The sequence below is a fragment of the Giraffa tippelskirchi genome, chromosome 2, assembly GCF_054371585.1.
Source record: "Giraffa tippelskirchi isolate mGirTip1 chromosome 2, T2T-mGirTip1v1.2.pri, whole genome shotgun sequence".
NCBI lineage: Eukaryota > Metazoa > Chordata > Mammalia > Artiodactyla > Giraffidae > Giraffa > Giraffa tippelskirchi.
Window position 1 is genome coordinate 177,234,404 of NC_137276.1, and position 277,991 is coordinate 177,512,394.

General features: G+C 38.7%; 5 protein-coding genes across 26 annotated transcripts; 2 read left to right on the forward strand and 3 right to left on the reverse strand.

Moving 5' to 3' along the window:
• Positions 1–5,798: 5,798 nt before the first annotated feature.
• CD200 (CD200 molecule) lies at positions 5,799–39,303 on the reverse strand. Of its 5 annotated transcripts, none has more exons than XM_081542420.1 (7): positions 39,055–39,303; positions 35,271–35,600; positions 33,931–34,012; positions 30,529–30,849; positions 27,927–28,199; positions 25,262–25,369; positions 19,333–20,429 (listed from the first exon to the last, which is right to left on the reverse strand). In XM_081542420.1, the coding sequence occupies exons 3-7, from the start codon at positions 33,947–33,949 to the stop codon at positions 20,422–20,424; spliced, it is 729 nt and encodes a 242-aa protein (XP_081398546.1). In that variant the 5' UTR covers positions 33,950–34,012; positions 35,271–35,600; positions 39,055–39,303; the 3' UTR covers positions 19,333–20,421. The 5 variants fall into 5 exon arrangements, 4 of the variants coding, with proteins under 4 accessions (XP_081398546.1, XP_081398526.1, XP_081398535.1 ...); XM_081542400.1 differs by lacking the exons at positions 35,271–35,600; positions 39,055–39,303 and adding exons at positions 32,335–32,340; positions 38,809–38,960; XM_081542409.1 differs by lacking the exon at positions 39,055–39,303 and adding an exon at positions 38,809–38,960.
• A 107-nt stretch (positions 39,304–39,410) lies between these two features.
• Positions 39,411–128,045, reverse strand: LOC145526502 (OX-2 membrane glycoprotein-like). Of its 14 annotated transcripts, none has more exons than XM_081542270.1 (11): positions 127,918–128,045; positions 127,413–127,493; positions 117,652–117,754; positions 101,121–101,221; positions 96,424–96,496; positions 72,911–73,078; positions 67,958–68,296; positions 66,598–66,897; positions 59,339–59,444; positions 57,793–57,864; positions 39,411–39,532 (listed from the first exon to the last, which is right to left on the reverse strand). In XM_081542270.1, the coding sequence occupies exons 6-10, from the start codon at positions 72,936–72,938 to the stop codon at positions 57,816–57,818; spliced, it is 822 nt and encodes a 273-aa protein (XP_081398396.1). In that variant the 5' UTR covers positions 72,939–73,078; positions 96,424–96,496; positions 101,121–101,221; positions 117,652–117,754; positions 127,413–127,493; positions 127,918–128,045; the 3' UTR covers positions 39,411–39,532; positions 57,793–57,815. The 14 variants fall into 14 exon arrangements, 13 of the variants coding, with proteins under 13 accessions (XP_081398396.1, XP_081398442.1, XP_081398453.1 ...); XM_081542316.1 differs by lacking the exons at positions 117,652–117,754; positions 127,413–127,493 and adding exons at positions 75,176–75,239; positions 76,355–76,478 and having other exon boundaries at positions 127,866–128,045; XM_081542327.1 differs by lacking the exons at positions 101,121–101,221; positions 117,652–117,754 and adding exons at positions 75,176–75,239; positions 76,355–76,478 and having other exon boundaries at positions 127,866–128,045.
• On the forward strand, positions 89,958–201,172 carry SLC9C1 (solute carrier family 9 member C1). 2 transcript variants are annotated; one of them, XM_081542250.1, is made up of 29 exons: positions 89,958–90,050; positions 93,967–94,167; positions 95,719–95,819; positions 98,502–98,630; positions 105,392–105,557; positions 112,368–112,496; positions 118,319–118,480; positions 126,402–126,501; positions 130,583–130,726; positions 132,716–132,890; positions 141,393–141,474; positions 143,610–143,776; positions 146,419–146,544; positions 149,187–149,284; positions 153,084–153,203; positions 159,097–159,292; positions 164,090–164,278; positions 166,069–166,218; positions 168,408–168,459; positions 169,681–169,829; positions 173,687–173,812; positions 175,167–175,265; positions 175,795–175,968; positions 185,839–185,970; positions 186,103–186,288; positions 187,616–187,739; positions 194,250–194,422; positions 196,231–196,318; positions 200,771–201,172. In XM_081542250.1, exons 2-29 carry the CDS (start codon positions 94,023–94,025, stop codon positions 200,791–200,793), a joined length of 3,705 nt encoding a protein of 1,234 aa, XP_081398376.1. In that variant the 5' UTR covers positions 89,958–90,050; positions 93,967–94,022; the 3' UTR covers positions 200,794–201,172. The 2 variants fall into 2 exon arrangements, with proteins under 2 accessions (XP_081398376.1, XP_081398386.1); XM_081542260.1 differs by having other exon boundaries at positions 194,286–194,422.
• A 6,439-nt stretch (positions 201,173–207,611) lies between these two features.
• GCSAM (germinal center associated signaling and motility) lies at positions 207,612–222,858 on the forward strand. Of its 4 annotated transcripts, none has more exons than XM_081573535.1 (6): positions 207,612–207,730; positions 211,244–211,318; positions 214,138–214,182; positions 215,160–215,206; positions 220,196–220,224; positions 221,109–222,858. In XM_081573535.1, exons 1-6 carry the CDS (start codon positions 207,702–207,704, stop codon positions 221,424–221,426), a joined length of 543 nt encoding a protein of 180 aa, XP_081429661.1. In that variant the 5' UTR covers positions 207,612–207,701; the 3' UTR covers positions 221,427–222,858. The 4 variants fall into 4 exon arrangements, with proteins under 4 accessions (XP_081429661.1, XP_081429660.1, XP_081429663.1 ...); XM_081573534.1 differs by having other exon boundaries at positions 211,250–211,318; XM_081573537.1 differs by lacking the exon at positions 214,138–214,182 and having other exon boundaries at positions 211,250–211,318.
• Positions 222,859–227,192: 4,334 nt separating this feature from the next.
• C2H3orf52 (chromosome 2 C3orf52 homolog) lies at positions 227,193–271,638 on the reverse strand. The gene is made up of 6 exons (XM_081542440.1): positions 271,080–271,638; positions 257,462–257,591; positions 248,078–248,205; positions 241,451–241,521; positions 232,740–232,957; positions 227,193–228,593 (listed from the first exon to the last, which is right to left on the reverse strand). Exons 1-6 carry the CDS (start codon positions 271,215–271,217, stop codon positions 228,589–228,591), a joined length of 690 nt encoding a protein of 229 aa, XP_081398566.1. The 5' UTR covers positions 271,218–271,638; the 3' UTR covers positions 227,193–228,588.
• Positions 271,639–277,991: the final 6,353 nt, after the last annotated feature.

Genomic DNA, 277,991 nt, shown 5'->3' on the forward strand with positions numbered 1-277,991 from the left:
GACCACCTGATGTGAAGAACTGACTCGTTTGAAAAGACCTTGATGCTGGGAAAGGTTGAGGGCAGGAGGAGAAGGGGACAACATAGGATGAGATGATTGGATGGCATCACCGACTCAATGGACATGAGTTTGGGTAAACTCCGGGAGTTGGTGATGGACAGGGAGGCCTGGCATGCCGTGGTTCATGGGGTCACAAATAGTTGGACACGACTGAACGGCTGAACTGACCTTAACTGGATCACAGCTTTCGTTATAATTCCTTTGCTCTTCACTTGAGAATGGCAATTCAAGTGAAATGGAGAGGATGGAGTCAAGTCAGGTCAGATATTCCATTGAGAAACTAGAGAAAAATCACCCTTGGTTTAGTTAGAAGACATTTTGAGATATTTAAACAGTGACACCAGGACTTACACTTAAGAATATTAATTTTCTGGGGCTTCCTTAGTGGCACAGTGGTAAAGAATCCTCCTACCAATGCCGGAGACATGGGTTTGATCACTGGTGGGCAGGAAGATCCCACATGCTATGAAGCAACTAAGTCCGTACACCACAGCTGTTGAGCCTGTGCTCCGCAACAACAGAAGCCACCCCAATGAGAAGTCTGCACCCTGCAGCTGGAGAGTAGCCCCATGCTCGCCACAACTAGAGAAAGCCCACACAGCAATGAAGACCCAGCACAGCCAAAAATAAATAAATAAAAATTATTAAAAAAATTTGAACACAGAACTTTAAAATCCAGAGCAGACAGTTGTAAGCATAACAGGTATTCAGGTTTAGGCAAAAATGAGAAGGATCTGTTTACCTCAGGGAAGGATGGAGTTGCATCAAGCTTCCCTCTGAGATGGGATTGAAAGAACCATAAGACTAACAATATGGCAGAAAGAAAAAGTTACAGAAATCATTTCACTTAAAAACACTATCATCAGATGCTAAGTAGAACACAAGCACTTGTCATATAGTAGAAGCTCAATAAGCATCTATTGAGTGGATGAATAAATGAATCAAAGTCATTATGATACACGCAACAGGTGTTTGGCTTTAGCAGTGAATATAACATTTGATAGTATCAAGAAAACGGGTGTCTTCTTCCCACATCAAATTTTATTATTTCCAAAAGGTAAGCTGAAGCTCCAATAATTTGGCCACCTGATGCGAAGAGCCAACTCATTGGAAAAGACCCTGATGCTAGAAAAGATTAAGGGCAGGAGGAGAAGGGGATGACAGAGGATGAGATGGTTGGATGGCATCACTGACTCGATGGACATGGGTCCATCCATGGAATGCCCCTTAGAATCCAAAACACTAATATGACTCTATGAAAGTTATTATGGAGCCCTTTAACCTGACTTTCTGCTGCCATTGAACTCAGTACTGGAAAGTACAGTCTACAGTAAGGAAACCATCCTTTCTCAACCTTTAAACCAGCTAGTTAGTGAACTAGATCTTAGTTCCATGTCCAAATTTCCTATAGTTTGATCAGAGTTTGACTGAGTCAGCTATAGTCCATTAATCTGCCTCATCTAGAAGCAAAGATGAGGAAGCTCAGCATTGTCTTCCAAAGAATAAAAAACTACTCCAGACCTACATTGTTTCTAATCAATGACAAATTTATATGAATTTAAGGGATGCAGAAGTTCTTGGCCTTTATTCCAAGATTGCTCAGAAGTCACCCTGGAAGAAAAATATAGCACCTTAATTGTTCACCCTTATTTAAAATTAGGCATGCAAACATATTTGAATGTTATTTTCTATTTAAATTTATAATCACTTACACATATTCTTAAAACAGAATTCAGCTAACATGATAATGGTGAGAAACAAAACTTTCCTGAAAAGATCAGGAAGAAAGCAAGAATGTCCCCTCTAACCACTCCTTTTCAAAATTTTACTGCAAGTCCTAGCTAATACAATAAGACAAAAAACAAACAAACAAAACAATATATATTGAGAAGGAAAAAATAAAACTGTCTTTTTTAACAAATACCATATGTAGGCAATCTGACAGAACTGGCAAAAATATTCCTGGGACTAAGAAGTGATCATTACTATTTGCAGGATTCAAGATTCGTATGCAAAAGTTAATCACTTTCCTATATACCAGCAATGAACAAGCGGAATTTAAAATTTTTTTTAGAAATGCCATTTCCATTATTACCTCCCAAAGTGAAATGCTCACATATAAATATAACAAAATATGTACAAGATCTATATGAGGAAACTACAAAACTCTGATGAAAGAGATAAAAGAACTAAATAAATGGAGAGATACTCCATGTGCTCGGATAGACTCATCATTGTTAAGATGTTTGTACTTCTCAAGTTGATCTATAGATTCAACATAATTCCAATCAAAATTCTATTAAGTTATTTTGTAGATAGAAACAAATGGATTCTAAAGTTCGTATATTCACTGGCAAAAGACCCAGAATAGTGAAGACAATACAGCTGGAGAAGAACAAAGACCAACACTATCCAACTTCAAGACTTACTACAAAGCTACAGTAATCAATACACTGTGGCAGTGGTAAAAGAACAGACAAATAGATCAGTGGAACAGAATAGAGATCCCCTAAATTGGCCCCATAAATATATTCAAGTGATCTTTGACTAAGGAGCATAGGCAACACAATAGAGCAAAGAATATAGACACAGATCTTTCACCCTTCACAGAAATGAACTCAAAATGAATCTTGAACTTAAATATAAAATGGAAAGCTATAAAAACCCAAGAAGACAACATAGAAGAAAAATTCAGGTGATCATGAGTTTGGTGATGACTTTTCAGATCAACACAAAAGGCATGACCCTAAAGAAATAATTGATAAGCTGGTCTTCATTAAAATAAAAAATCTTCTGCTCTTCATAGAACACAGTCAAGAGAAACAGAAAACAAACCACAGACTGAGAGAAAATATTTACAAAATGCATCGCTAATAAAGGACTGTTACCCAAAATATAAGATGAACTCTCAAAACTCAATAGTCAGACTATAAACAAACCAGTTCTTTAAAAAGTCCAAAGATTTGGACTCTCCAAGACAACTCACCCAAGAGGATACACAGGTGGCAAATAAGCACCTTTATAAACAATGAGCTACCACTATACACTTATTAGAATGGCCAGAATCCATACACAAACAACACAAATGCTGGCAAAGACACAGAACAACAGGAACTGTCATTCATTTCTGGTGGGAATGTAAAATGCTACAGCCTCTTTGATTTCCTAAAGGAAACTGGTCCTGAAAATTCATTGGAAGGACTGATGCTGAAGCTGAAGCTCCAATGCTTTGACCACCTGGTGCAAAGAACTGACTCATTAGAAAAGACTCTGATGCTGGGAAAGATTGAAGGCAGGAGGAGAAGGAGACAACAGAGGATGAGATGGTTGGGCGGCATCACTGCCTCAGTGGACGTGAGTTTGGGCAAACTCTGGGAGTTGATGATGGACAGGGAAGCCTGGCTTGCTGCAGTCTATGGGGTTGCAGAGTCAGACACGACTGAGCCACTGAACTGACTGACAGACACTTTGAAAGACAGTTTGGAAGTTCCTTACAAAATTATAAACATCCTGTTAACCATATGATCCAACAGTGGCACTCATTCATGTTTACCCCAAAGAACTTAAAACTGAAGTCCACACAAAAACTTGCACAAGGATGTTTATAGGAGCTCTATTTATAACTGACAAAACTTGGAAGCAACCGTGACGTCTTTTGTGAATGGAAAAGCAAACTGAGGTCCATCTAGATGATGGAATATCATGCAATGCTAGAAAGAAATGAGCTATCAAGACACAAAAAGACACAGAAGACACTTAAATGTATGTTTCTAAGTAAAAGAAGTCAATAGGAAAAAGCAACACATTGAATGGTTTAAACTATATGACATTCTGGAAAAAGCAAATATATGAAGAGAATAAAGGACAAGTGATTGCCAGAGGCTGGGGGGAAATAAGGGATGAAATGGTGGAGTACATAGGATTTTTAGGGTGTGAAACTATTCTATATGGTGTATACTATATATAGTGTATACAGGGCATTATACATCTGTTGAAACCCATGGAAGGTACAGTACCAGTGAAGCCTAATGTGTAGTATGGACTTTGGGTGATAACGATGTTTCAGTGTAGATTCTTCAACTATAACAGATGTACCACTCTAGTGCAGAATGTTGATAGTTAGGGAGGCTGTATCTGGGGAGCAGGCAAGAATGGGAAACCTCATACCTTCTGCTCAACTTTACTGTGAACCTAAAACCAAAGTCTGTTTTTTTTTTTTAAAAAAAAAACACAAACCATTAAAATGTAAAATCTAGAGACATGGGTTCCATCCCTGGGTCAAGAAGGTCCCCTGGAGACGGAAATGGCGACCCACTCCAGTATTCTTGCCTGGGAAATCCCATGGACAGAGGAGCCTGGCGGGCTATAGTCCAGAGTTGTCGCAGAGTTGAACATGACTGAGCAACTAACACTTTTTCATGGGACACTAGTATGAAGAAAAGAAAAAAAAAAGGACTGTGTACACAGAGTCCATCTGTGCCTTTAAAAAGATTTGCTTTATGAGTTTTCCAGAAAGCTGCCTGTTCCTCTTTTGAGTCCCTAAGGATGATCATAGGGACTTTCTTGTGTAGAAGGTAGAAAAAAATCTGAAGGGTCTTTTCTGTCCCTTGGATGAACTAAAGTGGAAAATGCTGAAGAGGCCATTGAAAGAGTGTTCTCACATTTCCTGTTCTCCACTCAGGCATCCGCTCATATTCTCTGAGTGACTCTTATATAAAGATACTGTTCTGGACACTGAAAATATAGGAGTGGACAAAACAGAAAGTTCACACTTGAGGTAGAGGAAACAGCAAATACAGACAAAAACTCTAATCTGTAAACCAACAGATGCCTGCGAGCAGCCAAGCTCCATGTGGTTCAACCCTGGTGACTGAGAAGTCACTGTAGAATGGGTGGCAGGAGGAGGTGGGGCTTCCAGGGAGGGCCAGCAGCAGGATGGACGTCTGCCTGGTTTACATTTTATTCCATCCGAACATGTTTCTCCTGATCTGCTTCCTCCCATTCACACTCTGACCCTGACCTCAGTGCAGATGGACATTCTCTGCCTACAAGGGGAGGAGATCTGGCTTGGTAGTGCTGCCTGCCAGGAAAGTTTACTAGGTTCAAAAGAGTGGGAAGGGGAAGGAGGGACAATTGACCTCTGTTTACTGAGTCACAGAACTGGCACCAGGCTCTGCTGAAAGAAGCACAAATCACACCCTTGTTTTCCAAAAAGGCACTGCCCACCAAAACCCCTTCAGGGAAAAGAGTCTGGAAGAAGCCAGTCAGATTCATTTTTACCATAGCAAGTATGTGTATGTGCTTTGGAAGTGGGGAGCATATTGAAGAGGGTTTTATTTATTTTTTCTTCTTAGCTGCCTCTTGCATAGTTCTTCCAATTACGGGATTTTGGCATCTGCCTTCCTGGGGATCCCTAATTCATTCTCTCTGCTCCATTTCGAGTGAAGTTCCACGGTCCTCTGCACACTGTTTCTCTCTCTAGCTCAATCTCTTTCTGTCTTGGCTTTCTCTTAGCCTCACTTTCATCAAAAATATTTTTTTTTTCTAGATCCATCTCAGACTGACATCAGTGGGCTTCTTTTTTTAATGTCATAGAGGCTTTTGTGGGCAGGAGACAATACTTACAGTAGCCTGTGTTATCACTAATGTTCTGTCTACTACAGTTATAAACTGAAAACCTTGTTCTTCTTAAACTATTAAACACAATTGCAAAAATCTAGTAAATTAAGAATTTTAGATTGGAGTTAAGCACAGCATGTACTTTATTGTTAGATTAGCTTATACATTTCATGAACAAACAGTGCATAATCTTTCAGACACAACATACAAATTTATTACTTTATTTAAACATATAATTCAACAAATGGATGTATAAAGCCATTAATTTGAATGTTTCTCTATATTTGAACACATTTTAGAGACCTGGTTACTTACATTCCTATAAATATTTCCATCTATATTCACATTTCATATAGTGGATTTCCTTGTGAGCAGCTAAGAAAGCAGACATGCAAACCCCATAAACAAAACCTTCCTAAACACATACACAACTATAGTAAAGCTAATTATAACAAAAACTTATGCAGATGATCCTTGAGTAACACAGGTTTGCACTGCATGAGTCCATTTATATGTGGATTTTTTTCAGTAAATACACACTGTAATACTACATGGATGGTTGAACCATGGATACAGAACTGAGGATAAAGAGAAGTGGGGGAGGGGGTCAGCTCCCCTAATCTCCTTGTTGTTCAGTGGCCAACTATATATTTACATATGATTCTCATAAGCATTTCAAAATCTTAAAGCCTAATTTAGCAAACTTCTAATTTAGTAAATCAGATTATCTCAAGTATTGAAAATTGACTATAAATATAAATGGGTAAAATACCTTAAGTGTCTCAGTAAAAATCATTTGTCTACTATGTTCAGTTCAGTTGCTCAGTCGTGTCCAACTTTTTGAGACTCCATGGACTGCAGCACGCTAGCCTTCCCTGTCCATCACCAACTCCCAGAGCTTGTTCAAACTCATGTCCATTAAGTCAGTGATGCCATCCAACCATCTCATCCTCTGTCATCCCCTTCTCCTCCCACCTTCAACCTTTCCCAGCATCAGAGTCTTTTCTAATGAGTCAGTTCTTTGCATCAGGTAGCCAAAGTATTGGAGCTTCAGCTTCAGCATCAGTCCTTCCAATGAATATCCAGGACTGATTTCCTTTACGATTGACTGACTGGATCTCCTTGAACTCCAAGGGACTCTCAAGAGTACAGAGTCCCTTCTCTCTTCTCCAATACCACAGTTCAAAACCATAGTCTACTATGTTAGTTTCCTATAAACATCTTTAATATAAGTACATGCAAAGCACTAAAATGATTTTTTAAACTTGATATATTTGCATTAAAATAAAATTTTGCAGAAACAATGTCATATTTTTCAGCATCCATGTGTTTATTTCTTGGTACAGTCCTAGGTTTGCAAATCATTTATTTAAGTAGAACAGAATCATGATTCGAGGCCCATCATAGTAGCTGAAATTATTTACTCAGAGTCCTTGATCAGACATTTTATACTATAGCTCAGTTGATAAAGAATCTGCCTGCAATGCTGGAGACCAAGGTTTGATTCCTGGGTTGGGAAGATGCCCTGGAGAAGGAAATGGCAGCCCACTCCAGTATTCTTGCCTAGAGAATCCCCATGGACAGAGGAGCCTGGCAGGCTACAGTCCATGGGGTCGCAAGAGTAAGACACGACTTAGTGACTAAACCACCACCACTATGGGTTGGGGGTTATTGGTCATTGGTCAAGGAATTAAACCCTGGAAGATATAAACCAATACAAACACATACCAAAAAGATTCAATTCAGGTATACAGGGTAAGTCTCTTTTCATGGCTTCTGCTATGTCAGTGGAGAATCCACTGCATAAATTTCATGTATTTTGTAAGTTCTGGTCCTCTTTTCAGTATCACCCTTACCTAGATTTTATCATGTTTACTTACAACATTTTATCATGTGATTTAAATAAATGAACACTGTAACACATATCCAAATTTCAATCTCTCTGCTTCCTGATGGGAATAAATACAGTTGTGCAATATTGTATATTTTATTGCTTTAGTAACCACTATTATTTAAGTTGGGCAAGGCAAGAAATGAGGACATAAATGTAGTAAAATTCAATGAAACTATGCATATTGGCTTCCTATAACTACTGTAACACAGTACCACAAAGTGAATTGCTTATTCTCTCAAGTTCTGAAGTTAGCAGTCCAAATTTCGGTCAGCAAGGCCATACTTTCTCTGACACCTGTAAGGAAGAATCTTTGCTGCCTCTTCTCATCTAGCTTCTGGTGGTTTGCTAGCAATCTTTGGCATTCCATGACTTGCAGATGGATCACTCTAATCCTTCGTCTTCACATGAGGTTCTCCTTGTGTCTCTGTCTCTTCACACGGTATTCTAAGGACACTAGTCATATTAAATTAGAGGTACACCCTACTTCAGCATGACGCTCTCTTAACTAGTTGTATCTTCAATGACCCTATGTAAAAATAAATTCACTTTCTGAAGGACCAGGGGTTGGGACTTTAACATACAAATTTTTTTTTGGAGGACACAGGTCTTTATATAACACCACGGTAGAACCAATGGCTTGTAGATACTGGTCATGTGAAGCAGAGTCTGTCAATCCTGGCACTGTTGACAGTTGAACTGGATAATTCTTTGCTGTGGAGGGCTGTCTTGTGCATTATATGATGTTTAGCAGAAGACTTCTACCTGCTAGATGCTGGTAACACTCTCCTAGCTGTGAGAGCCATAAATGTTTCCAGACCTTTCCAATGTCTCCTGGGGATTGGAAGGTAGAGGTCAAATTGCCTCAGTTGAAAACCGCAGATAAAAGATAATTAATGTTGGACTACTTGAGAGGAAAAAGAAAAAACAGGAACAATGGGAGGCTGTCTTATGGCAGTGGCAAGTGTGAAGTGGGAAAAGGAAGTCATGAAGGGTAGCAGTTTTGTGATAACAGAGATTAGGATGTGATCATAGGAGTGCGTGCCTTAAGTAGGAATGAGAACTAGGTTAGTAGAGGGGAAGGGGCCAGGGAATGAAAGAATCATCTATACACATATTGATATAATCAATAATTATGACAAAAGTAGTTTTGGAGACCAACGGCTGAAACTAAAATCTTTAAGGAATGAGGGGTAGTTACTTGATAAAGGTAATGATTATATAAAAAGAGGAGAGGTTCGTAAACTATCTGATGATTTGAGACTTAATGAAGGGGTTTTTAATGGAGCCAAAAAGGATAGCGAGTTGGAAGTGGCAACAAGGAGCAAAAACGATACCTCCCCACATCACAGCCCAGTCCAGGGATACAAGGAAAGCAAAACCAAGGCAGAGGGCTTCCAGGAAATGCTGTTCTCAAAAGGATACCAGGTTCAATAAGTGCAGGGGATAAAAAGAAACCTTTCGAAAAAAAGGTTGAGGATGTAGGGGAGTTTGGTGGTTATTGGTCGTATGATCCAGGGAACAGAGTTGAAGGCTTTCAGGAGTTGGTGATTGGTAGGAGGCATGGTCAGGAAAGGGAATTCACAGAACCAGAATTTAAAGGTTAGGTACAGAAGGATGCGCTGGAAAGATGAGAGAAAATATCAAGAGCACATAGCATTATAGATGATAATAGAAGAGAAATTTTAAAGAAAAGAGAATCTAATGTGAGATACTGTGAGAAGAGGTAAAAGATACTCATTAAACTTGATGATATGAGGGTCACCAGAGTCCTTCCAGAAAGGAAAAATTTGCTAACAATTTTAGAGGATGGTGGAGTTATCTCACCATCTACCCATGAAGCCCAGGTTAAAACTTCTACTGTTGCAGAAACCAGTAATTGGGAAACCAAGCACCACACTCGGAGAGTTGGAGACTCAGGTTTATTACGCCAGTGGGCCCAGAAGAGTTAACACTCTGAGCTCTGAGCCCTGAACAAAGGGGTTACAGAGTTTTTATACACAAACAGGCATGATTAAGTGGGTTTGCGGGTTTGCAGGGGCTGGACGATTGCAAAGAGCAGGACAAAGGTGAGTGAGATAAACTCCAGTTCCTAGTATTGTGAGTCCCCACTTTCTGAGACCTACATGATCCAGACTTTGCAAGGAGCAAGCTGAGTTACAGAAGCAGAAGGAGCAGGAGGTTATGTAAAATTTTAACTTTTCCTCTTCACTATGAGGCTTCCAAAAAGTCATCTAACCAGTAATCTACGTGGGCTCAAAATGTTAATGTTAATTCTTTACTATCTCAAAAATAAGGAAAATTTTTTAGTTGACTTTAAGGCTAAATGTGGGGCTTTCCAGGGGGCTCAATGGTTAAGAAACCACTTGCCAATGCAAGAGGTATGGGTTTGATCTCTGGGTCAGGAAGTTCCTCTGGAGAAGGAAACGGTAACCCACTCTAGCATTCTTGCCACTTCTAGTATTCTAGTATTCTTGTCTAGTATTCCATGGACAGAGGAGACTGGCAGGGCTATACAGTCCATGCAGTTGCAAAAGAGTTGGACCTGACTTAGTGGCTAAACAACAAGGCTAATTGCAATTATGTGAGTTTTATGTCCTCAGGTAGGTTAGCGGCCCAGAATAAGAGGTCATCAGAAAATAAAGAAGGCATATTTGCCTGTAAGAAAGTCTTCCTCTACAAGTGTAGAAAGCATCAGATGAATGAGCTTTAGGGAGATGATTGCATAGTTATGACATCTGCCAGATATTCCCAATCTACTTTCCAAGCATGATCAACATTGATTTCCTCTGGCCCTAGAAACTAATCTTCCTGTTTGGACTCAACTATATTATTTTTAACCCAAACAGAGACAATGGACAATGGTCTTAATAAAAGCTGGTTATCCCTCAGAAGTGATTCCAGAAACCTGGAGTCAGAAATATGTAAACCTGACTCCCAGTTCCATTCAGTGGACTCTCTTCCTCCTGACCCTTCACCTGCTGAACCATTGTTCAAATTGCCAGAGGCTAAGAATTTTGAAACCCTGGCCTTGACACTCTTGAGCAATTCCAACACTTATGAAGTTCATTCTTTTAGTTTCTCCAAGTTGGTTCTAGTTCTCCTCTTGGGATTTTTGTATTCTTTTCCCAGAGCTGCTATCATCACAAATTACCATAAATTCTGTAGCTTAAAACAACATAAATTGATTCTCTTGCAGTTCTGGAGGCTAAAAGTCCAAAAGCAAGTTTGCCCACAGGGCTACACTCCCTCCAAAGTGTTTGTGGGCTATATGTTATTTACCTATTCTAGCTTTTGGTGGTTCCAGGCATTCCTGGGCTTATTGTCACATTACTCTGGTCTCTGCTTCCATGGTCACACTGCCTTCTCTTCCCTTCTATACATATGTCTTGTAAAGGTACTTTTCATTAGATTTAGGGCATGCTGAGATAATCCAGGATGATCTCCTCTCAAGGTCCTTATCTGAAATCACACTGGTACAGACTTATTTTCCAAATAATATCACATTCTTAGGTTCTAGGGACTATGATGTGAACCTCATTATCTTACAGAAGAGTGAAGTGGACTCTTGCAGAACACCAAAGGCTGGATTTAAGTAGTAATTCTTGGAGAATTTCTCCAAGTTTTGATCAAAGTGAAGTGAAGTGAAGTTGCTCAGTCATGTCCAACTCTTTGCCACCCCATGGACCGTAGCCTACCAGGCTTTTCCGTGCATGGGACTTTCCAGGCAAGAGTACTGGAGTGGGTTGCCATTTCCTTCTCCATTACATCAAAAATTTATATCACATCATGTTTTTTTTCCCATATAGTCATGTCTAGTTTTGCCAGTTTCTAATTGGAAAAATTACCTAGTCTTCCCAAACCTCCAGGATTTTTGTTGTAGTTGTTATTGTTGTTCTTGTGGTGGTTGTTGTCAAATAGAATAATGATACCCTTTCATAAGGTTATTGTGAATATTAAATGACATAATGTATGAACATCAATCAGCACTATGCCTGGCAAAATATCACACTACTCAATGTTAATTATTATTATTCTTCTTTTTTAGTACTTTGAAGTTTTTAATGTGCAACCAGTGATTCTTCTGATTTAATACTATAATCCCACAGTTGGGTAGGTATTATGTCAGGAGACCTAGTCTTGGCAAGATACTACCACAACATTAGTTTAAATATTGATTTTTTAAAAAAATAAATTTATTTATTTTAGTTGGGGGCTAATTACTTTACAATATTGTAGTAGTTTTTGCCATACATTGACATGAATCAGCCATGGGTTTACATGTGTTCCCCTTCCTGGACCCCCCTCCTACCAAATATTGATTTTTATTTGTTCCTTCTCTTCCCCAAAGTGACTTGAAGCGGTTTCAAAATATATATACTTAAAAAGTAAATTGGGAAAATCAACCAAGTGAAAGGTAAGTATTCATATCAACCATGATGATAAGTTCAAATTCCATCAATTGAGTGTCATAGTTGGCTCTTAAAGGAATATTAGCAGTGGCTCTGGCTCTTCTGGATGGCGGAATAATGGGTTAATTATTTTTTATGTCTCTCCTTCCCCTGTTTTTACTCTTCTGTACTTCACAATTTTTCTATAATGAATATGTTTTTTATTATTTTTATAATCAGAAAGAAGTTCTTAATTGAACTTCTTGATAGTCAAGGAAAGAGGGCACATATATAGGAAAATCAGAAAGGAGGGAGTGTGTCATTTCCTTTGGGAAAATCAGTTTTCCTAGTATTGTTTTTACTTGGAGTACTAATCAGTATAATGTACTTTTAACTCAGCATCATTTCTCAGCAAATACATTGACAATGCCCACAGATGCTTCCTGCAGCATTGATCAAAAAGAACAGAAGGCGTACATGGTTCTGTAATGGACTAAGATTATGTAGTCCTTAGACAATCACTCCTAAAGATCACTGTGAAGAGAGCCCAAGAGTAAGTGAGAAAAGTGGGTCTGGTTCATTGGTATGGAGTCTGAAAATGTGTCCAGAGCTGGCTATAACAGTTTGGAGTATCTGGGGAAGATAAGTATGTGTTTAAAATTTTGCAAAAATATCATGTGTAGTATAATTCCAGAGATGATGAAGTACCTGGTCTAGATGGGTGGCCTTTAGCCTGTAGCCACTTTAAGAGCTGGAACTCTATAGTCATTGAAGGAGGCTCCAGTCATTGGAAGATTAAAAGCAGAGCACTTGAGATTATATTTCCATTGATAAAGATCTAGAGTACTTCAGTATTATTGATTGAGGAAGATTTTATTTGAAAAACAGATGAAAATTCAGCAGAGATGAATAAGCTGAAAATACAGGTGATGATATTATTCTTGTTCAGAGGAAAGTCTTCGCTCAAGTAGCCCATTAGTAGCAAAGTTGGAATCCAGGTCTTTTTAAAATTTGACTTATGAGTTTTTCAAACATATACAAAAGTAGAGAGAAGAGTATAAATAATCTCAATTTCAACAGTTTCTACATATGGCCAATCTTATTCCCTATCTTCCATATCCAAGATATCATTCCATATGTAATGATGTGGAATCAAAATATAAAATTGAATTATAATAAGTACATTTATAAATTTTATTTCCAATTCATGACATCATGAATTTTCATAAGTCATTTTAAATACATGCAGGAAGGTTTATTTTGTCTGTCCTTAAGTTTTAAATTTCTCCAGGAAAAGAATTTTTCCCATGCCTGCCTCGGCAACTATCTCTGAGGACCCAGGACAGCTGGGTGGTTGAAACAGCTTAGTAAATGCTACCCACTGAAAGATACATGCTGCTGTTCTGATCACCATAAATATAGCTAGCAGAATATGGATCAAATAGCAAAGATAAATGCAGCGTTTCTAACAGCTCTGTGGTTAGAAAACTATACATACTTTATCGGTACAAAGCCAATTATCACAACCTCATCTAATGACATCATCACCTTTATTCCATCTCTTTGTTCAAGAAACCAAGTTAAGCACAAATACCAAACTTGTGAAATCACTTGTTTTCTTTCTCTTCATCTTTTTACCATTTTTGTAATGTTCTCTCTTACCATGTTTTGCTTTTGAAAATTGATGACTGGAAATTCATTCAAGTCTGACTTTATGAGTGTTAATTTTACATGTGATTCTTGGGGCCTTTTTAATTTTTATTTTAAACCTGATATATCTCAAAAATTCTCCTCCTTAGCCAAGAATTTGCGTGCTTGCCCTCCCTGTCTCTTTGTCTGTCTCTCTCTCTCTTATCAACATTCACCTCCAAAATTAGCTTAGCTGAAAATAATCAAAACTCTTCTAGTCAGGGGAAAAAATTTTCCAGAATTTAAGCATCAGGTCAAAACTACATATTATCTATCAAACCAGATGTTTACCTGTTCACTGCCAAAGAAGCTGGAGGAACATCAAACACCAGTGATGGGAATAGCTTTGAATCTCACGCAGATGGAGGCGGTGCAGGAAAGTTTGGGTTTCCAGTAAGCTCTGCGAGCCAGCAAATATCTTTAAACTTAGGAAATGGTTTTTCTTGGCTAAGCAGATTGGTTCAGACTGTGTAAGAGTCTTTTGTCCATAATTACGTAAGGAGTTCCAGCTCCTGGTTCTTTCAGGTGTCTGGGTAAAGGAGTGAAACTTTGTGATTTTAGTGAATCATGTGGCATTCTGAGGCCTGTTTCCTTATCTCTAAAAGCTCTTTTCATTCTGACTTTCTATGATTGTCACACAGTTTCTTTCAATGCCTTTTGGCACGCATCAGGAAATGTCAGCTTACCCAGGGTGTGTCAGTCAGTTCTTGAGGTCTCGGGAATGTTGCTGACCTTTGTTTACACAAGATGGTCGCTACTCATGACGCTTTGAGGGTAGGAGCCTGTCAAATCAAATACAACTTGGTAGGCCTGGAGTTCCCTTGAGGAAAACATTCTCTCTTTCCAAGGGATATGTCGATTAAAGTTAGCTCTAAGACAAAGTAGAGAAAACCATCTCCTTCTCCCAAGTGGTTCCAACCAAGCTCGGGCAGCTGCAAAACTAGCTTCGTCTCTCGGCAACTCACTAGGACAAGGGAAAAGGGAGATAAAATTCTAAGCCATCTTTGAGCTGTATTCTGTATTTCATGAACACTGGCCTGGACCAATGGTACCCACCCCTAAAAATACCAATGTGTTTCCACACAACTGGTCACTATTTCTGAAATTTTAGTGCTTCCTGATGTTTCTTAACTAGAAACTACATGGTTTATTAATCAATATACTACTTAAAAGCACTTAATTAAAGCCATTGATATTTACAATATTGTCAATATTTACAATATTACAATAAGAAGGGAAACCAAGGTGAATACAAGTTCAGGGAATTATTACATGTAAAGCTAAATAGCAACCGCAGATCCAGAATCACGTGGTATCTGAAGTGCATCATCAGGGCAGCTAGGTTTCAGTGACTTTTGCCCTTGAATTACAAAGCGAAAGCTACTTTCAGGAAAACACAACTCATTTTTGAGTTCCAACTCTTTGATTTGAGCACTTCCCTCTTTAGGCTCATATGATTTAGGTGAAAAGCATCTAAATATCTGTTGAATTCTCTGGAACCTTTCAAATTCTGGAAAGGTCTTTCCATCATAGCATATTATCAAATCTGGTAAATCAACGTAATTCTATGGAGAGCTTTCAGAAGTATCAATTTTTACATCCTTTTTAAGTGTTGGAGGGCTCTCTGCCATCTCTGATGGCAGATGATGGCTGTTAATACTCTGGAGAAAAACTGTATTCAGAAAGCTGATGCCCAGTAGAAAAGACTTTAACTTTTGTGGGTTTTTATTCTTTTGGGTTTTGTTTTGTGCCAACATGGTCAAAGGCTGGGAGGGCTTTCTCCCTGGCTTACAGAAAACCACCTTTTGACTGACCAGATTCACTTTGTCTGAAATGCAACAAGTCAAAATGCTAAGACACTGACTCTTGGTGTGTTTTATTCTTTTGGTCTTATCCTCAGCACAAAGAAAGGCCATGTCATCCTGGATGATGTATTAGGGTCCCAGCTTCTTTTGAAACAAAGCCCAGTAGGTTTTCTCTCTGCTCAGCCAGCTTCTACTTCCAGCATGCCTATTTCCACCTCAACCCCACATCCACTTCCAGACAAGGGTGGAGCTGACTGTGAGAAGGAACTAGGAGCAACTGAGGACCTGAGACCTGGGGTGTTTCAGTGTGGGTTTTGAAGACACAGAGCAGACATGCTTCAGCAGTAAGCTTGCACATATTGAGAGCTATACTCCTTCTCACATGAGCCTTTACAGATACTCAGTAAGACAAACTTGGTGCACTCCCAATTTATAATTGAGGACATGTAAATTCAGAGATATTAAATGACTGGTCAAAGATCACACATTACTGAATATCAGGGATGAAATTTAAACACCATTCTTTTGGTTCTAAATCCATTATACATGTCTCTATCCTTCATGACCATCAATTTCTACAAGTCCTCTTCTATTCTCTAGTTCAACCATATTCTCTCATAGGGCAGGAGGGATACTCCAGTGCAAAGCTGTTTAAACTACTCCTCCCTCCCTCCCCTAATGTATTGTCACAAAATTGATTTGCTCAAGAAATATTCCTTGACTGCTTATACTAAGTGCTAGGGAAAAGCAAGCCAACAGATCAAAACCTCTGCCCTCATGAAGCTTACAATCTATTGGAAGGTGACAGATAATAAACAAAATAAATGAGTAAAGCAGATAGCATGCTAGATAGTGATGGATGCAAGGGAGAAAAATGAAGCAGAAGAGGGAGAGAGAAAGGGTTTGTTGGGGAAAAGGCTTATGTGGCCACCTTCAGGAAGAACATTCTAGGCAGAGAGAAGACTTAAGTGCCAAGGTTTTGTGGTGGAAATCTGTCTGAATATTGGTGGAATAGCAAGAAAAGGGTGGTGCGGCTGGCAGAGTATAGACAGGAGGAAGAGCAGTAGAAGGTGATTTTAGAGTATCAGGGAACCCAGTCATGAAGGGCCATAAAGCCCATGTAAAGACTTTGGCTTCTTCTCTAAATAAGATGGGAAGTACTTGGAGATTTTGTGCAGAAGAATGACAAGATCTGTCTTGACCTATATTTTAAGACAGATGTGAGAATAGTCTAAAAGGGGAAGAAAGCAGAAGCAGGTAGATTAACTAGAAAGCTATGTCAATATATACACTACCATGTGTAAAATAGCTAGCTTGTGGGAAGCTGTTGTACAGCACAGGGAACCAGTTCAGTGCTCTGGGATAACTGAGAGTGGTGGGATGTTGGGGGAGAAGGGTTGGGAGGGAGGCTCAAGAGGGAGGAAATACACGTATACTTATGGCTGAGTCACATTGTGGTACAACAGAAACCAACACGACAAAGCGGTTATCCTCCAGTTGAAATAAATTAAAAAAAATTTTTAATTTAAAATAAATTTTAAAAAGGGAAAAAAAGCTATTAATATGTCAATAGTCTATGAGAATGGGAATGACACTTTGGGCCAGGTGGTAAGATTAGAGTTAAGAGTTAGATTCTAAGTATATTGATAGAGCAAATAGGAATATACTGACAAACAGGATATCAGATGAATGAAAGTATAAGTGGAGGGAACAGAGAGGACACTGGGCAGGAAGTCTGGGATTCTGAGTTGGAGTTTTAGTCCCATCTTATGTCCATAGGGTCACAAAGATTTGGACGTGGTTTAGTGACTGAACAACAATAACAGGTTTTCAGTGTTACCCAAAGAAAGTCACTGAAAAACTTAGGGCCTCATTTCTCACATTTATACAAGTGGGCTTGAAAACCTTCCCCACCTCACAAGGTTCAAATATGTATGATGTCTGTGCAAGAGCTGGCTTGCTTACAACTGAATCACAGCTCTGTGTGACCTTGTCCAAGTTCATCAGCCTAAGTAACTGTGGTGGGGAGACTGAAGTCAAATCTGGAGCATTTTGAGAGCAAATGGAAAAAAAAATTACAGTTGTCAGGAATTACTTTAGGAAGCTTTATTTTTAGAAAGTTAAATCTCTTTCTCGATGAGCTAAATAACCATAGAAGAAAGTTGTCCAAGAAAACTCTTTTAACCAAAGCCTCATAGTCCCTGGCCATCTTGTGGATTTTGTATTTTTTATATTCTTTGAACTTGTATGTATGAAATGTTACCTAGTTGGTTGTTAAAAAGTTCCAACCCCTCCCCCCATATTCTCATCTTCAGTTTTAGTTCTATTTAAGCACAGAAAACTTCTTTTGCTTTCCCTTATCTCTGAGCTCACTTACCATCACCCTGGAAAGTTTATAAATTTTTACTGCCAAGAAAATTTTGTGATTGAGTTATTCTAAGTAACTCAAATGTTTACAACTTTCCCAACCTTCATTAAATATACAAAGCCCAAACTGTCTTTTTCTAATTCACAAATTCAGAAAAATCTCTCCTAATTGAAAGGGTCAGGGTGAGTTAAGGGGGAACTGGTGAGCCCCTCCCAGGAGCAAGAGGACAGCACTCACAGGGAAACACTGGTTCTCCACTTGGATCTGCCTTCTCAGAATTGGGCACTCTGAGCTATGCCTTCCACCGCCTCTCTTCACTCTCTATGACCCGTCCAAGTCTTTCCCATCAAAGTCTACCAACTCTAAGTCCAAGTCTCTCAAAATCCTCCCAGGTAACTGATTAGCCATTTAATACATCAGTTTAATTATTAGGGAGAAGGGTTAGACCAAGGCTTCTCTGCAGTGGAATTCCCAGAAAGGTAATGGCCTAAATAAACTTATGGTGGAATGCTTAGGCACTGTGAAGATAGCTATTTCATAAAGGAGTGCCTTTGGGCACTCATGAAATCTCATAAGATGGTCTCTTTCTTTGCCTATCCTTGAAGTGAGCAGTCCTTAAAATTGCCCTTGAGACCATTTCAGGGGCTCCACAAAGTCAAAACTACTGTCATAATCACACCAATTCCTTATTCTCGATTCTCTTACAAATGTGTTGTGGAGCTTACCAGAAGTTACCTGTGTATGATGTTACTATCCCTCTGATGACCCAATGAAATGTATGCTTGTAGGTTTTTGTTTTCAAAATGTATTGGTTTTAATATCAAATGTGGTAAATATCAACAGACATAATTTGCTATATCAGAAAGCTCTTTGGGGTCCTCAATGATGCTTTTATATGTGTAAAGGGTCCCTGAGACCTTTAAATGTTTGGAGCTACTGCTTTAAGTTACACGATCTGATCTGGCAACTGAGATGCCAGAAATATAGAAAAATCTGAAGCAGGATATTAAGTCCCACTAAATTTAAAGCTGTGTGAGCTAATTCATTTGAAAAGGTTAGTATCTAAAAGCAAAATCAAAACAGCATATATAAGGAAGTGCTCCAAAACTGACCGGGTCATATCACCAACATGAAGGAGCTCTCACTGGTCAGAAAAGGACATCTGACTTGTGATGTGAGAAATCAGAAATGTCAACAGCATCTTTTAGAAGACTAAGAGAGAGAGGGGAGGGCTTCATACACAGAGGGAAAATGTAAGTATTATCATTAATGTCCACATTTTCCACATTCCCCAAGAGAATATCATGAACCAAATAGTTAGAGTAGACACTTTTAATTATTTAGTATATTAATACAAATATAAGAAATAATACATAATTAAATAACATATGAAAAGCTTACTAAATATATAAATATTCAATACAACAGTAAAGACAACTTAAGTTTTAGTTCCTAGGTCACTGGATACAGACAAGAAAGCAAAAGATACTGAAAAAATCACCAGCTTGGTCCAATGATGATTTAAGAGTTCAAAACTGTTCCACTAGTTAGAACAATATGTTTACGACAAAGGAATTTGTACAGCCATACATGCTTCCTCTGCTATTGTGACAAGTTACCTTATAAGAAAAAAAGCTGGGGGAGGCAAAGCATTTGAATTAACTGACTGCTATTCAGAAAACTTTCTAAACACCTCTTTTCATAATATATTTCATTACACTAGGTTGAATTTAGAATGATTAAAATAGGGCTGGGTCATATTATGAGACAAATGGATGAGAAATGCATGCTTTTTAAAAAATGCAAGCTGCTGTCTAAGACTAACAATATTTAGTCTGCTATAAAAACAGATAAGCAAAGTTCAGGTTGCCAATGTTACTTCACAATAAATTCAGTTCCGCTTCCATTGTGGTAAACACCACAGAAGTACATGTAGAAGAGCAGTGAAACTGAGAGTTCTAGAAAGACCAGTTAATAGCAAAAATAGTAAGCAGGCAGTGGACAAGATACCCAGTGATGAGGAAATAGAATTATGGACCAAAGAAGGGAAGAAGAGATGGCATATCCACAGAAAGGCAAAAGGCAGTCTCAGAAAAGTTCTTTGGTCCCTACCTTCCTGTATTCTTCTCTCTTTAATTTCTTTTCTCTTCATTTATCCTTTTTTTTTTTTTCTCCTGGAATTACATCTGTTTTTAGAGCAGAATGGCAAATTATTTAGTCCAACTTCTTAACTTTCTGGATGCAAACGTGAAAGTTCATTGAGATATGATTAACACAGAGTTGCCACCAGTTGGAGTCAAAGTCAACCTCCGAGCGGTGGCTCCTGGCTCCAAGTCCAGTATCCTTTCAACAGCACAACACTGTATTGTTTTACAAAACCAAGTCCTACAACAGACCTGAGAGGTAAAATGACTTCCTCTGGGAACTCACAGAAGCACTGGGTGGCCTACATGGCAGTGGAAAGTCTTGAAATTCTTAGGCATTTGACTCCCATTTTTTGCTCTTTTAGGTGCCTTGGAGAATGACCCTCTTCTGCTTGGCTCCTGAGTCAGATTCAAGTAGACCAGGAAATAACTTTCAGGGTTCTGTGTGACTCCTCTAGGACTCTGGGTAAAAGAAAGATCAAGATACGAACTTTGAACATCTGTAATTTCTATTCTAATAGATTTTCGGAAGATAATAATAGAAGGATCAATAAACAGAATTCTCCAGTGCATATTTCATCAGCAAAGAGAAGGAAGTAGATAGAGCTGACCCAGTGTGCTGTGAGTCATTGTGACTCTCTTTAAAATGATATGAGTAGTTCTAGGAAATAATAGCTTACTATTCTTAAGCAAGATTGTACTTGCTTAATAATACATGTAAGACTACAAGTAAAAGAACAGGCTCAAGAATTCCAAATGATCCACATGTATTTTATTGATAAGACCTTGAGCTTTGTTTGCTGTGGATACTCACTTATGGGACATCAAGTTGGGAGTGGTCACAAACTAGACAGATGGAGGCCCTTACAAGACGATTAGCTTTCTAGCCCTTAAACTGGGAGAATGTGGGCCTCCCTGTAAAGCAGGTAAACAGTGAAGTAAAAGATCTGGGATTTTATCTTGGCTCCAAATCTTACTCTCTGTGTAATCGTAAGTAATTGTTTACCAGAACCTGAAGTTTTGCATGTTTTAACTATGTCAACATTTCTAATACCAGTGATTTGGTCCACGGTGAAAGACATAGAACAGCTCAGGCAAGAATGCCCAGACTTGCAGGTCTGTTAACCACCTACTTTATGACTGGATTTTGTTATGACATTTTGATATGATGGGTGGCATTGGTACCAATTCAAGGGTAAAATTTTATAGACAGATAGCCTTGGGATGCAAGATTTCTCCCAGCAGTTCTAACCTAGGTTGCTCAATAATAACTGCTTCACACTTTTCTCATTTAAAGCATCCCTTCTTCTGCTTGAAACTATGATTACACTGGGATGGACTTAGAGTTACCACTCAGCCAGCCTTCATCTGGGAAGCTTAAGTACAATTATTAGTAAAGCAAAGATTTTTATTTTTTTTGGAAACATATATTTTTTATAATATTCTTCCAATTAATCTCCAATTTCAGCATCACCAATTATTTACTGAGTACCGCTGTTATTTGACAGAGTCCTAAGCTTAAAATAGGAGAAAATGACTTGATTCTACCCAGGATACAGTGTTTCCCTAACATTGCCATTATCATCATTGCAGAGAACCCATTTATAAGGTTAGGTTATTGTGAAGCAAAGTGGGAAAAATCAAGGTAATTATATAGATAATATGAGTTTAAGTAAATCACTTTTACCTGACATAGTTAGATATTTTGAAGAAAAATGAAGTTTGGAATATGCATTTCACATGAGGGTCTAAGTCTTCTATTGGTTTCCAACTCAACCGTGACCCAAACAATAGAAGACTGCTACTCAGAATAAAACTTTCTAAAAATTAGGTGATTATCTATGATAATATGCCCCAAAGTGAAGTTGTTTCTGAGAAGCTTGTAATCATTGGTGGTTGGCTAATGAGAAATAAAAGATGATTCTTAACCTCAAATTTAATGTTTTTATAGTATGTGTAAGGGGCAAATTTATGACATCAACTGGGTTTTAATAGAAAAAAAACTACCAAGAAATTTCCCTAGGAAATTTTAATTTCTTTTCACTTTCTATTTAGCAATAGAGTACTGATTCATAAAAGAAAAAATAAACGTTCTTTGAAAACCTGTTAATCTATTATCATGTTGGTGTAGTCCCATGAGAAGTAACTGTGATGATCTCACTAGGAATGATGCCAAGAGAAACTTCCTCTAACCCATCACACCTTCCTCAGAGAACACCTTTGCTGTTGAAAAAAACTGACATAACACTGTCTGGCATTACACCAACATTTGTCATTAGAGATTACCCCTCTGTCTACAATCCATAAATTTGCTTCTGTTTTTGTGAGCAATAAATCAACGATTTTAATCTACAATAAATACTTTTGGTCATTTATCTAACAAAGATTTGAACTTAACAGACTTTTCTTACCAGATTTGTCTTACTACTGGCAGCTCCATGGAGATGATTCTTTGTCTACTCATATTCAATAAGCTCAAAAACTAATTCACCTCTATTTTTTCTTTCCCCACAAACTGATCTCACACACACACACACACACACACACTCACTCTCAGTTCCCCCTCTCCACTTTCATTTCTGTTCACATGACCATTTTTTCAGGTCATTTCAGGTTCACATGACCATTTTTTCAGAATCTTGGGGTCATTTTGACTGATCATGTTTTCCTGTCCATCCAAAAGTTTTATGTTTCAGAAGATAATAGAAAGAAAAAGAGAGGAGAAAAAAACACAAAGTAAGAGTAAAGAAAAATATTTTGTAATAACCTAAATGGGAAAAGAATTTGAAAAAGAATAGATATATGCATAACAATAAAAATCTTTGCTGTACACCTGAGACTAACACAACATTGTAAATCAACTATAGTCCAATATAAAATAAACATTAAAGATGACAAGCAAATGTGGTAGGACTATTCACCTTCATCACAAATTGACAATCAAAATTTTTTACTTAAAGAAATTTTTAAAAGTCACTATATTTGATGATTTTCTTCCTTTTCTTCCAAATTTTTGGATTACTTAAGGATTGGTCTTAACAAACCAATATTTTCTCAGCCTTGAGAGTTTGTCTCAAGTGTCAGCTATGCTGGAGACAAACTTTTTATGCAGAAGCCTCAGGAGACTGGATTCGATCCCTGATCTCTGGGTTGGGAAGATCCCCAGGGAAAAGAAATCGTAATCTACTCCACTCTTCTTGCCAGGATAATCCCATGGACAGAGGGGCCTGGTAGGCTACAGTCCACGGGGTTGCAGAGTCAGACAGAGCTGAGTGACTGAGCACAAGGAGCTCTATGGGCTTAAATTTATGTGCAATAAGATTATCTGATTTGCAATCTCCTATGGACGGAGGAGCCTGGTAGGCTGCAGTCCATGGGGTCGCTAGGAGTCAGACACGACTGAGCGACTTCACTTTTACTTTTCACTTTCATGCATTGGAGAAGGACATGGCAACCCACTCCAGTATTCTTGCCTGGAGAATCCCAGGGACGGGGGAGCCTGGTGGGCTTCTGTCTATGGAGTCGCACACGACTGAAGCGACTTAGCAGCAGCTCCCCTACAGAACAAATCCTTTTATCTACATCTGCAAAAGGTCATTGATGCTGGTGATTTGTTGTTTTTCTTACAAAATCACAAGAATTCGTCTAGTATTTATATAAGGCTTATGCAAAATTAAATGTTCAAAAAGCTTAGAACACGAAAGATATCAGTCTATGAGACACAGAGGAAAAAAGGTAGCACGTGAGTGATACTTTTAATAGAAATGTAAAATAACACCCAAAGTGAACATTTTTCCTCCCCTGTCAGTCATGTGAGCTGGAGAAAACTCCCACAGCACCACTTCATCCTAGAAAATTCCCACTATGTGCAACATAAACTGCACCTTTTCATTAGCTTTAATAAATTATGCAGTGTCTTCAGAAACCAAAGAAATTTAATTCTTCCCCTATGGCTGACTCCTCTTGTTTGATAGTGTCTCTTGTTTTATATTCTTTCACAATGTTTAGATTCAGCATCTATCAGGTACTGAACTTGCAGTTTAAAAAGTAGAATTAAAAAAAATCCCTTTGAAAATCTACCCTTCCATTCATTCTTTTAATGAACATTTAGTGAGTATACATAAGACACTGTGATAGATGTTGTAGGAGATGGAAAGAAATTAACAGTGTATAAAAGCAGGACGACATAATGCAGTTATTATCCCCTGTGTATCGCCTAGAGTGTCTGAGCCGTAGTGAGCATATTACATAGAAAGCACTACTCAGTTGGTGAATGGACAAGTTCACAGTCTCTTCAGTAGGATAGCTGACCTGTTGTTCAGTTGCTAAGTCATGTCTGACTCGGAGAAGGCAATGGCACCCCACTCCAGTACTCTTGCCTGGAAAATCCCATGGATGGAGGAGCCTGGTAGGCTACAGTCCATGGGGTCGCACAGAGTCGGATACGACTGAAGTGACTTAGCAGCATGTCTGACTCTTTGTGACCCCCCTGGACTGCAGCATGCCAGGCTTCCTTATCCTTCACTGTCTCCTGGAGTTTGCTCAAACTCATATCCATTGAGTCAGTGATGCCAACCAACCATCTCATCCTCTGTTGTCCCCGTCGCTCGCCCTCAATCTTTCCCAGCAGCAAGTTCTTTTCCAATGAGCTGACTCTTCACATCAGATGGCCAAAGTATTGGATCTTCAGCTTCAGTATCAGTCCTTCCAATGAATATTCAGGGTTGATTTTCTTTAGGATTGCCTGGTTTGATCTCCTTGCAATCCAAGGGACTCTCAAGTGTTTTCTCCAGCACCACAATTCGAAAGCATCAATTCTTTGGTGCTCAGCCTTCTTTATCGTCCAAATCTCACGTCCATACATGACTACTAGAAAAACCATAACTTTGACTATACAGACCTTTGTCGGCAAAGTGATGTCTCTGCTTTTTAATACGCTGTCTAGGTTCATCATAGTTTTCCTTCCAAGGAACAAGTGTCTTTTAATTTCATGGTTATCACCCTTATTTAGGACTTCCCTGGTGGCTCAGATGGTAAAGAATCTGCTTGCAATGCAGGAGACCCAGGTTCAATCTCTGGGTCAGGAAGATGCCCTGGAGAAGGAAATGGCAACCCACTCTAGTATTCTTGCCTGGAGAATCCCACGAACAAAGGAGCCTGGTGGGCTACAATGCACGGAGTCACAAAGAGTCAGACATGACTAAGCACTCATCCCTTATTTATATCTTCATTTGAACCCTGGATTGTCATTAAACAATAATTTTTTCCTTTTTTTTACTTCCCATGGGACTCACCTCGATCTTGGTTCCGATGACGTTTCCAGTAAAGTAGAATTGAGATTAAGACCAGAAGAATTACCAAGGAGACGATGCTTAACAGCAGTGGAACTGAAAACCAAAAGCCTGTGGATATTGATGGGAGAAAAGGAAAAACTAGTGATAAGTGGAAGCTGTAGAGGCAAAAAGTAATAAAGAGATAGTTGTAATGAGTTTTTACTAGAGTTGTGCTTTTGATGAAAATTATTCTTCAGTATATAAAGGTCTACATTTATGAGCTCGTATTATAATAGCATTTATATAATAATTAACATGTTTTATGTGGTTACTATGTAGTAAGAGCTTTGAATGTGTTACCTCCTTTAATCCTCAAAATAGCTCAAGCTGCTGCTGCTGCTAAATCGCTTCAGTCGTGTCTGACTCTGTGCGACCCCATAGACGGCAGCCCCCCAGGGTCCCCCGTCCCTGGGATTCTCCAGGTAAGAATACTGGAGTGGGTTGCCATTTCCTTCTCCAATGCATGAAAGTGAAAAGTGAAAGTGAAGTCACTCAGTCGTGTCCAACTCCTAGCGAACCCATGGACTGCAGCCTACCAGGCTCCTCCGTCCATGGGATTTTCCAGGCAGGAGTACTGGAGTAGGTTGCCATTGCCTTCTCTGAAAATAGCTCAGGAGTTAGGTATTATTATTACTATCATCGAACAGATTAAAAAAACAAACAATTGAGGCTCAGAGAAGTTGGGTAAGCCCCAAACCAGTGTAGTAACTGGTAGAACAAGGCTTGGTAAGAGATCTGTTTGCCTTCAAAGCACATAATCTTTGCCATACTGTCCATTAAAGTAATATGTTTATTGAGGAATTTTGGGGAAATATAGAAAAATATAAAGGAAAAATAATGAATCTCATGATTCCAACCTCCAAGAATAACTCATCTTCATGTTTTAATTGTGTTCCTTCTAATCAATGTCTTTGTTATTAAACTTCTAGTAGTCAGTAAATGCAACTTAGCCTAAATATCAGTTCTTAAGTGTCACTGTGTAATATAAAGTCAGAAAAAGCACTATCTGATTTGGGTGTCTCCAGCATCTTCTCCATACTTTTATAATGGGATTTGTCACATCATAATTTAACTGAGCACCTTCAGATTGGTTTCACTAGTGAGACACTAGTTAAGAGTTCAGATTTGTCTTCAACAGATCTTGACATAATGGTTTAAGTGTCAAAGATTTTTAGTAAATGCTTGCAGAATGAACAAATATTATACAAATGATACATGAATGTTATAAATGATAATAAGTCAATTTTGGCACTCTTGGAAAAGAAGACATGTTCCTTTTCAGATTCTTGCTTTTCAGGGAAATTTACCCTTCACCTTGGCGAAATCTGAGGATCTTGTCATAAATGTCCAAAACTAACACCACAAACATCTTGACCAAATTTACTTAAATGTTTACTTTTTGATTAGTTTGCTTTTTCAAGGACCCCAGAAATGACTACAGGACATGTTCATTAGAGACTATCTGGGCTTCCCAGGTGGCGCAGTGGTAAAGAATCCTCCTGCCAATGCAAGAGACATGGGTTTGATCCCTGGGTTGGAAGATCCCCTGTAGTAGGAAATGACAACCTGCGCCAATATTCTTGCCTGGAAAATTCCATGGACAGAGCACCTTGGTGGGCTACAGTCCCTGGGGTCACAAAGAGTCGGACATGACTGAGCAACTGAGCACATGACAATGAGGCATAAACCTTTTGGGGTTCACAATGTACCCTGAAAAAAGCAGCAATATCTTTTTATAGGAGGCTTGTTAACTGAGTGCCTCATCTAGAGTTAGTGCTTCAAAATTATGCAGAGAAAGGAAACTATGGCTGTTGTCACTAAAGTGTCTTGTCTCTAAGACCACTGCTTTCCTTATTCTCTCCCCCATTGCCTTTACCTCTTGTATCAGTGAGACCCAGAGATAGCAGTTTAGATGGAAACACAAGACAGCAAAAGAGGTCCTGAGCAGGAGGCAATTTATTTTAAAATGAGGTTGGGAAAACTCAGATTGGCCTCTTTCCTAAAGGATCTATTGCCCTTTTCCCATAGTGTAGATTATGCAAAGGTTTCATCCCAGATGTGACTTCTTCCAGGAAAACATTGTAATCCCTCCAGACTGAGCTGATGCTCCTTCTCTGCATTCTCAATCTTTCCATGTTATACCACAGTTTTCTTTTCTTTTTTTTCCTTTTATCAGAGAATGGTTTGTTGCAGGGTCAAGCAAGGAGAACGGGTGGCTCCTGGCCAAAACCCCCAAACTCCTACCATAGCTTTCTTATTGAAGCATTTAACCTGCATTTTTACAACTACCCAGCTCTTTATGCATTCCTTCCTGGACTAGAAGCTCCCTTTGTTTGGGGACTGAGTCCTTGCTGTCACATTTCTGGCATAACAAATACTCAGGAGCACAGAAGAATAAATCAATGGAATGGATCTCAGTAAAAACATTCAGTGTGTGAGCAATATACCACAATTGCCAAAGCAATAAAATAGGCTATACTGGCTTCCTCAACTCTGTTTTTCTTTCCCTACTTATCCCATTCTCTGCCTTATCAGCTTCTTTGCTAAGAGGCCAAGAGGCTCTGCAGAGCATTCACCACCTTGCAGGTATGTGTCCACAAATGTGACCATAGAAAACCTCTCTTACCTTTGTTCACAGTTTCCCTGTAGTCAGTCACAGTCCCCAGGTGTAGTACCTGGCAGATCACATCCTTCCCCACCTGTCTCTTGGGGTCTTTGATCTGGAGGATGCTGGTGACAGATGTTGTTCCATTGGGATGTGAGACGATCTCGGTACTGTTCTCAATCCCTGACTCAGAGACTTTCCAGGAGATCATAGGGGCTGGGCGAGCATTGGCAGAGCAAGTGATATTTAGGTGATCTTCAGATAATTTATAGTGAAGGAATACTGTGGGCTGTACTGGGACAAAAAAAATGATCTGCCATCAGTTATAAAATCTGGTGTGAGTCCCACATTCTCCTCAGAGAGATGAGAGAAAGATCTTTACAGAAAGACAGTGGGAGCTAGAGAGATAAGGTGGCACATCCAATCCAAACTGGGGCCTTCTCTTCCTGTCTAATTCTCTGAACAGCAGGGTGGAGGGTGGCCTATACAACCCTGTGACAAGAATGATCCTCTATGGAGTTTGTCTCTAAGAGAATTAGCTAGATGGACAGAGGGTACCTTTCCTCTCAAACAGTGCAGAGAATAATTAATGTTTTCTCTTTCATGGGCGATGCAGTATCTCTGCCTTCTTCTGGGTATCCCTCTCAAGTAGTTGGACAACGACTATCAATCAGCACCTTCACACAGGTGGTCTGCACGCCTCAGAAAACCAGAGCAGTTTCAGAACAGAGAGCCTATAGAGGGGCTGCTACTTAGAAAAAGCCTTTCCCTGTTTGGAACTGGGCCAGTGAATAAGAGGCATGAAGCAGACTTAGAAAGTCCCTGTTCGAAATACCTATACCAAATGCAGATTAGGAATTCACAGTCAGTAGTCAGAAAAATCACAGAATGACAGTTGTAAGGACCTTGGAGATCACCTTATGGAGTTAACAGAAAATAAATAGCTTATGCAAAAAGGACATTTTTAGGTCAGCAGTACCCTGTTCCCTTTCAAAATTCCCTTGACTAATGAGTTCATTTTCCTTGGAATATACAGTTTATCTCTGCTGAGCAAGTGCAAATGTCTTTCTATGGTTGGCTTTGGAGCCCACAAGATAATTAAAGGGCAACGCTAAATAAAAGCTTGTCTGTGTTTAGAAGTTCAAGAGGTGGGTGGGTGCAAGTAGGCTGGAGGAAATGAGCCTATAGGAGGACTGTGGCTCTGCCCAGAGTGCCCAGATTACTAACATCAGTGAGCCCAGGGGGAAGCGAAATAAAAGTAAAGGAGGATCAGTATGGCTGAAATGGCCAGCCTGGCCAGCAGGGTTCTCTGGTATATCAAAGAATCACTTGGATGAAAGCTATGCCTTATGGCTGGAAAGTGTCATTGTGGAAAAGAACTACAGAATTACCAGCTAGAAGACACAGAGGAGTCTGTGTTTCAGGCATACAAATTATTCAAAGATTAATGAGTAAAGAAAGGGAGCAAGAGAGAAAGATGAACAAAAAAGAGAAAGGAAACAACGGAAATGAGAAAAATATGACACAAGAAGGAAAAGGAAGAAAACGGTGGAAAGAAGGAAATAAGGAAGGGTGAAAAAGGAAATTAGGGAGGGAGGGAAGGAAAAAGAGCAAAGGAGGGAAAAAAAAAAGAAGAGAGAGGAAGGATTGGAGGAGGGGAGAGACACAGAAAAACAGGGAAACAGAAGGAGACAAAGGAATGAAAAGAAATAGAAATCAAGAAGAAAAGCCTAATGCAAGATCCTGCAGAGATGACTCATGGACAAAATAAGTGAAAGAAATGTGTTATCTGGTGTCGTCCTACCTCCCTTGCATTCTTATTTACTGAGCCTCTCCTTATCCCCTGTCCAATATTCTTGGTGTGTCCACACTCTCATTTTAACGTTCCTAACAGCCCTAAGTTTGGTTTTTCCCTTCTAAAACCACCACCAAGTGTGCATCCTCCAAAGCTACCCCTTATTCCTAATTCTCAGTTCTTGATCCCAGTTAAGCATCAGTTAACAGGAAAGGAATCTTGTCAAACTAAGCCTCTTAGATTTTAGAAGAGTGCTTATTTTTCAGTTAAATCCCTAGCAGGCATTGGGTATGAAGAACCTCTGCTGCATGGCTGCTTATCAATTTTGAGAAAGCTCCGCTGAAGCAAAATGAGAGGGACCCCCATAACTGGCTCCAGCTTAGCCCAACCTGGCTTTGTCCTTAGGTTCAAAAATACGAAAAGCTCTTAGGGACCTTAGAGATGATCTATTAACACTTATGGTGCAGACAAATAAACTCTGGTACACCATGGACAGGACTCTTCTAGGGTCACATGACTCCTAATGGCAATGCCAGGTCTGAACCATAGCACTGCTTAGGGAGAATTTATCCTCACTATGGTCTTTAGTTTACTCTTGTTGACAACAGTATTCTTCAGGGCAAAGATAACAAAGATTCAACATAGTTCTATCAACTCTCCAAATAACCGTAACCACAGTTACGCAGTAGACATGAAAGGCCAAGTGTCCTCCAATGAACCTTTCTGGGGCTAGGATCCTGAAAGACTAGATACTACCATCACTACATTTCAAACAGTCTTCAAAATAACATTTCAAGCTAGAGACAATGTATTCTCAGAGACTCTCACCAAAGAGAGTGAGGCAGGCTATTCCTGAGATCTTTCCAGAACCAAAGGTATTAAAGAGGCACTTGTAACACGCCTCATCCTCCAAGGTGGTATTCCAGAAGGTAATGGTTGAGTTCATGAGTCCCAGCTGGGTGATATTTATCTTGTCCTTGTAGGCAGGCTGGACTACAACCCCATGGTTCTCGCTGTAGGTGATCATGTTTTCTGGGCTTACAGCCTTGATTTTTTGCCATGTCACAATCAAAACTTCCTGGGGATTTTGCAGAGAACATCTTAAAGAAGCAGGTGTGTTCAGCAGCCCTCTTACATCCTGGGTCACCACTTTTATCATGGAATCATAAAAGAACATTTATATTTTATATTTTAATACATACATAAATATACATTTTTGATAAAAAAAACAATGCATGTTCAAAGTCAAATTTAGAAAGAAAGAAAAATACAAAAAAAAGAAAACAACATTTACCTACCTTCCTGATGTTGCTAGAGAAATATAAGCTCAAATATGTTTATTCAGTCTTTAAGAGTAGCAGAGTAGAAAAATAAGAAAGCAAACTCCCAGTGACCAGAATTTACATGAAGAATCCCTGTAGGCTGGAAATTAGGTGAAGTGAAGTTGAAGATGAAAACTGCCAGATAGGATAGAAGTATCACCAGGTGAGTTTATGCCTGGAACAGTAACAGCTAGGAATCAGAAAGGGCCAATGGACAACACGCAGTGATTAGTTTAAGTGAAGAAGTGACAGCAGCCCTATACACTCCACACACACCTGAAAAGGAAGGGGCAGCAGTAGTGACGTCTGCCGTCAGGAAGCAGTGGTAAATACAGGAACATGGACAGAGAGATGTATAGGACAATGCTTCAGGAGGCTGATAGTACCAGAGAGCTTTGACAACCAAATTACAGTCTACACAGTCCCCCATTTTTACTGAATGTAGTACAGAATATAAGGTATGGCAATAATTTCCTCCCCCTCCAATGTTAGCTACTCATATTGATATGATAGATGACTCAACGGGAAATCTCAATACAATAACAAATAGACAAACACTTGAGTAAGCTAACACAATGATAGAGGAATAATAAACTCTACAAATAATAAACATTTTTACATGAACAAATGTGATATCTTAAGTGTGAAAAGGAACCAGCACTGTTAATAGTAGAAACTAGAGATGTATAAAATGAGAAATATAAACTCTGTTCACAATCTGGCTGCCTTAGCAGAATGAGTATCACTGAAGACTAAATTAGTTAAGTAGGAAGACCAGATCATAGAATTCTTCCAGGATTGGAAGGGTTAAAAATACAGAAAAGATTAAAGAAATATTAAAAGACTGATATTTTAATATTAGTCCAAGTAAGATTTTTAAAAGGAAAGAGAAGGGGAAATGGAAGACAAAAACACTATAAGAAACAAAACTTTATTTTTCAAAATGATAAAAGGAGGAATCTGAAATAAGATATATCCCTCATGAACCTTCATGTACCTAACCACATAACTCTGAAATATATAAAAAGCTGATAGAACTACAAAGGAAAATGTATAAATCCATAATCATAATGGGAGAATTTTTCATTGTTCTCTTAGAATTTTCACTTCCATCTATTAAAAAATAAGAAATAAAATCAAATACAAGGATATAGAAGACTTTTAAAACAAATATTTATACATGTACTTGTAATATGTGCATATGAGCATGTATTTATAAACCTTTACCCAAAAGAAAACATATATGCTTTTCAAACCACAGGTGAAACATACCCCCAAATTAAACTTGAAGTGGTATACAAAAAAAAATGACCTTGAACTCGGTCCATAATGCAGTAAAATTAGAAACTTATATATTTTGTCTCCTTAATTACACCAGAAATCATAACCAAAGTTATAAATCACTATGAATGACAATAGAATATCATATATTAAAATCTGTAGAGGCTTATAAAGCAGTTCTCAGGGGGAAATATTTAATCCTAACTTAATTTATTGGGAAACAGGAAAGATTGAAAAATGAATACCTACATACATTCAAAATTCCCACACACCAAAAATTGATAAAAGGAATGAATTAATAAAGTTAAAAGCACAAATTAATAAAATAGTGCACAAAATACTGACTTAATCAAAACACCAAAATCTGTTTTTTAAGACTAATAACACAGATAAAATGACTAGAGTAATTAGAAAAAAAGAATATCTGCTCTACAACATCAAGAATAAAAAGATGGGCATAGCAACAAATACAAACTGGAACTGCCAAGTGTTGCAAAATTCCGATTTTAGTGAGGTACACTCTTGATAGCTGCAAAAAGTTCTAGGGGAATAGCTGTCGTTAGGATGAGGTTTCCTAAAGGTTTGCTGAGTGCAGAGCATAGATTTGAATAAATTGCTGCTTTTAGAATCGAGAGTAAAAAAGGGATCAAAACTAAGAGTTTTGACTTTTAGGGCGATTTCTCTCTTTGACTATGCAAGAAATAATTTAATGGAAAATTTACAATTATTTGCTGCTTATATGAAATTCCATTTAGGGTCCCCTAGTTGGTAAATCCTGTGCTATACATGGTGTGAAGCATCCCTTTTGTATCCCTGTGAAGGCTGATGACTATAGTACACACCACATTGTTGTGAAAGTCGCTCAGTCGTATCCGACTCTTTGCAACCCCACGGACTATACAGTTTATGGAATTCTCCAGGCCTGAATACTGGAGTAGGTAGCCTTTTCCTTCTCCAGCGGATCTTCCCAATTCGGGGATTGAACCCAGGTCTCCCACATTGTGGGCGGATTCTTTACCAGCTGAGTTACAAGGGAAGCCCCTAGTACATACCACACAAAAGGTAACAAAAGGCCAGCAGTAAGTGAGGTGTAGTCTCCTATGGAATCAAGGAGAAAGGTCTGGCAGAAGTAGGAAATTCAGCAGATAAGTGGACAGCACAGGTGTGTTTTATATAATAGACTATGTGAACCCATGTAGCTTTCATATTTCACTATTTTTAATATTTTTCTGTAAGAGGGACACACACCAAGTTTTAAGGCTTATTGTCAGATTACTTGCCCTGGAGGCCAAATTCATTCTTGCTGCACCACACATTCCCATGTCTTCACACACATAAGGAATTATTATTTTAAACATTACTCACTTTGATAGGTGAAAAATGATGTCTTAATTCAGAAAGAATTTTTTTTTCATATCTGGTTTTATCTATGAAAAGTTTCTTAATATTAAAGTTTTTGAAAACAAAAATGTGGAAAACAGAAAGAACCACTCCCAGTCTTCCAAACGAATTACATGGTTAAATAATTCATGCAGACAAATGAACACAGCACAGACAAGAGTGGTCAGATGTCCACTCCAGAAACTGTGTTTCCTGGATTCCACGCAGGGGAATTGAGTATCTTTACCTTGTGCCCTGCATAACATCAGTGCTGCCAAGAACCAAATCAGTTGGAAGGTAGATAGATGACAGACGAGCCTCCTGAACACCTGAAGACAGAGAGCAAGTACAGAAATGGGCATTTGAATGTGGACAAAGCTAAGGGAGCTTCAGTCTAATTGCTGTATCAGGAAAAATTACAGCTAAAGTTTTAACCACTGGAAGCCTTTGGTTTTGTGGAAGCAGAACCAGGGACTATAAATGGAAGAAATAACAGAGGGTGCTTAGGGTGGGATGGGAAAAGCAGCTATGTGGTTCTTCCGTTATAGCCATACCTAGCAATTTGAGGCTGTGCTCCCAAAGCCACCACTGTCAAGACTGCTGAGAAAACAAACGGCCAAAAATATACCCAGAAAACACAGACTGCAAATGTTGAAGAACATTTACTCCCCAAATAATCCAACTGTTAATATTAAAAATGTAACTCAGGTGTAACTACTTTGCAGAACGTGCCTTGATATTTGCTGAGGGAGATTTTCCTGCAAATTCTGCACAATTTATGTAAATTGTACCTTTTAAAACCAGTATTTGACTTTTTTTCTTCCCTTTTGCTTTATTTTCACGTGTGTGGGCAGAAATCCTTGGCCTTGTGTTTTTGTTTTTTAACTAATCATTGTGGTATTTAAGAGAGTATTACTCTGGGAATCATTTTGCTATAAAACGAAGAGTGGAATGGAGACAGATTACTCTGCAGCAGTCCCATAGTCTTGGTCTACATTAGTGTGTTCATTGTAAGGGGTAAAAGCAAGGAATGTAATTTTTCCCTATATTTCTATATTTTTCTATAATTGAGGTTTTCAAGAAATGGAGATTTCTCTGTGTCTTTAACTGAACTTCAATTTTATTTCATGTTGCTATTCTAACTAGAGGTAGACTAAATTTCAGTCAATGTTACACAATCAGTCTGATAGTTCAATCGACTGTCACTTCACAATTGTCCCAGTCTCTGGCAATGCCAGTCTTGGGAATGCCAAGCCACTGGACAGGACTATTAACCCTTGGTTACAACCATCTATCCATCTTGGCATTGTGCTCCCCTCAAGTCATCCTGATCATCAGTTTGTGCAATTAAATCCTGTGCTTACAGGGTGTTCTCTCATGCTTCCCAACTCTCTGAATTCTGTGCTCCTGGATCCTTCCTGTGCTGAACAAAGGAGAATTATACAAGGGTCTCTGCCTAGACGCCCATGTATCTATCCATTTCTGTTTTACTGTTCCCTAGCCATGGTGGGTAGGCTTGCCTCTTCCCACAGTTGCCCCTAGGAAAGCAGGCACAGCTGTTTTCTGTTCTTTGATTTCAACACCTACCTGTAAGTTCTATTCACCATCCTCCTAAAATCCCCACTCCTGGGGCCAGGCACAGAGCATCCTTCTCAGGACACAAACCAATGCTAATCAGTCTCTCTTTGCTCTCCCAGCCTGGGGTCAGAAAAGCTGCTTCCTCCATCACCTTGTATTCTTCCCATCAGCTTTTTCTGGGATGAATGCCTGTCCTTGGTCTTTCGTCATTTAGGCTTTTAAAACTCAAATGCTTAGGCTCTTGTTATTTCAAAACTTTGGCTTCTGAAACTAGAAGTTTTCTTTGGCATTCTGATTCCATACCATCACGCCACATGGAAATCCAGGTTCTAGTAAAGGCTGTGATGAGGAATGCAAATAGTTTAGCTCTCAGAGTAAAAATCTGTATTTTAGGATAAGAGAAAAAGCAGACACACACCAAAACACAAGATGTGGGAACTGGGAGACAGCAACATTTAAGAAACAGAAGCACAGTGATTGAGGTGAAAAGAATTAGAAAGCCTTGCTATTAATTAGGCACACATTTTTTCTGGCTAATCTGAACTCAGGCTAGCACAAATACTAGGTGTGTAAGCTTAGACAAATCATTTTACCTCTTGGAGATACAGAAAAAAATAATAGTACTAATCTTCTCTGTTAAAAAGGTTAAATGAGATGGTATATGTAAAGCTCCTATAAAGTGATTGATACAAATAAATACTAAATCAATGTAGCTGTTATCTCATTAAGTTACTATCTGTATCTCACTGTTTGCTGAACCCAGGGTAGGCAAGATGTGAGTGGGGAAGCTGGAAGAGGATACAAAGACCATAGTACTGCAGACATTCTTTATTCGGCGTGGCAAGGCAGACAGGCTTTACCTCTAATGGCTGACATAGCAGCAACAATGGCCATGCAACTCAATGCAGCTCGCTTCAACTCAACTCTCCTCAAGCTTTTTAGGTGGTGCTTATATAGGGCCACATCATGATGCATGAGCGCAGTGCCACAAATGATCCCAGCTGTAGGATTCGAGTGGAATGAGGCAAGAGCCTGATCACTGCCACCTGGCCAATTGTTCACTCCCTACATTCCACCCCTTCAGGGTCTCTCGCCACACAATCTACGTGCCCATCTTCCACGATATTCCCTTGGCAAGTAACCTCCACAGGGGCAACTCTACCCCCTGAGGATTCTCTTATTTAGGACCCACAAAAACCCCCCACAGCTGCCAGGCCCACCCCTTCAAAGAGGGGATCTCTGGGGTGTTCACAGCCCACCAACATGATACCACTTTTCTAAATCTGAGGACATAGCCTTTACAGTGCACTGTTAGCACATCATAGGACACAGCCTATACAGTAGACTGTTCTAAATCTACATCCAAAGACACAGCTTTTACAGTACGCTGTTCTCTGTATCTCAGGGTCATAAGCCATATCATCAGCTCATGTAACCACTCATATCTCTTGCTATAGGTGCTTAAACTGCTGCTCTGGTCTCAGTTGCCCAATGGGCCTCGCTGATAAGTGGGGACCTGCAGTCTCATCAAGGCCATGCATCTCTTACTCCAGCATATGCAGACACTGCTTTAGCTCTCCTCGCTTTGCAACTTACACACGTGCACGGCATCAGGGCACTATCCATATTCACCTTCAGGGCAGTCAGGAAAAGTCACCCCACGGTGCCAGCGGCAGTCCATGCCACCTTGTCTGGCAAATGGGAACTCACCTCCTGTAATGCCTTTTCAGTGCTAGCAGGTGAACCATCCACCACTTCCCTGCTGACTCTTTTTCTGTGGAGCCTCAGGCTCCTCTACCTGCTGTGTATGCTGCCAACTATGCCAGTTGTCTCACTGTATCTCACTGTTCATTGAACCCAGGGTAGGCAAGGCATAAGTGCAGAAGCTGGAAGAAACTGCAAGGAGTCATAGGAACTGCAGACGTTCTTTATTCACCATGGCAAGGCAGACATGCTTTACTTTCTAATGGCTGACACAGCAGCAACAACCAATACCTGACTCAACTTGACTCTCCTAGAGCTTTTTAGGACCACACCATGATGTGTGTGCAGTACCACAAATGATCCCAGCTGTGGGACGTGAGTGGAGTGGGGTGAGAGAGCCTGACCACCGCCACCTGGCCAATTGCTCTCTCCCTAAAGTTACTCTGAGAATTAATTAAGCATTTAAAGTACTTAATACAGTGCTTGCTGCTGCTGCTGCTGCTGCTAAGTCGCTTCAGTCGTGTCCGACTCTGTGCGACCCCATAGATGGCAGCCCACCAGGCTCCACCGTCCCTGGGATTCTCCAGGCAAGAATACTGGAGTGGATTGCCATTTCCTTCTCCAGTACATGAGAGGGAAAAGTGGAAGTGAAGTCGCTCAGTCGTGTCTGACTCTTAGCGACCCCATAGACTGTAGCCTACCAGGCTCCTCTGTCCATGGGATTTTCCAGGCAAGAGTACTGGAGTGGGGTGCCATTGCCTTCTCCGAATACAGTGCTTAAGATATGGTAAATGCCAGGATGTGTTACATAGCTTAAAAAATTCATTAATCAGATCACACAATAATGGAAGTAGAGAAGTTCACTTCTAACCCTTGCCAAGAGGGCCAGAGTCCAGAGATCTGGTTCTTACCTGACAGCTGTCCATCTGGCAGCAACACTGCCCCTCCCCTGAAAATTTGTAGGTTCAAATCCTGAAGCTGCCACAGTCATATGGACTTGGAAAAATTCACCTGTATGCCTGTTTCTTATTTGTAAAACTGGGTAATAACTCCTTCTTTGAAGGACAGTGGTGAAGATTAAGAGCACCTGGCACTCAGTAAACACTAGCTGGGAGGCCATTCTTCTTTGTTAAGGAAGGCAGTGAAATAACTGGCTGTGTAGACTAGCCAATAAACCATATGCAAAAAAAATTACCTTGAGGCATTACTTGTATTTAGATTTTTTAATTATTATTTTATATCATTACTAGCGTAAATGAAAATCCTCTTCTTCCTTCATTTTGTCATATACCTAGATCCTGGATAACAAAATGCCTATCTCTCACGGATACCCTGGGTTTTAACTCTGATTTATCCGATCCTTTTGGTTTCCCACGGCAAAGGCCCAGAGGCTGCAGAAAGAGGCTGAAGCATCACAGAGGAGCCAGCCTGATCCTGAAATTCTGCAACCGCTCCTCAGCTTTCAGGACCAAAATGGAGCCAATACAGCACCCTCTATCCACGCAACCAGCGTCCGCCTCCAGGCCGGTTTCCTCTCCAAGAATGTCAGTGACCGGAGAAAGCGTCTCCGGAGCCTGTACCTGGCAGCATCCTGTTTTCAGCTCACCGCGACAGATAATCGCAACCCCAGAGATGGAGGTATGGCCTATAAACCCCGCTTTGGAAGGCAAGATCTGCTTCTCTGCAAGGTTCAGAACTGAGCAGAAAGCGCAAGCAGGAATCCCAGCTCTGAATCAGAGAGGGGAAAGCCGCAGCCTAGCTTTCCCAGCCCGCCACCGCCCCAGGGCCACCGGAGAGAAGTCGCCCAACCTGCGCCCTCTTTTCCACGTCTAGCCCAGCTCACCAGACACTGCATTCTCGCTCCTGGCCGCGCAGGTTATTTGGTTGCTGCTGGGAAGCCTGGAGGGATCTCACACCGGACCAGGCGGAACCCCTCCAGTTTCGCGGAGCGAAGATGTCTTGCTCCGCACCGATTCTCCGCTTCACTCCTCCTCCTCCGCCCCGGCTCCGGCCCCGCCCCCTCTCCCCGGGGCTACCCGCCTACCCCCTACCTCCCCACGCAGAGGCATAAAGGGAGATTAAATAGTACTCATCTTTTCGTGTCTTCAAAGCATTTCGCCGTTTTCAGAGGTTGCAACTGGGAAGACTGAGCAAGTGTTTGAAAAAAGATACATTGTTTCCATTTTCATTATACAGACAAAGAAAGGGAAAGGGGGGAGGTGAGAAGACATGAATTGTCTCACTGCGTGGTGCTTGGAGGAATGGCGGGCTGCATTGTGGACCACGCAAGTATGATATGATTTTTGAGAAATGTTACAGTTTCCCCAGTTACCATCCCGGAAAACCCAAATATTTTGAAGCTGAATTTAACCAACAGACATTTTGCAAAGCAAATGTGTATTTATTTTTATCCAGAATCAAATCATGTATTTAAACCATCAATGCTGTAATGATCTCTCCTTTATTAATGTGACTGGCTTTTTTTTTCTCTGCTGTGAGAAATTTTCTTCCACTTGCATTGATGATGAGGATATTTCTTATTTTAACAAGTTCCGGAGTTCTTGGCTCTTAAAACAAACAAACAAAAGACAAATCAATGAAGTATTCAATTCCTATAGCCTTTTCTGTTTTCCCGACCACCACCCCTGACCACCACACCTATGCAAAGGTATTGGGACAGAGCTTCTATTATACTTAAGGCTGCAAATTCCAGGGAAGTAAATAAAATAATAACTGATTTTTTTTTTCCAGAAAAACACTGAAAGGGCTAAAATATTCATGGAGTGGCGAACAAGATACATAAGAGAAAGCTAACATATAGTGAAATTAAAGGTCAAATTAAGGAAATGAAAAGAAAACTCTTAAAGCTTCAAACATGACAAGAAGAGACACCAAGAAAAACAAAGTGACTTTAAATGTCACAAGGAAGCACTGGATGCAAGAAGGCAATGAGTTAACTTTCAAAATATGAAAGAAAAAATAACTTTGAACTCTACTTTGTCTTTTATAACTACTGCTACAAAGGTATTATTTTTAAAATACATTAAATTTTTTGATTAATGGTTGTTCACAGGGTGAAATGCATACATCATACGCACCCAATATTCGTCATAGAGTGAACATATGTGCATAGCCAGAAGCAGATAAAAACTTACCATTCCCTGTTCATCAGAGCCTGTCCTCTCTTTGACTACCCTTTTTGTCACTGTCACCTTTCCACCAGTCTCTTACTTTCAACATCATAGGCTAGACTTAACCTGTTTGTGAACTTCATATAAATAGCATCATAGACAATGTCCTCATTTGTATCTTGGTTCTTTTACTCAACAGTAGATTTGAAAATTTTATCCCTGTTACTGCATGTAATTGTGGCTCACTCATTCTCACTGCTGTATATGATCCCATTCTTTAAATGCTTCATTTATTTGTCTATTCTATTGTTACTAGATATTTGTTTGTTTTCCATTTTAGGGAGGGTAATTTTTAATAGTGTGCTGTGAACATTCTTATACATGACTTTTCCTAAACATATGTACACCATTGTTAGATTGTTCTTTGACTTTGCCAGTTTTTATCTTTTTCTACCACTTTATTTTTAAACTTTCTCTGTTCTTTTTTCCTCACAAGTACATAGATGATATTTTGTGGGTGATATTTTGCTGGACCTCAATTCTTAAAATCTACTGAAGAACTCTGCCCTGAATTTTATTAGCAAAATATTATAAAATGACAGGATGAAAACAAAATTTTGTTAAGCATAGAAATCTCAGAAATTTTATTATATTGAGATTCTCCTTTAAAATATTTTAAAAAGAAGCATTCTATAAAAAAGAAAAAAATTAGTCTAGGCAGACACTACATGGAAAGATAAGCAGAAAGGAGAACTCATCAAAACTTATAACTGCCTAAAAAAAAGCAAAATCCCCAAAATTGTATGTTTATAATTAAATAATTTAATAATTCACATCTTCATGGAAGGGATTAAGAGGATAGATACTGAGATTATGAGAGATAGGTGAGAATTATGCCAAGATGTATATGTTTAGGAAATAGACATAAAAATGTAATACAAGATGGAAAAAATTCTGAAAATGACAGATTGGTCATAAGAATTTTAAAACTGACATTTTAACAAGGTAAAACCTTTCAATTCATAAACATGGAATGTTGTTCCATTTGCTGTATTTTCTCTAATTTCTTTCATTAATGTTTTATAGTTTTCACTTTAACATTTTGAAAATTGAACTAATGAAGACCTATCATATAGCACAAGGAGCTACACTCAATGTTCTGTAATGCCCTATGCATGTGTGCTAAGTCACTTCAGTTGTATCTGACTCTCTGTGACCTCATAGGCTATAGCCCACCGGGCTTCTCTGTCCACAGGATTCTCCAGCAAGAATCCTGGAGTGGGTTGTCATGACCTCCTCCAGTAATGACCTATATGAAATCTAAAAAAGAGTGGGTATGTGTATATATATGACTTATCCACTTTGCTGTACAGCCGAAACTAATACAACAGTATAAATCAACTACACTCCAATAAAAATTTTTAAAAATTGAAGTGTAGTTAATTTATAATGTTGTGTTAGTTCAGGTGTCCAGCAAAGTGATTCATTTATATATACTATATATACTTAGATACATACATATATATGTGTGGGCTTTCATGGTGGCTCAGACGGTAAAGAATCTGCCTGTATTGCAGACCAGGGTTGGATCCCTGGGTTGGGAAGATCTCCTGGAGAAGGGGATGGCAACCCACTCCAGTATCTTGCCTGGAGAATTACATGGACAGAGAAGCCTGGAGGGCTATAATCCATGGGGTCACAAAAAGTTGGATACAACTGAGTAACTAACATTTTCAACTTTCATACATATGTGTGTGTGTGTATATATATACTTTTTCAGATTCTTCTCCATTATAGGTTATTACAAGATACTGAATACAGTTCCCTGAGTTACACAGTAGGTCCTTATTGTTGATCTATTTTAAATATAGTAGTGAATATATGTTAATCCCAAACTTCTAGTTTATCTCTCTCCCCCTGTCTCTGCCATCCCCTTGGGTAACCATAAGTTTGTTTTCCATGTCTGTGAGTCTAACTCTGTTTTGTAAATAAATGTACTTATATTACTTTTTTAGATTCCACATATAAGTGATCCTATATAATACCTGTTTTTCTCTGACTTAATTCACTTAATATGATAACCTACAATTCTTTAACTTCTTTAGTTAGATATATTTCTAAGAATTTTATTCCTTTTGATGCTATTGTAAATGGGATTGTTTTTCCTAATTTTCTTTTTGGAAGATAAAATAATTTATTGTTTATATGTAGAAACACCAAATTTTTGTCTGTTAATTTCATATCCTATAACTTTATTGAATTTGTATGTTCCAACAGGTTTTTTTTGGGGGGGGTGGTTTCTATATATAAGATCATGCCATCTGCAAAAGGGACAGTTTTACTTTTTCCTTATTGATTGTTATGCTTTTTATTTCTTTCCTAACTGCTCTGGCTAGGACTTCTAGTACTATAGAAGTGACATCAGTGAGTATCCTTGCTTTATTCCTTATCTTGGAGGTAAATATTTCATTTTTTCATTGTCGAGTGTGATGTTAGTTATGGACTTTTCATATATGCCCTTTATTATGTTGAGATAATTTCCTTCCATTCCTAATGTGTTCAGAGTTTTTGTCATGAAAGCGTGATGAATTTTGTCAAATGTTTTTCCTATAGTGTGTTGAGATGATCATGTGATTTTTATCCTTTATTCTGTTAATGTGAAGTATCACATTAATTGGGCTTCCCAACGCAGGAGACTCAGGTTCAATCCCTGGGTCAGGAAGATCCCCTGGAGAAGAAAATGGCAACCCACTCCAATATTCTTGCCTGGGAAATCCCATGGACAGAGGAGCCTGGTGGGCTACATTCCATGGGGGTCTCAAAGAGTCATATTTATCATGGTGTGCATTACATCCCTAGTATTTATCTTATAACTGAAAATTTGTACCTTTTGACCAGCTTCATCTAATTCCCTCTTCCCCCACCTTCTTGCTGGTGGCAACCACAAATCTGATCTCTTTTACTATGAATTTGTCTGTTTGTTTTTAACGTATAATAGACCCACAACACTCTGCTAGTTCCTAGTGTGCAACATACTGATTCAACATTTCTGTACATTACAAAATGTTCACCACAATAAGTTTAGTTATCATCTAGACCATAAAAAGATTTTACATAATTATTGACTATATTCTCTACACTATACCTTTAATACCTGTGATTGATTCATTTATTGTGTAACTGGAAGTTTGTACATCCTTATCTCCCTAATCTATTTCTTTCATCCTCCCACTGTATCCCCTCTGGCCACCTTCTGTATCTATGATTATGTTTATTTTGTTATGTTTGTTCCTTTGTTTTGTTTTTCAGATTCCACATATAAATGAAATCATGTGGTATTGATATTTCTCTGTCTGCCATTTCATTTAGCATAATACCATCTAAGTTCACTCATGTTGTCACACGTGGAAATATCTAATTCTTTTTATGGTTGAGTAATAAATGGCAACCTACTCCAGTATTCTTGCCTGGGGAATTCCATGGACAGAATAACCTGGCAGGCTAGGTCCATAGGGTTGCAAAGAGTCAGACATGACTGAAGTGACTTAGCAATAGTACATCTGTACAAATAGTACAGATTTGTACATAGTACAAAATCTGTTTTATCCATTCATCTGTTAATGAGAACTTAGGTTGCTTTCAGACCTTGGCTATTGTAAATAATGATGCAATTAATGATTTAATGAACATAGGGGCACATATCTTTTCAAATTACTATTTTCATTTTTTTTTGGATACATACCCATGAGCAGAATTTATGGATCATATGGTAGTTCTATTTTTAATTTTTTGAGGAGCCTACACACTATTTTCCATAGTGGCTGTACATTTCCACAAGTGTTCTCTATTGTCTACATCCTCACCAACATTTTTTTATTTGTTGTTTTTTTCATAATAGTCATTCTATTGAGCCATTCTCAAGTATGAGGTGATATTTTTTTGTGGTTGTGAGTTGTATTTTCCTGATGATTAGTGATGTTGATCCTGATGTCATGTGTCTGTTGGCCACCTCTAGTCTTCTTTGGAAAAAATGTCTATTCTGGTCCTATTCTCAGTTTTAATCAGGTTGTTTTTGATGGTGAGTTATGTGAGTTCTTTATGTATTTTGGATATTTACCTCTTATCAGATATATTGTTTGAAAAATCTTCTCCCAAACAGTAGATAGCCTTTTCATTTTGTTAGTTTCCTTCACTGTACAAAAGCTTTTTAGTTTTATGTAGTTCCATTTGTTCATTTTTGTCTTTGTTTCTCTTGCCTGAAGAGACAGAGTCAAAAAAATATTTCTAAGACTGATGTCAAAGAGCTTACTGCCTATATTTTCTTCTAGGAATTTTATGGTTTCTGGTTCTACATTTACATCTTTAATCCATTTTGAGCTTATTTTTGTATGTGGTGTGAGAAAGTAGTCCAGTATGATTCTTTTGTATATAGCTGTCCAGCTTTTACCAACATAATTTATTGAAGATGCTGTCTTTTTGCTATTGTATATCCTTGCCTCCTATGTTGTAGATCACTGACCATATAAGTGTGAGCTCATTTCTGGGCTCTTGATTCAGTTCCATTAATCTATATATCTTTTGTGTGCTAGTAACATATCGCATTCATAGTACTGTTTGAAATAAGGAAGTATGATACTTCCAGCTTTGTTCTACTTTTTTAAGACAGATTTGGCTATTTGGGGTTTTTTGTGTTTTCATACACATTTTAGGAACATTTGTTCTAATTTTGTGAAAATGCCATTGGTATTTTGTGAGGGATTGTACTGAAGCTGTAGCACACCTTGGTAGTATGGTCATTTTAATGATTTTAATTCTTCCAATCCACGAACATGGTATATCTTTCCGTTTGTGTTGTCACCAATTTACTTATCATCATCTTCTGGTTTTCCAAGTACAGGTGTTTTGCCTCCTTTAGTTCAGTTCAGTCGCTCAGTCGTGTCTGACTCTTTGCGGCCCCATGGACCGCAGCACGCCAGGCCTCCCTGTCCATCACCAACTCCCGGAGTTTACCCAAACTTATGTCCATTGAGTTGGTGACGCCATCCAACCATCTCATCCTCTGTTGTCCCATTTCTCTCCTGCCTTCAATCTTTCCCAGCATCAAGGTCTTTTCAAATGAGTCAGCTCTTCGCATCAGGTGGCCAAAGTATTGGAGTTTCAGCTTCAACATCAGTCCTTCCAATGAACACCCAGGACTGATCTCCTTTAGGATGGACTGGTTGGATCTCCTCACAGCCCAAGGGACTCTCAAGAGTCTTCTCCAACACCACAGTTCAAAAGCATCAATTTGTTGGCGCTCAGCTTTCTTTATACTCCAACTCTCACATCCATACATGACCACTGGAAAAACCATAGCTTTGACTAGACAGACCTTTGTTGGCAAAGTAATGTCCCTGCTTTTTAATATGCTGTCTAGGTTGGTCATAACTTTCCTTCCAAGGAGTAAGTGTCTTTTAATTTCATGGTTACAGTCACCATCTGTAGTGATTTTGGAGCCCAGAAAAATAAAGTCAGCCACTGTTTCTACTGTTTCCCCATGTATTTGCCATGAAGTGGTGGGACTGGATGCCATGATCTTAGTTTTCTGAATCTTGAGCTTTAAGCCAACTTTTTCACTCTCCTCTTTCACTTTTGTCAAGAAGCTCTTTAGTTCTTCACTTTCTGCCATAAGGGTGGTGTCATCTGCATATCTAAGATGATTGATATTTCTCCTGGCAATCTTGATTCCAGCTTGTACTTCATCTAGCCCAGCATTTCTCATGATGTACTCTGCATATAAGTTAAACAAGTAGGGTGACAGTGTATAGTCTTGATGTACTCCTTTTCCTATTTGGAACCAGTCTGTTCCATGTCCAGTTCTAACTGTTGCTTCCTGACCTGCATACAGGTTTTTCAAGAGGCAGGTCAGGTGGTCTGGTATTCCCATCTCTTTCAGAATTTTCCACAGTTTATTGAGATCCACACAGTCAAAGGCTTTGGCATAGTCAATAAAGCAGAAATAGATGTTTTTCTGGAACTCTCTTGCTTTTTTGATGATCCAGCGGATGTTGGCAATTTGATCTCTGGTTCCTCTGCCTTTTCTAAATCCAGCTTGAACATCTGGAAGTTCACATTTCACATATTGCTGAAGCCTGGCTTGGAGAATTTTGAGCATTACTTTACTAGCATGTGAGATAAGTGCAATTGTGCAGTAGTTCGAGCATTCTTTGGCATTGCCTTTCTTTGGGATTGGAATGAAAACTGACCTTTTCCAGTCCTGTGGCCACTGCTGAGTTTTCCAGATTTGCTGGCATATCGAGTGCAGCACTTTTGCAGCATCATCTTTGAGGATTTGAAATAGCTCAACTGGAATTCCATCACCTCCACTAGCTTTGTTCGTAGTGATGCTTTCTAAGGCCCACTTGACTTCACATTCCAGGATGTCTGGCTCTAGGTCTGGCCTCCTTAATTAGATTTACTTCTATGTATTGTATCCTTTCTAATGCAATTGTAAATAGCATTATGCCCTTAATTTTCTTTCCAATAATTCATTTTTAATGTATAGAAAAGGAAGAGATCTATACATTAATTTTGTATCCTGAAACTTTACTGAATTCATTAATGAGTTCTAATAGTTGTTGCTGGCATTCTTAGCATTTTCTGTATGTAGTATCATGTCATCTGCAGACAGTGATAAGTTTCCTACTTCCTTTCCAATCCACATCTCTTTTTATTTCTTTTCTTATTTGGTGGCTGTGGCTAGGACTTCCAATAATGTGGTGGCAAGTGTGGTCTTTCTTGTCTTGTTCCTCATCTATCAAAAAATGTTTTTAGCTTTTTATCATTAAGTATGATGTTACCTGTGCGTTTGTCATATATGACCTTTATTATTTGAGGTATATTCCCTCTTTACTCACTTTGTTGAGAATTTTTATCATAAAGGAACGTTGAATTTTGTAAAAGCTTTTCTGCATCTACGAGATGATCACCTGATGTTTATTCTTCAATCTGTTAATGTGATATATCACGTTTGATTGATTTGCAGATATTGTACCATCCTTATCTCCCTGGGATCAGTTCAGTTCAATCGCTTGGTTGTGTCCAACTCTTTGCGACCCCATGGACCACAGTACGCCAGGCTTGCCTGTCCATCACCAACTCCCAGAATTTACCCAAACTCATGTCTATTGAGTTGGTGATGCCATCCAGCCATCTTATCCTCTGTTGTCCCCTTCTCCTCCTGCCCCCATCATTCCCAGCATCAGGGTCTTTTCCAATGAGTCAACTCTTCGCATGAAGTGGCCAAAGTATTGGAGTTTCAGCTTCAACATCAGTCCTTCCAATGAATATTCAGGACTGATTTCCTTTAGGTTGGACTGGTTGGATCTCCTTGCAGTCCAAGGGACTCTCAAGAGTCTTCTCTAACACCACAGTTCAAAAGCATCAGTTCTTCGGTGCTCAGCTTTCTTCACCATCCAACTCTCACATCCATACATGACTACTGGAAAAACCATAGCCTTGACTAGATGGACCTTTGTTGCCAAAGTAATGTCTCTGCTTTTTAATATGCTCCCTGGGATAAATCCCACTTGATCATGTTATATGATCCTTTTAATGTATTGTTGAATTAGTTTGCTAATATTTTGTTGGGGAAATTTGCATCTATGTTCATCAGTGATAGTGACCTATAATTTCTTTTTTATGATATTTTTGTATGCTTTAGGTATCCAAATGATGCTAGCTTCATAAATGAATTTAAAAGCATTTGTTTCTCTGAATTTTTTTTGAAATAATTTAAGAAAGATATATGTTAACTGTTCTCTGAATGTTTGTTAGAATTCACCTGGGATGCTATCTAGTTATGGTCTTTTTTTTTGCTGGGATTTTCTTTAATTACTGATTTAATTTAATGACTGGTAAATGGTCTGTTTATATTTTCAATTTCTTCTTGTTTCAGTCTTAGGAGATTGTATTGATGCAGTGTCAGTTGTAACTTCTCTTTCATTTCTGAAATTTCATTTCATTTCATTTTATTCATTTGAACCCATCCTGTTTTTCTTGATCAGTCTAATGGTTTAGCAGTTTATCTTTTCAAAGATCAGCTCTTAGTTTCATTGATCTTTTCTGTTATTTTTTAAATCTCTATTTTGTTTATTTCTGCTCTAATCTTTATGATTTCTTTCCTCCTATTAACTTTGGGATTTATTTGTTCTTCTTTTTCTAGTTCCATTAAGTGTAAAGTTACATTGTTACCTGAGATTTTTTTGCTTCCTGAGGTAGACTTTTATCATGTAAACTTCCCTTTTAGAACTGATTTTGCTATGTCACATATATTTTTAGATTGTTGTGTTTTTTGTCTCCAGGTATTTTTTATTTCTTCTTTAATTTTTTATGTGATTCATTGGTTGTTTAGTGGCATATTGTTCAGCCTCCACAAGTTTGTGGCTTTTGCAGCTTTTTCTTATAGTTGATTTCTAGTCTCATAACCTTGTGGATGGAAAAGTTGCTTGATAAATGTTCAATCTTCTTAAATTTCCTGAGATTTATTTTGTAGCCTAGCATGTGATCTATCCTGGAGAATGCTCTATGTGTATGTGAAAAGAATGTGTATTCTACTGCTTTAAATGGAATATTCTACATAGATCTATTAAGTCCAATGTGTTGTTTAAGGCAAATGTTTCTTTGATGTTTTTGTGTGGATGATCTGTTCATTGATATAAATGAGGTGTTTAAGTCCCTTACTATTATTATGTCATTATTATTGCATTATTGTCAATTCCTCCCTTTATGTTTGTTAATATTTATTTTATATATTTAGATATTCCTATGTTGAATGTATATGTTTATCATTGTTATATGTTCTTGCTGTTTGATCTCTTTATTATTTTGTAATGTCCTTCTTTGTCTCTTATTATATCTTGGTTTTAAAATCCATTTTGTCTGATGTAAGTATTGCTTCCCCAGCTTTTTTTCTTTCCATTACCATTTGCATGGGATACTATTCTATCCCCTTACTCTCAGGCTAGTGTATATTTGGATTTGAAGTGAGTCCTTTATGGAGAGCATATATATGGGTCTTGTTTTCTTGTTCATTCAGTCACTGTTTATCTTTTGATTGGAGCATTTACTCCATTTACATTTAAAGTAATTATTGATAGGAGGGCATGGAAACCCACTCCACTACTCTTACCTGGAGAACCTCATGGACAGAGAAGCCTGGCAGGCTACAGTCCATAGGGTCACAAAGAGTTGGACACGACTGAAGTGACTTAGCACAGACACAGATATGTGCTTACTGGGCTTCCCAGGTGGCACTTGTGATAAAGAACCCACCTGCCAATGCAGGAAACATAAGAGACACAGGTTTGATCCATGGGTCAGGAAGATTCCCTGGAGGAGGGCATGGCAACTCACTCCAGGACACTTGTTTGGAGAATTCCCATGAACAGAGGAGCCTGGCAGGCTGTACCCCATAGGGTCACTAACAGCTGGACATGACTGAAGTGACTGAGCATGTGCACATGCACATGTACTTATTATCATTTTGTTAGTTGTTTTCAGGTTCTTTTATGGTCCGTTTTGGTTCCTTTCTTTCTCTGCTCCGTTCCCTTAAGATATGGTGACTATCTTTAGTTTTATATTTGGATTCCTTTCTCCATTCTGTGAATGTATCTATCATAAATTTTGGTTTTTGGTTACCATGAATTTATATATATATATATATATATATATGAATCTATATATAGATTATTTATATATACATGATTATTTTAGGTTGCTGATCTCTTAAGTTCAAATGCATTTTAACAGCCTTGTATTTTTTACTCCTCCAAGTTTACTGTTTACAGTTTTGACATTATATTATTTATCTTTGTCTTTTGTGTATCCCTTTACAATTTATTGTGAATATAGTTGATTTTAGTACCTTTGCCTTTTAGCCTTTCTACTAAGTTTATAAGTAGTTGATCTACTACCTTTATTGTATATTTGCCTTTACCAATGAGATTTTTCCTTTTGTAACTTTTGAACCTCTAGTTTTTTTCCTTTCTTTTCTGCTTAGAAAAATTCCTTTTACATTTCTTGTGAAGCTGCTTTGGTGGTGAACTCTTTTAGCTTTTGCTTATGTATAAAACTTTTGATTTCTCCATCAAATCTGAATGAAAGGCTTGACAGATAAAGTATTCTTGTTTGTAGGAGTTCCCTTTCATTGCTTTAAATATATAGTACCACTCCTTCTGGCTTGCAGAGTTTTTGCTGAAAAGTCAGCTGATAGTCTTTTGGGAGTTCCCTTGTGTATAACTTGTTACTTTCCCCTTGATGCTTTTAATATTCTCTTTATTTTTGTCATTTTAATTACAATATATCTCTTTGTGTTTCTATTTGGGTTGATTCTATTTGGGACTCTGTTCCTCCTGGACCTAGATGTCTGTTTTCTTTCTCAACTTGGGGAACTTTTCAGCCAGTATGTCTTCAAATATGTTCTCTGTCTTTTCCTCTCTTCTCTTTCTAGACCCTCATAATGACAACATTAATGTACTTGATGTTGTCCTAGAAGTTTCTTAAACTGTCCTTATTTATTAATGCTTTTTTATCTGTTTAGCTTGAGTGATTTCCACACTCCTTTAAATTGCTGCTTCTTCCCCAGGTCTCTGTTGAGTGTGTGTACATTTAGCAATGAAGTCTCTACTTCCCACAGCCCTTAGGCTCTCCTGAAAGCACATCACATTGGCCTTCAAATCCAGATTTTCTAGGGCTCATCTTCCTGGTGCAGGACCCCCAGTGTGGATTGTTTGATATGGAACTTGTACCCCTCACTCTTGGAGGGGAACTTCTGCAATTGTGACTCTCCTCCTATTTGTGGGTCATCTACCTGGGGGTATGAGTCTTGACTATACTGAGTCTCCACCTCCCCATCCGTCTTCTTGTGGTTCCATTTTTATATATTTAGCTGTAGAAGATCTTCTCTGCTAGTCTTTGTGTTGTCCTCATTGATAGTTGCTCTGAAAATTATAATTTTGGTGTGCCCATAGGAGGAGGGAGCTCAGGGCCTTCCTTCTCTACTATTTTGGCCAAGTTCAAGCCTGTGTGAGCCTTTTAATGTGCCATTGAATTTAATTTTCTGGTATTTTGTCAAGGACTTTTCCCTATATTTCTGCTGTTACTGCTCAGCTATTCAGTCATGTTTGACTCTTTGCGACCCCATGGACTGTAGTCCACCAGGCTCCCCTGTCCATGGGATTCTCCAGGCAAAATACTGGATTGAGTTGCCATTCCCTTCTCCAGGGGATCTTCCTGACCCAGGAATCAAACCCTGGTTACTCATATTGCAGGCAGATTCTTTACCATCTGAGCCACAAGGGAAGCCCTTCCATATATTTATATTGGTGTAAAAGTAAAATTGTCATTTTGCATTATTGAACTTTGCTGTTTGATATTGGAATACATTCTTAAATGAATGTGGTTATGTTATATACCATTTCAATGCACATTTCTCACTTTATATATATATATTTTTGCTAATGACATTACTTTCTGTGTATTGTATATTTATTTTAGACTAGGGAAATGATGTTTTTTAGACAAACAGCAAATTTAAGTGATTTTCATACTCAAGTTCAAAATGGGTTGTAAAGCAGCAGAGACAACTCACAACATCAACAATGCATTTGGTGCAGAAACTGCTGGAGACAAGAACCTTGAAGATGATGAATGTAGTGGCTGGCCATTGGAAGTTGACAACAACAAATTGAGAGTGGTCATCGAAGCTGATCCTCTTACAATTACATGAGAAGTTGCTGCACAATTCAAGATCAACCATTCTATGGTCATTTGGCATTTAAAGCAAATTGGAAAGTTCAATAAGTGGGTGCCCCCTAAGCCCACTGAAAATAAAAAAAAATTGTCATTTTTGAAGTGTGGTCTTTTTATATGCAACAACAACAAAACATTTCTCAATTGGATTGTGATGTGCAATGAACAGTGGATTTTATATGACAACTGGTGATGGCCAGCTCAGTGGTTGGACCGAGAAGAAGCTCCAAAGCACTTTCCAACACCAAACTTGAACCAAAAAATGGTAATGGTCACTGTTTGGTGGCCTACTGTCCATCTGATCCACTACAGCTTTCTGAATTCCAGTGGAAACTTTACATCTGAGAAGTATGATCAGCAAATCAATGAGATGCACCAAAAACTGCAATGTCTGCAGCTGGCATTGGTCAACAGAAAGGGCTCAATTCTTCCGTATGACAACACTCAACCACACATCTCACACCCAAAACTTTGGAAGTTGAACGAATTGGGCTACTAAAGTTTGCCTTATCTGCCATGTTCATCTCATCTCTTACCAACCGACTATCATTTCTTCAAGCATCTTGACAGCTTTTTGTAGGGAAAACACTTCCACAAACCAGCAGGAGGCAGAAAATGCTTTCCAAGAGTTCATTGAATCCTGAAACATGGATTTTTATGATACAGGAATATTGGCTAAAATGTGTTTATTTTAATGGTTCCTATTTTGATTAATAAAGATGTGTTTGAGCCTAGTTATAGTAATTTAAAATTCACAGTCCAAACCTTAATTACATTGCACCAACCTAATATATTTGTTATATAATATATTTCTGTTCTTGTGTTGTCTTTACCTTTGGTATCAGGTAAATTTGGTCTAATAAAATGAGATTGGAACTGTTCCCTTCTTTTTAATTTCTTGAAAGAGTTTAAGAAACATTGGCATTGATTCTTGTTTAAATGTTTGGTAGAATTTGGTGCCTGCTAAGTCACTTCAGTCATGTTCAACTCTTTGCAACCCTATGGACCATGGCCCTCCAGGCTCCTCTGTCCATGGGATTCTCCAGGCATAAATATGGGAATGGGTTGCTATGCCCTCCTCCTGCGAATCTTCCCAACCCAGGGATCAAACTGACGTCTCTTTCATCTCCTGCATTGGCAGATGGGTTCTTTACCACTAGCACCACCTGGGAAGCCCCAGGGAATGTACTGGGAATGTACTGGAGTGGGTAGCTGGTCCCTTCTCCAGGGGATCTTCCTGACCCAGGGACTGAACCTGGGTCTTTTGCATTGCAGGCAGATTCTTTACCATATGAGCCATCAGGGAAGTAGTGAAGCCATCTTATCCTGAACTTTTCTTTATTAGAAAATTGTTGGTTACTGATTCAATTTACATACTAGTTATAGGTCTGTTCAGACTTTCTATTTCTTCTTAGTTTTGATAAGGTTGTATGTTTTTAGGAATTTATTTATTCTAGAATATCTAGTTTGTGACATATAATATCTCACAGTAGTCTCTTATGATCCTTTTTATTTCTGTTCATCAATCATAATGTTTCTTGCTTCATTTCTGATTTTATTTATTTGTCTTCTTAGTCTAGTTAATGGCTTGTCAATATTTTTATCTTTTCAAAAACCAACTTATAGTTGTTTGTTTTTTTTTTTTACTATTTTTTAAAATTTTTCTATTTCTTCAGTCTTTGTAACTTCCTTCCTTGTGCTAACTTTAGGCTCAGTTTTTTCTTCTTTTCTAGCTCCTTAAGGAGTAGAATTAGGTTTTTTATGTAATGACTATGAGAATTCACATAGCATTTTTTACATAAACAGAAAAAAACAAATCTATAATTCATATGGAACACAAAAAGCCATAATAGCCAAATCAATTTTGAGAAAGAAGAATGAACTTGGAGGTATAATATTTCCTGATTTTAGAGTATAGGACAAATGTTACAGTAATTAAAATGGTGGAACTGTGGCAATGACAGACATACGAATAAATGAAATAGAGAACTCAGAAATAAATCCATATATACACAGTTGATTGATTTTTGACAAGGGTGCCAAGAATGGACAATGGGGAAAGAATTGTTTCTTGAATAAATGATAATGTTAAAACTGTATCCTCACATGCAAAAGACTGAAGTTGAACCTTTACTTTATACCATACAGAAAAGTCAACTCAAAATCAACAAAAGACTTAAATGTAAGACTTGAAACTGTTAAAATCCTAGAAAAAATAAAGGTGAAAGACTTCATGACATTGGTCTTAGCAATGATTTCAAGGATGTACACCAAAAGCATAGGCTGCAAAAGCAAAAATAGAACATGAAACTATATCAAGTGAAAAAGCTTCTGCACACAATGGGCACAATGAACAGTGTGAAAGTGCAGCAACCTAAAGAATGTGAGAAATACTTCCAGTAGTCTTTAACGTCATAAAACCATCACAAACGTGCAATGTTTTCTGAGTAATTAATGACATTTAAATCCATAACCCATTCATGTGTGTTCCAGATATGGAAGAGGAAACAATTACTCAGATACGCAAGCACATAGTTCCAGAATAAGCATTGACATTTGGTAGGTGTTAGGGTTTGTCCTCCATCTGAATCTTGAAGCTCTTGCCTCAGAGCCAAAGTGCTTGTATAGGAAACTATCCTGAGCTTCTGCACCTTATTTCTTCCATTTATTGTCATATCATCTGGCCTAATGAGCTCCTAAAATTAGTTTTCACTTTATTTGGGATGTGTTTCCAAATGTTTTTTTAAATTAATCAGTGCTAGTAATAAAAGAAAACATAACCCTGGAAAAAAATTTTTGCAGACAATATATCCAACAAAGTTAATCTCCAAAATGTTTAAAGAGCTCCTACAACTCATAGCAACACACAAACACACACACAACAACAATAACAAAAACCCCTAATAACCCAATGAACAAATAGGCTGAGAATTTGAGCAGATACTTCTTCAAAGAAGATACAAATGCCCAACAGGTATATGAAAAAATAATGTCACAAATTATTAGGGAAATGCAAATCAGTACCACAATGAGATATCACCTGACATCTGTCAGGATGGCTATTCTCAAAAAACAAAAGACAACACGTGTTGGTGAGAATATGGTGAAGCTGCAACCCTTGCTTGCTATTAATTGGAATGCAAAATGATGCAACTGTTCTGGAAAACAGTAAAGAAGTTTCTCAAAAATGTAAACTAGAACCATATATGATCCAGTCTCACTTCTGGGTTTTTATCCAAAACAATGGAAACCAGGATCTCAAAGTGATATTAGCATTCTTATATCAATTGTAGCAAGATGCACATTAGCCAAGGTGCAGAAACAACCTAAATATTCATCTGCAGATCAATAGATAATGAAAATGTGTTATATATAGTGGAATACTATTCAGCCTTAAGAAGAAAAATTCTGCAATATATGACAATGTGGATGAACATCATGGGCATTATTCTAAGGGAAATAAGCCAGTCACAAGAGATAAATCCTGTATAAGTCCACTTATGTGAGTGATCTAAAATAGTCAAATTCATAGAATCAGAGTGAAATGGTTGTTGCCAGGGGCTAGGGAGAGAGAAATGGGAAGTTACTTGTTAATTGGCCTAAGTTAAGCAACATGAATTAGTTCTAGAGATCTGTTCTACAACATTGTACTAATAATCAATAGTATTATATTGTATGCTTATAATTTTTATTAAGAGGGTAGCTACTGCTACTGCTAAGTCGCTTCAGTCGTGTCCGACTCTGTGCGACCCTATAGACAGCAGCCCACCAGGCTCCGCCATCCCTAGGATTCTCCAGACAAGAATACTGGAGTGGGTTGCCATTTCCTTCTCCAGTGCATAAAAGGGAAAAGTGAAAGTGAAGTCGCTCAGTCGTGTCCGATCCTTAGCGAACCCATGGACTGCAGCCTACCAGGCTCCTCTGTCCATAGGATTTTCCAGGCAAGAGTACTGGAGTGGGTTGCCATTTCCTTCATGTTAAGTGTTCTTACCACAAAGAAGTAAAATATAAAAATAGAAATGAATTTATATACATTGTAAGACATTTAAAATTGAATAATCCAATAACTTTGAAAGGAACTCAACTGAAATAATTCTCCTGCCAAAAAAATCTATAAATCCAGATGGCTGTTAAGGAATAGAAATCTCTACCTTATACATGTTTATAAAAGGAGAAATACTATATGACTAAGTTCTTTCTTTCAAAACCTCAATTTGAAATTTTATTTCAAAGAAAGGAAAGATGATTCAAAAAAATAAAACTATGATCTGGCTTCATTTATAAAGCAGAAAAATTCCCCAATGGTTTAGCATTTGAAAATCTGTCAATGGAATTTATTGTATTCATGAACTACTTTGGAAAGTTCATGTCACTATCTCAGCAAGTACAAAGAATTACTTGAGTTCAACAACTTATATATGATAAAACCACAGAAAATGGAAATAATGAAACTTCTCCTTAAGTTGATAATATACTTAAAGGCCAAACACTGTAGCACATATCGTAGAGAAATTTTAGACATTGTTTTTAAATTCAGAAGTGTTTTAAAGCAAAAATGTCATTACAGGCAAGCAAGATGGTGATCTATGTGGAAAATCATTAGATCAACAGAAAAACTTTGAATAAAAAAACAGTTTAGCAAGGTTGCCAGCTACAGATTAACTCACAACATCAGTAACTGTTCCTAAACCACTAATAACAAGCTAGAAAATTTCATTTAAAAAATAAGTTACTATTCATTATAGCAAACAAATGAAAAGTACCAAAGAATTAACTTAGAAAAGATCCACAAAACCTACTGAGAGAAAAATTTTAAACTTTCTTAAGTAACATTCAGAAAGACTTGAATAAAGGGATAACATATTTGTAGGTTGAGCAAATTACACCATAAAGATACCAATAGTTCCAAAAGTAATTCGTCTATAAATTCAATGTAGGACTAACCAAAATTCCAGCTGTATTTTTTAAAAAATTTAAACTTATTTCAAGATACATTTATATGTTTGTGTATCCTTCAATTGAAATATCAAGTTTGAAAAGAAAAAAGGGAAACCTCTCCCTACCACATTTTAACACATAACAAAAGACCATAGTAATAAAATGTATGCATTCATGAAAAAAAACAGTGGAACAAAAGTTCCGCCTGAGAGAGCTGGAAATAAAGCTTATCTGTAAGGAAAGGATAGATCATGCAGTAGATGATGTCAGGAAATATGGATCATTATATGATGAAAATTAACACTATATTATCAAGGCTACATTATGTATAAAGGTTTAAAGACCTAAATAGAAAATAGAAAAATAGAAAGCTAGTAAATATGATTATATTTTTGTGAGTTTAGGTAGATGAGGACTTCTTAAATAAGATTCCAAACTCAAGCTACTAGGTAAAAAAGTGATGAATTTAACAGCATTAAAGATTTCTTTTCTTTTAATGTTATAGCTGAGAAATTTGAGTGATGCCAAATAGGGAGGAGTAATCAATACCTAGTATGTACAGAATCTAGAATATAAAGAATATCTATAGATGCAGACAACCAACCCAATGTCATATGAAGATGCAGACAATCACTTCTCAGAAGGGGAAACCTATATAAACCATGCTCATACTTATTAATACTCAGGAAAAAAGAAAACCCAAAATCAGATAAGCCATTCAATTGGTGACAGTGGGAGGTGGGAATAGACAGTGAATCAGGGAATGAATTGAAACATTCAAAGACATGATTATTACTATAACCTCATTTGAAATTACTAATTCATGAAACTATATATAAACAATTTTTTCCATTTATTTTTAACATAACAATTGCTGCAACCAAAGGCATGATTATTTAATATGGAAGGTTAAGTCTTAAATTAGAAGTGTATACAATGACAGCAAAAGTCACACATTCGCCAATTACCTGTGTTCATTAAGGAGTGTGGTTCATGAGGGGTGTCTCAGGTGGAGTGTGGTTTCAAGCACGTTCTCAGACCTACAGATACAAAGACTGTGAGGATACATGAGATGAATACAACTCAAACACTCTCCCTAGTGGTGGTTTATTGTAAAGCATGCTACGAATAGAAAAGGGAGATTCAAACTCTCTTGACAGATCAAAATATCTTTTCAATAATATTTTTGATCATTGATTTTTAATAATATATTGATATGATTTGTCTCCTTGGAGAACATGCCCTGTATACTACCAAATTTATACCTCTGGTCTTACATGCTCTGTAAATTCCAGATTCTTAAATCTAGATCCTTCTACTCTTTTAACCATTTCAATGGATTGTTATTGCAGACACTTGAAAGCTCAAATGCCTTTCCAGGCCTGTCAGACCAGGGTCTCACCTGTTCTGGCCCTCACTTCTATTTCTAAATCATTGTTCTAGTCACACTGACCTTCTCATTATTCTTTGAATACTTCAAACTCATTCCCACCTGAGGACCTGTACTAATTCTTCCATTTTTGTCTAGAATATTCTTTGCCAGAAGAACTTTACTCAACTTTTTTCTTACCCAGTTCTCAGGTTAAAAGTCACCTCCTCAAAGAGACCACTCAACATAAACTAGCCCCATGATATCTTTCAATTTTATCATTCTGTTTATTTTCTAAATACTACTTATCACTACCCTGTATTTTCTTATTTCCTTGTATCTTTCCTTGACTGCCTCTCCCCATTGAGACACAAGCTTCTGAAAGGCAAAGAACTTGTAGGTTTTAGCTGTGACTCTGTCTCCCACACTGAGAACAATGCATAGCAATATATAGGCACTGAGGAAGTATTTGTTGAATAACTGAATCAATATTTTATTATATTAGTCTTGTAAAGTAACACCACTGTCACCTTACTGTGGCTTTGTCAGGTAGACTTATCTCAAGTTTCCCGTCCTCACCGTTTTTATCACCCAGTGGTCGTCCTCCCACCAGATGTCTGAAGTCCATATGAATCTCACCTGTCAAAATCTGCCCTCAAGAATCTTAAACTCAATTTACCGTGCGTGCCAAGTCACTTCAGTCAGGTCTGACTCTTTGCAACTCCATGGATTGTAGCCCACCAGGCTCCTCTGTCCATGGGTTTCTCCAGACAAGAATACTGGAGTGGGTTGCCATGCTTTCCTCCAGGGGATCTTCCCAACCCAGGGATTGAACTCCCATCTCTTGCATCTCCTGCATTGGCAGATGGGTTCTTTACCACTAGCGCCACCTGGGAAACCTTCTATTTACCGTAAGCATGAATGATTACTAACAGTCTGCCTCTGTAACAATCCCAATTAGCATGTCATTTTAATAAGATAAATCCTTTGACTGCAAAAAATTACCAAGAATATTCAAGTTTTCCATGATGATTCGTTCCATGATTAATTTTCCCAGAGCCATTGGATTTTTTTTTTTCAGATTTAAAACTAACCCTATTTAATCCACCTTTCCTATGAAAACAGATAGTAATGATACAACTTACCGTTTCTTTCTCCGAACAATACAGAAGATGAAAAATAAAATACATGAAACAGTAAAGAATGTACCAAATGTACGTAGTAGCCAATTATAAGAGAAACCAGAAGTACCTAGAAAACACAAACCAGAAACATGTTATTTGGGACTACTCTTCGTTTTATATACTATACTGACATTCTGGTACCTTTAATTTGTAATGCTATTGTGGTTTACCATTGATTTGTTGACATTCAAATTGATACTATAAGATTGTCACATTTCATTTTGTAAAATAATATACTAATAGTATTCAAATTGAAGACAGACAATATTTACTATCATTCTATCACTCTCAAGAATTAAAAAAAAAAATTATAGCCACCTAAATATCCACTTAGATATAACCACTTTAAAAATTATTAAGCAAAATATAATATAGTCACTTAATGAAATATTATCCTGTTACTAAAATTGAATTTCCAAAGATTCTGTAATAACCTTAGAAAATAAATTTACAATGATAATTAGTATTTAAATTAATGTTCTTAGTGATACAACAGACACTTTATAAGGATTATGTAAGGTAGTAGTATTTGCCACCCTGAAATATATCTCTTTCACATAAGGATTATCTCAGGCTGATTTTTTTAAGAAGCTGAAAACACAGGATATACAACTGAAAACCAAGCAGAAGTTACTCTTTGGTAAGAAAGATGTTCATAAGAAAAATAAATCTGTAAGGCAATCTGTAAGAGAAATCTCTATTTGTACCAGGAAGAAGAGGGTGATGCTAAATCTGTAGATTCTTATCAATTGAGAAAGCAACAACTTAAATCTGCATAACAACCTTATCCATGTTTCCAGTGCCTTTTCTGGTAACCTCCCATAACTGACTCCCCACCCCTAACATCTTTTTTCTTTAAAAGGCTGAAGAGAGTGCTTAAGGTGATGGTGTCAGTCCTTTCAAAGGCTCTGTTTTCCTGGTTCTCTCCCATGTATACATACACTGAAATTTGTTTGGTTTTCTCCTGTTAATTTGTAATATCATTTTAATTACTAAACTAGCCAAAGAACCTAAAAGGGAAGAAGGGAAAACTTCTCCTTTCCTATAATTATTTACATCAACTAGGCGAGCACAATTATTTGGTACAAAATGGAAAATGGAGGCCCTAAGATGTAAGAAAAGTGCCCAAAACCACACAGTGATTAGGTGGCAAAACTGAGAAGCAAGTGCAGTTCTCTGTCTGACTCCAGGGCCTGCATACTCAAGAAAAACACAAATGGTAAAACTTTGAGTATCAACACTTTCTACAATAGCTGTTCTGGCTACAATGTACTTGCTGCTGCTGCTGCTGCTAAGTTGCTTCAGTTGTGTTTGACTCTGTGCGACCCCATAGATGGAAGCCCATCAGGCTCCCCCGTCCCTGGGGTTCTCCAGGCAAGAACACTGGAGTGGATTGCCATTTCCTTCTCCAGTGCATGAAAGTGAAAAGTGAAAGTGAAGTCTCTCAGTCGTGTTCAACTCTTAGCGACCCCATGGACGGAAAATCCTCCGTCCATGGGATTTTCCAGGCAAGAGTACTGGAGTGGGGTGCCATTGCCTTCTCCGACAATGTACTTAAGTTGTACTATAAACTTTTCTTCTTTCTATGTAATCTTCTGAATATAATTTATATTTTATATTACAACTTCAGTTTAACAAAAGACCATCATTATGATTGTCAATAATAGTTCTTAGGTGTAGCATAAAAATGAACCTGTACCTCATGGTGGATGGATCTTAAGGAAATTTTCACTTATGTTAAGTGGCATGAACTACTGTGTATTTTGTATCTTTGTTTTTGTCCTCTTTCTGTTTGTCAGATTGATGTCATTTGTCTGCTCATTGTAACCTCTCATTCCTTTTTAATTTGCTGCTTTAGTTTTTTATTATCATTGAATAAAAGATAAATTCTTGTTAGCAATTACTTCTTCCCTGACATACTATTAGAAAATTATAGATTTTAGTTGAAAAACTTTGTGCCATTTGTTTTTGATTGGTCAAATATCACTCTGCCTCAGTTTCTATTTTTAACTCTATTTTTTTTTTTCAGTGAGATACTGCATAGCTCATTCAAATGGGTGGAGGAAGCTGAATGGAAAGAATCTGGCACAAAAATTTGAACACAGACCTGAAGTCAATGGCAACAAAAATGGGCAGGAGGAGGAAACTCTAAATAAGATTTCAGCAAAATCAGGGATTTATATCCCAAATATGTTCTGTAAAGCTAGTGCTACGTCACTTCAGTCATGTCCAACTCTTTGTGACCCCATGGACTGTAGCTCACCAGGCTCATCTGTCCATGGGATTATCCAAGAAAAAATACTAGAGTGGGTTGTCGTGCCCTCCTTCAGGGGATCCTCCTGACCCAGGCATCAAACCTGAGTCTCTTACATCTCCTGCTTTGGCAGGTGGGTTCTTTTCCACTAGCCTCACCTTAAAGATAAACATGGAAAAATCCTCTCCTGAACTGATGTTACATCTTTGAAGACATTTGTATCTCAGTGAGAAATAGAATTTTTTTAAAAAAAGAAGTGAAATTAACCATAATAATCTACTCAATAGATTGATGGGACATACATATGCCATTTAGTTGCCATAACTCAATCTCATGATTTGGGGAAAATTACCAGGAGAAAAACGCTGATTGACTTCCGTTTGAAAGGATACGTGTAACAGAAATACTTATCTCTACTCTTTCCTGAGACTTCATTAAAATAATAGTAACAAAACTAAAATGATTAAATGAAAAATAACAAGTAGACAGAAGAGAGACCTCTATTAACAAGAAATTTAAGCAAGCATATGAAAGATGTAAAAAGTATAGAATGGCCTGTGAAGGTGTGTGATGAAAGAAGCTGCAGACTCATGTATGTACAAAGCAGACTATTCCTGCACAGAGAGCCCTGCAGGACTGGTAGGGGGTGGGGGTGGGGTGCTCAGGATTCATGACAAAGGAAGGAATAGTGAATCACAGAATAAAGGTTAGAGTCAAAAGTATCACTTCCATATCCCAAAGCACAACTTTGGACAGCCAAGTGCTCACCCCTCAGGCAAAAACATGGAGGTTCAAGTAATTCATTAAACATGCAGAAATAGCCAAGGTAGAGGGAATCAGAGCACCAGAGTAAAGGCTCTACATTCTGGCTTTCAGAGTCTCCTGGTTAATTACTGCCTGCTCTCTACAAATAAAAGTTTAGCTCTTCACAAGATGCAATAAACCAGATGAAGATACTTTAAACTCCCAGTCAAGAATCTGTAAACTTTGAAGAAAGCCTGTCATCAAAGTGGAAATTACTGAGTAAAAATAACATAAAATGATGGTACCTCTACCAGGGACTGGTAGAGATAATTAAAGACAATTAAAGCACCCCTAAATTACTATTCTTAGATAGATTTGAGAAGATATTATTTCCTTAAGTAGGAAGATGATTTGTAAAATAAATTTTAAATTATAAAAGCAATTCAGAATTATAAACTTGATTATCAAAAGAAGGAAAAAGTTAATGAAGAGTTTGAAGACAAATTTTAGAAACTTTCTCAGTAGTCTGAAGAAAAGGAAAAGAGACATGAATATTAAAGAAAAAAATAAAATCCAAACTAAATATTTTAATGGCCACTTAATAAAGTTTATCAAAAGTGAATGTTATATGAATGGGGGGAAAGTCTCAAGGATATGAGAAGATTGTCAGAGTTGAAGGATTTGAGTCTCTGGATTGAATGAACCTACCAAATAAATGCTCATCACATTAAAGGGTTTTTAAAAAGACAACTATTAATAAAAATAGCACTAGAAAGTTTCAAAAGTCTGATAGTAGAAGAGCCTATGTTACCAATGAGAAGTAATATTTACTATCACAATTATCAGATTGACATTTGGCTTCTTATGAATAACAATAGATGGTCAAGGTAACAGAGAAACATTCTGTTCTGAGGCCAGAATGATGCTTAAAGTTGTATAACAAGCAAGATATCATCACATGTAAAAGCATTCTAAGACCATAGGATAGATCCTGTGGTCTTTTAGCATGACCACCAGAGTCACTAGGAAAACAGCTGCTTGTTCTAATCTACAGCATTGAGTTTTGGACTCAATTCTAGACTGGTATTCTAGGGATTGAACCCACATCTCCTAAATTGGCAGGTGGATTCTTTACCACTGAGCCACCAGGGATTGAACCCTGAGATTGAACCCACATCTCCTAAATTGAACCCACATCTCCTAAATTGGCAGGTGGATTCTTTACCACTGAGCCCACATCTCCTAAATTGGCAGGTGGATTCTTTACCACTGAGCCACCAGGGAAGCCCCAGAACAAACTTATAGGAAGCATTTAATTAAACTTATTTTATAGTTGATGACACCACCCTTATGGCAGAAAGTGAAGAAGAACTAAAGAGCCTCTTGATGAAAGTGAAAGAGGACAGTGAAAAAGTTGGCTTAAAGCTCAACATTCAGAAAACTAAGATCATGGCATCCAGTCCCATCACTTCATGGCAGATAGATGGGGAAACAGTGGAAACAGTGGCAGACTTTATTTTTCTGGGCTCCAAAATCACTGCAGATGGTGATTGCAGTAATGAAATTAAAAGATGCTTACTCCTTGGAAGGAAAGTTATGACCAACCTAGACAACATATTAAAAAGCAGAGACATTACTTTGCCAACAAAGGTCCGTCTAGTCAAGGCTATGGTTTTTCCAGTAGTCATGTATGGATGTGAGAGTTGGACTATAAAGAAAGCTGAGCGCTGACGAATTGATGCTTTTGAAGTGTGGTGTTGGAGAAGACTCTTGAGAGTCCCTTGCACTGCAAGGAGATCCAACCAGTCCATCCTAAAGAAGATCAGTCCTGGGTGTTCATTGGAAGGACTGATGTTGAAGCTGAAACTCCAATACTTTGGCCACCTGATGTGAATAGCTGACTCATTTGAAAAGACCCTGATGCTGGGAAAGATTGAAGGCGGGAGGAGAAGGGGATGACAGGGGATGAGATGGTTAGATGGCATCACCGACTCGATGGACATGGGTTTGGGTGGACTCCGGGAGTTGGTGATGGACAGGGAGGCCTGGTGTCTTGTGGTTCATGGCGTTGCAAAGAGTCAGACATGACTGAGTGACTGAACTGAACTGAACTGATAGTTGATGAAACTGAGGCAAAAAGAAATGAAGCGATAATTTCTAGCTTAAGCAGAACTGTTGGTTTCCCTGACTGCCCAAGTTCTTGAACAATTGCTTGGAATTATTCCAACAGACCTAGGATGGACCATGGGAAATCTTGGGTGTTCTTTATGTAAAGATGACCCCATCAGGGATCTAAGCACCTTTGGGTGAAGAACATCACTTTGTGACTTTGAACTGCTGCTTCTTTTGCTATGATCAGTAATGTCCAACTCTTGCGACCCAGTGGACTGTAGCCCACCAGGCTCCTCTGGCCATGGGATTTCCCAAGCAAGAATACTGGAATGAGTTGCCATTTCCCTCTCCAGGGAATCTTCCTGACCCGGGGATCTAACCCACATCTCCTTCATTGGCAGGTGGATTCTTTACCGCTGAGCCACCCAGGAAGCCCTGAGTTTTTTTTTTAATTCAGATATTGATGAGATTTCCTAGGCCTAAATGAGGTTATATTGAGCTCATCTGGATTGCTTACTAGACCACTCACTTCAATACTTTTACAGTTGTTTATATACAAAACTGTTAGATTTCCAAAAGATTTGATGAGTGAAGTCTCTTTTATTCATTCAAAATTTATGATTCAACATCACTGAAGACTAGTGATGTTTTTGTTTCTTGGGAGAATGTGACAAATTATAGAGATACTTTACCTTTTTCATTATTTTCTTGAGTTTATAAAAACAAAAAATATAGATTATGTTAAAGATATCTTAATAAAATAGAACAAGTAGGCTTACTAATGTGACTTACTCAATACTGTCACCAACTCTGAATATAGCATAAGTTCTACTGCAAGATGTCCGGTCAAATAAGATTCTGGAAAAGTTATTAGCTGTGCTTTCTGCAAATGATATGCAGAAGTGCTATAGTTTTTTTCCCTAAAATAATCTGTAATAAATGACTTGCCTTCTCCATGTGTATTTTGAAGAAAGAAAATATTTCACTCATTGTAAAGCCTAGGCTTTGAAGTACTACTCTCTGAATAGTAAACACTTAATAGTAGATTTCTTCTGTGAGCTCTAGTTGGCAGATAAGCGAAGAGCTCTTCTCTTTCTGTTAAAAATATTTAAGGCTATGCAATGAGGGCAGGAAACTCCTTTTTTGAATTTCTGGAAACTTGAATCAAAGCATATTAATGCTTGAATGTGATGACAAGAGCCGTGTTGACATTGAAACTGTGGAAATGCACCTACAAAAGATGAATAAATGATGGCCAGTATAAAACTTGATAGTAAGAGAAGATTTCAAGGATATATGTTACAATCTCCAAGTCAACCACTTAAAGGGTAGAGAAGGGTATAGGAATGTGTAATTAACAAAGAGGGGGGAAATGAAATAAAAACAAATAATTAATCTAAAAGAATTCAGGAAGAGAGAAAAAGAGACATAAAACTGGTCAGATAGTAAATAATAAGATGGTAGATTAAAATCCCAATATATCAGTACTTACACCAAATTTAAAGAGTGTAAAGATTTTAGTTTTAAAAGATTATCAGGTGGAACTTGAAAACAATTATTTAAAGTCTATAGAAAATTATGTTATTTTAATATTTAGATGTATTTAAACCATTATTTAAATTTTTTAGGAAAATTATGCTCTGTTTAATTATGGCTTTGAAACAGAAGATTCAGTTCACAAAGCTTGAAACAAAGGTGGATGGAGAGAAGTGTACCTAAGAAAGACTTTCTATGGTAAATGAAACCAAAACACCCAGGTTTAACCATGTTGCTAAAGGTTGCAGAGGTAAGCAGCAAAAGAACTATACTGCGAGGAAAGGAACTATATTGGGAGGAACAAAAGGTGAAGGAGCCTAATCTTCATCAAATGTGGCAGAAATTCAGTGGAACACATGTAAGAGAGATCAGTTAAAAATTTGCCACGTAAGAGCAGTTACCCCTGGAAGCAGGGTGGGGATAGATCATAGCTTCATTATTTGATTCTTTTAACCATGTGTATGTGTATATGATCCTGATTTCGATTTTTTAGAAACTAATGACTATGCAAACACTTCTGGGAGTGGATTTTTAAAGGTAATAGCCCCCCTTGTTGATTATTACTTTTACTTACATTCTTGTTCGACTGATAGAGGGATTATCTTCTCTTCATTCCTTAGAGGATGATCCATGTGCACAATCAGGTGCTGGAGTCTTAGGGACCTCACAGTCTCCAAGGAAACATTATACATTTTAGTGATAGTAACTGTGCCATTGGGATTCAGAGCAAGGGATTCCTCTGGAGCATTGATCAAGACTTGTAATGGGAAAAGAGATATTTGAGGAGCAGGTTTTCCTACAGCTGAGTAAATAAATCTCAGAAAATTTTCAGAGTCAAGATTGGACTGGAGTTCAGTTCTTAATCCAGATACAGCTGAGGCAAAAAGAGAGAGAGAGAAACAAAATTAAATATAAAAAAGTCACCCTAGATTTCTATGGTGTTAAAGACAGACTTCCCCAAAATTTTTTATAGAAGACAAAATGTTGAAAAGATGTCCCTCTCTCTCTCTCACAAATAGCTCTCCTCACATATTACAAAACCTCCTAATTCCATCTCCTATACCCACTATCCTTCAGTCTGAGAGGAACAATTGGGATCTCCACCTCCAGTCAACCTTAAAATTACATTCTGAATATTTATATTTAAAGTTAATTAGAATTTCATTGTTAGCATTTTTAATAGTCAAATGTTAAAGTTTGGACACTATAGTGCAGGAATAATAATATCTTCATTTGCTCATTGCTCAATTTCCTCTGCAGTCTTTATCTTTATTTGTGATGCTAAGTAGATTCTCATTTTCCAGGAGTATATTTAATATTTGATCAACTTTTGTGCAAAACAAAATAGAAATTTTTAAGAACAATTTTTAGTGGCATTTTCTATGAGAAACTTTTACCTATGTTTCATAACTTGGGCAAAATATTTTTAAAAATCCTTCTTCTTCCATTATAAAAAATTACGTTGTATAAACCCCTAATACTTTAAATTTATAGTAACATAATGAGGTAACACTATGACATTATCACTATTCCTTCAATGTTTTGTCAGTTTGAAGATTGAGAAATTCTTATTCTCTTAGTATCTTCTTTTTCCTTTCTTCTTCTCTACTATTTCTTTTTCTTTTCATCTCTTTCCCAGTGAAAACCCTCATGCCACTCATGAGATTTATCCAGTGGATTGAAGCCAGTGCAATCTAGCACAAAAAAATGTTAGATGAGAGGGCAGAAGGCCTAAATGCTATGCCTGGTCTTGCACTGTGTAAAAATGGGCAAATTATGTAACTATCATTGGCTTCTGTTTTTTCTTCCATATAATAAAAGACAGCCTGAATGACCTCTATTATAGTCTTTTCTTCTCAAAAATTCTTTCTCTGGATCTTAACCATCAAAGACCAAATCCCCACAATTTTGACCCCACATAAACATTTATATACTTATAATGTTAAGGCAGATTTGTCCTCCATGGCTTCCATGTGGGAACACATTAAATAAACACTTGTAGCAGGCTTCATCTTCAAATGTCACCTCTCGGATAGTTAGGAATGAGGAATTGGGTTCAATGGCCTTGCAGTGCAGCCGATCTGTGTATGGTGGAAGAATCTTTTCTCCATATTTATGGCTATATGTGCCAATATTTTGTGGCAAAGAATCTTGGATCTTCTGCCAGGTAACTTGGACAACATCTGCTGGAGTTGTTAAATTGCAGAAAATCGTCACATTTTCTCCCAGTACGGCTGTCTCATTATTTTTGTGCTTTATCCTATGTGGATAATCTGAAAATAAAACCCAGTAAGAATCAAGAGAAATGTAGTTTCATACTACCCTGTACATGCCTACTCAGTTGCTTCAGTCCTGTCCTACTCTTTGTAAAGCTATGGACTGGAGCCTGCCAGACACCTCCATCCATGGGATTCTCCAGGCAAGAATACTGTAGTTGATTGCTATGACCTCCTTCAGGGGATCTTCCCAAGCCTGGGGTCGAACCCACATCTCCTGCATTGCAGGCAAATTCTTTACCACTGAGCCACTGGGGAAGCCCTCATACTACCCTAGACTTACCCTTATCATAGCACTTTTCTCTCTGTTTTATAATTATCTTTTTATTTCCCTCTCTTCCCCCATTAGAAAATGAACTTTCCTATCTTATTAACCATTGATAAATAGTTTCTGCTGTATAATACCTACTCAATAAATATTTATCAAATTCAAAAGTTACAATATAAATTAACCAACTAAAATGAGTAATGATAATTACAATAGATTTCTGGAGGCTGAGTGTGACCTAGACAGAGGTGACAAACTCCTCAGGGCCCCAGTCTTAGGGAAGACCACCATGTTCCATAGGTTTCACCAGCAGAAATTCCACCAGGTTCTCATGATGAAGAGCAAAAAAAAAATCACCTCCTAATCTTTGGCAAGAAAATAGGAAAGTCTCCGTTTTTAAATAAGCCCAGTGCATTTTCCATAAAAAGACCTTCTGTCCAGGGGAAAAGACTTTACCAGAGCCCTAGCTCATGTAGGTGGAGGGACAATGACCTAATTCCAGTTTCCTTTAGCTTCGTGCAAAGACAATTCAAAAAAGAAAACAGTCTTTTTAACAAATGAGGTTGTTGTGACACTTGGATGTCCAATTACTTTCCCAGGGATGCCATAAGAAACTATTACACACTTGATTGATTAAAACAATAGAATTTTCTTTACATCTAGAAGTTGTTGTTATTGTTATTGTTCAGTTGCTAAGTCATGTCCAACTCTCTGCGACCCCATGGACTGTGGCACACCCGGCTTCTGTGTTCTCCATTGTTTCCCATAGTTTGCTCAAATTCCTGTCCATTGAGTTGGTGACACTATCTAACCATCTCATTCTCTGTTGCCCCCTTCTTCTGCCTCCAATCTTTCCCAGCATCAGGATCATTTTCAATAGTCGGCTGTTTGGATCAGGTGACCAAAGTATTGGAGCTTCAGCTTCAGCATCAGTCCTTCCAAAGAATATTTGAAGTTGATTTCCTTTAGGATTGACCGGTTTGATCTCTTCACAGTTCAAGCGACTCTCAAGAGTTTCCTCCAACACCACAACTCAAAAGCATCAATTTTTCAGTGCTCAGCCTTCTTTATGGGCCAACTCTCACAGCCTTATATGACTACTGGATAAACCATAGCTTTGATTGTGCAGACCCTTGTTAGCAAAGTGATGTCTCTCCTTTTAGTATGCTGTCTAAGTTTGTCATAGCTTTCCTTCTGAGGAGCAAGTGTCTTTTAACTTCATGGCTGAAGTCACCATCTACAGTGATTTTGGAGCCTAAGAAAAGAAAATCTGTCACTGCTTCCACTTTTCCCCCTATTCATTTGAAAAGACCCTGATGTTGGGAAAGATTGAAGGTGGGAGGAGAAGGGGATGACAGAGGATGAGATTGTTGGATGGCATCGCTGACTCAATGGACATGAGTTTGAGTAAACTCCGGGAGTTGGTGATGGACAGAGAGGCCTGGCATGATGCAGTCCTTGGGGTCGCAAAGAGTCGGACACAAATAAGTGACTGAACTGAAAACTGAATCTGCTGTGAAGTGATGGGACCAGAGGCCGTGATTTTAGTTTGTTGAATATTGAGTCTTAAGCCAGCTTTTTCACTCTCCTCTTTCACCCTCATTAAGAAGCTCTTTAGTTCCTCTTCACTTTCTACCGTTAGAGTGGTATCATCTGCATATCTGAGATTGTTGATATTTCTCCCAGCAATCTTAATTCTAGCTTGTGATTCATCCAAGCTAGCATTTCACATGATGTATTCTGCATATAAGTTAAATAAACAGGGTGACAGTATACACCCTTGTCATACTCTTTTCCCAATTTTGAACCAGTCAGTTGTTTCGTGCCTCATTCTAACTGTTATTTCTTGACCTGTATACAAGTTTCTCCTAAATCAAGGTGACAGCAGTGTTGGTTTCTTCTCTCCAAGCTTCTAATGGTTTCCAGTAAATCTTGGCATTCCTTGATTTGTAGATGCAGCACTGTAATGTCTGCCTCCATCTTCGTATGTTGTTCTGCTCTGTCTCTGTGTGTCCTATTCTATTCTATAAGGACATCAGTCACTGGCGTCCTTAACCCTAACCCAGGGTGATTTCATCCTGAGATTCTTATCTGCAAAGACCCTATTTCTAAGTAAGATCACGTCTGAGGTTCCAGGTAGATACAAATTTGGGAGTAAGGGGGATGTTCTTAACCTTTCAAAACATCAATATGCTAAAAAAAATTAACAGACATCTAACTTTCACAAAATTAACTCAAATGGATTTACAGATCAGTAAAAAATGCAAAGCTAAAAAACTTCTAGAAAAAAACAAGAGGAAATCTAGGTAATCTTGGGATTGGTGATGAGCCATTAGATACAATACCAAAAGTATGATCCATGAATGAAAAAAAATTTGAAGAGTTTGACATCATTAAAATTAAAAACTTTTGTTCTGTGAAAGACAATGTTTAAAGACTACAAGGACAAGCCACAGATTGAAAGAACATATTTGTAAAATACGTATGTAAGGTAGAACTTTTTCTTAGTCCTTTCAGGCTGCTTTAACAAAACACTACATACTGGGTGGCTTATAAACAACTGAAATATATCTCTCACAGTTCTGAGAGTGGAAGTGCAAGTTCAGGGTGCCAGCATGATTGGGTGAGGGCCTCTTGTGGTTTGTTAACTTCTCATTGTATTTTCACATGGTGATAGGGGCCAAATTCTCTGTGGATCTTTCTTTAGTGTACTAATCCCATGCATGACCTGGACAACTCCCAAAGGCCCCATCTGCTCATACAATAACCTTTGGGAGTTAGGATTTTAATATATGAATTTTGATGGGGTCATGAACATTTAGACCATAGAAGACTTGTATCCAGAACATTAAAGAAAAATGAGAAAACAGACAACTTAATTAAAAATTAGACTAGTCTAAACAGACACCTCGCTGAAGAAGATATATTAATACAAATGATAAATAAGCACAGGAAAAAATGCACAAAATCTCTTGTAATCTGTAAACTGAAAATTAAAACAATAGTGAAATTCTACTACAGAATTATTGAAGTGGTTTCAAAAAATTACAGTACTAAATGCTGGTGAGAATGTAGCCAAAAACAGGTACTCTCATTCATTGCTAATAGTAATGTAAAATGGTGTAGTTACTTTGCATGACAATCTCTTACAAAACTAAACATATGCTTACTATATAATCCAACAGATGTGTTCCTAGGTATTCACCTAACTTATTATAAAACACATAGCCACACAGAAATATACATGAAAATGTGTATAACCTCCTTACTTGTAATCACAAAAATTGAAAACAACCAAGATGCCTTTGGTAGGTAAAGGTTTAAACAAATGACATTTATACCACAATATTTTTCAGCCATAAAAAGAATTGAGCTACTAAACCACAAAAAGACATACATAAACTTTTGAAAAACCTAGACCATGAATTAAAAAGCAGAGACATCACTTTGCTCACAAAGGTCCACATAGTCAAAACTACGGTTTTTCCAGTCGTCATGTAGAGATGTGAGAGTTGGACTATAAAGTAGGCTGAGCACCAAAGAATTTATGCTTTCAAGCTGCGGTGCTGAAGAAGACTCTTGAGGGTCCTTTGGATAGGAAGGAGATCAAACCAGCCAATCCTAAAGGAAATCAACCCTGAATATTCATTGGAAGGACTAATGCTGAAGCTGAAGCTCTAATACTTTGGCCACCTGATGTGAAGAGCTGACTCATTGGAAAAGACCCTGATGCTGAGAAAGATTGAGGGCAGGAGGAGAAGGGGATGACAGAGGATAAGATGGTTGGATGGCATCACTAACTCAATGAACATGAGTTTGAGCAAAGTCTGGGAGATAGTGAAGGACAGGGAAGCCTGGTGTGCTGCAGTCCATGGGGTCACAAAGAGTTGGAAAGGACTTAGCAACTGAACAACAACAAACCTTAAATGCATATTGCTAAGTGAAAGTAACCAGTCTAAGAATGATACATACAGTATGATTTTAATTATGCCATGCTGCGAAAGTCAAAACTATGGAGAGAGTAAAAATATCAGTGGTGGCCTGGGAGTCAAAGGTAGGGAGTAGGGCTGAATGGATGAGGTATGGAAAAGTTTAACAATAATAAAACAATTCTGTGTGATACCATAGTGTTTGATAAGAGACATTATGCAGTTATCAAGATATATTCAGCTTTGCAGCTCGTGAACCTCAATGTACACAATTTAAAAGTTAATGAGACAATTGAGAATCCCAAGGAGTAAAGATTGTAACCTGAAAATATAACTTTATTGCAAATGTATCCTATGTAAACATAAGTTGATAGTATATATACTTAACATGATATAATTAAAATGACATTTTACCTCTGTGATCTTCCTCCCCAGAATTCATAACCCCAATCTAATCATGAGGAAAACATCAGACAAATTTTGATTGAGGTTAATTCTGTGAAATACTCAACCAGCACACCTCAAGATAGTCAAGACCATCAGAAACAAGTAAATTCTGAGAAGCTGTCAGTTGATAGAAGCCTAAGAAGAAACAACAAAGAAATGTAATGTATGTTGGATGGGATACTTAAGCAGAAAAAGACTTTAAATAAAAACTAAGGAAATCTGAATAAACTGTAGGCTTCAGTTATGAACCATGTATCAAATTTGATTTAATAATTATTACAAATGTACCATACTAATGCAAGATGTTGATAGAGCAAACCTGGTAAATGGTGTGTATATATATATATGTATATATATATATATATATATCTTCAATAATTAAATGTAAAATATAAACTTGAAAGTACTGTTTGCAATACCCTCCCTAAATTAAAAAAAAATCCATAAGAATAGACCAATTGAAAGATACATCAATCTTCTTCACTGAAGTCTACAAAACATATTTGAAAAATTAAAGTGGAAAGATATATTAGATTATAAATAGGAAAAAGCATAAAGATACCAATCCTTTCCAAACTATTTTTTAGACTTTATACAAATCTGATATAACTTCAAGCAGTTTTTAAAAAATTTTAGTTCTGGAAATTGACAAGTTGAGTCTAAAAATGCCAAAGCAATAAACTGAAGACTTGCTATCCAGATATAAACTAAAGTAATACAATGTGATACTGATTTAAGGATAAGCAAATCGATAAATATAATGAAATAAGTTAGAAATAGACCCAGACATATGTAGTCATCTAATTGTTGTTGTTTATTCGCTAAATTGTGTCTGGCTCTTTGCAACCCCGTGTACCATAGCCCACCAGGCTCTTTTGTCCATGGTATTTCCCAGGCAAGAATCCTGGAGCAGGTTGCCATTTCATTCTCCAGGGAATCTTTCCGACTCAGAGATTGAACCTGCATCTCCTTCATTGTCAGGTGAATTCTTTGCCACTTAACCACCAGGGAAACCCATAGTATCTGATATTTATGACAAATGGAACAGACAGTTCATAGAATTGGGGAAAAGATGATCTTTCCAATAAATGATGATGTGTAAATTGGACAACTCTTTGGGAAACTTACATATGGATCCCCATTGTAGATCAGAGACAAAAATCTATTTCAAATGCATTAAATATATGTGAAAGATAAAACACAGCTTTAAAAATAAAGTGTTGTGAAGCATCTATTTGGCTGGAGTAGCCAGTGATTTCTTAGACAGAACACACATCATTATCTGATGTCTTATTCCATTCATAAGAATATTAAAATGATAAATGAAAATTGACTCATTAAAAAAATACATTTTCAGAAGTAAAAAGGCAACCCACAGAGTGAGAGAAGATATTTACTATATATAAATCAAAACACTTGTATTCTAATGTATGTATAATTCTACAAATCAGTAAGACAAAGTCAAGCAACTCAATAGAAAGTTGAAGGACTTCTGTGGCAATCCAGTAGTTAAGACTCTGCATTCCCACTCTAGGAGGCATGTGCTTGATTCCTGGTTGGGGAACTAAGATTCCATGTGGACTTGGCCAAAAAAATAATAATAATTGTGCAAATATTTGAGTATGCTCATTACAAGAGAGAATGCCTAAATGGCTGGTAAATATTTAAGATGTCTGACTTCTTTACTCATCAAAGAAATGCAAATCAAACCCTGAACAACACATGCACCAGAATAACTAATATGGAAGTTAAACAATATCATGTTTGGTAAGAGAGAATTAATGACAGATAAAATGAATCCATGGTGTAAGCAGTTAAATGGTAGTACTCTTAGGAGAGGACAGTGAAAGGAAGCGGGCACGAGTAAGGCTTTGGGATGCTGTTAATGTTCTGTTCTTGATCTGTGCTGGATATATTGGTGTGATCACTATGAAAATGAATCAAACTATATCCTTACATTTATACACTTCCATGTATTTCTGTTTTACGGAAATGTGAGGGTTGAAAAAAAAATCTTCATGGACTTTATTTACCTCATGATATGTTCCCTGCTTTTCATCTACTTCTCTTGATTTTTCATGTTCAAATTATGAACACATTTTTTTCAAGTAATTTTAAAAACTTTATTAGTCTGGAACTATGTACACAGCATTGTAGAATATTTAAATACAGATAGCACATTTATTGCATACACAGTATTTCATCAGTCAACAAAAGACTGTGATGTCCTACCTGGGTTACTTTCAAGAAGTGTGGTCTTGTAGCAATCTTTTACATTCCTGCTTAGGATTTTCATCTGAAAAAATGGGCTTAATGGTACTTGACTCACAGGGTATTGTGAATATCAAAAGAGAACATATAGATGTAATGCCAGTTATAAATAACCATAGATATTTTAGTTATTATGGGTGATGTAGTCCCTGCCCTCAAGAAAAGAGAAAAAATACTAAGAGAAGTCAAAAGAGAAACATGCAAGAGTAACAAGCTAACTATCATTCATCCCATAACAATCTATAACTGTGCTTAACACACCCCTTCATTATTATTTCTTTACATACTGGTCACTAGATTCTGAGTTATTTGGTGGTAATCTTCTCCATTTTGCATTCTAGATGCAGCAGTAAGTTAAGAAAAAGAAGCCTGAACATAATGATTTCTTTACCTATCACACTTTTTGTCCTGAGCATGTCACCCCACACTCAACTTTTGACTAAACTTTCTAGCTAAATTCAAATGATACTTCCCCCATGAAAAAATCCTTAACAAGAAGTTATCATGATATTTTTTTATTCTGCTGTTCCTTATAGGACATTAGTTATTTCCTTTACTATGAATCAAACTGACTTTAGATGGATTTGAGTTAAATACTTTTAATAAAATTATTTTTAAATGACCAGAAAATAACAGGCCTTGAATACTTATATACATCATTCATGTGTTTCAGGTGTACCTCAGTTTGTAATGATAAGCAAACCCACCAAAAATCCCAACAGATTTGACAACACAAAAAAATGAAGAACTTCTTAATGACCAAGAAGAGCCTAACAACAAGTCAAATTTAAAAGGCAAATGAGTTGCAAGGAATAATACAAAACCAACTAACTAACGTGCAAAGAATTAATTTGCTTCCAATAGGTTTCTGGCCACGCCGTTTGAGCTGCTTGGGCTCACTTCAGAAGCAGTGCTTATTACATTTCTTTCATTTTCTCTTTACTAAGTCACCATTTCAAATATGTTAAACTTAAACTGTTTGCTAGTTGCCAACAACTTGAATAGCTACATGGTTAACATGTAGACCCAAACGTAATGTCCTCTTCATCTAACCTCATAAAGGTAAAAAGACTACAGGCTGGCATTTATTTGTCATTGATTTTGAGCCAAGTGCATTTGAGAGAAAAAGTGAAAAGTTACCTGATCCTTGTACCCAGAGGGGAAGCATGAGGAGCTGGATAATAGGATGGAGTGGAAAGCCCATGAAATTTGATGATAAAATCTTCATCAGCATTTGGAGTATTTCATTCCCTGAATTCTGAAACTAAAAGGAGCATTTCCAGCCAAAAGTGTTGCTCAATAGCCACTTGCAATGAAAATTTGTTAAAATGTAATCTTGATTTTTGAACTTCCTTGTGTGACAATTCTATTCAGAATTTCAGGTCTGTGCATAAAATTTTACTTAACCATATCTGCCTGCTGTCCTGTTGCAGGATTTATATACAGGGTCTTAAAAGTTACCTGCTGACTTGCAAGAAAATTTAGTTAGCTCTTCTTTGGGGGGTGTTACTGACCTTTCCCAGTCTTTATGTCCTGTTACTTAGGTATGTCATGCATATGTTTATCCACAATGAGATCAAGTGAAAAGACTGCTTTCCACAGAAGTATGGTAAGTTTCTAAAAATCATTCCTTTCGGCATCTAAATCCCTAATATCCACCTCCTAAAACAGCTGAAGTGGGAAAATTAAAAAATAACTTTCCTGTAAAATCATCAAGCAGTTTACAAGTTAATACTATTTATGTATTAAAATGAAAAAAAAAAAAAACCCAGACACAAATCACTTTCATCTTCCTATAAACTCATCTCTCTATATACAATTTTAAATAGAGGGAAAGCGCTTCTCGCCTGGTGTTTATGGTTTCCATTTTTCTCCCTTAAGGTCTTCTTCCTGCTGGAATCCTGGACAAGCAATTCTCTATCAGGTCACAGCATAGTTTAACATGAATAGTTCGTTTGAAAGTGAGTTCCTTCTTCACGTCTGTTATTGCTGGTCTATTTAGTGTCTTTTGGACTCTATGTTCTCTCTTATAAGTTACAGTTGTTGATCTTTACCCAGACCCTCCTAGAATTACACTTAATTAGCCAAATGGAGCAGGGTTGGGCAATTGAAACCAGGGCTACCTGATCCTTGTACCCAGAGGGGAAGCATGAGGAGCTGGATAATGGGATGGAGTGCGATGGGCTAGGACTTGGGGCAAATACTGTTCTCAGGAAAGCACAGTTGGGCTTAGCTTCTCTGGAGTGGGATCATTAACCAGCCTCCAATTAGTACATACATAGCCATACCTCCCCACTCCCAGCCACACACACATAATAATGTATTCACACACAGAACACATTTTGGGCACTAAGCCTTCTCTTCTCTCTTTTTGTCTCTCATGAAAGAAAGTGAAAGTGAAGTCTCTCAGTCGTGTCCGACTCATTGCGACCCCACTTCACAGGTTGTAGCCCACCAGGCTCCTCTGTCCATGGGATTTTCCAGGCAAGAATACTGGAGTGGGTTGCCATTTCCTTCTCCAGGAGATCTTCCTGACTCAGGGACTGAACCCAGGTCTCCGGCATTGTAGGCAGACGCTATACCGTATGAGCTACCAGGGGAGTCTCTTTTCTCTTTTTGTCTCTCATGAATCGCCATAAAAATCACCTTCTCCTCTCATAACTTCTCCCTCAGCTCCTGAGTCAGGAAAATAAAAGGCCCTGTTGGCATGGATGGTCACCACTCCCTACCCATGCCCCCACCACCTCATATAGCAATATTCATCTCTTTCCTATGGCTCGAGGTATCAGAAGTCTTTGTTCCCTGATTTCTCTTAAGACAGAACTTCCTTCTATCTATATTCCAGCTTCTAAGCCCACACTCAAAAGTCTGCTACCCACATGAGTGATATTGCCTTGGTTAATGAGGCAGAGAAAACTCAGTTTTCAAAGGGAAATGAAAACTGATACTATGAATATATTATGCCTGGTTTTGGGAACTGTTCCCGAGATGGAGAAAGAATTCATTGTGAATAAAAGGTATTAGGATTAAATGCCCAGTAGTCTCTGAGTCATGAGAAGTACTGCTGCTATGTAGAGGAACAGCAAGCTTTATTATGCTGAAAACCTTGCCCCCAATTCTTTTCTTGTGAGTAATAAGGAAGTGAACAGAAGCATTATAATTTTAAAGAATAACTGGGAAATCCCAGAAAACATATTCTAAAAGAAACCATGTCTAAAAAATTAAAGAAAAGTGTATTAAGGATGATGTATCACTAAATATAAAATATCAATAAAGAGGTAAAAAATTATAAAAAGGAATGTACAGAAATTCTGGATTAGAAAAGTATAACCAAAATGAAAAATTCGCTAGCTCAACAACTGGTTCAAGGAGACAGAAATTAGAATCAATAAACTTAAACATAGATCAATTGAGATTATCTAGTCTAAGAAACAGAAAAAAAGACTGAAAAAAATTGCATAGAACCTCAGGGATCTGTGGTGGAACACTATCTGAGCACCACCATACTCATATATAAAATCCCAGAAAGGAGAAGGAAGACAGAAAAGGGATAGAAGGAATATTTTAAAAAATAATTCCTGAAAACTTTCCAAATTTGATTTAAAAAATATTAGTCTACATATCCAAGAAGATCAGCAAACTCTATGTAGAATAAATACAAAAGATCCGCAGCAAAACACATCATAATCAAACATAATCAAAGACAAAGAGAATCTTGAAAGTAGCAAAGGATTTTCAATAACATTAACAGCTAATTTTTATCAAAAACACAGAGGTGAGAGATATATTAAAAATGCTAAGAGGAGTGGCCAAGATGGAAGAGTATGAAGACCTTGAGCTCATCTTCTCCCGTAGATACACCAAAATTACAGCTATTGACAGAAATTATTGTTTTTAATATTTATTTTTAATTGATTGATGATTGTTTTACCATATTGGTTTTATTTCTGTCATAGATCAACATGAATTGATCATAGGTATACATATGTCCCCTCCCTCCTGAATCTCCCTCCCAATTCCCACCAATTCCCACCCCTCTAGGTTATTACACAGCCTCAGTTTGAGTTCCCTGAGTCATACAGCAAATTCCCATTGGCTATCTATTTACATATGTTAGTGTATATGCATCCAAGCTCCTCTCTCCATTCATCTCACTATCTCTCTCTTCTCCCCAACCTTGTCCATAAGTCTGTTCTCTATGTCTATGTGTCCATTGCTGCTTTGCAAACACGTTTATCAGTACCATCCTTCTAGATTCCATATATATGTGTTAATATACAATATTTGTTTTTCTCTTTCTGACTTACTTCACTCTGTATAATAGGCTCTAGGTTCATCCACCTCATAAGAACTGACTCAAAGACATTCCTTTTTATGGCTGAGTAGTATCCTATTATATGTAAGTACCACAGCTTCTTTATCCATTTATCTCTATTGACAGAAAAATTATTGATGAGAAAAAAACTGGAAGACTAGCAGAAAATAGCTTCCACAACTAAAGATATAAAGAAGGAACTACAATAAGGTGGATAGAAGAGGTGGAAATGTGGTACAGTCAAGACCCACACATCTGCGTGGACAACCCACAAAGTGAAAGTGAAAGTCACTCACTTGTGTCTGACTCTTTCTGACCCCACGGTCTATGCAGTCCATGGAGTTCTCCAAGCCAGAATGCTGGAGTGGGTAGCCTTTCCCTTCTCCAGGGGATCTTCCCAACCCAGGGATCAAACCCAGGTCTCCTGCTTTGCAGGTGGATTCTTTACCAGCTGAGCCACAAAGGAAGTCCCATAAATGGGAGGATAATTACAATTGCAGATGTTCTTCCAAAGAATCAAGAATTTTGAGACCCAAATTGGGCTCTCCAACCTGAGAGTACTGCACTGGGAAGATGATTCTTCCAGAACAATTGGCTGTGAAGGTAAGCAGGGTTTGCTTTCAGGAGAGCCAGAGGGCTATAGGAGATAAAGACTCCACACATAAAGGCACGCACAGAATCTCACATCCTTTAGGAACTAGAGCAGAAGCAGTAATTTGAAAGAAGCCTTGATCAGACCAACATGCTGATCTTGGAGAGAACTTTGAAGAGGTAGAAGGCAGCAGGGGCTTTCCCCAAGGACATAGATACTGCCAACAACAGTTTGGGGGAGCTCATTCTACCATGGGGACACTGGTGCTGGCAAATACTATTTTGGAATCCTTCCTCTAGCTTATAAATGCCAGGATTAGGCCCCACCTATCAGCCTGTGGGCACCAGTATTGGAAAACCTTAGGACAAACAACTAGTTGGGTGGAGACACAACTCCACCTATCAGTAAGCTTGCTGCCTAAATACAGTAGAGCTCACACCTTCCTGAGGACCTGCCCCTGTCCACCACAGGGCCTTGGACCCAGCCCTGCATACCAGTATACTGGCACTATTTCTGGGACTTCAGGGTCCTGCAACCAGAGACCCTGGCACCCAGTTCCATCACCAGTTAGCGAACAGTAGTGCTAGGACCACTCTCATCCTCCAGTGGGTAGGCACCAGCTCCAGGACCATGGCAGCCTCTCAGCCAGTCACCTATGATCTGGACTCACCCACCAGTAGGACAATACTAACTCAGAACATTCTAGACCTTGCAGCCAACCATGTCAGCTACCAGCCTCCCTCACCAGCAGGTCTACCCAAACTCTGAGACCTCCAGAGTCCTGCAGCTAGAGACTTGGGTATCTGACTCCACCAATGAGTGAGGCAGTTCTAGCCCTGGGAACCTTCAGATCCCAGACCCTAACAGATGTGAGACAGCTTGGACAACTCAGGAAACTCACCAATGGGCCAACATCTGCTTTGAGGCAGCCTGAATCCAACAACCAGCCACATCAAGAACCAGTCCTACCCACCAACAAGCCCATACTAGATCTGAGATTGCTGGCACCACATTCATGCATTCCAGAACCCATCTCTGACCACTAGTAGATCAGAACCACACTGGGACCGCCTGAGGTAATATGGCCAGCAGCCTTGTGACTCAACCCTGCCCTCTGATGGCTGGGAGCCTCCTCTTAAAGCAAGGCATGGCAACCAACCAAATCTGGGGCCAGAAGGACCCACATAACCCAAATAAGGAGCACCTCTAGAACATAAAGCTCTGGTGACCAGAGGGAAATGTGCTGCTGAGTTGCATAGGACATTTCTTTAAAAAGCCATTTCTCTAATGTCAGGAAACATAACCAGCCTGTCAAATACAGTCTGTCTGACTCTTTGCAACCCCATGGGTTACACAGTCCATGGAATTCTCCAGGCCAGAATACTGGAGTGGGTAGCCGTTCCCTTCTCCAGGGGATAATCCCAACCCAGGGATCAAACCCAGGTCTCCCACATTGCAGGTGGATTCTTTACCAGCTGAACCACCAGGGAAGCCCAGATAGAGAGCAAAAAGCAAATTAGGTAAAATGAGGCAACAGAAGAAATAATCCCAAAGAAGGAAAAAGATAAAACCCCAGAAGAAGAAATAAGTGAAGTGGAGATAGACAGTTAACCTGATAAATAGTCCAAGATAATGATTATAGAACTTGAGAGAAAAATGGATGAACATGGTGAAAAGTTTAACCGAGTCAGAAGATATAAAGAAGAATGAAACAGAGCTGAAGAATATAATAACTGAAATAAAAAAGAAGAAGGAGTCAACATTAGATTAGATGGTGCAGCAGAATGGATCAATGAATTGGAGGACAGAATAGTTGAAGTCACTTAAGCTGAGCAGGAAAAAATAATAAAAAGAAATGAAGAAAATTTAAAAGAACTTTGAGACAACATCAAGCATACCAATATTTGCATTATAGAGGTCTCATAGGAAGAGACAAAAAAAAGAGACAGAGAACATATTTGAAGACATAACAGCTGAACAGATCCTTAACCTGGGAAGTGAAACAGACATACAGGTCCAAGAAATACAGAGATCTCGAATAGAATCAACCCAAAAAGGAACTCACAAAAACACATTCTAATTAAAATGCCAAATTAAAGATAAGAGAGAATATTAAAATCTGCGAGGGAAAAACAAAAATTTACACACAAGAGAACTTTCATAAGACTATCAGTTGACTTCTCAGCAGAAACTCTGCAGGCCAGAAAGGAGTGGCATGATATATTTAAAGTGATAAAGAGAAATCCTTACAACCAAGAATACTCTACCTGGTAAGTATTTCATTGAGATTCAATGGAGAGATCAAAATTTTATAAACAAGCAAAAACTAAAAGAAGTCAGCACCACCAAACCAACTTTACAACAAATCTTAAATGTTAAAAGCAAAAAATAAAAGGCTACAACTCAAAATATAAAACCTTACAAGCCAATCACAAAAGTAAAAATCTCATTGGTAAAAGCAAATATACAATTAAAGTAGTAAATAAACAATGTATAAAGGTATAAGGAAGGTTAAAAGACAAAGGTGGTAAAATTATCTAAATCCACAACAAGTAGTTTAAGGATTGTTGTTGTTTTAGTTGCTAAGTTGTGTCTGACTCTTTTACAACCTCATGGACTATAGCCCACCAGGCTCCTCTGTCCTTGGGATTTCCCGGGCAAGAATACTGGAGTGGGTTGCCATTTCCTTCTCCAAGGGAATCTTCCTGACTCAGGGATCAAACCTGTTTCTCATGCATTGGCAGATGGATTCTTTACCACAGAGTCACCTGGGAGGCTATATTAAGGGATACACAAAACAAAATGGTATACAATATGATGTAAAATCAGCACACATTGTGAGAGGAAATTCAGGGTTGTTAAAATGCATTTAAACTTAATAGATAAGCAACTTAATATAACCATGTATACATATGTCAGTTCAGTTACTCAGTCATGTCCAACTCTTTGCAACCCCATGGACTGCAACACGCTAGGCCTCCTTGTTCATCACCAACTCCCGGAGCCTAATCAAACTCATGTCCATCGTGTCGGTGAAGCAATCCAACCATCTCATCCTCTGTTGTCCCCTTCTCCTCCCACCTTCAATCTATCCCAGCATCAGTGTCTTTTCCAATGAGTCGGTTCTTCACATCAGGCGGCCAAACTATTGGAGTTTCAGCTTCAGTATCAGTTCTTCCAATGAGTATTCAGGACTGATTTCCTTTAGGGTTGACTGGTTAGATCTCCTTGCAGTCCAAGGGACTCTCAAGAGTCTTCTCCAACACCACAGTTCAAAAGCATCAATTCTTCAGAGCTCAGATTTCTTTATAGGCCAACTCTCACATCCATATGACTACTGGAAAAACCATAGCTTTGACTAGATGGACCTTTGTTGGCAAAGTAATGCTCTGCTTTTTAATATGCTATCTAGGTTGGTCATAAATTTTCTTCCAAGGAGTAAGCGTCTTTTAATTTCATGGTTGCAGTCACCATCTGCAGTGATTTTGGAGCCTCAAAAAATAAAGTCTCTCATTGTTTCCATTGTTTCCCCATCTATTTGCCATGAAGTGATGGGACCAGATGCCATAATCTTAGTTTTCTGAATGTTGAGTTTTATGCCGACTTTTTCGCTCTCCTCTTTCATTTTCATCAAGAGGCTCTTTAGTTCTTCTTTGCTTTCTACCAAAAGGATGGTGTCATCTGCGTAACTGAGGTTATGGATATTTCTCCTTACAATCTTGATTCCAGCTTGAGCTTCATCCAGCCAGGCATTTTGCATGATGTACTCTGCATATGTTAAATAAGCAGGATGACAATAGACAGCATTGACATACTCCTTTCCCGATTTGGAACCAGTTTCTTGTTCCATGTCCAGTTCTAACTGTTTTTCTTGATCAGCAAACAGATTTCTCAGGAGGCAGTTCAGGTGGTCTGGTATTTCCATCTCTTGAAGAATTTTCCACAGTTGGTTGTGATCCACATAGTCAAAGGTTTTGGTGTAGTCAATAAAGCAAAATTAGATGTTTTTCTAGAACTCTCTTGCTTTTTCGATGATCCAGCAGATGTTGGCAATTTGATCTCTGGTTCCTCTGCCTTTTCTAAATCCAGCTTGAACATCTGGAAGTTCACAGTTCATGTACTGTTGAAGCCTGGCTTGGAGAATTTTGAGCATTACTTTACTGGCATGTGAGATGAGTGCAATTGTGCAATAGTTTGAACATTTTTTGGCATTGCCTATCTTGGGATTGGAATGAAAACTGAACTATTCCAGTCCTGTAGCCACTGTTGAGTTTTCCAGATTTGCTGGCGTATTGAGTGCAGCACTTTCACAGCATCATCTTTTAGGATATGAAATAGCTCAACTGGAATTCCATCATCTCCACTAGCTTTGTTTGTAGTGATGCTTCCTAAGGCCCACCTGACTTCTCATTCCAGGATGTATGGCTCTAGGTGAGTGATCACATCATCATGATTATCTGGGTTATGAAGATCTTTTTTGTATAGTTCTCATGTGTATTCTTGCCACCTCTTCTTAACATCTTCTGTTTCTGTTAGGTCCATACCATTTCTGTCCTTTATTGTGTTCATCTTTGCATGAAATGTTCCCTTGATGTCTCTAATTTTCTTGAAGAAAAAATAGTCTTTTTCTTCTAAGTCTCTAGTCTGTCCCATTCTATTGTTTTCCTCTATTTCTTTGCATTGATCCCTGAGGAAGGCTTTCTTATCTCTCCTCGATATTCTTTGGAACTCTGCATTCAAATGGGTATATCTTTCCTTTTTTCCTTTGCCTTTAGCTTCTCTTCTTTTCTCAGCTATTTGTAAGGCCTTTCTGACAACCATTTTGCCTTTTTCCATTTCTTTTTGTTGGGGATGGTCTTGATCCCTGCCTCCTGTACAATGTCACAAGCCTCAATCCATAGTTCTTCAGGCACTCTGTCTATCAGATCTAATCCCCTGAATCTATTTCTCACTTACACTGTATAATCATAAGGGATTTGATTTAGGTCATACCTGAATTGTCTAGTGGTTTCCCTTACTTTCTTTAATTTCAGTCTGGATTGGCAGGAAGGAATTCATGATCTGAGCCACAGTCAGCTCCTGGTCTTGTTTTTGCTGACCGTATAGAGCTTCTCCATCTTTGGCTGCAAAGAATATAATCAATCTGATTTCGGTATTGACCATCTGGTGATGTCAACATATAGAGTCTTCTCTTGTGTTGTTGGAAGAGGGTGTTTGCTATGACCAGTGCATTCTCTTGGCAAAACTCTGTTAGCCTTTGACCTACTTCATTTTGTATTCTATGGCCAGATTTGCCTGGTACTCCAGTTATCTCTTGACTTTCTACTTTTACATTCCAGTCTCCTATGGCCTGCTTCAGGGTCAGAGGCACTGAGTGTAGCAGTGTGTGCATGGGACTTTTTGAAGGAGGTTGCCATTATCTTCATTACCTCCACCATAGTTTGGCCTCCAATCAAGCAACAGGGAGGGAACACAGCCTGGGCCATCAACAGAAAATTGGATTAAAGATTTACTGAACATGGCCCCTCCCATCAGAACAAGACCCAGTTTCCCCCTTAGTTTCCCCCCTCTCTCTCATCAGGAAGCTTCCATAAGCCTCTTATCCTTGTCCATCAGAGGGCAGACAGAATGAAAAACCATAGTCACAGAAAACTAACCAAGCTGATCACATGGACCACAGTCTTGTCTAGCTCAATGAAACTATGAGCCATACTGTGTAGAGTCACCCAATATGCGTGGGTCATGGAGGAGAGTTCTGACAAAACGTGGTCCACTGGAGAAGGGAATGGCAAACCACTTCAGTATTCTTGCCTTGAGAACCCCATGAACAGTATAAAAATGCAAAAAGGTGTGACACTGAAAGATGAACTCCCCAGGTCAATAAGTGCCCAATATGCTACTGGAGAAGAGTGGAGAAATAACTCCAGAAATAATGAAGAGACAGAGCCAAAACAAAACCAACAACCAGTTGTGGATGTGACCGGTGATGGAAGTAAAGTCCAATGCTATAAAGAGCAATATTGCATAGGAACCTGGAGTGTTAGGTCCATGAATCAAGGCAAATTGGGAGTGGTCAAACAGGAGATGGCAAGAGTGAACATGGACATTTTAGGAATTAGTAAACTAAAATGGACTGGAATGGGTGAATTTAATTCAGATGACCATTATATCCACTACTGTGGGCAAGAATCCCTTAGAAGAAATGGAGTAGCTATAATAGTCAACAAAAGAGTCCAAAATACATACTTGGATCAATCTCAAAAACAACAGAATGATCTCTGTTCATTTCCAAGGCAAACCATTCAATATCACAGTAATTCAAGTCTATGCCCTGACCAGTAATGCTGAAGAAGCTGAAGTTGAATGGTTCTCTGAAGACCTAGAAGACCTTCTAGAACTAACAACCAAAAACGATGTCTTCTGCATTATAGGGGACTGGAATGCAAAAGTAGAAAGTCAAGAGCTACCTGGAGTAACACCCTACTTAGATAAACGGATAGATCATCCAGGAAGAAAGTAATAAGGAAACACTTGCTTTAAATGACACATTAGCCAGATTGACTTAGTAGAATTATAAAAAATATTCCATCCAAAAGGAGCAGAATATATCTTATTTTCAAGTGCACTTGGAATATGCTCCAGGATAGATCACATTCTAGGATACAAAGTTTGTCTCAATAAATGTAAGAAAATTAAAATCTTATCAAGAATCTTTTCTGACCACAATGCTTTGAGACCAGAAATCAATTGCAAGGAAAAAAAACAAAAGCCCACAAATACATGGAGGCTAAACAATATTCTACTAAGCAACCAATCGATTACTGAAAAAAATCAAAGAAATCGAAAAGTACCTTGAGATAAAAATAAACACACAAGGATCCCAAATCTACAGGACATAGCAAAAACATTTCTATAATGGAATTTTATAAGATCATTCACAGTAGATACTGTAGAAACAAACCATAATTATCTTCCATTGAATTCCACACAAATAAAAAAAGAAAAAAGAATGATACAGATACTTGTTCCTTGTAGTTTTAGGGGTGGAATTCTGTTGGCCTGGAGAAAGAGATAAAATACAGAGAACAAAAAATGAAATAAAAATATATTTCTCACAAGTAAATAGAAATAGTGATGCTTCATTTATTAATTTAATTCTAGCTGTAATAGAAGGTCTTCCCTGGTGGTTCAGCAGTAAAGAATCTGCTTGCAATGCAGGAGATGCAGGTTTGATACCTGGGTAGGGACGATCCCCTGGAGAAGTAAATGGCAACCCACTCTCGTATTTTTGCCTGGGAAATCCCATGGACAGAGGAGCCTCGCAGGCTACAGTCCATGAGGTCACAAAAGTGTCAGACACAACTTAGCAACTAAACAACAATAAAACAATCCTGCATGTGATACTTTTATTTCCATCTAAATGATTTACTCAGAAACAATCTTGTCTTTTATTTCATTAAAATGTTATGTGAACTTTATCACTTTTAAAAGCTTTACTTAGTTTCTTTTGACCAACCATCCCCCAAATGGATTTACATTGTTAACTTTCAGTTCAGTCAGTTCAGTCGCTCAGTCGTGTCTGACTCTTTGCGACCCCATGAATCACAGCATGCCAGGCCTCCCTGTGCATCACCAACTCTAGGAGTTTACCCAAACCCATGTCCATTGAGTCGGTGATGCCATTCAGCCATCTCATCCTCTGTCATCCCCTTCTCCTCCTGTCCCCAACCCTTCCCAGCATCAGGGTCTTTTCCAATGAGTCAGCTCTTCGCATGAGGTGGCCAAAGTATTGGAGTTTCAGCTTCAACATCAGTCCTTCCATTGAACACCCAGGACTGATCTCCTTTAGGATGGACTGGTTGGATCTCCTTGCAGTCCAAGGGACTCTCAAGAGTCTTCTCCAACACCACACTTCAAAAGCATCGATTCTTTGGCACTCAGCTTTCTTCACCGTCCAACTCTCACATCCATACATGACTACTGGAAAAACCATAGACTTGACTAGATGGACCTTTGTTGGCAAAGGAATGTCTCTGCTTTTAAATATGCTATCTAGGTTGGTCATAACTTTCCTTCCAAGGAGGAAGGTGATTTTCTTCAACAAAGACTGCTGTTTTGTGGCCACTACAAGTACACATATGAAGGTTCTGAATGCTTTTCTGCCCACCAGAAGGATCATTTGATCAGCACTTCTTTAGCTTTTACTTCTGTCTTTGGTGGTTTCACGTTTCACTCCCTATTGTTTAACCTTTCTTCTCTGCACATCCCTTTTGTAGCCATCCAAATAGCCTTACAAACTTTGAGTGAGTAGAATTATAAAGAAGTATCACACATGCCAAATAAGTATTTAATTTCAAAATCATTCCAGTATTCCTCCCCAAGTATTTTACGATGAGAGTGGGAATATGACAATTTGCCCTATGGTATTATAACTAAGCAATTTCAGTAAAAATATCCTTTTCATATTATGTTTAGAGAAAAGAAATGGGTCTATCATTATTCCTAAAAATTTCCCCAGATAAAGAACTCTGAGGAGTTAAATTCTATCTTGCCTGTCTTGATTGCATTCTCCTAAAGTTCTGTCTAGTCAAGGCTATGGTTTTTCCAGTAGTCATGTATGGATGTGAGAGTTGGGCAGTGAAGAAAGCTGAGTGCCAAAGAATTGATGCTTTTGAAGTGTGGTGTTGGAGAAGACTCTTGAGAGTCCCTTGGACTGCAAGAAGATCCAACCAGTCCATCCTAAAGGAGATCAGTCCTGGGTGTTCATTGGAAGGACTGACGTTGAAGCTGAAACTCCAATACTTTGGCCACCTCATGCGAAGAGTTGACTCATTGGAAAAGACCCTAACGCTGGGAAGGATTGGGGATAGGAGGAGAAGGGGACGACAGAGGATGAGATGGTTGGATGGCATCACTGACTCAATGGACATGGGTTTGGGTAAACTCCTAGAGGTGGTGATGGACAGGGAGGCCTGGCGTGCTGCGATTCATGGGGTCGCAAAGAGTCGGACACGACTGAGTGACTGAACTGAACTGAACATGGCTATAATGGGATTTCCCTGGTGGCTCAGTTGGTAAACAATCTGCCTGCAATGCATGAGTCCCGAGTTCAATCTCTGGGTCAGGAAGCTCCCCTGTAGAAGGGAATGGCTGCTTACTCCAGTATTCTTGCCTGAAGAATTCCATGCACAAAGAAGCCTAGCCGGCTACAGTCCATGGGCTCACTCAAAGAGTCAGACAGGGCTGAGTGACTAACACTTTCACTGGCTAGCTGCTGCTGCTGCTAAGTCGCTTCAGTAGTGTCCGACTCTGTGCAATCCCATAGACGGCAGCCCACCAGGCTCCTCTGTCCACAGGATTCTCTAGGCAAGAATACTGGTGTGGGTTGCCATTTCCTTCTCCATCATATGGCTAGACCAGCCACTCTCTCTCTTTCTCTCTCTCTCTCTCTTTTGTTTCCTAATTCAACAACCTGCATTTTCATATTTCAAAATTTCTACAACTCTATCTTATCTAGGAATCTCACTTCCACTAGAATTCTGGGAAAACAGTGTCCATTGGCTCTTTGCCACAAATCTACTGTTCCTAAGCTTTAAATTAATATAGCAATACAATTTCTGGAGTTTCCTCTTCACCCTTGTTTATGTATTTATTTATTTTTAAAATACAACAGCCTTATTAATTCAAGGATTGCTATAGATGTTCAGAGGTAATGATGCTGTGTAGCACGTCCAACGACTGTACTTTGTCAGCCAATCAAGTCAGGGGTTGTGAACCTAAAGCCAATGGGTGCAGGCCAGGGGCGGGACTTAGAGCAAGTAACTGTCACTGAGGTTGCAGTTGGTTGTGGCTGTTTCTGGATGAACGGATTAGCTACCTTCCACCTGTCACTTACATACTACATGATACTCCTCCTGAAGCTCTGGATGGTGAGTCTTCCGTTAGCTTCCCCTTCAGGAAATTGCCCTTCCCCGCTGGTACTTTGTTCCTCAAAGAGGAAACAAATGCTTTCACAGTATTCCAGCTACAGACTCAGCCAACCATTCGTCTTGTAGTTTCCACCTTTCCTATGGCAGCCAATCAAAGACTTTCCTGAAGATCAACTAGCCTCTCGGTGTGAATTTCTGTCCCTTAGCCTCTGCCCCTCCTCCATTACACTTTGCATATCAACTTTCCAAACTGCTCACCTACCTAGTATTTATTCCCTTTGCCTTATGAGGCACTAAGAGGAAACCACACTGACGCCGTGGCTAATCTTAGGTGTATGGAGCAGAGCTGAGAGCCAGGAAGGGCTCACCCTAGTGAAGAAATCTTAGGAAGGCTACAGACCGCCCACCTTCACAGCGTCTGTGAGTAAGAAGCTGCTGTGTTGTGTGGTCAGAGAGTCCAACTCCAGTTTTTTATCTGTTATAAATCATAAGCGCTTTAGAGCTTCTTAAGACTACTGGGCTTCCACAGCACTCTTTTCAGGAAAATTTTGTCACTTAATTCCTGCAAAAAATAGTGATTAAAAGGAAGAAATATTTCCCATTTTTCAGGGACAGAGTGAATCAGTATGATTTCCACACCATGAGAAAGAATTTCTCAAGGCTGACTGATGTTGGGGACAAATACATGTGCCATTTAAAAGGACAATTATTAACCTCACACAGAAAGAGATTTAAGGCATTATTTAATTTTCCTGATAAGTTAATGCAGGAAATCCACGTGGCAATTTTAAGACAAATCAGTATTTTTTTCCTTAATGCATGTGACATGGACTCATAAACTTATTCAAAATTGTTAAAAGTCAATTTTTGTAATTACATTGAAAATCTGTTTAATCTAAACTGCTACTTCTTTACCCATGTTTTTAAAAGTGTCAAGCTTGAATAATATTAGCATTTAAATGCTAACTTAACATGAGATCATTTTGTTGGAGTAAAGGTTTGTTAGGAGACTTTGGAGTGGAGACTGAAGAAACTGATTTGAGTTTTCATGGCCAAACAGTGAAATTCTGCTGAGTTTGATCATATATTTCCCTAAAGTTCAAGTATAATTAAGATTTGGAGTAATTTTATTCTTTTATGAAAGGGATTTATTAGAATTGAATATACAAACACTTATTAAGGTTTTCAAATAAGCAATTTTAAAAATGAGAAACCTGCTTATGGGATCATGTATCCCTGCTTTTAGTTTGGAAAACAATAGACTCCTGAACTGTATTAAATTTTGCAAGCATATAGGAATATACAAATATGATGCAGAAAATATTTGCCTTTTTTGTTCAAGCCCTTTTGCTTTGTAACAGTGAGAAAATTAACAGGTGACATTGACAATATTTTACTAACCAGTTTGATTCTGAGAGCAAATATCACCAGTCTTTCAGTGTTCTTCCCTAATGGCACAGATTTCTCCTACAGCAGTGTTTCTAAATAATGGCTGACTATTAGAATCACTGGGAAGGTTTAAGGTTCCCAATACTCAGGTTGCACTTTATACTAGTTAAATTAACCTTGGGGAGCCACCTACCCGTATTTTTAAAGCTCTCTGATTCTAATATGTAGCCAAGGTTAAAAATCTCTGTCCTAGAAGGATAACTGAGCTTACTCTGCTGTATCACTATTATTATCAAGATCCCCTGATCTGATTTCAGTTCTTAACATGTTACGGTGAGGTTAAGGAATTTAGAACTCCTTCTAGGAAAAATAAAACCAACAAGTTAAAAAAAAAAAAGAAGAAGAAGAAGCAGCCCTAGACACTGGGAAACTGGTCTGACAGAGCTAGGTGTCACTCAGTGTTACCACAAGCTGACGTGATGGTCACAGCTAGTCCATGTTGTTCTCTTATTTGACGTAAATAATCTCACAGAACATCAAAATCAAATGAGGTCACTATGAGATGATAATAAAATTGGACAGAACAAATCACCATGCAACCCATCCAATACCAAACACCTCTCATTCTTGTCTAAAATGAGTGGCTGCTGCTTCTGTATTCAATACAGCTTTACCCCATTCCAGTTTGGTTTCCCTGTACATAAGAGTTATTGAGTACACAACCACAGAATTGTCCTTGCTTTCTGACAGCACCCAAGTTAGAATAAAGTCTCACTTCCTTAGACCCTCCCTCTCCGATATTACCCAGATCCATAATTAGTTCTTTCTAACATCCTTTTACTGAAACCCCCTACCACAGTTCCCCAGGGTAAATATGTCTCCCTCACTGAGACACATAATACACCAAACTTGTCAACTACAGATGTGTTTCTGGGGTCTTCACCAGAGGGACACTGATACCCACTGATACCTGACTCAAGAATATTGAAAAAAATATTGGCCTAGAGACAGAAAATTGAGTAAGGTTGCCTTCGAATTAGGTGAAGCACAGTGGTTACTAACCTTGGCTACACATTAAAATCACTTGGGGAGCCAGGCTGCCATGCAGACTGATTTAAATAGGAATCCCTGGGAATAAGACTTATCACCAGTGTTATCATATTTCCCCAAGTGATTTCAAAGAAAGTTATAAATACAGGGAGAAAAATTACACAGACGGGGAAACTATACAAATTAGAAAACTGAAGTCAACAGCAGGTTGCCCAGACTCTTTTATGCCGTAAGCCTCAGCCCAACAGACCTTTGCATGTGGGCAGTCAGACCGGAGAGTTGCTGCTTTCACATTGATGCTAATATGGCACAGTGTTTGCAAGGCTCTTTGATGCTGGTGATATAATACCATGTGTAAAGAAGCAGAAAGTATGATTATATAAGGATGAACCCAACTGTGCAAACAAAATATATACGAGCCACTAGATGACATGATTGCAAAATTTTTTCCTGTTTTTGAAATGTTTGTTTATATATTTATTTCAAAAATGTTCACAATAAACATATATTTATTTAATTAGTTTTCTTTCAAAAGGTTGTTTAGATAGTCAGAAAGGAGCATATAAGAAAACGTGTAAGTATATGAAATATGAAACTGAAAAAGACATTGCTGGATCATGAGAGGAAGTTTAGTAATAACTGATTGCTTAGCGAGGCAGCAAGGTGAGATGCTAAGAGATGCTAGAAAACGTTAAGCCAATATTAGGAGAGATAACATTGGAAGAATTTCCTCCATGAATTTTAAGACCCTGATGTAAAATGTTCCTTACCATGGGAAGCAAGTGAGATTGGCAGACTGCAGCTATTGCTTATTTCTTCAGACCAAGGCACATCATGGCCCTTGTTCTTCTTCCAAGAAGTAACAATGGAAATATGTAACAAATCTCCTGTTTTAAATCATTTTGGTTTCAATATTTTTCTTAGGTCCTTAGTTGCTATAAAAATATTTAAAAATTAGAGAAAACCTGGCTCATGAATGTCTTGAAGCAGATAAAAGATGATTATTATTGAATATCATCATGGTCTATTGATTTCTCTCTGGATATAACAAGAAAAGAGATCAGAATATTCTGCCCCGTCCACCACTTCCCACTTTGGAGAAGCTCAGATAAGTGAGGGCAAACCCCTCAGCTGTCCATCCTGAGAACTAAGTAACCTGTACCAGTGTGTGGTCCCAGTGACTGGCTAGATGAAAAATCCTCTTTTCAGTTGAATAGATACAGCATGAATAATAGCTGATTAGTGCTTGGCATCATAAGAACACAGGATGACACTGAATAGTCTCTATTACTTGGGGTTGTACTTTCTCTTTATCATTTAAATAGAAAACATCATAGAAGAGGAAAGTATCCCTAATTTTGACAGACTCTAAGAAATCACTGGAAATAAGGATAAATATAAACTTTTTCTTTATTTTTTAAGAAGAGCTTTAGGAGGCCACCAAGAAGAAAAACCTAACTTTTTTTTTTTGTTCTAGGTGAGTTTTTCAGAGTCCTGAGAGTTGGATTCAGACAGCCTCTGAGAAACCACAGGATGGATGACCAAATTTCTAATTTCACTTTTCTTAAGAAAGAGTTTACTGATGAATGGATGGAATTTTTTAGGCAATCATTCTTGGAAACTTCTCAGGAACTCCCTAAAATCATTCTAATATTGTCTTTGATCTGTATAATTGGAAGTAGGTACAATTCTTTTTATTTCAGGGTATTCTGTGGATGTATTTTGTATATGTCACCATATAGAATTAAGGAAGGTAAAAATAATGGAAAATTAGTTTTTTTTTCTAAATTCATACCTCTATCCCAAGATTTTCAATCAAATGAATCCAATAATAATCTTCCCCTCAAGAGAGACCATGTAAATTTGATTCATATTCTTCACCTCTATTAAGTTCAGAGCAGTCATACCTTCTTACTTGCTAAGTTATGGTTAGATTTTAAGTGATGCGGTGAATTGAATCAGATTAACAGAAAATCAAAGGTTAGGGATTTATTGTTAACCTGCATTATCATAAACTATAGTTTCATCCATATTTTTAAGTTAGCTGTCCCACAGCTTTCTTCACTTGGAAAAAGAATTTTCAAAGTGATAGGTCTCCTGAATGATTCAGTTACTTTTTAACCCCTTGATAGGTGTTCTCTTGGGATTCCTATGTGGTATTAGTGGTAAAGAACCCATCTGCCAGTGCAGGAGACATAAGAGACTTGGGTTTGATCCCTGGGTGGGGAAGATCCCCTGGAGGAGGGCATGACAACCCACTCCAGTATTCTTGCCTAGAGAATCCCATGGACAGAGGAGTCTGGAGGGACACAGTCCATAGGTGCCACAGAGTCCGGCCCTACTGAAGCAGCTTAGCACAGCACAGCACAGATGTTCTCTTAGGTTTTATCCAAATGGTAAAATATGCTGAGCTTTTATGAGAAGAACAGAACACTGTAGAATCAAAAGAAAGCAAAATTTTTGCATCCTTTGACCTGATTAGGAATTGTATTACAAAGAATTAGGAAACATTAAAGTGAAGGAAATGCTGTGATATTGCTTACTGCACTTTGAGAAAGTGAACAAAGTTAAGCATTCATTATAGGCTTTCTAATAGGTAGTGAAGTGAAAGTGTTAGTTAGTCATGTCCAAGTCTTTGTGACCTCATGGATTGTAGCCTACTAGGCTCCTCCATCCATGGGATTTTCCAGGAAAGAATCCTTGAGTGGGTTACCATTTCCTTCTCCAGGGGATATTTCCAATCCAGAGATCAAACCCAGGTCTCCCACATTGCAGGCAGACTCTTTACTGTTTGAGCCACAGGGAAGCTGGCTAGTTTTTCTCGTTGTTATACTAATTCCACATTGTTATACTGAGAATCAGCCAGGATATTTCATTTTAGTTATTTATTAATCCCTCATTGCTGGATTGCTTAAGAAATGAATATCTGATTTATAGCATGTACATAAATTATTATGAATATTTTAGTAGTAACCCAAGAACCAATGATTACTAGCAATATTTACTAAAGATTCTAAGGAAATTATATACATCATAAAAGAAGTAAAGCATGAGTTTAGTAGATTACCAATTATATTGATTCTATGTGTTTAAGTGTGAGGGAAGGCTTCAGTTACTGTTACTTGCTATATTTCTATATTTCATTGTCTTCATATTAAGAAGTCATATCAAATTAAAGTTCTGTTAAGTGTGATATCTCATTGCCTTTCAATAGACGTATTTTTTGCAGCACTTTTGAACCAACACTTGAAAGACTTTCCAATTCCTCTCCCTGTGATATTATTTTTACTTGGATGCAGTTTTGAAATGCTAAGTTTTACATCTGACAAGGTGTGTATATTAAATATGTGTATTTTATTTTTTTGGGTATATCTAAGATTCATACAAACATGGCTTAAGAAAATTTGTAAGCATATCTCTTCACTGCTCTGCCAGTTCATATATGCTTGTGATACGAATAACATTAGATCAACTGTTTAGGAAAAGGAACCAGGTGTGAAAGAGCTGAAATCCAGCTTAACATTGTCAAAACAGAGCCTAGGTCTCAAACTAGGTAGGCAATTCAGAATGAATACACATATAGCTACTGAGAGTGTGAGTAGCTGAGTATTTAATCATAATTAAAAACCTTAGACAAGAAATTGGCTAACAAGATAGAAACCCAGAAAGACTTTGAACTACTAATACAGGACTCTATTACCAAGAGAATTCTGACATTGAACCAATCTATTGCCTCAGGAATGTTTCATAGGGTTCCCATTAGAATGGAGGCTCTCTCTATGCTTGGCTTAGAACATATCAAGAAACATACATTGAATCTCTTACATGGAGTTAGAAGTGAGAGAAAAAGCAAACTATATAGCCAAGGTATCTACAGTAATACTAAATAGTTGGGAACAGCTGTAGTCAGGTAGAGAAGAGAGAATATACTTACTACAAGGAATGTAGAATTCATTACTGGAACATTAAATAGTTCTCTAGCCCAGGGGTTGGCAGCAAAGTTTTTTCTGTAAAAAGCCATATAGTGAATATTCTGGACTACACAGGCTGTATGATCTCTATCACAACTACTCAATTCTGCCATTGTAATTTAAAAGCAGCCACAGACAATACATAAGTAAATTGGCATAGCTGTATTCCAATAATACTTCATTTACCAAAAACAGGCATTGAGCCAGATTTGTTCCCAAGGACCGTAGTTTGCCAACACCTACCTTAGTTAATCAATATGTAAACAGAAATGTGTGTAAAACTGATTGACTTTCTCAAACAAATTCTATCATATTAAAAAAGATAATGGATATCATGTATCCAGGCAAAAATCAGAAGCAGATTACTACTTCCCTTTGTTATGAACAGGTTTCATAATCATATGATATTTTACATTAGTGTGACTTTAAATACTTCTATAAACTTTCCTTTTGTCAACAACTCTTGAAAGGAAAGGCCCCTATGTCTAGAATTGTGAAGGGTCTAAGATTTTACTCAGGTTTCAATCTAATAAATTAACTTGCCACAGTTTCACAATCCTGTCAAACACATGGGACTCCTGGGCTAGAGACAAAGTACTCTATTACTCATAACAATAGCAGAATCCAGAGCCTCAGGATTTTCTTGTCCCATTCTATGAGCCCCATAAAGAGAAGTAAAGAGGGCAAGGTAAAATCTGCATATGCAATGGGTTACATTATAAGAGAGGAAATCTGAGTTTAGAGAACATGAATTATTTTATGATGCACAGTGAGCTCATCTTCTTGCTCCAGAGAGAGATATTATCCTTATTACACTAGACAGTAATAGTAAACCTTATTACTGCCCTTTGTTCTGGAGGGAGACACTTGCTGTATCTTCCAAAGCTGTTAGTACGTACAAATATTCTTGAAAGAAAATATTCCTGGAAGAAAAGCCATCAGTGCCTCCACCCATAACGTACAGAGAAACACAAAAGACCAGTGAAGAATTACGTTCCAAATACAAGAACATCACCTAACCAGTAGGTACTCAGTGTTTCCTTCATGAGTGAATGTTGAATAGATGTGTTAATGAACCAAACTCATCTCTGCTCACCCTCAAGCAGGAAAGCCAATCTACTGACAGTGGATTGTGGTGAAGGAAAGCATCTATTATAAGGTGCCATACAAGGAGTACTGGACATCTAGTGCTCAAAAAGTCTTCGCTGATGGGTTTCAGCAAAGCATTTTAAAAGCAAGGCAAATGAGGGGAGTCCCAGGGTATGTGATCAGCTTGTGCACAATTCTCTGATTGGTTGATAGTTAGGTAAAGTAAAATCATTGCAAATATTTCCTGGTTCCAACCATACTCCTGAGGGGATGTGTTTATTTCTTTCATTTGGTGGGGGTTTAGCATCTGTAAAATAACTCAGCAGATATGCATCAGACACTATTATTTAGATACTTCAGAGAGGAGCTAAAGCAGAGGCTATGAGGGAGGGGTCTATCTGGGGAAGGCCCCATAGAGTCCTGCTTAGTTCCAGACACCCATAATGAGGTTTAAAAATTGCAACTAAATATTTTATGATAAATGCCACTAATTATTTCATGAACTGCATTAACTTCCTAGTCTCTTATTTCTACTGTTCTTCCATACACATCTACATAAGCCATGGCTAATTATGTAGTTTCTGAAATTTGATGTAATTGTTTACTCCTTTGTGGATTTTGTGCATGATGATCCATCTACCCAAAATCTCTTTCTCTTGTATGCCTGAAAATCTCCTACATATCCTTTAGTACCTATGTCAACGTACTTCCTATGTTTGTTCTTTAAAAAGAATAGTAGACATAACTATTAATGGACATAAAGTCCATTAACTTTTTGCTGTAGCTGGTAATGATCTGATGGAAAACTATGAAAATCCAAGAGTTAAGATTTAAGCACTTATTATGTTGTGATGTATCTTTTTATTTTTTGCTAGAGATAGGAATGCCTGACATGTATACCATGCTGACAGACTAATGGGTAAATGAGAAAATAACAGTCTTATATTATTAGGTCCAAGAATATGCAGATGCCATACAATGGATGGATTCACACCTATTTTTTAATCTATTTACACCGGTAATTATCTTTAGTGTTGCATTTGATATGGATGTTTACCTGCTCCACAAGTTATTTTGGCAGGTAAGAAGTTATTTTGGAGAGTAAGAAATTATTTTGGCAGGTGTTATTTTCAATAATATTATTCACTCATGAACTACTACATGTTATCTATGTTCAGGGTTTTCTTACATTTTAAAAAACTTAAAAAATTTTTCTTTACAATAAAATTTACTAAAAATTTTTATTACATTTAAAAAATTATTTTGAGATATAATTTACATGCAGTAGTATGCATACATTTTAAGCATATAGTTTGATGAGTTTTGACAAATACATATACTTGTGTAACCATCACCCAATCCAGATATAAAAATTTTCATCTACCTAGAGAATTCCCTCAGAATTTCTTTGAAGCCAGTCCCTTACCAATGTATCAGTGAGGCAATCCCTAATCCAAACTTTTTTTTTTTAATGATTCAATTTCATTTGATTTACCTTAGAAATTTCTCCAAATATTGATGTGACTTTCAGCGTAGACAGTAATTTGCAAGGTCATGGGGTACAAGTAGAAAGACTAATTTTCTCATTATTTGTTATTTCCATATACTACATTTCTTTTGAATATTAACTAATAATCAGAAAAAAGTAGGAGATGGTTTCTAGAGCTTTATTATTAAAGTCTCAAGTAGATGCCAGGTGAAAAAAATTACATAGTGACTTTTACAGGCATTATTTTCAAAAATCATTCCTAAGCAAGATAAATTGTATTCAGTTAAATTGATTTAAAAAATCCATTACATATTGTTTTTAGCTGGTTCTTCAATAATTACATAATAGTTTCATTGTCTTCCATGTATGACTTAGATTCATGATCAAAAATAGTAAATCTCTGCTTTGGTACCACTGTAGTTTTCTTTTTTCCAAAAGTTTTTACTTTTGATGAAGTCCAATTTGTCCAAATATTGAAAAATTTTTCTTTTAGAATTTGTGTTTCTATGTCATATTAAAAAAGTATTTCCTAATTCAAGGTCACTAAGATTTTCTCTTATGTTTTCTTCTAGAAGTTTAATAAGTTTAGATTTCACATTTAGACCTATGATCTAATTTGAGCTAATTTTTTAATATGAGGTGCATATTCAGGTTCATTTTATTTTTTCATTTGGACTTTCAATTTTTACAGAATCTTTTTTTTCTTCAGTTTTATTGCAATATAATCAACATAGATCATTATATAAGTTTAAGGGCTACAGCATAATGATTAATATGCATCATGAAATGATTATCATAATAAGTTTAGTGAATATCCATCATTTCATGCAGTTACAAAATTAAAGAAATAGAAAAAATATTTTTCTTTGTAATGAGAATTCTTAGGATTTACTCTCTTAACAACTTATATAACATACAGCAATGTTAATCATATTTATCGTGTTGTTGTATATTATATTCTTATTGCTTATTTATCTTATAATTAGAAGTTTGTAAGTTTGTATCTTTGTACTGTTTTCATCCAATTCTCCTCACTTCCCCTGTGGTTATCCCTGTCTCTGGTAACCACAAATGTGATCTCCTTTTCTATGAGTTTGTTTGCTTGTTTATTTATTTTTGAAGTATAATTGACCTACATCACTGTGCTAATTCCTGTTATACAACATAGTGATTCAATATTTATATACTTTTCAAAATGATCATCACAATAATTCTAGTTACAGTAAGTCACCATACAAAAATATTGGTTATTGACTCTATTCCCCACACTGTACATTTCAAACCTGTGACTCATGTGTTTTGTGATGAAAGTTTGTACTTCTTAATCTCCCACAGCTATTTCTTTCCTTCTCTCAATCCCCTCTCCAGGTGGTTACCTGTTAGTTCTCTTTATGAATCTGTTTCTGTTTTGTTGTTTGTTCACTTAGCATAATACCCTCTAGGTCCATCCATGTTGTTGCAAATGACACGATTTCATTCTCTTCTGTTGCTCAGTAGTCTTCCATTGTGTGCATATGTATGTACACCTCATCTTCTTTAACCATCTATCAATGAACACTTAGGTTGCTTCATATCTTGGCTATTGTAAATAATGCTGCAATGAACATAGAGTGCACATATTTTTTTGAATGAGCATTTTCATTTTTTTTTGTATGAATACCCAAAAGTGGAATTGCTGGATTATATGGTAATCCAATTTTTAATTTTTTGAGGAATCTCCATATCTTTTTTCCATAGTGGCTGCACCAACTTACATTTCTGCAAATGGTTCATGAGGTTTCCCTTTTCTCTACATCCTCCCCAACACTTGTTATTTGTTGTCTTTTTGATAACAGCCCTTTTGACAGATGTGAAGTGATATCACATTGTTGAAATCAGGGATTTGCATTTCCCTGATGATCAGTGGTGTTGAGCATTTTCATATATCTATTGGTCATTATATGTCTTCTTGGGAAAAATGACTATTCTGATCCTCTGTCCATTACTTCATGGAGTTATTTGCTTGTTTTTGATGTTAAGTAGTATAAGTTCTTTGTACGTTTTCGATCTTAACCCCTCATTGGATATATTGTTTGCAAATACCTTCATCCATTTAGTAGGTGACCTTTTTCTTTTGTTGATGATTTCCTGCATTCTAGCTTCATGTAGTCGCATTTATTTACTTTTGCTTTTGTTTTTCTTGCCTAAAGAGACAAAACCAAAAAAAAGATTACTAAGATTGATAATAAAGATCTTACTACCTATGGTTTCTTCTAGAAGTTTTCCACATCTTTAGTCCATTTTGAATTTATTTTTGTGCAGGATATGAGAAAGTAGTACAGTTTAATTCTTTTGCATATAGCTATTCAGTTTTTTCAACACTATTTATCAAATAAGTTGTCTTTCCCCTATTATATATTTCTTCCTCCTTTGTCATAGATTAGTTGACCACAGATTAATTGCCCATACAATAATTATCTTTTTCCTTTCTCAGGTTAGGGAAGTCTTCCCCTATTATTTCTTTAAATATATCCTCTGTCCCTTTCTCTCTATCTCTTCTCCTTCAGAGACTTTATTATGCTAATGTTAGTATGTTGAATGTTCTTTCAAAGGTCTCTTAAACTGTCCTCCTTTCTTTTTGTATGTTTTTCTTTTTTGTGTTGGGCTTCATTGATTTCTAGTACTCTGTTTTCCAGTTTGCTGCTCCATTCCTCTGTATCTTCTAATCTACTGTCGATTACTTCTACTGCATTTTTAATTTTAATTATTACATTCTTCATCTCTGGTTCTTCTTTATATTTTCTAACTCTTTGTTAAAATTTTCCATCTTCTCACTTTATTCATTTAATCTTCTCCTGGACTCTTGGATCATCTTTATCAGGTAGATTTCTTATCTCTACTTCACTTAGTTCTGAGCTTTTATCTTCTTCCTTCAAATATATGTTTGGAACATAGTCCACTGTTGCTTCATTCTGCCTAGTATGCTGTTTTATTTATATGTATCTGATAGGTTCATTGCATTTTCCAATCTTGGGGTAGTGGTCTTTTTTAGGAGAAGTCCTCTGTGCCCCAGTGACACATTCCTCTCTCTTCACCAGAGCTACATCCTCTAGGAGTTCTTCTTACATGAGCTACATGGGTCCATCTCTTGCAGCAGGCTGACTACCGTGGAAAGTCTGAATGATGTGGCTGGCCCCCAGTTCAGTTGGTTTCTAGGCTCTGCCTTGTGTGGATGCTGCCAGCTGCTGGTGGGAAGGGCCTGGACACAGGCAGCTGGCTGCAGATCTCTGGGGGTTCCTGGGGCTAGGGCTCTTGGGCAGAGCTGTGTTCTGGGGTGGGTTTCTGTGGGACCAGGGATCCTGTATCTAGTGTCTGCCTGCTGGTTGGTAGGTCCAGTTCCTGACACAGCTGATTACAGGGCCTGAGGTGCTCCAAAGTTCATGTTGACCTGTTGGTGAGTAGGGCTGAATCCCAGGGGTGGGCAGCTGAGGCATTGAAAGTGTCTTGGAGCTGGTATCAGCTTGCTGATATGCTGGGTGGTGGGGGTCCCAGGGCTAGTATTGGCATGCTGATGGGCAGGGCCATGATCCAGGGGGGACCTAGAGCAAATGCTGTCCTGTTCACCTGGATGGCTTTGGTGCTCTTGTGGTTCCAGGGTTCATGTCTACCCACAGGTGGGTGAGGATGCATCCTGGGGCTAGTGCCAGCTTGATGGTGGGTGAAACCAGGTTCCTCCAGCTGACTGTAGAGACCCAGGGGATCCTAGGACTAGTGCCAGTATATTGATGTATGGGGTTGGATCCTAACCTTTTTGATGAACAGGGCTGTGTCCCAGGATAGCTGTACATTCAAGGAGTCTTAAGGAAACTAGCCTACTGGTGGACAGAACTCTCCTCACCCAGGTAGCTGCTTGTCCTGAGGCGTTCCAATACTTTTGCCAACAAGCAGGGCCAGATTCTGCAGATTAATAAGCTAGACGAAGGATTCCAAAATGGCACCTGCCAGTACCAGTGTCCACATGGTAGAACAAGTTCCCCCAAATGGCTACCAGCTGTGTCTATGTCTCTGGGGCATCATTCCACTCTGAAAGACTTTTCAAGATCAGCAGGTGGGTCTGACCCTGGATCCTTTCAAATTATTGTTTCTGCCTTGGGTCCCAGAGCATCTGAGATTTTGTGTATGCCCTTTAAGAGTGGAGGTTCTATTTCTCACAGCCGTCTGTCTATCCCAAAAGCAAGTCCGGCTGGCCTTCAAAGCAAAATGTTCTAGTGATATCATCTTCGTGGTGCAGTACCCCCAGATTTCTAGATTTGATTTCTAGCACTCTGTTGTTTCTAGTACTCTAGTATCCTGTATCAGGATCCTGATGCAGGGCCTGGACTCTTCACCTCTTAGAGAGAAACTCTGCAATTGTAATTATCCTTCTAGTTGTGGCTCACTCACTGTGGGTATGGGTCTTAACTCTATAGTGTCTCTGGCCCCTCTTCCCATCTCATGGTGTGTTTTCTTTTTTTTTTTAGTATAGTTGATTTAAAATATTATGTTAGTTTCAGGTATACAATGTAGTGAATCAATATATTTTGAGATTAAAAGATAATGGCTATAATTCTCTGTGCTATACAATATGTCTTTGTTGCTGATTTTATACATTCTGTCAACCCCATACACTTAATTTGTCCTTACCTCACTTACCTTTCCCTTTTGGTAACCACTAATTTGTTTTCTATATCTATGAATCTATTTCTGTTTTGCATATATATTCATTTGTGTTTTTTTTTTAGATTCCACATATAAATGATATGCAGTATTTATCTTTGTCTGATTGATTTCACTAAGCATAATGTTCTCTAAGTCCATCCACATTGCTGCAAATGGCAGAATTTCATTCTTGCATTGGCTGTATAGTGGTGAGCATAGCTGCCTTCCATTCTTTTTATGGCTGAGTAATATTCTATTGAATATAAAAACCACATCTCCTTATCTATTCATCTGTTAATGGGCACTTGAGTTGTCATGGTTTCTTTATATCTTTAGTTGTAGATCTCTTCTGCTAGTCTTATGGCCTTTCTCAACAATAGTTACTCTGTTTTAAATAGGATGAGTGATCAGTATACTGTTGGCTGTATATGAAATACATCATTGCTGTTAACTGTAGTCATCATACTGATATTATGTCCCTATGCTTTACTTATTTTATAACTAGAAACTGGTGCCTTTTGACCAATTTTATGCATTTCACACCTCCATCTCCCAACTAACCTGATTGCCTGCATCTGTCAACCATAAATCTGTTCTCCAAATCTATGAATTTGTTTTTTTAGATTCCACACATAAGTGAGATTATATGGCATTTGTCTTTCTCTGTATGATTTATTTCACTTAGCATATGTCCTCAAGATCCACTCATATTGTGGCAAATGGCAAGATTTCCTTCTTTTTCTCATGACTGAATAATATTCCATATATGTATATATGTACATACTACATATTCCTTATCCATTCATCTATAGATGGACATTTAGATTGCTTAATGTTTTGGCTATTGTAAATAATGCTGTAGTGAACATGAGAGTATATTTGTGAATTCTCATAGGTACTTTAAGGAACAATCAGCATATTTTCCCACGTCTGTTTGGTCATAAAATCATGCTAAATAGCCACCAAAGGAGAATAAGAGACAATAGAAGGCAACTTCCTAATAGTGGGAAGGCAGAAGACCATATTCCAGTTCTGAAATAATAGAATTTTCCTTCCTATCTTTTCCCTGGTCCTCTGCCATTTCCATGCACTCTTTCTATTATTTTGTTTTCTCTTTCCTCCTCCCACCCCCACTCTTTTGTAACTTCTTTCTAAATTTTTATTCTTTTTTCTGAGTTAATAAGCTATGTCTCAGATTTTATCCATTGTTAAATGTGTATATATATTATACATATGTAACATATAGTATATTTATATGATATCTATGTATATACCTTCACACATACATATCTATAGTCAATGTCTTTATCAAGATAATTAAAAATTTGTTTTTTCCTTTATGGTTTATTACAGGATATTGAATATAGTTCCCTGTGCTTTATAGTAAGACCCTGTTGTTTATCTATTTTATATGTAGTAGTTTGTATAAAAGTTGCTTTTTAATTATAATATTTCCTATAACTAGTATTTCTTAGATTCTAAGACTCTCACAGCAATTTTTTTCCTTATTTCCAGAGTTGCAAGCACATAGTTGTTAAGTAAGATAATTGAAAATTTCCCTTTGATGGATTTAATGTGATTCTAATGTGATTCTACATTTTCAGTATACTGATTTTGCTTTTAAAAATGGAATACAAATGCAATTTGATTTTTCTATCTATGAAATTTCTTTGCAGATAGTTTTCATTACAATTCCTGGCTTTCTGATTAACTATACCCTAATCCTTTGGTATCTGGCATCTGTGAATAAATTGCTTTTGAAAACCACCCCATGGTTATTATTTTCAGCTATCCTTGTGAGTTTAGATCCCATGCTGACTTCATCTGCTATAAAAGACCTGGGTAGGTGAATTTTTCTCTTTTCCTATACTTAAAATATATTCCATGTTTAAATTGTCTAGTTTTAAGATCTTTTGTTCATTATAGCTTCTTACTATGTGCAGTGGGGTGCTGGGACACTAAGGTTTGAGCATAGAGATTCATGTGATGATTCTTAGCATAGAATGAAATGCCAGTGATGGGCTTACTTAGTATTTTAAGTCTTACGTTCAGTTGTGGAATGAAAGTGAAAAGTGTAAGTGAAAGTCGATCAGTCATGTCCATCTCTTTGTGACTGTATGAATTATACAGTCCATTCAATTCTCCAGGCCAGAATACTGGAGTGGGTAGCCTTTCCCTTCTCCAGGGGATCTTCCCAACCCAGGGATTGAACCCAGGTTTCCCACATTGCAGGCAGATTCTTTACCAGCTGAGTCACGAAGGAAGCCCAAAGAAAATAATCTGCCTTTTGTATCGGCTGGGAATCAGTCCCCAGCCTCCCACATGGCAAGTGAGAATTCTACCACCAATGCCTTGGTTAAGGCAGGGCATTATTTGGAATGCTTGACTTTATGCATGCTTCTGCCTTGAGCCAATAGAATAGTTTTGGGGGCATTACAATATTGTATGTATTTCACGGTAACATTTTTATTGCCCAACACCTCTTTTGTGTTGAAAACACTGTTCTTTGGATAATGCTATCTGCAAAAAAAAAAAATTATCTTTTAAGTCTTTGTCACCATTAAGACCAAAATTCTAAAGAGTCAAAAACAATAAAATCATTAATGATATAGTGTTTTCAGTGTGCACTATTTTAGGAGAAAGAAACCTCTTTTGAAAAGTAAAATACCAAGTCAATGTAACCCAGAAAAAAAAATTCAAGACTCGCATTCAAAAAAAGGAAAAATTACCTAATTTATGTTTGCTTGACTATTTTTTATAATGAGAACTGAAACATTTGTTTTAAAATAGAATTTTAATGTGGCACATACATGCACGCACACCCTCACACAAACACTTTTTATGGACAGTTAAAAAGGAAAGAGCTATCTGAGGCAAGTAGGAGAGTAGGGGAGAAATATTAAGTGTATCTATATGAATAAAGAAAAGTCAGATCTTTAAGAAAAGGAGATTAAGATTGTATCAGCATCTATCCCCCAACCCTGCTGCTATGGGACTCTGTCAATGCCTGCTCCTTTCATACTCATAAGATTTGGAGGAGTTCTGTACCACCTGAGAGAATTTCATAATCCTCTTAACTTTATAATCTTAGAGTTTAGTTATTCCATTGACTTCCTGGTTTACCACTGTTGAATTTAAATAATTTCTTTGGGTTTACTTACAAAGTTGTTCTTGTATTCTTTGGCCATCTTACCATTACTTTTGGAATTTTGCTTTTCTCCTCATTAAACTATAAAAAAATTATTTTTCTCTTGGAAATATTTTTGCCTGAGTTTTCACAGAAAGACTTTTATATATTTTTTATTTTATTCTCAACAATAAAATCTGGCCAGGTCTATGTTTGGAGTACATGGATACATTCACATTGTCTTGAGCTTTTTATGATCTATTGACTCCTCTTATGCTCCTTGTCTTTATTTCCAAATATTCACATTTTGTTACAGCCCTATTTTTAAGATGGAATAGTTACACAACAGTAGCAGTTAGAGTTTGTTTTTGTCTTTGCTTTTGACTAAAAATAACTCCAAAGTGTAGTGGCTTAAAACTACAATCATTTTTTATTTCTCATGAGTTTGTTAGCTTTGATGGTATGAACTGGGCTCTGCTGATCTTGGCTAGGCTCACTAATGAATCTGCAGTCAGCTAGAGGGTCATCTGGGAGCTAAGTGATCCAGAATGGCCTCACCTGGAAGATCCACTTTTCTCCCATATTATTTCTCACATTCCTCCAAAAGAGTAGCCAGGAAATACTGCCATGATGGTGGCAGGGATCTAAGAGAGTAGAAGCAGAAATCTTTCTCAAGATTTCCTTGTATAAAGTCTCATAAAAAAAAAAATCTCTTTGGTGATAGAAACTGCAGTCTTAGAGCAGAAGGCATGGATGCAGAGACAGGTGAAGAATTAGATCATCAAGGCAATGAGTTTCTACAGGGACAGACTGCCTTGGCTTTGCTTCTTTTCCAGTAGCATACTTACTGTATTAGATTGTGATCAGAAGGATAGGCTGATTGGTTCACAAGAAAGGTTTTTACCATTTCCTTAATAATAATTCCTTCCTATGAACATTTTGAAAATTATCAAAGAAGTTCAGTTATAGTGTTGCCCCACAGGAACATTGAATGGCAAAGAAAGAAATAATAATTGATAGATTCTAAGCTTGGAATAATATCATAAGTGGAGGAGATTAAGATGGAAATAGATTATATCAGAATGCTCTCCGTTAACGGAGTTTGATTTCTAAAACCATTGAAAGTGATGTATGAGAAAGCCAGACAATTACTAATTACAGTCTGACTTCTCGGGCAACTGCATTAATACTTTGGTTAGTTACCATGGTATAGACCTTTGGTTTATAAGTTTGCCTTATCCCTCTACTATCATTTTTTTTTTGGTCTGTCTTAAATGCATGGTGTACATATTTATATAGACCAAGTCTCAGAATTAAAAAATAATAAATTTCACATTTTCATCTGTACTTTGAAACAAGAAACGAGAGCTCTAGTTGATTATCTTACTTACATAAAACAAGCTCCCCCTGGTGAATCAGTGGTAAAGAGTCTGCCTGCCAATGCAGGAGATGCAGGTTCTATTCCCTTGGAAGATCCCTTTGAATAGGAAATGGCAACCCACTATAGTATTCTTGACTACAAAATCCTATGGACACAGGATCCTCGGACTCTTAAGAGTCTTTTCCAGTATTACAATTCAAAAGAATCAGTTCTTTGGCACTCAGCCTTCCTTATGGTCCAAGTCTCACGTTCATACAGGAAACCTGGAAAAACCACGTGTGTGTGTGCTTAGTTGTGTCCAACTCTTTGTGACCCCATGGACGACAGCCCGTCAGGTTCCTCTCTCCATGGTATTTTCCAGGCAAGAATACTGGAGTAGGAAATGGCAACCCACTCCAGGGAATCTTCCCGACTCAGGGACTGAACCCATATCTCTTGTGTCTCCTACATTGGCAGGCAGATTCTTTACCACTGCGCCACTCAGGAAGCTCCCTTATTGGAAAAGCCATAGTTTTGACTATACAGACCTTTGTCAGTAAAGTGATGTTTCTGCTTTTTAATATGCTAGGGTTTTCATAGCTTTTCTTCCACGGAGCAAGCATCTTTTAATTTTATCATCTATATTGATTTTGGAGTCCAAGAAAATAAAATTTGCCACTGTTTCCACTTTTTCCCTATTTGCCATGAAGTGATGGGACCAGATGCCATGATCGTAGTTTTTGAATGTTGAGCTTTAAGCCAGCTTTTTCACTCTCCTCTTTTACCCTCATCAAGAGACTCTTTAGTTCCTCTTCAGTTTCTGACATTAGAGTGGTATCATCTGCGTATCTGAGGTTGTTGATATTTCTCCTGGCAATCTTGATTCAAGCTTGTGATTTATCCAACCCAGCATTTTACATGATGTACACTGTATATAAGTTAAATAAGCAGGATGACAACATACAGCCTTGAGGTACCCTTTTCCCAATTTTGAATCAGTCTGTTGTTCCATGTCCGGTTCTAACTGTTTCTTCTTAACTTGCGTACAGATTTCTAAGGAGGCAGATAAGGGGGTCTGGTATTCCCATCTCTTTAAGAATTCTCCACGGTTTGTTGTGATCCAGAAGTCAAAGGCTTTAGCAGAGTCAATGAAGCAGAAGTGGATATTTTTCTGGAATTCCCTTGGTTTTTCTCTGACCCAATAAATGTTAGCAATTTAATCTCTGGTTCCTCTGCCTTTTCTAAACCTAGCTTGTACATCTGAAAGTTCTTGGTTCATACTATTGAAGCCTAGCTTAAAGGATTTTGAGCATTACCTTGCTGATATGAGATAAGCACAATTGTATAGTAGTTTGAACATTCTTTGGCATTGCCTTTCTTTAGGATTGGAATGAAAACTGATCTTTTCCAGTCCTGTGGCCATTCCTGAGTTTTCCAAATTTGATAGCATATTGAATGCAGCACTTTAACAGCATCATCTTTTAGGATTTTAAATAACTCAGCTGGAATTCTATCACCTCCAATAGCTTTGTTCATAGTAATGCTTCCTAAAAGTTCACTTGAGTTCACACTCCAAGATGTCTGGCTGTAGGTAAGTGACCACACTGTCATATTTATCTGGGTCTTTAAGACCTCTGTCTATTCTTGCCACCTCTTCCTAATCTCTTCTGCCTCTGTTAGGTCCTTACCATTTCTGTGCTTTATCATACCCATTCTTGCATGAAATGTTCCCTTGGTATCTCCAGTTTTCTTGAAGAGATCTCTAATGTTTCCCATTCTATTATTTTCTCTATTTCTTTGTATTGTTCACTTAAGAAGACTTTCTTATCTCTCCTTGCCATCTCTGGAACTCTGAATTCAGTTGGGTATATCTTTCCTTTTCTCCTTTGTTTTTGGCATCTCTTCTTTTCTCAGCTATTTGTAAGGCCTTCTCAGACAACCATTTTGCCCTCTTGCATTTCTTTTTCTTGGGGATGGTCTTGATCCCTGTCTCCTGTACAATGTCATGAACCTCCTTCCATAGTTCTTCAGGCACTCTATCAGATCTAATCCCTTGAATTTATTTGTCACCTCCACTGTATAATCATAAGGGATTTAACTTAGGTCGTACCTTAATGGTCTAGTGTTTTTCTCTACTTTCTTCAATTTAAATCTGAATTTGCAGTAAGCAGCTCATGATCTGAGCCACAGTCAGCTCCAGGTCTTGTTTTTGCTGACTGTATAGAGCTTCTCCATCTCGGCTGCAAAGAATATAATCACTCTGATTTCGGTATTGACTATATGGTGATGTCCATGTGTAGAGTTATCTCTTGTGTTGCTGGAAGAGGGTCTTTGCTACATCCAGGGTGTTCTCTCAGCAAAACTCTATTAACTTTTGCCCTGCTTAATTTTGTACTCCAAGGCCAAACTTGCCTGTTTTTTCAGGTATTTCTTGACTTCCTACTTTTGCATTCCAATCCTCTGTGATGAAAAGAACATCATTTTTTTGGTGTTAATTCTAGAAGGTCTTGTAGATCTTCATAGAACTATTTGAGTACAGCTTCTTCAGCATTAGTGTTTGGGGCATAGATTTGGATTACTGTGGTGTTGAATGATTTGCCTTGGAAATGAACTGAGATCATTCTGTTGTTTTTGAAGTTACACCCAAGTACTGCATTTCATACTCTTTTGTTGACTATGAGGGCTACTCCATTTCTTCTAAGGGATTATTGCCCACAGTAGTAGATATAATGCTCATCTGAGTTAAATTCACTCATTCCTGTCCATTTTAGTTCACAAGAATACTGGAGTCGGTAGCCATTCCCTTCTCCAGGGGATCTTCTCAACCCAGGGATTGAACCCAAGTCTCCTGCATTGCGAGCAGATTAGTTACCATCTGAGCCACCAGGGAAGCCCTTTCTTTGATTCCTAATCAACCACAATTAATTTGGTACCTAGATGGGCATACCAGACCACCTGATCTGCCTCTTGAGAAACCTGTATGCAGGTCAGGAAGCAACAGTTAGAACTGGACATGGAACAACAGACTGGTTTCAAATAGGAAAAGGAGTACGTCAAGGCTGTATATTGTCACCCTGCTTATTTAACTTATATACAGAGTACATCATGAGAAATGCTGGGCTGGAGGAAGCACAAGCTGGAGTCAAGATTGCCAGGAGAAATATCAATAACCTCAGATATGCAGATGACACCACCCTTATGGCAGATAGTGAAGAAGAACTAAAGAGCCTTTTGATGAAAGTGAAAGAGGAGAGTGAAAAGTTGGCTTAAAGCTCAACATTCAGAAAACTAAGATCATGGCATCTGGTCCCATCACTTCATGGGAAATAGATGGGCAAACAGTGGAAACAGTGGCTGACTTTATTTTTCTGGGCTCCTAAATCACTGCTGATGGTGATTGCAGCCATGAAATTAAAAGACGCTTACTCCTTGGAAGGAAAGTTATGACCAACCTAGACAGCATATTAAAAAGCAGAGACATTACTTTACTGACAAAGGTCTGTCTAGTCAAAGCTATGGTTTTTCCAGTGGTCATGTATGGTTGTGAGAGGTGGACTATAAAGAAAGCTGAGCACCGCAGAATTGATGCTTTTGAACTGTGGTGTTGTAGAAGACTCTTGAGAGTCCCTTGGACTGCAAGGAGATCCAACCAGTCCATCCTAAAGGAGATCAGCCTTGGGTGTTCATTGGAAGGACTCATGTTGAAGCTGAAACGCCAATACTTTGGCCACCTCATGCAAAGAGCTGACTCATCGGAAAAGACCCTGATGCTGGGAAAGATTGAGGGCAGGAGGAGAAGGGGACAACAGAGGATGAGATGGCTGGATGGCATCATCAACTCAATGGACATGGGTTTGGGTGGACTCCGGGAGTTGGTGATGGACAGGGAGGCCTGGCATCTTGCGGTTAATGGGGTCACAAAGGGTCGGACACGACTGAGCAACTGAACTGAACTGAATCATGATGGTCTAGACTTGTAAGTTAATACATAATGAAATTTTATTGAACAGATTTTACAAACATGACTAAAATATATTTAAGTATGTAGGAAAAGTACATGATATAAATCCATAGCTGAAAATATCCTTCTACTTGTTGATAAAATTCTGTTCTTTAATATTCATGAAATTTTTCCCTCCTTAAAAAAATATTTTTCCCTTTGTAGGTCTTTCTAGAAGCCTCGTCAGTTTAATTAATGGAGAAAGTCTGATGACTTCTGTAATGTCTTTAATTACATTCACTGTTATTGTGAATAGTGACCTTAACTTCAACAAAAATACGATCCAGTCCTTAGGTAAGGACCTATTTTTTTCTTAATTTTTTAAAATTAGAATCCCATATTTTCTGAACTCTTAATTTCTTAAAACTAGAATTCCGTATTTACTGAATTCTGACATGGATTTTATAATACCTTACCAAAATTACACTTATGCAAGCATAATCATATTAGTATAATTATTGGCCATTACAAATAAGTACCAAACATCCCTTATTTAATATTGGTTATGGTTTTGTTGTGAGGCTGAGTTGGGACTTTTCATGAGGATGCCTATAGAAGCAACATTCCTCAGACCTAGACTGAATCAGAATTCTTGATAACAAGAATGAGAGAATTATTTTATGTGTCAAAGATGAACTCAAAAGATAAGTTGAGTAGGGAATCCACCAGTGCCAAGAGGAGGTGTCTTTCTGTCCCTTCACTCTGGGACTATTTCCCTGCAGGCAACACAGAAAGTTGTCAGCTCAGGGAAAAAGTGTGAGTTATATGGCCATCTACAGGGCCTGAGCACAATGCTTGTAAGCAGAGAGATTGTAAAATATCTAGAAGTTCGTTTACCACATTCAAATAGTCCTGAACCATACACATTTTGTTCTTTATCATGTGTATGTGCATGCATGTGTATATAAGGTAAATGATGTATGCACACTGTAATGAGTGATTATAAAGTATACAGATGAGTAATTATGACTCAGGACTAAAAATACAGTTGTCAGCACTCCTGTGAGCACCTTATATGCCCCTTCCTAATCAAAACCTCATCCTTTCAGTAGTTTAGAGCATAGTCTCAAGAAAATTAGAAATAAAGAAGAAGTTATAACTGACACCACAGAAACACAAAGGACCATAAGAGACTACTTACTATAGGCAACTATATGCCACTAAAATGGACAACCTAGAAGAAATGGACAAATTCTTAGAAAGATACATTCTCCCAAGATTGAATCAGGAAGAAATTGAAAATATGAATAAATCAACTACAAGTACTGAAACTGAATCTATGATTTCAAAAACCAAAGAAACAGAAGTCCAAGACCAGATGGCTTCACAGGTGAATTCTATGGAACACTTACAGAAGAATTAACACCTATCCTTTTGAAACTATTTCAAAAAGTGACAGAGGAAAGTACACTTCCAAACTTATTCTGTGACACCACCATCACCCTGATACCAAAACCAGACAAAGATACCACAATAAAGAGAAAATTACAGGCCAATATCACTGACAAACATAGATACAAAAGTCTCAGCAAAATACTAGCAAACCAAATCAAGCAATACATTGAAAAGTCCTATATCATGATCAAAAGTTGGATTTATCCCACAGGAATGCAAGGATTTTTCAATATTGGCAAATCAATCTGTGTGATATACCACATTAACAAGTTGAAGAATAAAAACTATATGATCATCTCAACATATGCAGAAAAAGCTTTTGATAAAACTCAACATCTCTTTATGGTAAAAAAACAAAAAAAAAGAAAAAATTCTCCAGAAACAATCTCATTTACCACCACATCAAAAAGAATAAAATGTCTAAGAATAAATCTACCTAAGGAGACAAAGACTTTTACTCTGAAAATTATAAGATTCTGATGAAAGAAACTGAAAATTACACAAGCAGATGGAAAGATAAAAAGGTTCTTGGATTGGAAGAGTCAATATTGTCAAAATGACTATACCACCCAAGGCAATCTACAGATTAAATGTAATCCATATCAAATTGCCAATGGCATTTTTCACAGAACTAGAACAAAAAAATTTTTCATTTGTTTGAAAACTCAAAAGACCTTGAAAGCAACTTTGAGAAAGGAAAATGGAGCTGGAGGAATCAGGCTCTTTGACTTCAGACTATACTACAAGCCTACAGTAATCAAAACAGTATGGTACTGGCATACCATACCAGAAGACTAATCCTTCCCCAATAGAATCACCTTTCTCATGTCTTTCTCAAGAGAGCCGGTCCAGGTCGTGGACACCTATCCAACTTGGGCATAAGAAACATTTACTTTCAGCCTTGTTTTTTGTATCCAATTAGTTTACTCAAACCATGGCAGTTTGGAATATCTATTGTGATCCTAGAACCCCAGTTTAGCTTAGCAAGGTACATCCTCTTTAAATGCTTCATATAACCTTTCTGTGGTGTGTGAGAAAACCAAACTACATACATAGACTATTTTCCAAAATGCAGAGTATAACAAGAGGTGACAGAATACAGTACTCAGAGAGTTTTTACCATAAAACTTGATGCAGATATGGCCTTCCCATAGATGACTGAGGTGAGGAAAAAGGAAATGTTTATATTCAAAAGCATCTTAAAAGCTCAGAAACCATCCTTGGGGGAAACTGAGAAATGTAAAGTGTAGTCATACATGCTGGTCAGAAGGATCAAGTCCAACCTCTATACCTGATCTAGTATTATGTGCAAGCTCAGTGATGTCCAACTCTTTGCAATCCCATGGACTGTAGCCCATCAGGCTCCTCTGTCCATGGAATTCTCCAGGCAAGAATACTGGAATGGGTTGCCATCCCCTTCTCCAGGGGATCTTCACAAACCCAGGTACTGAACCCAGGTCTTCTGCATTGCAGGCAGATTCCTTACTATCTGAGCCACCAGAGAACCCTGATCTAGTGTTATATCAGGTCTCATTTAAGATAGTAAATACCGCTCATATTTCTGAGTCCAAGCTTACTCTGCTCACCACATAAATAAATCCAAGATACAGGTATTGAGGCAAGGAATATGACTATATTTAGAAAGCCAGCTGGCTGAGAAGATGGCAGACTAATGTCTCAAAATAACCATCTTATCAGGGTCTTGATGCCAGGTTCTTTTACAGAACAGGAGTGGGGGGAGATAAGGGGGTAAAGTAAAAGGCCATTAATCTTACAGATATCTCCTGGAATGGCTAGCCTCAGGGAGTAAATGTGTCCATTTTTTCTTTCCTGTAGCCATCCACAGGTGGACAGGGTCCTGAACAAAGGCATTTTGGTTTAACATTCAAGCAGAGAGGCAGGGTTCCCTGAGGCAGGCCACTCTGTATGAACAGTATCCTTTTAATGAATAAAAGTAGTGGGGAGCAATGGTTAAAGTTAAAGAAATGGATCCAACGTGGAGTCAGTTCTTCCCTATAACAATCACAGAATTTCAGGGAACTTTATCAGAGATGATATCCACAATACAATCAAAAGAACTTTCTATCCACTGGGGAGTGAAAAATAAAGAAACAAAGAAAAGTACTTATGTGGAAGATAATTCATTCAATAATCCAACAACTATTTGTTGATATGTACTGTGTGATAGCTCCTATTCTAGGCCCTGATGTTTCAGCCATGAACATAACCGTTCTTGCTTTTCTAGAGCTTGCCTCACAATTTTGACAATAATCAATGTAATAGAATTTTGCTTTTGTTTAGGTTTCAGAGGAGTAAAAACTGTTAAGTAATCACTCTTAAAATAGTAATAGTAACAACTGCAATAAAACAGAAGGTCTGCTTTAGGATGAAGAGAACAGTTAACTTATTTTCTTCACCATTCGAACTGTCTCTGAGTTTTTAATAGAAGAATTCCTCTTAAGAAAGATGTTTGATAAGTTTTACTGGTATTTTATTTATATCCATTGTCATAATTGTGAAACAGTAATTTTCCTAGTATTGTATTGTATTGTTTGGTCACTCAGTAGAGTACAACTCTTTGTGACCCCATAGACTGTAGCACGCCAGGCTTCCCTTTCCTTCACCATCTCCTGGAGCTTGCTCAAACTGATGTCTGTTGAATCGGTGATGCCATCAACCATCTCATCCTCTATCGTCTCCTTCTTCTCCTGCCTTCAGTCTCTCCCAGCATCATGGTCTTTGCTAATGAGTTAGCTCTTCACATCAGGTGGCCAAAGTATTGGAGCTTCAGCTTCAGCATCAGTCCTTCCAATGAATATTCAGGATTGGTTTCCTTCAGAACTGGTTGGTTTGATCTCCTTGTAGCCCAAGGCACTCTCAAGAGTCTTTTCCAATACCGCTGTTTCCTAGTAATCATTATTTTATAACTTGTAATTATTTAAACAATGTTGCTATATCTTTGAAAGTGTTAGTCTCTCAGTCATGTCTCACTTTTTGTGACCCCATGGACTCTAGCCCACCATGTTCCTCTGTCCATGGAATTCTCCAGGCAAGAATACTGGAGTGGGTAGCCATTCATTTCTTTAGAGGATCTTCCCAACCCAGAGATCAAAGCCAGGTCTCCTGCATTGCAGGCAGATTCTTTACTGTCGGAGCCACCAGGGAAGCCCATAGTCACCAGAGAAGCTCTACTGTATCTTTGAAGTGAGCATGTTTCCTAATAGGAAAAAACAAGAAGACCTATTGTACTCAGAGTTCTTACTTTTTCCTTCTTGTATGTTAGAAGTTTAAGAACATTGTAAGAAATAATGAATTTGCTTTGCGGCATTTCTTGGCCTAGTAAATCCATCCAGTAAATATTTTATTCTTTAAGAGCTCTTTTTCTCTTTTAAAAGAGAAAGCATCTTTTAAACTTGGTCTTTTAACTCCAGTTCTTTTCATCTTCTGAAACCAGCATCAGCATCCAGCCTATGTTTCATTTACAGGAGGTGGTGGATTCCTAAAATTATCACTATAGTCAACCCCATACCTAGACTGGAAATGACCTAGAGTCATTCATAAAATTCTCTCAAGTTCACACTATCCCTACAAGTGTTAAATTTTTCTGCTTGGCACATCTAGAAGCCATGGCTCTCTTTCAGTCATAGGAATGAGACTAGGTAGGGAAGGAATTTAGATAACCTCAGCAATCTTAACAGTGCCCTCTCTAACAGTGGACATCTATGATTATGGATTCATAAAAAGATTCTTTTTCCTTCATTTTACTACCTCAGAGCACTGTTCTGGAATTTACCTCCCCCAAATTTAGCCTTGTTTTTTGATGTGGTTGCTATTGCCATTGGCCATTCTTTGTTTTGGTTTTGTTCTTGCTCTTCACATATTCTATTGAAGTTAACCCTTCAGGCTTTCCTGCACCTAAGACCCACTTTCATCTGTGATTTAAAACTTTTCTCCTCTGTTTCTCACCCTATAAAGATGAGAAGGACTTCCTCACCCACTGAAAATGCCTGATTCCAGCAATCAAAGCCCTCAAGGGTTTAGGCTTCCTGTTTACCTGCGAAGGGCCTCATAATGATTGTTGAAAGACATTTGGCAAAATATAACAGTATCAGTAAAGGATCAACTATCCTTTAGTGTAGTAATCCCTCTTCTGGGGCCTAAGGAAGTAATCAGAGAAGTACAAAAAATTATATATAGAAATATACACCACAACATTGCTTATCGGGAGAAAAACTGGAAACAATGAAGTGTCCAATAGTAAGGAACCAATCAGATTGGTTTGGCAGGCCAATACAATACAGGAGATTCACTTAGCTGTGACCCAGAGGCATTCCCTTTTTTTAAAAAATTTCTTGTGTGTTTTATTTTAGATGTAAATTCTAAATTCCATGAGGTTAAAGAACTTCTACTTCTTGTTCATTATTGTTTTTCCAAAATGTATTACACATTTTGGCACTAAATAAATATATATTCCTGAATGGGGACTTAAAAAGCTCTTAAACTAAACTGATCAAATTTTATCAATTTAACTGTGACTTTTGACATTTGAAAAGAAACTCTTTCAATTTAAGAATAAGAAAATACCCTACACATCTATCCCAAAGACTATGAGCTATTTTAAAAGATAATGTCAGAAAGAAAAGTTGACCCAGATTATCACTTAAAATTAAAAGCACATAAATTCTATTAATTATTTTTTTATTTATTCCCTTTTCTTTCAGCCTATATCATCATGAAAGAAATTTGGTTATATCTTATAGTAAGTTTCTTGTTTGGAATTCTTAGTTCACAACTGATTCAACTGTGGATGTCTACTGTTTTTGGAGATGATGTCAATCATATAAGTCTCAGCTTTTCAGCTCTGTACCTCATCTTTTATATTTGTAAGTAAGGGGACTATGCCTAAAATTAAAAAATATAAAGAGGTTCAAATTAAAGATACAAAGATGTGGGAAATATTTACCAGGTGAAAAGCAAAATAAAAAAAAAGCACAAAAAAACATCATGCAACTGATCTAGAAGGAATATTTTTGTAAATAACTAATCAAAAGAGATTAAAAATATTAATATGTATACAATAGGAAACAATGTACCAAGGTACATAAAGACAATTATAATAAGAGAAACTTGACAAAAATCATAATTACAATAAGAAACTTTAATAGGCCTTTCCTAGATAATTTCATAACCAATTGGATTAAAAAAATGACTATGGCTATGAAAAATTTATATAAAAACTTAAATGCTTGGCTCCCAAGATATACAGAGTTTTATCTTCCAAAACAGAATGCTTATTCTTTACACATACCTATTAACATTAGCAGAAATAAACTAGACTGGAAGAATATATCAATAAAATTTCAAACATTATTCAGCTACAGTGCAATTAAATGCTTACTTCAAAAGGAGGATCTTTAAAAATAAATATTCTAACTGCCTGAAATTTAAAAAAAAATTTCTTGGTAACTCTTAGATCAAGAAGGTAATAAAAATAGAAGTTACAGATCAAGGAAGGCTAATATTAAAAACTCTATCACATTGCTAATCCATTTACCACAACTCCCTTCTCACATAGGTACAGCAAACAATGATAATCATATCGCTGTTTCAAGATACTGCCTCAGAATCACTTTCCATTCAGCCCTTTAGACAGCTCTACAAATGATTTGAAGTTGGCATGTGTGATAATACCAACTTCCCAACTGACTCTATATCTTTCCATTACATTTAAGAATAAGACAATGTTGCCTAGCCTCATATCCATGATTAAAAATAGTTCTGGAAGCTCTAGTTAATATAAGAAAAAAAATAAAGTTTATACATATTTAAAAGAAAAAATGGTTACATTAGTCACAACAATTTAGAGTATATAAAAACCCAAGACTTAATTAATAAACTAAGATAGCAAGGGTCTTTAATGGTTTGATAAAAAATAAATATTTTAAAAATTAATAAGTCAAATAACATTCTTACAAACCAGCACTAATTAGTTACAAGGGCTTCCCCAGTGGCTCAACAGGTGAAGAATCCACCTGCAATCCTGGAGACACAGGAGATGCAGCTCTCTCCCTGGGTCAAGAAGATCCCCTGGAGAAGGAGAGGGCAACCCATGCTAGCATTCTTGCCTGGAGAATCTCATGAAAAAGGAGCCCGGCAGGCTACAGTTAATAGGGTCAGAAAGATTTGGACACAACTGAAGTGACTGAGCGCACACACACACAACTAGTATAAAACATAATGAAAACTGATTCTGTTTACATTGACAAAAAGTTAGAAAATATCAAGGAATAAACTTAAAAGTTTGGACCCAAACAGAAAACTACAGTTTTCTGAGAAGTAAAAATGTCAGTAGAGACAAAGGAAAACTTCTTTGTAGAAATGTGAGAGCAACAGAATTCATTATTTTCACGTCTGAGAACGGAAAGGCGTAACACAGATACCTGAGGTTTCCGAAGCAACCTGGATTTAAGCCAGTTATAATCTAGTGAGTTTACAGGATCTGTTAATGAGTTAATAAATAGTGACAGGATGATCAGCCAGTACAAATGCATTCACTATGCACTACCTTGTACATACCTAAGCCTACGAAACGTATATTCCAGCAAATATAATTTCTTCTAACATCATCAAATAAGTAAGAATAGCCTCAAGATTACGGGTTAAAATAAGTGATGAAAAACCTTAGGTTATATTGTATGGATGAATGTTATTAATATAACTGTTCTAGAAATTACATAAAGTTCCAAAAAATCTGATACATCCTGATACAATGTTATTATAACTCTAATTATCCTAAAATGTTGTATGTTGCAAAAATAACTAAATTTCTTTGTAACAATGTCATTGTAATAAACTCTCATCTGATCTTTAACCATAAAAACAGAAAGGTTAAGGGTTATGCTCAAGGAAATAATTTTATTTATTTAAGTTTTAAAATTGAAGTAGAGTTGATTTATAATATTATATTATTATCAGGTGTGAAATATAGTGATTCAATATTTTTATAGATTATATTCCTTTTAAAGTTATTACAAAATAATGGCTATATTTCCTCATGTTGTACAATAGATCCTTGTTGCTTATTTAGTTTATACATACTAGTTTGTATTTTATAATCCCCTACCCCAATCTCCAAGAAAATAATTTAAATTTTTTAGAGTCAAGATGTCTCAATAAATATTTTAGAAAGCAGATAATGAGTAAGTATAAATCTAATGTAAAAAACTTTTACTCTGGCCTGTCAAATAAGTGAATATTTTAAAAAGTTACCACAATCTGAATCAAATAATGATAGAAATTTGGAGGGAGGTGAAATTTTACAGAAAAATTTTAAAAATTCATCTGGAAACATAAACTATGAGACTATGTTTATGACATATGTCATATGGCATGACAATCTATTTAAGTGAAGGATTTTTCCTACTAAGTGGATAATACACATTTAATAAGCCTATAATAATTAAAATACAACTGCTATAACAAAGGAATACAAAGTAAACCAAAGAAATGGATCCATTTGATAAATGTGTGCTGTGCTTAGTCGTTCAGTTGTGTCTGACTCTTTGCAACCCTATGGACTATAGCCCGTCAGGCTTTTCTGTCCATGGGGATTCTCCAGGCAAGAATACTGGAGTGGGTTGCCATGCCCTCCTCCAGGTGATCTTCCCAATTCAGGGATAAAACCCAGGTCTCCTGCATTGCAAGTGGATTCTTTACCATCTGAGTCATCAGAGAAGCCCAAGAATACTGGAGTGGGTAGCCTATCCCTTCTCCAGGGGAACTTGCCTACCCAGGGATCACACCTGGGTCTCCTGCATTGCAGGCAGATTTTTTACCAGCTGAGCTACCAGAGAAGCCCATGAAAGTGGCATATACACAATATTCTTTAATATTAAACAAAATTTTAATTTGTAACTGTTACCTAGAGCAATGTCTGCTAAACATTAAGAGAAAAAAATTAGCCCATTACAGAACAGTGTTGCTCTACAATCCCTCTTTGGTTGCAGGTTCAGTAGTTCAGTCGTGTCTGACTCTTTGGGACCCCATGCAATGGGGCTCACCAGGCTCTTCTGTCCATGGAATTTCCCAGGCAAGAATACTGGAGGGGGTTACCACTTCCTTCTTCAGGGATAATCCCTCTGTAGATTTTCTTAATGTGTGACTTTATGTATATGTGTGCTGGATATGCTAATGGAGATCAGTGGAGAAATAACTCCAGAAAGAATGATGGGATGGAGCCAAAGCAAAAACGATACCCAACTGAGGATGTGACTGGTGATAGACGCAAAATCCGATGCTGTAAAGAGCAATATTGCATAGGAACCTGGAATGTTAGGTCCATGAATCAAGGCAAACTGGAAGTGGTCAAACAGGTGATGGCAAGAGTGAACGTTGACATTCTAGGAATCAGCGAACTAAGATGGACTGGAATGGGTGAATTTAACTCAGATGACCATTATATCTACTACTGTGGGCAAGAATCCCTTAGAAGAAATGGAGTAGCCATCATAGTCAACAAAAGAGTCCAAAATGCAGTACTTGGATGCAGTCTCAAAAACGACAGAATGATCTCTGTTCGTTTCCAAGGCAAACCATTCAATATCACGGTAATCCAAGTCTACGCCCCGACCAGTAACGCCGAGGAAGCTGAAGTTGAACGATTCTATGAAGACCTACAAGACCTTCTAGAACTAACACCCAAAAAAGATGTCCTTTTCATTATAGGGGACTGGAATACAAAAGTAGGAAGTCAAGAAACACCTGGCGTAACAGGCAAGTTTGGCCTTGGAGTACAGAATGAAGCAGGGCAAAGGCTAATAGAGTTTTGCCACAAGAACGCACTGGTAATAGCAAACACCCTATTCCAACAACACAAGAGAAGACTCTACACGTGGACATCACCAGATGGTCAACACCGAAATCAGATTGATTATATTCTTTGCAGCCAAAGATGGAGAAGCTCTATACAGTCAGCGAAAACAAGACCGGGAGCAGACTGTGGCTCAGATCATGAACTGCTTATTGCCAAATTCAGGCTTAAATTGAAGAAAGTAGGGAAAACCACTAGACCATTCAGGTATGACCTAGATCAAATCCCTTATGAGTATACAGTGGAAGTGACAAATAGATTTAAGGGACTAGACCTGATAGACAGAGTGCCTGATGAACTATGGACAGAGGTTCGTGACATTGTACAGGAGACAGGGATCAAGACCATCCCCATGGAAAAGAAATGCAAAAAAGCAAAATGGCTGTCTGAGGAGGCCTTACACATAGCTGGGAAGAGAAGAGAAGCGGAAAGCAAAGGAGAAAAGGAAAGATATTCTCATCTGAATGCAGAGTTCCAAAGAATAGCAAGGAGAGATAAGAAAGCCTTCCTCAGCGATCAGTGCAAACAAATAGAGGAAAACAACAGATTGGGAAAGACTAGAGACCTCTTCAAGAAAATTAGAGATACCAAAGGAACATTTCATGCAAAGATACGCTCGATAAAGGACAGAAATGGTATTGACCTAAAAGAAGCAGAAGATATTAAGAAGAGGTGGCAAGAATACACAGAAGAACTGTACAAAAGAGATCTTCACGACCCAGATAATCACGATGGTGTGATCACTCACCTAGAGCCAGACATCCTGGAATGTGAAGTCAAGTGGGCCTTAGAAAGCATCACTACGAACAAAGCTAGTGGAGGTGATGGAATTCCAGTTGAGCTATTTCAAATCCTCAAAGGTGATGCTGTGAAAGTGCTGCACTCAATATGTCAGCAAATTTGGAAAACTCAGCAGTGGCCACAGGACTGGAAAAGGTCAGTTTTTGTTCCAATCCCAAAGAAAGGCAATGCCAAAGAATGCTCAAACTACCGCACAATTGCACTCATCTCACATGCTAGTAAAGTAATGCTCAAAATTCTCCAAGCCAGGCTTCAGCAATACGTGAACCGTGAACTTCCAGATGTTCAAGCTGGTTTTAGAAAAGGCAGAGAAACCAGAGATCAAATTGCCAATATCCGCTGGATCATCGAAAAAGCAAGAGAGTTCCAGAAAAACATCTATTTCTGCTTTATTGACTATGCCAAAGCCTTTGACTGTGTGGATCACAATAAACCGGAAAATTCTGAAAGAGATGGGAATACCAGACCATCTGACCTGTCTCTTGAGAAACCTGTATGCAGGTCAGGAAGCAACAGTTAGAACTGGACATGGAACAACAGACTGGTTCCAAATAGGAAAAGGAGTACGCCAAGGCTGTATATTGTCACCCTGCTTATTTAACTTATATGCAGAGTACATCATGAGAAATGCTGGGCTGGAAGAAACACAAGCTGGAATCAAGATTGCTGGGAGAAATATCAATAACCTCAGATATGCGGATGACACCACCCTTATGGCAGAAAGTGAAGAAGGACTAAAGAGCCTCTTGATGAAGGTGAAGGAGGAGAGTGAAAAAGTTGGCTTAAAACTCAACGTTCAGAAAACTAAGATCATGGCATCTGGTCCCATCACTCCATGGGAAATAGATGGGGAAACAGTGGAAACAGTGTCAGACTTTACTTTTTTGGGCTCCAGAATCACTGCTGATGGTGACTGCAGCCATGAAATTAAAAAAAAGCTTATTCCTTGGAAAGAAGGTTATGGCCAACCTAGATAGCATGTTTAAAAGCAGAGACATTACTTTGCCAACAAAAGTCCGTCTAGTCAAGACTATGGTTTTTCCAGTGGTCATGTATGGATGTGAGAGTTGGACGGTGAAGAAAGCTGAGCGCCGCCGAATTGATGCTTTTGAACTGTGGTGTTGGAGAAGACTCTTGAGAGTCCCTTGGACTGCAAGGAGATCCAATCAGTCCATCCTAAAAGAGATCAATCCTGGGTGTTCATTGGAAGGTCTGATGTTGAAGCTGAAGCTCCAATACTTTGGGCACCTCATGCGAAGGGCTGACTCATTGGAAAAGACCCTGATGCTGGGTAGGATTGGGGGCAGGAGGAGAAGGGGATGACAGAGGATGAGATGGTTGGATGGCATCACCGACTCGATGAACATGGGTTTGGGTAGACTCCGGGAGTTGGTGATGGACAGAGAGGCCTGGCATGCTGCGATTCATGGGGTCGCAGAGAGTCGGACACGACTGAGCGACTGAACTGAACTGATGCTGGATATGAGCTTCTGTGTGTTCACTGGGTATTCCACTCCTAAAATCTTGATCCAGTTATCTTAAGCTTCCAATAGACACACTCAGTTGTGTCTGACTCTTTGCAACCCCGTGGACTATACAGTCCATGGAATTCTCCAGGCCAGAGTATTGGAATGGATAGCCATTCCCTTCTCTAGGGGATCTTCCCAACCCAGGGATCAAACTCAGGTCTCCCACGTTGCAGGCAGATTCTTTGCTAACTGAGCCACAAGAAAAATCCAACCTAAAGATATCGCCTCAAACTTTCTGAAAGTTTCTGGAGTTTTCTCCCTCATAATCTCTGCTGCCTCCTCCTAAATATACAACAGTTTCTGTTTCTTGGTGAACCTTAGTGAAGGTGAGAACAAGGGGAGCTCACAGAGAAAATTACATTGTGCAGGTCACAATTCTGAGATCTGACAGCTACCATTATCTCCTCACTTTTCTATATTTCCTGCTTAATTTTTGCCACTTGTATCCTGTATAGAAATTCAGCAAGCAGCCTTTAATGCTTGGAGTTGCCTTTTGGGTCCCATACTGTACTTTCAAATAGCTTATCAAAATGACTTCTTCTAGGCAAATATAGCCCTCTCCTCAATAGAAATTTCAATCAAAATTTTCTTTAAAATTTTACCTGAATTCTTGGCAGTGGAGTTATGGGTGTTCCCTTTTTCTAATCTGCCTGCAATGCAGAAGACCCTGATTTGATTCCTGGGTTGGGAAGATTCCTGGGTCAGGAAGAATCCTGGGTCGGGAAGAATCCTGGGAAGAATTCCTGGGTTGAGAAGAATCTTGGAAAGAATTTCTGGGTCAGGAAGATCCCCCAGGGAAGGAAATGGCAACCCATTCCAGTATTCTTGCCTGGAGAATCCCATGGACAGAGGAGCCTGGCGGGCTGCAGTCCATGGGGTTTCAAGAGTCGGACATGACTTAGCAACTTAACTACCACCGTTTTCTAAAAAAATATAATCTCTATATACTGTACTACATTATTTGAACTTTTCACAGTGATAATATGTCACTTTCATAAGCTACTTCCAAAATTGTTTTTCCCTCTAGTACATGAAAGTTGACGATATTTAAGAATTTCCACAGTTTTTTACACTTTTCCATCTCAGACAGTAAGTGTACCAAACCATAATTAAACTGGGAAACAGATCTGTATTAGGTTTCTCTTGGCTCCACTCTCTTAGCCTTGTCACAAAATCAAACTATTTCTATTTCCTACTGTATCCCAAGAAGAAGTATGTGAAGTAGGCTAGTCCATGACAGCTCATCAGCTTACTTCCACTTAATTCATCCAGAGCTGCTCTGAAAAAATCAGACTTATGGAGAGTGCTCTAGCCTCACTGGGGTACGTGAAAAGATTTGTGAGTTCCACATTGTTGCCAATGATCAGAAACCAAAGCAGTGCAAAGATGTCCAGTACAGACTTGTCCGCACACTGAATATGAATCTGAGGAGGAAGGACAGTGAGTGGTGGTGATAATTTGTGACATTATTCAGTGGAAACCAAGTGGGATGGCCTCTCTATGAAGTCCCTACTATCAGATATCAGGAAGTTTTCGTCTCTGGGAGTATTGGTACCACTCTTGATGTTAAATTAATACTTCTTATTTATTTCCTTAAAAAAATAGGTGAGCTAACTGACATGTCTGGAATATTTACTCTTGTCATTATGGGACTTTTTTTAAATTCTACAAGTTTTAAACCAGGAGTTGAAGCACTTCTTCTTGAGTAAGTGACTAGCATACTTTTACTTTGTTTCATACATTGAAGTTATAATATTATAATAGTAACTACATCTACATGGCCAAAATAAGATACTGACTTAGAAACTAGCCAACTGAAAATAAAACCCCCCTTTTAAAAACTCTATTGCTTATGTTCTCTAAACCTCTAACTTCAGGTAAAATTTGTAACCTTACCTTGAGTTCACATTGACTGTATTTCACTTCCAATTCCCTTACGTCCCTGACCATATTACTCAGTAGTGTTCAGTCTGATCCCCTAGACAGGGCCAGGTTTAAAACAAGGGAAGTGAGTCCCTCATCTCAGGCACAAAATCTAAGAGGATGCCAAAAGACTCAGTAATCAAGATACATGCTGCTGCTGCTAAGTCGCTTCAGTCGTGTCCGACTCTGTGCTACCCCACAGGCTGCAGCCCACCGGGCTCCCCCCATCCCTGGGATTCTCCAGGCAAGAACACTGGAGTGGGTTGCCATTTCTTTCTCCAATGCATGAAAGTGAAAAGTGAAAGTGAAGTCACTCAGTTATGTCCGACCCCATGGACTGCAGCCCACCAGGCTCCTCTGTCCAGGCAAGGCTCTGGAGTGGGGTGCCATTGCCTTCTCCAATCAAGATATATATTTTAATGCAATATTTTAAAACTGAAATTAATGCAAAAAATCCATGGTGAAAATACAACATTTTTAAAGATCAATATTACTAATAGTTCCTTTTGCCTCAGGATCCAATATGGATCAGTATGGCAATGCATCTAGAATGAAAGACCAATATTTTAAGGACAGTGAAGAGAGGCCATGCAAAGTCAATTAAAAAAGTAAGCCAGGGCATTTAAATACAATTGGCAGCATTAAAAAAGAAAATAGAAAAGTAAAAATTGTGCCTTGCTCGAGGGCACCTACCTGAGGGGTCAGTGGAGTCTGTGTTAGTCTTGAAGAAAGATACTTTCTGAAATGTTTCAATATATGGGATGGGAACTTGGCCTAAATGACACAATAGCAACATATGTGTTAACAGAGGCCCTGAACTTAATCAGCGATTTTTTTTGACATTTGGGAGAACACTGAGAAAGATGAAATGAGTTCAGAAATCAGAGGTTAAAAATACAGATTACATGCTTTGAGAGCATGTCACTAAAATTTCATGTCAATTATAATGGAAGCCAGCTGTATTAGCAGCTAGGAAGTATTAGTTGGGCCACCACTGTAGGAAGAATTAAACATGTTATGCATGTATTTATATCTATGGGGAGTGATTCTGAAGGCTCCCTTCATTCTTGCTCTAACGGAAAACTGGGTCTCCCCTGAAGAGATGATTTCCCTAGTGTTCCTCAAAGGTTATAGTGTCTTTCTCACCTGCATCCCTGGTACTACAAGCCTAGAGTTGAGGTGGGTGATCTTTCTGTACCTTAGTCATTTCTATTCTATTTTCCTTCTTCTTATTCCAAAGCGGCCAATTTTGAAGCTCATGCTATCAGATTATACCACCTGGCACCTTCTTGGTTGTAGTTATCTCTAGAACCCTGAATCACACTCTCCATTATGTGATTATTTTGGCCCCCTCTCACTGTGACATTCCAACATCACAATGTCAGTCACCATTCTTTGTGATGTCAGTCAATATTCACTCAGTAAATGCTTCTATTCCCTCACCTTTCAATTCCAGGACTTCGTATCCTCCTGTGATCATATCTCCCACTCTGCTGCAGCCACCCACTTTATGCTCATACAAATAATCACTTCATAATTTCAATTTCAACAATTACAATATTTAAAATAGAACATGTACCAGCTCCTACTGTCCAAGAGAATAGAAATCTAAGATAATAATGGTAAATCCTACTAAACCCTACAGTGGTCTACACTGTCTCCCATCTTTTCAGTTTACCCTCCTAGGACTCCAATTCTAACAATTATATAGTCACACTGAGAAGACAATGCATTGATCCTATGCTATTTTCTGACCATCATCCACTTCACTCCCTCCTTATCCAGATCACTTCTTGTGTTTAAAATCATCTAATAACTTCTCATCTCATTTGGCTACAAACCAAGTTGTTTTCATGGCAAGCAGGTGATCTATTTGTCCCCTTGTTACTACGGTAATTCATTTCTGCCACTCTCACCCTCGCCCACTCTGCTCTAACCACACTTGGCTATTCCTCATACATGCCAAAGAGGGTCCCTGTTTGACTTTGTGTCCTTGTGCTTCTGCTCTTGAAATGTGCTTCTTTACATATTAGCACAAGTGGCTGCCTTACTTCTTTCATGCTTCTATTCATGCATCACCTTTTTAGAAAGAAATTCCCCAAATAAGAGATATTTCCTTGTCAACTTGTATAATCTATTCCTGGCAAACTGATGTTCCTAAAAGTCCAGGCCATAAGGTCTTCTCATTCCTCTAGGCTAGGGGCTATGCAACATTAAGATATAAAAATGACACATATGCTTAGATCCATAATATCAAAATCTATGAGGGTTAAGCATGGGCTGTCTGATTTTAAAAAACTCTTCCTAGATAATACTTAAATACAGACAGTGTTGCAACCCTTTGCTCCTACAAAAGATCTAGATTTGTTAGGACAATTCATGATCACCAAATAAACAAAAGAGACTTTTTAAAAAATCCAGAAGCTTTTTTACTGTGTGCCTGACTGATTGCACACATGCACACACATGTGTACATGCACAGGTCTATTAGATGGTTTTGGAGCTTGGTTATTCAGCTCATATATACTCTGAATATAATGGGCACTGATTCCTTTGAGAATCTGGTTTCCTCCTCATCCAATTTCTCCTATTTCTACTACATATGAAAGAGTCTTAATAACTCCTCAATATTTGTTGCTTAATTGATTTGATTACACTTTGTGCTAATTCATGAGACTGAGTTTTTTTCCTCCTCAGTGTTTCATAATGAAATTTTCTCTGATAATACCTAGGTATTTGTTTTTCAGGGACAGAGTCTGGCAGCATATGGGTAAAACCAAGCTCTTTTTCCTCTCATGAAATAATATTCATGTGCCCTTTTAAGCTTTTCAATTTATTTTGCTATACATATAATGTCAAATTAAAGACAGAAAATATACAAAGAGATAACAAGAAGTAAGTTTTAAATAGCTATGATCCCAACACGAAGAAGGCAATGGCACCTCACTCCAGTACTCTTGCCTGGAAAATCCCATGGATGGAGGAGCCTGGTAGGCTGCAGTCCGTGGGGTCACTGGGAGTTGGACACGACTGAGAGACTTTACTTTCACTTTTCACTTTCACGCATTGGAGAAGGAAATGGCAACCCACTCCAGTGTTCTTGCCTGGAGAATCCCAGGGTCGGGGGAGCCTGGTGGGCTGCCGTCTATGGGGTCGCACAGAGTCGGACACAACTGAAGCGACTTAGCAGCAGCAGCAGCAACACCCAAAATGACAAATAATGGTGTCTGAGTGTGCTTTTTCAAACTGTTTTGCCTGCAACTGTTGAGAACATGGGTTTTGGGAATGATGCCGTTTTCCTAGGCTCTGGGGTACTTGAATAAGCACAGACTCAGAAATCACAAAGAATCTACAAAGGGCATTCATGTGAATAAAAGATTCATTCACATTCTCTAAATGCTAGCTAGATTTTGGGCAAAGGCTTAATTCTGTCACTATGTAAATCAGACTAGGAGTTCAGTATTTCCTTTTAAAATAAACAATTTTAGCTCTTCCTAATGGTACAAGGACTAGTTACTTGAACTATAGTATTTTCTAGCTACTTGAACCATAGTACCTGAATGAGTTTTGTCAAATAGCATAGCTACAACTTAACATGTCTTTCAAAGTCAACCCCAAAAAGAGACACTAATTTATATTCAGTGCAAACTGGTTAAAATTGCTTTAGAAGTATTTGTTTACTTATCTTAGTGCTCCTTTCTCCCCAGTTAAATTACAAACTCCTTGAGTGATGGTGAATGTCTTATTCATCTTTATTTTCTTCATAATGCCTAGCACAATGCCTCACATAGATAAGCCTTGCATTGACTTTGTTAGCTTAACTAACTGTATCAACTATATTTAATTTTTTTCTAAAAATGCAGATTCTGGAATTGTCTATCATTTGTTGCTTTCCTTATGGTGTTTACTTTCACTGGACTTCTAATTCCTGCACATACATATTTATATATATCATTTTCCGATATATATTATTCATTAAATATCTACTTAACACTTATTACGTTAAGGTAAGAAAGTCATTTGAATTTTTCTATTTATGTGACATTGACTAAGACCGAAGATGTTCTTTAAATGACAGAAATGTTTCATTCTGGAATGAAGAATTCACTCAAATTTTCCGAGGAATCATCAGCAAATTAAAACTTAGTGTTGTCAATTTTTAACTGCATTTTAAAACAATGCAAGCATGTTGTAAAGTTTTTGAAAAAAAGAAAAAAACTCTCATAATCTTTACTACCTAGAGGCGAACACTACTAATATTTCACATACTTCCTCCAGAGTTTTATATTGTTTTTTATTCTATGAGGTTTCATGAAGTTAGACATCTATTATAAATTAAAATGTTAACTTGTTTTATTTGCTTAATATTTTATGACAGATAATTTGTATTAATAAAGTATAGTAGGAAATAGCTTTTTAAAAATCAGAGTGGGACAAATTGGAAGACCAAGATTGATATATACACACTGCCTGCAATGAAGGAGGCATGGGTTCGATTCCTGGGTTGGGAAGATCCCCTAGAGAAAGAAATGGCAACCAACTCCAGTATTCTTGCCTGGGAAACTCCATGTACAGAGGAGTCTGGTGGGCTACAGTCCTGGGGTCGCAAGAGTGGGACAGGACTTAGTGACTAAACCACCACCAGCAGATATAAAATAGATAATTAATAAAGACCTACTGTATAGCACAGGGAACTCTACTCAGTGCTCTATAATGGCCTATATGGGAGAGAATCAAAAACAGGGTGATATTTGTATATGTATAACTGATTCACTTTGCTGTGTACCTAAAGGTAACAGCATTGTAAATCAACTATACTCCAATAAAAATTTATAAAGAAAAATAGTCTTTCTTTCCTCTTAAATGATTATTCACTGTTGTCTCATATCATTTATCTACTCTGTTCAGTGTTCTCATGATTCTAGCATTCTGCTGTGTTGTTACTTTTCACTAAGATAAAGTGTTGAAGATCAAGGTACCATTTTTCTAGCTTTGATTCATAAAAGATAAAAATAAAATTATCTCATGTCTAAATAAATAAATAAAAATGAAAATCATAAGGACGTCCTCCTTGTAAACGTCATTTTTGCCTAAATAAGTTTTATAGCCCCTTTTCCAATGTTAAAAGGCTTTCAGAAAGCAGTCTGCTTATGTAACTGAAAAGGAGATGATATAGAAGAGGAAAACCACTATAACAATTCTATCACCCAAATTGTTAGCATTCTAGGAAAATTAGCTGGGACTCAACATTAAGTAGGGCTTCCCTGGTTGCTCAGTGGTAAAGAATCTGCCTGCCAATGCAGGAGATGTAAGCTTGATCCCTGGGTCAGGAAGATCCCCTGGAGAAGGAAATGGCAACCCACTCCAGTATTCTTGCCTGGGAAATCCCATGGACAGAGGAGCCTGGCTGGCTACAGTCCATGGAGCTGCAAAAGAGTACAACACGACTTAGGGACTAAATAACAACATTAAGTCAGCCAGTGCCAAGTAAAGGGAAATTAGTCCCAAATTATCAGATACAATTAGTGTAAAATATAAGAATTATCTGTGACTGAAAGAAGAAATAGAAATGAATTAACTGATACTGGGCAAATTCAGTATGATTAAAATATACAAGGAAAAAGAGAGAACATTGTTTTCTCTCCTATTTATTAAATTTGTTTTTATTTGTTTCTGGGATCCAGAGTAGAGTAGATCTATAAAAATTTCTAGCACTTTCTTCTCTTCCTGAAGAAGCACCACTGAAGGGTGATGTGGGATTATTCTATAGCTTAGCTAACAGAAAGAAAGAAAAAGAATAATCCCATTCCCTTGGCATGTTTCTGCATGGGATGCGCTTCTGCCTTCCTTTGGTGCAATGCCAAGGGTGTGTGAAAGATGGCTCATTCTTCTGAGAGCTGGCAATTTTACAGGGAATGGATTGGAGTAGTATAGAACTAGATGGAAAGAAATTTCTATGACAAAAATAACTTTTTAAAATCTGTTTTGCCTTTTAGACTTCTGGTCTTTCTATTACTGAGCCCTCTTTTGTCTCGACTTGGTCATGGTTTCAGCTGGCGCTGGGCATTCATAATGGTCTGGAGTGAAATGAAAGGGACTCCTAATATAAACTTGGCTCTTCTGTTTGCCTACTTTGAAAACTCTCTTGGATCTGAGAGGGAGAAATCTCAAGTAAAGAAAGATGTAGTTTTTCTATTTGAATATTTTATGAAAACTGTTTCTGTGTACTAAAAATATGCTTCTGTAGTAGATTGCTTAACCCCGCTTGGACTGTGGGATTGATTTAGCTATGATGGGGAAACTAAAGGGGAAAAACAACTGACAGCTTTCCTCTTCCTCATTCTAGCTTAGAGATCCTTAAACTCTTTCACCACACTCCTACAAAATAGGTTTTTGTGAAAGTTAAAGGAATTAAAACTTCTAAATCACTTAAAATAGTACCTGATACAGAGTATGCACTCAACAAATGTTTCTTTTTTTGTTTACTCCTAATACCTACTTAAGAGCAGAAACCTATTTATGAATGGCTGTATTGCCTTCTGTAACTTAATGAAACTACATTTAGTAATGCTAGAAACAAAAACATTTTAATTATCAAGGGAAGTTATCTCTTCTTCCTCTCAGTTTGTGACCCTTCCTTATCCATTTCGAAAGTTATCTTTCGATAAGCAAACATTTTTAAAGTTGAGAACTCCATTTATTACTATTTTTTGTTTTAAAACCTTTTGTCTATTCCAAGGCTGCAAAGGTATTCTCTTGTTTTCTTCCAGAAGTTTTAGAGATAGAACCCCCAAACTCTGCCCAATAGAACATAAAGTGTAGGACTATCCCTCTACCACATCTCAAAATAAGATAATTTCAAGGAACTCTTTAAGAAATATTCTATGTAGACATCACAACACATCTAACACTTCCATTGTGAGGGGTTTTTTTAACATAAATTCTAAGAGTAAAGGGAACCATGTCAAGGTTATTATTATGTATCTAAGTAAATAATAATCAAGCATTTAACAAAACTAAATATTCAAAGACTGCTTTAAAAACCAAAATATCTAATATTACATGATCTCCTCTTTCTTTTTAGTCTTCCCTAGTGGCTCAGATCGGAGAAAGCAATGGCACCCCACTCCAGTACTCTTGCTTGGAAAATCCCATGGATGGAGGAGCCTGGTAGGCTACAGTCCATGGGGTCGCTAAGAGTCGGACACGACTGAGCGACTTCACTTTCACTTTTCCTTTTCATGCACTGGAGAAGGAAATGGCAACCCACTCCAGTATTCTTGCCTGGAGAATCCTAGGGACGGCGGAGCCTGGTGGGCTGCCGTCTATGGGGTCGCACAGAGTCGGACACGACTGAAGCGACTTAGCAGAAGCAGCAGCAGTGGCTCAGATGGTAAAGAGTCCACCTGCAATGCAGGAGACTCGGGTTCTACCCCTGGGTCAGGAAGATCCCCTGGAGAAGGGAATGGCAACCCACTCCAGTATTCTTGCCTGGAAAATCCCATGGATGGATGAGCCTGGCAGGCCCCAATTCATGGGGTCGCGAAGAGTCAGACACCATTGTGCAATTAACACATTCACACCTCTCTTTCAACTAATTTCCACTTTGTCTGGATAATCAAAATCAGTGTCACCATTATATGTCCTGACCAATGTAATGATGAACATTGCACTTCGATCTGGGTTCTGAAATGTTTAATTGCTATTTATTGTGTGGTCATCCACAAGTTATTTAATTCCGATCCCCCACCCCCTGCCATGTGTCTGTTTCCTCCTTCCAAAGCAGTCAGTAATAATACCAATGGTTTGCTAGTAAATATTTAACAGGTAACTATCCTGGAAAGGGGAAGCGTTTGCCAAATTTCTGTTCCATAATCACCAACAAAACATAAGTCAGCTCATAAACTTCCTGAAAATGTAATGATCAGCATTCAAAAACTGGTATGAGTCAGGTCTAACTGGCTATCTTACTGTCTCTACTATCTCAAAGGGTTATTATGAGAAATTGAAAATATACATAAAAAGCTTAACACATTGTTTAGCATCTTGTAAATGTACAGTAAATCTGAGTTCTGATGACAATGATGATGATGCCATGTAGATATACTTTGAAATAAAACTTTGGTCAATCAAATCATTTCGAGGGATGTTTCAGTAGTGGTAACTAGCTGAGAAGAAATTAGCAGTCCTTCTTTAATTCAATTTGGGTGACTCCTACAGCTAATTTATTAATACTCACAAAGAGACACTACAATGAAAGCTTAAATTATTAACTTAATCCTGTCTCTACTACTCACAAGTTCAGTGACTGAATTGAATATGTTCCAAACAAGTGTAAAGAATATATGAAGCAAAAACTGAGAGCTAAGGGGAGAAATAGACAAACTACAGTTGGAGAATTTAACACTCCTTTCCATAATTTGTTTAATGAAGTATTTTTGTTTGTTTGTTTAGTCACTAAGTGGTGTCTGACTCTTTCACAACCCCGTGGACTGTAGCCCACCAAACTCCTCTGTCCATGGGATTTCCCAGGCAAGAATACTGGAATGAGTTGCCATTTCCCTCTCTAAGCGATCTTCCTGATCTAATTCAGCATCTCCTGCATTGGCAGGCAAATTCTTTACCACTGAGCCATGGGGGAAGCTAGAACCACTAAAAAAATTAGCAAGGATATGGAAGAACCAAACAACACCATCAACCAACAGGATCTAATTGACATTTATAGAATCATATCAACCAATGAAAAATCACTTAGCAAACAAAAACCAATATCCATTTATGATAAAACCTCTCAAAAAAGTAGAAATAGGAGAGAATTTCCTAAAGTAGATAAAGAACATCTACAAAAAAATCTACAAGTAGCATTATAACTAATAGTGAAAGATGCTTTCTCCTTATAGTTGGAAACAGTCCAAGAATGTCTCAATTAATTAATGAACAATCAAGAATCTCTACCCTCATTCTTTTTACTAAGCTTCATGATGGAAATTCTAGCTTGCTCCATAAGACAAAAAAAGGAGAAAAAAACATGAATATTCAAAAGGAAGATATAAAACTATTCTTATTGCAGATAGTATGATTATCTATATAGAAAATTCCAAGGGTCTTCAAAAAGAAGAGGGAAAAAACCTTCCTAGAACTAATAAGTGAATTTATTATGGCCTCAAGATATAAGTATAAAAAATCAAATGTATTTCTATATACTAGCAATTGATTCAAGGCATCAAAAATTAAAGACACAATACCATGTACAATCATTCAATAATAAAAAGCAAAGGAACTAAAATAACAAAAACAATTTTGAAAGAGAAAAATAAATGGGAAAAATCAGTATACCCAGTTTTAAGGTATTATTACAGCCATGGAGATTATGTAGGATTGCCAGAGAGAGAGAGAAACATAGAACAGGATAGAGAACTCAGAAATAGATTCACACAAACATCCTCAACTATTTTTGATAAAGATGCAAAAGTAATTCAATAGATGATGTCTTAAAAATGATGCTGAAGAATGGAACATTCATATACAAAAAAAAGAGAAGAACCTTCACATAAGTCTCACTTCTTCTACAAAAATTAATTGAAAGTGGATCACAGAATTAAATATAAAATGTAAAGCCAGAAAACTTTTTTTAAACTTGGGATAAAATCTTTGGGACATATCATAACACAAAGATACCAAGACCATAATCCAGAAAAGAAAAAAAAGAAAGAAATTACACATCACCAAAATTTAAAACTTTTAATAGTACAACACACAGAATACAGAGAGAGACATTTCACTAAAGGGGATATACAGATGACAAATAAGGATAAAAAAGGTGGTCAATGTCATTAGCCACTGAGAACATGCAAACTGAGACAACAGAAAGATATCATCTATTAGAAGGACTAAAATAAAATATGGTGATGACACCAAATGCTGGCAAGGATGCAGAGAAACTGACCACTCATAGCTTGCTAGTAGGAATATCAAATAGTACAGTCACTCTGGAAAGAATTTGGCAAGCAACACAACATTGTAAAGCAATTATCCTCCAATTAAAAATAAATAATAAAGAAAAGAATTTGGCAGTTACATATGCAACTGCTGCTGCTGCTTCTGCAACTAAGTCGCTACCATATAGCAATTGCTCTCCTGGGGATTTAGCCTGGAAAAGGAAAATTATGTCTACACACACCTGTACATGAATTTTTATAGTAGCTTTATTTATAATAACCAGACATCTGGAAACAATTCAGGTGTTCTTCAGTAAGTAAATCTTTAATACATTGTTGTACAACAGCACCTTGGAATGCTACTCAGCAGTAAAAAGGAACAAACTATTAATAAAAGCAATAACTTTGATAAATCTCCAGAAAATTATTCAAAACAGAATACATACATTATGATTTGAATTATACAACATTCTTATGAAAATGTAGAAATTGAGAACAGATGAGTGGTTGCCAGACAAAAATAGAGTAATTGAGAACAGATTAGTGATAAGAATAGGAACTAAAGAGCCTCTTGATGAAAGTGAAAGAAAAGAGTGAAAAAGCTGGCTTAAAACTCAACATTCAAAAAAACGAAGATCATGGCATCTGATCCCACCACTTCGTGGCAAATAGATGGGGAAAAATTGGAAACTGTGACAGACTTTATTTTCTTGGGCTCCAAAATCACTGCAGATGGTGACTGCAGCCATGAAATTAAAAGACGCTTGCTCCTTGGAAGAAAAGCTATGACCAACCTAGACAGCATATTAAAAAGCAGAGACATTACTTTGCTGACAAAGGTCCATCTAGTCAAAGCTATGGTTTTTCCAGTAGTCATGTATGAATGTGAGAGAGGTGGACTATAAAGAAAGCTGAGCGCCGAAGAATTGATGCTTTTGAACTATGGTGTTGGAGAAGACTCTTGAGAGTCCCTTGGACTGCAAGGAGATCCAACCAGTCCATCCTAAAGGAGATCAGTCCTGAATATTCATTGGAAGAACTGATGCTGAAGCTGAAGCACCAATACTTTGGCCACTTGATGTGAAGAACAGACTCATCGGAAAAGACCCTGATCCTGGGAAAGATTGAAGGCAGGAGAAGGGGATGACAGAGAATGAGATGGTTGGATGGCATCACCGATTCGATGGACATGAGTCTGAGCAAGCTCCAGGAGTTCATAGACAGGGAGGCCTGGCATGCTGCAGTCCATGGGGTCTCAAAGAATCGGACACGACTGAGCGACTGAACTGAACTGAATTAGTGGTTGCCAGGAATAAAGAGATGGGGACAGGAGGGAAATAAAAGTGACTGAGAAGGCGATGGCACCCCACTCCAGTACTCTTGCCTGGAAAATCCCATGGACGGAGGAGCCTGGTAGTCTGCAGTCCATGGGGTCGCTAAGAGTCGGACACGACTGAACGACTTCACTTTCACTTTTCCCGTTCATGCGCTGAAGAAGGAAATGGCAACCCACTCCAGTATTCTTGCCTGGAGAATCCCAGGAATGGTGGAGCCTGGTGGGCTGCCGTCTATGGGGTCGCACAGAGTCAGACACAACTGAAGCGACTTAGCAGCAGCAGCATAAAAGCAACATGAGGAATACTTATGGTAAAGGAACTGTTATGGATCTTGACTGTGTCATTGTCAATATCCTGGTTGTGATAGTCTACTATAGCTTTGAATAATGTAACCTTTGGGGGCAACTGGCTAAATATTACACAGGACCTATTTCTTAAGACTGTATGTGAATCTACAGCTATCTTAAAATGTTAAACATTAAAAAAGAACAAGAGAGGGAGAAAGAAAGAGGAAGCAAATGATTGATATCAGTAATGAAAAAGACCATGACTATAAATTATACAGCTATTAAAGGAGTAATAAATAAAAACTATGTATAACTTTTGTCCAAACAATTCAACACCTTAGGTGAAAGTGGTTAAATTCCTCAAAAAGCACAATGTACTTAAACTGACACAAAAGAAAATATAAAATCTGAATAGCCCTCTACGTTTTAAAGAAATTATATATATAAATTAAAACTTTCTCATAAGCTAGAAGCCGAGATGGCTTGACTGGTGAATTCTTCCAAACATTTAATGAATAAATGATACCAATTCTAAACAAACCCTCTCATAAAATAGAGAATGATGAAACACTTTCTTATTTTATGTGGCCAGCCCAGTGTGATACTAAACACCAACAATGATAATTACAAACAAAAAACTGATTAAACCACTGATTAAAAATATATAGCCAATTAATTTTAAATATATAAGAAGTATAAGACATTATGGTCAAGTATTCATCCAAAAGATATGTCCAGAAATTTTAGTTTAACATTCAAAAAAGTGTTTGTAAAATCTAAAAAAACTGAACTCATAGAATGAAAGAACATATTAGTGATTTCCATAGGTGATAAGTGGAGACAGAGGAAATGGATAAAGGCAGTCTAAATGTACAAACTTCCAGTTATAAGATAAATAAAAGTAAAATCTTTTATTTTTTACCTCACACCATATGTAAAACTTACTGGAGATGGATCATAGTCTTAAATAAAATGAAAGACTCTAAAACTTCTGGAAGAAAACAAGAGAATACCTTTGCAGCCTTGGAATAGACAAAAGGTTTTAAAACAAAAAATAGTAATAAATGGAGTTCTCAACTTTAAAAATGTTTGCTTATCAAAAGATAACTTTTGAAATGGATAAGGAAGGGTCACAAACTGAGAGGAAGTACTCATAATACATATATCTGATATCTGATATGCACATTTTCTGTAGTTTTTTTAGATTCCACATATAAGTGATATCATATGACATTTGTCTTTGATTTATTTCACTTAGTATGTTAATCTCTAGTTCTATCCATGTTACTGCACATGGTGTTATTTCATTCATTCTTATGGCTGAGTAATAGTGCACCATATATATGTACCACATTTTCTTTATCCATTTATCTGCCAATGGACATTTAGGTTGCTTCCATGTGAACACTGCAGTGAATACTGGGGCACAAGTATCTTTTTGAATTGGAGTTTTCTCCAGATATATATCCAGGAATGGGATTGCAGAATCATATGGTAACTCAATTTTTAGCTTTTTAAGAAATCTCCATACTCTTTTCCATAGTGGTCGCACCAATTTGTTGATATATTCCCACCAACCATGTAGGAGGGTTCCTTTTTCTCCACACTCTTTCCAACATTTGTTATTCATAGACTTTTTAACTATGGCTATTCTGACTGGTGTGAGGTGATATGTCACTGTAGTTTCAATTTGTATTTCTCTAATAACTGGCAATATTGAGTTTCTGTTCATGTGTCTGTTGTCCATTTATATTACAACACACTTCTATCCAGAATATAATTTTCAAAATTTCTACAATTTTTTAATAAAAAAGCAACCCAATTTTAAAAATAAGCAAAAGAGTTGAACAAGTGTTTCAAAAGGAAATGTATATAGCACTAAGCATATTAAAATGCTCAACATCATTACTCTAGGGACATGCAAATTAAAACTACAATGAGAAACATAATATTCAGTTTAAATGAAGATTTTAGAATTGGCATATCCCATCTATAGAAATAGAAACAGTAGTTGTCTTTTGTCTGGTGAGGATTGATTGGAGCAGCACTGGGGAAATTTAGAAGATGTGAGAATATTATACATCTTGAAAGGATTGAGGGTAGTATGGGTGTATGCACTGTCAAAACTTATCAGATACACAAGTAAATTTCACTCTGTGTAGACTATACCTTGGTTTTCCTAATGACCAGTGTTGGGGTGGCCCCCTTGAGGAATTAAAACAGAATATTCAGTGAGAGCATCCTGTGCACCAATATTTAAAATTTCTCAAGTGATCCTAGTGTGCGGCCATGAAAGCCTCTGGTGTGTTTCACATTCTGTCTCTAACTTCCATCTATAGCCAAAGAATAGAGGGCTGGCTAAGAGTTTAAAATAAATTCTGAAAGTTAGAATTCCATAAATCAGTGGAAATATGTAATATCAGATTGAGACGTGTTTCTTCATCTGTCTGTGGAGACTAACTTGAGATATAAGAGGAGAAAAAGACAAAGTGATACCTAAGGCATCAATTGCTCTTCCCTTCTGGTAATGATGATAAAGAATCTGCCTGCAATGTGGGAGACCTGGGTTCGATCCCTGGGTTGGGAAGACCCTCCTGTAGAAGGGAAAGGTTGTGCACTCCAGCATTCTGGCCTGGAGAATTCCATGGACTGTATGGTCCATGGGATTGCAAAGAGTCAGACACGACTGAGCAGCTTCACTTTCACCTTTTCCTGGTAATGAAGGGATACCAGAGAGGCAAAGTATGTGGTAGAACAAACATACGAAGGCCTTGTATTGTTTCTTCTAGGTGGAGAGAATTATTTAACACAGATGTGCTGGTAATGTTGAACAGAGAACTGTGTGGCTATGTATATGGAGGTATATGTGGTAGATGAGAACTGGTAAAGTACAGGGATATTCCCAGGATGCAAGAATATCAGAAATCGAAATTAAGAAAAAATTTTTTTTCCTAATGTCTTTATAAGTATATAAATACTTGTCAAAGCAAGTCGTTATGTTTCCCAAATGTACTATTGACATAGTAAAACTTAGCTTAATTTATGGTAAATATAGAGTATATTATATGAAATTATGTTGAAAACTTACCTTGATTTGTTTTTCTATTCCAGATATTATTTCATGGAGTGTCCGTATCCTTAATTAGCTTGATTGTCAATAGATTTATTTTGCCAATGGCAGTTACTAAACTTGGTAAGCCCTGCTAATTCCTGAGTAAAGAGAAAAATATTCCAAATATACTAAAGAATTGCTAATAATGAAGAAGGAAGCCATATAAATACAAATCAAAGGTGTCTAATTGAAAAGGAAATCAGATCTCAATATAAAGTCACATGAATCATTAAGGCCAATAAGTTCAATAGGCCAATAAGCAATAATCTTATAAATAAGATTACCTAATTACATTAGTCCAGTTTAAGTGAAATAATACAATGTCTATTTAATTATTCAAGAAGCTTTTTATTAAGAGCCTCTTATATGCCAAGCACTATTCTACCTGATAGTGATGCGTTATGAAGACAGACAAGTCTGAATTATTGAAGCTAAATTGGACAAAGGAGAGACAGACTGTAAACAAGTCAAATAAGGTAATATCAGAGTGTCATTTGTGCATGAAAGTACTCAAACCACATATAAAGAAAGTAGAAATACAACATGTGGTAGATTCCTGAGGAAGTTAGAAACCAAGCGTGTTCAAGGAAAGAAGGTAAGGTGCTGGAACCTTTGAGAACTATGTCAATAGTGGAGGAAGTCCAGATGGGAGAGGTAGGGAAAGAGCTAGATCATGAAAGACCTTGAATTTTAAGATTTTATTCTAAGAGGTAAATGGATTTCTTGGTTGGTTTTAAGCAAGTTAAGTGAAATTTTATGAATAAGGTCCTTAAAAAGACAACGCTGTGGATAGCTGATTGGGGCCTATGAAGAGAGTAGAAGCAGAAATACTAGTTTCAGGAGGCAACTGTTCTATCCAGTGACTGTTTCAGTCTCCTACTTTTTAACAATCCAAAAATTGAAATCCAAAGAGTTAAAAGTTCTTGTCTAAGATCACACAACTCAGTAATGGTAGTTAACAAACTAAAAATAAATTCCTCTCACGCTTTTAATCCACTTTACTCTTAACTGCTCTATCACCCTTTCTGTTTCATTCACATGGCATTTTCTTAACCAGTCTTAAATTTCATCTTTATGGGTAATATTGAATCTTCATTCTCATGTTTGCAACCATATCCTTTTTTACCATTTACTTTTTTCTTTTCTGGGCCTTAACATAGTAAAATGAGAAGAACAGATTAAAGAGGTAACATTTTGCAGAGTATCAGATCCTGTCCATGGGATTTCCCAGGCAAGAATAGTGGAGTGGGTCACCATTTCCTTCTCCAGGGGATCTTCCCAAGGGTCAAAACCACGTCTTCTGCATTGCAAGCAGATTCTTTATCACTGACCCACCAGGGAAGCGCATCAGATGTTCTACTTAGTAGCTAAATAAACCTAAAATTCTTATTGTAGAGCATCTGTTTACTCGCACTGAGAAAAGTGAACATTTGCTCGTGGAATATTATTGTTTTTCGAAGAAACTTCTATGTCTCAAAAAAAGCAAATCTGTGTTTGATAGTAAGAGTCCTTCAAACCTTAATGAGGTCTGTATATATAGTATATATTATCACTGATCCTTGATCAAAATGAATTTGAACTATGTCAGTCCACTTATAAGTGGATGTGAATTTTTTTTACATGTACTTCAGTACAACACGAACCTCAGTTTATTGAATCTGAGGATGCAGAACCACAGATATGGAGGAACAACTGCAAAGTTATATGCAGATTTTTAACTGCATGGAGGGTTGACATCCCTTAATCCCATATTGTTCAAGTGTCAACTATATATATCTAAGTGTAAGTAAGTGTTAGTCGCTCAGTCGTGCCCGACTCTTTGCAACCCCATGGACTACAGCCCACCAGGCTACTCTGTCCATGAGATTTTCCAGACAAGGATACTGGAGTGGGTTGTCATTTCCTTCTCCAGGGGATCTTCCCAACCCAGGGATCAAACCCGGGTCTGCTGCACTGCAGGGAGATTCTTTATCGACTGAAATATAAGGGAAGCCCATACATATCTGGAGATAATAAATATACATCAAATATATATATGATCTTACATATACATGGGAAATATATATATAAGTTCATATATTTCTGTGTACATATACGTATATCTATACCTCCTACATTTGTATCTCCTACACATTATGTGTGTATATGCGCATATATTCTGTACATACTATCAAAATGATGTCTACTGTTTAAAAAATGTGTTCTTTTTATCAAAGGTCTTCGTGATATCACATCAACAAAGTATAAATCACTGTATTACACATTTCAACACTTTCAAGAACTAACCAAATCTGTAGCCTCTGCACTCAAATTTGACAAAGATCTTGCTAATGCAGACTGGAACATAGTTGAGAAAGCAATTATACTTCAAAACCCATATGCAGTAAGCAAGTAATATTTTTTAAAGTAATATCTTTTGTTTATTCATTCAAAGTGGATATGATTCATCTTAAGTATGAATGTTATAAATATTAATTCACAATTCTTAGGGAATTTTGTGATCACTGTGAGACAAAGTAGAAGTGACAATCCTTTTGAGTATATGAAAGTGAAAAGTGAGTGTTAATTGCTTAGTCATGTCCAACTCTTTGCGACCCCATAGACTGTAGCCTACCAGGCTCCTCTGTCCATGAGATTCTCCAGGCAAGAATACTGGAGTAGGTAGCCATTCTCTTCTCTGCGGGATCTTCTCTACCCAGGGATCGAACCTGGGTCTCCTGCATTGGCAGGCAGATTCTTTACTGTCTGAGCTAGCAGGGAAGACTCCCCCAACACACACTTTGAGTATATAGCAAATGTGTGTTGTTTTTCCAGTAGTCATGTATGGATATGAGAGTTGGAGTAAAAAGAAAGCTGAGCGCCAATGATTTGATGCTTTTGAACTGTGGTGTTGGAGAAGACTCTTGAGAGTCCCTTGGCCTGCAAGGAAATCAAACCAGTCAATCCTAAAGGAGATCAGTCCTGAATATTCATTAGAAGGAATGATGCTGAAGCTGAAGCTCCAATACTTTGCCCACCTGATAAGAACTGACTCATCGGAAAAGACCCTGATGCTGGGAAAGATTGAAGGCAGGAGTAGAAGAGGCAGACAGAGGATGAGATGGCTGGATGGCATCACCAACTCGATGGACATGAGTTTGAGCAAGCTCTGGGAGTTGGTGATGGACAGGGAAGCCTGGCGTGCTGCAGTCCATGGGGTCACAAAGAGTCAAATATGGCTGAGTGACTGAACTGAACTGAACTGAATATTGTAAATTCAAAAGAAAGAATAGTGTATCAGAGCTAATCTTAAAAGATAGTATAAAAAGAAGAGAGTGAGCTTTAGAAAACAGCTATGTTTCTTTTGCTAGACTGAGTATGGACAGCATTTATTCAGTATTTATTTAGGCTATTATATATTGAAGTACTTGCTAAGCCTTAGTTTATGGTTACTGTTACCTTTTATCATAAAATAGAATTAAAAGTTAGTACCATAAGAGTAAATATAGTGAAATATCACCTCCTGCTTCTGAGATATACTTTAGAATCTCCATGGTCAGACTTCTTATTCATATATGAGAACATAATTCATCAGCAGTCATGACTTCCACAGGAGAAATAATAAAAGTTGTCCTGGGATCTGCTCGTTGCTTTTTCTGGTTTGTCATTGCCTATTATGTCCAATTTTTATTGCAGTGTTTTTCTGCATCACACAATATGAGGGGACAACTGCTAAGAGTGTAGACATAATTGGTTGCTATGAAATAGAATTTGCAAAACTCCATTTTATATCCTGTAAGAGGTGCTTGAGGCTTCAGATAGAGGCCCAGAATCAAGTCCTATGTTTGCAGGAATATTGATAGGATTTCTGGTTAAGAAAAGTACCAAGTCAAATCTAAGGATTTTTTTTAAAGTAGTTCTCAATATCTAACTCTGGCCTTTTGCTAACCTGGCTGCATTAGAATCACCTGGAAAGCTTATTCAAAATATGGAATTCCTGCTGGCTTAGCGGTAATGAATCTGCCTGCAATGCAGGAGACCAGCTGCCAATGCAGGAGACTCTGGTTCAATCCCTGGGTGGGGAAGATCCCCTGGAGAAAGAAATGGCAACCCACTCCAGTATTCTTGCCTGGGAAATCCCATGGACAGAGGAGCCTGGCGGGCTGCAATCCATGGGGTCACAAAGGGTCAGATATAACTGTAGCGAGAGAGCACACAGCCTTGATTTCCCAACCTCTGTTCAGGAGGTTGTGATGCAGTTGGTCTGAGGAATATGTATTTTTAATCCATTTACCCAGCTAATTGTAATGCAAACTCAAAGTTAAGGTCAAACTTTGGTACTTGATCTGTTTTAGAAGGCAGATAAATAAACAACTACATTCTCTTCTTTATGATGCAGACATGAGAGATATTCTAGTATTACAGATAGAACTCAGAAAATCTGGGTTCATATCCTAGTTTTGTTACTTAATAAATAGCTTTGTGATCTTTTATGAAACTTGTATTTTATATAAGCTTCAACTTTTCTCATCTATAAAATGGAGGTATCCATATTCCCATCTCCTAACAGCCATGTTCACTTTTTATTCTACTGTAAGTGGTTAGTTTCAAGTGTTGTCACACTTTAGCTGTAGCAGAATCATGGAATGTGTTTGTAAAATACAGGACAGTTTCTGATTCAGCAGATCTGTGGCAGGCTTTGAGAATGTGCCTTTCTAACAGTACCTGGGTGATGTGATAGTGCTGGGGTACCACACTTTCAGAACCAGTGGTTTAAGGTGTGATCAAAAATGTAGTTTTTGTAAACTTCTACCAATGCCATGCAAAGGTAAAGATATGATATAATTCTTTCCCCAACAAACTGGCAATTATTTTGCCTTCTAGATGACTGTGTAAGTGCAAAACTCATCTGAACATTTTTATGTATCTAGCAGATTTTCTGTAAGTTTTTAAACCAAACTGGTATGTGAATTGCTTGAGGTTTTTGCTAAATAATATGTTAATGTTCATGTACTATTTTTTGGTTTTGATCTGTATTTTATTTAGTTGGGCCAAGGAGAAACAAAAGAACTTCAAAAAGTGAAATGTCTACACTGTAACAAAGAAATAGATGATAACCTTAACACTGAAGCAATGGAGTTGGCCAACAGACGTCTCTTGTCGGCACAAATAGTTAGTATCTTATTACCCACTTTTTAAAATTATTGGCCTGTTGTTTATATCACTTGCAAATTTTTTTCCATTCAGTAGATTTTTTCATTTTGTCAATGGCTTCCTTTGTTATGCAAAAGCTTTTAAGTTTAAATTAGGTCCCATTTGTTTATTTTTATTTTTCCCTTTGGAGACAGAGCCCACAAAATGTTGCTACAATTTATGTCAAAGAGTGTTCTGCCTGTGTTTTCTTCTAGGAGTTCTGTGGTTTCTAGTCTTACATTTATATATTTTATCTAGGGTGTGAGAAAATGTTCTAATCTCATCGTTCAACATATAGCTGTCCAGCTTCCCTAGCACCTCTTATTATAGACCCTGTCTTTTCCCCAATCTTGCCTCCTTTGTCATAGACTAATTGACCATAGGTGCGTGGGTTTATTGCTGGGCTCTCTACTCTGTTTCTGGAGAAGGAAATGGCAACCCACTCCAGTATTCTTGCCTGGAGACTCCTAGGGATGGCGGAGCCTGGTGGGCTGCCGTCTATGGGGTCACACAGAGTCGGACACGGCTGAAGTGACTTAGCAGCAGCAGCAGCAGCTACTCTGTTTCATTGATTTACTTGTCTGTTTTTTGTGCCAGTACTATAGTAAAAAAAATAAGTTATTAGCTAAAATTATACTGAAACTTTCTCCCTTGTTTAATACTTATTGGTTATGCTCACCTGCACAGTTTAATAGATTGTTTACAAAGGTAAAGGGAAGTTCGGCATTGTCTAAGGAATCTGTTTCACTGCAAAAAGAAAAGGGAAAAAAATCCACTCAAATTGGCTTCAGCAGAAGGCTTTTTATTTTGAGGAAAATATAGTATTCAGGAACCCTTAAAATCAATGCTGGAGACTCAATTTTGAGTCTTGCTTTCATTATTAAAATGATATGTAGCTCAGAACTTTTTCTTTTTTCTTTATTTTCCCCATCTGTAGAAGGAGAAACATGCTACCCAAATGGTCTCTTAGATTCCTCCTCCCGTGATGTCCTATGTTTTCTACAATATATACTTTCTGTATCTTTTTGATTTATTCCCTTTAATTTTTCCCCCTATTTCTACTATTATATCTTCATTGATTTTGTGCTGTTAGGTCTTAATCCAGAAGTCCTATTTTCAAAGTGCATTGAATCTCTCTGTTCTATTCTCCAGATCTTCATCTCACCGTGTACATTTTTAGTCCTTCTTTGTACTAGATGTATTTTCATGTGCATCTTGGTCTGTTGATTTGATTTCTGCAATCTCCACTCTGATGTTCACTGCTCCCAACAGTATTAATTGGCTATTATAGTTTTCAAAGCTTTGAGAGTTCTTTGTTTAAATCTCAGCCAGTTCAGGTTAATGGGAGCAGTATCTCCTCTACTACTGTACATTTGAAGAGGGAACATAGCGTGGCAAGACAGTGGCAAAGGAGAGACAGCACAATATAGTTGGAGGAAGGGAGGGCAGGCTTTCAGTTCAGAAAGAACTGAGTTTCTAATGTAGTCTTGAGAAAACTACTTAACTCCTTGGGGATTCTCATCTTTCTCATATATCAAATACAGATTTGAACACCTTCATCATAAAGCTGTTGCAAGAATTAAATAATTTTATGTAAAACAAAAATTATTATGTTGATCCAATTAGAGAGCTCATAGATGGCAGTGATTTTTAGGAATCAGCCGTTCTCTAAATTCTTACAAATTGGTATGAATGATCATTTAAGAATAAACATTTTTCTAGTATTGAACTGGTCAATCACCTGTGTTGCTAAGCTTTCATGAGTTCCATATTACTTTCAGCTTTCTTATTTTCCCCACATACGGCAGTGTTTATCTTTGAGAATACTGAAAATATTTTACATTTACATTATTTTATAGGTATTTTAATGAAGTTTAAGAAGAAATGATACTCTATTGAATTCTTGTTATTATGGACAACTACTTTTTTGATCTTTCATCCTAAAATTTAGTTCTATGCCTTTCTAGTATCCTCCAAGAGCAAAACATGTTTCAGTGTTCATAAATAATTGTGCAAACAGAATGTCTTCTATAGAACAGGGAATCTTTAGTCATATCATACATTCCAAATCAGGAAGTCAATTCTCAACAGTGTTCAGCACACAGAAGCTGAATGGGCTCTCAATATATGGCCTGAATGAATGAATGAATGTGTTTTGCACCATAGCAACAGGTCATCTCATGCTGGGAATAGATTGGAGACAAGAGTTCTGTTGTCAAAATATTTGGCTAAGTGAAGTTAAAGAAAGATGTAAACCAGAATCCCTTACTATAAAACTTCTCAGAGGCTTTAAAATTCAAGTATGCATTATAAACTTCTAAGGTGGGGGTAGTTTGCAGCAGTTTCCATGCTTATTTGGCCACAGAACTCCACTTATTTTTGAAAACGTAATTAACATCTATCAGGAACCTAGCTTTTTGCATAATCTGTTTCACTCCACACAAAACTCAGGTGTACCTTCTGCACTGACCTCATGGTCTGGATTCTACTGAAAAAAAGTTTTTTTTTAATAAAGATACTAAGTTATTTTGGGGTTTTGACTTCTCTCTCACAGATTATTTTTCCACAAGTTGTCACTCTAATCCATATTATATAACGATTTGATTCAACATTTCTTTTAGGCGAGCTACCAGAGACAATACAGGAATGAGACTCTGTCCCAGAGTGCAGTCCAGGTGCTGGTAGGTGCAGCAGGAAGCTTTGGAGAGAAGAAGGTAGAGTAAGTATGATTTCAAGAGAAAGCTTTATCCTAAGGCACTGCATTTAGGAAATTGTGCAAGTGAGTTTCTGTTTTTGTCTGGTAACCTGAGATCATCCAGTATGATGCCTTCAATCCACTGCCTGTTCTCCATCCCACCAGCAGGCCAAGTCGCCTGCTTCCAGTTTCCCAGACTTGCTCCACTCACTCACACCTTTGTGCATTTGAACAAGCTGTTCCTTCTGACTGATACCTTCTCTTTCTCCTTTTGCCCCGCTCCTAAAGCTAAGCTGTGGTAAACCACTCTTCTTTTAGACACCTAGCTGAGGTCAAAGACTTCCTTCAACCCTCCAGGCACATCTTCCCAATGCACACCCTCTCTTGACATATTTATACTGATTTCTTTAAATGTGAGCTTCCACAGCCAGGAGTGTATTAGCATACACAGCCACAGCGTATTAGCGAGTACCCTCAGATCATCCCCTATGGAAGGATGAAGGATGCATGGTTGGGCAGAGAGAAGAGTTAAACTGCAGTGCAGTTGTAGCAATAACCACCCCAAACCCAGACATACCTTCTTGTTCTAGATCTCTCTTCTGGTACCATGAACACCAAAATTTCCTGCTCAAATGGTCCTAGGATTGCTTGGACCTTTTCCCTAGATCATCATCTTACAAGCAAACCAGGTCTTTGGTGTCCACTCCTCAAAACCTAAGAGATGTGGCATCCTGGTGTCTACTCACATACACTGGCTTGAAGTTTGTTGCTGTTGTTCAGTCACCCAGTAGTGTCCAACTCTTTGCGACCCCATGGAATGCAGTACACCAAGCCTCCCTGTCCTTCACCATCTCCTGAAGTTTGCCCAAGTTCATGTCCATTGCATCAATGATGCCATTCAGCCATCTCATCTTCTGATGCCCTCTTCTTCTGCCCTCAATCTTTCCCAGCATTAGGGACTTTTCCAATGAGTTGGCTGTTCGCATCAGGTGACCAAACTACTAGAGCTTCAGCTTCAGCATTAGTCCTTCCAATGAGTATTCAGGGTTGATTTCCCTTAAGATTGACTGGTTTCATTTCCTTGCTGTCCAAGGGACTTTCAGAAGTCTTCAGCACCACAGCTGAAAGCATCAATTCTTCAGCATTCTTTGGGCTTGAGGTTTAGTAGTGAGAGATAAAGCCCTGTGTGGGAAGAGAAGCAACCAGACACGGGGGCGTGTTCCCGTTGCAGTGCGAGTACAGATTGTCAAAGAGCCTAAGAGTTTTAATTTCAAGCCTAGCCATACAAATCATTATCACATTATATTTCCATATATGATACAAGAGCCCTCAGCTACCTTCTTGCTCTGAGCCCCTCCAGAAGCTTAGGTGACCTGATGAATGTTAGCAAAGTAGAAGGAGAGCGCTGGGCAGATGTGATAAGTTTAAAACAATCAGATTCATGCTTTAAAGACAGACGCACTGTGTACAGGAGAAATTTTTAAATGAATGGGAAATGACTTCTGAAAGTGTTATCACTGCATTTTCCAGGAGAGGTTAACATATATGGAATACATATAAAACAGTACTTGCATAGGGCAGTTCAGTCCATTGCCTTGATTTTTCCTCTTAAAATCCACAAAGGCAGAATCAACATCTGCCTCTGAGGACCCAGACTAAATGGATACAAAAAGAAGGTAAATTGTCAGGAAAGGGGGTTAAGGGTTGAAATGGTTCATAGTAGACAACATAGGCAAATTTTAAAATGTATTACATTTTCATTTGAACATGCAAGACATAAATATTGAATCCTAAATGTGTGCAAAACTATATGCCAGCCCTGGGAATATCGAGATCAGTGAAATAGCATTCAAATCAGAGCAGAAGTCTCTCTTAATTACTCTTAAGTTCAGTAGTAGCTTCTTTGTTGGGCTGCACTGGAGTTGATTCTACCATTTGCTGATCATTCTTATCTGTAACCCCATGTGTTGAGGGTATCCTGTGGCAAGGAAACAAGTCTAAAGATAAAAAGAATAGGAAGTTTAAACAGAGGTACCAGGACGGGTGCTAAGCACCTGTGTAATTACACAGAGATTATGTTTATGGTCTTATGTCAGATACAGTTTTAAATATATTACATGTATTACCCATTCAAAGTGGTAAAAATCCTATAAATGCTATTGTTACCTTTATTTTGCAAACGGGGAAAGTGTGGCACAGAGAGATTAAATAATTTACCCAAGGTTATTTGACTAATGAATTACAGAGCGCAGATTCAAAGCCAGGCTACCTCACTATCCAGTTAAAGAGATCATACTGTTTTCCTAAATCAAGTCTAAACAGTGAACATGTTTAGAACCTATCAAACAGGAACCCAGGAGCCTGATATACACGATAATTTGGCCTGTTAAAATATCACATGCGCTGATATCACAGAATTTTAGGATTCACAGGAACTTGTGAAATGATCAAATCTTAACTTAGACATTAATTGGGGTTTCCTGGTTTCCCAGGACTATATTAAACAGCCCCTGTGTGGATCCAGAGTGCCCTTTTATTTATTACCTGTGCAGAACACTTACTACACTTAACTGCAACTGTTGTTGGCATATTTTACTCCATTAGACTTCAGAATTCTTGAGAGCAGAGTCCAGTAATTTTTTTAATGGTTTACCCCATGCATTTATCAAGCATAATACGTGCTCAATCAAATATTTTAACAATCAGAACTGAATCAAGTCATGTATACATTCAGATTTTCCATGCCATTACCACATTGTTATATTAATCACAGAGAACAGATTGACTTCCTTCCTTTTAATTATGTCAGCATCTCTGTAACAGAGAAATTGCCCACCTTTTAGGGTGAGAACATTATAATCTATAGGAAGAACAAGACCTTCCTTTGAACTTAAGTCACCAGTGCCCTCCCATTAAGCTGTATTTTAAGGTAGAGCCTCAGACCCAGGGATGGAGCCCTAACCTTCTGATGAAGACAATGTTTAAGTATCTAGTCAACAGCAGATAAGTTCCTCATAAAACCAAGGGGATTTGCTGAACAAGACCTAAACGTAGCACACAGATCTGAGCTGTCTCAAAAAAAAAAAGAAGAACTCAGAAAAAACCTACAGGAAACTTGGGACAAATGTCTTTGGTGGGTTTATGAGCACCAAGTCATCCAAGTAACCGTTTTTACTCTTTTACTTCACCACTTGTATTTCCCCCATAAATTCCCTGATTACTTGCCCAGAAGGTGAAAGAAAAGAGATGGGGGTGTGTGTGAGGTGGACTGGATGCCTCTTGTATACTTTCTCATTTAATTTTCCTAGGCTGGCATTAGTAGTCTTACCTCCATTCTACAGAGCAAACAAGTTAGTGAGGTATTTAGTTCATTGCCACCCAGATAATGGAGGATCCAACATGAAAACCCACATATATTTGAATCCTAAGTATTTTAATCATGGTGTCCTTTCTCTTCCTGAAACATGACTTCTCTATTTTGAACCATTTTTTTAAACTCTGATTAATAAACCAATTTTTTATTGAACCATTTTTTATACTCTCTGATTAATAAACCAATTTTTATTTAACCATTTTTATACTCTCTGATTAATAAATGAATTTTTATACTTTCTAATTAATTAATTAAAGCTCCACAACCTAACTTCACAATTACATAATCCACCTTTATCGACATCTTTGTGATTTGAACCTATGCCTATGAAAGTGTCTTACTTCCTGTCATCGTGGAACGAAATAGTTTTCCTGCCTTCTGATAATTCTGCATTAAACTTATCTCAAAAATTTTTAAGCATGTTTAAAGGTTTCTTCCTCCTTTTTTAAGGTATATGAATGCTGAGACAATAAAGAATTATTCTGAAAGCAAAAAAATTCTTGTCTTTACTAGAAAAGTATTGCTCAATTGGGTGTATAATACGAAAAAGGAAAAAGGGATCCCATCAAGGTCAGTGCTTTTAAACCTTACTAGACATGCTATTATATTCATTTGACACTTCCTTTTTATTTATTTTTTAAAATTTATATCCTGGATACTTTGTAAAATATTTTGAGGTAGTTTGCAACTAAGTTACTTATATATATATACAAAAAGTTACCTAAAGAAAAAAGATACAGTGTAATAACTTTATTATAAATGTAAATTTCATAGAAGATTAAACATTAACCATTTTAAGCTGTACCATTCAATTTATTTAGGACATCCATAAAATTGGACAACCATCTCCTCTATCAAATTTTCATAGCATTTCAACTGTCCCAAATGTGAACCCAGTACCCATCAAGCAGACACTCCCCATTCACTCTTCTCCCCAGCTGCTGGAGAGCACTAGTCTGCTTTCTGTCTCTATGAATTTACCTATTCAACTGTTTCATATAGATATAATTATACAACATAACACCTTTGGTTTCTGGATTCTTTTACTCAGCATAATGTTTCTTCCATATTGTAGTATCAGTAGCATAAGATTCATCTATTTCATAGCAATAACAATACTTTATTTCTTCTTATGGCTGACTAATAATAGTCCTTTGTATGGACATGCTGTATTTTCTTTATCCATTCATTGGTTGATGGATATTTGAGTTATTTTCACCCTTCGACTGTTGTAAACAGTACTCCTCTGAACATTTATTGTAAACAGTGCTCCTATGCTCCTATGTATAGATATTTGTTTGAATTCCTGCTTTCCAGCTTTTGGGTGTGCACCTAGGAGTAAAATTGGTGGATCATATGAAAGTAAAAGTTATTTAATTAATTTATTGAGGAAACACCAAATTGTTTTCCACAGCTGCTAGATAATTGTGAAATCAGGAAATGTGAATCCATCTACCTTACTTTTCCTTTGATTCCTGGTAATTCCATATGAATTTTAGGATTAGCTTGTCTTTTTATGCACATAAAAAATGTCATTTGGATTTTCATAAGGATTGCATCTAACTTGTAAATTGTCATCTTAAAATATTAAACTTTCTGAATTATGAAATAGAATGGCTTTTCATTTACTTGGATCTTAATTCCTGTTAGAAATGTCTTATAGTTTTCAATGTACACGTCTTTATTAAAATTTAATCTTATGTATTTTTATGCTATTTTAAATAAAATTGTGTTCCTAATTTCATTTGTGTACTGTTCATTTCTCGTGTATAGAAACACAAATCATTTCTGTATATTGATCTTGTATCTTGAAGCTTTGCTGAATTCATTTAATAGTTTTAGTTGTTTTTTGCAAATTCTCTAGCATTTTCTATATTTAAGATCCTGTCATCTAGGAATAATTTTACTTCTTCCTTTCCAATTGGGATGTCTTTTCTTTACTTAGATTCAATAAAGATTTTCCTCTTTTCAATAGAAGTATCAGTAAATACACAATGGTTCTTTTAAAGCCTTCAATAGTGACTTAAGCTGCAACTATCTGAGTAATTATTTCTGTTGATGTGAGAAAGAAATGGAGATTCGAAAAACTAGCATTTATATTCAATCTACCTTTTAGGCTATCTCTTAAGTATCATTCATCTCACAGTAGGTAGTACAGATTCTGGAGTCAGGTGGCTTAATTTACAATTCTAGTCTTTATTAAATCATTTATTAGCTGAATGAGCTTTACAGGTCTCAATTTTTTCACTTGAAAAATGGGTAAAGTAGTATTTATGTCATATTCTGAAAGATAACTGATATAGGTAAAGCATTTGACAAAGTAGCTGTCACATAGTAGGTACTAGTATATGCTAGTTGAGTTCTCCTTTGCCTACCTTACAGGATTGTTGTAAAGATTATATAAATTGTGTGTGTAGAAGCACTTAGTCCAGAGAATAGCGATAGGTAAGCACTTAAATATTAGCATTTATTGGTAAGTGCTAAATAGTGTTTGATTAAAAATTGAGTTCTTTAGCCAATGGATGAAGTCACTATCAAAGATGAACAAGCACACTAGAAAAGAAATAATCACGAAAGTGAATCAGCAGAAATAACAGCAGCAGATTTATATCCCTAAGACTTCAGTTATTAAAATTATCCAATATGGACTGTAAGCATTACTGAAATGTTGAAATTAGCAAGTGATGGAATCACAAACGTGAGCAAGGTCAATCACCAAAAGAAAATGAATAGAAAAGTGGAAAATACATATAATTCTTAAAGCTAAAAATTCAGCTTAAGTTTTCAGAATTTAAAGGTAATATGCATGTGTGCCTAGTCACTCAGTTGTGTCCAACTGTTTGCGATCCCATGTGGCCCACCAGGCTCCTCTCCCCATTGAATTTCCCAGGCAAGAATACTGCAGCAGGTTGCCATTTCTGGCTCCAATGGATCTTTCTGACCCAGGGATGGAACCCACTTCTCCTGCATTGGCAGGCAGATTCTTTACCACTGGGCCACCTGATATATCTAATTGGAGGGATGCAGATAGAGCTGTACAACGATAATAAATGCAGGGCCTCTGTATCAGTGCTGGGGCTCTGACAGGAAAAGATCAGGACTGGGAGACACTTGGGTGGGCAAACCTGAGAATCTTGAACTTCTGCATTCTCGTGAATACCCTGGCTTGACAGAAGTAGCCACCTCTCTTCTGCTGGAGGACAATAACCTTTTATCACCTTTAAGCGCTGCAAAGACATCATGAGATAAAGCTTGTTCTTAGTTTCTACCACCTTTCATTGGTTCCAAGGTCAAGTCTCAACATAGCTGGAGGGAAAAATATAGTGGCTGCTTCAGGAAGAGTAAAATCAATGAAAAGAATTACAGGACTTGACTGATATCAGCAAATACTATTAGAATATATAAGGGAATGGATCTTGAAGATACTGAACCAGAGGGCTGCAACATAAGGCCAGATTGGGAAGAAACTTATTGGCACAAAGTTCTTAGCCATAATTCAGTTTTCAAATTTCTGCTGAGGATACTTGGAGCTCGTGCAATTATATTCCTGAGATGGTTCTTGCTTGGAAGAAGAATCTTGATTCTTGGAAAGAAGGTTATGACAATCCAGACAGCATATTAAGAAGCAAAGACAGGACTTCCCTAGTGGGTCCAGTGATTTATAATTCCACCTGTCAATGCAGGGGACACGGGTTCAGTCCCTGGTGTGGGAAGACTCCATATGCTGCAGAGCAACTAAGCCTATGAGCCACAACTACTGAGCCTGTGAGCCCTAGAGCTTATGTTCTGCAACAAGAGAAGCCACTGTAATGAGAAGCCCAAGCACTGCAACAAAGAGTAGCCACCGCTCACCACGATAGAGAAAGCCTGAATGCAGCAATAAAGACCCAGAGCAGCTAAAAGGAAATAAATAAAATTAAAAAAAAAAGCAAAGACATCACTTTGCTGACAAAGGTCTGTATTGTCAAAGCTATGGTTTTTCTGGTAATCATGTACAGATATGAGGAACCAAAAAGAAGGCTGAACGCCAAAGAATTGATGCATTCAAATTGTGGTGCTGGAGAAGACTCGAGAGTCCCTTAGAGAGCAACGAGACCAAACTAGTCAATCCTAAGGGAAATCAACCCTGAATATTAATTGGAAGAACTGATGCTGAAGCTGAAGCCCCAAGAGCTGACTAATTGGAAAAGACCCTGATGCTGGGAAAGATTGAAGGCAAAAGGAGAAGTGGGTGGTAGAGGATGAGCTGGTTGAATGGCATCATTGATTCAATGGACATGAACTTGGGTGAACTCTGGGAGATGGCAAGGGACAGGGAGGCCTGGCTTGCCACAGTCCATGGGGTCTTAAAGAGTCTGACATGACTTAGAGACTGAACAACAACATACCTGATAAGGGGTTAGTATCCAAAATATATAAGGAATTCATACATTGAATAGCAAAAAACAAGCAATCCAATTAAAAATGGGCTGAGGAACTGAATAGACATTTTACCAAAGAGGACATACAAAAGACCAATACAAACATGAAAAGGTGCTTAATGTCACTAATCACCAGGGAAGTACAAATCAAAATCACAATGAAATATCATCTCATACCTGTTAGAATGCCTATCATCAAAAAAAACAAAAACAAAAACAAGAGGTAGTAAGTACTGGCAAGGACATGAAAAAGAGGGAATGCTGTTGGTGGGAATGTAAACTGGTACAGCCACTGTGGAAAAAAGTATGGAGGTTCCTCAAATAATTAAAAATGAAACTACCATATGATCTAGCAGTCCCACTTCTGGGTATATATCCAAAAGAAATAAAAACAACATATCAGAAAGCAATCTGCAATCATATTTTATAGTAACATTATTCACAATAGTTAAGATATAAAAATAAACTAGGTGTCCATCAATGAATGAATGGATAAAGAAAATACAATGGATAAAGAAGGAATTTTTGTCATTTGTGCCAATATGGTTGAATCTTCACAGTTTTATGCTAAATATAAGTCAGACCAAAAAAAATACTGCATGGTATCACTTATATGTTGACTCTAAAAATAAGTAAAATGAAATGAAATAATGATTTTTAAAAGTCAACTGATAGAAACGGAGAGTAGAAAAAGAGGCTACCAGAGCTGAGAGTTTAGGGCAATAGAGATTAGTAAAAGGTTACGAACTTTCAGCTATATGGTGAACAAGATCAGAAGATGTAATGTAAGACATGGTGACTATAATTGAGAAAAGAATTTAAATAGTCATACCTCAAAATAGTCACACATCATGTGAGGTGATGGATATATTAATAAACTAGATGGGAGGAATCCTTTCACAAGGTATATGTATATCAAGCCACTAAGATAGACAGTTTCATAATCTACAATTTTACATGTCAGTTATACCTCAATATGACTGAATTTTTTTAAAAAGAAAAGAAAAACAGTCTGAAGAGACAGCTGAGAGGAGAGTGTTACCTTGAAGTTAACAAGGCTTACATTCTATGGGTCTCCCTCTCTCTGGCCCTGCCTGAGAACTTGGAGGATATTTGCAATTTGATGACAGGATCATATATGCATTTATGATTTATCTCATTTTTATTATATAGGGATCCAAATCATAAAGATTGTAAAAGTTTCAGGTCTTGGGTAACATGGGTCTAACTCTAAGAATAACGAAGTAATCAGCATTCACCTGCTCTTTAGTCAATAATTGATTAATCATTTCGCTTGAGTTTTAGTAATAAGAATGCATTATTATACTACTTGAATAGTTTAAAAATAAAATTAAAACTGCATAAAGTAAATCCTTTCACCCACAATTTTACTCTATAGCATACTCAGTATAAAAATAATTTTTCAAAGCACGTATGTTAATCTAAAGTTTTTGATAAAATGTAGACCTATCCTGTTTCATTCCCACATATATTAAGATTTGTGCCAGATTATATGCTTTGACAAGGAAAAATGCTCATGATCCATTGCTAAGAGAAAAATAAGCAGGTTGTAAAACAATATATATGATATAGTTCTTTTTGTATTTATAGATAATGATTATATAAACAAAAATATTGGAACAATATTAAAACTAGTAATAGTAGCCATCTCTGAGAAGTGGAATGACTAGAAGGTGGGAGAGATTTTTTTTTATTAATATCTCCAGTTTGAATTATCTCTGTTTTATGATCTGAAGTATTTCTACTAAAAGTATAAGTAAAAATGAATGAGAGGTGAGGAAAGTAAGAAAGAAAGAGGGGAAACTAGCCTGAGGACATTTACAGAGGAGGAAATTAAAGGACCAGTATCTGAAGTAGAATGCCAGCAAGTGTTTGGTAGTGACGGCTACTTCTCAGAATTAAGCCGTTCTTTGTGGCTATTGATGATTAGATCAGGACTGAGCATATAATGAAATTAATTCAGTGTAATTATTTTATCAGATAAAACTATCTCTTTTTTTAAACTTTTTTTTTTTTTACAGACATTGCTTTCTTCGTGCATGTCATAAAATAGTATTTACTGATGAATTTGAATACATCGGATACCTTGTCATACTAATGAATATGTTTCCTATTATAATTTCTTGGATATCTATGTTAAACAATATCTATGAGACAGAATTAGCATATGCTAACTACTCTTTTCTTGCATTTTACATCACGGAGGCACTACTTAAGGTAAAGCTAAATGTGCTTTTGTATATGTGTGTGATATGTCTAACAGGGAGATTTCATAATTTCATTTTTCTACACTAGCTGCACAGGCAGTTTTCTAAAGGATTGTATAAAATTCTCCCTCACTCCTCAAACAAACTTTATTTTTTAAAGGTGACTTTTATGGTGACAATAATAAATATTCATACTTTAAGGACTGATTTTGTATTTGTAAATGTTCAAATAATGTGTGCCAAAGAAGTGCAGAGTGAGTTACAAGGGTATTGGCAGTATTCTTCAGCTTAGCAAAGTGGTGAGCGTCTGGATTTTTTTTAATTTATTTTTATACTAGATAAATAAACAGATGGATAAGTAGACTGATAGAGATTCATTTATGCTTAAAAAACGTTTCATAGTTTGATTTTTTTTTAATTTAGTGTAAAGATAGCTGTTAAATGATGGAAATGTATGTCCACAAACTGAAACAGTATTGTGTCATATGGGGCTTCCCTAGAGGCTCAGCAGTAAAGAATCCACCTGCCAATGCAGGAGACATGGGCTCAGTCACTGGGTTGGGAAGATTCTATGGGGAGGGAAACAGCAACTCACTTCAGTATTCTTGTGTCTGGGAAATCCCATGGACAGAGGAGCCTGGCAGTCCACTCCATGGGGTCACAAAGAATCAGACACAACTTAGTGATTAAACAACAACAACAACAACAAATTGTGTCATATGGATCAAATTGTATATAAAACATTTTTAGCCAGGTGATTTAAATAGAAGAATTATATTTGATATTTGAGCAAAATGGATGAATCTCAAATCATTACTGGAAAATTAAAATACCAGAGCTATGATTACTGGGGGGAGTGGAATGGATTCACATTCAATCATTGTATGTAATAAATTCCAAGTAGTTGGAAAAACCATAGGAGATGTCACAGAGTTAAGAAAAAAAAATAAAGAAATTAGAGTTAGCATTAGTGCTAGGGTGAGGGTGAGAGTAAAGTGTTCCCTAAAATCATTTAATATGTATTATAGTGTAAAGAACAATGAGGTCAGATGCAGACTTGACTCTGGTTTTGGCTTTCTCCAAAGGAATGTTAGCTTTTCACCAAGCCACTAAACTTTCTCAACTTCAGTTTCTTCTTCTGTAAAATATCAAGTTTGGCCTAAATCTTCATAGCTGAGAGGACACTCCCAACTGTTCAATCCTGTGTTTGCCTCTCCTTTCTGTTTAACTCAAGATTCATCTTCACTGCTCAGTTTACAAACTTGCCTTCACTTATTTTCTTTGCCCTTTCTTCTATTTAGTTCAGTTCTTCCCCCTTTGTAGTATGCCTTTTAAAATATTCATTATATCAATAACAACAATAATAAACAATCAGTGAGGTGCCAGGTATCACTGCAATTATAACATTTCAAATCCTTGTTTACACTTTATTATTTTTTTTTTAATTTATTTTGGTTTTTTAGGGTAAGGTAGGCTTTTATGTGAAAGTGAAGTTGCTCAGTTGTGTCCGACTCTTTGTGACCCCATGGACTGTAGCCTACCAGGCTCCTCTGTCTATGGGATTTTCCAGGCAAGAACACTGGAGTGGGTTGCCATTTCCTTCTCCAGGGGCTTGTTTACACTTTAATGTAGATATTATGCCTTGCATTTTACAGATGAAGGAGTCTCTGAGAAGTAACTTGTTTAAGGTCACACAGCTAATGAATAGGAAAGTTGGGATCCAATCCCTCAAAGTTTATGTTCTTTCTTATATACAATTCTGCCTTAAACTTTCCTTCTCATATTTTCAAACTTTTCCCCAGTGCTCCTCAACCTATTAGAGTAATGGATCTTTTAAAATTTTCTCAGAGGAAGGATAATCACTCTTCTGCATCTGAATGCCAGAGGCTTTAACCACTTTATATTTGACACATCTCTCTTCCTTTGAAGCCTGTGCTATCGTTTAATACCAAGCTCTTCCTCTCCTATGGCTGTATTCTGCGTGTGTGTGTGTGTGTGTGTGTGTGTGTGTGTGTGTTAGTGGCTCAGTCATGCCCAACTCTTTGCAACCCCATGGACTGTAGCCCACAGGCTCCTCTGTCTATGGAATTCTCCCGGCAAGAATACTGGAGTAGGTTGCCATTCCCTTCTGCAGGGGACCTTCTCAATCCAGGAATCAAACCTCCTTTCCTGTGCCTCCTGCCTTGCAGGCAAATTCTCTACCACCTGAGCCCCCAGGGAAGCCCGAGTGGCTGTATTCTTTGACCTCCAAATAACTCCTTCATGTTTCTGAATACTTGGTATCTAGATAAAGTCTTACTATTTATACCAGTTCTTTCAAGCTCCTAAGAGAAAGATCTCACCTATACTCTGTTGCAACAAGAAGGAAATGAGACTTACAGTAGCTAAATAGTGTCTTGCACAGGACCTCACAAGACCAGGATCTGATCTTCTGCTCCCTAGATTCAAACACTGACTTTCCTCAGCCTGGCCAAACGAGAGCAAACTCCAGAGAAATGACCCTATACCATTAAACCCTCTACCACTTGTCTGTCTACAAACAAGTATGACAATTTCTTTGGCCCCTTGATGCAAAGAACTGACCCATTGGAAAAGACCCTAATGCTGGGAAAGATTGAAGGTGGGAGGAGAAGGGGACAACAGAGGACAAGATAGTTGGATGGCATCACAGACGCGATGGACATGAATTTGAGTGGGCTCTAGGAGTTGGTGATGGACAGGGAAGCCTGGCGTGCTGTGGTCCATGGGGTCACAGAGTTGGACGCGACTGAGCGACTGAACTGAACCAATGACAGTTTCTTAATTTACAATGAAGCTTTTGCTCTCCCTGGCATAAATATGTCTATCTCCTTCACTTTCTCTGAATTATAGTGAGTAGGAGGATCAGGTTGCCAAAAAAGACAAATTAATCAAAATTACAAATCAGTATATTAAGTATTATGATAAAGAAATACACAGGATGCTATTGGAAAACACAGAAATTCCTTATACAGAATGGTAGGGTCAGAGATACAAGTCTATTAAGGAAAGGAGATGCTTGAGTTGAACTTTGAATAATGAATAGGAGTCAAAGTAGAGACTGAACATGTATGGAGCAGAACGGACAGCAAGAGCAAAGGCACACTTAGAAGTGACAATGTGACACACACAAGGAACCCTATTCCTACTGACAGGAGCTTAGAGATGGATTGGTCAGGATGAAGACTGGAGAGATGTTAAATTTGTGTGGAGGATATGGAAAATAAGAGGCACAGACATGAGTTATAAGATAGGATCTCGTGGGCCAGGCTATCTCAGTCACTTCTCTGGCATCAACTACCATTCATAGTCTCATGACTCCCAAACTCATGTCTCATGCTTGGATTTTATTCAGAGCCTCAGATCATATAGACAACTGATGACTGGGTCTCTACAACAAAACATCTCAAATAATTTATTCAAAATAAATTTATCATCTCTAAACCTACTCTTCCTTCAAAGTTCCACTGGAAATCTAATTTCCCAGGCTGGAATCCACAATCATTTTTGACTGTTCCCACTCTCTTAGTTATAGTTGTTGTTCTTCAATCACTAAGTCTTGTCTGACTATTTGCAACCCCATGGACTTCAGTACACCAGGCTTCCCTGTCCTTCACTATTTCCTGGAGTTTGCTCAAATTCATGTACATTGAGTTGGTGATGCTATGCAACCATCTCATCCTCTGTCACCCCCTTCTCCTGCCCTCAGTCTTTCCCAGCATCAAAATCTTTTCGAATGAGTTGGCTCTTCACATCAGGTGGCCAAAGTATTGGAGCTTCAGCTTCAGCATCAGTCCTTCCCATGAATACTCAGAGTTGATTTCCTTAAGGATTAACTGGTTTGATCTCCTTGCTGTCCAAGGGACTCTCAAGAGTCTTCCCCAGCACCACAATTTGAACACATCATTTCTTCAGCCCTTAGCCTTCTTATGATCCAACTCTCACAACCGTACATGACTACTAGAAAAACCATAGCTTTGACTATGTGGAACTTTGCTGGAAAAGTAATGTCTCTGCTTTTTAATATGCTGTCTAGGTTGGTCATAGCTTTTCTTCGAAGGAGCAACATCTTTTAATTTCATGGTTGCAGTCAGCATCCACCGTGACTTGGGCTTCTTTGGAGCCCAAGAAGATAAAATCTAACACTGTTTCCACTTTTTCCTCATCTATTTGCCATGAAATGATGGGACCAGATGCTGTGATCTTTGCTTTTTGAATGTTGAGTTTTAAGCCAGCTCTTTCATTCTCCTCTTTCACCCTCATCAAGAGGCTCTTTAGATCCTCTTCACTTTCTGCCATTAGAGTGAGTATCATCTGTATATCTGAGGTTGTTTAAGTTTCTCCCAGAAATCTTGATTTCAGCTTGTGATTCATCCAGCCTGGCATTTTGCATGATGTACTCTGCATATAAGTTAAATAAGCAGAATGACAATATAGAGCCTTGATGTATTCCTTTCCCAATTTTGAACCAGTCCATTGTTCCATGCCTGATTCTAACTGTTGCTTCTTGACCTACTTAGTTATAGTAAGATTTCAATAAAATATTTTTAAATAAATAAATAATGAATGAATTAGTAGGTATTTTGAATATTTTCTGTCTTGGAATAGATGCTTCAATGTTTTAACCATTTAATTTCAAGTTGATGTGATCACTTACTAGTATTTCAGACAAGTAGAGTCTTAAGGTAGATCAGAGAAAAACTTAACTATTCATGTTTCAGTTATTAGGAAAATAATGTTGTGAAAGCAAAGACAAATAAGGTAGTACAATTTCTTTTTAAATCAACAGATAGCAGCAATGAGGAAGGAATATTTTTTCCATGCCTGGAATCTATTTGAGCTAACAATTACGTTAGTTGGCATCATAGATGTAATGCTGATTGAGACAAATTCCATTAATTATTATAGTTTGGATTTGGTTCAAACAATCATCATTATAAAAGTTGTTAGATTTCTTCGCATCCTACGCATTTTGAAGGTAAAAAACTATTAAATCAAGCAGTTTCTTTTTATTTTTATTTTTTTAATTTATGTATCTATTTTTTTACTTTAAAATATTGTATTGGTTTTGCCATACATTGACATGAATCTGCCATAGATGTACATGTGTTCCCCTTCCAGAACCCACCTCCCACCTCCCTCCCTATCCCATCCCTCTGGGTCATCCCGGTGCACCAGCCCCGAGCACCCTGTATCAGGCATCGAACCTGGACTGGCGATTCGTTTCACATATGATAATTTACATGCTTCAATGCCATTCTCCCATATCATCCCACCCTCACGCTCTCCCATAGAGTCCAAAATATAGTTCTGTACATCTGTGTCTCTTTTGCTGTCTCACATACAGGGTTATCTTTATCGATTTATTAAATTCCATATATATGTGTTAGTATACTGTATTGGTGTTTTTCTTTCTGGCTTACTTCACTCTGTATAACAGGCTCCAGTTTCATCCACCTCATTAGAACTGATTCGAATGTATTCTTTTTAATGGCTAATACTCCATTGTGTACATGTACCACAGCTTCCTTATCCATTCGTCTGCTGATGGACATCTAGGTTGCTTCCATGTCCTGGCTATTATAAACAGTGCTGCGATGAACATTGGAGTACATGTGTCTCTTTCAATTCTGGTTTCCTCAGTGTGTATGCCCAGCAGTGGGATTGCTGGGTCATATGGCAGTTCTATTTCCAGTTTTTTGAGGAATCTCCACACTGTTCTCCAGTTTCAAATTTCTCCTGACTACTTCATGAAATATGGATGAAAATCAGCTTACTAGTTTTGTGGTTTCCACTTTCTGTTGGGCTGATGTTTATATTTAGATTCTTTTGACAAGTTAAGTCTCAGATTATATTACGAATATCTAAATTATATTAGAAATTCATTTAGCACACGAAAGTACAGAAATACTCATCACAGCCTTTCCTTTCAGTAGAAAGCACATGGAAACCCCAAAGTAACATTTATTCTTATGAATATCTGAAATAAATGATAGAAACTAGCAAAGCAAACCATGTATGTTTGTAGTGACGATGCAAGTAGTATACATTCATACAAATTAAGAAACTGAAAAATACACATTTCGTGTTATATAAACTCATAGTATTATAAAATCACAGCATCAAAAATGACCTTTAATTGTCTAATGTGTCTTTCTATAGCAATATAACAAGTAATTATTTTCTGTATAAGTGTGGAGAACTGTGGAGCAAAGTCAGGAAAATGTAGGGATTGGTCAGTTATGCTGAAGTTAGGAGACAGTACATGGTGACAGATAAGCTGGAGACTTAAACCCTCAGCAAAGAAACAATGCGAAGTTAATTGTGGGGTCAAATAAGGACCATAGTTGTGGTGAGCTCTAACTCAAATGAACTATGAACCATCTAGTGAAAGGTTTAGTGGGAGGTTTAGTAGGTGAAAGTGGCAGTACTTCATAGACAGTCATTTCGTGACCTAAGCCCAGAAGATTAACCACGTTGTTTTCCAAGAATAAAGCCACTTAAAATATCATGCAATTTTCTTTAATGAAATAAGTAAAAAATAAAGTCTTAACTTCACATAGGCATCTAATATTCTTAGTTATGGGGAAATAGCTCTAGCTATGAAGTTACAGAGATTCTGTGAATAAAATAACTAAAAACTTGACAAGTTGCTATAGTTACCATTGACACCATGTCATTTCTTATTACTACATATTTTAAACTAGCCAACATAAAATCAACCATAATTTGTACAAATTATATTAAATAGTAGTCTTGTTTTTTCAGCTTGTAACACCAAGGTTGCTGCAAATATTAGATAAAAGGATGAGTCATCAGCTCTCCTTTAGGTATGCTGTACTAAAAGGATATGTCCAAGGCGAAGCAGATATAATGACTATAATTGATAAGATTGCAAGTTCTAAACAGGTTAAACAGGTGAGGAAAACTTTAAATACTAAGAAAATGGTTTATTTCCCTCACTCCTCAGTTGCCTTCACCCATCATGTCTTCTTTCTATATATGTAGAGGTGATCTCTGACTCCTGGTTTGCTGAGAAATTTTTTGCAAAAACAGGAACCAATCTACATTTATATTACTCAGATGACTCCTTACTGAAGTGTCTATGACATATTAGCAAGTTATGAGGCTCCTCTAGGTCCATCTATGTTTCTGCAAATAAGAGTATTTTCTTCTTCTTATGGCTGGATAGTATTCCATTGTGTATATATGCCACATCATCTTTATCCATTCATCTGTCAATGGACATTTAGGTTGTTTCCATGTCTTGGTTATTGTAAATAGCATTATTCATACCAGCCAAAAAGTTGAGACAACCCACATGTCTGTCAGCTGTTGAACTGATAAATAAAATGTGATGTACTTGTGCAATGGAATACTAATATTATTAAGTAATAAAAAGAATGAAGTATCAATACTATAGCATGGATGAACTTTGAAAGCATGATAACTGAAAGAAGATAGTCACAAAGCACTTATAGTATGATTCAATATATAAGAAATGTCCAGAACAGACAAATCTGTACAGACAGAAAATAGACTACTGGTTGCCTGTGGCTAGGGGTGAGGGGTGGATGTGGATGAGGAGGAACTGTAATGGTTATGAAATTTCCTTTTGGAGGATGAAGACGTTTTAAAACTGATTGTGAGGGTGATGGCACAACACTATGACATATTAAAAACCATTTAATTGTATACTTGGAGTGAGTTAAAAAAAAAAACAAGTTATGAGCCTCTTGGAGCACACATTTTGGTCCTTTTGAAGCTATCATGAAACCCATGTGCACAAATCAGCTTCTCTCAATGCAAGTTCCAGGATCTATCAGGCTAAGATGCATTGAATAGGAAATACTGGAGGATGATAAGTGATGGCAGGGTTGAGCAGACAGACCTTCCTCATAATTTCCAAAGCTCCTTATGTTTCTCTATATGCTTGATTTTCCCACAGTAAATAGTAAAAATGAAGGATGGGGATCTGACAAGTAGAAAGAAGTACCGGTAACTTATTTAGAGGGAAACCACATCTAATTCCCTCATTTTACAGATGGGAAAAATGAAGCCAGGAAAGATTAAATGGTCATGTGCAAAGTCACATACACAGCTAGTAAACAGCAAACAGAATGCTAGGGCTTAAGTTCTATATCTTATTTTTCATTTTCTCAATTGAGTCGGATTAACACTGATGTGTGCCCCTAAGTTTGTCATCAACGTGAAATTATACAGTCATCTTTCAAGATAATTTAGAACATTTTAATGCTATATGTCACATGCCCAAAGTTCTGTAGTTGAGAACATTGAACACTCAATATGTAGTTGGACTCAAATCACTGTATCTTTTCTCTCTTCACTACCTGTAACTTTAAAACAACTTTGCTGAATTTTGTTACCTTTTATACTTACTCATATTGAGGAAACACAGTAGAAAATACAAAAGAACCTGAATATCTAAGATATTGGCCAGTTTCAGTCCTCATTTCTGCTCTCACATATTTTGATTAAAACTTCTATCTCATTTAAGGTTGAAAACCACATGTATTTCCTAAATTCAGAGGTTCTCAATAATTAAATGGGAAATACCTTGCATGCCTGTATTTTTCAGAATCAATAGTATCCTAAAGTAAGTTACTTTAAGAAAAAATATATGACTTATCTTTGGGTTTCTCAAAATCAGCCTAGGTAATGCCACTTCTCATCCTCTCCACCACTCTTGCTGGAGTAAAATAAAATTCAATGCACAAAATTCCCAGGTGGTGCTAATGGTAGAGAACCTGCCTGCCAATGCATGAGACACAAGAGACACGGATTCAATTCCAGAGTCAGGACAATCCCCTGGAGGAGGACATGGCAACCCACTCCAGTATTCTTGCCTGAAGAATCCCATCGACAGAGGAGCCTGGCGGGTTACAGTCCGTAGCATTGCAAAGAGTCAGATATGACTGAAGTGACTTGGCACACATGCACAAAATTCAATTCTAATTCCTGAAAAGTCTCCATCATATTTTTCTTTACAGTTATTAATTTAGGTAAAAAATTAATCAGTTGCAAATGTAAAGGCTTTTTATAACAGCTTGCTTTCCAATAAGAATAACATTTCTTTTCTTCCGTAGATGTTAGTAAGGAGGGTAACAAAGAACACAGGACATGCTATGAAAGAACTAGGTAGGTACCTCTCACCCTACAGATCTAGCATGACCATCTCTTTATCATCATCCCTTTAGAGAGGCAATGGTTTTGATAACTAAACTGATCTTTGAGGAGACCTACTTATTATCAATAATAAAGTGAATAACTCCAACAATCAACATGAGCATATCTTTGACTAAATGAGAATAGTGTAATATTATCCCTCCTCATTTGTTTTTTCTGCCTTATGTGACAATGAAGACCTTTTCATTTCTGTTTAAAGAAAACACATTAGCATGCCATGATTGTGCATGTGTTTATCAGGCTATAAATTCTATTTTCTTCCAAAAGTACTATCCTGAGCAACACAAAGAAAGAAGTTATTTTTTTCTCCATTTGCCATAGAGTTGCCATCTGAGGATTTAGGCTCTAAAATGAGTTGAAATCAGAACAGAATCTCATGGAATTGCTGAGCGCTAGGAGGCTCAGTGCTCAAACATGACAACAGCCTGTTCTCTGAATTGTGCCAGGTCATGGTCCTAGTGCAGGACAAATCCTGGGAGTGAGACAGACATCCCTACGGCATAGTGTTTATATATTCAGAGAAGGGAGTTTGGTACCGGATGGTGGCCAGTAAAAGAACACAGCAAATCTGGAAAGAGCCCAATCATGAGGGATCTTGCATGGCAGATAGTTGTCAAGCCAGACAAGAGGTCATGACCAAGAAAAACTCCTAAGTGGATGAAACTCTCATGGGCACCCAGGAATCTACATCACATTGACAGAAAAACATAGATGGATGCATCATCTAGACGCCCAGGCACGATGGGTGGAAATGACCCAGAATGAGTGAGAGGACTTGATCAGAAGCCATGTTTAAGCACACAGTCTATAGTCAGAAATCTTGATTCAAACAGAATAAAAAATTGGGTCATAAACTTTAGACCTAGAGCTCAGGATAGCCTCTCAGCGTCCAGTGTAGGTGAATCAGTATAACTGTTAATCGTAGGACTAGGTTTGTCTGTCCTTCTTCATGGGCTTAGACACAGTATGGGCTGCTAACAAGGAGATATAAGGCAGAACTCTGCAATTATGGATGACTTTCGATTGATTGAAGAAATCTCTTTAGGGAGAGATACATTTCCCTGTGATAAGAGTTGTGCTCCATGGGTTTAGAAAATAAATATTAGCTTACCGTCCACATGAAATATTTAAACAATGTCTTATTTCATCTGAAAATATTTTGTTATTTTTCAGGCTACTTAGAGTATGATCACCCAGAAATCGCTGTCACTATGAAAACAAAGGAGGAGATTAATGTCATGCTCAATTTGGCTAGAGAAATTGTTAAAGTTTTCAGGTTAAAAGGCATTCTTCATAAAATTGAAGGTTCTGAAATTAATAAGGTATGGTGGAATATTTCCAAAGCAAATATACTTACTAGATAGTCATTTATGATCTTCAAACCTGCTTTTGGTCCTTTCCAATACAGGCCTTTTCTGCAATGTAAATACAAAACTTAAAATAATTGTCTAAAGAAAAGTACCTACCAGAAGAGTTTCCTTCTCAACCTCTCTTTCCTTTCTTGTCACAATGAGGGACCACATCTTTCTATGCTTTGTACCCAAAACAAAGGTATAATGAAATCATTCTTCATCCTAGGCTAGACTGGGTATTAGTATGTTCCTGGCAATTATCTGTGACACCGAAATAATTTTCCCATATAAACTATGATTTATAAGAACACTCAATTATAGGGTAAAAACTAAGTAAGTTTTCTTTTTTCAAGTTTAAATGGCATCGGGATATGTAAAAAGATAGAGAGGGTCCCAACTCGTTCTGTAAGTATAAAATTTATGCCCCAAATCAGGAATAGTATAAGAAAAAAATAAAGCTATTATACTTGTGAATACATATATAAAACTTTTTAACATAATAGTAGCTAATTGAATCTGGCAGAATAGGCAAAGCATGATACACTATAACCAAAAAGTTTTGTCTCCCAAAATAGCTATATAACTCATTTATTGAGAGATCAAAGAAGAAAAGTCATTCGATAAAATTCAACTCTTATTCAGAATGTTCAAAGGCTAATAAAAGAAGTAGCATTCTTAATTAGATAAAGTATATATATTAAAAATATGAAGCAAACATTGTATTAGATGGCAAAACATTAAGCCGTATTCCCATCAAAGTCAGGAAAAAATAAGAATCAATAGTTCATTCCAAGTAGTGAAAGGTGAGTTTGTAGATCTTATCAGAAAAACAAAAGGAACTTGAAATATGGAAGTTTTGGAGAATGGACAAAACTATTATTGCTTATTGATTGTTTAATCTAAAACCCTGAGAAATTAACTTCAAATCAATAATATAGGACCAATAAAATAATTCAACAGGGCTTCCAGAAACAAGATCAACATTAAAAAGTATTCCACAACTAAAGAAAATGTGGAAAAATATTGTATTCACAGTAGTAATTAGAAACTCTAAAGCCATCAGCTTGAACTCAAGGTGAAATATAACACACATGTAGCAGGAACTAAAAGGCATATTTAAGCAGGCAGAAAAACAAGTCACCTTGAAAACAGGACCATGGAAATTATATTATCTGAAGAACAGAAAGAAAAAGATTGAAGAAAAGTGAACAGAGTCTAAGGGACCAGTGAGAAACCATCAGTGGACCAACATATGCATTGTAGGTGTCCCATGAAGACGAGAGAGAGAGAGAGAGAGAGAGAGAGAAAGGAACAGAGAGGAAATTTAAAGAAATATTGGCTTAAAACTTTCTAAATTTGACATCAAGCATGAATATTAACATCTAAGAAGCTCAGTGAACTTTAAGTAAAATGAACTCAAATAGACCCACATCAAGACATATTCTAACCAAATTGCTGAAAGATAGAGAACTTTGAAATCAGCAAAAGAGTAAAAATCCATCACATACAAGGGATCCTCAAAGAGATCATCATCAGATTTCTCATCAGAAATTTTGGAGACCAGAAGAAAGTGGGCTGATATGTTCAAAGTGCTAGAAGGAAAAAAGTAGTCAACTAAAAGGGCTTCCCAGGTGGCTAAGTGGTAAAGAAGTTGCCTGCCAAGCAGGAGATACAGGCTTGATCCATGGGCTGGGAAGATCCTCTGAAGAAGAAAATAGCAACCCACTCCAGTATTCTTGTCTGGGAAATCCCATGGATCGAGGAACCTGGCAGGCTATAGTCCATTGGGTCGCAAAGAGTCAGACACAACTCAGTGACTAAACAGCAGCAGCAGAAATCAACTAAGAACCTTATATCCAGCAAAACTGTCTTTTAGAAATGAGAGGAAAATGAAGACATTCTCAAACAAAAGCTGAGGGAGTTCATTAGCACTATACCTGCCCTGAAAGTAATGTTAAAAGATATCATGCAGATGGAAATGAAAGGACACTGGACAATAACTCAAATCCATATGAAGAAATAAAAACCTCAATAAAGGTAAGTACATGGGCAATTATTAAAGCTACTATTGTTGTAATAATGGTGTCTGATTCCACTTTTTGTTTTCTACATGATTTAAGACACTAATACATTTTTAAAAGTAACTATTTGTCTAAAAGCTAGAAGTATTATATCTTTGACTTATAATGTTATACTTTGTTTTCTACATAATTTAAGAGATGAGAGCATTTTTAAAAAATATTCATTTATGTTTTGGATAGACAACATATAAAGATGTAATTTGTGACATCAACTACAAGGGGTAAGGATGGAACTGTTAAAGGAGCAGAGTTTTGTATGTTGTGGAAGTTAAACTGGTATAAATTCAAATTAGAGTGCTATATTTTAGGATGCTAAATGTAATCCCCATGGTAATAAAAAGGAAAATAACTAAAGAATTACATAAAAATAGGCAAGAAGGGAGTTTCAAGTGTTTCACTACAAAAAAATCAACTAAATACAGAAGACAGTAATGCAGAAAAAGAGAGGCAAAGAAAGATACAAGATAATGATAAGACAGTCCACAAAAAAGGTAGAGGATATTTTCAAAATAAATATATCCAACAAAGGGCTCATTTTCATAATATATCTTAACAAATCAATAAGAACAAGACAGAAAATCAATATTTTTAAAAAATCAGCAAAAAGTTTGAACAGGCACTTCCCAACAGAGAATATTCTAGCAGCCAGTAAATATAAGAAAAGATGCCAAGTGTCATCATTATAAGCTTGATGCAAATAAAAAACTAAAATAAAATACCAATACACAATCATCAAAGTACTTAAAATTTAAAAAAAAAAAAGCCTGACAGTACCAAATGTAGGCAATGATGTGGAATAACTGGAACATTAGAAAGGGAGTATAAACTGATGCAATCACTTTGGAAAATTGTTTGGCAGAATTTACTAAATTTGAACATAAACATATCTTAAGGCACAGAAATTAAATTATGTAACCAGATATACAACAGAAATGTGTACATATGTACAGTGAACAAACACTCATAGCAAGTGGCATTTCAAAATTTCCGAACTGGAACAGCTCAAATGTCAATCAACAACAGATAAATAAAGCTGTGGTATATTCATAAAACATAATATTACACAACAGTGAACATGGAAAGAATTTTTGCTCCTTGCAACGTTATGGTTGGATGGCATCACTGACCCAGTGGACATGAGTTTGAGTAAACTCCAGGAGTTGGTGATAGACAGGGAGGCCTAGCGTGCTGCAGTCCATGGGGTCGCAAAGAATCAGACACGACTGAGCGACTGAACTGAACTGAACATTATAGATGAACTTCAGAAACATAATGTTGAACAAATGAAACACAAAGAGGTACATACACTGATTTCATGCAGATAACACTCAAAACTAGACAAAAGCTAAACCATGGTAATAGAAGAAGAGTGTTAATTTGGGGTAGAAGTAATGACTAGAAGAGAATATAAAAGAGGATTCTAAGGTGCAATAAATGTTTTTAATCTTGGTTATGGTTATGCAGATGTTTTCATTTTGTAAATGTTCTTTGAGCGGACATTTAGGGTTTGTGCACTTTTGCATATCTGCTATACTTCAGTAAAAAGATTTACTTTTAAAAATACTCTATGACTTCAGAATAATGATAACAGAAAAATGCTTCAAGAGGGGATAGGTTGAAGTTTTCCATGGAAGAACAGGAATCTCAGGAGATCAAGAAAAGGAAATGATACAAAATCATAATTGTTTTAAACGTTTCATTAACACCAGTTTTGTTCATCTCCTTTCTTAACTTTGGTGATTTTAGATAATAATGGCCAAAAAAAGAGACATACTTGATTTTCATCCTATATATAAACCTCTTACTGTTGATGAAGCACTCTATCATATTCCTTGGCTAGATAAAGACCAAGAACATATAAGCTTTATTCAGGTAATATTTGTATTTCCTGTTAATAATATCTGTAATGTACCAATAAATGATCTTTTAAAAATTAAATGTTTAGCCATGATACTCTTTATTATTCTTGATTACATATAGAGTAAAATCAAAATCAAAATCCCTTTGAATGACATGCAAAGTTCTCCCATAATCTGCCCCCTGCCTATCTCTCCATCTTTACCTTTAGTTATCCATATGTCATATACCCCAACTCAGAGGGTAAAGAATCTACCTGCAATGCAGGAGGCCCAGGTTCAGTCCCTAGGTCAGGAAGATCTTCTGAAGAAGGCAGTGGCAGCCCACTCCACTATTCTTGCCTGGAGAATTCGATGGACAGAGGAGCCTGGCAGGCCACAGTCCATGGGGTTGCAAAGAATTGGACATGACTGAGTGACTAAACACTTTCACTTTTGTTTCACTCATGATACCCCAACAACTTTATGCTTTTTAAATTCCATTCCTCTGTGGTGCTGTTTACTGATTGTAAAATGCCCTTTGTTTTCACTCCCCACCCCGCCCCTGCCACCAAACTGCCTCTGCTTATTTGTTCTCTGGAAACGTTCTCTAAAAAGTAGGCGTAAGAGTCAAATACCAGTAAAAGACTAATCTATGGTCCATCCAGAGTTTGGAGGACAAAAGGTGTCACCATTGCATCCACTATATACCTTTATTATAGCATAATTACATTACATTACAATTATTATCTTTATACCTCTCTCCCCTTCTATAATTTTTACCTTATCAAACTTTTGAGTACTCAGTGCCTACCATATTGTATCTCACATACCGGGTGTTCAATAAGTGTTTCTGAGATGAACAAATAAATGGATTTAACCTATTCTAATAACATTTTTCTATATCTAGTAAGTTCCAAAAGACCAATTATATGAATTTTTTCACCTGTTTAAAATACTTTGAATGATTGAATTTTTATTACTTCATCAGCTGTTTAGAGCAGGAGTATGTCTAAGACATATATATGTGCCATTAGCTTGTATCTGTCCAGATTATTTTTCATCCAAAGAAATATTTTCACCTTTCCATATATTCTAATTCCTAAGTTAGATTATTTCCTAATTTATGTATAAATACCCCACCTGAAAATACATATATTCATTAATATCCACTTTCTCTTTTTTACCCGTAATTCCTGTTTTCTCTTACAAATTTTGGAGAAGGCAATGGCACCCCACTCCAGTACTCTTGCCTGGAAAATTACTAATACAGTGCCTCAGATCTTTTTGAGTAATATTTACTTTAAAAGCATAAAACTTTTATTAAAATGTAAACTCTAATCACTGCTAAAATATTACTTATAGCTTATGTATTTGATGACATTTTTTAGGAAAGATCCAGAGTTGTAACATTTGATTGTGGAAATGATATATTTGAAGAAGGTGATGAGCCTAAAGGAATTTATGTAATTATTTCAGGCATGGTAAAGGTAAGGCAGAGATATTTATAAATGCACTTGTGAGTATTAGTTAAAAACATTACATAATTGAGAATAAATATCTTTCAATGGTAAGAACTCTATTAATCCTTTTTTTAGGACAGCAGCTACTATCCAAACAACAATTCTCTTCTTCAAACACAATGAATAACACCAGCTATCACTTGTTAAGCCATACTTTCCCATAGATAACAAGAAACTTTAAAAGGATCAGTATTAAGGTTGAAAGTTATAAGATAATTTGTTATTTGTCTTATATTTGAGTTAGGCATTTAGCTATTCTATGACAGGTATTAATTGGTTGAGTTGGTAGAATCAGAAAGATAAGAGTATTTAAGAATGTTTTGTTTCCAAGTCATTGCTAATTTAACAAATTCACTTTAAAAGTTATGAGTAATACATATTTTCAGGCAATATGTAAATATTAAAATTGTTAAACAAAGGGAAAAGCCATAAATTAAATAGTTTTGGTAAGTTAACTGGCCCACGTATTTTTTTTTCTTTCTTTGTTCTTGAACAGCTTCAAAGATCAAAGCCAGGTTTGGGAATTGATCAAATAATCTGGGAGTCAGAGGAGAAAGATTACCAGATAACTTATACAGACTTTGTGATCAGTGGCGCAGTAATAGGAGAGCTAAACTGCTTGACTAATGCACCCATGACATATTCTGCCACCTGCAAAACTGTAGTAGAGGTCAGAAAATGTCACCTTACGTCTTAGTATTGTAGCTTGTTAAATATCTAGTACCACATTTAAAGTTATTTTTGTATTTGTATATGTTTGTAGTCTAGTGAAAATATTTTAAGAAATAGGAATAATAAAGAAATAAAACTTGTTACAGAATTTTATGTACACAATGTAGTGTCCTAGCAAAATGGCTTGCAAAAGTTAACCTACCATATTGGAACAAGGATTTAACCAGAAAAACTGGTTATATGAGATGTCTCATGGGAAATTAGATGGGATATGTTAAACGTCAGTACCATAATTGGAGGGTAAAGAAGGGAAAAAGTCAAAGAGCTGGGATTTATTAATAGAAAGTTGAGCACAGTGAACAGAAGTTTCTGACACACAATTCACAACAAAATCCTCAAAGCAACAGGGGCTCCCATTGGCCTAATGTGAATTCAAAAAGAACAATGACTATAACAATAAAACCACAAACATATAAAAATTCATAAGTTGATAATGGTATCAAGTTTTTTATTTTAAAAAGATTGCTAGGATATCAATTTATGTCTCTGAAAATGAATTGGTTATTTTAAAAAAGAAATAATTAAACATTTATCCTGCCTTTCCTCTATGAACTCTTTCAAAGAAACTACAAAAAAAAAAAAAAGATGAGGAAAATCATTCTGTATAGAAGAATTTAAGCCAATAAATGTAGAATGAGAAAATTAAAATATCTCCATTTAGCCAGCCCTAATGAAATAATGGACCTATGCAATAATCACCAATTGATGCTAAAACTGCTGAGTGGAATGTTAGTGGAACACTTTATAATGAAAAACCATCCTAACATCACTTACAATCTTAGCATCACTAAAATAATGGCAACTGGGCATCACATGTTTCATGATCTGATGCAACAGAAGTACTAGCACCATGGACTCTTCTTGCACAAGAAAAGAGAAAACCTGAAGCCTCTAGGTCCAACCAGTTTACAGAAAATGCAGGAAACAAGTTAACTTACACCAAGAGAGAATAATTAGCTAAATCTAGAGTGTGGGATGCCAACAGGCCAATAACCCATTTATTTTTTAACAAATCGAAGGAATAAAAAGGGAAGAGGAAGGGGAGGAAGAAAAAGGCACAGGAAAATTTTGTCTGTATCATTCAGCAATGCATATTAGAATATTTATAAGTAAAATTATTTGATATCTGACATTTGCATAAAAATACTCTAGCCTTTTGCTTCTGAATATAAGGAAGTTACTGAGAACATAGTGGCACACTTACCATAAATAACCATAACTTGACAAAATAGATGAGGCAAATATTTTCAACCATTGGAAAACAGGAAGTGTTAAGTCTGGAAACCTCAAGAGAAGAGAAACTCACGAGATAAGTTCCTCATCCACCTTCACTCTCTGACTGGGACAGTTTTCTACTGCAGTTCATAAGAATCCAAGTGGAAAATAATGATCCTGCTGAACTGAGATGGGAGAGATTAGAAATTGTGGCAGCTAAAGTAGATTGGAATCTGTAGAGTGGGGCATAGGATCAGACTTCACAGAGGGAGACCTGAGGAATCTGTGTGGTGGTTCTCCACAAGTCCTTGGTTGAGGGATAGGCTGCAAATGCACAAGGTAAGACAAAACTAAATTACCAGATTACTAAGAATGGAACAGAGATGTTAAAGGCCAAGGAGTGTCAGGGATTCGAGATATTTTAAGGTTCTGTCTTAATAGAAAGGAGAGACTTTTTAAAACTTCTGGCATGCTGCTGAGTGACTAGAAGGAATACATCTTAAGAGCAAATATCATGGCCTAGTAAGACTAACTCTAAATTTACTAAAACAAGTCTGAGAGCAAGCCCTGGCAGACTTCAGTTTGGAGGTTAAGTACCATGAAATTACACAATCATGGGAAATGCCTAGAGTTTTCTACTGATTAAACAAAGCAAACTGTAAAACACAACCTATACAAAGTCAAGGTTATCAGACAGTAAATGAAGGGGTCTACTGCAACAAACATCAGCAATGATCAGAGGAAGATAACAGAATCTGGAATATTAACAATTTATCTTCAGGAATCATGAATTACTAAGCAAGCAAAGAAACATGAAAATGTGACCCTTAATGTGGAAAGGGGGAGTGGAACAACACTGAAATTACCCAGACTATGGACTAAATGAAGACACTAAATAGCTAAGAATAGATTCAAAGAACTAAAAGGAAACATGTTCAAGCAACCAAAGAAAAATATAATCTTTATGAGAGAAGACATAGGAAATATTGAAGAAAAGAATCAAATGAAAATTTTAGAACTTTAAAGAGTAGTTTGGGGATGGTAGTAAAAAAGATCAAGAAAGGAAAAATAACCCACTACTAAAGGCAAATATATAGTAGAGCCTGTGAATGAGTTAATTAAGTTATTACAAGATTAAAAGACAAAAAAATTGTAAAATCAACTAGGACTAGAATAAATAGTTAGAGATATGACATCAAAGACATAAAACCTGTGAGAAGAAAGTAAAGAAAGTAATTTTAGAATATGTTTGAACTTAAATGATTATCTGTTTAAAACAAGTAGATCTAGTTACAGGTTAACATATATGAACCTGATGGTAACCACAAGTCAAAAACCTACAAAAGACACACATAAAACTAGAGAAAGAAGGAACAAAGCATATGTCTAAAGAAAATCATCAAGCCACAAAGGAAGAAACTAAAAAAGAAGAAAGGGACAGAGAAGAACTGCAAAAGCAACCAAAAACAAGTGGCAATAAGCACACACCTATCAGTAATCATTTTAAATATCAATAGACTAAATGCTTCAGTCAGAAGATATAGGTTAGCTGATTGGATAAAAAACAATGCTGATTACCAGAGACTCACTTCAGAGCTGAAGATATACAGAGACTGAAAGTGAAGGAATGGGAAAAATATTTCATGCAAATAGAAATAAGAAAGCTGTGTAACAATACTCACATCAGGAATATAGACTTTAAAAGAAAGTCCATAACAAAAGACAAAGAAAGGAATTATATAATGATAAAGGGATCAATATAAGAAGAAGATACAACATTCACTAATATATATGCAGTGAATATAAGAAGCACCTAAACATATAAAGCAAATATTAACAGACATAAAGGGAGAAACTGACAATACAATAATAGTAGGGTACTTTTAATGCCCCATTTACATGAATGGACAGATAATTCAGACAGAAAATCAATATAGAAACAGTGGTCTTAAATGACACATTAAACTGATTGGACTTAATAGATATCTATAGAACATTCTAGTCAAAAATAGCAGAAGACACATTGTTTCCAAGTGTCCATAGAATGTTCTCCAGGATGGGTCACATGCTAGTCCATAAAACAAGTCTTGACAAATTTAAGAAGATATAAATATATTAAGCAGTTTTTTCAACCACAATGATAGAAAGCTAGAATCAATTACAGGAAGAAAACTGGGAAACACACAGACACATGGAGACTAAAAAACATGCTACCAAAAAATAAAATGTGAAGAAATCAAGAGAATATCATAAAATACTTCAAGACAAATGAAAACAAAAATGCAATTTTCCAAAACCTATGGGGTATTGCAAAAGAGTTCTGGGAGGGGGGTAGATTATAATAATACATGACTACTTCAAGAAATAAGAAAAATCACAAATAATCTAACTTATCATCTAAAGGAAATAGAATGAAAAACAAAGCCCAAAGTCCACAGAAGAAAAGAAATAATAAAGATTAGAGAAGAAATAAATAAACTAAGCGTCAAAAAAATGATAGAAAATATCAGTGAAACAAAGAGTAGTTTTTTGAAATGATAATCGGAATGGATAGGCTCTTAGCCAGGCTCAAGGGAAAAAGTAAGAGAGGGTCCAAATAAACAAAATAAGCAATGAAGGAGGAGAAATAACAACCAATATCCCAGAGATGCAAAAAATTATAAGAGAATTCTATGAACAGTTACGTGCCAACAAACTGGGAAACCTAAAACAAATGGATAAATTTCTAGAAACATGCAATCTTCCAAGACTGAATCAGGAGGAAATAGATCTGATCAAACTGATAATTAATAGTAAGATTGAATTGTAAGTAGAAAAACTCCTGGAAAACAGACTCCAGAACCAGACAGCTTCACAGGGGAATAAAGAATTAATACCCATCCTTTCAAACTGTTCCAAAAACTGAAGAGGAAATACTCCCAAATTTATTCTACAAGGCTACCATTACCTTGATACCAAAACCAGACAAAGACACTAAAAAACAAAAACAAAAACTACAGGCTAATATCTCTGATGAATATATATACAAAATCCTCAATAAAATGTTAGCAAACTGAAGTCAACAATGTTTAAGAAGATCATACACCATGATCAGGTGGAATTATTCCAACGTTGAAAGGATAATTCAATATCTGCAAATAAATCAATGTGATATACTACATTAACAAAATGAAGGATAACACACACACACATCACAGGACACACAGAAAAAGCATGTGACAAAATTCAACATGATAAAAATCTTCATCAAAGTTGGTATAGAGGAAACATATCTCAGCATAATGAAAGCCATTTACAACAAACTCACAGCTAACATGACACTCACTGGTGAAAAGCTGAAAGTTTTTCCTCTACAATCAGGAACAAGACAATGATGCCCACTCTCACCACTTACATTTAACATTCCTTTGGAAGTCTCAGCCACAGCAATCAGAGAAGAAAAACAAATAAAATGCATCCAAATTGGAAGCAAAGATGTAAAACTGTCTCTCTTTGCAGATGACATGACCAATATACAAAACCTTAAAGTCTCCACCAGAATACTATTAGAACTAATTTAAAAAATCAGTAAAGTTGCAGAGTACAAGATTGATATTCAGAAATCCATTGCTTTTCAATACACTAATAATGAGCTATCAGAAAAATAAAAAGAATACAGTCCAATTTAACAAATCAAAAAGAATAAAATATATAGGAATAAATTTAACCAAAGAGGTAAAAAAACCCTGCACTCTGAAAATGATAAAACACTGATGAAGGAAATCAAAGATAAAATGAGCAATGAAAAAGATGTTCCATGTTCATGGATTGGAAGAATTAATATTGTTAGAATGTTGACAACACCTTAAGCAATCTATAGATTTAATGCAAGCTTTATCAAATTACCCATGACACTTTTCATAGAACTAGACAAGTAACCCTAAAATTTATATGGAGCCACAAAATACATAAAACTGCCAAAGCAATCTTGAGAAAAAGAGCAAAGCTGGAGATACAATGCTCCCTGACTTCAGACTATCCTATAAAGCTTCAGTAAGTAAAACAGTATGGTACTGGCACAAAAACAGACTCAGATTCAGTCCAGTTCAGTCACTGAGTTGTGTCTGACTCTTTGCTACCCCATGGACTGCAGCACACCAGACCTCCCTGTCCATCACCAACTCCCGGAGCTTGCTCAAACTCATGTACATCAACTCGTGATGCCATCTAACCATCTCATCTTCTGCTGTCCCCTTCTCTTCCTGCCTTCAATCTTTCCCAGCATCAGGGTCATTTCCAATGATTCAGTTCTTTGCATCAGGTGGCCAAAGTATTGGAGTTTCAGCTTCAGCATCAGTCCTTCCAATGAATATTCAGGACTAAGTTCCTTTAAGATTGACTGATTGGAACTCCCTGCAGTCCAAGGAATTCTCAAGAGTCTTCCCCATCACCAAAGTTCAAAAGCATCAATTCTTTAGCACTCAGCTTTCTTTATAGTCCAACTCTCACATCCATTCATGAATACTGGAAAAACCATAGCTTTGACTATACGGATGTTTGTTGGCAAAGTAATGTCTCTGCTTTCTAATAAGCTGTCTAGGTTGGTCATAGCTTTTCTTCCAAGGAGCAAGCGTCTTTTAATTTCATGGCTGCAATCACCATCTGCAGTGATTTTGGAGCCCAAGAAAATAAAGTCTCTCAGTGTTTCCATTGTTTCCCCATCTATTTGCCATGAGGTGAAAGGACCAGATGCCATGATCTTCGTTTTTTGAATGCTGAGTTTTAAGTCAGCTTTTTCACACATTTCTTTTACATTCATCAAGAGGCTCTTCAGTTCCTCTTTGCTTTCTGCCATAAGGGTGGTGTCATCTGCATATCTGAGGTTGTTGATATTTCTCCCAGCAATTTTGATTTCAGCTTATGCTTCATCCAGCCTGGCATTTTACATGATGTACTCTGTATATAATTTAAATAAGCAGGTTGACAGTATATAACCTTGATGTACTCCTTTCCCAATTTGGAACCAGTCTGTGTTCCATGTCTGGTTCTAACTGTTGCTTCTTGACCTGCATACAGATTTCTCAGGAGGTAGATAAGGTGGTATGGTATTCCCATCTCTTGAAGAATTTTCCACAGTTTGTTGTGTTCTACACAGTCAAAGGTTTTGGTGTAATCAATAAAAAAAAAAGTAGATGTTTTTCTGGAATTCCCTTGCTTTTTCTATGATCCAATGTATGTTGGCAATTTGATATCTGGTTCTTCTGCCTTTTCTAAATCCAGCTTGACCATCTAGAAGTTCACGGTTCAGGTATTGTTGAAGCCTGGCTTGGAGAATTTTGAGCATTACTTTACTAGCATGTGAGATGAGTGCAATTGTGCAGTAGTTTGAACATTCTTTGACATTTCCTTTGGGATTGGAATGAAAACGGACCTTTTCCAGTCCTGTGGCCACTGCTGAGTTTTCCAAATTTGCTGGCATATTGAGTGCAGCACTTTCACAGCATCATCTTTAAGGATTTGAAATAGCTCAACTGGAATTCTATCACCTCCACTAGCTTTGTTCGTAGTGATGCTTCCTAAGGTCTACTTGACTTTGTATTCCAGGATGTTTGGTTCTAGGTGAATGATCACACCATCGTGGTTATCTGGGTCATGAAGATCTTTTTTGTATAGTTCTTCTGTGTATCCTTGCCACCTCTTCTTAATATCTTCTGCTTCTGTTAGGTCCATACCATTTCTGTCCTTTATTGTGGCCATCTTTGCATGAAATGTTCCCTTGTTATCTCTCATATTCTTGAAGAGATCTCTAGTCTTCAAGAAAGTATGAACTCCCCAGGTCAGTAGGTACCCAATGTGCTACTGGAGAAAAGTGGAGAAATAACTCCAGAAAGAATGAAGAGACAGAGCCAAAGTGAAAACAACACCCAATTATGGATGTGACTGGCAATGGAAGTAAATCAGATGCTGTAAAGAGCAATATTGCATAGGAACTTGGAATGTTAGGTCCATGAATTAAGGTACATTAGAAGTGGTCAAACAGGAGATGGCAAGAGTGAACATGGACATTTTAGAAATTAGTGAACTAAAATGGACAAGAACAGGCAATTTTAATTCAGATGCCCATTATATCTTCTACTGTGAGCAATAATTCCTTTGAAGAAATGGAGTAGCTCTCGTAGTCAACAAGAGTCCAAAATGCAGTACTTGGGTGCAATCTCAAAAATGACAGGATGATCTCTTTTCATTTCCAAGGCAAACCATTCAATATCACAGTAATCCAAGTCTATGCCCCAACCAACGATGAAGAAGATGAAGTTGAACAGTTCTATGAAGACCTACAAGACCCTCTAAAACTAACACCCAAAGAAGATGTCCTTTTCATCGTGGGGGCCTGGAATGCAAAAGTAGGAAGGCAAGAGATACCTGGAGTAACAGGCAAATTGGGCCTTGGAGTACAGAATGAAGCAGGGCAAAGGCTAACAGAGTTTTGCCAAGAGAATGTGTTGGTCATAGCAAACATCCTCTTCCAACAACACAAAAGAAGACTCTACACATGGACATCACCAGATGGTCAATACTGAAATCAGATTGATTATACTTTTTGCAGCCAAAGATGGAGAAGCTCTGTATAGTCAGCAAAAACAAGACCAGGAGCTGACTGTGGCTCACATCATGAATTCCTTATTGCCAAATTCAGACTTAAATTGAAGAAAGTAGGGAAAACCACTAGACCATTCAGGTATGACCTAAATCAAATCCCTTACGATTATACAGTGGAAATGAGAAATAGATTCCAGGGATTAGATCTGATAGACAGAGTCCCTGCAGAATTATGGATGGAGGTTTGTGACATTGTACAGGAGGTAGTGATCAAGACCATCCCCAAGAAAAAGAAATGCAAAAAGATAAAATGGTTGTCTGAGGGGGCCTTACAAATAGCTGAGAAAAGAAGAGAAGCTAAAGGCAAAGGAGACACAGATTAATGGAACAGAACAGAGAATCCAGAAATAAACTTGCATACTTGTGGTCAATTAATCTAAATCAAGGCAAAAATATACAATGGAGAAAATACAGACTCTTCAATAAGCGTTGCTGGCAAAACTGGACAGCTACATGTTAAAGAATGAAATTATAGCTTTTTCTCACACCAAATACAAAATAAACTGAAAATGAATTACAGACGTAAATGGAGGTTGCTCAAAAAAGCTAAAAATTGAGCTATCATATGATCCAGGAATTCTGCTCTTAGGTAGGTACATGAAGAAAATAAAAACATGAATTTGAAAAGATCCATGTTCCCCCATATTCACAGTAGTATTATTTATAACAGCCAATATGTGAAAGCAACCGAAATGTCCATCAACAAATGAATGCATAAAGAAGATTTGAGATATATATAGTATTACTAAACCAAAAAAAGAATGAAATTATGCTATTTGCAACAAAATGGATGGACTTGGAGGGTATTATATTTAATGAAATAATAGAAAGACAGAGAAAGACAAGTACCATAAGTTATCACTTTTATGTGGAATCTAAAAAATAAAACAAGTTAGTATGACAAAACAGAAACAGATTTACAGAAATGGAAAACAAATTAGTGGTTATCAGTAAGGAGAGGAAAGGGAGTAGGATAAAATAGGGCAACCCACTTCAGTATTCTTGCCTGGGGCTTAAGAGGTACAAATTACCATGTATGAAATAAATAAGCTACAAGGATATATTGTACAGCACAGGGAATAGAGTCAATACTTTGTAATAACTTTAAATGGAGTATAATCTATAATAATACTAGATTACTGTGTTGTACACCTAAAACTAATAAAATATTGGAGATCAACTATGCTTCAGGATTTAAAATTGGGCTATGAATTTGAATAGATATTTCATAAAAGAATATACAAATAGCCCATAAACATATGAAGAAGATGCTCAATAACATTAGTGCTCAGAGAAATGCAAATTAAAATCATGATAAGGTATCACTATATACATACTACATTGGGTAAAAATAAATAGATTGAACACAAAGTATTAGCAAGGATGTTAAGCAACTGAAATTCTCATACATGGCTAGTTAAAGGGTAAAATGTTACAGCCTCATCTGAAAACAGTTTAGCAGTTTATTATAAACACATATTTACTATATTACCCAGCAAACCTACTCATAGCTGCTTACCAAGATAAATCCAACAAACACAATCTCTTGTGTCTTCATAGCAGCTTACTGCTAAGAGTCAGTCTAACCATTGTTAGTATCAGCATTTTATTATTGACCAAAACATTTGCTCCCCCCAAATGTTTTTAGAAATACTTATGTCTTTAGTTTAAAAGGTTAAATGATCTTTGAATCTTTGTTTTCTATTTTTTTCAGAATCTATAAGAATAATAAAGTCTCATTAAATCATACAGCCTTCTAATACTTAGTATATGACAAGATTGCACAAATATTTGCTAAATAGGTACATTTTATTAGGTTTCCAGGCAATAAAATGAATATGCATAATTTAAATATTATTAGCTTTAATGTTACATGTATATAAGAGAAAATCTCATTTCATTCAATCATGAACGCACAGAATGAAATAGTGAGTTGATATCCTCTTTTTTCCAGACATGTTTTATACCCAAAAATCACTTGTATGAAGCTTTTGAACAATTTTGTCCTCACATTGAATACAGAGTGTGGCTAAAACTTGGACTTTCTATTACTGCCAAAAAAATCAGGGAACATTTGTCTTATGAGGTAAGAGGTGCTTATGTGAAATTGTCCTTCTCTCTGAATGAAAATGAACTAAAGTATTGTAGAAATTAAATATTTAGGAATTTATATTAATCTTTATAAACAATAGACTATGAAATTATATTTTTCTTATAGGATTGGAATTACAAGATGCAATTGAAACTCAGTAACATTTATGTAAAAGATATACCAAAGAACACCAAAACCGATATCTATGATGAAACAGTAATTTATGTCATCCTCATCCATGGAGCTGTGGAAGATTGTCAGTCACGAAAAGCTTATAAGGCTCCTTTCTTAATTCCTATAACATGTCATCAGGTAAAGAAATATTGATTCATATCTTCAGGTCAATATTCCATTTGTCCAACAATGAGTTAATAGTAGAAGTGTCACTTTTCCAACTTCCCATTCTCTCCAATTCCCCTACCACTCCATAAGGGCACACACAGCACACACACTCCAAGTTCATTGATTGCTTTAGCACTGGGTAGCCCAAACACCAAGGTGTTCCTATTCACTATCAATGAATCAGGCCAAGCTATACATTTTGACCACAGTTAGATTTTGAGGTAATTGTAAATAGCAAAAGAGGACCTATTCAGTTCATGTACATATTGCAGGACTACTCTCTTTGGATTGTATCAACAGTGCTGTGAAATGGTTCTTTCAGTCCTAAGCTGAAATGAGTATTACTGATATTTCTTCAGCTACTTTGAAAGTGAATGTAAAAATGAAGGACTTTCTCATATTTAAGCTGTTGAGTTACGTTTGTGCTTAGTTGTTCAGTTGTGTCTAACTCTTTGCAACACCATGGATGTAGCTCACCAGGCTCCTCTGTCCGTGGGATTCTCCAGGCAAGAATACTGGAGTGGGTAGCCATTCCCTTCTCCAGGACCTGGGTCTCCTGCATTTCAGGCAGTTTCTTTACTGTCTGACCCTCCAGGGAAGCCCAATTAAAATGAAAAGCTGTGCTGCGAGAAGAAAGAGAGAATGAAGGAATATCACAGTATACGTGTGTGTTTGTGTGTGTATGTGTGTGTACTGGGATAGAGTAAGAGAGGCACATGTCTGGGGGAATCAGAGGACACATAAAATACTGCTAAAGAAAGTAAATTGAAAGAGAGACCTAGAGTTAATTAAAGTAAGCTTATTTTTTGGGCAACTATGACAGAAACAGTGCTAGATGCTAAAGTGATCAAGACAAATGAGTCTTGCAACTTGCCTTCAAGAGATCTTTCAACCAAACAAAAAGAAATATATAAAAATAGATACACAAATGTGTACAGCTATGATAGAAGTGCTTAAAAGGTAAATATGGGACACAGGAAAAATATGTTGGAGGTAAGAGGAATCCTGAGCTGAGAAATGGTCATAAGAAAATTTTCCACGTGGATACCACTAATCTGATAGCCAGTGAGAGGAAGTGAAACATTATTCTTAACTATGGTACTCCCTACCTGTATTCCTGAATATGTAATAATAGAGCTTAGTTAGGGATGCTGCGCTGGGATCACTTCAATATCTAATTACAATGTCAATTTTCAGGCCCAGATATTTAGAGAGGGTCTGAGATAGTAGCTTACTAGAGAGCATCTAATTGTATGATTTTTACTTAGAAATTAGCTTGTAATCTGTTGACTTTCAGATACAAGGCATTGAAGATTTCACAAAGGTAACAATTGTTCAAACTTCAATTTATTCTAAAAGATTCAGGTGGAACACTAGAAAGTATATAGCTTCACATAAACCAGCTGATCCAACAACATCAGGTATGTAAGTTATAATTCTTTGAATAATTGGGAACTTATTTTTCTTTTATGAAATAGTCCTATCGTATTTGGAAACTTGTATGCACTCTGCCTAAAGTATTGAGGAATCCTTTTAACTGCCATATTTGATATCCAGTGTGTGAATTATGACTGAGAATATCTAAGTTATAGTTAGAAATTTTTCTATATTTAATCTATAAAATAAATACATAATCATAATAGGTATCACATATTATAAACATTTTAAGTATATAAAAATAAAGTGAAAAAAAGACTGATGAAGAAATTTCTAGTTCTTTCCAAAAGTTAAAATATTTTATATATAAAATATATAATGAAATATATAATATATAATGAAAATGTTGTGTTGTCTTAATGACAGAGATATAAATCATAGAACTGAATAAATAACCTTATTATAAGCCTATTCCCCATACAAAGTTTGCATGAATGAAATTGAATTATAATATAAATGATTATTTAAAAACTGATACTAAGCTATTGATTAAAATTTGGAAAATAAATTTGAAATAGTTTTAAAAATTGAATTGTATTTGAATTATGGAATAAATAATATTCTTCAATATTTTTCATTCCTCTGAAGGAGACATTGTTTAAATTTAGGAATACAGAAATTAATTTTAAAATTCTGTGTTGATAAAAATATTACCAATCAAGAGATCAACAAAGGACAGTTCATGGAAGAAAAGTTTTATTGAAAACAAAATACATTTTCTACAGACGAAAGTTCAACACTACTAATATTTAAAGAAATAGAAATTAAAAAGTAATTAGAAATTAAATAGAAATTAAATATTAGCCTATTTCATTCATGAGATTTTTAAAGAATTATAATGACTAAAGCTCAAAAAAATGTAGTGAGTGGGAGAGAGGTTTAAGAGAAAGGGGGATTTATGTATACTTATGCCTGATTCATGTTGTTGAATGCAGACACCAACACAACATTGTAAAACAATTCTCCTCCTATTAAAAATAAATTTAAAAACTTTTTAAAATGTAGTTTTTCTGATATACATTCTTATCTTGACACCAGTGCAAATTGATCAAATAAGTTTATCACAAGATTCCCTAAAAGTGTCACAAGCCCTAAAAGTGTTTATATCCCTTGCTTAAATAATGTAATTTCTAAATATGTCAATTATATCTCAATAAAAATAAATTAATCATATAATTACTAGACATTTATTGTAAAGAAATAAAGCAAAAGATAATTAAGGTAATTAAGCATTATTTATAAGAATAAAAAATTAGAAGTTATCAAAATGTCAGTACAACAGTAAAGATTAATAAAACTAAAGCTGATTCTCTGAGATGATAAACAAAATTGACAAACCTTTAGCCAGACTCATCAAGAAAAGAAGAGAGAAGAGTCAAATCAACAAAATTAGAAATGAAAAAGGAGAGGTTACAACAGACAATGCAGAAATACAAAGGATTATAAGAGACTATTATGAACAACTATATGGCAATAAAATGGATAATCTGGAAGAAATGAACAGATTCTTAGAAAAGTTTGATCTTCCAAGACTGAACCAGGAAGAAATAGAAATTTTGAACAACCCAATTGCAAGCACTGAAATTGAAGCTGTGATCAAAAATCTTCCGAAAGACAAAAGCCCAGGACCAGATGGCTTCACAGGAGAATTCTATCAAACATTTAGAGAAGAGCTAATGCATAACCTCAGATATGCAGATGACACAACCCTTATGGCAGAAACTGAAGAACTAAAGAGCCTCTTAATGAAAGTGAAAGAGGAGAGTGAAAAAGTTGGCTTAAAGCTCAACGTTCAGAAAACTAAGATCATGGCATCTGGTCCCATCACTTCATGGCAAATAGATGGGGAAACAGTGGAAACAGTGTCAGACTTTATTTTTGGGGGCTCCAAAATCACTGCTGATGGTGATTTGCAGCTGTGAAATTAAAAGACGCTTACTCCTTGGAAGGAAGGTTATGGCCAACCTAGATAGCATATTTAAAAGCAGAGACATTACTTTGCCAACAAAAGTCCATCTAGTCAAGGCTATGGTTTTTCCAGTGGTCATGTATGGATGTGAGAGTTGGACGGTGAAGAAAGTTGAGCTCTGCAGAATTGATGCTTTTGCACTGTGGTGTTGGAGAAGACTCTTGAGAGTCCCTTGGACTGCAAGGAGATCCAATCAATCCATCCTAAAGGAGATCAATCCTGGGTGTTCATTGGAAGGACTGATGTTGAAGCTGAAACTCCAATACTTTGGCCACCTCATGCGAAGAGTTGACTCATTGGAAAAGATCCTAATGCTGGGTAGGATTGGGGGCAGGAGGAGAAGGGGATGACAGAGGATGAGATGGTTGGATGGCATCACTGACTCGATGGACATGGGTTTGGGTAGACTCCGGGAGTTGGTGATGGACAGAGAGGCCTGGCATGCTGCAATTCATGGGGTCGCAAAGAGTCGGACATGACTGAGCAGCTGAACTGAACTGAACTGAATGCCTATCCTTCTGAAACTTTTTCAAAAAATTGCAGAGGAGGGAACACTTCCAAACTCATTCTATAAGACTACCATCACCCTGATACCAAAACCAGACAAAGACAACACAAAAAAAGAAAACTATAGGCCGATATCCCTGATGAACATAGATGCAAAAATCCTCAAAAAGAGTTCAGCAAAAAGAATTCAGCAACAGATCAAAAAGCTCATACACCATGATCAAGTTGGATTTATTCCAGGGATGCAAGGATTCCTCAATATATGCAAATCAATCAATGTGATACACCGTATTAACAAATTGAAAGATAAAAACCATATGAAAATCTCAATACATGCAGAAAAAGACTTTGACAAAATTCAGCATCCATTTATGACTAAAACTCTTCAAAAAATGGGCATAGAAGGAACCTACCTCAACATAGTAAAGGCCATATGTGAGAAGCCTAGAGAAAACATTATTCTCAATGGTGAAAAATTGAAAGCATTCCCCCCAAGATCAGGAACAAGACAAGGGTGTCCACTTTCACCGCTATTATTCAACATAGTTCTGGAAGTCCTAGCTACAGCAATCAGAGAAGTAAAAGAAATAAAAGGAATCCAGATCAGAAAAGAAGAAGTAAAGCTCTCACTGTTTGCAGATGACATGACATAGAAAACCCTAAAGATAGTATCAGAAAATTACTAGAGCTAATCATTGAATTAAGCAAAGTTGCAAGATACAAAATCAATACACAGAAATCACTTGCATTTCTATATACTAACAATGAAAAATCAGAAAGAGCAATTAAGGAATCAATCCCATTCACCATCGCAATGAAAAGAATTAAATACCTAGGAATAAACTCACCTAAGGAGACAAAAGAACTGTACACAGAAAATTATAAGACACTAATGGAAGAAATTAAAGATGACATAAACAGAGGGAGAGATAGTCCATGTTCCTGGGTAGGAAGAATCAATATTGTAAAAATGACTATACTACCAAATGCAATCTACAGATTCAATGTGATCCCTATCAAATTACCAATAACATTTTTCACAGAACTAGAATAAAAATTTCACAATTCATATGGAAACATAATAGACCCTGAATAGTCAAAGTAGTCTTGAGAAAGAAGAATGGAGCTGGAGGAATCAACCTTCCTGACTTCAGATTATACTACAAAGCTACAGTCATCAAGACAGTATGGTACTGGCACAAAAAGAGAAATATAGACCAATGGAATAAGATAGAAAGCCAGAAATAAACCCATGCACCTATGGGTACCTTATTTTTGACAAAAGAGGCAAGAATATACAATGGGGCAAAGACAGTCTCTTCAATAAATGGTGCTGGGAAAACTGGACAGCTACATGTGAAAGAATGAAATTAGAACACTTCCTAACACCACACACAAAGATAAACTCCAAATGGATTAAAGACCTAAATGTAAGACCAGAAACTATAAAACTCTTAGAGAAAAACATAGGCAGAACACTTGATGACATAAGTCAAAGCAACATCCTCTATAACCCACCTCCTAGAGTAATGGAAATAAAAACAAAAGTAAACAAGTGGGACCTGATTAAACTTAAAAGCTTTTGCACAGCAAAGGAAACTATAAGCAAGGTGAAAAGACAACCCTCAGAATCTGAGAAAATAATAGCAAATGAAACAACTGACAAAGGATTAATTTCCAAAATATCCAAGCAGCTCATACAACTCAATACCAGAAAAACAAACAACCCAATCAAAAAGTGGGAAAAAGATATAAACAGACATTTCTCCAAAGAAGACATACAGATGGCTAACAAACACATGAAAAGACTCTCGATATCTCTCATTATTAGATAAATGCAAATCAAAACTACAATGAGATAACACCTCACACCAGTCAGAATGGCCATCATCAAAAAGTCTACAAACAATAAATGCTGGAGAGGCTGTGGAGAAAAGGGAATGCTCTTGCACTGTTGGTGGGAATGTAAATAGATACAGCCACTATGGAAGACAGTATGGAGATTCCTTTAAAAACTAGGAATAAAACCACAATATGACCCAGCAATCCTACTCCTAGGTATATACTCTGAGGAAATCACAATTGAAAAAGACACATGTATCCCATTGTTCATTGCAGCACTATTTTCAATAGCTAGAATATGGAAGCAACCCAGATGTCCATCGACAGATGAATGCATAAAGAAGTTGTGGTACATATACACAATGGAATATTACTCAGCCATAAAAAGAAACACATTTGAGTCAGTTTTAATGAGATGGATGAACCTAAAACTTATTAAACTGAGTGAAGTAAGCCAGAAAGAGAAAGATAAATATCATATTCTAATGCATATATATGGAATTTAGAAAATAGTACTGAAGAAATTTATTTACAGGGCAGCAATGGAGAAACAGACATAGAAAATAGATTTATGGACATGGGGAGAGAGTGTGAGATGCATGGAAAGAGTAACGTGGAAACTTACATTACCATATGTAAAATAGATAGCCAATGGGAATTTGCTGTATGGCTCAGGAAACTCAAACACAGGCTCTGTATCAACCTAAAGGGGTGGGATGGAGAGGGAGATGGGAGGGAGGTTCAAAAAGGAGGGGATATATGTATACCTATGGCTGATTCATGTTGAGGTTTGACAGAAAACAACAAAATTCTGTAAAGCAATTATCTTTCAATAAAAAAATTAATTAATTAAAAAATAAAATAGTAATTAAGGTAATTAAGCATTATTTATAAGAATAGAAATCAGAAGTTATCAAAATGTCTAATGATAAATGAATGGTTAGTTAAATTAACACATTAGTCAATACAATTAGGAGAAGGCAATGGCATCCCACTCCAGTACTCTTGCCTGGAAAATCCCATGGACGGAGGAGCCTGGTAGGCTGCAGTCCATGGGGTCGCGAAGAGTCAGACATGACTGAGTGACTTCACTTTCACTTTTCACTTTCATGCACTGGAGAAGGAAATGGCAACCCACTCCAGTGTTCTTGCCTGGAGAATCCCAGGGACGGGGGAGCCTGGTGGGCTGCTGTCTATGGGGTTGCACAGAGTCGGACATGACTGAAGCAACTTAGCAGCAGCAGCAGCAGCAATACAATTGAATACTTAATAAGCATTAAACAATTAATTTCCAAGGTAGTACCTTGGAAAAGACCAATGATACATGTCAAGTAAAAATAGCACTGATACAACATTGTCTTGCTAATTTTAAACAAATTTTACCTTTACTATGTTATAAATATAAACCTTTGAATCCATGTGAACACAATACTGTCATTCCATGGGTCCCCACTGATCTTCACATTAAGCAGAAACAGGACCTGGTATGGGAAACTTCACCATTTGCTCATTTTTCAGCCATCTTCCCTCCCCACAATCTAAAACATGGCCATTCCAAATGGCTAATGGTTCACATAATATGAGAGACCTCGTGGTCTCTCATTCTTGAACCTTTGCACATTTCTTCTCTTCCTTCTGCCTAGAACCCTCTAAAAGTGCTTGTCCCCACATCTCCCCATTCCATGGAGTTAACTTCTTATTCCTTAAATCTCAGCATCACTAATACATCCCATATTCGCAGAACTGCACTTTCCATGTGCTCCCATAGCCCATTATGCACACAATCCTATTTTCCCATCATGTATTTTTTTGTTTGTATGTTTGCTGATCTGTCTTTTCCAAGAGAGCATGGATCATCACTCATTTGCTTTCTTATGTATCCCCATTGCTTACCAATGGGCCTGGCATGCTCAGCACATATTAATATAGAAGTACTTTGGGGATGGTGGGACAGTAAGTGATTTTTGTCTCTGTACTTTCCAAACTTTCTGCACATTTGTTACACAATCTCCATAATAAAAGACTTTTCATCTCTTTTTTTAAAGTGACCCCATTTCCTACCAACTGAAATTGTCACCAATTTCAGATTACAGTGGCTTGAACTTGGTTGAATTGGATAGTTGGACTAATTAATATGGTTGTTTCAGTGTTTGAATTAATGCAGTCTTTTCTGAAGGAGCTGAATGCAGAACTTGTGAATATTCCCTTCCAGAAGAGACACATACTCAATTTGAAGCAGGTGAAAGTGGAGCACATGAAAATCTCTCTCAAGAAGAGAGAGATATTTATTTTGAAGGAGCCAAAAGTGGAACAAATGAAGATCTCCCTCAAGAAGAGACACGTACTCAGGTGAACTGAGAAATAGACTGAAAATACAGTCAGTTCTCCATATCCTAGAACACAGAACATGTGGATTCTGGGCCCTGACTGTACTATGTCATTCTATATAAGGGACTTAAGCATCCCTGGATTTTGGTATTCGTGGGAAGAGGGAGTGTGGTCCTAGAACCAGGCCCCTGCAAATACTTAGAGACAACTGTACCTCACTAGATCTCCATCAGCCTACCTGGACCTCACTAGATCTCCATCAGCCTACCTGGACCTCACTAGATCTCCATCAGCCTAACTGTAGACTGGATTTTAGGGAGTTCCAAGAGAGGTAGAGAATTTATTTTTTTTTCTAGTCTTTTCCAAGCTTGTTGTATTGTCCCAGGAGATGCTAATCATAATACCTAGAATATGAGAAATATTTGCTACAAATGAATATATCAGAAAATTGTATATTTGATTGTTAAAGATGTTTTACGTTGATTCAGTCCATTTACTCTATTAGCAGAAGGCATCAAACTTAAAACACATTCTCCTCCCCCAGAACTTGCCTCATGAGTATATGTTGAATGAAAGGTTATTATAGGTTCCATGAGGGATACTGAAGGTGTTTTTCTCATGTCCGTCTTTAACTCAAATGTGTCCAAGTTTTCAGGTCTTGAAGAGCCCAGCACTCTTCTTTAACACACAAGTTCTCATTCTATATAAAAGCAGGAAGTTCAGTTTATCCTTGAGTTTCAGAGTCTTCCTGGGGAAGCTTTCCCTCAAACCCTCCCTAGTTGTTGCTTGTTGCCTCAAACTGCTGACCCAATAGCATAGGGGTTGAGAGTGTGGGGTGTAGCATGAAAGTCTCTGGTTTGCTTCCTGATTCCATCACAATTAGCCATGTGACCTTGGACAAATTTCTCAACCTGCCTTAGCATCATTTTCCGTGTCTATAAAACAGATAAAATAATAAGTCACTTTCATATGGTGCTGCTATGGAGATTAAAGAAATGGGAAGTGCACTACACAGTATTTGACACTGCTTCTTAACATTGTAAACTGCTTCTCCAAATGTCTTTTGCTCTTCCCGTATTAACTTTCTTAAAAAAAACCATGAAAATAGTCACCTCCTCTAATTCTCCCAAACATAGTTTCTGCTGAAGACTAGGAAATAACGAAGGGAAATTACAGTTAATAAACAAACAAACAAAAATAGGATGAGGAAGACACTTAAGATAAAATATAAGATGGCTCCTTCCAGCTTACCGATTAAGCCATCTTTCTCCTTAGCCTTGGTACGCTGCCAAGCTTGTAGGATTTATCTTAATAGCATATTTGGGGGAATGAAGGGAGGAGCCAGGAAAGCTAATGCTCTCCCAGTACATAATGCCCCAAATTGCTGCTTTTACTTAATTAAAATGAAAATGATTTGCTTGAGAGTTGTTAACATAGAGGAAGTAGTTTGAAAGTGAGAGTCCATTAAATGGTAGAAACATCAGCTAGTTAGACATACAGAGAAGATCAACAAATTCTGTAATTCAATAAATGCTTGTTCTCCCTGATGTTAAATCTTGGCTATGTTTCTGAGCCAACTCCCTCCCCTCTCCCCTCAAAGCTTTCCCTGATTACCGCCAGCCCAGAACTGTAGCTTTACCTTTACATCATTAAAAAGCCTGTCACAATATTAAGTGGTTCCTTACAGAGCATTTTGGTCCATACACAGTGCTGCCACTGCCAGGAGTCCCAGCTGTAGGTCCCTTGACCTACAGACCAGATTTGACACCAGCTCTGCTTTATAAATCTTATTAACAGTCTCAGACTTTAACTCCTATCTCCATTTTTAGAAGCAAGAGCCTATGAAATCAGTTGCTAATATCATGATGGATAAGAGCCTCTATGAGAACACCTCGAATAAGCCTGAACGGAAGCCTGGTAAGCTGGTTCAGTTTCCCCAACATGAGTGGGAGCATACCTGTTCCTAGAGATGTAGAAGGAACCCAGTTTATTTGCCTTTGTGTGATAATATGCTTATACCACCTTCTACTAGCCAGAAGATTCTTCTACTGGCACTAATTCTAAATTCTAATTTGGAAAATCAATTTAAAAATAAGATTCCTTTATCTGAATTTCTGGAAATTATAGTCTCATGGTTCCCTCTCTATATTCTGCCATTTAATCTCACATGCAACACTAGCTGCTCCCAGTTTGGTAGGTTGTTTTACAGGTAGCCATGTAATGTGGAAGATATGAGCAGACAATAAGCTATGACTTCATGTTTAAAAATTTATGTTCTAGTTAAGGAGACAAAACATACCACACAGAAGGCAATTAAATGACAACACAAGAAACACAGTGGACAGTGTCAACAGAAGTTAAATGAATTCAAAAGAAACAGGTAGCTACTGAGCATAGCAAAGTCTTTGTAGAGAAAAGAAGCTGATGTTTAGAACAGAAGATGCAAGAGACCAAGACTTTTAGGAAACAATGAGTAGACCAACCTGGCTGTTGGCAGTACAAAATGTCATGTCTCTGGGGAAATATTTGTGTTTGTAAGTGTTTTATATGACCTTCAGAGAAATTTTTTATCTCCACTTAAAAAACATTAACTGTTGAATACCACTTCCTATGACAAAGATCATATTTTAAAATACATTTAAAGGCTAACGATACACCATGTAAAAGGTGTTTGAAAGAATTATTTGCAACACAATGAATATCTTTACTTGGGGCAAATGTGTACAAAATGATGAGGAAAACACTATGATACCAACAGCAAACTTATGAACAGCAAATTCAGGGAAAAGACAATATCCAAAATGTGGAGAAAATAAAAAAAGCAAAACTAAACAACAACAAAGTATTAACATTTTTTAAAGAACTATTTTCATTCAATGGTAAAATTATTTCCTTTGAAATAAATGAAAATAGAATGATACTTGTTTTCTCAAATTTAGCTGGTGGATAAGCAATTTGTCAACAAAAGTCATAAAAATGCTCACACAGTTTGCCTCAGTGATTTCTCTTCTGAAAATCAATCCAAAGAAAGTAATACAAGGTATACAAGTAGACAAGTGTGCAAAATGTCTAAGACACTACTATGTCTAGTGACAAAATGAAGCAGGGCAAAGGCTAATAGAGTTTTGCCAAGAGAACCCACTGGTCACAGCAAACACCCTCTTCCAACAACACAAGAGAAGACTCTACACGTGGACATCACCAGATGGTCAACACCGAAATCAGATTGATTATATTCTTTGCAGCCAAAGGTGGAGAAGCTCTATACAGTCAGCAAAAACAAGACCAGGAGCAGACTGTGGCTCAGATCATGAACTGCTTCTTGCCAAATTCAGACTTAAATGAAGAAAGTAGGGAAAACCACTAGTCCATTCAGGTATGACCTAGATCAAATCCCTTATGAGTATACAGTAGAAGTGACAAATAGATTTAAGGGACTAGATCTGATAGACAAAGTGCCTGATGAACTATGGACAGAGGTTCGTGATATTGTACAGGAGACAGGGATCAAGACAATCCCCATGGAAAAGGAATGCAAAAAAGCAAAATGGCTGTCTGAGGAGGCCTTACAGATAGCTGGGAAGAGAAGAGAAGTGAAAAGCAAAGGAGAAAAGGAAAGATATTCCCATCTGAATGCAGAGTTCCAAAAAATAGCAAGGGGAGATAAGAAAGCCTTCCTTAGCAATCAATGCAAAGAAATAGAGGAAAACAACAGATTGGGAAAGACTAGAGATCTCTTCAAGAACATTAGAAATACCAAAGGAATATTTCATGCAAAGATAGGCTTGATAAAGGACAGAAATGGTATGGACCTAACAGAAGCAGAAGATATTAAGAAGAGGTGGCAAGAATACACAGAAAAACTGTACAAAAAAGATCTTCATGACCCAGATAATCACAATGGTGTGATCACTCACCTAGAGCCAGACATCCTGGAATGTGAAGTCAAGTGGGCCTTAGAAAGCATCACTACGAACAAAGCTAGTGGAGGTGATGGAATGCCAGTTGAACTATTTCAAATCCTGAAAGATGATGCTGTGAAAGTGCTGCACTCGATATGCCAGCAAATTTGGAAAACTCAGCAGTGGCCACAGGACTGGAAAAGGTCAGTTTTCACTCCAATCCCAAAGAAAGGCAATGGCAAGGAATGCTCAAACTACCACACAATTGCACTCATCTCACATGCTAGTAAAGTAATGCTCAAAATTCTCCAAGCCAGGCTTCAGCAATACGTGAACGGTGAACTTCCAGATGTTCAAGCTGATTTTAGAAAAGGCAGAGGAACCAGAGATCAAATTGCCAATATCCGCTGGATCATCGAAAAAGCAAGAGAGTTCCAGAAAAACATCTATTTCTGCTTTATTGACTATGCCAAAGCCTTTGACTGTGTGGATCACAACAAACTGTGGAAAATTCTGAAAGAGATAGGAATACCAGACCATCTGACCTGTCTTTTGAGAAACCTGTATGCAGGTCAGGAAGCAGCAGTTAGAACTGGACATGGAACAACAGACTGGTTCCAAATAGGAAAAGGAGTACGTCAAAGTTGTATATTGTCACCCTGCTTATTTAACTTATATGCGGAGTACATCACGAGAAATGCTGGGCTGGAAGAAACACAAGCTGGACTCAAGATTGCCGGGAGAAATATCAATAACCTCAGATATGCAGATGACACCACCCTTATGGCAGAAAGTGAAGAACTAAAGAGCCTCTTGATGAAAGTGAAAGAGGAGAGTGAAAAAGTTGGCTTAAAGCTCAACATTCAGAAAACTACGATCATGGCATCTGGTCCCATCACTTCATGGCAAATAGATGGGGAAACAGTAGAAACAGTGTCAGACTTTATTTTTTTGGGCTCCAAAATCGCTGCTGATGGTGATTGCAGCCATGAAATTAAAAGACGCTTACTCCTTGGAAGGAAGGTTATAGCCAACCTAGATAGCATATTTAAAAGCAGAGACATTACTTTGTCAACAAAAGTCCGTCTAGTCAAGGCTATGGTTTTTCCAGTGGTCATGTATGGATGTGAGAGTTGGACGGTGAAGAAAGCTGAGTGCCGAAGAATTGATGCTTTTGAACTGTGGTGTTGGAGAAGACTCTTGAGAGTTCCTTGGACTGCAAGGAGATCCAATCAATCCATCCTAAAGGAGATCAATCCTGGGTGTTTATTGGAAGGACTGATGTTAAAGTTGAAGCTCCAATACTTTGGCCACCTCATGCGAAGAGTTGACTCATTGGAAAAGATCCTAATGCTGGGTAGGATTGGGGGCGGGAGAAGAAGGGGACGACAGAGGATGAGATGGTTGGATGGCATCACTGACTCGATGGACATGGGTTTGGGTAGACTCCGGGAGTTGGTGATGGACAGAGAGGCCTGGCATGCTGCAATTCATGGGGTCGCAAAGAGTCGGACATGACTGAGTGACTGAACTGAACTGAACTGAAAGTGTTCAACAATGAAAAAATGTATAATTTCAGTTCAGAATATCCATAATACAAGGAGTGTCATACGACTATGGTTGAGTTCAGTTCAGTAGTCCAACATAAAATGTAAAAGCTGAATTCAAAACTGTACATATAACATGTTTAGTGTAAACAAGGCCAGAAAAGATAAATCCAAATGATGTAATTAATAAAAGGGAGAGTAAGGATGGTCTTATTTACCTCTCTTATTTTATGTGGTTTTATTACTCATAATGAAAAATATGATTGTAAAACTCTAAAGAATTATTCAAATATAAATTGCTTGAAAGTTGTCTGTTGTCTTTTGTACCACACTTTAAACTCAGAAATCCATAGTGTTAGGAAATGTGAAAGTAAAAGTGTTAGTTGCTTAGTCGTGTCCAGCTCTTTGCAACTGTAGCATGCCAGGCTCCTCTGTCCATGGAATTCTCCAGGCAAGAATACTGGAGTAGGTTGCCGTTCCCTTCAGTTGGGGGATCTTCCCAATTCAAGGATCAAACCCTGGTCTCCTACACTGCAGGCAGATTCTTAACCATCTGAGCCACCAGATGGTAACAGCCAGAGCCAAAACTCAATGCATGATAATGACTCCAGTCAGTTATTCCCACAATGGCAAACCCTCCTCCTGATAGTCCATAAACTACCGCACCCAATTCAACAGACCCCAGGGATTTCTTGGATGCATACTCCCAGTTTAAATCATGCTACTACCCCTTATGATGACAAATGATTCACATTTACTTGCTCAGCTTCCTTCCCTGGTGTCATTAATAATGACCAGATGTTTCTTGTGGAAATAAAACTGACCCTCCAGGACATCCTATTCTGGGTTGTGGGTCACTGTTGAAAGATTCCAGAGTTCTTTTGTCTTTGTTCGTTTTCTTTCATTTCCATTTCTTTTAGAAATGGTTGACAAGGCTGTTTAGAAGACCGAGACATGTACTGGCCCTGCTGTCATGAGATGCCTCCTGTTTTTGAAGCACGTTTTCCTACCTCAGGAGGGAGCAACTTTGAGTTGAATCCTATGTGGATATTCTTGGTGCCATACTGAAAGAAGTTTGGACTTTGCAACTGTTTCATTCAAAATATATATATATATTTTTCTTTTTTTGCAAAATTTCCTGTATTTAAAATATCTATTTTTAAAAATATCTAAAACACCCCAGAATATCTTAGAGTAAGTTTTAGTTTTAGAACCAGAAAATAAGCTTATGCTACCTGGATAGTTTGTATATTACTCTTAGAAAAAAATGATTTGATTCAGTTTATGAAAATTAAATGCTATTAAAAAGTATTTTAAATGTTGCTCTTGAACCAAGTGTTGATTTTTGTCATTCACTCAGTGAAGTGTCGTTGCATTGCACTCATCCTGGAAGCCCTCAGTGATTTAAAATAGCAAATAGAAAGGATTTAATCCTTTCTAAAGGATTTAACCACAGAAAGACTTAACCATGTAACTCAGCCCTAAATAAAACTTTTGGTGTCCATTTTGTTCATGATTATATTTACAATAGGCATCACATGATTTTTAAAAATAATCTTAACAGTGAAGAGATATTGCATTGCTTCTGTATGCTGGTATATAACAAATGCTGTACAGTGATAAACTTATGTAATCTTCACAGTAATCATATAAGGTATGTACTATTATTTCCAATTTACAAGTGAGTAAAGAGTGAATTGAGTACTTTGTGGAAAACCTCATAGCTAGTAAGAGGCAGAGCAGAAACCTGAAAACAAGTCTGTGATTAGCGATTGTACCATATACACCTCCAGTATGGTAGGTCCTAAATAAGTATCTGAAGAATTAATAAAAATTTGAATATATATCTTCAGGATCATGCCTTCACCCAGGGGTTGGAAAATGTTATTCCAAACTTTGTTCTTGCTGCAACTGGTGGTAGGCATGTTTTTCAAAGAAGCCCAGTGTAGAGATTCCATTCATAAATTGTGCCTGTGGAGGAGATAGTTTGGTTTGTTGCTGTTGAGAAAGTTAAATCAAACTGCTATTAGACTTCTCAGGTGGTCCAGTGATTAAGAATCTATCTGCCTATGCAGAGGACATAGGTTCAGTTCCTGGTCTGGGAAGGTTCCCCCCATGCCACAGAGCAATTAAGCCCATGCACCCCAACTACTGAAACCTGTGAGCCCTAGAGCCTGTGTTCTACAACAAGAGAAGCCACCACAAGGAAAAGCCTGCACACCGCAACTAGAGAAAGCTCATGCAGCAGTGAAGACCTAGTACAGCCAACATTTAAAAAAAAAAGACAAACTGCTGTCACTTCTCTCCAAAACTAACCTCAACAAGTTTTCTTCCAATGATAGATACATGACAGCTGTTTTAATATCTGAAGGACTTTTTTATTATTGAGATGTAGTTGATGTACAGTATTATCTGTTACAGGTGTACATCATAGTAATTCACAATTTTTAAGATTATATTTCACTTTTAGGTATTATAAAATGTTGGATACACTTCCTGTACTGTAGCTTATTTATTTTTAAACATAATAGTTTGTATCTTTTAGGCCCCTACCCCTATATTGTCCCTCCCCTCCCCCCTGCCTCACTGGTAACCACTGCTTTGTTCTCTATATCTGAGAGTCTGTTTCCGTTTTTTTTTATAGTCACTAGCTTGTTTTATTTTTAGATTCCACATATAAGTTCTATGTATTTGCCTTTCTCTGTCTGACTTATTTCACTTAGCATAATACCATAGGATCTTATTAATGAGTACCCTTTCCTGAGTTCTGAACCAAGTGAAAATTAAGACAAAGGATTGAGACAATTAGAACCTAAAACACACATATCCCACCCTGCCACCCCCACACACACACACCTCTTTATTAGTGACTGAGTTGACTTACAATACATGGTTGCCTTTTGACCCCCAGATTTGGACAGTTTTACTACTGTAAGCATTTGTCATTAAGCTTACTACATAGCTGAGAACAGCAAAAACTAAGGTTTCTAAAGGTGAGATCACTCCTAAAAGAAATCAGAAAGAAGGGGCTGAACAAGAACATCCAGATTCTGCTTCCAAATTCAACCTGATAAGCCACTCCACCTCAGCAGAATGAATGAGGAGGTGGTGACAGGCCAAGAATGTTAAGGCAACAGAGAGTGAAGCCCTTGATCTGGAGCCAGACACCAGGAGGGAGAAGGGCTGTCCAACAGTAGTCATCACTGAAAGTGAGAGCAGTGTGCACTAGACACTCTGCTGAGAGCTCTGCCCTCATTTCAGCTTGGGCAATCACTACACAAACTGTGGATGGTAGGCACTAGTAACGGAGCTTAAAGAATTCAGAAACTTACTCAAAGTCACAGCTAGACGTGATGACACTTGGACTTACATCCCCTGAATGAATTCAGAATAATTTACAATGCTTTATAAGTTTTCTAGATTTTATTTTGGAAATCTAAGCCATCGGAGGAGAGAAGGACATACTCCACAAATATTATTATTGTCAATGTCTGACTAGGAACATGTCCTTGAGTGTAAACATCTCCACATGGGGAAAGAAGCCTGCACAAGGCACCGAGATGTGAAATAAACTCAGTACCTTGCAAGGTGTATACCCACCCTGCTCAGCATCATGTGATGGTTGTGTGCCCAGAACTCCTCCTTCACCAGAAAGAATGTAATGCGGGTTTTGGACTGAGAAGGGCGCTTGGAGTTCATTTCCATTAGACTCCTCACAGGAAGCCTACTTGTCTGCCTTTAATATTTTTAGACAAGTGCTTTACTTGGTCTTTTCACCCTTGGGACTTTATTTTTGGCTTAGCTTTTAACTTTTACAGTGCTTAAGCCTAGTTTGTATTTTTTTCCCGGGTACATATCTCAATTTTCTATATTCCATGTTAATCTTACTAATGAAAAATAGGAAACTTTGCAGAAAAAAGAACATTCTTCCCAAGGGTCATTCATTCTCAAAAAGTAGTTCAAACAATGACAAGGAAGTGTGCTATACCATCCACCTGCTTGGGTACATTGTAGGAGCCCTCTCAGTGAGTTGAAAAAATTTCCGTTTTGTTTCCAAACCATTCCCTTATTATTAAAAATAATCCTTTGTGATATTATTGCCACCAGGAAGTCATATGCTAACACCCCTTCACCAGATAGCAAAATTCCAGCCCCAAATTCACTTAGAGGGATTGGAACTGTGTTACCGCTTCCTTTTTAAAACTAGAATTGCCATCATTAAAATGTCTACAAATGACAAATGCTGAAGAAGGTGCAGAGAAAAGGGAACCCTGTTACACTGTTGGTGAGAATATAAATTGGTGCAGGTACAATGGAAAACAGTACCGAGGTTTCTAGAAAAACTAAAAATAGAGTTGCCATGTGATCCAGCAAGTCCACTCCTGGGCAAATGTCCAGACAAAACTATAACTTAAAAAGATATATGCACCCCTATGTTCGTAGTAGCTCTATTTGTAATAAACAAGACATGGAAACAATCTAAATGTCCATCCACAGATGAATAAAGAAAATACAAGATCTTACTATATATATAGCACAGAAAACTATATTCTATATCATGTGATAAACCATAATGGAAGAGAAGATAAAAAAGGAGATATATATATATATATATATATATATATAGGACTTCCCTGGTGGTCCAGTGGTTAAGACTCTGTGGTCCCAGTGCAGGGGGGTCTGGGTTCGATCCCTAGTCAGCAAACTAGACCCTGCATGCCACAACTAATACCCAGTGCAACCAAATAAAAAAAAAAATTCATAAAAAAAAAGATATGCGTGTATAACTGAGTCACTTTGCTGTATAGCAGAAATTAACACATTGTAAATCAACTACATTTCAACAAAATTTTAAAAAATAAAAACAGCTAAAAACTCCTTAATGAGAAATATTAGCAATTAACAGTCATAGTTTTCAAACACGTAACTCTCTGACATTAGCCAGGACTCCTAATCAACTCATATTCTGTACCCAAAAGTAAATAGAAAATTATACTCAGGAAAACGTCTCAATATTAACCCATCACACAGCCTTCACTCTGTGAGACTTTTTGAAGGAAAAGAAGAATGGTGAAGTCTTAACTAAGCTATTATATTCCTGACTCTACAAGCTTTCTTAAATAAACCAGTTCTTTTCCTGTCATAAAATGTTCCAAAATTATTTTGCTTAGCATAAATAGCTTTCCCAGCTTCTATCTCTAATCACAAAGTCTAAAAAAGACTACCTAGCGCTAGATTTATACCGCCTAGTTTCTTGAGACTGAAAAAGTTCAAAGAATCACTGTTATCCAAAAGGCCTCTAACAAGCTTTGGCAGCTAAAGTCAGATTGGAGTTGAAAGCGTCAACTAAAAGTCACTCACCATCTGGTTCTGCAAGAATTGAGTCATTAGCCACTGCAGTTGCTGATCTTCAGCACATCCTGAAAGGAATTCAGGGCGGAGATCAAGAATGAGGTACTGTGTGCTCTGGGAAAGCTGGCATATTGAATAAATATTAAACCAGAATGTAATGAGGATCATTGGCTATCCATTAATGAGATTACAAAACTAAAGAAATCTTGCCCTTTTATTAATATATAGCCAAACTAATTCAAAATATTGTAAACATTTTTTTCAGAATAAATAATGTCTAGTCCTCAAATAAGAGGACTTGACTGCATTATTTGTCACACATTAGTTATCCTGACTTCATTTGATAATATGTTTGCTGATTGTCCTCTAAAAGAGAAAATTTCCTCTTACTGTTTTACCCGGGGGTAGTTTTGCCATCTGGAGCCAGGAACTAGCTGAAGTTTGATGCCTCTCCTCCCAGGAAAACTGGGAGATATGGGCCTTATCTTCTATGGTGATTGAATTTTCAAAAGATGGCCCCTAGGGCCTGGAAGAAACATTCCTGGATTGCTTGTCCACCTCTCAGTCAGTTTGTGAGAAATTGCTCCAGGAAACCCCTCACAGAGACAGCCTGGAGAGCACCCCAGGGGGCAAGAGTGATGGGTCTGGTGTTATACAACTAATACTCAACTTCTCTAACATGGCTTCTTCTGAGCTGCCTCCTCACGCTGCCCTCTGTTGCAGGTATGACCTCTACATTACTCCAGGACAAGCAATAAAGTCTTCTTGCACTTTGTGTCATTTCATTTCAAGGAGGTCCATGAGGGCAGGCTTATATCTGCTTTGTTCACCACAGAATCCATAGTGATCAACACACGGTAGGCGCTCAATATTTAATTGCTGAAGGAGTGCAGGAACAGATAAGTGACCAAACTGAAACCAACCACCAACTATAAGAATAACTTTAAAAATCCATAATTCCTGACCTCAAGTTAATTTCTTTCATTTTTTTAATCTCTCTCTGTTGAGATATAATTTGCATATAGTAAAATGCACACTTTTGGGTATACAGCTCTGTGAATCATGAGAAATGCATACAGTCATGCCACCACCACCACAAGATACAGAACAACAACAACAGAAAATTCCCTGGTCCTAGAAGTTCAAACCTTCTCCTACTCCTCTTCCTGGCCACCAATGGTGTGTTTTCTGTCCCTACAGTTTTGCCTAATCCTGAATGTCACAAAAGATAGGCTTTAAGACTAGAGTCTTCCACTCATTCATCTGAGATTCGTCCTTGTTTTTGTATATATTAGTTGCTGTTGTTCAGTCCCTAAGTTATGTCTGACTTTGTGATCCCATGTCAGGCTTCCCTATCCTTCACTATCTCCCAGAGTTTATTCAAACTCAAATCCACTAAGTCAGTGATATCATCCAACAATCTCATCCTCTGTTGTCTCCTTCTCCTCCTTTTAATATACATTATAAAAAGTATAATATTAGTAGCCCGTTCCTTTTTATTAAACGGGGCCGAATTCCATCATGTGAATGTGACATGGTTTGTTTAGACATTTACTACTTGAGATTATTTGGGTTATTTCCAGGGTTTGGTTTTATTTGGCAATTATGAGTAAAGAAGCTACAAACATATGCATACAAGTTCTTAGAGTTCTTAATTTTTTATTTCATTTGGGTTAATGCCTAAGAGCTAGGTTGTGTGGTAAGGCTATGCCATACTGTTTTCCAAAGAGGCTGAAACATTTTGCATTCCCATCAGCAATATGTGAGACTTCCAGATGTTCTGTTTTTCTTGTCAGCACTTAGTATTATCAGTTTTTGTTTTCATTTTCAAACGTTAGCAACTCTAATAGATGTGCAAAAGTATTGCTTTGTGGTTTTGGTTTACATCATTACATCCACAATGACTATGATGTTCAACATCTTTTCATGAATTTGTTTGCCATCTGTATATTTTCTTTGATGAAAATCTTTTCAAATATTTTGCCCATCTTATTTGATGTTTGTTCTATTCCTAGTGAGCCTTAAGAGTTCTTTGCATGCTTTGGATAAAAATCTTTTTATCAGATATATGTTTTGCTAATATTTTCTACTGGTCTATGGCTTGATTTTTAAGCTTTTTTGTTTTAAAACAAAGTTCCCTTTCTGACGTTTCTAGGACTACAAAGTGGTTTAATAAGTTTAGGCATCTGAAGTGAAAAGCCCCTATGACATATTTACAATTGCAAATGGGGCTTCCCCATTTGTTCAAAACCCTCACTGACTAATGACTTCTGGTTAAAAGAAATAACCTGGTTCATTCAGCCTCTGACATTTTAGGAAGCTGTGCCTGTTTGCCCTTCTGAATCTCCTCCCCCCAGGGCTCCTCCTCCCCTCCTCAGAGGATATACTCCCCTCAGCTCCCTCTGCCCTGGTGGCCAGAGCAACACAGCCCCGTCTCTAAGTCAGGAGCAGCCTGCCTGCTGGGCAGGCCGAGGGGAGGGCACCAAGAGGATTGAAAGGATGGGTAACTTGCTGCCAAGGGAAGACAGGTGAGTCCAGGCTCCCTAAGGGGGAGCAGGGGAGACGGGTTGGGGCAACAGGGCCAGAAAGAGAAAAAGAGGTTTGCTCTTTGGGAGAAGGCAACCAGGTAAGAAGTGGCAAGAAAGAAGTGGCTACTACATGCCAGGGATCATGCTCAGTTCCTTATCGGTTGGCCTGCTTTCCAGAATCATAGTAACCACTGGTGCAGGACAGCTGAAAGGCAGGACTTTATCAAGGAAGTTTTGTGCAGGCTACTCTAAGAAATGGAGCAACTTTCTGGGGCAGGAAGGGGATACTCTTTTGAGCTCTTAATGCCTCACAAATAGCATAAAAACACCACCACCCTGGTAGCTCGGCTGGTAAAGAATCTGCCTGCAGTGAAGGAGACCCCAGCTTGATTCCTGGGTCAGGAAAATCCTCTGGAGAAGGGATAGGCTACCCACTCCAGTATTCTTGGGCTTCTCTGGTGGTTCAAATGGTAAAGAATTTGTCTGCAGTGCTGGAGACCTGACCACCCACATCAGTATTCTTGGGCTTCCCTGGTGGCTCAGACAGTAAAGAATCTGCCTGCAATGCAGAAGACCTGGGTTTGATCTCTGGGCTGGGAAGATCTCCTGGAAAAGGGAACAGCTACCCACTCCAGTATTCTTGCCTGGAGAATGCCATGGACAGAGGAGCCTGGCAGGCTACAGTCCACGGGGTTGCAAAGAGTCAGACACGACTGAGCGACTTTCACTTCTCTTCACTTCAAAGCTTGAAACAGCAAGCTTTCTGATAGCGCAAGACCTTAGCTGGTATACAATCCTTGCAATGGGTAAGCAGAGGACGTTGAAATTGGTAGGGAACTTGGCTTAACTTTTCTAAACCTTAGTTTCATTATTTTAAATGGAATTAGTAGCACAATACTTACTTTGGAGGATTCTAATGTATGTGATGCTAGCATGGTACCTGGTACGTCAGTTCAGTTTAGTTCAGTCGCTCAGTCGTGTCCAGCTCTTTGCGACCCCGTGGACTGCAGTACGTCAAGTTTCTCTGTCCATCACCAACTCCCAGAGCTTGCTCAAACTCATGGCACATAGTCAGGTTCAGTAATTAAGAGATACTAGTTAGTTTGACCATCACCTTCATTAACAGCAGCCACTGTAAAAATGGCTTCCTTGGTGGCTCAGACGGTAAAATCGTCTACTTGCAATGCTGGAGACCCAGGTTCAATTTCTGGGTCGAGAAGATCCCCTGGAGAAGGAAACGACAACCCACTCCAGTACTCTTGCCTGGAAAATTCCATGGATGGAGGAACCTTGTAGGCTACAGTCCATGGGGTCACAAAGAGTTGGACACGACTGAGCAACTTCACTTTCTTTTTCTTTTACTGTAAAAATTAGTATCACCTTAAACAAAGGAGTCCCTCCAGTACAAAGTGAGATAGTGAAAATCAGTTAGCTGGGGAGGGGGAGGGTGGTCTTTACAGGATTATGTTTGGTGTCCCAGAGCTCACTTCATGCTACTGAGATCTTGAACATAGGATCCAAAAAGCTACCTGACAAAAGGAGTCTTGGCAAGGCCATGAAATGTCTCCTGGCTCTCCATGAGGGTCAGTATTGTCTAGAACTTCTCTCCAGATACTCCTAACCCTTTGTCAGTCTGAAACTCTTGCATTCTTCTCTCAGCTTATAAATCCCTATTTTTATGTCTAGATGTGAGGTCCTCAAAAGTAGAGATTGTTTCTTATTCATCTTTGAATTTGTGTTTTCTAACATTGTTTCTGACATAGAGTAGGCACCCAATAAATGCTGAATGAATGCTTGGAAACCTAAATAAATGTCTTGAAAAGAAAAATAAAACAAAATACAGATATGGACAGAAAGTTAAGATTAATGTTACATCTGTAATTTTGTTTTTTAGAACTTTGGTGAGAGGGTGAAGGATTGTGACATTAATACATATTTGTTGTAAAAGAAATTGGAGAATAAATAAAATATAAACAAGGAAGTAAACTGGAAAATCATGGAACTACTTATAACATTAGAAGTGTTATCTTTATTTTACTGTCTTTATTTATCAGAGATTTGTATTTCTTCATCTATGAAGGGCTAATACGCCTTTTGCCAATTTTTGTTTTGGATTTTGGTCTACTTTCTTTTATTGATTGTAAAAGATATTTTTACTGGAAGAAATTAGCCCTTTTTCATAAATATTACAAAAAAATTATTTTTCCAGTCCATGTGTCTTGTGTCATACAGAATTTTTGTTATTCTTATGTATTTAAACATAATTGCATTAAATCTAGAAAGCTTTTTGCTTTCTACCAATTTATGCTTAAAATTATCTCCTCACCCCAAGATAAGACAGATCCACAGTATAATTTTCACGGTTTTATTGCTTTACATTTTAGCATCATACACTCATTATATGATGTCAGATAGAAATACACATTTTTCCACATAATTACTCAGTTGGCCCAGAATCTTCATTTCTATATTGATTGAAAACATCTTCCTTAATATACTCAAAAGTCATATTTACTTGGATCTTATTTTCAACTTCACCCCTACCACCTGGTTATCATCCAATCAGCACAATCCACCTTGTCTCTCCAGATCAAAAATTGTTACAAGCATCCAGGAAATTCCCCCTCATCAGGCAGAATGGCACCGATTCCCTTCATGAAAGGAGCTCAGAGTCTCAGAGGATGAGTCTGCCAGAAGCAAACTCAGTTTTCCCACTTACTCTCACTTATCTGTCCTCAGACAAGTTGCATAAGCTTTTTCATCTCAGTTTCTTCATGGACAAGACATAGACTCATAATGTCTACCTCATGGATTTATTCTGGGATTAAATGAAATATAACATAGAAAATGTATATGTTACTTACACTTAATAAGTAGTATGCATAGTAAGTAATGTATATATAAAAACAAATAGTATTTATAGTTTGTGTGCCTATATATATATAATAAGCATATAGTAAATTGGGTTAACTTTTAGTTTCTTTTTCTCTATACCCCACACTCCCCACAAATAGAAGGATAGTTACACAGAAACCCAACCCAAACCTTGAGTCAATTTATTTTATTTATTTCATTCTTTCTTTCCCTTTTATCCTGTGCTGCCTTGGTGCTTTCTGTGAAAACTGCAGTGTATGGAGACAAGGCCCAGGCCCTTCTCAGTTCCTGAGTGCAGTCCCTGGAACTGAGCTGAGCAGACAGGCCTCTCTGTGCACTGACATTCTCATGGTCATAAGGATGCCTGGATGTTTGGGAACAAATGATTGGGGCCTGGTTGGGTACAGCAGTTGTTGGAGAAAATTGGGGGGGCTGTTGCAGTGGCAATGGAGAGGAGGTCGAGTCAAGGACAGATTGGGGTGTGTGCTTTAGAAGGGCGTATTAACAAACGGAAGGACAACAAGAGAAAGCTGTTGCTATTTCACCCACAAATAGCAGAAGTGAAGAAAGCTGGAAAAATTATCAAGCAAGGTGGGAAGCCTGGAGAGCAAAGACTTAGCTCATTCTTGATATGCTGAGTTTTAGGTGGCAGCGGAACACTCAAGAGACACCCTGGAATCTGAGAAGTCAAAGCCCCAAACTGAGAATATCCAGGTGAGATGAAATCCAACAGCAATTCTCCCAGGCTTTACCTGAGAGGAATGAAGTCTATTAGGTCCTGGGCTGCACACACCCCAGAATGCAGGACCCTGCTTCAACCCAACAGCAGTTGTAACAATAGTAAATGCGAAGACAAGACAAAAGACAAAAACACTCTGAACCTTTGGACAGGAGATGTGCCATTTTGCTGGGAACCTAGTATAGCCCATAGCAACTGGAAAGAAGACCCTTATTTCCTGTTGTCTCTTTGTCTGTTAATCTCATGTCCCTTTCTTCTCCAGCCCCATTCTGGCCATTTCACTTTAAGCTCTGAGTTTCTATTTCTGAGGTATCCACATCCCCCACATGGCTACAACTGTTGAAAGTTTTGTGGAGAGAGACACTTGTGATTACCATGATGCTCTTAAATGCAGTCTTCCTCATCAGTCCCTTCTGACCAGGTCTTTTTTTCCCCTTAATTTTATTTATTTGGCTTCATCAAGTCTTAGTTGCAGTATGCAAACTGTTAGTTGTGGCATGTGGGATCTAGTTCCCTGATCAAAGATTGAACCGAGGCCACTGTGTTGGGAGTACAGAGTCTTAGCCACTGGACCACCAGGAAAGTCCCCTAACCAGGACTTTTGAGTATCAGGGAATCACTAAAATATGAAACAAGTGTCCCTGAATCCAAGAATCCCAAAGTGTGGTAGAGCCAGTTGTTCAGTGACTTGAAGAGTTATCTGCACTTTTCCCATGGTTTCAGGAGAAACTTTTGAAAAAGCCTCTGCACAGTCAAAGCCTACATAGGCACCCCTCTAAAAAGGGTGTTTTTCTTCAGTACAAACAAAGGCTCATATATTTGGTGTGTATCACTGGACATATGCTAAAATAATCAGTCCAAATGATTAAACAGACAAGTAGGGCCATGGGCATTATAAGGAGGGAGAGACTGGGTAGACTTCAGGGGCCAGGGAAGCTTTGTGTTAAGAGACAGGAACCTGGAATTGCTAGCATGTAGCCCACGTTGTAGGACTTCCCACATGGCTCATTTGGTAAAGAATTCGCCTGCAATGCAGAAGAACCAGGTTTGATTCCTGGCTCCGGAAGATCCCCTGGAGAAGGAAATAGCAACCCACACAGTATTCTTGCCTGGGGAATTCCATGGACAGAGGAGTCTGGCAGGCTATAGTCCATGGCATTGCAAGAGTCGGACATGACTTAGTGACTAAACCACCCCCAGCCCACGTTGTAGAGATTCATCTGAACCTACCCTAGACCAAAACTCCAAACTGAAATGCAAAAATACATTGCAGAAAAGTTGACTGGGGGAAATAACCAGTTTAAAAATAGCTTTTGTCCATATTTAACTTTATTTGACCCTTATACTTAGTGCAATATATTTTTGCATTCTAGGCAAGAATACTGAAGTGAGTTGTCATTTCCTTCACCAGGGGATCTTCCCAACCCAGGGATTGAACCCCAGTCACCTGCACTGGAAGGTGGATTCTTTACCACTGAGCCACCAGGGAAGCCCTTATATAGCTACCTTGGGGTCAGTAAGGCAGATCTGATGATCTGAACCAGTTAGAGCTGCTCTGTTCTTAGCTACTCCTTCATTTATCAGATACTTGTTGAAAATATATTTACTGTCTGCCAGACACTGTAGCATATGCTGGTGATCTGTACCATGATGAACAGACAAATATGGTCCCTGACCTTGTGATGCTCATGTTCTAGTGTAGGATATAGACCAGTGAGCAGACAAATATTAATATAGTAGTTCAGTCAGTCATGTCCGACTCTTTGCGACCTCATGGACTGCAGCATGCCACACTTCCCTGTCCATCACCAACTCCCAGAGCTTGCTCAAACTCATGTCCATCGAGTCAGTGATGCCATCCTACCATCTCATCTTCTGTCGTCCCCTTGTCCTCCCACCTTCAATCTTTTCCAGCATCAGGGTCTTTTCCAATGAGTCAGTTCTTCACATCAGGTGGCCAAAGTATTGGAGTTTCAGCTTCAGCATCAGTCCTTCCAATGAATATTCAGGGCTGATGTCCTTTAGGATGGACTAGTTTGATCTCTTTGCAGTTCAAGGGACTCTCAAGAGTCTTCTCCAACCTCACAGTTCAAAAGCATCAATTCTTCGGTGCTCAGCTTTCTTTGTGGTTCAACTCTCACATCCAAATATGACTACTGGGAAAACCATAGCTTTGACTAGATGGACCTTTGTCGGCAAAGTAATGTCTCTGCTTTTTAATATGCTGTTTAGGTTGGTCATAGCTTTTCTTCCAAGAAGCAAGTGTGTTTTGATTTCATGGCTGCAGGTACCATCTGCAGTGATTTTGGAGCCCAAGAAAATAAAATCTTAAAATTAATAAATATATTAAATATTAATATAATAGAGCATAAATAAGAGAAATTCAGAGTGCAACAGGATCCTATGTAAATATTGCCTAATCCATGCCTACAAGAAATTTCTAAAATGTCCACACACTTTTACTTAGATTTCCTGGGGATAACTGTGTGTCCTTCCTCACAAGAGGCCACACAAATTACTGGAACTGGGGATGAGCAAGCCTTTGCTAGGAACGCAGCAGCAAGTTCCTTCTCTGATTAGGAGTTGATAAGGTCATATTTCCAAAGGTCCAGTTAGTGTCCTGGGAGGATGAAGGCATTCTGGAATGATAGATGTGTCCAAGTCACCTAGAATGAATATTCTCTTGGGGGAAGGAAAAAAAGGTCTTCCACAGAAATGACAAAGGGAAGGAAGTCACCGTAACAGAGTTGCAGAAACTAAACTTGTGATATGTATCATTTCTTGGGTATTTTAGATGCTCGGACTGCCACATCGCTGAAGGGTGTTTCTGCCTTCCGTGGTGAGTGGAGAACTCTTTTCAGGGGTTATTTTTCTGTAAGTGCAGTTTCACTGTGGTGTTTGCTGTAAGTTACCTGTGAATTTCCCACTGTCTGTGGCCACCACAGTGGAAGTGGGCACTAACATCTGAGAATCAGTCAGAGAAAACCACACTTCAAGTTTGGTGAGAAACAGGAACAATAGTCTTAGGGGTGGTTACACATCCTTCAAATGGGAAAGCCTCAGAAGCAAGGGTGAAACTGGCTACCGAAGTAAAGAAAGGCCCCTTGATCACACTACACATCCCAGCGAGCTCCTGGGACAGAGGCACAGAGAAGGCATAGCCAGGATGATGTATAATTCATTGTCCAAACCAAAAAACTTCTGCAAATGAAAAGCAGGCTGAAAATAGTTAAGGGTCACTAAGTGATTGATAATGACATGACTAAACTATCTGTGCAAACCAGGACATATGGTCATTCTCCTTAGGGCAGATGTTGCCCTTGTCCCCTGAGATGATAACTGGCTGCCATGATATTTACACTGTGTTTTTCTGAGGGCTCGTGTGGGAGGTGTTGGCTTGCTGGCTCGATGGTTTGTTTGGATATCACAGATTGAGACTGAGGTTGAGATTGTATATAACAATGGCTCCTTAATATAAAAGAAATTGATATTTTGTCAGGAAAGAAAACTCCAAAAATGTTACCTACGTCATCACCATAGCTCTCTACTTATAAGTCAATTCCATACCAGCCTCAGAAAAGGGAAAAGGGAGGTGAAAGAGGGAGAGAGAGAAACACAAAGGAGTAGATTTCTACTCAGTCTTGTTTCCAGTTTTCCTTTTTTCCTATCCTCTTATTTCTCTGGCTGAAGGAGGCTTTATAAAAGCCTTATAACTTTAACAAATGAGTTAAACATGAGCTTTTATAGTTGAGTATAACTCCCTTTGAGAGTTTCTGAATAATAAAACAACCAATTTACTTTCTTTTTCTTTTACAGGAAAAAAATACACATTTTTGAAGCAAGACAAGACTCCCGAAAGCAAAGTAAGTCATTGCTTTCACATCATTTTTACTTTTGACAAACTTAGCTTTTCTTCTCCCCTCCACTCCCAAAGCACCTTGGGCATACATCTAGTATAATACTTACACATTTGCTGCCGTTTGTCCAATTGCATGTCTCTGTCTCCCCTAAACCAGGAGCTCACTGAGGGATGAACTGACTGATTGATCTCCATAGCCTTCCAGTATCTCCTGAGTTTTGCAGGCTGAAGGAGTGAAATGAGAACAATAAAAGCCAAAGGTGCAGGCACAAGGCACCTGTAAGAGACTGCAGGGAGGCCAGTGTGGGCACAGAGCACACACAGGAGGAGCAGGATCTGGGGATCAAGTTTCTTGTTAGGATCTTCTCATCTTGAGAGTTACAGGAGGCACTGAAAGGCTTTAAACAAGGGCCAAGTATGATCATATTTGCATTAAAGACATCACACAGTTTGCTGTTCAGAGAGCAGATAATAGTAGGGAGTGGCAAAAATGGATGCTGGAAGACCACATAGGAGGCCAGTGGTGATGGAAGCAGGGTTGAAGTGAAGGAAACAAAAGCATTCAAAGGAGAGGGTGGTGAATAGTGTCACATCTAACTGGGAGATTTGGGGCGGTGGGGGGGGGGACAAAGGAAGTACAGGCAGGAGGACAAGGCCACAGGGTTTCTAAAGAAGAAAAGGAAATGAGTTTTGCTTTTGCCTTCCTGGGTTTAAAGAGGAGAGCCTGGTTCATTCACTCTGAATCTTAAAAATGAGCCCTGTAGGTGTTTAAAAAAAATAGTTCAGCTCTCCCATCTCTAGCCACTTCACCCAGGGGAGCTGTGGGTGTCAGGAAACCCCAGTCTCAATCAAAGCAAAACAGAAATAGAAATAGACCTCTAATGGTAGAAATAAGACCTCTAATGCTGAAACTCACAGACACTTTTTAAAAAAATTCTAGTGAAGTTGTTGACTTAAAACATTGCATTAGTTTCAGGTTCATTTATTTCTATACATCAAGATGATCTAGTTACTCTCTGTCTGTCACCATACAGAGTTATTAATGTTATAGTTCTATTCACAGTATTCCCTATATTGCACAGTATGTCCTCATGCCTTATTTATAATTGGATGTTTGTACCTTTTAAGTTCTGTTACCTGCTAGCTCGTACCCCCACCCCCTTCCCTCTGGTAACCACCAGTTTGTTCTCTGTATCTATGAGTCTGTTTCTGTTTTGTTGTGTTTGTTCATTTGTTTTTATTGCCAGATCTACATATGAATGAAGTCATATGATATTTTTCTCTCTTTGACTTCACTCACCATAATGCCATCTAGATTTATCCACGTTGTACAAATGGCAAAATTCCATTCTTTTGATGGCTGAGTAATATTTCCTTGCATATACATATACCACATCTTCTTCATCCATTCATCTATCGAGGAATACTTAGGTTGCTTCCCTATCTTGGCTTTTGTAAATAACGCTGCAATGAACTTTGGGGTGTGTATATCTTTTCAAATTAGCACTATTGTTTTCTTCATATCAATACTCAGAAGTGGAATTTCTGGATAGTATGGTAGTTGCATATTTAATTTTTTGAAGAAACTTCGTACTGTTTTCCATAGACGCTGCAGCAATTTACAATCCCACCAAGAGTGCAAAAAGATTCCCATTTCTCCACATCCTTGACAACAAGTGTTATTTGTTGTCTTTTTAATAATAGCCAGAATAGTAGTATCATATTAATATTAGTACCATAGTACTACTATATCAATAGCATGTTGGTAGTGGTTTAGTTGCTAGGTACTATCCAACTCTTGTGATCCCATGGACTGTAGCCTGCCAGGCTCCTCAGTCCATAGGACTTCCCAGGCAAGAATTCTGAAGTTGATTGTCATTGCCTTTTCCAAGGGATCTTCACAACCCAAGGATCAAACCTGCATTTGCTGCATTGCAGGCAGTCTCCTGCATGGCAGGCGGCACAGTATAGTAATATAGTCTAGTTTGAAATCACTGACCATGATACCTCCAGCTTTGTTTTTCTTCCTCAAAACTGCTTGGCTATTCTGCAGATTTGTGGTTTCATACAAAATTTAGGATCATTTATTCTAGTTCTGTGAAAAACAGTATTAGTTCTTCCAATTCATGAACACAGTATATCTTTCCATTTTTTATGTGTCATCTCCAATTTCTTTTATCCATGTCTTACAGCTTTCAGAATACAAGTCTTTTACCTCCTGGGTTAGATTTATTCCTAGGTATTTTATTCTTCTTGATACAATTGTAACTAGGATTGTTTTCTTAATTTCTGATAGTTTGCTATTAACAATGCACAGATTTCTGTGTGCTAACTTTGTATCCTTGCAACGTAATGAATTTATCTGTTAATTCTAACAGTTTTTTTGTGGGATCTTTAAAGTTTTCTATATATAATATTATATCATCTGCAAAGAGTGATAGTTTTACTTTTTCCCTTCTAATTTGCATGCCCTTTATCTGTTTTTCTTTTCTTGTTGCTGGGGCTAAACTTTCAGTATTATGTTGAATAAAAGTGGTGAGTGTTGGGCATACTTGTATTGTTTCTGATCTTAAGGGAAAAGACTTCAGCTTCTCATCATTGAGCATGATGTTAGCTCTGGGCTTGACATATATGGCCATTATTATATTGAGGTATGTTCCCTCTATATTCAGTTTTACCAAGAGTTTTTATCATAAGTGGATGTTAAATTTTGTCAAATGTTTTGTTTGTAACTGTTGAGGTGATCATATGATTTTTATCTTTCGTTTTGTTTATGTGGTGTATCACATTGATTTGCGTATATTGAATTATCCTTGCATCCCTGGAATAAACTTCACTTGACCATGGTATATGATCTTTTTAATGTATTACTGAATTTAGTTTCTTAATGTTTTGTTGAGGATTTTTATATCTATATTTGTCAGGGAAATTGCCTATATATTTTTTCTTGTGCTATCTTTTTCTGGTTTGTGGATCAGGGTAATGCAGACCTTGTAAAATGAATGTGGAAACATTCCTTCATCTTCAATAGTTTGGACTAGTTTGAGAAGGCTAGGTATTAACTCTTCTTTAAACGTTTGATAAAATTCACTTGTGAGACCATCTGATCATAGGCTTTTGTTTGTTGGGAGTTATTTTTTTTTAATTACTGATTCAATTTTTTTACTAGTAATTTGTCTGTTCATATTTTCTATTTCTTTCTGAATCGGTCTTGGAAGATTGGATGTTTCTAGGAATTTATCCATCTCTCCAGTTAGTTTTAAGCTGATAGTCACTTAAGTTTGAATGCATTATAAAAACACTACATTTTTACCACTCTGCACCTACGTTTATGTTTTTGTCATCATATTTTACATTTTTATTCTGTGTATCCCTTAATCTCTTACTGTAGTTGATTTTACTACTTTGGTCTTTTAAGCTTCATACTAGCTTTTTAAGTGGCTGGTACAATGGCTTTGCTATATATTTGCCTTTACCAGTGAGATATTTTCTTTTGTATATCACCTTATTTTAAGTTATAATCTTTTCTTCTCTGCTTAAAGAAGATCCTTAAATATTTCCTATAAGGTCAATCTAGTGGTGATAAACTCCTTTACTTTTTGCTTGTCTGGGAAATTTTACCTTTCCTTCAATTCTGAATAATAACCTTGCTGGGTAGAGTTTTCTTGGGTTGTAAGGTTTTTCCTTTCAGCAGTTGAAATATATCATGCCACTCCCGTGGAAAGTTTCTGCTAAAAAACCAGCTGATAGTCTTATAGGAGCTCCCTTGATGTGACTTCCTGTTTTTTCTAGCTGCCTTAAAATTCTCTCTTTAACTGTGCCATTTTAATTATGATATGTCTTGGTTTGGATCACTTTGGGTTCATCTTGTTGCTTCCTGGACCAGGATACCTGTTTCTCTCCCCAGATAAGGGAAGTTTTCAGCCATTATTTCTTTAAATGTATTTTCTGCCTCTTTCTCTCACTGTTCTCCTTCAGGGATCCCTAAAATGTGAATGTTAGTATGCTTGATGTTTTTTTCAAAAGTTCCTTTAACAATCCTCATTTTTTAAAATGGGCACACCTATCTCCAGGGTAGGGTGATGTCATGAGGCTTCCATTGAATGCTCTTGTTTGTTTATTGAGCTGGTGTATTTCCCTCTTAGCTGAGTGGTGAGAATCTGCTGGTTTTAAGTACATCGACTTTTTAGCAATCGGCCTGCTTTTGTTTGTTTCTGTCACCGGGCTCAAAAATGGTTCAGTTTGAGAGTATCCTTTTCTGTAGAACTATTCTTGAGCACCAGCTTCTACTACGCCATGATCCCCTGTCACCTATAGTAGAAATAGCCTTCCTCTGCCTTGTGGATCTCTCTTAGGTCCTTGTCTGCCTCCTATGCTAGCCTATGAGTGACTTGAGGACAGGGTCTGTCTCTGATTCTTCTTTTTCTCCCTAATTCTTGGTACACAGTAGACACGCCCCGATGGCTCAGTCGGTAAAGAATCTGCCTGCAATGCAAGAGACTACCTGCAATGCAGGAGACCTGGGTTCGATCCATGGGTTGGGAAGATCCCCTGGAGAAGGAAATGGCAACCCACTCCCGTATTCTTGCCTGGGAAATTCCATGGACAGACAAGCCTGGCAGGCTGCAGTCTATAGGGTCACAGGAGTCAGACACGACTGAGTGACTAAACCACCACCACCAGGCACGCAATGAATTTTGGGTAAGAAAGGACAGAGAAGGAGAGTAGTGACAAAGGGAGGGACATGTGATTTCCTGTCCAAGACCCACTGAATGTCTTTTCTCCCACTTAGCCTCTCAGCACAGCTTTGACTGTTTCTTGTTTAGATGACCCTGTTGTTCCCCAGGGATGTGTTGAAGATCAGGATAGCCCAAGAAGGGCTACCCTAGCTGTTCCTTGGTTTTCTGGTTGCTTATCTTTCAGTGCCCCTCTTCTCCCCTCCCAGAAATCTCCCCATGACCTGAGATTCATTAAGTGTATTTTCTTTCTCCAGATGAAGAAACATCATCTGCTCCCATCCAGGTAATGCAAACATCTCTGAGACTTTTTCTGAGATGACAGCAGAAATGCAGACACTTCAAGTAGCAGGAGAAGACCTCCAAGATCCCTTACGACCTTAATACTGAATCCTTTAGATGCCAGTGCTTGTGAGTCCAGGGACATATGCAGAGTGTTGTAGCAGAAGCTATGGCCACTTCTGTCGCACAATTTATTGAAAAGAACTTATATTTATTGAGGATTTAGTTTATGCCAGGAAGTTTATGCCAGTTTATGTGGGCTGAATGCTTCACATGCATCATCTCATGTAATTGTCACAACAATACTATTAGATTGGCACTATTATTTTCCTACCCATTTTATAGAAGGATTAAGTGATATTCCCTCAAAGCCAGACAGCTGACAAGATGGCAGAAGCATGGATCAAAAACAAGTCTTTCATCCAAATCCATGCTCCTTCTCCTGTCCCTTGCTGTTTTGTTGTTTATCTCCTGATGTTTCACCGAAGGAGACCTTCTCTTGAGTGAATTCTCCTTTAATAACGCAAATATCTCTAGAGTGGGTGGTTAAATATCATAAACCAAGCATTTTAAGCTGTCTTTAGATTGTTCTCTTATACAAGGATGGCTGCCCTCACGGTCTTGAGACTTTGGGAATTATATACGGAGGTCACTCTGGGACATGGGGAAGAGAGGACATGCCTGAGTAGGCTGAATTCTCTGAGTAGCATGGGAAGTCTGGCAGCTTGGGCTAGTGCTTGGGGTGGGGCTGCCATTTAGGAAAAATAAACAAGAGGTGAAGGGGAAGTGGTCATGGAGGAAGACTTTGCCTGAGGCTGAGCATGTGTTGAGATGAAGTAGAAGGAGAATGATGAGGCCAAGTCTTAATGCTGGCTCTCCTTTACCCAGCAAGAGAATGGCGACCAGGGCTCCTCGGAGGATCTGTGCTACACCCTCATCAATCACAGTGTCCTCGGGAAAAGGCCGTCGGGGATCTCTGCTGAGGAATCTTATGAGAACGTTTCCCTCAAGGCTGAGAGGCCCAGAGCATCGCTGGGAGGAACCGAGACTGAGTACTCACTCCTTCGTGTGCCCTCCACCCCTAAGCACCCATCCTCCCAAGAGGATGAATATGAACTTCTCATGCCCAACAGAATCTTCCCTCACTCCCTGAAACAGCCACATCCACTTGTGCCCCCTTCTCAGGCTCAGTTTTCTCATTTCTAATGAAGTGACTGGACCAGCACTTAATTTGTTGTTGTTGCTCAGTCGCTCAGTTGTGTTCGACTCTTTGTGACTCCATGGACTGAAGCATGCCAGGGTTCCCTGTTCTTCACCATGTCCCAGAGCTTGCTCAAACTCTTGTCCATTGAGTCAGTGATGCCATCCAACCATCTCATCCTCTGTCGTCCCCTTCTCCTCCTGCCTTCAGTCTTTCCCAGCATCAAGGGTCTGTTCTAATGAGTTGGATCTTTGTACCAGTGGCCAAAGTATTGGAGCTTCAGCCTCAGCATCAGTCCCTCCAATGAATATTCAGGATTGATTTCCTGTAGGATTGAGTGGTTTGATCTCCTTGCAGTCCAAGAGACTCCCAAGAGTCTTTTCCAACTCCACAATTCAAAGGCATTGACTCCTTGGCATTCAGCCTTCTTTATGGTCCAACTCTCACATCCATACATGACTACTGGAAAAATCATAGCTTTGACTATATGGATCTTTATTGGCAAAGTAATGTCTCTGCTTTTTAATATGCTGTCTAGGTTTGTCATAGCTTTTCTTCCAAGGAGCAAGTGTGTTTTAATTTCATGGTTGCAGTCACCCTCTGCAGTGATTTTGGAGCCCAAGAAAATAAAGTCTGTCACTGTTTCCAGCAATTACTACCAGCAAATAAACCCGTGAGTGGGGAACTTTGGTTGAAGCAGGTCTGGGGCACAGAGCACTTTCAGCTTATCTTCCCCCGCCCCCAACACACACATAACAGCTCTTTCTATGGAGGTCCCTGTAGAAAGTGGTTTGCAAACCTCAAAGCCTCCTAAACCCTCCTAGATGTCCAACATCCAAAGATCACCCAACTATTCTAAATACTCACTCTTTGAGAAGGAAGTGACCATCTTTGGTTCTAAATGGCTTTGGATATGGGCCATTCTACTCAGTGGTGGAAGGGACTCCCTGGCCCCCTGCTCCTTTGTTCAGGTTCTTCTTACAAAATGTCCGTGTGATTGTGCTCTGAAGTCACAGGGAAGCTTCACCCATCATATTAAGAGCCCCTAGGTTACCCAAAGGGGCAACCTCATTTCAGATATGTCTGTGTACCCAACTCCTCGCTCATAACCTTCCAAGTAGGTGCCTGTGGCATTCCTCTCACTCCATGCCTCTAAGCAGTGTCCTTTGCCATGGGGGAGGGGAAAGAGAGAGTGGAATGAATTGGGAGAGTAATAATGACATATATACACTACCATGTGTAAAATAGATAGTGGGGCCCTGCCGTATAGCGCAGGGAGCTCAGCTTGGTGCTCTGTGATGACCTAGAGGGCTGGGATGGCCGGGGGGAGGAAGCTCAAGAGGGAAGGGATATATGTATACATATAGCTGATTCACGTTGTTGTCCAGCAGAAATGGACACAACATTGTAAAGCAATTGTACTCCAATAAACATAAATATATATAAAACAATAAGTAGTGTCCTTTGCAGAGTGTCTTTGACTCATTGACCCTGGTGCCTTGGTTGGTTACATGGGTTAAATTGGTAAGTTCCAGGCCAGATTTTTATATATATTTTAGTCCATATTTTTTAACTTTGTATTTCTCCCTAGAATCTTAGGAAAAATCACAGCATCAGAGAAAGATGGACTAGAAAGGTCATTGGAGATCCTTTAATCCCACTATCTTTTTTTGGCCCAGAGAGGATAAACTAGCTCACTGCAACACGGCAAGCGAGTGGCAGAACTTTACCTAGAGCCTGATTTCCTGGCTTCCACTTTGGTGCTCTTCCAATATACTACATAGAAGGGCTCTGCTATATTGTATGTGTGTTATATAACATGTCATGTACAAACTATGAATAAAGCGTCACACTGGAAAAATCTCACACACACACCTTCTCTAACGAGCACTTCTCCCTCTGCCTCAGTTATTTATTTTCCCTTCTTTCTCTTGGTGTTTCTAGAATTATGCCCAGCCCTTAAAACACGGTCGGCATACTATGGCCCACGCGTCAAATCTGGCTGACTCGCCATCTTGGTAAATGCAAGGTCAGCAGCCCGCAGCCGTTCATTTATCTATGTAGTTGCTGTGGCTTCTCAACCTCTGGAGAGCTATAATGTAATACACACTACGGATCCTTCAAAGCCAAAAATATTTATTTGGGGGCCCTTTGGAGAGAAAAAAAAGTTTGCAGACCCTTTTCTTAAACAATCATATAGATAAACTAAACAAAAATGTATTTTGGGTCTTGGTGTAACCATAAGAGTTGGTGCTAATAAAATGGCATGGAAATATTAAACCACAATTTAGGGTGAGAGCGAGAACAATCAGCAAATTAGACTATTTCTATATGCACACCTGTGCTCTCAAGTTCCCGTTTTATTTAACCCATAACCATTGTACTAATTTGGGGGATGTTAAAATAGTAAGAAGCTTGTTGAGACAAGTAGTAGATGCATTATGAGTTTAATCACCGTTTTGCTCCCCAAGTGAACCAAAGTTAAATAGTGTTGCGATTTAAAATGTGCTAAGTGCCCTGTTGGAATAAATCCAGTGACTTGAGGTTGGATGTGTCAACACAGGTTTGATGAGGCTTCTGTCCATGGTCTTGAGCTAAGCCAATCACATCTTAATATCATGTCCTCTGCTAACTTCCTAGTTTCAGCAAAATTCTTCCACATGGAATCCTAACTTTGACCCTTGGCCGAGATAATACTCAATTTCAAAAGGAGGCATGCATGGTAACGGAGAATACAGTACAAGATGTAACGTGGCTTAGGGCAAAGAGTGTGTACACTAGAGTCAGATGATTAATAATTTGAGTCCTAGTTTCATCTCTTCCTTGCTCTGTGAACTTGAGCATGTAAGAGGCTCAGCTCCATCACCCATAAGCAGGAGGATTTCATTCAATGTATGTACATCATCTACCACAGATTATGAACAAATTTTGTCAACAAGCAAAAGGATACAAAAGTCTTTATCATGAATAGAGAAAAATTTGCACTGATGTGTCTGGTGATGCAGGGCCACTTGGCAGTCTTCCTTCGAGGCAGACACATAATGACTGGGGTTTACACAGGGATTTTTCACTTAGACATTGGACCACTGTGGAAGTTCATTAGTAAGTATTTGTAGTTACAACATAATAAGTTATAGTTGTTTGAGTCTTACCCTGTAAAAGTATTATCTGTCCCAAATATGCTTTATTTGGGGAACATATTAAGTATAAATGCTTAAACAAAACTGTCTTGTAATGAAATTTAAAGGAATTATGAAAGGGAACTATTTTTGAGCAAGAGAGTCTTTTGGGAGTACTTTGAAATACCTACATGGCTGTATTTAATGCTGATCTGTTTTCCATAGATTTCAGGATTTCTAATGAAAGCAGCATACTCTTTTTACAGAAAATGTACCTTCAGACACACACACACACAAATTTGTATACAATTTCATTTGGGGATGCAATCCCTAAATTAAAGAATTCCTGTTCTTGATAAGAAACTGAGCCTGAGAATTTAAAACGCTCCCTTAAGTCACACATACGATCAGAAAACTCCCCTCCCCCATGCTGATCTTACAACTACACACAACCAAAGTTCACAGAGGCATATGCAGTATCTGCAGGCTTTGTGGTTTCTGCTTTATGCTCATACTAGTAGCTATAAATAATCTCTTAGTCTGTGAATAAATTCTTATGTTAGAACACAAGAAAGGTACAAGAGAAGAACAAAGATAGGTCAGGAAAATCTACCGTTGACAACAAATACATTCAAATGCTAATGCTTTTAAGACAACCTTGGGTGACAGGGGCTTCAACTATGGAAGGAATGGAAGGGTGTAGGTAGAACAGGAAAGTTGAGGCCCCAAGGTTTCCACAGAGGAAAGGGAGATTCTGTTTCCGTTTATCTGCCCCTGTTCTTTTCCAAGTCAACCTACTGAGTTCAGAAAACTAGTTGAGAGGCCCTTGATCTGAGTGTGCCTCGGATCTGTCAACTGTTAAATGGATCTGTGTAAGTTCCATTTTCCTAACAGAGGCACCTGGTAAAGCACTGAGTGGTCATGATCACCCCAGAGAGTCTTGCACAGTCTGATAACTCACCTCTCAACCCATCCCCTTCCCTACCTCCTGTGCTTTTCATGAATTTCCAGAATGTAGCCAAGCATGACCCTGGGGTGCCCACCAGTTGGAGGCCATTGATCATGCGTTTCCCACTAGGCTGGACTTTGCTCCTCACAACTGTGGGATTCTGGGCTGGTCCTTCCGCCTTTCCGTACCTTGGTTTCCTAACTATAAGATGAGAGAACTGCCTTCTGCTGCTAAGAGGATAATGAACTCCGATCATAAAGGAAAAGTTGCTGCTGGCAATGCAGTAATTGTGTGAATAAGCTTATTTTAAAACAATGAAACAATAACAGGAGCCGAGAGGGGAAGATTTATAGAGACTTCTCTCATTTCTCACAGCACTAATCAGACTTTGAATAAGGCAGGAGTCTGTATCTAAAGGGAAAAGAAGAAAATGTGTATCTCATCCTAAGACACAAATGTGTAAAAAGAAAGAAAATCTATCTACTCAAATTCCACCTTTGCTTCAAAGTTCAGCTCCAGTCCTACTTGCTAGCAAAGCCTCCTCCAGTTAAAGTAGACTTTTCACCCTTTTCTCTGACCATCACACAGTCCTACTGTTTATCTTGAACATCTTGTTTTTCCCGCTGTTTCCCATTTCATCTGTGCAGAGCCTGACTCCCTAGGAAGACCAGCAGTTTTTTTCCTTATTATCATTCTCATCTTCATTAGTATATTCTGTAACCCTCTGCAACTCACATCATTAAAAAAATATCTGCAAAACTAAGTTAAATTGAAAGGTAGAAAAGAATGGGACATAGCTAGAATTTTCATTGGAGATGGGAAGAGGGCGGGTTCCACTGATCTGTTGTATACTTTCTGTCTGTACTTAAGTGACTCCCAGTTTTTCTTCTCAAGTCCTTCAGTGAGAGATTTCCCAGTGGTCCAGTGGCTAGGACTCCATGCTTCCACTGAAGAGGGCTCAGGTTCGATCCCTGTCAGGAAACTAAGATCCTGCAGACCGCACAGAGAGGCACCTCCAAAATAGTTCACTTGGGACTTCCCTGGCTGTCCAATGCCTGGGTTCCATTCCTGGTCAGGGAACTAGGATCTCACAAGCCTCGCAGCCAAAAAAAATGCTGTTATACCACAGACACTCGTTAAAGCCTGCTTATGCACCATGTGGTGTGCTCATCATGAAGATGTGTGGTAGCCAATCAAGTCATCTCCTATAGCATAACAGTATATAAATGCCATTTCCCCCCAAACACCTCAAAATGCTCTAATCACAAAGTTCATTTCTTTCCACACCATTTGGGCAGAAGGGTCAAGCCAACAGAAAATCCTCTCTATGACTTTCAAGTGGTCAAAACCTGAGGCAAGGTGCTTGCACCTTGGTCGTTTCCAACAGAGAAGGGAAGATCAGAACCAAACCCAGTCCTGCCTCCAGACAGGAACCAGCTCTTCCTTCCAGCCCCAGGCTCTTCAGACACGTGGTCATGCCCGCAGGGCCTGAAGGGAAGTGGGGAGAAGAGACAGGCCCTCTGCAACAGGAACAGGGAGAGGAGGACCCAGCCCAGGCAGGTTCAATCTTATTCACTCAGAAGGGGAAGCTGCCCTCATGAAAAGGTCGCTTCCAACACCAGTTACTGCAAGGACACACCAGGCCAAACCCAGGCCCTGGAGAGTCAATGCCTGTTACAGAGCAAACACTGACACAGCAAAAAGGAAGCAAAAATAATTTATTGTCAATATTTTAAATCCTCTCCAAAGAAGTTCTTCATTATTTTCTTCAAAGTACTAACATGAAGGTTTAGGTTTGACATATAAAATATAGAGGAAGAAGGTAAATTCACCTGTTTCACTAGTTTGAGGAACTATGCTCAAAAATGAGACACCGAGTTACAATAAACATATCTTCCAGTTAAATAACAAAGCACATTCACATTATCCAGAGTCCTGGGTCATAAAGAGCTCGACAAATCTAGCCTGAGATGCACACTCTGACACATCCCCATACACAGCTGCCCTCCCCCTACATCATCCACCAGGGCCAATTGTGATCCTGAGGCTATGAACCTCTCATTACATGCCCACAGAACTTGCCTGGAAATTTTCCAGCAACATTATTTTCCTAACAAGACACTCTGTTCCCTCTTGACAGGCAATTCTATGTCTGTAGGCGACCAACCCAGTCCCTCTTGTTCCCCTCAACCCTCACCTGCCAAAGGATCTGGTATTAAACTTCCAGCAGTTTAGTTCTGAGAGTGGTTCTTCCTATTTCACAACCATCTTCAATAAGATACACAATCAGTGCTTGAAGACAGTGAGTCCTACAGGACCCCAGACAACAAAGAGTCAACATGAACTACCTCTAGCAGATGGTAAGCAGTCTTAATGATCATCTGATGGAAGCTGATGAAAATATAAATGGACAAACTATCCAAAATGAAGAGTCGTGTATTCAAAATTCACAGGGACCCATGTCTCCGAAAGAGGTGTTCAGGAGTCACAGTAATTATGCAGGGAAATAATTAAGAAACACACATCTCATTTCTGTAGTGCTACGTAATGCAGTAACATTGGGTGACGTGCCAAGGCTGGTTTCCTGAGATGTGACAAGTCTACGTGTCTTGGAAGTAGACATGAACAATGTTAATTACCTTTGACAAATTGCATGCCTTTTCCTCACAGCCTTGTCTGGAGGTAGATCAAATGTAGGGTTGGGAGGGAGGAGAGCGACTGGCTGAACTCTTCCTCGCTTGGCCTCTCCCTGCTCTCTCTCCTCTAGCTCAGGTTGGCGGGATCCTGCCTGAAAGAACCCCTTGCCCTAAAAAGAAAGTGTCCATTGTGGGTGGAGGGACCTCTCCCTGCAGGTCTGCTAGCCGCCCCATCACCCCACCCTATCCGGACCAGCTGGGGCAGAGCTGGAGTACTGTTTTGTTACACACTGAACCAGACTCTGTAACTGTGCAGAAGCTGGAGAAAAAGGACTGCCTCCACGCCTCTAGTCATTTTGAGTCCTTTTACGTTAATTCTCAGGATCTCTTCTGTAAAGTGGAATGAACTCTCTGCATCCCAAAGTTCAGCAGAGTGCTGCTGTCAGACATAGATCAACCTTCATCATTCTGAAAAGGAATCACAAACAAGAGTCACCATTTTAAAAAGGCATAATTATTTTAAACATTTATGTTTTTATTTTATTTCACTGGGTTTGATTATGAACTCCAATGTAAAATTGGAATATTTGTAAACTCTTAACAGAGGAGGTTTACTCTCCAGGTAACATACACACACACACACAGGTTCACAACTCCTAAATTCCTTTCAGAAGGAAATAACACACTGTTTGCTTATTTACTTTAGCATAATTCATGATAAATAACATTTTGATGAGGCCTTTTGGATGCAGAGGACATTTTAACAGTCAGTCTTTTTCCATAGTCTAAGTGTAAAAATATTTCCAAATTTTCATTTTTTTAAGCACAATATACAGTGAGAAATTCTAATGAGGGAAATGGTGCAGAGCTGGCCTAAGGCCGAGGCACTTGGGAAATGACTGAGGACAAGACACGGGGAGCCCACGTGCTCAACAGTGGGGTTCTGGTGGTTGATGTTTGAGGCTGGATCATCCTTTGCTGTCAGAATCTGTCCTGTGCTTTGTTACAGAGATTTAAAGAATACCTGGCCTCTAGCATTAGATGCTAGGATCCCATATACACTCCCAGTTGTGACAATTAAAACGTCTCCCGACCTTGCCAAATACCCCTGGGGGACAAAATTGCATTGATTGAGAAGCAATGCTCTTTGGATAAACTCTGTGCTTTCTGGGGAATCTGTAAACAACCTCAACATTTACCCTTGACACCCCAGGTGGTCCTTTCAAGGGCAGAATGCACACACTGGCCTCTCTGCCAGCAGCCCATAGTTTACCCCAAATTTGTACAAACAAGATTCATCATTCTCATTGCCTGGAATTTTTTCCTCTTCTCTCTCACACTGATCAGTTGTTGCTTTCGTTCCTTACTTAGTCTACTGGTTGACTCCTTCACAGGTCAGAAAACAGTACAAAATAACTACCCCACGTCCAAAATAACTCACAAGGTTCAAAATAAGTCACACAGCTGTTTTACATTGTAAAACAGATTTCCCCTCCTTATCTCGGGACCCTACCCTCCACTAGGTGAAGAAGCTCAAGGAATGGGGGGGATGGGGAGGGAGCAATCCATCACCAAAAAAATAAAAATTCCCTTAACCTTGAGGACATTATGCTAAGTGAAATAAGTCAGAGAGAGAGACAAATATTGCATGATCTCACATGCAGAACCTCCAAACTCATAAAAAAAGAGATCAGATTGGTGGCTGCCACAGGCAAGGTGTGGAGGAGGAGGAATTGAATGAAGGTAGTCAAAAAACACAAACTTCCTGTTACAAGATAAATTAGTGCTGGGAACAAGTTCTCACAAGGGGAAAAATAGTTTTGTAACTTACAAGGTGATGGTGATGGACATTAACTACACTTATTATGGCAATCATTTCACAATATATGGATCGAGTCACTATTCTGTCACCCCTTAAACTTACACTGTCTTATTTGTTAATTATATCTCAATAACACTGCAAGAAAATATAAATTTAAAAATTCCCTTATGACTATAATATTAAAGGAAGTTTTTCTTTGTAGAAGGCATCAAAATGCCTGCAGTTAGGTCAAGCAGTCATATTCCCCAATTAGAGAATAAGGAATACACAATCCCTTAGGGATCCAAATTACAAGCTAATTTAAGGTTCAGGCTCTCTAGCACACACGTCGGAAATTCCAAGGAACTGTAGACTGGCTCCAGGGAATCCTTGGAATCCCTGAAATTGTAAAATTGTGCCCAGGGGGAAGAGTGTGTGCATTTTTTCCAGGGAGAAATTACACGGCTGTCTCCAAATTCTCTAAGAGGCATTTGAACCATGCAATTTTAAACACCTCTGCCCTTTGTAGAACAGACTTGTGGCTGCCAAGGGGGAGAAAGGGTGGTGGAGTGATGGATTAGGAGTTTGGGGTTAGTGGATACAAACTATAATATATAGAATGGGTAAAGAACAAGGTCCTACTGTATAGCACAGGGAACTCGATTCAATGCCCTATGATAAACCACAATGGAAAAAAATCTGAAAAAGAATATATACATACATAGATAGATATGGGCCGTGCTTAGTCGCTCAGTCATGTCCGACTCTTTGATAGACAGATAGATGTAGGTATAACTAAATCACTTTGCTATACAGCAGAAATTAGCACAACATTGTAAACTGACTATACTTCAATAATTTTTTTTTAATGGCCAAAAAAAAAAAGAAGCTTTGCTCTTTGAAGAATTAGAACATTTGTCTTCGTAGGAAACCAGCTGCCTAGCTCATCACAGACGGGGCTACCCTGCCAAGCCCCCAGTGCCTGGGAACATGGGAGCTGGCCTCAGAACCCTCAGGCCTTGCTGGTCCCTCCTGGGGGCCTCTCTGGTTGCCGCCACCCCTCTCCGCCCTCCCTCTGGACTTTGCCCTGAGTTGCCCCTCCCTCTGCCTCCCTGCCCTCTAGACTCTCTTCAGCCTTTCTTGCCTTCCAAATGGTCACTGTCTTCCCTTCCATTTGAGAAGAAACTGATACTCACACTCCTGAAAATATCAAGCACTGTCCAGGCTCTGCAAGAGAGGGTGTGGGGTCATGGAGACCCCCCTCCCCAGGAGAAATGCCCGAGAGAAAGAGCGCGGTCTCCTGAGAAGCAGAAAGGTTGCTCACGGCTGCGTCCTGGGGGCCACGCAGAATCTGAGGCTCAGCTCCAGGTCTGTCAGGCCTCACAAGCAACCTGCTGTTTGTCATACTCTGTGTGGACTTCCCAGCTTCATAATCCTCCTCAACTCTTTCTCACCCTCCTCCTAATCCCTCATCTCCATTTGGAAAGAGGTGGGGACCACAGTTTGAGAGGGAAGGCTCAGAGAGTCAAGGCCAGTCATGACACAGCAGGCCTGTCACCCTCTTCTCTCTTTCCGCTGTATCCAGGAGGGGGCTGAAGGGTCCTTCCTTCCTCCCTCCTTCTCTCCTTCCTTGCTTTCTTTCCTTCTTTCTTTTTAGAATTCCTGTGGAGGAGGCAGAATCTTTTCACTTCACACAATATGTTACTGGTCTGGCCCACAGACACACTCCATCTATTCAGATGCTCAGTGACGAAACAATTCACTATGTGACTTTCCCAGTGAGCTAAAAGTCGGCCCTCTGAATGTCATTCCTTTTATTCATTTGGGGAAAAGAATGCTTTAAGAACTGCTTTATATAACTCTCTGCCCTCCCAGGCCAAGGTTAGTCCACTTCCACCTCTCATTCCCAAGAATCAAGTGTCATCACAGTAAACACCTCTTCTCACACCGCGTGGGGGTGTGTGTGCTCTGTAATCTGTTCCACTCTTCTGACCCTTGGCAGTTGGCCCCATGCCTGCTGCTCACCACATCTCCTTCGTGACTGCCTTTTTCATTCATTCAACTAGTATTTACCACTGCTGATGTACAGAGCGTTTCTGATGGATTGTGGATAAGGAACCATCCAAAATCGTTAGCATTATGGACTAACCAAGATCCAAAACCCATCCAAGTGAGCAATCAGAAGTGGAAAACGAGAAGAATGGAAACTAAGGCCGACGCTCAGTGCAGACCACAGGGAGGAGGTCTCAGAAGCTAGCGGTCATCTCAACTCCCACCTTCCTTCCTGATAGGTTTCGTACAGCGTTCTCAGATTCTGAAAAGTGGGCTATCATCTATGCTTATTAAATAACGTCCATTTCCTCATTCCATTCTTAGTTTTAAACGTCGATGCACATTTCGCTTATAATCTTCTAAGAAAGAGACGAACTTGCCTTTTTATGTCCCTCTGTTAATATCTTAGACTAGTGGCCTTCAACAGAAAAAGATATTTTCCAGATTGAACCATCTTTCAACAATTTAATATACCATTTACTTCAAATTCTTCAGTACTTGCTTCTCCGGTGAGACCACGACATTTCCATGAAGGTGTCTAATGATATTGTGACATGGGATTCGGAGCTTTGAATGTGGGTGAACCACAGCGAAGAAACACGTAGCAACCCTCATTTTTATAGTTTGCTTCCATGACTTTTTTTTTCTAGCTTCTCTATCTGCTCACAAAGGGTAGGGATTGGATGACCTCCACGGACATGGAACATCGTCTGCTCAGAAATCAAAGCAAGCTCTCTGCCCCACCTGGTTCCCCTGTTTACCGTCACAGCTCTGCCTTCCAGATGTGCTCAACTTATCGTAGGAGCAGAAGGATCCTGGATCAAGCCCCAGAGTCTCACAACCAGCCATGTTCTGATCATGGAAATCCTGCTGCAAAACTCCCAGCACGAACTCCTCACTCATCACATACTTCATAAAACTGCCATCTTCAGGAGGAACCCTGAAGTGCAGGCGGAAGATTATTGTGGCGTTTTCACCACTGAAAGGCAAACCAAACAGAGACAATAAACACATCAACAGAATCACAGTGCAACTCAGGAAACTGATTTGGCAAAAACATCTTTTGAGGTATACATGCTCTCCCAGTATTAAAAGAGTGTACTACCCTAGAAGAAACCCTCATCATGCACCCATCACACAAAATTGCAGTTATCCAAACCCCCACCTTTCACCTAAAACCCAACCCCGAGAAGCCTGCCGTGAGAGGCCATGCAGGGGAGGCTTCAAGAGCTGCCTAACACCACGCTTTGCCCAGAGGCAGGCCAAGGCAGCCCTTTTCCCCCTGGTCTCCCTTCCCCCACAGGTGCTTGTCAAAGCTATCCAGTTTAACCAGTTCATCACTTAACCTATAAAATGGTCCAAGTAGGGCCCAAAGCTCCCTGCCATTGGCAGGATACACAATCCTAAACTCCCCAGATGGCCCTGGGTACCAGTAGCAAATCCTACCTCCCTGGTTTGTCCCCAAAGTGAGAAACTGTTTCTGTCCTGTTTCTACTTCCTAAGGTTTTGCAACTCTCAGTAAGGGGACCTAGGAAAGGGAGTTTTTCTCTTTCTAGAACATATTCTCCTACTTCTAAAAGAAAAATAATCATACGGCTATCCTCAGCTAATCAATGGTCTACACAGTTTGTTAAATGCTACCTCCCCATTTAGAATTCTCACAATTATCCTTTGGTTCATAAGGCCAGATTTTTTTTAAAGGCCTAGATTAAGAGGTAGCAATAAAATATTTAAGAGTGGTCACATCTGAGACTTTCATCCAAGGGTAAGTTTTGCGGTCAAGCCAGTCCCAGTAATGAATCAGAACATTGTCCCTGCCAATGACTGGCAAAGAGCTCCCTCTTGTGGCCAGAGATCACACAGCCCAAACGAACAGTATTCTGTCGTTTTTCAGATCGCATCCAAGTACTGTATTTTAGATTCTTTTGTTGACTATGATAGCTACTCCACTTCTTCTAAGGGATTCTTGCCCATAGTACTGATATAATGGTCATCCGAGTTAAATTCACCCATTCCAGTCCATTTTAGTTCACTAATTCCTAAAATGTCCATGTTCACTCTTGCCATCTCCTGTTTGACCACTTCCAATTTGCCTTGATTCATGGACCTAACATTCCAGGTTCCTATGCAATACTGTTCTTTACAGCATCAGACTTTACTTCCATCACCAGTCACATTCACAACTGGGTGTTGTTTTTGCTTTGGCTCCGTCTCTTCATTCTTTCTGGAGTTATTTCTCCACTCTTCTCCAGTAGCATATTGGGCACCTACCGACCTGGGGAGTTCATCTTTCAGTGTCCTATCTTTTTGCCTTTCATACTGTTCATGTGTTTCTCATGGCAAGAATACTGAAGTGGTTTGTCATTCCCTTCTCCAGCAGAGTACATTTTGTCAGAACTCTCCACCATGACCCATCCGTCTTGGGTGACCCTACCCAGCATGGCTCATAGCTTCATTGAGTTAGACAAGGCTGTGGTCCATGTTCCAAATAGGAAAAGGAGTACGTCAAGGCTGTATATTGTCACCCTGCTTATTTAACTTATATGCAGAGTACATCATGAGAAACGCTGGGCTGGAAGAAACACAAGCTGGAATCAAGATTGCTGGGAGAAATATCAATAACCTCAGATATGCAGATGACTCCACCCTTACGGCAGAAAGTGAAGAACTAACGAGTCTCTTGATGAAAGTGAAAGAGGAGAGTGAAAAAGTTGGCTTAAAGCTCAACATTCAGAAAACTAAGATCATGGCATCTGGTCCCATCACTTCATGGCAAATAGATGGGGAAACAGTGGAAACAGTGTCAGATTTTATTTTTCTGGGCTCCCAAATCACTGCTGATGGTGATTGCAGCCATGAAATTAAAAAACGCTTACTCTTTGGAAGGAAAGTTATGATCAACCTAGACAGCATATTAAAAAGCAGAGACATTACTTTGTCAACAAAGGTCCGTCTAGTCAAGGCTATGGTTTTTCCAGTGGTCATGTATGGTTGTGAGAGTTGGATGGTGAAGAAAGCTGAGCACCGAAGAATTGATGCTTTTGAACTGTGGTGTTGGAGAAGACTCTTGAGAGTTCCTTGGACTGCAAGGAGATCCAGTCAATCCATCCTAAAGGAGATCAGTCCTGGGTGTTCATTGGAAGGACTGATGTTGAAGCTGAAACTCCAATACATTGGCCACCTGATACGAAGAGCTGACTCATTGGAAAAGACCCTGATGCTGGGAAAGATTGAGGGCAGGAGGAGAAGGGGACGACAGAGGATGAGATGGTTGGATGGCACCACTGACTCAATGGACATGGGTTTGGGTGGACTTCAGGAATTGGTGATGGACAGGGAGACCTGGCATGCTGCGATTCATGGGGTCGCAAAGAGTCGGACACGACTGAGCGACTGAACTGAACTGAACTGTGGTCCATGTGATCAGTTTGATTAGTTTTCTGTGATTGCAGTTTTCATTCTGTTGGTCCTCTGATGGATAAGGATAAGAAGCTTATGGAAGCTTCCTGATGGGAGAGACTGACTGAGGAGGAAACTGGGTCTTGCTCTGATAGGTGGGGCCATGCTCAGTAAATCTTTAATCCAATTTTCTGTTGATGGGCGGGGCTGTGTTGCCTCCCTGTTGTTTGACCTAAGGCCAAACTATGGTGGAGGTAATGAAGATAATGGTGACCTCCTTCAAAAGGCCCCATGCACACACTGCTGCACTGAGTGCCCTGAACCCTGCAGCAGGCCACTGCTGACCCACGCCTCTGCCAGAGACTCCTGCACACTCCCAGGCAAGTGTGGGTCAGTCTCTTTGGGGGTCACCACTCCTTTCTTCTGGGCCCTGGTACGCATAAAGTTTTGTTTGAATGCCCTCCAAGAGTCTGTTTCCCCAGTTCCTATGTAAGCTCTGGTGGCTCTATGGTGGGGTTAATGGCGACCTCCTCCAAGAAGGCTTATGCCATACCCAGGTCTGCTGCACCCAGAGCCCCTGCCCCTGCGGCAGGCCATGCTGACCTGTACCTCCACAGAAGACACTCAAACACGGTTCTGGCTCAGTCTCTGTGGGGTCTCTGGGTCCTGGTGTGCACAAGGCTTGTTTGAGCCTTCCAAGTGTCTCTGGTGGGGATGGGGTTTGATTCTAAATGTGATTTCGCCCCTCCTACCGTCTTCCTGGGGCTTCTCCTTTGCCCTTGGATATGGGGTATCTTTTTTTGGTGGGATCCAACATTCTCCTGTCAACAGTTGTTCAGCAGCGAGTTGTAATTTTGGAGTTCTCACAGGAGAAGAATGAGCGCACGTCCTTCTACTCCACCACTTTCTACTTTGCGAAAGTAGGAAGGCAATAAAACAGACTGCTGGGCGGACGGAGGACTTGCCCAGGCCTCCAGCCCCGGAATCAGCTCTAGTTCAGTGATTTCAGCAATTCTTTCAATATCATTCCAAGTTTGTTTTATCCCAGCCCTGCAGGGAGAGGACTCTGCAAGTCAGGACCTGTTCCCTGGACAGGGATGCAGGTCCCCTGGAAGGCACAGCAGCTAGGAGCTGGAGTTTGTGGAGTGTGGAATGATCCCAGGGCAAGGGCTGCTATTGACTGCAGAGACACGGATCGAAGGGAGGTGATAGAGGAGATTGTGATGGGAAACGCCTGTGGAGGAAAGCCGGGCAGCCATGGAGGCAAAGTGATGCTGTGATACTTCCTCAGTGACCAATACAAACGAACTTCCTCAGTGGTCAGTGCAAAGAAATGGAGGAAAACAATAGAATGGGAAAGAGCAGAGAGCTCTTCAAGAAAATTAAAGATACCAAGGAACATTTCACATAAAGATGGGCACAAGTAAGGATAGAAATGGTATGTACCTAACAGAAGCTGAAGATATTAAGAAGAGGTGGCAGGAATACACAGAAGAGCTGTACAAAAAATATCTTCATGACTCAGATAATCACGAAGATGTGATCACTCACCTAGAGCCAGACATCCTGGAATGCAGAGTCAAGTGGGCCTTAGGAAGCATCACTACAAACAAAGCTAGTGGAGGTGATGGAATTTCAGTTGAGCTATTTCAAATCCTAAAAGATGATGCTGTGAAAGTGCTGCACTCGATATGCCAGCAAATTTGGAAAACTCAGCAGTGGCCACAGGACTGGAAAAAGTCAGTTTTCATTCCAATCCCAGAGAAAGGCAACGCCAAAGTATGTTCAAACTACTGCACAATTGCACTCATCTCACATGCTAGCAAAGTAATGCTCAAAATTCTCCAAGCCAGGCTTCAACAGTACGTGAACGGGAAATTTCCAGGTGTCCAAGCTGAATTAGAAAAGGCAGAGAAACCAAAGATCAAATTGCCAACATCCATTGCATCATTGAGAAAGCATGACAGTTTCAGAAAAATGTCTACTTCTGCTTTATTGACTATGCCAAAGCCTTTCACTGTGTGGATCACAACAAACTGTGGAAAGTTCTGAAAGAGATGGGAACACCAGACCACCTGACCTGCCTCCTGAGAAATCTGTATGCAGGTCAAGAAGCAACAGTTAGAACTGGACATGGGACAACAGACTGGTTCCAAATTGGGAAAGCAGTACGTCCAGGCTGCATATTGTCGCCCAGCTTATTTAACTTATATGCACAGTATATCATGCAAAATGCCCAGCTGGATGAAGCACAAGCTAGAATCAAGACTGCTGGGAGAAATATCAATAACCTCAGATATGCAGATGACTCCACCCTTATGGCAGAATGTGAAGAAGAACTAAAGAGCCTCTTGATGAAAGTGAAAGAGGAGAGGGAAAAAGTTGGCTTAAAACTCAACATTCAGAAAACTAAGATCATGGCATCTGGTTCTATCACTTCATGGCAAATAGATGGGGAAACAATGGAAACAGTGAGAGACTTTATTTTTTCAGGCTCCAAAATCACTGCAGATGGTGACTGCAGCCATGAAATTAAAAGATTCTTGCTCCTTAGAAGAAAAGCTATGACCAATCTAGAAAGCATATTAAAAAGTAGAGACATTACTTTGCCTACAAAAGTCTATCTAGTCAAAGTCAAAAGTCCATCTAGTTCGTATATGGTTTTTCCAGTAGTCATGTATGGATGTGAGAGTTGGACTATAAAGAAAGCTGAGTGCTGAAGAATTGATGCTTTTGAACTGTGGTGTTGGAGAAGACTCTTGAGAGTCCCCTGGACTGCAAGGAAATCCAATCCGTCAATCCTAAAGGAAATCAGTCCCGAATATTCTTTGGAAGGACTGATGCTGAAGCTGAAACTCCAATAGTTTGGCCACTTAATCTGAAGAACTGACTCATTTGAAAACACCCTGATGCTAGGAAAGATTGAAGGCAGGAGGAGAAGGGGATGACAGAGGATAAGATGGTTGGATGGCATCACCGACTTGATGGACGTGAGTCTAAGTAAGCTCCTGGAGTTGGTAATGGACAGGGAAGCCTGGTGTGCTGCAGTCCACTGGGTCGCAAAGAGTTGGACATGACTGAATGACTGAACTGAACTGAACTCAACCACCTGGTGGTTCAGATGGTTAAGAACCTGCCTGCAATGCAGGAGACCCGGGTTCGATCCGTGGGTTGGGAAGATCCCCTGGAGAAGGGAATGGCAACCCAATCCAGTATTCTTGCCTGGAGAATTCCATTGACAGAGGAGCCTGGCAGGCTACAGTCCATGGAGTTGCAGAGTCAGACACGACTAAGTGACTGAGCACACACGATACTCTTTGATTTACCGACATTTGATTTTATAAACCCTGCTACAGCCAAGAAGTGTGCCAAACCCTGTGCATGCGTGTGTTAGTCACTCAGTCATGTCCGACTCTGCGACTAGAGCTTGCCAGGCTTCTCTGTCCATGGGATGTTCCAGGCAAAAATACTGGAGTGGGTAGCCATTCCCTTCTCCAGGGATCTTCCCAACCCAGGGATCAAATCCAGGTCTCTTGCATTGGAGGCAGACTCTTTACCATCTAAGCCACCAGGGAAGCCCTTGGGATTCATATAAATAACACAGAGTTGGGACTCAGAAGAAACTCAAAGTTTCAAGGATACCTTTACATACAGGTGAAAATGTGCTTTCAAACTCTGAGCCAGTTACTCTGGTTTGCAGGGTTTCATTGCTTGCTGCTGGTGCTCCACCTTCTAATTTGCTAATGATGGTCAACATCTTGACATGCAGCCATCCTGCACACCCACAGGCAAGGACTGGGGTTTGCTAATAGAAAGGACCAGAGGCTGACTTTCAGAAGACCAGACTGGAAGCTGTTAGAGGGTCACGCTGCCTAACCCAGCCTGGCCAGCCCCTCCCAGTCTCTCCAAGTCAGGTCACTGGATGAATTGACATAGGCTGAATTTTGAGGGGAAAGGGAGACTTTCTCAGGGACACAGAGAACTCTGGGCTTTGCCTCAGTTGCTGATGAAGCAAAGGACATTTTGCCATGGTTGAAACTCTGTCTAAACTTGAAAAAAGGAAACAAAAGTTTCCCAGACAGAATTTCTTTAAGTAAAAATCCTTGGGTTTTTCTTTCAAATAACTTTAAAAAAACAGATCCTCTTAAAAAAAAAAAAAAAAAATCCTTTCACATTAAGTCTTCAGATTTTGTTTTACTCAGTTTTCTGATGGTTTTTTCCCCAATGTACCCCAACCCATTATGCAATCCCACCTCCTCTAGACCTGTAATATGGGCTGAATTCTTGGAAAGACCTTTCAGGCTCTGAGTGTCCTTACTCTCTCAACTCTGTCTTTGAATTACAAGTTTGGGAAAGTGCTCAGAGGAAAGTTGGGTCTGATTATGCATTTCTCCCTTTACTATCGGTATTTTCTCACCAGTAATTTATGATTAAAATAGGCAAGGTCAAAGGTGTCACCATAAGGTGGCAAGCATATTGGGAAGTCCATAAAGAAGGAGAAATACTGTTGTTGCCAAGGCAACCTGCAACTATGTTTTCAGGATCCAGGTCCTTTTGGTCTTATCCCACCGTGTACCATCGCTTCACATGCTTCCCCTCCCAGGTTTGGGAAACTGATGCTTTGAGAGGAGGACCCTCAGTGTAAAATTAATGGTCACATTCCAGAGATATCTTAGGGATCAGTTCAGTTCAGTCGCTCAGTCATGTCCGACTCTTTGCGACCCCATGAGTTGCAGCACGCCAAGCCTCTCTGTCCATCACCAACTCCTGGAGTCTACCCAAACCCATCTCCATTGAGTCGGTGATGCCATCCAACCATCTCATCCTCTGTCGTCCCCTTCTCCTCCCGCCCCCAATCCTACCCAGCATTAGGGTCTTCTCCAATGAGTCAACTCCTCTCATGAGGTAGCCAAAGTATTGGAGTTTCAGCTTCAACATCAGTCCTTTCAATGAACACCCAGGATTGATCTCTTTTAGGATGGATTGATTGGATCTCCTTGCAGTCCAAGGGACTCTCAAGAGTCTTCTCCAACACCACAGTTCAAAAGCATCAATTCTGCAGCGCTCAGCTTTCTTCACCATCCAACTCTCAAGCTTTGCTATGTAAATCTCATCCTAACAATGTAAAAGGATTATCAAATGACTCTAATAGTCCTAACAATACAAAAGGATAATAAAATGACTCCTCTACACACACACAGCAGTTTACCCATGTTGTTTCAGTTGCTAAGTCCTGTCCAACTCTACTGTGACCCCATGGACTGTAGCCCACCAGGCTCCTCTGTCCATGGGATTTCCTAGGCAAGAATACTAGAGTGGATTGCCATTTCTTTCATGTGATTTTCCTGACCTAAGGATTGAACTTACATCTCCTGCATTGGCAGGGAGATTCTTTATCACTGAGCCATCAGGGAAGCCCAAGTGTCTATAGACATATACAAAAACTTTAGAGATTAGGAGGAAACTAAGAAAAGAAAAAAATGTATGTGTGTATATATGTTCCACATGTAGAATATATAAATATATAGTAAATACATATACAGAGGAAATCACACAAACCATTGATGGCTGTCCATTTTATAAAAGGGATTGGAATTCTACTATGGAACTGACTGGCACATGAGAGGAAGGCAGGAGGTGGACTTCTCCTCTAGCAGCTATCTTTATTTTTTAATATTATACAAGGAGCATGAACTTATGTATGACTTGCGTTCCTCAAAAGCAAAAGCCAATCCATGGATTATATCATTTATGTCACATAACTATCTGAAATCTATTTCCATGTCTTCTCTTAGCTTATTCGAGCATATGCTGGGAAACAGGAATGGTTTATCTGGGTTTTTCCTCTATTCCCTGTGATGTTGTTGAGTCATGTAATTAATCTGGGTTTCCTTTTCCTTCTTCATGAAATAAGGGCATTGAGCTACTTAGCCTCCAAAGACCCTCCTAGCACAAACACTCTAGTTCTAGATACACTTGGCCCCTTTGTGCTTTGGGGTTAGGGAAGTCCTTTTGGGTAACTCATGATGACTGTCAACCTCCAGAGAGAGACTGTAATACTCTACATTCTTACCTGAAGTCCATGACTTCAACCGAAGTGAAATAGCGGTTCAGAGCTGGTGAATCACTGTACACGTGTGTCACCTAAAACAAACAGGGGCAAGTTAACAGCCACACATCACAGCCAGATCATACTGCATATCACCTGACAAAGCAAAACTACTCCTGGGTGATGGAAATTCCACCCTAGGGAGGAATGAACTTACCAAGAGGCTCTGGGTGAAGAAATAGGAAGGGGTGGGCCTCACAACAACTAAATTCAAGTTGGCACTCATTTAAAGGGACCTTCCTCATTTGTAAGGACCAAGTGATCAGGCTGGGATTTTCAGCATCTCTTACACGTTGCGCTGTGACTTGTGGTCTGACTGGTCAACAGTCTGAGCCTACACAGACCCAAGCACAACGGGAAGTAGGGAATCTCTTAGGGGCTGGGAAGACTGAGAACAGGCAACTCAGGGGCCTGTATGTCACTAGACAAAGCAAGGCCTCTTCTCTCCTTTCCCTGGAACTTCACTCCAAGGAGACACAGCCATGCAGTTTCTGGATAATGCAACCAAATGAGTGGCACAATTGCAAAGATACAAAGTTCTTATTTTAGCCATCAAATGTTGCAACCATAAAAAATAATGACACCTGTGTTCCCACTACCCAAGTTTCATGCCTTCACATTTTACCATACGTAGCTGAGCCCTTTACCTGAAGAAACACAGCACAGCTAAAGCTATTTTTACACACTATTCTGCTTTCCTCTCTCCCTGCCCACTACTAACCATTGTCCTGAAGCTGTCATGTATCCTTTCCATGCATGTTTTTATGAATGTAACACTCCCTTGTGTAATCATAACTATACGTAATTTTTTTTTTTTTTTTGGCTGCTCCACACAGCATGCAGGATTTTAGTTTTCCAACCAGGAATAGAACCCATGCCCCTGCATTGAAAGTGTAGAGTCTTAACCACTGAACTGCCAGGGAAGTCCTCAAAGACTCGATCTTTTTAGAAATACATATATAAATTCAATGCGTGTTTTTATTCAAATGAAACATACCATATTCTACACCTTCTCTGACTTGATTTTTTTCACTGAAAATCACATTTGCAGTTTACCCACAATGGTCCCTTGGAGAGCAAGGAGATCAAACCAGTCAATCCTAAAGGAAATCAACCCTGACTATTCATTGACAGGACTGATGCTGAAGCTGAAGCTCCAGTGCTTTGGCCACCTGATTTGAAGAGCCAACTCACTGAAAAAGAAAAGACCCTGATGCTGGGAAAGATTGAAGGCAGAAGGAGAAGGGGATGACACAGGACGAGATAGTTGGACTGCATCACTGACTCAATGGACATGAGTTTGAGCAAGCTCCAGGAGATAGTGAAAGACAGGGAAGCCTGGCGTGCTGCAGTCCGTGGGGTGGCAAAGAGTTGAACACAACTGAGCGACTAAACAACAACAACACAATGTACATCTAGATGGAGGTCATTCAGTCTGACTCCTAACTCTGCAGAGATTCCATGAAATGACAGCTCCACCCCCTCCCTTCCCCTCCTGGTGGCCATGTGCTTTGTTTCCAATTGTCTCCTGCCACAACTATGCCGAGGTGATCTGCTTGAACATCCCTAAGCCTCTCTTCTCATACAGGTAAGAGATTCCCTGGGCCATATACCAAGAGGTGGACTTGGGTCTAAGAGTTAGCACATCTCTACCTTAACTCTCTCTGAATTGCACTCCATTTCACTCTCCTCCCAGCAATGTACAAGTGCTCTATTGCCCACAGCCTTGCCAGCATTTAAGGTTACCAGATTTTGGAATTTTTGCCAATCTGATGAGTTTTCATTGTGTTTCACACTGTCATATCGCGTTCTAGTGCGGTTGAGTGTCTTTTCATGTGTCTATTAACTCTGTGGGATTTCTCACCTTTGAATTGTCTGTTAATGTTCTTTTTCTTGGGTTGCATTTTTCTTACCCAAACTGATTTACACTCTGGATACTAGCTGTTGGTTTTATGTCACAGATATCTTCTCCCACTCTTTGATTAGTCTTTCCATCATGTTTCAGAGATGTAAATCCTAACCTATAGTACCCCAGAACTTGTAGCTGAACGTATTTACATTGCATCTCTTTAAAATTATTACTTTGAAGTTTAAATGCTTTGTTTTGGCAGGCAGGAGGACGGTGCTGGGATCTGGGTACACTCCCAGCATGAATCCAGCTCTGAGGCTGGAAGCAAGCCTGTAGCTAGATCCACTCTTGCCGGCCTGAAGCCTCAGCCTTAACGTTCTGGAAATTTCACCCCCGTGGTTCCTCTGTGCTGAGCTTGGTGTGCCCACCTGCACCTATCAAGGCTTGTCGCCTCACTGCTTTATTCCGCAGCAAACAGCAGAACTACCCCCAAGGAAAACCTGCCCAATGTCTCCCACCCACCCTCAGCAGAATCTCAAGGAGGCTGCATCCCTTGTTTGCTCCCACTACACTCACTGGTGACAATCCAATTTCTCCAAGGTAGAGCAGAGGGGTTTAGAGCACTTCCTCTAACCCTGTCACTACCGCTGTCATCTGCAAAAGAAACTGACAGAAGAGGTGCTGCTATCTCTGCTCTCTGTCCCCTTTGTGCTGATTAAAACAAATTAAATTCAAGGCATTCAGGGAGGTTACAAAACATGCCCTAGGTCACTCTGCTAGTAAGGAATCTAGTCCTAGATGTTACAGACACTAAGCCCAGCATCCTCACGTTCTACCATACAACCCAGTGGAGATGAAGCGAGGAGGAAAGTGTCTCCTGAACAACAAGGATGAAAGTAGCATAAAGTGTTAAGAACTCTGCGGGGGAAATGACTGGGCCATCTTAGAGTTTTTGAGCCCCAGAGAAAGTTGCCAACAGGCCAACAGTCATTTAGAAAACCCGGAGCTTGGAGCAGTCCCAGGACTGCTCAGAAGAACAGGGAGGAGGATGAGGATGCTAGAGAGGGCATTTTTTCTCAACTGCTGAAAATAACAACAACAATATCCCTCTCTTCCTTTTATTTTTTAAATTTATTTTAATTGCAGGATAATTACTTTATAATATCGTGATGGTTTTTGCCAAACATCAATATGAATTGGCCATAGGTATACATGTGTCCCGGTCATCTTGAAGCCCCCACCCACCTCCCTCCTCATCCTATCACAGAACACCAGCTTTGGTTGCCCTGCATCATACATCAAACTCCACCTGGTTATTCCTCTCTTCCTTTTAGATTGAGCTTCTTTTGTCAGAAATTATGTCTGTCCTTCCTTCTTTGTTTCCTCCCTCTCATTCTTCCTTTCACTAATTCTTAGGGTCCTAAGCACTGTGTTTTGCACATTGATACCCAGAAAAAGTTTTAAAATTTCATGTTAAGAGATGGAGTGGTATACTAGATTAATTTCATTGTCCACTCTAACATTTTTTTTTTTTTGTGGCACCATCAACTATTGTGAATAGGAAATATTTACATATTTAGGAGCTGTCAACCACACTACTTTGGGATCAGAAAAGTGAAAAGAGGCGCTCCTCACCCCTTACTCTGGTATTTCCCAAACTGTGCCAATGAGGCTGAGGGCAAACTGAGCTTTGAACCCAGTGAGCTGATCACCAGAGTCAGGCACAGTGGCTCATCAGAAACCAGTTTCCATTATTTACAATGGGGCTTTCCAGGTGGTCCAATGGTTAAGAATCCGCCTGCCAATGCAGGAGACTCAGGAGACAGAAGTTCAGTCCCTAGGTAGGAAGATCTCCTGAAAAAGGAAATAGCAACTCACTCCAGTATTCTTGCCTGGAAAATTCCATGGACAGAGGAGCCTGATGGGCTACAGTCCATGGGGTCACAAAGAGTCAAATACAACTGAACACACACACACAATTATTTACTATAGCCAAGATATGGGCACAACCTAAGAGTCCATCAACAGATGAATGGACAAAGAAGATGTGGTATACATAGACGATGGAAAACTCAGTTCAGTTCAGTCGCTCAGCCGTGTCCAACTCTTTGCGACCCCATGAATTGCAGCACGCCAGGCCTCTCTGTCCATCACCAACTCCCGGAGTCTACCCAAACCCATGTCCATCGAGTCGGTGATGCCATCCAACCATCTCATCCTCTGTTGTCCCCTTCTCCTCCCGCCCCCAATCCTACCCAGCATTAGGGTCTTTTCCAATGAGTCAACCCTTCGCATGAGGTGGCCAAAGTGGAAAACTACTCAACCATTAAAAAGAATGAAATTTTGCCATTTGCAACAACATGGATGGACTTAGAGGGTATTACACTGAGTGAAATAAGTCAGAAAATGACAAATACTGTGTGACATCAATTATATGTGGAATCTAAAAAATAAAAGAAATGAGTATATATAACAACAACAAAAAAGAAACAGACTCACAGGTGCAGAGAACAAACCAGTGGTTATCAGGGGAGAGTGAGAAGGAGGAGGGGCAGGATGCAGGTAGGGGGTTAAGCAGTACAAACTACTATATATAAAATAAATAGGCGATAAGGATATATTGCATAACACAGGGAATATAGCCAATATTCTCTAGCAACTATAAGTGGAATGTGACCTTAAAAATTGTGAATCACTATGTCATACACCTGAAACACATAATACTGTGTATGAACTATATCTCAATTTTTTTTAAGTGATAAAAAAAGAAAAAAAAATCTTCCACAGGAAGAGGGATATGTCTCCTGCATTATCAGAGGGGCCACTGCTGACTCTGGCATCGAGCAGGTAAGCTGAGCTATGACGCCAAGTAGCTACCAGGCTAGCTTAAGCAGAGTTATCAGCCCAACCCAAATAGAAGGAAACTGGCAGTGAGATATGAGAGAAGCCAAGAAAACTGTGCTTAGAAAAGCAAGACAATAAAGCAAAAGAGAGGGTGCAGTGTTTCAATACCCATTCCTATTTACTTTTCAAACCCGGAAGGTGGTCTAAGTGGAAGAAAAGGGATCTCAATCTGACAATAAGATAGTAATATCTCCAAGTTCCTCATTTTTTTTCTTCCTGAACATTTGTTGGGAAACTGGAGAGCAGCACAATATGTTTATCATCTGCAAATCAGATAATTCTTTTTAAAAATGCTTTACAAAGTTCTTTATATGCATCTGTGGGTATACAGGGAAAGTGAGGTGATCTCCATTTATCACAGTAGGAACCAACTCAAAGAGGCCTGTGAACTTGCCCCAGAGACCCACTAGTCCCTGTTCCTCAGCCATAATACCACGATGAACTAAAAACACCTGTAGAACCTGCTCACATCTGCTTCTATGACAAAAGAGATGGCTTTCAAGTGAGTGAGTGATATCCATTTCCCTCTGACATAGAGACCAGTCTGTAACAGTGACAAATGTGGATGCTGACTCACTTGGTTTCTCCTCGGCCAGTGCAAAACCTCTCAATCAAAAAAGTAAGTCTTAACCATTCACTGGTTAAGACGCTGCCCTTCAGGAAATAAAGGGAACTCACCCTGTTCAACCAATCTACCGCAGGGAAGAGAGTAACAGACAGCAGGCTGGTCATACTTAGATTTTGTTCTCAAAAACTTTTCTGGGTCTGACTGTGAACCACTCTGTCTTTGACAGGATAACCAGGGCTGCTCCAACCAGCCCTCGTGGTCTTACTGCAGAGCCCCCATAACACACAGAGGCTCCTTCTCCTGCATTCCCCGCTCCATGAATGATGTCACCATCCACCCATGTGGTCATCCAACCAGAAGCCTGGAGCCATGCTCTCCCTCAGCCCACATCCTACCAGCCATGAAGTCCTATTGAGGGAACAGACCTCTGAAATCTCACCTGAACCTCAATTATCTCTCCTGACATTGCCCTAATTCTAGGCTCCCTCACTTGTCACCCAGATTATTGCAATACCTTCTAACTAAGCACTCCACTTCCAATGTTTTCCCATCATCACAGAAAGACTAAAATGAGAAGTTGACCATGTCAGCCTGTAGATTAAAATCTTCCAGGACCTCACCAAAGAACCGGAAACCTTCATGATCTGACCCCTTCCTTTCTGTTCAGCCTCACCTCTGCATTTCTGCTACACAGTATGTGGAGGTCATAGCACACTGCTGGGCAGATACCCTTGTGTTCTCTGCTCTCTAATCTGGAATACCCCTACTTCACATTTCAAGACTCATCCTGAGTCTCGCCTCCTCCAGGAGGCCCTCCAAGCCTCCATCCCTTCTCTGTGGCTGTAAATCACACTGTACATATCTCAGTGATGGAACATACCACACTGCTCATAACTATTTAATGCTTCCTCTTGGACTCAAAATTCTTCCAACTTGGACTTTGAGCCCCCATTAAGGAAACAGCCTCTGTGGCCCTGGTACTAAGCATGTTGTCTAGCACCTCACAGACCCTCAATAAAATTTCAGGTTGTATCAAACCTAAGACCAGAGTGAGAAATAGAATACTGTCCTCCAGGACACATTCAGCTGGAGGCCAGGGCTCTTCCTTCTGGCTTTGCACTACAGAAAATCAATTTCGAAGCACTGGTTTCTGCCAATATCCAAAGAATCCAAGCTTGAAGCTACTTACCGGCTAGCTCTAACCCAGCTGCTCCAGAAGAATTAACACTCTAATGCTAAGAACTCAGTAACAATATATAAGGTAACTTACCCGCTTCTCGAGCATGTCGGGTAATTCCTCTTCAGAAACACACTCCTCTGGAATCTTTAGCATGACCAAGAATGTTTCATTTGATGACAATTCAAGTATTTCATTTTCATCTTCATCGATATAAGTTACTAAACAGAATGGGGGGGGATAAGAAGTAAAAGTAAGCACATGCATAAAATAGCAAACATTCATTCCATTGGCTGCTATACTGAAGAAATAAACAAACAATGCACATTCATCAAGCCTAGTCACAGTAAGCAAGTATGAGCAGAAATGCTTTCTTTTTCTCAGATAGGCTGAATAAAGACAGGGGCTTACCTCCATCACAATAAAATTTTGTTTCTATATCTGATGCCAGAGGGGGCTCAGATTCCACTGAACACAGACTGGGTGAAGGGCAGCTGGAAGAGGTGGGAAGAACATGAATTTCTTTGGCAAACTGACTCTTGCAGCTTAGCTGCTTTGACAGGTGCCAAGGCAGGTGCTAGAGATGGCCAACAAACAACAGGAGATGGGGGACAGGAGAAGAGCAAGGAATTTCCCTGAATCCCCTGTGGTTTTGTACCCACGCTGAGGATGTGACATCATTGAGAACAGCCCCTGGGTTAGAATCTGAGCCAGTGAGCGTGAAGTCATCACTCTCCAGGATGTCCCACGGGGGGAATGTCGACACATTCTGTTTGTAGAAGGAACCCAAACTGCACTCAGAGGTCCGGGGCCCACGTGACTTACATTCCTAAGGCAACAGTTCCGGGCTGCTTGCATTCCAAGGACTGTGAGCTAACTGATTTTTAAGCAGTTAGAGCCAAAAACACAAAGTTGGCAACCAGGAACTTGAAGCTGGCACACTGGCACTAATTAAGCTCCCCTGGCTCCCTGCCAGCACCACTTGGGGACCACCTCTCCAACTCTGAGAAAAGCGTGGGTGGGAGGAACCAGGTGTTTGTGTGCCATGGATTTCTCTGTGATCCCATGCCTCAAACATAACATTATCAGTCTCTCTACTGGACTTTGCAAAGGCCACCAGGGCATCAATTCTGGGTTTATGATGGAAGTGACAGTCCAGGTCCTTATTCCCTGAGGAAGTCTGAAGTGTGAGCCACAAGGATCAAGGGAAGTTGCCCAAGAGTTAACAGAGCAGGTCAGAGGCTGCCAGCCTTGGCAAGGCTGGTGCAAGGTTGAGCCCTTACTGGAATCTGGAACTTGGATTCCCACGTTCCCTGGTAAGAGTGGCTAGCTGTGCCTCAACTGTTTACAGAAACAGCGTGGCTTGTGCCAAGCCTCTCCTTTCCTTCTGGGAGTCTGGGGTTTTAGTAGGCGCCAGGCAGAGCCTGCCCATGTGACCAATCCCAATATAAACTGAATCTCTAATGAGTTTCCTCGGTGGACAAGACTTCACATGTTGTTGTCACAATTCATTGCTGGAGGAATTAAGTGCACTCTGTGTGACTGCACTGGGTGAGGATTCTTGGAAGTTTGCCCCTGGTTTCCTCTATATTTTGCTTTATATCCTTTAGCTGTAGTAAATCATAATCACCTTTACAATATACGCTGAGTATCATGAGTCTTACCAGCAAATCGATGAATCTGGGGATAATCCTGAGGACCCCAACACAGGGAATTATCCCTGCACCATTATTTGCTGTAAGTCATCATGTTATTTTGTCTGAGAATAAAAAGTTATGCCCTCAGGAATTTCCTGGTGATCCACTGGTCAGGACTCGGCACTTCCACTGCTACAGCCTTGCATTCAATCCCTGGTCAGGGAACTAGGATCCCACAAACCACCAGTCAAAAAAAAAAAAAAAGACTTATGGCCTCAAAGCAGAAAACTTGCAAAGTTAGAAAACTGCAGCAAAGCAAAAAAAATTACAAATAATTCTTTAATCAAAAGCTCTCCCTTCATATTTTATATATTTGAGGTCTTAATGAAAAGGTAATTTGTGTATTGCTTTTTATTGTTTGCTGCCCTCATTGCTTATCTGTCTTGATTCTTTTGTTGCTGTTATTAACATATCAAAAGGCATTTCCCACATGTTCAAAATTCCTTGCAAAGATTATTTTAATGGTTACATTATTGTTCTAAAATCATTTAATGTTTTCAGCTTTCCAAAGTTATAAATAATGCTGCAAGGGCATCTTTGAGCTCTACACCCACCATGTGCATTTCCAGAGTAGATATCATTACCTCAGAAAAGCATAGGCGTGCCAGAGAATGGTTACAGGAGTCACAGAACTGCTGAACTCAAGGGCACTAAGAAATGCCAAGTTCACCATTGTATATACTTGCCTCCTTTGCCATAGACTAATTGACCATAATTGTATGGGTTTATTTCTGGCTTTTTATCCTATTCCATTGATATATATTTCTGGTTTTGTGCCAGTATGATACTGTTTTGATGAGTATAGCTTTGAAGTATAGTTTGAAGACAGGGAGCCTGATTCCTCCAGTTCCTTTTTCCTTTCCCAAGGTTGCTTTGACTATTCAGGGCCTTTTGTGTTTCCATACAAATTTAAAAACTTTTTGTTCTAGCTCTGTGAAAAATGTCATTGGTAATTTGATAGGGATTGCAGTGAATCTATAGATTGTTTTGGACAGTATGGTCACTTTGACAATATTGATTCTTCTGATCCAAGAACATGGTACATCCTTCCATCTGTGTGTTCTTTATTTCTTTCATCTGCGTTTTATATTTTTCAGAGTATGGGTCTTTCACCTCCCTAGGTAGGTTTATTCCAAGGTATTTTATTCTTTTTGGTATGAAAGTAAATGTGATTGTGTCCTTAATTTCTCTTTCTGATCTTTCATTGATAGTGTGTAGAAATGCAACAGATTTTTGCATCTTAATTTTGCATCCAATAACTTTACCAAATTCATTAATGAGCTCTAGTAGTTTTCTGGTATTGTGTTTAGGATTTTCTAAGTATAGTATCATATCATCTGCAAACAGTGACAGTTTTACTTCTTTTCCAATTTGGATGCCTTCTATTAAGACATGCTGAGATCAAAAAGAGGTCTCCAATAATAACTCTACTATAATAACTTGTATTTTCTGAATAATGAATCTGTACAAGAACTAGCTAAAGAGTTATGTTTGTTAAAATAATAACAACAGCCACAACTGGCTTACCCAGTCAGCAGAATTTTTATGTTATTAATGAGATTTAATCTGGGCAGTATTTCCAGGTAGAGAAAAATGTCTTTTAAAAATCATAGTACATACACAAAGTACATTGCTGTTGTTGTTCAGTGGCCCAGTCATGTCCGACTCTTTGTGACTCCATGGACTGCAGCATGCCAGGCCTTGTCTCTCACCATCTCCCAAAGTTTGCCCAAGTTCATGTCCATTGTTGAGATTTAATCTGGGCAGTATTTCCAGGTAGAGAAAATGTCTTTTAAAAATCATAGTACATACAAAAGTACATTGGAAATACACAAAAATAGCTCTTTGGCAGGAATATAAGAAATGAGCCAAGAGAGGGAGGCCTTGAATGCCAGATGTCTTTAGGAGATAATGGAAGTTGTTAAATGTCTCCCAGGAAGGAGACAGGGGAAAATCTGTTGGTGACAGATGGGATGAAATGGAACTAGGGGAGATTGGAGGTAAAGAGGCCACGGGACACAAGAATAAGAAAGACAGATTCAACTGACAGCAGTGAGAAGAGGAAGGAAGGGAAGAGAAAGACCAGGATGGTGGAAACAGAGCTGACTGTAAAGGTAGCCAGACTTAGTTTGAATTCCACCTCAGCCAGTCACAAGCCATGTGACTTAAGTCATTTAAATCTCTGAAGCAGTTTCCTCAACAGAAACACCAATGCCTACATTGTAGGTGATGGTAAAGGTAAGAACCACCACATCCAGCAGGGAGCCTAGAAGTAGGTGGGTAGTCAATGTTGACAGTTACTATCAAGACGCTACCAAGGAATGATTGATAAGACCTAGTCATTATCTAGCTATAGGAGAGAAGAAGAAATCAAAAATGTTCCAAAGAATCAAGCGAGGGTAACAGGAAGAATAATAGCTGCTATATTAAGCGTTATGCACAGACATCCTGCTTTGCACTTGTAGTTTTTAACCTCATGTAATCCTCCAATCAACCTTATGAATTAAATATTCATGTTTTCATTTTAAAATGAAGACATTCTTAGGAAAAAGGCATAATTTGCTTAGGTCAATTGAGCTAGTTAAGTAGGAGGGTCAGGGTACATTTATAGACACAGATTCAGAAATCACTTATATTTTACAAATGAGGAAACTGAGGCCAAGAACATTGAAGAATTTGCCTAAAGTTACACAATTGGGTGATATAAACCTGGCTTCATGATTCACTATGAAAATATAAAGGATGAGGAAGGGGATTCCCACAAATAGTAGTTTCAGATGAATAATGATTAAGACGGTGATAGTTATTTCCAGGTAGAGAACTCCAGCAAAGAACATGACTAAAACTCAGGAAAAACGTATGCATGAACTTCTCGGAGTCATCTCCAAGGTGGGGATGGCCGCTGCCTTGGGACTAAACGAACTTCTCAAGGGAAAGAACGAAGAATGAGAAAAGCCAGAAACCTGAAGCTACACCTTCTGCAACCACAACACGGAGGCCAAAGGCAGAAATAAAGTCTGGGAGTTCCGAAGGCCTGGAAGAGTACAACACAGCTGAGGGAGCTGACAAACAGCTGCAAACAGGGCAGAGAGGGGAAGGGAGAAAGACCACTGGGCTTCATCATCAGACACTTGCTGTTGACCTTAGGAAGAGAATTTGGGACCAATGGATACAGTGGTTTAGGAGTACAGATCTCTCTTTCTAGAAGTTTGCCAGTGAAATAAGAGAAAAATAACTAAATGAAGTAGCAAGATGCTGATGGAAGACTGCTCTGAAGGAGAGACTATGAGCACATTTGAAGAGGCCCAAGAGGATGCTTTTGGGCCTTATAAATTCCTTGTTGTGAAGGGTAAAGGCAGTGGGGGGGGGTGCAATATCTGGAAGTCCACAGATCGGAAGAAGCTGGAGAGGATCCTATGGAGAGCACAGGTGAAGAGGTTGGTCTTAGGAAGGCAGAGGATCATATGATACATGAGGGAAAGAGAAGCAGGGGAAAATGCAGAGAAATTTCCAGGTGCTGGACTGTGAAGTTCCTGCTCCCAAGGACCTTGCTGTCTGCCTAGGATTTTCCCAAAGTCACTCTATACCAGGGAGCAACCTGTGCGACCTGTTTATCTACCAGGACTGTGTGATGTTGTAAGATGCGGTTCTTATTCCCAAGATCTGGTAAGAGAGCTGGGAGACATCACATAAGGGTTTCTAAACTATTAAAGATAGTCACCTTTCAATCACATTTCTAAGCATCTAGCTACTTGTCACAGTTTGCATTCTGTAACATTTAAAATATTTTTGTCCAAACCAAGGAAAGGTTTCACTAGTTAAGGTGTTCCTAGGATCTTTCCCCTTCCTGGTTGGGACAGATTAGTAAAGAAAGCAGAGTCCTTGAGGATGCTTAACTGATTTTTCAAATTATCCAGACAGGAAAGGACTTAGAGAGAGGAAGGGAGGGACACAGAGAGGAAAGCTTCCTCCCCGCCCCTCCCCCACCACCTTTACCCTTTACAACAAGGAATTTATAATTCCTTAGGAAGAAAGAAAGAATCCATCAATACTTTTTTTTTTTTTTGAGAGCTGGGACAAAACTAGGCCTCTAGATTCAACAAGAAGGATTCTCTGAGCTATGCCCCTGCCCCCAAATTGTCCATTTTAAGAAGGTCTCAAAAAGAAAAAAATAATAATAATAAAGTTTCATTGTCTCCATGAGCCTGGAGGAGTGTTAGCCTCTGCTCCACAGTATGGACACAGCCCAGGGTCAATGCATTAAGCTGAGCTGTGATCCTAATTTTCTATCACTTCAGTGGCATACCAAGGGCAGAGTCAGGGGATAGCTCATCCCAGGTGCAGGCAAGAAGGGGTGCACAGTCTGTACAGAATTAATAATAATGCAACTGAACACAGGATGGTCTGCTTGTATTATCACCACATCATGGCCATTCCTATCAATGTCAATGACAAGATACAGCTCCCCCAGGCCTCTCATCCTGGGTACCCTACTGTCCCCTCCCTAGAATTGGATACCCTTCCACACTGGGATACACTTAATGTCCCCTCTTTGTCCACTCCAGCTCCATGGTTATTATTATCATCTCTGAGCCTCAGTCTGGGGACTGCAGAGCCCTGAGACAGTAGAGTAAGGAGGAGGGAGGAAGGTAATGGCAAACAAGGTCCTGAGAAACTTCACTTCTGAATGAAGAGACAGCATCACTTCTTAACAAATGTATACTCATTCCTTTTTTTAGTATATTGAAGTATAGTTGCCATACAATATTATATAAGTTATGAAAAGAAAGTGAAGTGAAAGTGAAGGTTGCTCAGTCATGTCCGACTCTTTGTGACCCCATGGACTATACAGTCCATGGAATCTTCCAGGCCAGAATACTGGAGTGGATAGCCTTTCCCTTCTCCAGGGGATCTTTCTGACCCTAGGATTGAACTCAGGTCTCCACATTGCAGGCAGATTCTTTACCAGCTGAGCCACAAGGGAAGCCCAAGAATACTGGAGTGGGTAGCCTATCCCTTCTCCAGTGGATCTTCCCAACCCAGGAATCGAACCGGGGTCTCCTGCATTGCAGGTGGATTCTTTACCAACTGAGCCATCAAGTGTACAATATAGTGATTCACAATTTTTAAAGATTATATTCCATTCATAGTCATTATAAAATACTGGCTACATTTCCCATATTGTACAATATATCCCTGTAGCTTATTTTATACCTAAAAGTTTGGATTTCTTTCCCCCTTACCCATATATCGCCCCTCCCACATTTACTAATGAAGCCACCGCCTTCGACTTTCCCAACTGCCCTTTTCCCAGGCAGCAGCATTTTCCACGGAGTGCCGAGAGGTTCTATCAACATTTGATTCATACCAGTGGGCCTGGCAATTGAACAATGGCTGATTATTGCAGACTATTATCCCAGACATACCCACAGAGCTGCTCTGGGTGAGGCTGGGATGCCCAGAGGGAGTCCTGTCCTTCCTCCTTCTTACCTATTGTACCCCCCACCACCCACACTAGACTCTCCCCACAGGCCCAAACCCTTGAAAGTTCAGGTGCCAAGTAAAGTAAAAGTATTTCCTTGATTTAAAAAAAATAAAAGTTTGAAAATCTCTTGGAGCATCAATACTTTTAAAGAATTTTATAACCAAATTAAAAAGAAAGTTTGCACTACAAGTGTCCAGAAAAAGTTCTTCCCTAAATCTGATCCTGTAAACTCTCATGTACCCTGAGAAACTGTGGTGGGAAATGGAATCCTTTCCTCTGCAGGTTGTTCTTCATGATTTGAAGTCAAATGACTCTCTGAGAATGGAAGACAGCTCTTGGGTTTTGAGTCTTTTGGGTTTTGTCTGTTTTCTTTTTTGTCCACACACTTGGTGGGATCTCAGTTCCCTGACCAGAGATCAAACTCATGCATGGAGTCTTAACCACTGGACCACCAGGGAAGTGCCTGGGTCCAGGGCTATAGAACCCTGAATATCAAACCAACCAGATCTGTGGCGTCACCCTCTGTTACAGGCTCCCGATGCTAGCAGATAGATCAGCCAACTTTCAGGACAGCAATGGCTGGTTGTGACAAGACAAGGCTGTGTGACTCAGTTCAGTTTCAACATCTACACATGGGAGTCGATGGGAAGAGGGAGCACCAACACTCACACTAACCCTACTGTCCTCAGTGTGATGCAGGAGGGGCAGCGGCACCCCTTATCAGCTTCTCCCTACCTCAGGACCAGTCTGTGGCCACAAAGCCACAGCACCCCACCTCAACACTGCCCTAAGTTACTAAGCAAACATGGTGGCTGCCTGGGAGGCTCACATGCTGGAGGTTGGCACACCTCATCAGAGTGTTCCTATTCCTTCAAGGACCATAAAACCTTGAGACGGGAGATGAAAGGGTTAGGACAAGGTGGAACAGGAGGTGAATAACGAATGCAGTCCCTTAGGAGAATTCCCAGGGCCCCCTCTGGAGAAATTCAGGGGCCGCCATTCTTGCTCTCATTCTGTGACTGGGTTTGCTATGGACAGCCCGGCTCAACCTTAATCCTGTGGTGACCAGATCACTCTGGTGATCCACTTCAGAGTGAGTATCCCTGCGTCAAAAGAGCCCCCTCACACCACTGCAGCCTGCAACCACCCCTACACACAAATGAAAGCATTTTTCTTCTTTCTTTTTTTGAAACAGAAATGATTGAGTATCCCCGTTTCAGAAGAGCCCCTTCACACCCCTGCAGCTTGCAACCACCCCTACGTACAAATGAAAGCAATTTCTTCTTTTCTTTTTTGAAACAGAAATGATTGTCCACTAGGGAGTGCTATATTTCGCATCATAAAAACCTTAATACAGATAATCATAAAAAAAAAAAATAATAGCAACTACCTAAAAGACTTTAAAAGTGTGGAAGAGTACGTCATGCAGTAATTTAAAAATACATATATATGTTCACACATAACTTTTAATGAATTGTCAAAATGATTGCAATGTAACATTAAAATCTTAAAGTTAAGCCAAAAAATTATTAAAAAAAAAAAACAACTAACCTCAAATTATCCTTAAAACGCAAGTAAGAAAAAGACTAGATAAAAGTGTAACAAAATACTAATAATGTAGATTGGCTTTATGAGTAACTGAACATGTACTATTTTCATATTCAGAATAAAAAATAAAATAATATATGTAAAATACATAGGTAACACCAGCACCATAAGAGTTTTTATTTTGCACACCCATACAACACAAACATAGTGATTTCTAAAAGAATTTAAGATAATGACAGCTAACAGATACATGGTTCTATAGTTTTTAAAATGCTTTCAAATACGTTATTCATCATTTTGTCATTACAATGATGTGCCAGGTATATCAGATAAAGTTGGCTTTATACAGTTATAAACCTTTACAATAATTATCTTTTCTAAATAAATTATTAAAAAAAATTTTTCAAACACATGTGTGAGATACAATAAAATATCAATTTATGTTTAAGTAAATTAAAAATTTAAGAAATCTTCAACATCCAATGCATAGAGTTTAGGGCAAAACAATGGTCCCCATACCTCTACCAGAGTTTATAAAACAAGCAAACAAACAAACCAAAAGTAAAATAAAAAAAAAGCAAAAATCATGTATATCACCCATCTATACAACATACTCCAAAGCAGTTTTAAATTCATCTTATAAATGATGAAGTAGCAGTGAGTACATCTTTGATTTCAACATTTAAGTCATAAGCATTACATAAGTTCTCAAATACATCAACTTAGTCACGTTTAAAACTCTCTTACCTCCAGTTAGACATAAGCTTATGATGATGACTATAATGAAACTCAGGAAAACAGAGGCAAGGACCATCCAGAGTTTGCACTTTCCAATCAACTTCTTATTACAGGAGCTCCAAGGGTTTTCCTTGTCAGCCTGGAAAGCAGAGGAAGACTGTGATGCAGTCATTTGGTTTCAAGAAACATTTTTTAATGCTTACTATGGGCCAGTGACACAGAAATGAAGGCAACAGGATCCTGATCTCAAGGAACTCCACTCTTCTGAGTCAAGTTCACAAAAGGACAGCTGGAACCTCATAAAGAAGTTAAGGTGAACATGTTCTGGGGACTCTGAGGTGGGAAAAACAGGCAAGATTTTGAAAGATAGACAGAGAAAGGCATTCCAAACCCAGGAAAGAACATCCTCAGCATTGATTCATAATGAAATTGGCTAAAAGATTCATCTGATGGAAATGCAGGTTTCAGAGGCAAGTAACGACAGTTAAGATTGGAGAGAATGAAAGATTGGAGCATCCCTGAAGAGGGTCTTGAATGCTGCCAGAGTGGTGTAGACTTAATTTGGTCTGTACTGGGAACCCACTGGAAAAGAAATGCAAAAAAGCAAAATGGCTGTCTGAGGAGGCCTTACAGATAGCTTGGAAGAGAAGAGAAGCGAAAAGCAAAGGAGAAAAGGAAAGATATTCCCATCTGAATGCAGAGTTCCAAAGAATAGCAAGGAGAGATAAGAAAGCCTTCCTCAGCGATCAGTGCAAAGAAATAGAGGAAAACAACAGATTGGGAAAGACTAGAGATCTCTTCAAGAAAATTAGAGATACCAAAGGAACATTTCATGCAAAGATGGGCTTGATAAAGGACAGAAATGGTATGGACCTAACAGAAGCAGAAGATATTAAGAAGAGGTGGCAAGAATACACAGAAGAACTGTACAAAAAAGATCTTCACGACCCAGATAATCACGATGGTGTGATCACTCACCTAGAGCCAGACATCCTGGAATGTGAAGTCAAGTGGGCCTTAGAAAGCATCACTACGAACAAAGCTAGTGGAGGTGATCAAATTCCAGTTGAGCTATTTCAAATCCTCAAAGGTGATGCTGTGAAAGTGCTGCACTCGATATGCCAGCAAATCTGGAAAACTCAGCAGTGGCCACAGGACTGGAAAAGGTCAGTCTTCGTTCCAATCCCAAAGAAAGGCAATGCCAAAGAATGCTCAAACTACTGCACAATTGAACTCATCTCACATGCTAGTAAAGTAATGCTCAAAATTATCCAAGCCAGGCTTCAGCAATACGTGAACCGTGAACTTCCAGATGTTCAAGCTGGTTTTAGAAAAGGCAGAGGAACCAGAGATCAAATTGCCAATATCCGCTGGATCATCGAAAAAGCAAGAGAGTTCCAGAAAAACATCTATTTCTGCTTTATTGACTATGCCAAAGCCTTTGACTGTGTGGATCACAATAAACTGTGGAAAATTCTGAAAGAGATGGGAATACCAGACCATCTGACCTGTCTCTTGAGAAACCTGTATGCAGGTCAGGAAGCAACAGTTAGAACTGGACATGGAACAACAGACTGGTTCCAAATAGGAAAAGGAGTACGCCAAGGCTGTATATTGTCACCCTGCTTATTTAACTTATATGCAGAGTACATCATGAGAAATGCTGGGCTGGAAGAAACACAAGCTGGAATCAAGACTGCCGGGAGAAATATCAATAACCTCACATATGCGGATGACACCACCCTTATGGCAGAAAGTGAAGAAGAACTAAAGAGCCTCTTGATGAAGGTGAAAGAGGAGAGTGAAAAAGTTGGCTTAAAGCTCAACATTCAGAAAACTAAGATCATGGCATCTGGTCCCATCACTTCATGGGAAATAGATGGGGAAACAGTGGAAACAGTGTCAGACTTTATTTTTTGGGGCTCCAAAATCACTGCTGATGGTGATTGCAGCCATGAAATTAAAAGGCGCTTACTCCTTGGAAGGAAGGTTATGGCCAACCTAGATAGCATATTTAAAAGCAGAGACATTACTTTGCCAACAAAAGTCCGTCTAGTCAAGGCTATGGTTTTTCCAGTGGTCATGTATGGATGTGAGAGTTGGACGGTGAAGAAAGCTGAGCACCGAAGAATTGATGCTTTTGCACTGTGGTGTTGGAGAAGACTCTTGAGAGTCCCTTGGACTGCAAGGAGATCTAATCAATCCATCCTAAAAGAGATCAATCCTGGGTGTTCATTGGAAGGTCTGATGTTGAAGCTGAAACTCCAATACTTTGGGCACCTCATGCGAAGGGTTGACTCATTGGAAAAGACCCTAATGCTGGGTAGGATTGGGGGCGGGAGGAGAAGGGGACGACAGAGGATGAGATGGTTGGATGGCATCACCGACTCGATGGACATGGGTTTGGGTAGACTCCGGGAGTTGGTGATGGACAGAGAGGCCTGGTGTGCTGCAATTCATGGGGTCGCAAAGAGTCGGACACGACTGAGCGACTGAACTGAACTGAACTGGGAACCCACTTAAGATTTTTGGTACAAAAAAGCTGAGTAGAAGATTAAGAAAAAATAATGTGTAGTTTAGACCAAGAAAAAGCTAAGAACCTACAGCTGTAGCCCAGATTCTATGTAATAAGGAAGGAACACCAGGAAATAAGCTGCAATGTGTTCAGTGATGCAGAGGGTGGGGTCAAAGTAAATAATTATAACCGCTATGGTCTACTGAACACCATTTCACTTATCTAAACAGCCCTGAAAGGGAGGTATTGGTGCTTAGTTGCCAATTTGTGTCCGATTCTTTTGCAACCCCATGGACTGTAGCCCTCCAGGCTCCTCCGGCCTTGGGATTTCCCAGGCAAGAATACTGGAATGGGTTGCCATTTCCTTCTCCAGGGGATCTTTCCAACCCAGGGATTGAACCCTTGTCTCCTGCACCGGCAGGTGGATTCTTTACTACTGAGCCACAAGGGAAGCCCTAACTTGAAGTTAGGATAACAGAAATTACATAAAGTGAAAAGCAAAGAGAAAAGAGTGAATAAATAATAGAGCAATGAAGAACTATGGGACAGTATTAAACAACGGAGTATAAAGATAACTGGAATCCCAGAAGGAGAATAAAAAACTGGGGGCAAATAAAATATTTGAAGAAATACTGGATAAAACATATCCTAAGACTACAGACAGGCACAAAACTACATACTTAAGAAACTTAAGAGTCCAAACTTAGGGAAAACAAACAAACTGTACCTAGGCAAATATTCAAATTGCTAAAATCCAAACACACAAAAAATCTTGAAGGCAGCTGGAGGAAACTCATTTTACCTACTCTCATGGATCCAATGGTTTTGTCCCTAGATTTATATGTTGCTGTCCTAAACCACCTTACCCACCACCCCAGTGTGGCTGTATTTGGACATGGGCCTGGTAAAGAAATAATAGAGAATGAAGTTCTAAGGGTGGGACTCGTGTCCTTATGGGGCTTCCCAGGTGGCACTAGTGGTAAAGAATCTGCCAATCCAGGAGCCTAAGAGATGCTGTTTCAGTCCCTGGGTGGAGAAGATCCCCTGGAGGAGGGCATGATGACTCACTCCAGTGTTCCTACCTGGAGAATCCCACGGACAGAACAGCCTGGTGGCCTATGGTCCATAGGGTCACAGAGAGTCGGATATGACTGAAGTGACTTAGCACACACACACACCACACGCTGTCCTTATAAGAAGAGACACCAGAGAACTTACACTGTCTCTCTCTCCCTCTGTGTACAGGCACCAAGAAAAGGACACAGGATGATACACTGAGAAGGTGGCCTTCTACTGCCAGGAAGAGAGCTCTCACCAGAAGCCAACCACACTGGCACCCTGATCTTGGACATCCAGTCTCCTGGACTGTGAGAAAATGAATTTCTGTTGTTTAAGCCACCTGCCTTGTGGTGTTCTGTCATGGCAGCCCGAGGAGACTACAACACCTACAAAGGAACAAAGATAAATCCACTTCAAAGAAGCAGCTGGGAGAGGTTAGCCGGGTTGGGGTTGTATCCTGGCTGAGTGTCACTGGCCCCGCATGCGCTCTCCTTCTAGTCCACAGCCTCCCCGCATCAGCGTGTGGCGCTCCAGCTTACGTGTGAACCCAGCTTTCTCCTCTCTCAGTACTGGAGCAAACCCTTAAAAGTTTCCATTCCTCTTCTCCTACGTCCTACAGGAAACCACGGGGAACAATAGAATATGATGGATAAAAAATCTGGATCTGGATCTGGATCCCAATCCCAGTTACACCACTTAAAGGCAGGGTGACTATCAGCAAACTACTTACTGAAACTCACTGGCCCCAAGGTTCACGACTGTAAAACATATTAAGTAATAAATCTGGCTCACAGGACTGTTGCAAAAACTAGAGATCACGCAGACGAAGCACTTGCTAAACAACGGCAGAGTGGAGGTCGCGCTTTGGCACCCCTGAGCGCATTTGATATTTGTTCTCAACACGGGAGCCGTGGGTTACACTGAGTGTTCACCTTCCCACAAAGCAGCAGCAGGCGCTTCCTAAATTGAGGCCTTGTTAACTTTCTCTCCCGTGGTGACCTTAGCGGGAGCCATCAGGAAAGGAAACTCTCCGCACAAAGACAATTCAGTTTTTCTTACCGAGTGGGTCCCAACCCTCAGAATCTCCTGAAAGGGCATTTAAACAACACACACCTAGGCCCAGATTATAGGGGAAATAGGCAGCCCCAGTTTGAAAATGTAAACCTCCTAATGTGAATCAACTGCTTTACCAGAGGTAGGTGGGGGGCCCTGGTCTGGAGCCTCCTGCTCTCCAGAAACCAGGTAAAATCTCTCCCTTTTGTGGAGGCCTCCCTACCAGGCTACCCTCAGAGAGTAACCCAGTATATGAGCTGTCCACATGGCTCATCAGCTGTGGCTGCCACCTGCCTTGTCTGGTTTCAGGTCCAAATGTAAACAGATACTGGCTTTATCTTCCTAGGGAAAGTGAAACCACCCAGAGTGAGGAATGGCTCTTAAAATTCCCCTGTTCTTACATTCCACACCTCTTACAGGTGAGAGGCACTTAATAAATGTGTGGTCCTGAGTTACAATGGGTGCCCCAAATTTTGAAAACGTACTTTGAAAAGTTCTAGAGTAGAGGTCACATTTTGGAGCCCCTGCGTGAACTGGCCCTTCAGGTGGTGTGTGGTGGGGGGACGGCATAAAGGCCCCAGCAACATCTAGACAGAGGCAAACTCTCTTGAGGTAAGTGTGTCTGGAGTCCGGGAGTAATCATCTCTCACTCTCACCTGAAGACTGAGCACTGCTCCAAGGTCACCAAGGCTAGGGACTCAACAAGGCACACGGAAAAGAGGAGCCCAATACAAGAAGCCTTGAACTTCTCTGGGGACGGAAACATATCTTCCTGTTAATAGAGCTCCTGAGACACATTTTTAGTTCTCCAGAGACAGCATGGACCAAAAGTCAGTTCAGTTCAGTCACTCAGTCGTGTCTGACTCTTTGCGAACCCATGGACTGTAGCACGCCAGGCTTCCCTTTCCATCACCAACTCCTAGAGCTTGCTCAAATTCATGTCCATCGAGTCGGTGATGCCATCCAACCATCTCATCCTCTGTTGTCCCCTTCTCCTCCCACCTTCAATATTTCCCAGTATCAGGAGCTTTTCAAGTGAGTCACTTCTTCAAATGAGGTAGCCAAATTATTGGAGCTTCAGCTTCAGCATCAGTCCTTCCAATGAACATTCAGGAATGATTTCCTTTAGGATTGGATCCTCTTGCATTCCAAGGGGCTCTCAAGAGTCTTCTCCAACACCGCAGTTCAAAAGCATCAATTCTTTAGAGCTCAGCTTTCTTTATAGTCCAACTCTCACATCCATACATGACTCCTGGAAAAACCATAGCTTTGACTAGACGGACCTTTGTTGGCAAAATAATGTCTCTGCTTTTTAATATACTGTCTAGGTTGGTCATAGCTTTTCTTCACAGGAGCAAGCGTCTTTTAATTTCATGGCTGCAGTCACCATCTGCAATGATTTTGGAGCCTGAAAAAATAAAGTCTCTCACTGTTTCCATTGTTTCCCCATCTATATGCCATGAAATGATGGGACCGGATGCCATGATCTTAGTTTTCTGAATGTTGAGCTTTAAGCCAACTTTTTCACTGTCCTCTTTCACTTTCATCAAAAGGCTCGTTAGTTCTTCTTTGCTTTCTGCCATAAGGGTGGTGTCACCTGCATATCTGAGGTTATTGACATTTCTCCTGGAAATCTTGTTTCCAGCTTGTGCTTCATCCAGCCTGGCATTTCACTGATATACTCTGCATATAAGTTAAATAAGCAGGGTGACAATATACAGCTTTGACGTACTCCTTTCCTGATTTGGAACCAGTCAGCTGTTCCATGTACAGTTCTAATTGTTGCTTCTTGACCTGCATACAGATTTCTCAGGAGACAGGTCAGGTGGTCTGGTATTCCCAAATCTTGAAGAATTTTCCACAGTTTGTTGTAATCCACAGTCAAAGGCTTTGGCATAGTCAATAAAGCAGAAGTAGATGTTTTTCTGGAACTCTCTTGCTTTTTTGATGATACAACAGATGTTGGCAATTTGATCTATGGTTCCTCTGCCTTTTCTAAATCCAGCTTGAACATCTGGAATTTCATAGTTCACATACTGTTGAAGCCTGCCTTGGAGAATTTTGAGCATTACTTTGCTAGCATGTGAGATGAGTGCAATTGTGCAGTAGTTTAAGCATTCTTTGGCATTGCCTTTCTTAGCAATTGGAATGAAAACTGACCTTTTCCAGTCCTGTGGCCACTGCTGAGTTTTCCAAATTTGCTGGCATATTTAGTACAGCACTTTCACAGCATGATCTTAGGATTTGAAATAGTTCAACTGGAATTCCATCACCTCCACTAGCTTTGTTCCTAGTGATGCTTCTTAATGCCCACTTGACTTTGCATTCCAGGATGTCTGGCTCTAGGTGAGTGATCACACCATCGTGATTATCTGGGTCGTGAAGATCTTTTTTGTACAGTTCTTCTGTGTATTCTTGCCACCTTTTCTTAATATCTTCTGCTTCTGTTAGGTTCATATCATTTCTGTCCTTTATTGTGCCCATCTTTGCAAAAATGTTCCCTTGGTATCTCTAATTTTCTTGAAGAGATCTCTAGTCTTTCCCATTGTATTGTTTTCCTCTATTTCTTTGCACTGATCACGGAGGAAGGCTTTCTTATCTCTCCTTGCTATTCTTTGGAACTCTGTATTCAAATGGGTATATCTTTCCTTTTCTCCTTCGCCTTTCGCGTCTCTTGTTTTCATAGCTGTTTGTAAGGCCTCCTCAGACAACCATTTTGCCTTTTTGCATTTTTTTGGGGGGGGAGGATGGTCTTGATCACTGTCTCTTGTACAATGTAATGAACCTCTGTCCATAGTTCTTCAGGCACTCTATCAGATCTAATCCCTTAAATCTATTTGTCACTTCCAGTGTATAATTGTAAGGAATTTGATTTAGGTCATACCTGAATGGTCTAGGGGTTATCCCTAGTTTCTTCAATTTAAGTCTGAATTTGGCAATAAGCAGTTCATGATCTGAGCACAGTTAGCTCTGGGTCTTGTTTTTGCTGAATATATAGAGCTTCTCCCTCTTTGGCTGCAAAGAATATAATCAATCTGATTTCGGTGTTGACCATCTGGTGATGTCCACGTGTAGAGTATTCTCTTGTGTTGTCGGAAGAGGGTGTTTGCTATGACCAGTGCATTCTCTTGGCAAAACTCTGTTAGCCTTTGACCTGCTTCTTTTTTGTACTCCAAGGACAAATTTGCCTGTTATTCCAGGTATCTCTTGACTTCCTACTTTTGCATTCCAGCCCAATATAATAAAGAGGATCTTTTTATAGGATCTATTTATAGAATCTATTTATCTTTTTTGGATGTTAGTTTTAGAAGGTCTTGTAGGTCTTCAGAGAACCATTCAACTTCAGCTTCTTCACCATTACTGGTCGGAGCATAGACTTGGATTACTGTGATATTGAATGGTTTGCCGTGGAAATGAACAGAGATCATTCTGTCGTTTTTGAGATTGCATCCAAGTACTGCATTTTGTCGGAGAAGGCAATGGCACCCCACTCCAGTACTCTTGCCTGGAAAATCCCATGGACCGAGGAGCCTGGTAGGCTACAGTCCATGGGGTCGCTAAGAGTCGGACACGACTGAGCGACTTCACTTTCACTTTTCCCTTTCATGCACTGGAGAAGGAAATGGCAACCCACTCCAGTATTCTTGCCTGGAGAATCCTAGGGACGGCGGAGCCTGGTGGGCTGCCATCTATGGGGTCGCACAGAGTCGGACACGACTGAAGCGACTTAGCAGCAGCAGCAGCAGCACTGCATTTTGGCAGAGAAGGCAAGGGCACCCCACTTCAGTACTCTTGCCTGGAAAATCCCATGGACGGAGGGGCCTGGTGGGCTGCAGTCTAGGGGGTCGCTAAGAGTCGGGCGTGACTGAGCGACTTCACTTTCACTTTTCACTTTCATGCATTGGAGAAGGCAAGAGCACCCCACTCCAGTACTCTTGCCTAGAGAACCCCAGGGACGGGGGAGCCTGGTGGGCTGCTGTCTATGGGGTCGCACAGAGTCGGACACGACTGAAGCGACTTAGCAGCAGCAGCAAATGCCTTTTGGACTCTTTTGCTGACTATGATGGCTACTCCATTTCTTCTAAGGGAGTCTTGCCTGCAGCAGTAGATATAATGGTCATCTGAGTTAAATTCACCCATTCCAGTCCATTTTAGTTCACTAATTCCTAAAACAACCATGTTCACTCTTGCCATCTCCTGTTTGACCACTTCCAATTTGCCTTGATTCATGGACCTAACATTCCAGGTTCCTATGCAATACTGTTCTTTACAGCATCGGACTTTACTTCCATCACCAGTCATATTCACAACTGGGTGTTGTTTTTGCTTTGGCTCCGTCTCTTCATTCTTTCTGGAGTTATTTCTCCACTGATCTCCAATAGCATATTGAGCACTTACTGACCTGGGGAGTTCATCTTTCAGTGTCCTATCTTTTTGCCTTTTCATGCTGTTCATAGGGTTCTCAAGGCAAGAATACTGAAGTGGTTTGCCATTCCCATCTCCAGCAGACCACGTATTGTCAGAACTCTCCACCATAACCATCTTGGGTGGTCCTACACGAAATGGCCTGGAGTCTCAAATGACCCAGAAAATGAGGGTCATGTACCTCTCTGGTCTTTTGGGCCTTCATATGTGCTGTCCCCTAGAGACCACAACCAGGACCCTAGTGGTTTGAGGAGACCAATATTCTGATTTCCTGGGTGAACTCGGCTCAGAATTACACAGCCCTCCTCTGTAGGAAATGCCTCTTCCGGTCCAGCCCATCACAGCCATCCTACATGCAGCCCCCTTCACCTGCCTGCTGTCAGCCCCAAGGCAGAGACCACTATCCTTTGAATGACTCATCTTCACATCCTTAAAGCATAGTAAAATGGTCTGTCAGCCACACACAACAACTGAGTACAGGGCTTCTCAGCTGTCTCTACGTTAAAGTCAACCCGAGAATTCTATTTTGAAGTGCCCTCAGGGGAGTCCCCTGGACCTTGAGGGTGCAGAGCCTCTGACACAAAAGATGTGTGATACTCATGCACACTGGGTCATGAAAACACACTGCCTCCTTCACTGCCTTCTTTAGTCTCTCTTGCCCAAATTCTAGGTCATGAGGAGAGGCCACAGGAAGTTTTATCTCCAGAGTGACTTTCAAAGATTTTTACAAACTGCATCTTACATTCTATGATTGAAGTATACGGCCCAAGAATTTTTGTGACTTTCCTTTGCCTATTCCCCCAGATTTCCACATCCCCCTTCAGATAAGGTTCAAATACATGACATAAGGTCCTGCAACAATAGCAGGACTACATAGCTCTTGGATACTAAAGGCTTTTCTTCTCTTTGGCTCAAAGAGGAGCAGACATTATATGTGTGCATGCTCAGTCTCTTCAGTCAGGTTCAACTCTGCAACACTATATATACTGTAGCCCACCAGGCTCCTCCGTCCACGGGATTCTCCAGGCAGAAATCCTGGAGTGGGCTGCCATTTCCTCCTCCAGGGGATATTCCCAACCAAGGAATCAAACCCATGTCTCCTGCAGCTCCTGCATTGCAGGCAGATTCTTTACCACTGAGCCACCAGGGAAGCCCAGATATTATATAGATGAGGGGGAAATTTTCTTAGCACACAGTAAAATCTATACTTTAATCTTCACTGTGGGACTTAATCTACTTGTTGACTGAAGCACAAAAGTGCCAGTTGATCCTAGTCCAAATTCTAAACAACACGTGGTAATGGGCTAATTTTTATCCAACTTATTCAAATCTGCCTTGCCTGTCCCCAAACTCTCCATGTACTGAATTAACATTTATTATTATTATGAGGCTACTATTCTTAAAAATGTCTCTGGGACTTCTGTTTAAAAACTGAGGTCAGAGTCCATGTAATAAACCATAAAAGAAAACTAGTCTTGGGACTTCCTTGGTGGTTCAGTGGCTAAGATTCCATGCTTTAAACACAGGTGGCCCAGGTTCGATCCCTGGTCAGGAAACCAAATCCCACAGGCTGCAACTGAAGATCTCATATGCTGCAATGAAGATCAAAAATTGCACGTGTCACAACTAAGATTAGGCACAGGCAAATAAATAATTGATTAAAAAAAAAAAAAGCTAGTCTGGCTCAATTATCCTTGATGGCTTTTCCAGTTTTGACCCAACTACACTGCCCCGTTGACACTGACAGTAGGCAAAGTGAAGTTCAATGGCTTACAATTTTTCCTTCAATTCCCAAACCCACATTAAGAAAGGGAAAGAACTTCTTCCCATGATCCTTGAATACTCCCTCAGATATCTCTTCCAAGTAGGAAGATACTCCATGATATGGGATGTCTTCTTCCCAATGATGCCCAAACTGTTTCCTGCTCCTCACCCATCTACCCATCTGCCTGTAACTCCCTCATCAGTCCCAATATACCACTCAACTCCTCGTATTTCACCTATGTTCCATAACTTACAGAATCAGTAATAGTATATAACTTAGGCAATTATACACAAATGAATATAAATTATATAATTATGCTTATATATTCAAATTAGATATACACATTAATATATGCATACATACACACACACACGCACACACATATGTGCTTCCCTGGTGGCTCAGATAGTAAAGAATCTACCTGCAATGCAGGAGACCCAGGTTCCATCCCTGGGTCAGGAAGATCCCCTGGAGAAGAGAATGGCTACCCATTCCAATATTCTTGCCTGGAGAATCCCATTGGCAGAGGAGCCTTGTGGGCTACAGTCCATGGGGTCGCAAAGAGTTGGACAGGACTGAGAGACTAACACTTTCACTTTTCATATATATGCACACATATAAAATAAATCAACAAAAGCAGCATAAGTTTGAATCTTAAAAAGGCTGAGTTCAATCTCAGAGCCAACGAACTTCAGTATTTTGGTAACTCCTCTGAGCCTCAAGTTCTTTACTCTTTGTGAAATCAGAATGAAGTTAGTTGTGCTAATTAAATGCATTTATGTAGCAGAAGTATTTTACACATGATAGGTACAAAACATATGGTTAATAAAAACACATGGTCTTATGCTACATTTCAAAATGGAAATTTTAACATACAGTATAAAGAGACCTACACACCAAATTCTTAAGAGTCTGTATCTCATGCTTATGCTACACTTGTTAACTTTTCAATTTAAAATACATTTCCACTGATGCTATGGAACCAAAGAGAATTATCAACACATTAGATGAGGATTTTTTTCTCTTTTCTAAAGTTTTTCCTCTTCTAGAATGGATGGTCTCCAAATGCTGATGTAACCCTCATCTTCACACCATTCTGTTCCTCACACAGCTTTCCTATTCAGTGACCTACAAAGCTAGTTCACAAGGAAGTCTCAGATATCTGTAGATACCTGGCTAACGAGGAAGTAATTAAAACATGAAAGAGCAATCTCTACCAGGTAGGTACTAAACAATAATAAAATACTGACACTCTATATATGTCCGGCTCCTCCACTGTCTTCAATGTGCCTTCCCAGGCTCACAGAGAATACTGGTTGGCCACATTACATTACCGTCAGTTGACAGATGGGAAAAGAAAATATAGACCTTAGTTCCTTGCCTCGGGACACACCTTTTAGTAGGAAAGGTGTCACCGGAACTCAGATGTCTGGATTCAGTCCCAAACCATGGAGTCCCTGGGGTTCCTGGGTCTACCCAACATGAGGCAAGTACTCCCAATTCCCACTCCCTGACACTGCCTTGGAGGACCCATACAAGTCCACCCAAGCAAGTCCACCATTACAACCACATACACAGAGATCAAACCATCTTTCTTCAACATTCATTGTCCTATGGCATTCATCTTTCATTCAAATATAAAGTACCAAATTACTCTCCAGGGTACCTATGAAAGCAGACTTTACATTATTTCCAGGAATCAAGAAGGCAAAAGCAATGCTTTCAACTTCTCAATTTTCTGTTTACCCCGCAAATTAACAGCTGAACAGTCAAAGGAATAGGAATGGAGGAGAGGGACCCAGAATCGTCAGGTTGGAACCATATGCATATACATGGGGAGGTCCATATACCTAGTAAACATCAAGCCAGTTTGAAGGGTTAATCAGAAGGTAGAATTCAAAGTCTCTGCTGTTTTACAAGCATTTGATGAGAATGAATAAGTTTCCTGTCACTGTTAGGGCTGAATCAGAAAATAGTCCTGTCTAAACATCACCAGCGACTTTCTCAGAAACTGAAATGAACAAATGATCATATTCTAGTTCTTTGAGACACGAACCTGGAAACTCAGTTAGGCAGGGTAAGTTCACTCCCACCCCGACCCCCACCCCAGTCCTCTGTGCTAAGTGCTAAGTTGCTTCAGTCCTATCAGACTCTTTGTGACCCCTCGGACTGCAGCCAGTCAGGCTCCTCTGTCCGTGGGATTCTCCAGACAAGAAAACTAGAGTGGGTTGCCATTTCCTTCTCTTGCCCTTTTCTCCCTTCTCCCCTACATCTCTTTCTGCGAAACCAAATGGCCAGACTGGGCGAAGACATAAAGTGTGGACCCAGGGGATGGTTAGCCAAGATGGATGATAGTGGGCAGTGGGTGAAGGCGGGGGGGGGGGGGGGGGGGTAGGGAAACAAGTGGCAAGGCAGTATAGAAAAGAAAGGCTAAGAGATTCTCAAGAAGAGAAGACTCCAGTTATCATTCCAATTCTTTGCACCGGGGGTGGGGGGTGATTTTTGAAAGTTAAAAAAATTTTCAAAACCACTTCTACTTCTGGTGATTCTCTCTCTGAAGAGAAGAGCGCACACTTCCCAGATAAAACTTGAATTTCCCTGAGTCGGAGGGATCCGAGGGCAGGCTCAGGCTGGAGGGCATTTCTGTGTCTGCTCCATTCAGAATGTTCCAGAGCGCACCACGGGCTCTGGGGGTCGGCTGCGCCCAGAGAGCTACCTAGAAACCTGAAACTGCCCTGCCACGCCCGGGTCCTGGCCTGCAGCCTGGCTCAGAGCCAGGATAACAGCGGCCAGAGCCAAGGAGACCTTACCTGGACTGGGCAGGGCTCCTCAGCTAAAGAAAGGATGCCCTGGACGGCTCCGTTGAGAGGCGTCTGCTCGTCTGGCTGCCCTTGGATCACTGAGAGCTCCAGCTCATCTCCTGGAGATGGGGGACTGGCCCCCTCCATGAACCGGCAGAGGGGGCTAAACAGCCCGCCAGGAAGCAGGACGCAGACACCCGCGGGTGCAGAGTCCAAAGCGGCCTAGCGAGCTACTCACTCCACCCCCGGGCGGGGAGGCCTCCGGAGGTAGGCGGGGCCCGACGGGTCGGGGCGGGCAGGCAGCTGGCTTTAGCGCGAGGGAAGCGCGCCTCGCTCCCTCCAGGCGCCACAGGCATTCCCAGCTGTGAGCTCAGGAGCACGGCGGAAGAAAGCTGTTTTTCTGGTTTGTTCAGGGCGCTGCCTGCTCTGCCGTTTTCATTCGCACCACAATTCAATACAAAGCTGAAGCTGAGCGGGTGGCCTGATTGGGCTTTGGGCTTTGACATGGATGGACATTCCGTCCTCCCCGAGGAGCTGTCTGTTGCCAGGGCTTGCTCCAGCTTTCACTGCCTAGCAAAATTTCATTCATTTAATCTCATCACTTAATGGCAAATAGATAGGGAAACAATGAAAACAGTAAAAGACTTTATTTTCTTGGGCTCCAAAACCACTGTGGATGGTGACTGCAGCCATGAAATCAAGAGACTCTTGCTCCTTGGAAGAAAAGCTATGATAAACCTAGACCGCATATAAAAAGAGACATTACTTTGCGGACAAATGTCCATATAGTCAAAGCAATGGTTTTTCCAGTAGTCATGTATGAATGTGAGAGTTGACCATAAAGAAGGCTGAGCGCCAAAGAATTGATGCTTTCAAACTGAAGCTTGGAGAAGACTGTTAAGAATCCCTTGGATTGCAAGAAGATCAAACCAGTCAATCCTAAAGGAAATCAACCCTGAATATTCATTGGAAGGACTGATGCTGAAGCTGAAGCTCCAATACTTTGAGCACCTGATGAGAAGAGCCGACTCAATGGAAAAGACCCTGATGCTGGGACAGATAGAAAGCAGGAGAAGGGCACGACAGAGGACGAGGTTGTTGTATGGCATCACCAACTCAATGGACGTGAGTTTGAGCAATATCTGGGAGATGGTGAAGGACAGGGAATCCTGGCGTGCTGCAGTTCATGGGCTCGCAAAGAGTCAGACAAGACTGAGTGACTGAACAACAGCAACAATGAACATATAACTGTCTCCTGAGTGCCAGCCATTGTGCAAGGTACTGAGGAAATGAAGGTGATTAATACACACAAACCCACTCCTTCCGTTTGAGCCCAGAGTCAGACAAAGACACATTGATGAGTGGAGGAGGGGACTGCAGGCTCAGGAACCAGGTTGCCTAGACTAAGCCCCTCGAACTGCGAGAGGAGTTCCGAACTTCAAGACCTTGGGCTTCAGCTCTCTGTGCTGAATTTTCTCATCTGAAAAGTTGACCTAATGTTAATATCCACCTCATGGAGTTGTTGCCAGGATTAAAAGAGCTGATGTCAGCAAAGCAGTCAGACATACATAGCAAACATTCATAAACCTTGGCGATTATTAAATGCCTTTGAGAAGAGGAGTCACAGGTACCCCACCATCATTCCCACCACCACCACCACCACATATACACATACACACACACACAATCTGAGGAAAGAATTATGCACCAACTCACAATCCACAATCCATGGTTCAGAACTTCTGATCTTATGACCCTGAAAACGTTTGCTAAGCAGGGTGTGCTGAGAGCCGGCTTGCTTCCCTACTTCTCATCCCTGTCTCCAACAAACACACATAATGAGATAAATTTGCCTTGTAAACGGGTCGCATAAAAATTAGCTCCATTTCAGAAGACACTGACTTGTGTCCAAAAATCCAGTATCCTTAATGCCTGTTATTCAGATACTGCCTAGATATCAGGTCTCTCTAATTGTTTCTTGCCTGCTACCAGCTCACCTGGACTTGGGATTCCATCAGCCTGCCAGATGGGGTCCAGCTAACTGTAGCCACTCAGCTGCTGGCCAGCACTGACTTCTGCTTTTTCTACCCTAAAAGGCAGATCTTGCAGGACTCAATCTGCATTCTCAGCTAGAATTAAGAGGATTTTTAATGAAGGAGCAAGGGTTAAGGGAATCAAGAAGGGGTGCTAAGGCACCCAAGGACTAACAACAGCAGAAAGCCCTCTGTACCCTAAGGCCTAAAAGGGAATAGAGCCTGATTAAAAACCAGAGCTATTAAGTTGTACCATTCTGATAGGATCTGCAGTATAGCCACTGCCAGGACCATGGTCTAGCAGTGCGTGCGTGCATGCTAAGTCACTTCAGTCATGTCCATCTCTGTGCAACCCTATGGACTATAGCCTGCCGTGCTCCTCTGTCCCTGGGATTCTTCAGGCAAGAATACTGGAGTGGATTGCCATGCCCTTCTCCAGGGTATCTTTCCAACCCAGGGATGGAACCTGGGCCTCTTACATCTCTTGCATTGGCAAGTGGGTTATTTTTTTACCACCGGTGCCACCTGGGAAGCTGTGTGGTCCAACAAGAAGGATGAATACTCTGATTTTCTCCCCAACTACCAGGAGTCTGCCTGTAACTCCCACTGGAAACTGGTAATAGAGGATGGGGGTCAGCCTCCCAGGCTCAGAGCAGAGAATGAATCAGAGGTGCAAAGAGAGAGGAACCTGCTGAGGTACCTTTCCCTCCTCTGGGTTAACCACATTCCTCTTCCTGGTTGGCCCTCCCCCTCCCCCATTCTGTTGCGACCCCTACTTCTTTGTGAATGATGTTCCCTCTGCTTGAAATGTTTTTCCTTTCGCTCCAACCCATTTCCGTATGGAGAACTTCCATATATGTTTAAATCTTAGCTGAAACACTCTTTTTCCCAGTAAACTTTTTCTGATTCCCCTCCTCCACCAAAAGTTATCCACACTGTTCTCTACTACCAATACATGTTGTTCCTGTGCTAACCATGTCACATATCCAGTCTAATTTAATTCAACCGGTAGTACTGAGTGATTGCTATGTTTCAGGCATTCTTCTGGGTCCTTGAGATGTGTCTGAAGAGATAGCTGAATAAAACAAACTCACTGCCATTGTGAGGCTAATATTTATTGATGGGAAGCATATGTAAATAATATTTCTAGAATATTCGCAGATGATGGGTGCTGTGGAAAAGACAAGCAGAGTAAGGGAAATTGGAGAGCTGAGTGGTGCAGGTTGGGAGCTGTGATTATAAACTGGGTGACCAAGTAAGGCTTCACTAAGAAAATGAAATTTGAGCAAAGAGTTAAAGATGATAAGGGAATTAGCTGTATAGATTTCTGAAAAAAAGAAGGAACTCCAGGACAAAAGACCTGAGGCTGGAGGCTGTTTGATTTTTACTGTCTGAGAGCCACTAAAGATGCCAGAATGGCTGAAATGGAGTATGAGCAGCAATATTTTTTTCCTTGTCTGTCTCCTCCATTTGTTTAAACTCCTGGTATCTATCCAGCACAGGACCCTCTATAACTTGATTTACTTGACTAGTCTCAGAAATGATCATTTGTTAGACCCAAGGCCTAAGACCCCAACTAGAACCATTGTTGTGTTGTTGTTTAGTCGCTAAGTCATGTCCAACACTTTTGTTACCCCAGGGATTCTCTGATGGCTCAGTAGTAAAGGACCTACCTGCAATGCAAGAGATGCAGGAGATGGAGTTTCAGTCCCTGGGTCAGGAAAATACCGTGGAGAATAAAATGGCAACCCTCTCCAGTATTCTTGCCTAGTAAATTACATGGACAGAGGAGACTAGCGGGCTACAGTCCATAGGGTCTCAAAGAGTCGGGCACAACTGAGCTCGCACAAACACTGAACTATTGCCCATCAGCTCCTTGGTCCGTGGGAATTTTTCAGGCAAGAATACTGGAGTGGGTTGCCATGTCCTTCTCCAAAGGATCTTACTGACCCAAGGATCAAACTCTCATCTCCTGCATTGGCAGGTGGATTCTTTCCACTGAGCCACCAAGGAAGCCCTGATTAGAACCATTAAAACCCTTCAAACCCCAACCCCTATTCTTACCCAGCCCCAGGGAACTTTTCCCATAAAAGCTCAGTCTCAGTGAGGGATTCCCTCTGTCATGTCAGATGGATTGTAGCTATCTTCCAAGCCTGGTTTCTCCATGAGCAGATGTCCAAAAATCTCCTTCACTCCTCCAGAGAATCAAAAAGCTACTGTTTCCTGTCACATTCACAGTCTACACCAGATTTCTCAATGCCTTCTGAGTACAATGAAGTGAGGCTTATATATTCTCTCACCTAGATTCTAATGCATTTCCAGAATTTCATAAACCTAGCCATTGTACACTGTTGACATCCCTATGGCAGTATAGGTTTTGAAGAATAGTTAGGATCAAATTTAGACCCTCGCTATCTGTGTGTTCTTGGGCAAGTTGTTTAAACTCTATGAGCTTCTCTCCTCCTTATAAAATGATTTCCACCCAGTAGGATTAGGAGGATTAAATGAAGCAACTAAAGAACGCATTTATCACTGTGCCTGACAAAAGCAGAATCTCAGTTAATATTACCAATGTTCCTTTCTTTTCCATGACTATGAGTATCTCTGTAACTAATATCTGCCCACCCCAAATTCTTTGCCCCCAGAAATAACCTTTGTATCCTGAATATATTTTCTTTTGATATTGACTTGTGTTCCTGTCCCGTCATATTTTCTGGATTGCTGACACCTCACAATATTACTCACAATGAACTACTTAAATTCTTACTTGTAACTTGTTCTGATTTCTGATAACTGCAAATTTCTTCATCTCCAGACAGCTGACCTAGAATGTATATGGATGTTGCAATTTCTATTTGAGGACTTTTTTCACTCTGCCAGTCTGACTCTAAGGATTCAGAAGGAGTTAGGAAGAAGTGTTTCTCCCTAGAGGAAGAACCAAATTTAGATTAAATAATTCTTGTTGAAGGTTTAGGATTTGTGAATGAGGAGCCAAATTCTATCTAGATTTGTTTTTGCATTTTCTTCAAGACTGACTTCTATAGGGGTGGTATTTTTACAGGATATTGTTCTTTCATCAATACCTCTTTAAATGTGCTTTCAAAAAGTGTACTGTTCTTGCACAAATAGTTCTTTTTAATATAATCTAATCTAAAAATTATTATTGACTCAATTACTCTAGTTTGTTCAAGTTGTCAAATGTAAATAACATTAAAAAATTAAAACATACTTCTTGCCAAGACTTGCAGACCAGTACAAAATGTTCAGTTTTGCTTTTCTCGTCATAATACTTGTTCTTCTTTCTTCATCTCTTACAAAAGCAAATAATTTCCCAAATGGTTATCATATGAAACAAAAAGTAACACCGTTAAAGTGACATCAGTAAAGCATCTCACTAGCTTCAAATAGATCTATGCCTTTTCAAAACAACACAATTTGTACCCATATGTAGTCAGATGGCAAGCAGTACTATGCTGAACATCAGCAATGGGGTCAGCCATGCAGAATAATCAAGCAGAACACAACTGAGAAATAGTTGGTTGGCTTGTAGTGTTTCATTTTGCAGTTATCGAGGCATTGTGAAGGAGGCCAGGAGTCCCTACAAATTCTCCCCAGTAGTCTGACACATGGAAATGCTCTGCTTTTTGTTTTTGGAGACCATTCCCCACTGCTAAATAAACCAATCTTGAAATTTGCCTCTACTCACACTTTTGCAAGAATGAAGTAGATAGTTCCACACTGTTCAGGTTATAAAGGCATCTTGGCATGAAATAGCTGAATAAGTTAGGCTTGTGTTTCTCAACCTTTCTTCCATCTCTGCACTGATGAGGAACATTTGGCACACTCACATTAGCACCAGCTAGTGCTTAGAATGGTACCAAGTATGTGTGGTTTGAAAACTCCCTCTGATGAATCTGACAGATCATGCCAGCCATCCTTCATTTCCTAACTGAGATCAAAAACTTATATAAAGTTGTGAAATATTCTGTTGAATAACAAATTTCCTTAGAAATGGTCATAAATAAAAAGTACAATTCACCATGTACCTAGGTCACAGTATTATGAGGCAAAACAAACCTTGGTGTTAAGAACTGTCAGCCTAATTTGCTCTTCTCTGCAGTGGATTCAGTAGCTAAGTCCCCGTTTGTGGATTAAGTGATGACTTGGCCCTCTGAATTGTACTATGCCACAGCCAGATAATGAATCTGAAAAGATCTATTCAGAGGGGTATCATTAAAACGTTTTATCCTTTATCTGAAGGAAATAGTCTTTTAGTAAGTCAAAATATGTTTTGCAAACTGGAAAATATTCACTATCTCAGGGAAATCATATTCAGAGTTCAGTCTTACTATCTGATCCTGGTTGTGACACCTTTTGCTCTTTCTTCTTTTGCTGTTACATTAAGATTTTCTGAAGTCCTATGAAAACCAATCCCACTATTTTGAGCCTTACCAAAAAATAGTATTGCTATTACTTTTTTGACTTAGTCCCAGGGAAAAAAAATAATATCATTCTTCTTTCTGCTGTTTTTATCTATTTGGTGATATTGTTAAGTCTGGCCTCTTTTAATGAAAAGTTTATTCTGAGATTAAGTGTGAAACACACTAAATCAGGACAAAATAAATCAATAACTGTGATGTACTGAGCATGTACTATAGATTTACAACTATGCTAGATATTATAAGGCTCTGAAAATAAAGGAAAATCTTGGCCATTTGAGTTTTATAAAAGGATCAGAAGTTAGATGATTTCTGAAAATTTTCCCTTTCAAAACAAAAACTCTTTTGTCTTTCAATAGTTGGCCAGCCTTGCCACAATTTTTTTAAACCCCATGTAAATGTTTTCAATCCTCCTACCACAATGCTTCTTTCTACCATTTTAATGAAGA

Excerpts from the sequence above, each read along its gene's own strand:
- SLC9C1 (XM_081542250.1), top strand. The coding sequence starts at position 94,023 with ATGGATGACCAAATTTCTAATTTCACTTTTCTTAAGAAAGAGTTTACT. Across the intron at positions 159,293-164,089 it reads TCACGGAGGCACTACTTAAG|ATAGCAGCAATGAGGAAGGA; the intron begins GTAAAGCTAAAT and ends TTAAATCAACAG. Across the intron at positions 194,423-196,230 it reads AAGAAGAGACACGTACTCAG|AAGCAAGAGCCTATGAAATC; the intron begins GTGAACTGAGAA and ends CTCCATTTTTAG.
- LOC145526502 (XM_081542338.1), bottom strand. The coding sequence starts at position 72,938 with ATGAATTCTGGGGAGGAAGATCACAGAG. Across the intron at positions 59,445-66,597 it reads TCTATCAGTCGAACAAGAAT|GTACTTCTGGTTTCTCTTAT; the intron begins GTAAGTAAAAGT and ends TGTGTTTTCTAG. Across the intron at positions 57,865-59,338 it reads ATTGTTCGGAGAAAGAAACG|GTCTGAGAACGTGCTTGAAA; the intron begins GTAAGTTGTATC and ends TTGTATCTGTAG.
- CD200 (XM_081542400.1), bottom strand. Across the intron at positions 28,200-30,528 it reads AGCCTGCCTCACTCTCTTTG|TACAGCCCACAGTATTCCTT; the intron begins GTGAGAGTCTCT and ends TTTTTGTCCCAG. Across the intron at positions 25,370-27,926 it reads CAGGGAAACTGTGAACAAAG|GCTTTTGGTTTTCAGTTCCA; the intron begins GTAAGAGAGGTT and ends CAATATCCACAG.
- GCSAM (XM_081573535.1), top strand. The coding sequence starts at position 207,702 with ATGGGTAACTTGCTGCCAAGGGAAGACAG. Across the intron at positions 207,731-211,243 it reads TTGCTGCCAAGGGAAGACAG|TTTTAGGTGGCAGCGGAACA; the intron begins GTGAGTCCAGGC and ends TGATATGCTGAG. Across the intron at positions 214,183-215,159 it reads GGGTGTTTCTGCCTTCCGTG|GAAAAAAATACACATTTTTG; the intron begins GTGAGTGGAGAA and ends TTTCTTTTACAG.
- C2H3orf52 (XM_081542440.1), bottom strand. The coding sequence starts at position 271,217 with ATGGAGGGGGCCAGTCCCCCATCTCCAGGAGATGAGCTGGAGCTCTCA. Across the intron at positions 257,592-271,079 it reads AGGAGCCCTGCCCAGTCCAG|GCTGACAAGGAAAACCCTTG; the intron begins GTAAGGTCTCCT and ends TCTGCTTTCCAG. Across the intron at positions 248,206-257,461 it reads AAGCTTATGTCTAACTGGAG|TAACTTATATCGATGAAGAT; the intron begins GTAAGAGAGTTT and ends CATTCTGTTTAG.